The sequence below is a fragment of the Saccopteryx bilineata genome, chromosome 2, assembly GCF_036850765.1.
Source record: "Saccopteryx bilineata isolate mSacBil1 chromosome 2, mSacBil1_pri_phased_curated, whole genome shotgun sequence".
NCBI classification, from domain to species: Eukaryota; Metazoa; Chordata; class Mammalia; order Chiroptera; family Emballonuridae; genus Saccopteryx; species Saccopteryx bilineata.
This window is the reverse complement of record NC_089491.1, coordinates 14,805,612-15,009,664: the sequence shown is the minus strand read 5'-3', so window position 1 is coordinate 15,009,664 and position 204,053 is coordinate 14,805,612. Positions and strand designations below refer to the sequence as shown.

The 204,053-nt window shown below is 42.5% G+C and overlaps 2 protein-coding genes and 1 pseudogene across 6 annotated transcripts in view; 1 reads left to right on the top strand and 2 right to left on the bottom strand.

Annotated features, from left to right (window-relative positions):
• CDK5RAP2 (CDK5 regulatory subunit associated protein 2) overlaps positions 1–64,981 on the bottom strand; it is a 181,706-nt gene extending 116,725 nt beyond the window's left edge. For all 5 annotated transcript variants that reach the window (XM_066256376.1, XM_066256378.1, XM_066256380.1 and 2 more), the window contains exons 1-12: positions 64,749–64,981; positions 52,319–52,386; positions 48,751–48,818; positions 37,482–37,592; positions 33,582–33,658; positions 27,204–27,327; positions 24,197–24,351; positions 18,919–19,081; positions 17,752–17,805; positions 16,782–16,901; positions 13,676–13,768; positions 9,708–10,010 (exon numbers count right to left, since the gene is read on the bottom strand). In XM_066256376.1, coding sequence (XP_066112473.1) covers positions 9,708–10,010; positions 13,676–13,768; positions 16,782–16,901; positions 17,752–17,805; positions 18,919–19,081; positions 24,197–24,351; positions 27,204–27,327; positions 33,582–33,658; positions 37,482–37,592; positions 48,751–48,818; positions 52,319–52,386; positions 64,749–64,804 — 1,392 coding nt within the window. In that variant the 5' untranslated portion in view covers positions 64,805–64,981. The remainder of the gene's footprint in view (positions 1–9,707; positions 10,011–13,675; positions 13,769–16,781; positions 16,902–17,751; positions 17,806–18,918; positions 19,082–24,196; positions 24,352–27,203; positions 27,328–33,581; positions 33,659–37,481; positions 37,593–48,750; positions 48,819–52,318; positions 52,387–64,748) is intronic.
• A 13,564-nt stretch (positions 64,982–78,545) lies between these two features.
• Positions 78,546–184,581, bottom strand: MEGF9 (multiple EGF like domains 9). Its single transcript, XM_066256375.1, has 6 exons — positions 183,826–184,581; positions 131,145–131,346; positions 100,595–100,734; positions 85,892–86,035; positions 85,087–85,356; positions 78,546–83,337 (listed from the first exon to the last, which is right to left on the bottom strand). The coding sequence occupies exons 1-6, from the start codon at positions 184,418–184,420 to the stop codon at positions 82,886–82,888; spliced, it is 1,803 nt and encodes a 600-aa protein (XP_066112472.1). The 5' UTR covers positions 184,421–184,581; the 3' UTR covers positions 78,546–82,885.
• LOC136322762 (small ribosomal subunit protein uS8-like) lies at positions 126,297–126,691 on the top strand (annotated as a pseudogene).
• Positions 184,582–204,053: the final 19,472 nt, after the last annotated feature.

The following is a 204,053-nucleotide window of genomic DNA, read 5'->3' as shown; positions in this document are numbered from 1 at the left end:
GCAGCTGCCATGGCAACACAGAGACAGCCGACGGGCTCCTGTGCGCGGCACCACTGGAGTCATAATAAACGTCTAGGGGAGGCATGGAGACAGCATGTCTCGCCTGAGCAAAACAATCAGAACTGAAAATTGATCATCTTGGGTGGTTTCTCCAAACCTCCTTCAATATTCTCGGGCTGTGAAGACAGGCAGACCTGACCTTGCATCCTGGCTTTACTGCTAAAAAGCTGTGTGGCTAAAGATAGACAATTTAAATCTTTGTTTCCTTCCCCGTAATGGGAATAATAAAACAAACACCTCAAGTCCCTGGATGGTTAAATGAGAGAATGCAAGAGGGGTGCCCAGCACAGGAGCAGGTGACAGGAAAGGACACTGTGTCACCTCCCCATCAGGAAGCACAGCCTTCAGGCTGGCCTCCACTCCCAGGTTCCCTCGTGTGGCCACAGCACCACCGTCAACCTGGCCACGCCGTCCGGCTCCTCCCCTCCCTCTCACACATTTGTCACCCAGCCCGTCAACTGGGCCCGAGGGCACAGCACATCCTCCACACAGAGCACATGACAGAGGAGCCCTGAGGAGCTGGCGCTTTCACGTGGACACGAGTGCCCAGTCCTGCCCTGCCACCCAGGCCTACCACCCGCAGAGTTCTCATAGGAGCTGGACGTAAGAAATGACCGATCGCAGACTAACAATTAGGGCTTCCTGATAAAACTGAGAGCTGTTTCTGGCTGTGGTTTGTCAATGGATAGGGCTTCTGCCGCTTCAGGGAGCCACCCACCCGACAAAGGCCAGGCCAGGCCGAGTCTGCAGCTAAGAAAGCAAAAGAATCTGGCACGTGGGCTCGTATCTTAGGGTCCAGTAACCCACCCATCAGCAAGGGTACCCAGCGAACGCCTGGGACTCTGAATAACCAGATGAGTCCGTTCCCTCCCCCCTGGAGGGGTTGTTAGGAAGGGCAGAGGCCGAAGTCCTGGAGGAGAAAAGAAAAGTGTCCCTTCCTACACTCTTGGCCCTCCTCTCCCTCATCCCACTGCCATCTTCAGAACTTAGTTCCCATCTGGCCAACTGCACAGCTTCCTAACTGGTCTCGTCTGTGGTTCACCCACGGAGTGACACGCACACCCCTGATGGTTTCATCGCTGCCCGAGCCCTCAGGGACTCCTGGCTGACTGCAGAAAGAACGCACCTGAACACTCACTCCAGCCGCCTGTCAACAGGCCCTGCCTGCCTATCAGCCTTCCTCACCCAACCGCGTCAGTGACACTCCCCAGGCCCTGCGCCTCGACTCATCGGCCCAACTAGAAGAATACGACAAAACAGCGCCAATTCCGCCTGCAAACAGCATCCTTATCTTGTAAGGCCCCGTCCAAGCACCGAGTCTTCAACAAAGCCCTCCTGTCCTATTCTGCCCTCAGCAATCATCCTTCAAAAACACCATCACCCGAAAGCACCATCACCTCATTCAACACTCACAACCCCAAGAAGCAGATGCCCTGATTATATCCATTTACCAGTCAGAAAATTGAAGTGTGAAACGCTCAGGCTACTTAACTGAAGTAAAGGATGCTGGAATTAGGATTTAAAGCCAGGTCTATCTGTGCCTGATCAGGCAGTGGCTCAGTGGACAGAGCATCGACCTCGGACGCTGAGGACTAAGGTTCAACACCCTGAGGTTAACGGCTTGAGTGCAGGCTCATCCATCTTGAGTGTGAGGTCACTGGCTTGAGCATGGGATCATAGACATGACCCCATGGTCGCTGGCTTGAGCCCCAAGGTCACTGGCTTGGCTGGAGCTCCCGGTCAAGGCACATATGAGAAAGCAGTCAATGAACTAAAATGTCTCAACTACAGGTTGATGCTTCTCATCTCTCTCCTTTCCTGTCTCTGTCTCTTTTAAAAAAAATAAAAACAGGTCTATTTGTGTATTATTTTCACTAAAGTAGTGGTCTTTCAAACCAAGAACAAGAAGCCGTAGGATTATGCCCAAACTCGGCCAACTATCTGTATCAGTCGACCTGAGGAAAAGCATGAGAATGTGTTACATGATTTTAGTGAAAGAAGCCACCGAGGGGAGCTCAGGAGCCCCGGCTGCACCGCCCAGCCGCAAGCGAGTGCGGCCACAGCAAGTTCTGGGTGCACGACATCAACTGAGTGGCCTCGATCTCTTCCCTAACGGGCACGTCTCCTTGCAGATTCGCAGGGACGCTCTGGACCAGCACTGAGCTGAGTGGAGCCTTTGCATGTCAGGACTCTCTTAGAGCAGACTGATTTTTAAAAAGTGGATTATTTGAAAAATAAAATAGCCCTATAATCTTAGAACCCACATTAGAAATGAAAAGCCAGGCCCTCTTCCTTCCCTCTCCAGTCAGCTAGTTTGTTTTATCTCTGGCCAGATGGAGAATGAGAAGGTTCTCATCCATCAAATTTCTACCTTATCAGGTTTCGCGGTGAGAAAGCTTGTCAAAGTGCTCAGTGGTTACCTTTAAATATACAAAGGAAACTTCTCCAAAATCTTAATGAGGTATAGAAACCCAGTGATGGACGGATTCCAGAACTAGTGTGAGATGGTGGCTTTCAAGCCTCGTTCTGTGGAGCCTCGTGGCTCCCGGGGGCCATGGCAGAAGCAGGACATGGTGGGGAGAGGGGTAGTGCCAGGCCTCCTACCTCACCTCACCCTGAGCAGCTCGACTTTTATCTGTTTTCTCCTCAGGAGAGTTCACTTGAACAAAGAATCCACATGCTTAAAAAAATACACAGAAGCCGCCAGAATGAGCCAGGAACTGACCAACGTGTGGTACTGGCCGTGAGGACTGGAAGTTCGGTGCAAGGAGCCATGCCGGGACCAAGGCCCGGGTGAGTCCTGGAACAGCGGCCAGGCGCCGGGCGCAGCACCGCACCTCTGTGAGCCCCGCCTGGATGACGCAGTGGAGCACTCCCGCCCTCTGCTCCGGCCCCAGCACCGTGTCCCCTCGGGCCAGGCGCACTCAGAACGCCCAGCACAGACAGGCCTTCCCTCTACCAGGAATGCAGGGCACCTCCCCGCCCTCTGCTCCGGCCCCAGCACCATGTCCCCTCCGGCCAGGCGCACTCAGAACGCCCAGCACAGGCCTTCCCTCTACCAGGAATGCAGGGCACCTCCCATCTCCTTCAGGTCTCAGCTCAAGGCCACCTCCTCGGCGAGGCCTGCCCTCCCTCCCCTCCCCCTCTCAGCGCAGTTCCAGTCTCCGTGCTCCCAAAGCACGGGGCCCTCCACTGCACTTACCATGCTATATTCTAAGTAGCTCATTGTCTCGTGTCCATTATACTTCTCTACTAGATTTCTTCAGAGACTACGGCTGACTTAATTCTGGCCTGTACTCCCAGTGCCCGGGACAGAGCCTGGCACAGAAAATGTAAAAGAAGAACCAGAGATCAGGGAAAGCCTTTCTGTCTGTGCCCCAGAAAGACGAGAGCAATTCGACATGCAAACTGATGGAAGCGCCCCCAGCGCCGCAGGTGCGAGGCAGTGAGATACCCAGAGTCTCTCGCTCTAGCGGGGCCCCGACTCCTTCCCAGGGGATCCGTCGGCTAGAAAAGAACAGACAAGCACTTTCTTCAAAGGAGAGATGAGTGTTGGTCAAGGAAGAAATTTACAGCTTTGTTGACTGGACTGGTAAAAGGGCAGACCACATTTATTAGTCAACAGGGCCCATTAGATTCTAGCAGGCGGTGGTTTGTCATTCAAAGTCCTGAGCCGGCACCTGCCACACAACTGAAATCAGGAAAAGAAAGAAGAGGAATGTGATATACTGAGGACCTACTTCTATGCACCAGGAACCACTGTAGGTATTTTCTCACGCACTAAATTTGGTTATTCATTTAAATTCATTTATTTAATCCTAAAGTAAATGCAACCAATCCCATTTTAGGGGAGAAAAACTTTAGTTCAGAGAGGTTAAGTAACTGAGGTAGAGGCAGAGAGTTAAGCACCTGCTGAAGCTGAGATTCCAGCTCAAGCCCAGCCCTGTTTTCCACTATTCCAAGGACACCTACTAAAACCCTGAGATTAACAGCTTGAGTGGAGGCTCATCCATCGTGAGTGTGGGGTTGCTGGCTTGAGCATGGGATCATAGCTCCCAAGGCGGCAGCATCACCACCATCATCAAAAACGGCAATGTTCACTGATCATTTCTGATATGCCAGGTGTGATGCTAAGCTACGTGCCTTATCTCCTATAATCCCTAAACCTAATCTGTTTTTCTGACAAGAAATGGACGCAAATCGACGCACTGTTTGGAGAGGCGCAGTCACTGGCTCATAGTCCAACAGCTCACAAGTGATGGAGCCAGGATTCAAATCCAGTTTGACACCAAAGTCTCCGCGTTCAGCCTCTCTTATGAGAAATTGGAATTTGCAAAGACAGACCTTCTCCCAACATCAGACATTTAAACTGTATATGGTCCTACAAAGATACCAACTCAAAATCTTGGCACCTGATTAAAACTAACAAAAGAAGGCATGGGACACTGTGACCCTGGGTGAAAGTCACACTGCCCGAGCTCTGTGGTCTTAGCCCTAACCAGCCAGCATGCAGACACCGTCTCCAAGTGCCACGTTTTGATTATGGTTCACCAAGGGATGTTCTGAATGCTGTCACAATCTCGTTTGGAGCCATCCATCAACAAACGCATGTGAGAACCAGAGGGTTCAGGCTGAACTACCTTGAAATTAAACCCGCTCCTGTCAAAGCACACGGGATTAGCCAGCTGGGTGACAGGTACAACTTTAATTAGATTTTTGGGCTTTAGCCAGCAAATGCATCCCACAGAGATAAGTGCCCAGGTACTGAAGCACACACTTGTCAGAGTAGTGGATGACAGGCCTCGTAACAGACAAGAGCATTATGAGACAGTCTGGGGAATATAGCTAAACCAATGTCTAATATACGTTGCTTCTAAAGCAGAGGGGAAAAGACTGAGATTTACACGTCTCCCCCACGCACCCCAACAGCACAAAGAATGCCTGAACCAGAGAAGCAAATCTAACATAAAGATGTATCACTCTTTATCAGCTTCATCAAACGCCCACCCGCATGCACACAAACATGCACGCGCACACACAAGTGCATGCACACCCTAGCAGGAGAGTCTTATGTCTCTGCAGCCAGTGTACCAAAGTCGAGGACGTGGGGGCAAGGACGTGAAGAGTGCAGGCAGCACTCCTGTCACAGACCACAGAAGCTAGGGCACTGCCAACATCACAGTGAGGACACCAACTTGGGAAGGCTGGATTTTCATTTGCTTCTGCAAAGCCTTCTGGATTTTCTCAAAGGGATGTGGGTCCCTCTGGTGGCAAGGAGGCATACTACAACGAAAGGGATCCTATCTGTGAGACGCTCACGTTTTGACCTTTCTTAGTGCAAAAAGACTTCCAAAGCAAAAACCAAACTGTGTTCACCAGAGCCTAACCTAACCACAGGGGCTGCACCATTGCAAGCACTCAACAAATGTCCCTTGAATAAACAAGTGAACTGCAAATTACCACACATGCTGAGTCAACGAGCACAGGGTCACCACAATCACAGGCAATGAAAACAAACACGACAAGAGACTCTTACGGCCAAACTTCGCACCGTTCACGCGCAACCAAACGCAGTAAATTCACACGTCTCTATCCAAGCTGCGCTCAGACAGGCGCTGTCTCCCTCCGAAATGCTTAAAAGCAGGCACAGAGAGACTGCAATAAATGTTTCTGGCATGAGCAGAGGATGGTTTGATCACATCCCAAAGAGAACTTGTTGCCTTACGTCAGAAAGAGTTCAGGGAAGGCTGTAAAATCTAGTACTCTTTATAAGGACCATGGCAAAGGCTGTGAGCCAGGCGCATCTACAAACAGGGCTGCAATATTTCCCACTGACTTTGTCGTCCAAGAAACGAGAATGGGAAACAGCTAGACACAGTCCCAGGGACTGAAGACCTTAACTTAATGCGTACAAGCTTACCGACTTGGATGACATTGATCTGGCCCTGTGCAAAATTGCTTTTATTGAATGGGGTATTGTCAGAGACTCTGTATACTACTCAGAGAACTCTTTATAAAAACCCACCAGAGGCAATACTTCCCCTCAGGCCAGAAAGCTGGCAAAAGCTGTCCTTTTATCTTAACATGTTCATCTTATGAACACTGGACCTGGTAACTGGATTTCCCTTTGTACTGACCATGCCAGGAGCTACCAGCTGAACATTAACACACACACACACACACACACACACACACACACACACACACCCAGTACTGGGGCGGTATCACAAGGTGCGTTTCTACTTACTCACTGGCTCCACTTTACCAGTCACCCTTATGTTCTTTTTTTTTTTTTTTTACAAGGACAGAGAGTCAGAGAGAGGGATAGACAGGGACAGACAGACAAAAATGGAGAGAGATGAGAAGTATCAATCATCAGTTTTTTGTTGCGACACCTTAGTTGTTCATTGATTGCTTTCTCATATGTGCCTTGACCGTGGGCCTTCAGCAGACCGAGTAACCCCTCGCACAAGCCAGCGACCTTGAGTCCAAGCTGGTGAGTTTTTTTGTTTTTTGGGGTTTTTTGCTCAAGCCAGATGAGCCCGGGCTCAAGCTGGCGACCTCGGGGTCTGGAACCTAGGTCCTCCACATCCCAGTCCAACACTACCCACTGCACCACTGCCTGGTCAGGCAGTCACCCTTATTTTTTGTGGACCTTTAATCTTTAGTTTTAATTTCATGACTAACCATAAGCCCCTGAAAATGTTTATAAAACATCAAAAAAAATGTTACAGTTTTTGAAGTTTCAAATAAACACAGTAGTTCAAGTTGGGTATTCTTACTCTGTTTCCCCCAAAACATACATTCTCACACCTCTGTATCTCCACCTTCTGTACAAACTCCTCCCCTTCTCTCCTCCCTTCTCCCCTCCCTCCTTCCCTCCTCCTCCCTTCCCTCCTCCCCTCCCTTGTCTAGCTAGTAACCTTAGACTGGACCTTCACCACCAGCACCACCAGCACAGTTCAGGAGTTACTTTCCCCAGAAGCCTGCTCTGGTCCTACGGCCACTTCCTTCCCCTGTGCTCCCTTCACACTTTCTTTGTTTGTATCTGTTATGGAAATGTCCCCAGGCTAAGTTGAGAGCCTGCTGAATATGTAGATAGATCCTTCCCTTTGCCAGGGCAGAAACATTAAAGGCCTGGTTTTCTGTTTGTTTCTATCCAAAAGCAACAACAGTAGCAGCTGGTGAGGAAGGCTTTCTTTAACTGAAGAACCTATTGTAGTTAATAGAACGAACTGATCAGGCATGCAAGGGCAGTAGTTATGCTCTCCTGCATGCACGGCAGCACCATGAAGCAAAAACACCACCCCAGGGCCCTGGCCAGAGGCTCAGTGGATAGAGTGTCAGCCTAGCCTATGAATGTTCTGGGTTCATTTCCCAGTCAGAGCACACAGGAGGAGTGATGATCAGCTTCCCCACTCTTTCTCTTCCTCTTACCCTCCGGCAGCCAGTGGATCAAATTGGTTCGAGCATGGCCCCAGGTGCTGAGGATAGCTCCACTGGAGCGCATCAGCCTCAGGTGCTAAAAATAGCTCAGTACCCAAGCATCAGCCCATGATGGGGTTGCCAGGTGAATCCCAGTTGGGGAGCATGTGGGATTCTGCCTCACTATCTCTCCTCCTCTCACTTAAAAAAAAACAAAAACAAAAAACACCATCCAGCATGTTTCCCCAGACTCTGAACAATCCAGTGACCCCAAGATCTGGCATGAAATATCCATATGCATATGACATGGACACAGCCAAATTCTCAGAATATAACCAGAAGTTAAAGAGATACGTCTGTGATACAATACATATGTAAAAAAAAGGACATCATCTTGTATGCAACATATATATGACCTGATACAGAAAAGTAGCCCCAAGATTCTGGGAAGCTCTGAGTCGCACACATGCTCTCCTGAAGGATATATTTAGAACAAAGCTGTGTTTCAGTCTGCCCACTGTCCTGAAATAAAACAGCACTTTCTCTGAGTAACAGCTCCTCTCCCTCAAAACAACTGGTTCTAGGGGAAGCTGACAATAACGGTATGCACACTTCTGACAGAATAGGCCTGTGACCCAAGTTGGGCCTCTGAGCACCTCACCCTCCGGCCATCCTGCCAGGGAGACAGCAGGGAGAGTGGAGTGTGAGCCCTCCTTCCTCCATGCAGTGAGCCGGGAAGCTGCGATCCCAGCGGGGCTGGCAGGGATGGGTGCAGCCACTTGGAACTGGAGGAAGGGGAGGCAGGAAAAAGGGCCCGGCTCTGAGAGACGGAGATCTGGCTCCGGCAGTGTCCAGTCCCCTGTCCTGCCAGCAGGCTAGTTACAAATGTCCATGTTTGCCTCAGAATACAGCTTTTTATCAATAACAGCCCAAAATCATTTTAGAAACACTGGCGCTTACATCAATAAGTGACTTAAGGAAACAATATCTGACAATAGAGGGACAGGTAAATAAATTACAGTAGAGCCTCTTTTAAACTCTTTCTAAAAGTTTTATTGATTAATCAGAGAGAGGGATTTGCTGTTCCACTTATTTATACATTTTTTAGTTGGTTCTTATACGTGCCCAACCAGGGACAGAACCTTGGCGTATCAGGATGACACTAACCAACTGAGCTACCAGACCAGGGCCCACCACACCCTCTTAATGTTGTTATCTAGCTCTTTATTGCCAAGAGTAAGTTATAATGTAAAAAATTACATGTGAATATAGAGCTATATATATTCTCCCCATCCAAACTTTATTGAATATTTTTATGACAGTGAAGGAGAAAGGAAACTATTTTAAACTTTTAAAAAAAATCCTGTTATCCCACAGGTTTTGTTAACCTAAAAAAACAAAATTGGAGCAATACAAAAAGTGACTATGAAAACCAGCCCTCCATAAAAAGGGCCACCTGCCAGTCTCGTTCCGACCTCATCCACAAAGGCACACTATGCAAACCCCACTCTTCACAACCCACTCCAGCACCATCTCCTTCTGGAAGGTTTTCCTGACTACTCCATCCTACAAGGACCTTCTACACTGACTATACGAGCTACATTCATTAGCTCTGGACTTCAACCTGCCTTGCATTTTGTCATATATAACATTTTCAACTCCCTTAGAAAAATAACCTATAGAGGCCATGTCTCGTATTTCCACCAGCATCTAAACCAGGCATACTTAGTGTTCGATAACCATGAATAAATACAGGGAATGGGTCTTTTCATAACATTCAATTAACTAACACTCTCCAATATTGCTGATGGCAACATAAACTAGACTAGCCCTTTGGACAAATACTTTGGCAGGATGACTAACTCGTATAAAATATTTGCAACATCTGACCCAGTAAGCTCACTTCTCAGAATTTATCTAAGGATTTCCAGAGAAAATGCCTTTATGACCAAGACGTTTACTGTAGCATCATTTAAACAGCCAAAATGTCCAACACAGGAGGAAATTATTAAATAAAGCATGTGAAATCAATGAGGAGTATGCACCACTCAACACAATCAGGCTGCAGTCTACACAACATGGGAAGGTGCCATGACAGAGGATGTGTCCCGGGAGACGCCCGTGACAGGGAAAGTGACCTGGGGAGATGCCCCACATCACCCAAGCACAGCGACCACAGCCCCGGCACTGCCCGCTATTTCCGAAGGGAACAGGGTGCTCACGTGGATGGTGCCGTCCCCTTCGCTCTTGTCCCGGCGGGCTGCCTCCAGGTCCTTCTCGAGTCTCCCCTTCTCCTGCTGCACCTCGCTCAGCTCCTGGGCCGTCTTCTGGAGGTCCCGGTGGGCTGCTTCCAGGTCCTTCTCGAGTCGCCCCTTCTCCTGCTGCACTGCGCTCAGCTCCTGGGCGGTCTTCTGGAGGTTCCGGTGCAGCCTGCGGTTCTCTGCGCTCTCGGTGAGGTTTTCCGAGTGCAGCTCAGCCAACAGGGCTGCCTTTTCTGACAGGGCGGCTTCATAATCCTCAGACCCCTAGTAGAGGGGGAGAGGGGAGACAGCTTGTTTCCATAATTCATGAAACAAACCAAGAGCTGGGCTCCTTTTTACCTTGGACAGGGTGGGCGGGTGAGAGGTAACATAAACAACATTCAAGACCCAAAGCACAGTAATATGAACATTTTGAAATAACTCAGGGTAATGTTTATGTTATGATGTTGATATTTAAGGAAAGGGGGGGAAGCTACAACTGTATAAAAAAATTTATTTTTTATTTTATTCTTTTTTAGCGAGAGAGAGGGGGGACAGAGATGAGAAGCATCAATGCTTTGTTGCATCTTCTTAGGTGTTCATTGATTGCGTTTTCATATGTGCCTTGACTGGGGGATACCAGCCGAGCCAGTGACCCCTTGCTCAAGCCAGAGACCTTGGGCTTCAAGCCAGCAATCTTTGGGCTCAAGCCAGCAACCATGGGGTCAAGTCTATGATTCTACACTCAAGCCAGCGACCCCACACTCAAGCTGGCGAGCCCACACTCAAGCCAGCAACCTCGGGGTTTCGAACCTAGGTCCTCTGTGTCCCAGACTAATGCTCTACCCACTGTGGCACTGCCTGGTCAGGTTAAAAAAAACAACATATTTTTTAAGACAAGAAGGAAAAGTACAGAATGTTAACAGTAACTGTCTTTCATGGGTGGGAATATAGTTGACTTTTTCCTTCACTTCTCTGAATTTTCAAATGCTCTAAGGCTAGTGAGTATTTAACTTTTATAATGATTTCTTTAAAAACAATGTAAGTTATTTTTAGAAGGCAGAATAAACAGCTTCATTTGAAAAGCAGAGATGGAGTCAAGCACTGGCAACGTTTGTCTCCATTCGAGTGGCTCAGACCCCGAGTCACGGGGAGAAGTGGTGTTAGTTCAATGGCTACCTCAAGAGGCCATCAATTCTGCAGAGCACAAGGCCAAGTGTGTCCAGCACATCTTTACTTCATTAACACACAGTCGGTCTACTAGGGAAAATACTTTTGTGACCATCAAGCATATGGAAAAATGTTATAATTCACCAGTTATCAAAAAGAGCAAATGGAAACGTTTTCATTTAGCCAGTGAGACTGTTTCCACGGGGCTGCCCAGTGCCGGCGAGCTCTCCGGGAAAGGACACACTGAGAACGACCAAGCACCTCGAAGACTGTTTCCACGGGGCTGCCCAGTGCCGGCGAGCTCTCCGGGAAAGGACACACTGAGAATGACCAAGCACCTAGAAGACTGTTTCCACGGGGCTGCCTAGTGCCGGCGAGCTCTCCGGGAAAGGACACACTGAGAACGACCAAGCACCTAGAAGCCAGGAAACGTGCCAGCAGGAAGGTAAACTGACAGGACTGACGGACAGAGTGTAGCTGTCAGCTCTGCGTGCATCATACAAACATGTGCACACTCATCCCAAACAATTCCGCTCCTAGAATTCAGTCTCAGGGAAAGAACCCAAAATCTCATCACAGAATTACTTAGAACGGTGAAAAATAAAACAACCTACACGTGCAAGAACATGAGAATGGGTAAAATATGATGAAGTTGCAGAATAAAATCTTAACACTATTTACAGAGTTCATAATACGTGAATATTTCTAAGTCACTACGTTGCATGAAAAAACAGAAGACCAAATTGTAAATGACCTAAAAAATAAAATGCACGCATAGAAGAAAGCCTAGAGGAAAAATACCAAAATGAGCATAAACAACATTTATAATCAGGAGAAAACATGTTTGTTTTTTTAGTCTGTTCTCTGAATCAGACTGAGGCTTACAAATAAAAATTCTAAAGCAAGGACCACCTGAGCTGTCAGGTCACGACTCAGACCTGGCATAAGGGGCTGCTCCAGCTTCCCGGCCCTCCCAGGAGCTCCGTTCTCCCCGCCATCGGCAGGTAAGCCTCGCTGTTCAGGAGAGGCGGGCTGCGACCGGGTTACCCTGGATGTGGAGGGTAACTCCTGGGCCCCTACAGCCCAGCCATCGGGCCCATGTTCGCCCAGCTGCTAGTCAGGATGCAGCAACAGACACTGAGGGGGGAAGCCATTCAAATTTCAAAGCAGGTTTTACAGAAGCGTCTGTTTTGGTGTCCTTTAAAATTAAAACAAATAAAAAGAACTGGGAAACCTAGGTCACAGGCCAAAATAAAAAAGTATCTGGGGCAGTGCTTATTTAATCCAATAAACTGAAAATAATAAAATAAGAAATGACTGGGAAAATGTTCACCTTGAACAATTTTTAGTTACCTTTTATTAAAACACTAATTATATATTTAAAAAAATAAAATATAAAAAAAAACCACTAATTATAAATGCAAAGCTAAACAGGCACCTTTACACACAGTAATCTCCGCTTCTCCTACCCGCTTCGCAAGGTACACATTATTACACCTATTTCAGTAACTGAGGCTCAGAACTGTCATCAGACTGAAAGTGATTAAATCGGGCTTTAAATGGATTCAAATGACTCCAGAGCCTGTGTTCTTCCCGGGGTCCTGCCCACTCCACTGCAGATTCCAATTACCAACAATAAACTACCAGGAATTAGAACGAGAACTGAATTCAAGGGGGGATGGCTAGAGACAGTAACACAGGAACTTGTTATACACAGAATAGCAACAGTTATTATTAAGATAATAGTTTTTATAAAGTGATGAAAGTTCGCAGGACTATCACACAAACTGTGACAAAGCCTCTTTAAAAATCCAGGCTCAAAGAATTCAATTTCACACATTCTCTTCACTTTATAAAAACTCTTTCTATACTAAATTTTCCTTAAATGGCCATTTGAAAACTTCTTTGGAAAGTTTTCTACCTTTTCTGCATGCCACCCTGCTTTTTGAACCCCATTTCAGCAGTTAGATGCTTCTGAACTGTGGAAACATTTGGCCCAATTAGACACGGTCAGAAATGAAAGCCAAACATAATACTACACAAATCATTCTTCCTCAACATGCAGAAAGTTCTCTGAAGTTCAGTTTTCTTATCTGTGAAAGTAAGGGCCTCTAGTTCACAGGGTTGTTGTGAAGATTAAATGATACCCAAAGTTCCGTTCCAGGGGGTGCAGGATAGATAAAGCTAGTTCCCATTCCATCACTCACTCCACTATCTCTCATTCCCAACAGAAAGGTCACATGGAGCGTCTCCACAAACCAAAAGCCATGGGTATAATATCATTATTAGTAGAGAATTTGAAAAACAGACCAAAGTAACTACTACATTTTTATGCCAGAAGATATTCCCCACCCACCTTGAGGATGAGTTACATTTACTGAGTTACAACCACTTGCTAGCTGAGGGACAGCGAATAAAAAGGCTGCACATCTTCATTGAGCTTCAAAAACCCACAGATACAAGGGGGATAAATACCTTCCCCACAGGGCTGTGACAATTAAGATAACCCCTACATTCTGCAGTCTTCTACCTGCACAGAGTGAACTCAGCACTCCTAACTAAGGGGTAGCTGTCATCATTATCATTACTGTTGTCACTGTCATGTTGAAGAGGGGCTGGAGAAGAACCCACACTGATAGAGAACTCCCTCTGCCTAGAATGAGACGGTTCTATTATTAACGACCACTGAGATTTCTCTCAGTTCCTGATTTCAGCTGCGAAGTCCTGACCTCACCAGGACTAAGGCTTAAACACCCACTTCAGCCCACGTGGACACTCACCTGGGGCTCCCGGGTCTGTACTTTCCTGTGGGCCTCTTCGGCTTTAGCAAAGGCAGCACTGAGCTCTTTGATTTCAGAGTTCAGTTCTTCAACCTGGGTAAAGACAAGGACTAGCAGTCACGTACACAACTGGGCTCCTCGACCATCTCTGCACGCCCTTATAATCAAGGATTCTGTAGTCAGAAAAAGCCTGAAGTCAGAAATGTGGGATTTCTAGTCCAGCTGTTTACTAGCTGGATGACTTCAGGCATGAAACTTAATCTCTGGGACTCAATTCCCTCAACTATAAAATGAGAACATCGCCACTCACCCGACCACAGCATTGTTGTGTTAAAAGAGGTAACAGGCAGTGGTGGAAAATCATGTCTGGCTCATTCTGTTACCATCATCATTACTACTATGGTCCATATAGATGACCCATCCAACAACCTAGCCTGGCTACTCCCATACACCCCAGACTCAGCCACCCACACCCATGGTCACACCCTGAACTCTGCCAGCACTCAGAACCAACCTACCACTGGTGCCACCACCTATGGAGGGTCTCCAACTGCCGCTGGGCCCTGCACTCCCCACACCTGATACAAGTTACAGCTCCCACCGTTATGAGCCAGCTCTGCCACATCTGGCAATGGTGATCGCTCACTCTTCCCCTCCTTGATCTCCAACACCAGTCTCCTGGTGAGCATCACACTTCTACAGCCAGCCCTTCCGTCCTCTTTGTACATTCCTCTTCCTGTACCTGGGCCTCTGATGTCCCCTGCAGTGCAATCCGCAGCCTTCTTCTTTCTCACACTACACACTCCAGATAAGGAGATCAACTCTCAGAATTTTAACTCACTTCTGTGTAAGAGTGACTCCCAGATATACACCTGCAGGCCTGATGAGCTCTCCCCAAGCCTTAGACCAGCAGGCCTTCCTGCCACCTGGATACCCCACCTGGAAGGTCCACAGAGGCTCATTACCGCCCCCACCCTTCCCACCTCACCATCGCCCTCCATTCTCTATGCTGAGTTGGTGGCATGACCATGTCCCCAGTCCCGCGGCCAGAAGTCATCGTGGACTGCACCTTCTCTCCATGCCTACCTCTAACCACCACGTTTCCCCAAATTTACTTCTAATTTTTAATTAGTTATTTCTTTTTTAGATTGTATTCTTAATTTTATTTATTTTTAAGTTTATTTTTCAATTACAGTTGACATTCAGTACTATTTTATATTAGTTTTAGGTGGATAGTATAGTGGTTTGACAATCATGTAATTTTAATTATTTAATTATTTCTAATTTTATTTCTTGGCTCAGCCCCACCCCTCCCCTCGTGCTGTGGCCACTGCTCTAGTTCAGCGTTTCTGAATTTGGTGGCTCTCCCCAGGCTACTGGCCTCCCTGCCGCCATTCTCTCCGAATACAGGCTGAGACCTCATGAGAAAGCAAATGTGGGCCCTCCTGAGTGGCTCAGCGGTGGGTAAAGCACCCACACACCATGACAGAGGTGGCAGACTCGACCGCCAGTCAGGGCACGAATGAGAAACAAACAATGAAAGCACAACTAAATGAACACCGGAAACAAGCTGATGCTTCTCCTACTCTCCCCTTCCACCCACCTCGCTCTCTTCCCCTCTCTTTCCCTCAAATCAATGGAAAAATATTTTTAAATTAAAATTTAAGTTTAAAAAAATGCAAATGTGGCCCTGGCCGGTTGGCTTAGTGGTAGAGCGTCAGCCTGGTGTGCAGGAGTCCCGGGTTCGATTCCCGACCAGGGCACACAGGAGAGGCGCCCATCTGCTTCTCCACCCCTCCCCCTCTCCTTCCTCTCTGTCTCTCTCTTCCCCTCCTGCAGCCGAGGCTCCATTGGAGCAAAGATGGCCCAGGCGCTTAGGATGGCTCCATGGCCTCTGCCTCAGGCGCTAGAATGGCTCTGGTTGTAACAGAACGACGCCCCAGATGGGCAGAACATTGCCCCCCGGTGGGCATGCCAGGTGGATCCCGGTCGGGCGCATGCAGGAGTCTGTCTGACTGCCTCCCCGTTTCCAACTTCAGAAAAATACAAAAAAAAAAAAAATGCAAATGTGATCACATCCCTCCTGCTTAAGAGCTTCAATGAAGTGCCACCCGAACGGTGGACCATGAAGAGTCCCACCACCACCTGGCCCCCCGCCACCTCTCCGGCTTCTTCTCTAACCTCACTTAAGTCGGCACTTGATGCTCTGACAACCTCGAATTGCTTCTGGTTCCACAAAAACATATCGGGTCTTTCCCCACTGAATGCCTTGGCCAATGTTCTCCCCTCTGTATGAAATGGCCTCCTCTTCTCTGTCTCCCTTCCCAGCTAACTCCCACGCGTTGTTTAAGATTCAGCTCAGACACCTGCTCCTTGAAGTACCACCCTCGCTTCCCAAATGCATGCACCAGCCTGGATTCGGTCTCCTTCGCTCCACCTCCACAGCTCCCTGCACTCCACTCAATCACACCACCTTCACTGTCTTCCTCCCCCCACTAGGCTAGTGGGCAGAGCTGGGAGTGCCCCTCTGCTCCGTGCCTGGCACAGCTGCTGAGACACAGCAGGTTGCATGCCAACGACAAGAGAACAGCACGGAATCATCAGCCACCACCCTGGATCCCAAAGACAACCCCCAGCTAGCTATCTAACTCCCTGGCCTTGCCCCTCCAAACTCCTTTACTCAGTTTCTGTCGTCTTTCAAAGATTAGAGCTACACTGTCCAGTACGGAAGCCACTACCCTCCTGTGGCTACTGGACATATGAAATGTGGTCAGTCTGGCTTGAGATGTGCTGTAAGCATATCTGGACTTCACATGTTAAAAAGTATTAAATACCTCACTGTTACTTTCACTTGCTGCTTCTTTTTACTTCTTTTAAAGTGACTATTAGAAAAATCAAATTTATATATGTAACTCACACACTTGTACTGGGCAGTGCTGGACTAGACACTCCAAGAGAACTTCTCTCTGACGAAGGACCCTGGCCCACTGCTATAGTCATCTCTGCTCTCTTATAAACTTTTTATCAAAGCTAAAAATTCAGGGTAGGATAGGCCAGTCACAGAAGCTAATAAAGAAAAATCTCACTTGTGGTATACCAGACATACCTCTTTTTCCTTTGACTTTAATGCCATGGTTAGACCTTGAATGGCTTTATCCCGCTTTAAACTATTTTTCTTTTCTGTAGCAATTTCTCTTTCCTTCTCTCTCAGGTCCTCCTGAAGTGCCTAAATTAGATTTAAAAAGATTCACTAAGTTGATGTGTTCCAACCAAAATGCATGGTATATATCTTTAAGAGCACACTCCAATGCAGTTATCCTATCTCGTTCCTGTCAGCCTGTGATTAATGTTTCCAAGTAGAGCCGAACAGAGTGGCAGCGGCTCCCAGTTCCTGTGTTACCGCTCACGGCAAGAGGGCCGGGTGAAAGGGAGGGGATCAGATCAGTTACGACGATGACAGCTATTCCTACGGGAAGGACTCCAATGCCTTCTGGAATCTGAATACAGTCACAGCAGAGTCTTTGAAACTCTATCAGGTTATTTGGGGCAAAATAACAGATCATTAATTTCATTCCTTTAATGCTACAAAAGCTAGCAGAGAATTTGGTTGGATGAACATATACATTTATAGTCTGAATTCACTTCTAAAGATAATCACTGCTGTCTCCCTCCCAGGCTGTCGTGAGGATCAAACGAGGTAATGGACATGAGGGCATGTCGCGGGCTGGCTGGCCTACACAAATGCAGCTGCCGTGACTAAGGGACCACAGAGCGATGGCTCTGCAACCACGCCGGCAAATCTGAATCCCTGCTACACCGCCTCCGAGCTGCGTGACCTTGGGTACGGGACCTCAGCGCCCTGAGCCTCGTGTGCCGTGTCTGCAAGATGGGAATGCCTGCCACACAGTTACTGCCAAGATCGAGGTGCCCTCTCCATGGTGCCTAGAGCTTGACTGGCAGACAGGAGCATTCCATGAGTGACAGCGACTGTCACACAGAATTATCTACTGCACTCAGAATAAAGCAAGAGCCACGGGTAAATCTTCAACACAGTTTTAAAAATTGTATCAACATACCTGGATCCTCTCTTCAAAGCAGTTTCTCTCTGCCTGGCGCTCCATTTGTGCGGCCTGCGAAAAGACAGCAATTGGTACCCAGAAGGGACCCACAATCCAATGGCTTCCCCAGAACAATTAGAACGAGCACCTCATTTGCTCACTGTTCCCCCTGCTGTGACTCATGAAAGCAGATGTCCACTCCTCGGTCTCACCCGGAAGTCCACGTGGGTGAGGAGAAACGTGAAGACGAGCAGCCCACTCTGTGATCACCAGCCCCACAGAGAGTAACCCCAGGACAGTGAAAAAGGCCTTCAGAAGGAGAGCCCAGGAAGTGAGACAGGCTTCAATGGAGCAGGAAACAAAGGCTGATTACAGCCAAAAACTAATTGGAGGCAAAAGAATTCACTGCTCTATTGGGGACAAAGGAGAGCCTGCTCCATAAAGAAACCAGGACTTTTCCTAACGTCTCCTAAGGTGAACACCCCACATGAGCAGCCACTGTGGTCCAACCAGAATGAGAAGGTCTGGACTAACCCTACCGGCTCTCCCAGGTCCTGCAGGGTAGACAGCTTGCCCTGGAGGCCGCCTAGTGTGGACAGGGGCCCAGGGCAGCTATGGGGTCGGTACTAGTAGCCCACCTGTTGGAGCCCTGGAAAATACAACATCCTCTGAGCTGAGCCTGTTTCTAAATCCAACGAGGGACTGCGCTCTCTACCTCGCAGGGTGGCCGGGAGGACAATGCGAGGCGGCACACTGCGTCCCGCCACGTGCTGGCCGGCCCAGTACAGGCTAGTCCGCGTGCCCACTGCCTTTGACGTTTGAGACCAAAGCTGGCCTTAAGCCTGCCTCTAACCACAAAAGGTGAAACGAGTAAGTACCATAACTTTATCCTAAGAAAACTCAAAGGATGAAAAGAAAGTCCCGGGCAAGAACAAATTAACACATAGTAAAACAGAGGCAAGCAGGCATGGACTGGTGTTTTTAACCAAGTCTATGAACACAAAGCTGAAAGGGACAGAATATGCCAGGGCCCCTGACAGAGGCGGTTTCTGCTGAGTCCCCAGCGGACAGGCGATAGCATTCAGGAGCAGACTGTGGGGGAGCCACGGGGACTGAATGTGCGCCCCACTTCCCACAGAGCTGGCCTGCTAATGACAGTCCCCGCTGCACGTCCTGTCCTCTCACCTCAGTGTCCCTGTCCTTCTCTCCCCTCCGAGCAGCAGCCAGTCCTCGGAGCTCTCCTGATGACACGCTCTCATCAGGGGCCGCCATCTGAGATTTCTCCTCTGTAAGGCACTGAATTAAAGCTTCCTTGCTCTTCAAAGACAGCTTCAACTCCTCAATGAGCCTAAAAGGGAACAAAATTTAAATATTAATTCTAAGCTGTTCTCTTAGCTCAGGGAGCAGGAGGAGGCGGGAAATGGGGTCAGACGTCCTCAAAGTAAACATGTCTAATGACTGAACATGTGCGAAATCGCGTTTTGCGGGTCGGAGATTAGGGTCCTTTGACAAAATTAGGGTCCGTGTGACACTGTCCTCTCACCTACAGCCTGGTCCCGGTTGATCCAACCTCCAAGCCGCCAGATGATGGACCGTATCACACCCCGGCTCACACATTCAACAGCTCCCAGCACTGACAGCACTGGATTACTGATTTTTTGGGCCAAGAAATCTCTCCAAAAATATGGGGCACTGAAGGCTAAATAAACATGACCAATAAAGCAGAACTGTGCCAGTAAATAAAAAGAATTAAAAAAAGAACATCTCTGCAAGACTTCTCAGGGCAAAGTTTAAAATATAGTGACTTTCAGGACCCTGGCCAGTTGGCTCAGCGGTAGAGCGTTGGCCTGGCGTGCGGGGGACCTGGGTTTGATTCCCGGCCAGGGCACATAGGAGAAGCACCCATTTGCTTCTCCACCCCCCCTCCCCTCCCCTCCTTCCTCTCTGTCTCTCTCTTCCCCTCCCGCAGCCAAGGCTCCATTGGAGCAAAGATGGCCCGGGCGCTGGGGATGGCTCCTTGGCCTCCGCCCCAGGCGCTGGAGTGGCTCTGGTCACGGCAGAGCGACGCCCTGGAGGGGCAGAGCATCGCCCCCTGGTGGGCTGAGCTTCGCCCCTGGTGGGCGTGCCGGGTGGATCCCGGTCGGGCGCATGCGGGAGTCTGCTGACTGTCTCTCCCCGTTTCCAGCTTCAGAAAAATACAAAAAATACAAAAAAAAAAAAAAAAAATATATATATATATATATATATAATATAGTGACTTTCAGGATCAGGGCCAAGCTCCCGGCAAGGCAGCGGAGGCCCGGGTTTGAGGGCCGAGACCAGAGGCCTTGCTGCCCACTTCGGTGCCAGCTGGCACCAGAGGCCATCGCCCACCCCTCTGCCACGCAGGAGCCAAACTTTCCTCCAGAGGCCAGTGTGCTGTGCCCTTCACAACTGTGCGCCCACCGCCACCTGCTGAGCAGCCATCACCCTCCAGACTTAGGCCTTGTTCCCTTCAGCGAGGCTTTGCCAACTGGCACCCCAAAGCCCCCTCAGGGAGAGCTGAACACACCCTCCTTGAGGCCACCAAGTTACCTCCATCAGCCGTTCCCTGACAACAGCCGAATTATTTAAGCTCTCTAAGCCGGCATCGCCTCGGCTATAAAATGGGGTAACTCGCTTATGTGGAATGGAGAGAAGCTATTTAAAACGCCCCCACACAACTCCAAGCATATGGCAGAACTCACCAAATGACAGTTGCTATAATTATTTTTTTAAAGCATTCAATGATTAGCATTTTGTCAAAGGACCCTAAGAAAAGTGTTTCTAGCTAAGCCTAATAAACAACTCACCATGGAAGAAAGAGGAGAGGCTACCAGGGTGCAGGTGAGGCGAGAGCTAAAAGCCGTTAATGCACCTGCAATGCCCTGATGCATCGTTTGAGCATCTGCGTCCCCCCAAAAGTGACGGCAGGAGGAGGCATCATGAGGGTGGAACTCCCATGAACTGGAGCTGTGCCTTATAACTGTGGTCCCGGAGAGAGTCCTTCCCTTTTCTGCCAGGTGGGGCTACAACAGGGGACCTGAAAGGAGGCCTGAAGGGGGACCCTCACCAGACAGCGCGGGCCCCCTGATCTTGGACCTCCAACGTCCAGAACTGTAAGAAATAAACTTCTAGTCTACGGCCATACCACCCTGAACGCGCCCGATCTCGTCTGATCTCGGAAGCTAAGCAGGGTCGGGCCTGGTTAGTACTTGGATGGGAGAAATAAACTTCTACTATTTATAAGCAGCCTAGTGTGTGGTGTTTTGTTATGACGCCAAATAGACTAACACAACTGGATACAGGGGAACCAACAGCACCAGGACAACGCCCCAGAGAACTGGGAAAGAGGAGTCAGAGTGCCCTCTAGGGGCTCAACTCTGGAATCGTCACATAATCAACTTGGGGAGGTCAAGTCACCAAACTGTCCACTAAAATGAATGTGTCATGTTGGACGTAACTCACACCTCGAGGAAACTGACTTTTTAGCTGCCTTAACGCAAGTCCTAGCTCAGGACAGAGATGAGTGGAGTGGGCTGTGGGGACGCCTGACAGAGCAGCTGTACTCCAGAAAGGCCCTGGCCCCGTCCTCCTACACTTTCCAGGTATCTAAAAGAATCTGGAAATCCAGACTCTTAAAATTAGATTTTCTTAAATATTAGCAATTATAGTAGTTAAACTTATAAAAAAAAAAAAAACAGACAAAACATATCTGTTGGCCAAACTTGACCTGCAGGACTTCTGTCAAATGTCTTAAAGATACAGACTAGCTCTAAGGTCAGATTGAAGGAAATCTGGTAGCTAAAGCACGCACCTTTAAGAAGGATGGGGGCACCCAGAGAGACATCCTAGTGAGGGCCTGCCCAAAGGCGGGTCCATCTGTGCGGCCGACCTGGATCCATCTCACCAGGGCACGACCAAAAACCTTTATTCCAATGATGTGGCTTCCTAGGCAGGCCCGCCTTCAGCGAGGAAACACATTGGTCCTAGTTCAGGAGTATCCCGTGGCCCAGCCCTGAGCGAGCAGAAATCCAGGGTAGCCATCTGGCTGCTGCTTGGTCTCTGGGAGTATGGCCGGGGAACACCTACCCCTGGGACAGATGCATTCACAGGTGCCCATGCCTGCCCAGCTAGACCAACGGGAAACCTCAGGAAGGCGAAGCCTTTAGCAAGGCCTTGACTTGACCACCCACATCCTGACCACCCCATCACCTGGACCAGTAAGTACACAATTGGCATTAACCCTTCCCAGAGTCCCTTTTCCAAAAAGATGAGAATCCAGGTTTCTGCAGCCTATACTAACGGCGCACTTTCCTCTACAATGACCGTGCAATGAGCCCCACGCCCCCGCGTGTGCAGCTCCCTCGGTGGTCATGGCTTCCTCACCGACTCCCAGCACCTCTCCTCTGATAAGCCTTTCCCGCCCCACGTCCAAGCAGAGCTGGTCACTCCCTTACTCTTGTCACAGCACAGAATCCTGAACTCACCTCCGAAACCAATCTTTTCTTTCACATCTGTCCTCTCCCACACTTGGAGCTCCAGAGAAGGAAGACAGGGCTCACCTGAGCATTCCCAGAACCCAACCCAGGCCATGCTCAGTAGCTGCTTAATGAATACATCTTTCTGTCCTGTAATTCTGGCCTTAATCCGTACACTCAAGCACCTCCTGGACTCTCCTCTTGGATGTCCACAACTCCTCCCCCCAACATGTCCCAACTAACAGTTCATCTTCCCAGCGCCTCTCTGCAAACACATGGTTCTCCCTTTCTCCCGTGTACTCAGCTAACCGCGCCACCATCCCACCACTGCCCATCGGGGGAGAGTATCTCTGGAGCCTTTTCCCTCAGCCCCAAATCCAATCAGCCACCAAGACCTTCAAGCCAACATGTGAGTCTACCTCTGAATAGCTCTCTTATCCTTCCCATCCCTAGTTCTGCATCAGCCAGGGACCCAGGCTTCCCACCCAGCCCCGCCGTCAATCCAGCCTCCAGTGGACAGCCAGAGGGATCTCTCCAAGATTCCATCTGAGCCTGCCATTCCCCCAATCCTTCCCACCCCCACCCCCCAACTCTTCAGTGGCTTCACACATGCCGAGGACAACACCCAAACTCTTCAACAAGGCCCACAGGATCGTCCGAGTGTGCCTCTCTTCCCTTCCCCCTCCCTTCCAGAGCACGGCACGCCAGGCTGGGCCGCCCTCCTTCAGTTCCTTCCTTGATCATGCGTGTGCCCTTCTTTTTTTTTTTTTTTTAAATATTTTATTTATTGATTTTTTTTAGAGAGAGAGGAGTGAGAGAGAGAGACAGAGAGAGAGAGAGAAGGGGGAGGAGCAGGAAGCATCAACTCCCATATGTGCCTTGACCAGGCAAGCCCAAGTTTTCGAACCGGCGACCTCAGTGTTCCAGGTCGACGCTTTATCCCACTGCGCCACCACAGGTCAGGCCATGCGTGTGCCCTTCTGTCTCTGGGCTTTCTTCGCATATAAGGTTCCCAACGCCTGGAACACCCTTTCTTCTTCCAACTAATTCCTCCTTATCCTAGTACTTCCTCTAGGTAGCTTTTCCTAATCCTGAATCAGGTTAAGTACCTTAGCTAACACAGCATTTACCCGTTCTAATCTCTACCACGCTGTTCCTGCCCTCCACACCTCCCACCAAGTTAGAACACGAGCTTAAAGACCATTTCTCTGGACCAAATGGCGCACATTTGACACCTGACCCACGGAAGAGCACTTGGTGCGCAGTTTCGGCCCCTTGCACGGTGCTCATCTGGGCCCTCAGCCTGCAGTGCAAGCTACAAGGAAAGCAGGTCACACACCACATTCACTAGATTTACTGTGGGGATGCAGTCACTAACCTTCCCTTCAGGAAGACCCACAAGAGAAATTTCCGACAATGTCAGGTAAAACTACAGTTACTAGCTTGCTTTATCTTGTGAGCAATGTGAATCTTATGTCCGTCCCGAGTGGTTTCCCCTTTCCCCTTTGGAAAGCTACCAGAAAGCTCACAGCCAAAACCGAAGGCTAAATTCAGTGTGAGAGGGACATTCCAGCACAGATCTCTGTCCACCCCTCTACCTGTCCTCCCGGGCCGTTCTCTCAGTGTGGGGAGCAAGTGAGACAGCCAGGGAGAGGGAAGGAAGGGACCAGTTCTGTCCCCGAGCCGCCAGACTCAGGACCATCAGGGCCTCCCGGGGACGAGAGCAGACCTGTCCTTCTCCTCCAGGACCAGTTCTGTCCCCGAGCCACCAGACTCAGGACCATCAGGGCCTCCCAGGGACGAGAGCAGACCTGTCCCTCCAGTTCTGTCCCCGAGCCGCCAGACTCAGGACCATCAGGGCCTCCCGGGGACGAGAGCAGACCTGTCCTTCTCCTCCAGGACCAGTTCTGTCCCCGAGCCGCCAGACTCAGGACCATCAGGGCCTCCCGGGGACGAGAGCAGACCTGTCCTTCTCCTCCAGGACCAGCGGCACGTCCAAGTCACCCTCGTGCAACTTCTTAGTCGTTGCGAGCTTGTTTTCCAAGCTCAGGCGACGCGCCTTCTCCATTTCCGTCCCTGCAACGGCCTTTTCCAGTTCTGCTTGGGCGGCTCTCACATCCTAGAGTTAAATTAAATGCATTTGATGCAATTTTTCAATACAATTGGGAACACTTTGAAAGGAAATTGGATTAAAATATAAATATTTATGACTTTTTCTCTGGCACATTTCCCCTCCCTGAATTGTACTATACATAGGGAGAATCGGTAATAAATACATTCGCCAGCCATCTTTCCTTCTTGTATCCTGAAGAGTAATAGGCATTTCCAATGGAAAAGACTCAACTCTGTAAGAACTGTTCGGGTTTTGAGAAATCAGATCAATATTTACAGCTCAATGAGAACGAGGAGAAATGTGCCTCTCAATACCTAAACATACATAAATTCCAGAGTCCCCACAATCTCCGCACAAATTCATCCCACACTCCACCGCCCCCTCACTGTTTTGTTTTGGGTTTTTGAGGAAGATAATGACTACATAATTCTAAAGTACATTTGCTGTATCTTCAGATTGATTTAGGTGGTGAAAAACTCTGTCCTTCCTGAGCGCTCCCAGAAGCCAACTAGGAAATTGTCTACATCGCGCGGGCAATGTCTGTGTTAGGGAAGAAGACTCGGGCGCTCATGAGAGTGAGCTGGGCGTAGACAGGCGTCTCGGACTTCTCATGCCAACCGCCTCTGATTACATCACAAAGAAAAAAGTCAAATCGAACTGGGTTCAAAACCCAACTCCCACTTATTGCTGTGTGACCCTGGGTAGCCCCTTAACCTCTCTGAGCCCCAGCTTCCCAATCTATAAAACGGGATAACCACCATCTCGTCAGGGGACTATTGTGAGACTCTCAAATGTCTGCTGCCTCATGAGAAACTTAAAAAAATGTGGCTTCCCCCTCGCCACCCTTTTCCTCCAGCGCCTCCCCAACACTGTCTCCCCAAGAGGCTTGTCTGTCAATCTCAGTGATGGCTGGGAAAAAATCACTTTCCTATTTTCAGAGACAACAGACAACAAAAGCTACTATTTAGTGAGAACCTAGTCAACGCCAGGCTTCACAAGACGCTCTGTGTCTGTGATCTGTGATCTCACTCACCCCTCGGGAGGGACGCGGAGAGCGGACTCTGCAGTCAGAACACAGGCTCCGCAGCCAGACTCCCAGTCCTTTGCAGCCTGTGTCCTTAGGCAAGTGACTCAGCTACTCTGTGCCACTGTCATCATGGTTTTCCTTTTGTTGGTAAAGGATGATAGAAGCATTTACCTCCTAGTTTTGCTGAGGGGACTGCCTACGTCAGTGCACGGGAAACCTGAGAGGGGTACCCCACACATTCGTACCACTCCTGTTATTGCCATGACTACTGCACAGCAGGGACTGCCAGCCTCATCCTACAGAGGAAGAGGCAGAGGCTCAGGAGAGGCGACAGAGTTCGTGAGGGACAGAGCAGAGATTCAACCCAGTACTGTCAGTTACGCAGGCACCCCCAAACACTGCGGAGCACCTACTGGGAAAAAGAAGGTGAATGAACAAGACCAGGTTAAGTCTCTTAAAAGCCTCACAACCACCTTAACTACAATTCAGCAACTAGCTCACAGGTCCTTCTTCTGGTTCCAGAAACTGGTCTACACTTCCGACCAAGACCAGTTTCTCACCCTCTGAGCCCACTTCCTCGCCTCCCTGATCGCCCTGCTACCTACACGCCCCGTGAAGCTGATACAGGGCTGAAGTGATCACAGTGGCTGGAAAAGACCACTGTAAGTGCACTGTAAGAGTACAAATGGAGCCACCCTGGAGCCACAATGCTTCTTGGTGCTATTTCTCCTCATATCTGCTTAAAAGAATCAGGGCTGCAGGCAGAGAGTGAGATGAAACAACAGATGTCAAAGACTAAGATATAGCAATTAGTTTGCTTAATACTAGCGTTAAGTAGAGGAACCCTGTTTAACACCTAGGAGGCAGGACTTTCTAACCAAGGAACAGCCTGATGCCCATCAGTCACAGAGAATCGGGAGGAGGAGATGCACACAGCGCCTCCCAGCAAGGCACGCATTCAACACCGGTGGGCATGGCATGCAGGCTGGACACTGGGGGTGGGGCTGCTCGGACACAGCTGGCTTACAAGGCAGAAAATCTGGTTTTAGGCTTAGCTCGTGTCATGTCGGGTGAGTCACTTCCCCTTTCTGGGCCAGTGAGACAAAGGCACTACGCTAGCCGACAAGCAGAGTGGGATCAGCAGTCACACATTTAAATGCAGGATTGAACTTAGATCGGTTAGTATTCCTCTCCATACGTCAGTGCCCTCAGCTACCGGAATGAGACAGTAATGGTGGCCGCAGGGCGTGAGGGTACAGACCCTCCATGGCACGCGCCTAGAAGGGGCTGGCGCCGGAGGTGCTCAGCAAGGACGGCTCCCGTGTCTGCGGAAACCCTGCCCGCTGGGCGACAGGCACACAGCCCGCTCCGTCATGAACCCACTGTAAGAAGCACTTCTCAGCCCTGGCCGGTTGGCTCAGCGGTAGAGCGTCAGCCTAGCGTGCGGAGGACCTGGGTTCGATTCCCGGCCAGGGCACACAGGAGAAGCGCCCATTTGCTTCTCCACCCCTCCGCCGCACTTTCCTCTCTGTCTCTCCCTTCCCCTCCCGCAGCCAAGGCTCCATTGGAGCAAAGATGGCCCGGGCGCTGGGGATGGCTCTGTGGCCTCTGCCTCAGGCGCTAGAGTGGCTCTGGCCGCAACATGGCGACGCCCAGGATGGGCAGAGCATCGCCCCCTGGTGGGCAGAGCATCGCCCCTGGTGGGCGTGCCGGGTGGATCCCAGTCGGGCGCATGCGGGAGTCTGTCTGACTGTCTCTCCCTGTTTCCAGCTTCAAAAAAAGGAAAAAAAAAAAAAAAAAGAAGCACTTCTCCCCGGGCTTTCAGACTTACCTCTTCCAGAAGGAAAATCCTTTTGGTTAGGAGGTCTTCCACCTGCTGCACCTTCTTCTGAGCGTCCTCCTTCACTCGCCGAACTTCAGAGCTGCGCCCTTCAGCGAGGCTCTCAACCGCTTTGCTGCAAAAGGGGGCGAGTAAGGGCGACGTCAGGTGGTGAGTTCAGCCACCCCCAGAAGCAAGCAGTACACCCAGCACTGGTGCTGAGCCTCTTTCTTGTTCTAATTAATATCTGTGACTCAAAAACATTGATCACATAATATGTAAACATATCATATCAACACGTTGTACACTTTAATCTTGCACAATGTTATATGTCAACTGTGTGGATAAAAGTACATATTATTTAAAAACAAAGTCAGAATCCTCTATAATCTCATCACACAGGACAGCTAACAATTTAGCATACAGCCTTTCAGGCATTTTCTACAGAAACAATCATACAGCATATATCTGTGATGTGATTTTACTGCTTAACACACTATACACATTCTTTTGTGTCAATAAATACAAATTTATCTTATCATTTTAAAAGCTAAATATTAATTTGCTGTATGAAATGTACTACAATACGTTAAGTCAACCCCCTATTTTTAAACATTCAGATTGCTTCTGACTTTACACATTTGCCCAGTGATTGTTACAAAGCTCTGAGAACAGGGGCCAGTGTTCAACAAATGTCCGTGTTACCGTTTATTGTTACAAGCAATGCTAGGATGAAAGCATCCTTGTATATACACTATCTAGTGATTTCCTTAGGGTCAGATCCTAGAAAGGGAATCACTGGGTCAGAGTGTAAGTACTCTTTTAAGCCTTTTTTGACAGCTGTTGCTAAGTTTCCCACCAGCAAACTTCCAACAAGGTGGATCTCCACTAGTGGTAGGAAAGGTGGCAAGCTCGTTTGAAAAACCAAGGCACAAAGGAACAGTATGCAACAAAGTAAGTCTGAGGGATTAAGGGTGTGCAGGCTTCCGCTTCTGCCAGCTGGAGGGGAGCATTGTAAACCCAGCACAAGAACCTGTGTGAGCACACGCTGCCCCTCTGGGTGCGAGGGGAGGGGGCCACGTGAGCTGCCCACACTCGGTGCAGAGTTCGGTCACTGGGGCCGCCTGGCGAGCAGCAGTGGGGACAGGGACGGCACACCAAGATCAGCACGAGGACCGCCACCACTGGTGCCTTTCATTCTGGTTCTCCCCAAAAGAAAAACAGTGCCAGATATGAATTGGTGAGATGTACTCAGAGCAGTTCTCATCGGATTTCTAAAATGATTGCAGTTTTCCAGAAGGCAGGATAATACCGAGGAAATGGCTCCACCTAAAGCTGGTTTCTCAGAAAAACTGCAACAGCACTAATCTATTCACCGCCAGCCGCCCAAGCCCTACTTTAGGGGCATCTAGATTTTTCCAACCCAGAGCCATGTGATCAGACACCACATGTATAGGCCATGTGAGTGTCTAAGAACAATGGTAAGTCGGGAGGGCCATACTTGCTGTCCAAGTCTCAAACACGACTTCCTTTCACTACTGAGCCTTCAGAAGGCCCCAGTGTCATGATATCATTTTAATGGAATTCAATGTGAACAACTGGAAAGAAAGAACACAGGCTCTGAAGTGGAATAGATCTGCTTCAAATCTTTATTCTATTATGTCCTCAGTGCGACTCTGGGTAAATTACCTCTTACACCTCAGTTTCCTCATTTGAAAAATGAGGTGGTGACCTCTCAGAATGAGTGCGCTAACACATGTGGTGACCACAGCGCAGCGTGCCTTCCTCTCTGATCTAAGTGCTACATGACAGCCCACTGTCACTGAGGTTACGCAGGCTGGCCCCTGCTGTGCTGGCCTGAGCGGCCTCCTGCTACTCTCTGCTGGTGTCTGAGCCAAGAACAGACCCTCCGCCGGCCAGAACTGAGGCCACCACGACACTTCCTGATTAATGCCGTGAACCGCCCTGAGCCCACTCCCTCGGCTCATGCCATGACCAGTCCTGTCTGGAGCCACAGTGATTCATGATCGTTTCTGTGACTTCTCAACAGGGCATTCTACACAGCTGCAAGAATTCTGACTAAAGCTTTTCCTTCCTGAGCCTAGCAGGCAGAATTTTTCTAGTACTGAATTTCCTCGAACCCCCCAAAATGTTTTAGCCCTTGGGCTTTCTTTGTAGAGCCTCCTCTAGAAAACGGCCCCCATGCCCTGGCCGTGTAGCTCAATCGGTAGGAACGTCGTCTCTATGAGCCAAGGTTGTGGGTTTGATCCCTAGTCAGAGCACATACAAGAAGCAACCAATAAATGAATGAATAAGTAGGACAACAAATCAACGTTTCTCTCTCTCTCTAAAATCAATAAACATTAAAAAAAAGAGAAAATGGCTCGCTCTACTACCCCATCCCCTTCCTCCACCCCACCAAGCGAGTGCCGACACACAGCTGCCTCCTATCCCTCGCCCAGATCAATCCTTTGTGCTTTACAGCTGACATCACATGCATTGTCAAGAGGCCGACTACAATTTTTAAGAAGTATTGGCATTATTCAGTTTGTTTGCATTTTAGTTATACCAATAAAATATACTCCCAATAATAAATGTCCCAACTTTTCATTTATCATCTTTGTATTTTACAGTTACTGTAGCAATAAAATTTACACTCAGCAGTATGGTGCAATTTTCCTCTACTAATGGAATTATGATTTTTGTTTGTGTTTTAAAGCTACAGAGATAAAATTTACCCCTGACAACATGTCTACTTTTGTGTTTAATGTCCCCTTATGGTAAGTGATAAATAGAACAATGGAAAGTCGGCAAACACATATGTTTACTTCACAGCAAGGCAGAGTGAGCTCCAGGGCCAGACCAGCCCAGCCCTGTGACCCACTTGGGCACGTCCCCCACTCCCCCAAGCCTCAGTTTCCTCCTCGCTCAAACAGGAACAGCGGTTGCCTCGCCTAACTGCTGCAGAATCAAATGCAATAAAGCAGGTCAAGTACCAGGCACACGCAGCTCAGGAGGATGTCAGTAAGCTTTAGTCCCCTCCCTTCCCCTTTCTTTCCTGATAGATTTTGGGCCAACAGACGAGACAGCAAGAATGAAGGAGAGGGAAGGCTGAGAGAAATCTGTCTACTGCAGCTTTCCACCCAATACAAAAAGAACCTTCTATAAACACCACCCTCGCTACTCTATTAACCATCACCATTTCCTCTTGATTCTTTCCATTCTAATTATAGGTCTTTAGGGAAAAGCAGAAGCTTTTCCCATATCTCCTGCCCACCCAAAAGAAAAACAACCATAAAACTCAAAAAGGGAGTTGAGGGCATTAATTTTTCCATCAACAAGTATGTACCACACACACATGCTGCCAGGTGGCAGGCACACTCAGCAGTCTGCGGCAGACAGTGTGGGTGTCCTATGGCAGGTGACCTGCAGAAAGGCCCCATGAAGCAGGAACAGCTGGGAAGCCAAGGCTCAGAGGCCACAGTCCTACCTGTTGGCAGAACCAACCCCGAACCCTTGCCCTTTCCACCAGCCCCACACTCCACTAAGTTTCTGGCTTAGATGTAGAGTCAGGTTGAAGAATGAGAAACGCACAGGAAAATAAAACAAAGAACATGAAACCTCATGCTGGAACAGCGGTCACAAACTTTAGCTCTGACTCCAGCTCTGACCTTTCTGGATGAGTGGTTTTAGTCACAGTCCTTCCTGTCCCCAAACCTAAATTCCCTCCTTTCTCAGAGGAGGTTTTCCTCGAGATCTGATGAACTCTCAGGACAATGATAAAATGCAAATAAATGTGAGTGTTTTATAAACTGAAAAGTGCTACCCACACAGGGGACTGTCGGAACTTGCCAGAGAAGTGTGTGAAGAGACAGACGTGGGCTAGGTCAGCCACGTGGGACTCAACAGGCACCTTTACGCAGGTGGACAACAGGAAGGGCACTTGGGCCTAGGGGGCTGGGAGGAGAGGGTCTGCCAGGGCAGAGTCCGGGCAGCAGGGACAGACACGGGGTAGTATCTGCGAGCGGCGTTTGGAGGAAGAAGTTGGTAGAGAGAAAGCGGGAGCAGCTAGGTCACCATGAAACGTTCTTAAACAGAGCTCACGGTCTTGACCCCTAACCTATCCTTGACAGCTCCCTTCCCATCCATCACCAAGTCCTGTTGATTCTGCTTCCTAAGTGTCTTTCCACTCTGCCATCCATCTCTGTCACTAACCTGTCACCTACACTACCGGATGGTCACCTCATGGTCCCCGTTTCCACTCCAGCCCCTAGGCCAAGCCCCCGAGGCTTCTCCTATCACCTCAGACCGGCATGTTCCCTTTCCCGAACACTGTTCACCACCTTTCACCTGGTCAAGTCCTGCTTGCCTCCCCGAGGCCCCTTCCAGCTAGAGACCTATATTTATACACCTCTTCCCACTGCCATGAACTCTCACAGCGCCCTTCACTTTTCTCACAGCCCTTCCCCCAGTGTGTACTGCTGTATCCGTTACTGAAGTATGCTACCCATCGCGCCACCAGGCAGCAAGCCCCATGCATACAGTCTGCTTGGATCACCACTGCCTCAGGAGCTGAGTCCAGAGCAGCACAGAACAGCCGCTTAAATACTTTCTAAACAAGCTGAAATAAGATCAGACCAAAGGCTTGAACACTAGTCTGAGCAGTGTGGACAGTCCACACACACGAGCACGTGCAGAAGCCCAGAGCACGCGGCTGGGTCTGGCCCTGAGGAGTGCGTGCAGCCTTGGTGAGGCCGGGTTGCCACGTGTGCGTGCTCGACGAAAATACATACTGAGCCCTGCAGCAGGCAGGGTGCTGAATATGAAACAAACCAAATTCTGCTACTGACTTCCAGGCTGCGCAAAGTAGATTTGACTCCCGGCCTAGAGAATGATAAATTATGTACTTCTAAAAAAAGAAAGAAACTACAACTACAATGAAAACAGAAACTTGTTAATCTGGCTTATTCATTCATTCACTCTCTCACTCACTCGCTCACTCAGAAGATGCCATGCATGCAAAGCCAAGCCAGGGCCTGGGAACCTCTAGTCCACTCAAAGCTAACAGCAGTCTAACTTCCAGCTGCTGGCCCTGTGGCAATAAAAGGATTAGATGGCCCGGCCCAGGGCAGTGCAGCTGCGCCCTAAACTTCAGAGTCCACGCTCCCGGCCCCACATCCAGCAGGAACCAGCTGCTTGTCATTTGCCATGACAAATGAAACATTTTCACACACACTTCCGGCCAGACCCCTGGTGGGCCAGCCCTGGGGAACTCCTCTTCCCCTCTCTCCAATGAGACTCGGCACACCTCGGGATCCTCACTGCACCCAAACTATCACTGCGCCTCCATTACACTCTCCTTATAGGACGAGTTGTCACCAGCCTCTGATGAGCTCCTTAAGTCCGGAAATATCTCTTTTCAAAAATCCTCTGTGTGCGGCATAAGTAATTATGTAATAAATGTTTATGAATGAATGAATAAAAGAATGAATAACTAACCAACTGAGCCACAGGTTAGTCTCTGAACTGTTTGTTGCTCAATAAATAATTAATTAAAATAATACCTTTCAAATGTTCTGTAAGCAAAACATAGAAAAACGAGGTTCTCTGGCTGAGGCCCCACCCTCGCCTACCACTGGAGTCCCTCAGGACCCCTCTAAGCCCCTAGGCCAGTGGTCGGCAAACTCATTAGTCAGCAGAGCCAAATATCAACAGTACAACGATTGAAATTTCTTTTGAGAGCCAAATTTTTTAAACATAAACTATATAGGTAGGTACATTCCTTATCGAGGTAGCGCCTGCACGTGGTATTTTGTGGAAGAGCCACACTCAAGGGGTCAAAGAGCTGCATGTGGTTCTCGAGCCGCGGTTTGCCGACCAAGGCCCTAGGGCTTTTACAGCAATAAATGAGCTAAGGACATACTTAAAATCTGGTGCATCTCACATACATATAGCTGAAGAAAGGGAGCAGACACAAAGGGTGCATGCACAGCACGTGACTCCATCTCTATAGAGTTCCAAAACAGGCAGAACTAAACGGCGGTGACGCTACAGGCGTCTTCGCGGGAGAAGACAAAGTTCCGGGAATACAAAGGAAACTTCCTCGGGGCAGTGACGTCCTGGCTCCTGATCAGGATAGTCGCCCACCAGATGTGTCCGATTAGTGAAAATCCATCCTGCTGCACACATAAGATCTGCTCATTTTCCTATAAACTTTAAAAGTTTGTTTAAAAATAAATAACAACGAAACCTCCTTGGGGTCCTTCCCCGCAGAGCTGGGGGAAGAAGTGGCTTAGAAAGCACAAGGTTCTAGTTTCCTGACCTACTCAGCCGCCACCATCAGAGCCCACAGGCGACCCACACGCTTGTGACAGGAAGACAGGTACTCACGAGGCTTTGATGAGCAGCTGTTCTCGCTCTTGGAGCTCACGCTTCAGACTTTCTACTTCCACCTTGAGCTCAATGTTCTTTCAGACGAGATAAGGAAAGAAAAGAAACAGTGTAAAAATACAGGCTGTGCAAATGTCTACTGTGGGGAAACCACATTCAGCGTGGACTGACTGCCATCCTGGTAATAGCGTCAGATTCAAACCCTCATTAGCCTCGAGGCACAAGGAAAAGGGAATTACTAAACTCTGGTGGTCTCAAAAGAAAGCCCCAGATTTCTCAAGACTTGGAACAATTATGTAAATTTTCCTAGCTTCTAACAGCCAGAGCATTCAAACATCGAGGCATAAATGTCATACAAGAGAGGCCGATTTAAAAATTGTTTACCTTCCACAAGCAAATTTACAAGCAATTCTGCAGTTTGCGTTTACCGTTCCAAGGCAATTACTTCTGGTTGTTTACCATCATGCATGCGCTGGCTGTAGCAGTGAAAACCTTTTACAGCTTAAAGAAAATTAAACATGTGGATGGATAGATGGGAGGTCTCGTCATTGTCTCTCATTTCAGCGTAAGACTTCAGGGTACTCACTTACAAAAGAGCTGCAACCGCACAGGGCAAGTGGTCTATAAAGGACATCACAAAGTTCTCCAACCAACTTTCCTCCTCTTAATTGGCTAGATTCTAGCCGCTAGAAGAAAGCGAGTCACATGGCCTTGGGCTCATAATTCTCATGAGAACCTAAAGGCAGTCACTGGCAAGCGGGTGGGAATGTGAGACAGTGGCGCAGTGGCTGGCTTCTCAAACCAGTCCACAAATGTATCCCAGACAGAAGAGCAGATGAATTCATACAGGAGAAAAAGGGGTCTGGGTACACCATCTGTAGAGAACTACAGTAAATCCAGGTTTTCTTGAAAACTTGCTCCCGGTTAATTTTAATAATTCATGCCAATTCTACATTTCACTCCATAATACATGTGTATCATTTTAAATACAAATAACATTTCCAGTAAAATTTAAAATCTCGGAGGATATGCCTGCCTCCTTTTAGCCAAGCAAACAGCCCAGGGGGGTCACCCTGTTGAGAAGTCAGCCAGAAAGAAAATGTCATGGGCTTGGAGCAGAAGGACATGGGTTCAAGTCCTGCCTCCACTCTTCAGCAAGAGGAAACTGTAGAAAGTCAGTAGCTGCTCATTTATTCATTTCTTCACGTCACAGACACTCAGCAATCCTGTGAGGGGCCGAGCACTGGGCTAGCACCGAGGCCACAGGCAAACAAGGCTGACTCAGGCCCTGCCTTCATGCTGACCTCAACGGAAAACTGGAAGTGTGAGCCCACCACTGCCCTCAGAAGCACAAGCCCAGGCGGCGAGAAAGCCAGGTTTCTCTTTTTGGATCTCCCAACTGGAAAATGGAAAACAGAGGCCGCCTGACACAGGGTCTCAAGACTAAATGAGCTAACGAACAAGAAGCGCCTGAAGACAAGGCTCAGAATATGTTAGTCTCGTCAGTGTCAAACAACAGGAAGTAAAGACGTCATCTATGAGGCAGAACATTTTCTAGAAGAAAGTGATCTTTGCATAAAGGACACTGAGTGACAAAGCACAATGTCCGCAACTGCGGAAACAGCCTTTAAATTGAGGTTCCCTGCCAGCTCTCAGCAGGGCCGAGAGCTGGCTCAGAGCTGACAGCATGGACTCTGAACGCTCTGCCTTCTGACAGACCAGCCAACACACCAGCCAAGCAGGTGTAAAACAACAGAGAGCTAACGTGCCTACCAGACTATTTTCAAAGCCCAATACCTCAAGTTTTCAACTCATACACATAGTGATCATAATCTCTAAACCAAACATCAAAACACCTTATACCTGACCAGGCGGTGGCACAGTGGATGGAGTGTCGGACTGGGATGCAGAGGACCCAGATTCGAAACCCTGAGGTCGCCAGCTTGAGAGCAGGCTCACCAGCTTGAGCGCGGGGTCATAGACATGACCCTATGGTAGCTGCCTTGAGCCCAAAGGTCGCTGGCTTGGAGCCCAAGGTTGCTGGCTTGAGCAAGGGGTCACTCGGTCTGCTGTAACCCCCCAGTCAAGGCACATATGAGAAAGCAATCAATGAACAGCTAAGGAAACTCAGCAAAGAACTGATGCTTCTCATCACTCTCCCTCCTCGCTTGTCTGTCCCTATCTGTCCCTCTCTCTGTCTCTGTCACAAAAAAAAGGAAAGAAAAAAGACACCTTATTAGAATAAAATGGAATATCATTATAAAAAGAATAAAGAAACTCTTAAGCCACTATGAAGAAAAGATAGCCACAATATTAAGGAAAAATGCAAGGTACAAAACAGAACATGCTTGCTTGTGTGTGTATATATACACATATAACATACACACACATGCTTGCTTATATATAAATAAAATTTCTCTGCCTGGGGAGCTAATATTGGTCAGACCGAGGGGATGACAGGACAGGGTGAAAGAGTCTTTTCTGTATATCTCTTTTTTGCTTTTTGAATTTTGAATCATGTATACCTATATAAAAACTTAAATTGAAATGGGAGTGCAATAAAATCAGGTCATCAGATACTGGAAAAGCGTCGCTGAAAGTGTGGTCCAATGAGGTAGGCAGACCTGGTGCCAAACCCACCCCACACAGCAGCTAGGACTTCACGCGCGCTACTGGTCTTCCCTGAACTTCCTCTCCTCTCCTGTGAGTGAGGACACTTTCCACTGCAACGGCTGTCTTGAGAAGTAAAATGAAGTGACAATGTACAAAGGGCCAGGACAGCGCCGGACAGAGACAAAGTAATTAACACAATTTGGCTTCCTATCACCCTAAAAGTTCTGAGACAGCTGATAGCCACACTTACATATAAAATGTTTTAGGCTCTTGGTTTTTCCTTAAAAATTTGATTGCATCACCACTTCCTTCCAGAAAAGGGGACATCCTCATTGTCTTTCCACCCCCAAAATGAAGGGGAAAATTGTGTCCTGAGGGACAAAGGAGCTTTTCAAGTCTTGAAAAGCATCAGCAGTACAGTACACGCCCTGTTCGAGTAAGTCCACTTCAGTTCATCCTCTGAAACTCAAGCGGAGTTCTTTCTCCTCCTGCAAAAGTTTCCACTGGTGCAAACTTCAGAAGAAAACAAATGGAATAATCCCCAGGCCAAAGGCTAATCTACCGGAGAAAGCCAAGAAATCTGCGCTGAAATAGTTTGTACTCATGTCTTCAAGAAAGCCAATTTCTTATTTTCAACTTTCAGAACCAAGGTTTGTTTTCAGGCAGAGGGCCTCCAGGCCAAGACTTGCGACGGGCACAGACATTTTTTCCTGACAGTTACAGCACGTGTACGAAGCACACGAAAGAATCACGTCCCAGAAAGACTGGCAGTCCTTCCCCGGCTGCCCTGGAAGCCTCAGTGAGGGTGGGAACCATCCAGCAATGACAGCACACATGGGCTTTCCATCTGTCAACTCATTCTAATCCACACTAATCACCCTGCGACAGAGGGATTATCACTTACCTCTGGGGCAAGCCCGGAGAGCTGAAGTGACTTGCCCACAGTTACACAAATTAGTTGGTAACAATAAGATTCAATTCCAAAGACATTCTACCACTTCACTGTCTTTGTCTAAATTGTAAATAATTTTAAAAAGGCAATTGAGATATAGTCAATTAGAAGTTTGGTTTTAAGAAGAGAAAAAGATTCCCTTAAAATTAATCTTGTATCTCTTTGCTAAATATTAAGGTCATCCTATTATCTGTATGCTCCCAATAATCAATTCTAATTAATTGAACGCAGCTCTATCTATTCATGCTAACTCTGAGGCAAATGTTAATCAAATTTCTGCTTGGAGGACTACAAGAAAAGACAGCAGGGATGGCAGTGAGAAGTGGGACACTCACAGTTTTATAGATGTGTTCGGTGGGGCCATCAAATTCCTGTTGCATTCTTTCCTCAAGGAAATAGATTCGAAGCTTTAGGTTAAAGTTTTCTCTCTTCAATTCAGTGATTTGCTGGAAAATAAGCACAGATGGGTTATCAAAGTAAGGTCTAGCAGGGGTCTCAAACTCAACTCAGCATGTGGGCCGCAGAGCAAGATCACAGCTGTTCGGCGGCCCGCAGGCCACGAGTTTGAGACCCCTGGTCTAAGGGATGTTACCTACAATAATTCTCATTATTATTATTGTAGCTTCTAAGGCTATACAAATGGATTCAAATGGCAAATACTAAAGAAAGCTTACCTATGCTACAATTACAACCCAAAATTGAGTGGTTCCTACTAACCAAATTTTAGACCATCTGACCATGAGAATAAATAATAACCAAGTGAAGAAAGAATTCAAGACTCTACACTGACAATAAGTTAATAAGTAAAGAGCCTGACCAAGCAGTAGCGCAGTGGATAGAGCATTGGACTAGGACACAGAGGACTCAGGTTCAAAACCCCAAGGTCGCTGGCTTGAGCATGGGCACATCAACTTGAGCGCGGGGTTGCTGGCTTGAGCTTGGGATCATTGACATGACCCCATGGTAGCGGGCCAAGGTCGCTGGCTTGAGCAAGGGATCACTTGCCCTGCCGTAGCTCCCCCACCCCCCGGATTAAGGCACATATGAGAAAGCAATCAATGAACAACCAAGGAGCTGCAACGAAGAACTGATGCTTCTCATCTCTCTCCCTTCCTGTCTGTCTATCCCCATCTCTCCCTCTCTCTGTCTCTCTCTGTCTCTGTCAAAAAAAAGTTGACAACTAATGAAAGAAAGGAAAATTAGAGAGGAATCTCCTCTTTACAAAAGAAATCCAGTTAATTTATATACAAGAATAACAGGAACAGAAAATCCCCACTACACAACCACTGTGATAATAACTGACTCAGGTAAGACTTCAATGCTAAAAGCATTAGACGAAAGATCAACGGACAACATAATATGCACACATCAGGATATCACCCCACAGATGGCTTATCAATTACAAAAGGAAAACGTACATTTAAAATTCAGAAACCTAGCAGACACCACATTCACATCAAAAGCATATACAGGCCCTGGCCGGTTGGCTCAGTGGTAAAGCGTCGGCCTGGCATGCGGGAGTCTTGGGTTCAATCCCCAGCCGGGGCACACAGGAGAAGCGCCCATCTGTTTCTCCACCCCTCCCTCTCTCCTTCCTCTCTGTCTCTCTCTTCCCCTCCCCCAGCCAACGCTCCATTGGAGCAAAGATGGCCCGGGCGCTGAGGATGGCTCTGTGGCCTCTGCCTCAGGCACCAGAATGGCTCTGATTGTGGCAGAGCGACGCCCCAGATGGGCAGAGCATTGCCCCCTGGTGGGTGTGCCGGGTGGATCCCGGTCGGGCGCATGCGGGAGTCTGTCTGACTGCCTCCCCGTTTCCAACTTCAGAAAAATACACACACAAAAAAAAAGCATATACAGTTGTCCCTCACTGTCCACAGGAGGTGGGTTCCAGGAATGCCCACGTATACCAAAACTAGTGGATGTAATATTTGAATATAATCTATATTTTTTAAAATATTTTCAATCAAAATATACTCATAGTTGCTTGAATGCAGATACAAAACCACAAATACGAAGAGCTGACTGTATGTAATATCACCCCAGTGAGACAAACTTGACATCTCATGCCTCCTGAAATAAATCACTGATAGTAAACAATTTCACTTAAAATACTTCTGCCCACAACCTTCAACCTGAATCTAATCAAAAGTCGTCAGACACATCTACATTGAAGGACATTCTGCAAACCATAGGCCCAGACTTTTCAAAAATTTTAATGACAATCTTAAGTCAAAAATGGTTGGGGAACTCGTCTAAATAAACGAAAGTACTAGACACATGACAACTAACTACAATGACATCATACAGTGAATTTTGAATTTAAAAAACCAAAGCTATGAGGAGATCGCTGGGGAAGTCTGATTAACAACTTTATATGAGTAGTATTATGATTTTGTAGGAGGATGCCCTGAGTAAGAGCTACATGCTTAAGTACTTAGAGTGACATCAAGATGTCTGTATCTAACTTTCTAAAGTGGGAAGGAAGGATTCCACAAAAAAACTATTAGAACTAATAAATTCAGTAAAGTTGCAAGATACAAAATTATTATTCAGAAATCTGTTTGTTTCTTTTTTTTTTTTTTTTTTGTATTTTTCTGAAGCTGGAAACGGGGAGAGACAGTCAGACAGACTCCCACATGCGCCCGACCGGGATCCACCCGGCACGCCCACCAGGGGCGAGGCTCTGCCCACCAGGGGGCGATGCTCTGCCCCTTCAGGGGGTCGCTCTGCCGCTATCAGAGACACTCCAGCGCCTGGGGCAGAGGCCAAGGAGCCATCCCCAGCACCTGGGCCATCTTTGCTCCAATGGAGCCTTGGCTGCAGGAGGGGAAGAGAGAGACAGAGAGGAAGGAGGGGCGGGTGGAGAAGCAAATGGGCGCTTCTCCTATGTGCCCCGGCCGGGAATCGAACCCGGGTCCCCTGCACGCCAGGCCGACACTCTACCGCTGAGCCAACCAGCCAGGGCCAAATCTGTTTGTTTCTATACACAAATAATGAACTATCAGAAAGAGAAATTAAGGAAACAACCCATTTACAATTGCATCGAAAAGAATAAAATACCTAGGGATTAATTTAACCAAGAAGGTAAAAGACTTGTACTCTGAAAACTGCTAAGACACTGATGAAAGAAACGGAATAAGACACAAATACATGGAAGGTTATACCATGCTCATGGATTGGAAGGATTAATATCACTAAAATGTCCACACTACCCAAAGTAATCAAGAGATTCAATGCTATTCCTATCAAAATACCAATGGCATTTTTCACAAAACTGGAACAAAGAATTCTAAAATTTGTATCCACCACAAAAGATCCTGAATAGTTAATAGCAATCTTGATAAGTAAAACGAAGTTAGAAGTATCACGCACCCTAATTTCAAACTATACTATAAAGCTATAGTAATCAAAACAGTATGGTACCAGCACAAAAACAGATACATAGATTAATGCAACAAAATAGAGAGCCCAGGAAAAACAAAACAAAACATGCTTATATGGTCTTTTAATCTAGGACAAAGGAGCCAAGGTAAAGTTATACAACTTTTAGAAGACTACATAGGGGAAAATCTGTGGAACTAGGGCTCAGCAGAGTTCTTCTCTCTATATAACACTAAAAGCATCACACATAAAAAAAAGTTTAATTATTAAATTGGGCTTCATCAAAATTTAAAACTTTTGCTCTCAAAAACAGTGTTAAGAGAATAACTACACGCTAGGAGGAGTATTTGCAAATTGCATTCCAGCACAGAAATAACTCTTATTCACCCTAAAGAAATGAAAGCCTCTATTCACACAAAAAGCTTACGTGAATATTTACTGCAGCTTCATTAACAATCACCAACGTACAGAAAGAACCCAAATATCCTGCAAAAGGTGAAAGAATAAGCAGTGTCCACCTGTGTGATGGAATAATCCTCATGACTGTGATACACACAACAGGGATATACCTCAGCGACATCACACCGAGGAGAAAAGCCTGCCTCAAAAGATTACAAACTGTGTGATTCTATTTATGTGAGATCTGAAAAAAGCAAAATTATAGGGACAAAGGACAGAGTGTAGCTGCCAGAGGTTTACAGTAAAGAGAGCGTGTGACCACAAAGAGACAACACATGGGAATAGTCCAGCATCATGGACTGGTCTGTATTCTGGTTGTGATGATGGTCACATGAACCCATAACAGTACGCATATATTAAAAAAATCATAACCACATACATATAAATATAACTCTTGATTATGACAGAGGTTACAAGTCAGTATCCATTTGCCAAAATTCACCCAACACTGAAAATTAGCGATTTTATTTTATCTAAATTGTATCTCAACAAAGTTGAATTTAAAATAACTAAAATGAACTATAGCAAAATATTAATAGCTGTACTTGAATATTAATACATCCCTACATATATACACTTACTGGGGTTTTTTTCAGCATTTAAAAAAATCATTGGTAATAGCATATGATACTCTTTTTAATAAACATATCTTTATGGCTGGATAGAAGAAAATGATAAGCATTCTCTACGTTTCCACACTGTCTGCCCTTGGCCCTCTTGTTAACAATTCTGTGGCTAGCAAGAACAGCACAAGGAACAAGTGGTAGGTTCATTAAAGCCTCCTTTTGAATGGTTTAAGGAAACAGCACATAAAACATTCATTCAAACAAAAAGTCTACCCTGCCAGCTGCATCCTATAAAGAGAAACCCTATTCTGTTATTCAGCTACCAATAAAATATTTATAGAGCTCGTTTAGAATGCCCACATTGTACACACTGCTAAAAATCCTAAAAACACTTGAAAGAATATTTGTCCTGTTTATAGGTAAAGACATTTTCTTATAAAAGAAAGATAGATAAACCTTCAGAGGGCCACTGCCAATGACAGACAGGGCCAAATGAAATACATGCACTATCTTTTCCACAAAGATGCCAGTCGGGTTCTCTGCTTAATACCACTTCCCTCGTAAGGTTTTCTCCGACAACCCCCACCAGGCTGGGGCGGGAGCCCTTCTAAACGTTTCCATACACCCTCCGCTTTCTCCACCCTAGCGGTTACCACACACACTGCACCAGCTGGCCATCTGCCTTTCTACCCAAACCATCTCTAACACATCAGGAACCTATCTTCCTGTGCTTTCTAGTCTAAAACATGAGAGACTAAATACCCAAGGCCGGATGGGTGGACAAACACATGTAAGAACTTCTTGATGGCAGTGCTGTGATGGAGGAGGCGTCAGAGGCAGACAGATCCGGTCCCCGGCGCTCGGCTGGGTTTCCCTCCACCACTCCTAGACTGCAGCCCCTGCCACGGCCACCAGGCACTGTGTGGCCTGGCTCCCGCTGCCTCTCCAGTCCATTCATGTGCATCCTCTCCGCTGCTCACAATGTTCTCGCCTCGCCAGCCTCCTTTCTGGTCCTCAGACAAGCCCACCCCCGTCCGTCTACACAGCTCCTCCTGCAGCACTTGCCAGGTGGCTCAGTCTCCTCCTTTCCATCGCAGCTCAATGGTCCCCATCTCTACCAGCCCCTCCAGTCACTCTAGCACATTACTCTTATTTTCTCACTAGAACTTTCCACCATCTGTGTTCACTTTATTTATTGACACATTTATTATTTACTCTGTTTATTATATGAATACAATCCACTTCTGGAGGGCCCAGACCTTCTCTGTTCATGGCCCTGGAGTTTTAGCACAGTGCCCAGAACACAGTAGACAATCAGTGTTTGTTAAGTGAATGAATTAATAAATAAATACAATCCAGACTACCTTACTAACTGTATGACTTTAGTCAAGTTCATTTTCCCGTATCCCTCAGTTCCTTTATCTAGAAAAATAGGATTATAATAATGCCTATTTCAGAGAGTTATTATAAGGGTTAAAAGAAATTAATTTGAATGTTCAGTATTGTGCCTAGCACAGCAGAAGAACTTAAAACGTATTAACATTCTTCTCATTTGTACTTCTTCCTCTAAGAGAACAAGTTCAAAAAATTTTTTAAACTTAAGCTGAAGAAAACTGAAAAGAGCTTACCATACAGTAGGAATAAATACCTCAAAATAGAAAACCAGCCAAATATGACTCAGAAACCTAATACTCAAGAGTAAGCTAATGCAGGGACCACACTTGCCACATTCCCGCCTTCAGAACCTAAGTGTCACTGTGGAACTGCAGCCATCCGCAAAGGGACGCATCCCACCATGATTACGGGGTGGTGCTTTCTCAAGCTGGACGGGAGCCCCACTCGGAGGGAGCTGCTCCTCCGTCATTCTGGCTTCCTCCCACTCACACTCCGTCAGAAGGCTTGCCTTGTCCAGAGCCCCACCAAAAAGGCTAGAAAAGCAAACACCACAACATGAAGAATCGGAGCAATGCCAACCAGGCCCGATTCACCTGAAATCCAAGCAAGGTGCTTCACTGGTGATCACTTTCCATGGCTCGCAAGAGCCTGGGCCTCCAGAGCTGAAGCTCACCCACCAGGTCACCTTTTGAGTCAAGGCAGCAAGGGCTAGGAGCAAGGCTCTGGGGTCAGCACAACAGACTGAACTCCCCGTGCTGCCACCTGTGAGCCACGTGACCTTGGGAAGATTATTTAACATCTTAGCTGGCCCAGCCATAAAATGAGGATAAAACTCGATGACCCCACAGGGCTGTCGTGACAAGCAAGCAAACTAAAGCACTGACAGAGCCTGGCATTAGCCAGCAGGAAACAAAGGATGGCTTCCAAAGGACCCTAGACTACTCACCTGAACATCACAAAACCCATAAACTCGTGCTGTGCAGAGTTCACCTCTGGGAAACAATACTGCATGGAGGATTCAGCCAGCAACAGCTAAGTGAGGTCAGTAAAATGAGGTGGACACTCTGGAATTAGTTTCTAATTCCAACACTCTCCCTGGTGTCCTCAAAGTCATCAAGAAAACTGTTCCTAGGCAAACAACTATTTATTAACAATCAGTACTGTAGCAATGACAGAATTCTAAAAGTGAACCCAAACAATACTTGGAATACAATGAAATCAACTCCTGTTATAATCTTTCCAGCTTTCACTCATGAATGAATATACATTTTTAAATAAAATTATAACATAAAATGAATTGGGATATTCCACTGCTTTCCCCTAGTATCTTAAATTGTTGTTGCAGAATTACACATAATTATCACTTAGAACGACTGCACTCCATTCTACCTGGCTGATTCACTGTTGATTATTGCACATTTCTCTACTGAGCATCCAGTCAACGTGATCTAGTGGGAAGCCTTCCGGCTTCAGCACTGAATAGACTAGGCTTGAGTTTCGCCCGCTTTGAGTTTCTCAATCACAGCAGCTCCGGGCACGTCATCTAACCTCTCCAGTCTCCACTTCCTCCTCCGTGAAATACCCTCATCACAAACTTACTGCAAGAAGCCCAAGAAATAACAAGTGTACAATGCGATTCTTTTGTTCCCAATTTTTCACAATTATACACAATGTGGCAACAAATGCCTTCAAGCACAGAGCTTCTTCCTTCCACTGGGTTGTTTCCTGAGGATAAATTTTCCCCAAATGGACTAGTGAGCTCAAGAGTAATATTTTTCAGAGGGAAGGGGGATGAGAGGATGGGATCAGAGAAGGTAAAGGGATTAGTGAAACTATATATACATAACACAGAGATATAGATAACAGGATGGCAAATTCTAGAGGGAAGGGGGAGGGAGTTGGGGGAGGGGACAAAGGGGGTATAAAAAGGGACACAGGGGTGGGGAGTGAGGCAGTTACATTCAATGGGACACTGAATTCATATAAACACAATAAATTAAAAATTAATAAAAAAATTTTTAAAAAGAGTAATAATTTTTTATGACAAACAGGGAGGGGACAGGGAGTGAAGGGAGCCATTCCCTCGTAATAAATAGCTCACAATGTAGAGGTCATGGAGCAAATTTAAAGACGTGGCCCTCTTAGCTATTCCCAGATAAAACACTAAATTTGACCAACTGTCTCTGCTGAGACCAAGAATTTTCAACAGAAAGGAGCAAGGGCCCAGATACAAGAACACCAGCCCCTCAGGGCGGCGCGTATGACACCCAGCAGCAGAACCTGCCCTAGGAAAACGATGACACAGTTGTGAAAAGACAGGTGCACAAGGGGATTCATCACAGCTTTGTCTGTAACAGTGAAAAATCAGAAACAATTGGAAGGTCCCACAATAAAAGATTATGTAAATTATGGTTCAATCCATCCCTTTTACTGTCTTTAAAAAAACTTCAGTCAGTCATTAAATAATATGATCCATCAGTAGTATATCAATGACAAGTGTCATTCCGTCAGGAAAGTCACAGAAAAAGCCAGAATTCAACTCTTCTGTGTACGAATAAAGATTGTTACCGCACTGGCTGGATCCACTGAACCAGATTCCGGGTCCAACAGGACAGGCCCTCGCTGAAGACCACAGTGATTTCACCCACTTTCTCCCACAAGGCCTGCCACAGAGCTAATTCCACTTTCCGCTAACGGAGGTCCTAGGCAATGGATCACCAGTTCAAAGACCCAGAAGAAGGCACGTGGCTTTCATGTGAGAGTGAGGCCTTGCCCAGAACTGCTGAGGGGACAGGAAGACTTCTTGCACCGGGAGACCCAAGTTCAAAGCCTAAAAAAGTCCCTCCCACTCGCTGGGCTCCAGAGTCCCCATGTGTCAAATGAAGGGACATTCCTCTGACTCTGAGATTCTGACTTTCTTCTAAACATCTTGTGACCCCACCCCCTTGCCCCAGCATCACCCCTCCACCAGGAGGCCACATGCAGTAGCCTGTTAACTGATCACTGCCACCAGCCTTGCTCCCTGCAGTTGCCAGTCTGGGGTATCTGAAAGTGTAATTTGGTCATTTCCCTCCCAGACTGAAATCCGTCACTGGCTCCCCTTCATCTTCAAGACAAAATCCAACAGTGTAACATACAGGAAATGACTCTGCCAGCCTCAATGGACTCGTTTCTTTCAGGCCCCTCACACAGCCCCCTTCTGACCAAAGGGCACGTACATTCCCTAAACTCACCACACCTTCACGCCTCCCTCTCGGCCTGCACATGTGGGTCCTTGTGTCTGGGATGCTCTCCCAGTCCTCCTGCCTTGGCTAATCCCTACTTGTCCGTGATCACCCAACTCAAGGGACTTCTTCTCCAGGGAGGCTTCTTTGAATCCCCCAAGCCAGGGTCAGGGCCCCTCGTCTGTGTCCCACAGAACCCTGTACTGACTTCTATCACTGCACTATTTTCCTCTCCATCTCTCCAACCACACTATGAGCCTCGTGACAGGGAGACGTGGTCTGAATTCCCATCCCCTGGCACAGCCTGGCCCAGGGTATACATCTGAAAATATTGGTGAACGGATAAGCTCTGAACAAACCCAGAAGGAGCCCTGTCTTGCCAGATGCTAGCTAATAGAAACCCATCACCTGAGACTAGAAGAGGAATCATAAGTTTCCCCTTTAAATCAAAAGTATTCCAGCCTCCTCTTTACTATGCATACTGACTTTAAAGTTAGCATGAGATGCCACGAGCACTTCCTATAAGCATCCCACAGAAAGTTCACAGGCTACCTCAACAAAAAGGCCATGCATTTGGTTGCTCAGGCCAAATAAAAATTTTCAGTGACTTAGAGACCTAAAAAGCAGACACTGAGAACAATGTGGTCATTTCGACTTCAACTGAAGAATCTGCTCTTGAAAATGCTACAGCAGAAAATTTTAACGCCATAAAAATCTAACAGCAGACAAAGGGCCACAATCGTTATAAAAAAAAATGCATAAATCCTAAAACAATGACATAGAAGGCTCTCCCTCACCTTTGAGAAAAATAGTATTTAGTTCATGAAGAGCACGTCTGAGCAAGAGAAACTTAAATCACATTCAGAGTAGGAAAAAAATCACAATAATAAATATACCAACAGCAATGAGGAATGGTTGCCACACAGGATAAACTCGGCTAGGCATCATGCTTGTCACTCCTCGACCCTCACAACAGCACCAGGAAATGGACAAGGAAAGTAGAGAAGGTTAAGTGACTGGCCCGAGGTCACCCAGCAGAAGCAGAGGAGCAGGCAGTCTGGCTCCAGAGGCTGTGGTTCTTGGGCAGCACAGACCTCCACTAAAAACAGCTTTGCCCTGTCATAGCCCTGGGCCTCAATTTCTTCAACGTAAAATAAAAAGGGTTGGATTCAACTCTAAGACTCCTCCCAGGTCAAAAGGCAGACAATAAAAAGTGAAATAAAAATTCTAAGATTCTATTAAATTTCTCCATCTAGAAATAAATTTTAAAACAGGGCCCTTTGTAAATTAAATAACTCTGTATTGTGCAGAGCTGTTTCAATATTAACGGAATGTATCTGAAGAAGAGCCTAACGCGTCCGTAAGTGTCCAGATCAGAGCAAGCACTCAATGAGCAGCAGCTAATGTTACTTTTATAATAAGACAGGAACAACCATTTAATAGTAGAGCACATTTTAATGATACACAATGTGAAATAATCAAATCTCATTCGTTTGAGGCCCCAGACCCCACAGCATAGATCAAGTTGTACAGTTGAAATTATAACAACTCAAGGCTCAGAAATTACTTGTTTCCATTAGAGATCTGACAAGTCATTTCTCCAATTGGTCACTGGTGGTTTGCAGATAACTATTAGCGGTAATGAGTATTCTAAATTAAATCCAGAGACAGGAGCGCTGTGCTCTGCAGAGACAGCTGGGGAGAGAGAAACGTAATTGTGGAATGTCCTTCTCTCCGTGCCCTCCATCTTCTCTCTGACAGATGTGGCCCACATCTCCGAGTATGGATTTCATCTGGTTACAAATGAAGAAGGGCCTAATTCTTCCCGTGATAAATGACAGCACCAAGCAGGTAACTTAGTAAGGAGATTTGAAATTTGAGAAAATAACCTAATTTTCCTGTTACTTAACAACAAACCCCTCCATTAGCAAAGGAAAGACGCAGTGTCAAAACAGATAGGCACAAAAGCCAAACCTATCACCAAGTAACCCTTCCTCAATCACCGCACAGCGCTGGGCCCAGGCTGCCCACATCCCATTCAACAGCGACACAGGCGAGGCCCTACAAAATGCAAGGTGAGGCCCAATGCGGTGGGAAGAATAGTAGCTTTGGTGTCATTAAAAACCTAGATTCAAATCCCAGCTCTGCTGCTGAAGTATTATGTGATTCTTTATCTGTAAAATGGGGATAATACAAAATACCTCACAGAGTTGTAGCAAAGATGAAATAGAGACCATAAATAAGGCACCTGACATTATAAGAAAGCTCATGACAAATTGGAGTTCCTCTCAACTGTGCAATATGGTAATATCCTCACACCCGGGACAGCATAAATACACCACCCTCTCCCAAGTTGAAAATCGCTTATCCGATTAGAACCAGTAACTGGGCCATGTATTGAAGGGCCGACTGTGTAGGTACGTAACAGCTGCACAGTGAATGCCCACAAGACACGGCAGTCCTCCAAACCCTGGCTTTATCCAGCTTAGACTTTTGTCAAGAAATGCAGCTCCCTCCTGGGTCTGCTCGGACAGTGGCAGCAGGTTTGTCAGGGCCAGCATCTTGGTCTGTCCACTTACATTTTCAAAGTCCTTCATGTTCCGTGCTCTGGTGGGAGACACTGTTTCTTCTGACACCTTTGGGAGCACTATAAAAAGGCAAATAGACAAAACATCATGGTGTGCAAATCACCCCATGGCCCTATCACAGAACAGGGCCCAGAGAAGAACACAACATGGGTATATTCCACAGCACATTCCACTTTCTGTCCACTGTGGCTTCCTGATGTGAGTTCAGCGAAAGCTCTAAACCAGGGGTCCCCAAACTTTTTACATAGGGGGCCAGTTCACTGTCCCTCAGACCATTGGAGGGCCGGACTATAAAAAAAAAACTATGAAGAAATCACTATGCACACTGCACATATCTTATTTTAAAGAAAAAAAAACGGGAACAAATACAATATTTAAAATAAAGAACAAGTAAATTTAAATCAACAAACTGACCAGTATTTCAATGGAAACTATGGGCCTGCTTTTGGCTAATGAGATGGTCAATGTCTGGTTCCATATTTGTCTCTGCTAGCCGTAACAAGTGATATGGCACACCTCCGGAGCTGTGACACGTGCATCCCGTGTCACCGGAAGTAGTACTGTACGTGAGCAACGCCATGCTTTGCTCACTGACCACCAACGAAAGAGGTGCCCCTTCCAGAAGTGCGGCGGCGGGGCCGGATAAATGGCCTCAGGGGGCCGCATGCGGCCCCACGGGCCATAGTTTGGGGACCCCTGCTCTAAACCATTAGATTTCAAGTATTTGCTAATCACTTAAACTCTGTGTCAGAGGATGAACCCAGAAAGCGCCCTGGGCGTTTGGCAAAGCAGAGTTGTCCCAATACGTTCTTCCTTCCTTACCATCTGTCATAAAGTTGTCCTGCTGACCAGGATACCATCTCACAGGCAGCAATCGGAACAAAGCATGTCTAGCTGACTTGACAGCAGGGGTTGGCAAAATGTTTAAGACACCAGACAAAAAATATTTTAGGCACTGTAGGCCATCCATAGAGCCTAAAATCTGTCACAATACAGTAATATATACAGTTACAGTACTAATTCTGCTGTTGCAGCACAGAAACAGCCACAGACTATACCCAAACAGACACAGAAACTGGGCACCAATAAAAGTTCATTTTCAAAAGCAGGCCATGGGTCGGAAACTGCCGATCCCTGCTCTGGAATGATTAAAGACTTTGCCAAAACCCAAATCTTTCCACAGCTTCTTTAATTCAGAAAACATCTATTACACCCCCGCTCTGTGCCAAGCACCATGCAAGCTGCTGGGGAAACAACAGGGAGGGAGACACCGACCCTGGGCCCCAAGAGGTTCCCTAACTAGTGGGCAAGACAGAGGTGGACACCAACCATTATGCTGCACAAAGGGTGTGGCACTTTTTAGCTGCTGAGCAAATGCATGTTGAGTGAATGAAAGCATTCTCCCAACAAATACGCATGAGGGCCTCTTCTCTGCTAGGCATTGTCATAGATGTGGCTCATCAGGAAACAAAACAAACAAATGGCGCTGATATTCTAGAAAGAGGAGATGGAGAATAAACAAAAGAATCGGGCAATTGCATAGTATGTTAAAATGTAATAAATGCTATGGAGAAAAATAAAGTGGATAAAGATAAGAAATACCAAGCGTGGAGTAAGGATTAAAATTTTAAATAAGGTGGATCAATTAAGGAAGGTCTCACTGAGAAGGTGACATCTGGGCTGACTTCAAGAGCAAAGGGCAAAGCCTGAGGTGAGAGCATTTCTAGTGGACCTGAGGACCAGCCATGATGCCAACAGGCTGAGAAGGACAGAGGAGGGTAGGCGAGGCCCTGGGGGACAGGCTGTGGATGGCCTGTGGGCTCTCCTCAGGACTCTCAGGAGCCATCAGAGAAGTCTGAGCTTATCCAAGTTCCCTCTGGCTGCCTCGCTGAGAACCAGAAGTACTCTGATTCTGGGTATTTTTAAAGTAGCCAACAGGAATCAATGAAATAAAGTGAAATGAAACATGTAAGTTTCAGAGAGGAAAGCGCACCTAAGTCAGCCTGAGGAGTGCCAGGGAAGGCAGCGAGCTTCAAGCTAAGCCTCAAAGAGGCAGCAGGCAGATGAGGGGGCGAAAGGAAAAGAAACTTCCTGTGCAAAGGCCCAGAGGTGGGAATGGGCAGAAAAGAGGCTCAGGAGCTAGGCAGGGGCAGACCATGAACGACCCTGTACACCAGACCCAGGACTTACAGATCTGTATTCCTGTTCCTCAAACAGGCCACATTCTGTCACCTGTGTCTGTGTCCCTATCTAGGTCCTGTTTATTCTTTAAGTCTTGGCTCCAGTATCAGTTTCTTGGGAAACTCTTGCCTGACCCACCTCCTCCATTCACCAGGGCAAATCTCCCTCTTACCCCCTCTCACAGCACCTTCCTCCTCTTCGCTCAGAACATTCGACACATGGTTTATCATAATGATTCTTCGTTTAACTGCCTGTCTTCTTGGCCTGGCCGTAACCTGTTCAAGGTTGAGCCCCAGTGCTCAGCCCAGAGCCTGGCATGGAGCAGACACGCACATGGGCTAAATTAAGGAGCAGGCCTACCAATTTTCTGCTTCTAACTGCCTGTGGGCAGGAAGAGCAGAAACCACAATTGTTGGATTTTGTGTTAAGTAAAAGTTAACATATTCTGAAGGAAAACCTAATGGTAGCCTGTAAGCTAAATAAACCTTGTGACATGTATGTGATCTGCTCTGAAAACTTCTTCCTTTTGCACATATCACTCTGGAGAAGAGACTAAAACATAAATCAAAGTATCTCCAAGATATGTCAATAAAATCAAATTATTAGCACATCCCACCAATACTTACAATGGCTTGCACTTTTTTCAGAAACAAAAATTAAGAAGAATACTTAGCAAAATCCACACTGCAAAGCAGAAAGTCTCCTCCTAATGCAGCTAACCCACAATAGGCTGCTTATTTACTCAGTCTCCTGTGGTCTAACTAGCTTTCTGTCTCCAAAGGGCAGGCCCGTGTAGGAATGCCAGGGCTCTGCCGGCCAGCGGAACCCAGCAACCTGGCAGGAAGGCCTTGGCACACGAGGGTACAGACAGCAGCTCTCCTCTGTCTCCAGCCACTCAGCAGTGGAGACCAGCAGGTCTTCTGTGCCTGACCCAGTGACCAATTCAACATAAAGCCTCCAGGCAGTCATTCAATTTAGCAAACAGGCTGAATCCCTACAAGCTTGGTAGCAAGAAAGAAAACTCATGAAGTATGGCCTAGAGCAGTGGTTTTGTAGACAACACCAGGTGGTTAACTCTTTCCTGGACCGTCATGGAAGTTCTGGTGGACTGGCACCAATGTGCAGATCAGAAGCTGAAAAACACTGGCTTAAAGGACATCAATTCCTCTAGTCCAGTGTTTATGAAAGGAGGTAGCTAACAAATCAATATATATATAAAACACTGAGTACCTACTATGAGCACCTACCCAGGCCAGGGTAGGCTCTGGGTCCCAGAAACATCAGAACCCAGCCCAGGCACAAGGCCTCAAGGCCCTCATGGTCTGGTGTCTACGTCCCTTGTTCTTACCCAAGAGAATGCCCAGCTTTGTGTACTTACCACCATTTCCCAAACCAGCAATGGGGCTGATGCCTTCCAGGCCATCTGGCAACTTGGGAACAAGGCCACTAAGAGAGAACACATGCATAAGAGATGAGTTAGTGTTTGAACAACAGAGACCATCAGTACTGCCTAGACTACATATGACAACGTCAGGACACAGCCAGCAAGACACACACAGCTGAGCCAGTGGGAGGCATGCCGGGCGGAGGTTAAGAACTCAGGCTTTGGGGCTGAGTTCCGACTCTAAAACTTAATAGTTCAGTGACCTTCAGTGAGGCTGGACATTCATTCATTCATTCAAATATCAAGTGTTCCATGTGCCACGTATGTGGTCGGTGCAAAGGCGCCGTGCCCAATATAAGCTACTTATTTTCTGAGTCTCACTTTCTTAATCTGTTACATGGGAATACCACCCTCTAGCTGTAAAGGTTAAATGAGTTAAGGTATATAAACAAATTGCACATAGTAAACACTCAGAAAGTGGCATCCATTGTTCTTGTCATTACTATTATTAATTTTTTTTTTTTTTTGTATTTTTCTGAAGCTGGAAACGGGGAGAGACAGTCAGACAGACTCCCGCATGCGCCCGACCGGGATCCACCCGGCACGCCCACCAGGGGCGACACTCTGCCCACCAGGGGGCGATGCTCTGCCCCTCCGGGGCGTTGCTCTGCCGCAACCAGAGCCACTCTAGCGCCTGGGGCAGAGGCCAAGGAGCCATCCCTAGCGCCTGGGCCATCTTTGCTCCAATGGAGCCTTGGCTGCGGGAGGGGAAGAGAGAGACAGAGAGGAAGGAGGGGGGGTGGAGAAGCATATGGGCGCTTCTCCTATGTGCCCTGGCCGGGAATCAAACCCGGGTCCCCCGCACGCCAGGCCGACGCTCTACCGCTGAGCCAACCGGCCAGGGCTATTATTAATATATTTATCATAACCCAAAATTATGCTTCCAAGAATCAATTCAGATGCTTTAAGGAAATCAAACAAAAATGCAAAATTCACTGATCGAGAAGTTTTACTAGGTGAATTATAAAAATAGGTTCAGTGAAGATCTGCAGACACTGTCAGAAAACTAAATCCTAACAGGAGGAGTGAGTTAACACAAAGGACACCACGCTAGCCTGACCAGGCAGTGAGTGGCACAGTGGATAGAGCGTCAGACTGGGATGCAGAAGGATCCAGGTTCAAGACCCCAAGGTCGCCAGCTTGAGCGCGGGCTCATCTGGTTTGAGCAACAGGCTCACTGGCTTGGCCCCAAGGTCACTGGCTCCAGCGGGGGATTGCTCGGTCTGCTGAAGGCCCATGGTCAAGGCGTATGAGAAAGCAATCAATGAACAACTAAGAAGTAGCAACGAGAACTAATGATTGATGCTTCTCATCTCTCTGTTCCTGTCTGTCTGTCCCTGTCTATCTCTGCCTCTGTTAAAAAAAAAAAAGACACCACGCTGGAGTCTATTTTAAGCTCTGCCCCTCCACCCTCCCATCTCTGCTTCTTCATCTGTGACAGGGAGACAGCAGTCATTTAACAGAGTAAGTGACAACTCAACAGGACACAAGTGCCCAGCTTCTTGCATACTGTGTACCCCATAAATGGACAGCAAAATATCACAATCACCTAGAAACATACAGTGCTTTATAATTCATCAAGGATTTACCATCATGAGAGCGACCCAATGCCCTGAGAGTCCAGGCGTTTGTGCAAGGGAGGCGCCAAGACCCAGGTCATTTCAGTGGCCTAGCAAAAGCTGCATGGAAGCTAAGTAGACACCAGTCCAGATCCCAGCCTGCTGTGTCTAACCCCCAGTGGTGCATCCCTGTACCAGGCTATAATTGGGAGCTAACGGAATGGTAAGCTCAGCTTGACCTCTCAACAGTCCGCTCTGTCCCTGCCTCTACATATGAATCCGCTCTGGTCCACTCTGATCACCAAACTTAACGTTGCCATGCAACTCCAAGATGAGTGCCAAGCAAAAAAGCAGTTATCGTAGAATTCCAACACCAAGAGGCTGATTACATAAAATGTGTCTGCTACAAAGAGAATTGAAAAAACTTAAGTAGAATATGCTTAAGAATTACAAGAAAAAATAAATACACATTAAAGTCACCTCTAATCCTTCTTGGAAATTATTAGGTGTGCTATAAATACACACAAGACAAAGGAAATATTTAGAATCATCATCTGTGGAAATAGAGATTTTTCCTCTTTTTTAACTTTCTATAATTTTCCATTTCCTCTAATAAGCATCATTAGAAGGGCAAACTCCATTTCCTAAAGTGACTTTCCTTTTTTTTTCTTATGGATTAATTTTAGAGATAAATGGAGAGAGAAGAAAGAGGAACATAGATCTGTTCCTGTATGTGCCCTAAGTGGGGATCAAACCGGAAAACTATGCTTTGAGACCACGCTCTAACCACTGGAGCTATCCAGCCAGAGTTAAACTGACTTTTCTTAAAAATCAAAATCAGGCCCTGGCCGGTTGGCTCAGCGGTAGAGTGTCGGCCTAGCGTGCGGAGGACCCGGGTTCGATTCCTGGCCAGGGCACACAGGAGAAGCGCACATTTGCTTCTCCACCCCTCCGCCGCGCTTTCCTCTCTGTCTCTCTCTTCCCCTCCCGCAGCCAAGGCTCCATTGGAGCAAAGATGGCCCGGGCGCTGGGGATGGCTCTGTGGCCTCTGCCCCAGGCGCTAGAGTGGCTCTGGTCGCAATATGGCGACGCCCAGGATGGGCAGAGCATCGCCCCCTGGTGGGCAGAGCGTCGCCCCTGGTGGGCGTGCCGGGTGGATCCCGGTCGGGCGCATGCGGGAGTCTGTCTGACTGTCTCTCCCTGTTTCCAGCTTCAGAAAAATGAAAAAAAAAAAAAAAAAAATCAAAATCAAGTTCAATCATCAGCATTTGCAAATGGTGGCCCAAAGGCCCAAGGGCACACACCAAGTTACTGTTTAAACTCAGCCAACAGTCTCATCTCTACATTCCCAATCTGGGGTTCTCCCCACCACCGCCATTGAATGACTCCCACTGGCTGAAATGGCCCATCAATTAACTACTCAAGCCAAGATCAATCCTGGTTGAAAACTACCTGGTAGGCAAAGCCAAAGAATCCAGACTTCAACAAGTTTCCAATAGCAAACACTAAAGTTTGAAAAATGACATTTGACATCCCAACTCTTAGAAAAAGTCACTATATAATGCAGACATTCCTGTCTGGTTCCTGCCAAGTTTCCACTTGGGCTTTACCCACTTTTAAAATGCTACAAATCTATCTTCTGCACACTCCAGTCAGTTCCACCACCCCTCCGGCTCTAAGTAGCTCCTTCTCCCCGTTCTGATCACTCATTTTAGCCTGGGAACTTTGGTTGAGGTGTTATGGAGTCTACGGCCATACTACCCTGAATACGCCCGATCTCGTCTGATCTCGGAAGCTAAGCAGGGTCGGGCCTGGTTAGTACTAGGATGGGAGGTGTTATGGAGCCCCACGAGAAATCAAAACTAGGCAAGAAAAAAAAAAGAGGGCTTACATATGCTTTATCACTGTATAGAGGGGAGGCCAAAGCCCAGAAAGGGGGAGGAATTTATTTGCTCAAAATCACAAAGCATTAGTGACAAAGCTGAGACCCAATCCAGCAAAATACATCGTAATTATAACAAGCCTCCCCCACAGGGCATCCACTCTGAGCTGGTACCACGCTCAGGACAGGACAGGACAGGATAGGCAGCCTCCCATTGAAGCCTCGCCACAGCCTTTCTGTGGTAGATGGTAGCTTTTAAATGTTGCCATTTTTTTAAATGAGGAAATGGAGGCCCAGAAAAAGTTAACAAGCTGCAAAAGTCAAGCTAGCTAGGTTTCAAATCCCAGGCTCTGAACCTCTCCACCCCAGCACGCCTAACACCTGCCCCAAGGGGACGGTGGCGAGGTCCGCTTGCTCGCCACCATGGAGCCACCACAACTGCTGCTTGTCAACTATTTGCTGAGTGGCTGAATGGCCACTCACCTAAACTTCACCATCTCATCCTCCTCGCATGCTCTCCGGCCCCCCAACAGGAACAATCTCTCTGTCTTATATTGCAACAACAACTGTCCATTGACAACACACACCCAACAAGGCCTAAGTGTTTCACTGGCAAAGTACCTACTACGAGAGCCAGGATGGGACTGAACATCACTTTCAGAACACAATTACACCAACAAGTGCACTTTTGTCTGCCTTTCAACTATTCGTCAGTTATTTATCCTTAGAGAAGATACATACAAATATAAAAATAAAGATAAGTCTAAAGTTCTCTTCACTCCTCACTCCCATCTCAGTCCTCTCCTGAGAGGTAACCTGCTATCAGCAAGACCTGGGTCCTTCCAGATCTTTTTCTATGTCCTTAAATACGCAGCGACATAGTTTTATTCTGTGGCTTAAAAATAAATAAATGCAATAAAACCTGATATATTATTCTGCAGCCTCTTTTCTTCACTTCATGTGTCCTGAAGATATTTTCATGACAGTACAAACAGGTCTCCTTCAATGTTCTTAACACCTGCAAAGCATTCTACAGTACTCTTCCAAAACTACTGCCCACGACCCATAGAAGGAAACATAATACCCTTCATTCTTGAAATGTTTTCTATTCTGTTCTATTCCATTTTATAAAATTCTGATCACAACCTACTCAATTGAATTTCATGAGTTGCCACGGGTCACAGTCTGAAAGACACGTTTGAAAGGACCTGTATTTGCACAAGCCTGTGAGGGTAATTTGGTCAATCTCCCAGTTTTTCCTTTGACAAACCATGCTGTACAGATCCCCTCACACAGGTCTCCTTGTGCCCATGCACGAGGTTTTCTCGTGGAGAGAGATACCAAGAAGTAGAACTGCTGGACCAAAACACAGTCACATTATTTTAAATGGGCCAAAGATTTGAAAATATATAAATGGCTAATAAGCACATGAAAAAAATGTTCAACATCATTAGTCATTAGGGAAATACACAGCAATAATACCAAATGAGATGCCATATCATACCTCCATGGGTGGCTACAATTAAAAAGACAGACAATGGCCCTGGCCGGTTGGCTCAGCGGTAGAGCGTTGGCCTAACGTGCGGAGGACCCGGGTTCAATTCCGGCCAGGGCACACAGGAGAAGCGCCCATTTGCTTCTCCACCCCTCCGCCGCGCTTTCCCTCTCTGTCTCTCTCTTCCCCTCCTGCAGCCAAGGCTCCGTTGGAGCAAAGATGGCCCGGGTGCTGGGGATGGCTCTGTGGCCTCTGCCCCAGGCGCTAGAGTGGCTCTGGTCGCAACATGGCGACGCCCAGGATGGGCAGAGCATCGCCCCCTGGTGGGCAGAGCGTCGCCCCTGGTGGGCGTGCCGGGTGGATCCCGGTCGGGCGCATGCGGGAGTCTGTCTGGCTGTCTCTCCCTGTTTCCAGCTTCAGAAAAATAAAAAAATAAAAAATAAAAAATAAAAAAATAAAAAAAGACAGACAATAACAAGTGTTGGTGAGACTATAAAGAAATAAGAGCCCTCACATCCTACTGATCAGTGTAAAATGATGCAGCCACTTTGGAAAAGAGTTGGACAGGTCCTCAAAATGTTAAATAGAGTGTTACCATGTGACCCAGTAATTCCACTCCCAGGTATATCCTAGAGAAATAAAAGCACATGTCCATATAAAAACATCTATGCAAATGAATATTTATAGCAACATTATATATAACAGCCAAAAAAGTAGAAACAACCCAAATGTCACAAATTAATGAGTAAATAAACAAAAAATGTTACATGTATACAATGGAATATTACTCAGCCATAAAAAGGAATGAAGTACTGATACATGCTACAACATGGGTGGACCTCACAAAGACAACATACTGTGGGGCTTTTTGTTTCATTTTGGTTTTTTGTGACAGACAGAAGAGGGACAGATAGGGACAGACAGACAGGAAGGGAGAGAGATGAGAAGCATCAATTCTTCACTGCAGCTCCTTAGTCTTAGTTGCTCATTGATTGCTTTCTCATATGTGCCTTGACTGGGGGGCTGCAGCAGAGCGACTGACCCTCTTGCTCAAGCCAGCGACCTTGGGCTTCAAACCAACAACCTTTGGGCTCAAGCCAGCGACCATGGGGTCATGTCTATGATCCCATGCCCAAGCCAGGGACCCAGCGCTCAAGCCAGCAACCTAGGGGTTCAAACCTGGGTCCTCAGCATCCCAGTCCAACACTCTGTCCACTGTGCCACCACCTAGTCAGGCCAAAGACAACATATTTTAAGATCCCATTTATATGAAACATCCAGAATAGGCAATTCTATATACAAAAAAGATAAATTGTAGTCACCTAGGACTGAGGTGGGGGGAAGAAAGGGTGGGGAGTGTTATGAACTGGTTGTATACATTCCCCCAGAATTCATGTTGAAAAACCCTCCCCTCGCCATGTGATGTTATTAGGAGTGGGGTTTTAGGGAAGTAACTGGAATTGGATGAGGTCATGAGAATAGAACCCTTGTGAATGGGATTAATGCCTTCATAAGAGATGAGAAAAAGCTTGCTCCCTCTCTCTACTCTCTTCCATCTGAGAATACAATGAGAAGTCAGAAGTCCCCAACCAGTTAAGGGGCTCACCAGTACCTGACCATGCTGTCACCCTGATCTTGGACTTCCGGTCTCCAGTACAATGAGAAATAAATTTCTGTTGTCTGCAAGTTACCCAGTCTATGGTATTTTTGTTACAGCAGGCCAAGCTGACTAAGACAGGGAGAACTGTTAATGGGCATATTTTTTTTGGATGATAAAAATATTCTAAAATTAAACTATGGTGATAGTTGCACAACTCTGTAAAAACAGTGAAAGAAAATCATTAAATAGTATATTTTAAATGTGTGAGCATTATGGCATATAAATTATATTTCAATAAAGCTGTTAAAAAACACAGGCACATTTGTAACATTAACAGATGCCACACTGTGTTCCAGAAAGATTATACCAGTTGACACTTTGCAAGTGCACTTTTCCAGGGATCACAAAGCAGCATTTCACTACTAAATATGGGAGCTACATTTACAGAGACTGAACAAAACTGATTCACTCAACAAATATTTGTTGAGCCTCTACTATGTGCCTGCCAGACATGGTCCTGGGTCTAAAGACACAGTGGGCAACATGCCAGAGGTGCTTGCTCCCTGCCCCAGGTTACACGGTGACGGGGAGTGCTCTCACACCTCACGGCCTAGCGGTACCCCAACCCAAGGTCAGCCTCGGCTCAAGCTTTTAGGCCGTCACTGAAAATTTCATTCCACCATCTCCTTTCTCAACCTCCTTCTACAGAATTCCATGAGGGCATTCTTTGCCTAAAAAAAAATACAAACTTATAAGAAAAAATTCCTGCCTGACTGGGCGGTGGCGCAGCGGATGGAGTGTAGGAATGGGAATGTGGAGGGCCCAGGTTTGAGACCCCGAGGTCACCAGCTTGAGTGCAGGCTCATCTAGTTTGGGAAGGGCTCACCAGCTTGAGCCCAGGGTCGCTGCCTCAAGAAAGGGGTCACTTGGTCTGCTGTGGCCCACCGGTCAGGGCACATATGACAGATCAATCAATGAACAGCTGAGGAGCCTCAACAAAGAATTGGTGTTTCTCATCTCTCTCCCTTCCTGCCTGTCCCTACCCGTCCCTCTCTCTGACTCTGTCTCTGCCACAGAGATAAATAAATAAATATATACATAAGGAAAAAATCCTTTTTTGGTCTGACCCTAAGCAGACAGCAAGCACTTAGTGGCCATGTACTGGAGGGACCTATTGATGAACACACTGGGCCCCAGTCATAGGAAACTCAGTCAGGGAGAGGCAGAACTGGGAATGGAAACAACAGGATGAAGTAAGGGTCGTGGGCACAGAGGACTCTGTCCAGGAAACAGTGCAACATGGTAACAATATAACAATAGCTAACATTTAATGCATTCCCATAGGTCCCAGGCTATACACGATCTCTGGATTACTCTACACAGACACCCAGATAAAATAGACATTATCAGATAATACCTACACAGATACAATAGATACTATCACCGAAGAGAAAGCGAAGTTCAGAAGGGGTGAGTGAATTACTCAAGCAACACAGCTCGTACCTGGCTGAAGCAGGATTCAGACCCAGTCATCCTGAGTACAAAGCCCAGGTTCTTTCGAACCACCAGGCAGGGTTTCAGAGAGGGCCTTAGCCTGGGTGAGGTTCCTGAGGCCGGGCCTGGGCCTGAATCTCACAGGGGGGAGCGCTGTGGGGCACCCACAGGCGGTCAGGTTTAGAGAGAAAAACGCACCCTAACCCAATTCAACAAAAGTCTAAAGGCAAACTGCAGTCGGGTTTAGTCTCTAAAACTGGGGCCTGGGGATTGCCAAGCCAAGAGTGCTCATACTAGCAGAAGACAAGGTGATTTTATTCCAGGGATTTTTCTCTTCCACTGCATCCACCCAACAGAGAACCTGGCTCAGGGCGTTTCTGCCAGTCCTTGAGGGCCAGTTCAAGTAGCAGTCGTTTCATAAGGTCCTCCCAGAATCCCCTCGGAGTAGGTACAGAGAACGAGGCAGAGGCAGAAAGGCTGCTGCGAGCCAGGCTTTGGAGTCAGTAGGCCTGGGTTTAAATCATGGCTCAACCATGTAGTACTTTTTAAGGATCCCAAACCAGCTACTTTGCCTCTCTGAGCCTCAATGTCCTCACCTATTAAAAAGGGGTATTCCCGGGTTTCGGCACCAAAAAAAAATAAAATAAAATAAATATAAAAAAATAAAAAGGGGTCTTGTCAAAAGATCGTTTATTCAGTGATTTAACAAATACTTACTGAGCCCCACTTATAAGCCAGATACCAGGTTAGGAACTAGGGTTACAAAGATGATCAAAATGCAGCCCCTGCTCTCAAATAGGTCACAGTCTAACCTGGGAGATGGACGCATGAACAGCATACCTGTACTGTCCAAGGCAGGAGTCTCAGCCTCATGTACCCACTGAGCACCGATGTGGTCAGTCCACGTGGGCAAGGGCTGCGCGTGAAAATACATTCTGGACTTCAAGGACTCAGGAAGATAATAAAGAATGCAAAATAAGGCCTGACCTGTGGTGGCGCAGTGGATAAAGCGTTGACCTGGAAATGCTGAGGTAGCCAGTTCGAAACCCTGGGCTTGCCTGGTAAAGGCACATATGGGAGTTGATGCTTCCTGCTCCTCCCCCCTTCTCTCTCTCTGTGTCTCTCTCTCCTCTCTCTCCCTTTCTGTCTCTCTCTCTCCCTCTCTCCTCTCTAAAAATGAATAAATAAAATAAAATAAAATTTTTTTAAAAAGAACACAAAATAATTTAATAATTATTAACAATTTTTTGTTGTTTACAAGTTAGAATAATATTTGGAAATACTGAATTAAATACAATATATTCAATTTCACCTGAGTTTTTTGTTTTTGTTTTTTTGTATTTTTCTGAAGTTAGAAGTGAGGAGGCAGTCAGACAGACTCCTGCATGCATCCAACCAGGATCCACCTGGCATGCCCACCAGGGGTCAATGCTCTGCCCATCTGGGGCGTTGCTCCGCTATGGCCTGAACCATTCTAGCACCTGAGGCGGAGGCCATGGACCCATCCTCAGCACCCAGGCCAACTTTGCTCCAATGGAGCCTTAGCTGCTGGAAAGGAAGAGAGAGACAGAGAAGAAGAAAAGGGGGAAGAGTGGAGAAGCAGATGGGCGCTTCTCCTGTGTGCCCTGGCCGGAAATCGAACCCGGGACTTCTACACACCTGCAGGCCATCGCTCTACCACTGAGCCAACTGGTCAGGGCAATTTCACCTGTTTCTTGTCACTTTTTTTTTTTCTGAAGTTAGAAATGGGAGGCAGTCAGACAGACTCCCGCATGCACCCGACCAGGATCCACCCGGCATGCCCACCAGGGGGCGATGCTCTGCCCATCTGAGGCGTTGCTCTGTTGCAACCAGGGCCATTCTAGTGCCTGAGGCAGAGGCCATGGAGCCATCCTCAGCGCCCCGGGCCAACTTTGCTCCAATGGAGCCTTGGCTGCGGGAGGGGAAGAGAGAGACAGAGAGGAAGGAGAAGGGGAGGGGTGGAGAAGCAGATGGGCGCTTCTCCTGTGTTCCCTAGCCGGGAATCAAACCCGGGACTTCTACACACCAGGCCGACGCTCTACCACTGAGCCAACTGGCCAGGGCTCTTGTCACTTTTTAATTTGGCTACTAGAAAATTTTAAATTTTAAATTACATATATGGCTCAAGTTATACTTCTGTTGGAAAGCACTAGTCAATAAAATTCGGCAAGGTAAGTAAGGGCTGAGATAGGATCAGTGATGGAGAGGGTGGCTGGAGGAGTGAGGGCCCAGGAGGGGATAGGGGGATGTCAGAGAAGGCTTCCTAGAAGTGACATCTAAATGAGACCTGATAAATAATGGGCATTATAAGGCAAAGGTACGTAGGGAGGGCAATCCAGGCAGCAAGACCAGCCAGTACACAGGCGGGCAGTAAGAAAGAATAAGGCAAGATCATTCACAACAAAGAGTTTGGCAGCCGGGCTGAGTGAAGAGCCTGAGAGGAGACAGGGCAGGGAAGGGGAGGACAAAGGAGGCTGTGAGGTACTAGATGTACATGGGCCGGATTAGGAAAGGCCTTGGAAGCCGTGTAAAGAACTTCATCCCTAGTGTGGAAAGGAGCCAGGAAGAGTCTGAAGCAGATGAGTGAGAGATTCACTGCCAGGAATGTAGGCAGCCCCTGGATCCTGCGAAGTCAAGGAGAGAGGGGAGGAAGAATATTTGATGACCCGCCGAGCTGCTCTGCTCTGCTGGGTCAGACACTAGGCTAAACCTTTTTAGACTCATCCACTTTACAGATGATGAACACTGAGGTTCAGAGGATAAAGTGACTTATCCAAGGTCACAGGATTGTTAAGTGGCAGAATCGAGAGTGAAACCCAGCTAGGTCTGGCCAGCTGACACACCGAGATGAGAAGAACTATGAGAATAATAATGGAATTCATCCTAATGGCAATGAGAAGCATTAAACATATAAAGTGGCAGACTGTGATGATCAGATTCCATTCTAAAAAGAACTTTCAAGATTGTATGAGATAGAATAACATATGGAAATACTAAATTTATATTAAAAACATGAAGGAAAATAGGACAATCCAGGTAGGAGGTCACACCACCCCATACTGGGCAGCGGTTGTAAGAGGAAGAGAAAGAGACATGGTGACTGTCACAGGATCTAATTAGGCAGGAGCTGCAAAGGGCCTTGCTCTGTCTTGTACACTGTAGACTGTCAGTAAACAAAGGAACCATTTGTCCAGGTTGGCCCAAGACAGGACTTGTTTATGCATGCTGTCCAGGCATAAATGTTCATTGTGTCCATTTCACTCTTCAAAGCATTCAGGTTTGCACAACAAATAATATGATCACCCTCACAATTAGGGTCTGTTGACCAAAAGCTACAACCTATCCCTAGCAGACCCCAATAAACACGGCATTTCTCCATCAGGGTTTCCTCCACATCCTTCCAACCAGGAGCCCCAGACAACCAAAGGGCCCAGCCCAGAGCAGCGCAAGGCTTTGTCAGGCCCTCCCATCAGAAGGCGAGACCTTGGCCCCACCAGCAAAGTGGACTCCAGCTGCCTCCAGAGAGGTGCATTGGGAGACCACTCTTGGCCATCATTCCCCAACTTAAATTACTGTTGATGATGATGATGATGATGAAGATGATGATGATGATGATAATGTAGGCAACACAATCATTTTCTAGGCACTGATTACATACCAGGCACTACACTGGCCAAGCAAATGCCTGACCGGGCATCTTCTCCTTGATTCCTCACCCTAACACTGTTGGGTGGATATTACCACTAGCCCCATTTTACAGACGGGAAAGTAGGTTAAGCCACTCTACCAAGGTCACACAGCTAGTTAAAGGGCTGGATTTGTCTCCAATTCTGTTCAACTCCAGCCAAAGTTTTTAACCACTGCCGACCATCACCTCAGTCCTGGTGGCCACTGTGTGACCCCATAAGCAAAGTCTGGACAGACCAAGCACACTCCCCAGAATGAAAACAAACCCCCAAACCAGGGCGAACCAGCAAGTGCACGCACGGTCCCGCCCCTCAACCAGCTCCCAGTAATGGCACACCCAAGGGTCCCCTCCTCCCGCTCCTGCAGAGAAGCCCTTCCTTACCTGTCCCTCACACTCTTCAAAGAATGTCCTGGAATACGAAAGGCCAGTGCGGTGCCGGTCGGGACCCCCTCCGCCCCCCACACTCAGCATCAGTTGGGGTTCCCCAAAGAGACTCCCCCCAAGAAACTCCCCGACACACCTGCCCGTGTCCGGAAACCCTCCAACACTCTCAAGGGTAAATCCCAACTCTCCTCCGGAGCGAACCCCGACCCGATTACCGCGAACCCCAGAACCCGGGCCGCACCTGCAGCCGCTGAGAGTCCCGGGGAGGGTGACGTCCTCTTCCAACACTGAGTCCATCACGGACACGGAGGAGGTGGTGGCATTGGTGTATGCGGTGGCGGCAGAACTGCTTCCACCAGCGGTCGCGACCCGCCCGGCTCTCTAGGTCCCCGCCCCCTCCAATCCGGCTCTTGTTCGGACTGTGGCGGCGCCGCTGGAATTCAAACCGCAGCCGCCGCCATCTTTCCCGGCGCTTCTTCCTACGGAAACGAGGCGGGATCAACGAGATGCTGCTGTGAAGCCGAGTGGCCGGGACCCAAAGCCGGGCAGGGAAACGCGGGCAAGCGCCATCTTAACTGAGGGCAGAACACCCACACTTGGGCCAACAAGACTTAGGGAAAGAGAGTCTGGTCGCCATGTTTTATAAGGGCATTCAGTCCGAGGCCAGGGCAGATGCCATCTTTGTTGAGGGCGAAAGTCGGCCTTGGTCCGTTAATTTAAGCGGGATTTGGGGATCCAGCCCCTCACGGATCCTCAGAATTCATAATCTGCTCTGTGCTTTTCTAGAATAATGACCACGAATTTTACAGTCTGTTCTTCCAAAAGACTTCCTTCCACCTTTAATTGAAACTCTTCAGATGATGCGGTGCAGCCTCCCTTTAGAAAAATCCTACCTGTAGAACCCCAACTCAAGTAGGACTTTGCACACTTACTTTGAAACAAGCTCATTCCTGTGAACCAAGTGGTGAGCAACACTTACTCTCCAATATCGCCTAGTGATCCTTTATTTCCTTTAGGGCTCAAACTCTTCTTGAAATCAGTAAACTGGGGCCCAGAGAGACAAGATGACTTGCCCAAAGTCATGCACAGTAAGCCTGTAAACTGGAATCCAGGGCTCCAGCCGGCTGCATCAAGACTCTGCATAACCTCGCTGCCATTTCCTAAAGCACAGAGCCATCACCAAACACCTGGATAATTGGGGTAGAAGTTGGCCAGCCTTCATTTCCCCATCTCAAGTTTGTTCTCTCTTCCTCTGCAGGCTGTCGGGAGAGTCCTGGATGAAAATAACTTGAAAAGATACAGGTAAGTGGTTGATGGTGGCTTTCCCTGTAATCATGTATAAGTTCATCATCAACCTCACTTTTCTCATTCTTCAGTTTGCTACTTTCCAAAAGAAGCCTTTTCTAATCCTCTAACTTAAATCAAACCCTTTTTTGAGTTCTTAGCAACTGTGTTTTTCCTCTGTAACAATACATTTTGCAAGTATAGACGTCTGTGTTTTTTGGTTTTTTAACGTCTTACACTAGACTGGAAGTTCCATGAGGATAGAGACTATATTCTGAATTGCTTACTCTTATATCCCCAACATCTATCACAGTGTCTGCCATCAGCAAGTGGTCAAAAATATATGTTGAATGATTCAATCAATCTGGAAAGTAAGACTAAAACCTACTAGGCAAGGTTTACATGTGAAGATGACCTGAGATACTTATAATTAAGGAGCCACTGAGCCACTTCACCCGCAGGTGTTGTAAGGTACCAAAAACTACAGAATTAATATTAATATTTTAAGAGGCTTGGAGAACATTTTATTAATTTGGGTTAAGGTGTGCAGAGAAATTGTGAGAATAGTCTCTACTGTGTGATTGGCATAACCAGGATGGCCCTTGGCATTGTATTGTAAATGCAAAGGGGAAGAAAACATGGATCCCCAGACATTCCACCATGCCTGTGGGGAAAGGGGTGAATGGCTAGCCAGGTGCAGGGAGAGAAAAGCCAAAATAAACCTTTTCTTATAGCAATGAACCATTTGTGGGTATTTGTCCCCACGGAAACTACCTCTCCTATGTAAATGCGTGTAGTTAACACGTGTGACTCTGGACAGAGAGATAGCAGATGAACACTAGATAATATGGGAATGCCTTTTAATATGTAAAAAGATACCTTTCTGCCATTGTGTTGACTTGTAAATTTTGCTTTCTCCAAAATAATATATGGCTTGCAAATTGAACGTGGTCCTATCATGTTAAAGGACATATGACTATAACCAATAGTGGTAAGAGGCTCCTAATTACAATTTTTGCTTCTGTACTTCCCACTTACAAAACTATAAAAACTAAGTAGAACAAAGGGCCAGCGCGCTCCCTCGGACCGCTGTTGGAGTTGCCCCCGCTTGGCCAAGCTAGACAATAAAGCTTTGATGTGTAATCGACGTCTTTATTCGTGTCTTCAATGTTTCGGGTCCCTCTGGACTAGGCTTAACAATAATAGCTCAGTCAATGGTAATCCCATATACCCCACATCCCTCTTGTTCTCTTTTTCTTTCTCTCTTTCTCTGTCTTTGTGAAGCCTATAGAGCACATAGTCCGGTGCCTGTCCCTCTTCAATTCCAGATCTTAAACCACCACCACAGTCAGCAATAAAATAACACCCTGCAAGACAGGGTGGGCAGGAACCAGTTGGCTCCAGGGAAGGGGCAGTGATTGCAGCCCTAGACTCAACAGTTCTTGACAGTGCTAAATTCAACCAATGAGATGAGTGTGTCCAAAAGCAAGGAAGCTGGTTCTGCCGCTGCGTCTCTGTGATCCTTGGCTGACCACTCCTCTTCTCTTGGCCTCAGTTTCTACATCTGTAAAATAAGAGGGTAGGACTGGAGGAATGTCTCGGGAATATTACAGTTCTGGAGGCAATTTCTTTGGGTTTTTTTCCAAAGCTACTAATGCACAACCCACTCTAGAGTTACAAATCATCCCTTCTCAAATGACGAAACTAACTTTCCAACCAGCAGATGAAAGCTCTTGCGAAAGGACACAAGGAAAAGGACTTGTATATTCTAGGCATCTCTTACGTGCTACTTGTGACAGGCCTATCACATGCACCACCTCATTTAACCCTCACGACAACCCTCTGGAGTATGTCTACTATTATCCCCACTTCACTTACAGATGACAAAAATGAGGCTGAAAGAGGTGAAAAAAAAAACTTTCTCAAGGCCTCACAGCTGGTAAGTGGCAGAGCTAAGATTTGAACTCAGGTTTCTCTAAATGTCAATGCACTAATTGTTTCAGACAGCCTGTCTTCCCTATTTTTTTTTCTTCATTTTACAATTTAGGATTAAAGAGTAGCTCTACATCCAGACAACAGTATTTCAGGGTGTGTTCAGCAAACACCTTCAGCAACTACTTCAAGGTGACCACAAGGTAAAGCTTTGTGTGGACAGTCTGTTTGCAGGACTGAAAATCTGGGCACCCAAAGTCTGACTCTGGACAGTCCTCTGACATCCTGTGACCTGTGATCCCTTCCCCTTGCTTCTTCTTGGTTATTGCATGTGTGAAACAGGGAGACAATGCTGAGCTCACATAGTTGCATTATCTAATTAGATACTTCAGAAACTATAAAGAAATAAGAGTCTCAGTTCTCCTTATGATTAATCCATTGCCCCATTCAAAAAGTGACCATGTTTCTGGATTGTGTGCTAAAGCCTTTTAGTGAACCTGGAAACTGAAAATAGAAACAACTGTACAAAGGCTAGGCTATTTGGGAAGTTGTTTTTCCGGTTTTCATGGTCAGGGACGAAGCCCTTTGCCCTGTCCCTGTCTCACCATGGCCTTTCTTTCTGCCAAATCGAGAGGTTACGTCACTACCACCAGCTGTCTGGGCTCTCTGGCGCCATCTCCTTGACAACAGCCACCCAGCCACAAAGCTGGCATTATTATTTCCTTGGGCAAGGTCATATCGAATGGCTGCGAGGAAGTAGTTTGCAGCCAGATGTTTCTCATTAGGGTACAACCCTCCTGAAGTTTTAGCAGCTCAAGCATCTCATCGAAAGACACATAAGCTGTCATTACTAACAACAAGAATACATTCTTATAGGATAAATACATACACATTGCTACTTTGCATTATTTCATTCTTTCCTCATGATAAAGTAGATTAGAATTACTGCACTGCTCTACAGATGAGGAAACTAAGGCTCAGAGAGAGGAGAGATTTGCCAAAGGCCACCTTTTCCCTTTCTTTCTTTTTTAGTTTTTCATTTAGAAATGACATCAGACTTAGAAAAAGGTTGCAAAAAATTCCCTGTATTGCTTTCACACAGCTTCCTAAAATAGTGACCCCTTATATAACCATAGGACAATTGTCAAAAATGAGAAATTGCCCTGGCCGGTTGGCTCAGCGGTAGAGCGTCGGCCTAGCGTGCGGAGGACCCGGGTTCGATTCCCGGCCAGGGCACACAGGAGAAGCGCCCATTTGCTTCTCCACCCCTCCGCCGCGCTTTCCTCTCTGTCTCTCTCTTCCCCTCCTGCAGCCAAGGCTCTATTGGAGCAAAGATGGCCCGGGCGCTGGGGATGGCTCTGTGGCCTCTGCCTCAGGCGCTAGAGTGGCTCTGGTCGCAACATGGCGACGCCCTGGAGGGGCAGAGCATCGCCCCCTGGTGGGCAGAGCGTCGCCCCATGGTGGGCGTGCCGGGTGGATCCCGGTCAAGCGCATGCGGGAGTCTGTCTGACTGTCTCTCCCTGTTTCCAGCTTCAGAAAAATGCAAAAAAAAAAAAAAAAAAAAAAGAGAAATTAAATGGATACCATATGACTTACTACAGACCTTATTTAAATTTAATCAATTTTCCAGTTGGTGCCCATTTTTGGCCCAGAATCCAATCCAAGGTTTTACACTACATTTAGCTGTCATGTCTCCTTACTGTACTCTAATTTGTGACAGTTCTTCTGTTTATTTCTTTCATGACATTGACATTTTATAAAAGTTCTTGCCAATTATTTGATAGAATGTTTCCTGACTCGGGTTCATGTGGTGTTTCCTCGTGATTGAACTGAGACGAGGCATTTTGGGCCAGAATACCACAGAAGTGAGGCTGCGCCTTCCTCAGGGTTGCAGGAGGCAGGTGATGTTCATATGTCTCATAATTGGTGAAGTTAGCTCCAATCTCTTGGCTAAGATGGTATCTGACAAAATTCTTCCTGGTAAGATTACTGTTTTCTTATCATTAATAAGAATCTTGGGAGTGATATGTGAGACTATGTAGATATCCTGTTTTTAATCAAACTTTCACCCACTAATTTTATCATCTGTTGATAATTCTTAACCAAAACAATGATTATAGCGCCATTTACCTTCATGCTTTCTATATTTATTAGTCAGAATTCTAATGAAAGGAAGAGTTTTCTCCATAAGGACTTGTGGATATTTGCTTTATTTTATGGGTTATAACCTAATTCTATCAGTATTTCTTGTGTTAATTTGTCCTAGATTTGGCCAAGTCACCCTTTGAATACAAGTTTCAAAGCCAGGCCTGTGTGGTCCCAAGGTCAGCCGTTATTCTAGCATACCACCTTGCCTCCTTGCTCTGAAGAACGCTTCCCAGCCAGCCCTCACCACCAGCAGTCCCAGTTAGTACCCACTGTCTTCTCCATAGCATGCTGGGTTAACAAGCCAGGAATGCCTTCTAGGCCCAGCCTCTAACCCCAGGCTGTGCTCATAATAGGTGCTCAAGGCCAGTTTGTCAGATTACCTCAAAATCCTGACTTTTCTCAAGATGGGAAGAAGAATGAGAAATGGCCCCTATTAAGAGAACAACATGGGCCCTGGCTGGTTGCTCAGTGGATAGAGCATCAGCCTAGTGTGTGGATATCCCAGGTTTATTTCCCAGTCAGGGCACAAAAGAGAAGTGACCATTTGCTTTTCCCTTCCTTCCTCTCCCCCTTCTCGCCCTCTTCCCCTCCTGCAGATAGTGGCTCAATTGGTTTGAGTGTGGCTCCTGATGCTGAGGATAGCTCTGTTGGTGCACATTAGCCTTGGGTGCTAAAAATAGCTTGGTACTGAAGCATCGGCCCAAGGTAGGATTGCTGGGTAGATTTCCATTGGGGGTGCATGCAGAAGTCTGCTTCACTATCTCCCCTGCTCTCACAGGAAAGAAGGGAGGGAGGGAGGGAGGGAGGAAAGAAGGAAGGGGAGGGGAGGAGAAGGGAGGGGAAGGGACGAGAGGGAAGAGGAGGGGAGAGGAAGGGAGGGGAGGGCTAGACAGGGTAACACATTACCATGATATCACCAGTTCAACTTTCTTTCCTGTAAACTCAGGTCATTAGACTATAACACTGACACCCCCTTGACCCTGACGTTCCGTGAATAGCTGGTATTAGTTACCGTGTACTGTATTGAGCTCTTTCTGTGTCAGGCACTGTGTTAGAGCTCTACCTTCAATTCTCACAAAAACCATATAAAGCAGGGACCAATTTTGCTCCAGTTTTATGGTTGCCAAAAACTGAGGCTCAGAGAGGGGAGGGATTTGCCTGGCCACGTGGCAGCTAAGTGGTGGAGCTGAGAGGTGAACCCAGATTTCAATCTAATGCCCGTGTTCTTAATCACTATGCCATAGTGCCTTTCATTAAGTTACTGCTAGCCTGCCTTCAGTAAGCTGCTTAAAATGTACATAAGTAATTATAAATCAAAGTAAAACATCTTAAAATACTGTCTTGGTGTAACAAAAATGACAGTAAGATTCTAAAGGCACAAAGAGAAGGGATTGAATCCTCTCATTGAGGGGTTGGGGAAAGGTATTTCACAGGGAAAATCAAGGCCCTGCAAAAGCAGGCCAGTACCCTGTGCACACCGTATGGGCACTAGCGCCTCACTTTTTAAGGCAAGCAGAATGAAAATAAAGTCACCGTTTAATGCAACACCATTTACAAAGCCCATGCACAGTCTTCATCCCTCGATGCTCTCTCTCAATTCACGGACAAGTTGTTAGCCTACACGGATAAGGAAATTGAAGTTCAAGAGGAATGAACTGCTTTTCCCCAAATCATACAGCAATCTCATGACAGAGAAAATAATTTGAACCTCAATTTCCTAATCCCCCCAAATCTGGCATTTCTGAACATTGTTTTTTTGTATTTTTCTAAAGTGAGAAGCTGGAAGACAAAGAGACAGACTCCTCCTGCATACGCTCAACCAGGGTCCACCCAGCAAGCCCACAAGGGGGCGATGCTCTGCCCATCTGGGGCATTGCTCTGTTGCAGCCGGAGCCATTCTAACACCTGAGGCAGAGGCCATGGAGCCATCCTCAGCGCCCGGGCCAACTTTGCTCCAATGGAGCCTTAGAGGGGAAGAGAGAAACAGAGAGAAAGAAGAGGGGGAAGGGTGGAGAAGCAGATGAGTGCTTCTCCTGTGTGCCCTGGCCGGGAATCGAACCTGGGACTTCACATGCCAGCCCGACGCTCTACCACTGAGCTAGCCGGCCAGGGCTTCTGAACTTTTTGAAACTTGCAGAGGGCCTAGATACATCTCAAATCAAGATCTCACTGCCTAAACTGATCATCCTCAGTCCCGCAGCCAGACCCCCCTGCATCTAAACCCTGAGGCTGAATATGAGAGACTCAAAGACTACTGGGAAAACTCTAAAGGTGCCAGGAAGAGCTTTTCAGCACCTTTCCCAACTGCATATTTGCATATGTAAACCAGAAGTAGCTGTAGGCAAAGAAGGGTAATTGAATTAATCAACTGTCTGGATTTTTTTGTAGATTAAAAGAAGCACTGATGTCTGGATTGTGATTTGGCAGGGGAGGCTGATAAACTGCCTTTTCCTTAAACGCAGTGGGTTTCTGTTGAGAGAGCAGGTCAGTTCCTAGGAAAGGACCACAGGTAAGTGGCCACAGCACCTACTTCCCTTTGAGTCAAAGGGATGGATGACAGGCTCCTCTGCCTTTGCCTACGCCTTCCCCTCTGTCTGGCAGGCCACCAGGGCACTGCACAAGGTGTGCCCTGCATGAGGACACCAGCCAAAGGATGGGTGGAGGCTGAAATCCCGTTCATGCTTGTTTCCCAAACTGAATTCCAAAGTTGCATTCCAAAGAAGGGGTATGTTTTTCTAACTCACCCAAAGGAACTCTGTGCTACTGGTTCTTATAGACTATAAGAGTACCTTTCCTAACCCCCTTTCTGCCTAATTCCCAGAGTTCCCCCAACCGTAGTTTAAGAGAAAGTTCTGGGATCCTGTCTGGGTAGCTGCCCCACCTCTGGACTCCCAGAACATCCTGGGCATATCTCTTACGGCACTTACACAGCTCTATAATTCTTTGTTAACTTGACTGTATTGAACCGTGAGCCTCTTGAGAGCAGGACTTTATTTTAAATCAGCTTTGCTGAGATATAATTTACATGCAATTCTACACATCCATTTTAATTATACCTTCCAATGAGTTTGGGTAAGCTTATACACGCATGCAGCCACCACCGCAGTCAAGACATAGAACAGTGCTGTCCAAAGGGCCTTCCCAGGATGATAGAAATATCCTAAATCTGCACTGTCCAGTGGAGTAGCCACTAGCCACAGGTGGCTATCAAACCCTGCAGATGTGAACGTGAAACTGAATTTCTTAAAATTGTATCTTCCTTAAACTGAAGTAGCCACATGAGGCTAGTGTTACCCGCATTAGCGTAGATATAAAACAGGTACATCACCCCAAAAGTTCCCTATGATCCATCCGGTCCCAGTCTCCCTTCTACCTCAGGAAACCACTGATCTACTTTCTGTCATTCAAGACTGATCTTTCCTCGAGTTTCATGTACCTGGAATCGTACAGTTGTTACTCTTTTTGTGTCTGGCTTCTTTAGAGAGCAGGGATTTTTAATTCTGTATTCTGCAATCTATTATAGTACCTGACAGATAATAGGTGTTTAATAAATGTTGGTGAAAGAATGTACTAATAAATGTTAATCAGAATTATGACCTTATCCCAAACACTCTTACCCCCCACCAATAGAATACAAGAAAGAAAAAGGCCCTCACAGAGAACATTTAACTCCATGTCTTAGATGTGTCCATGGAGAAACAGACCCAATGGGTTCAGTGGCCAGCCCCGGTTCACTCTGTAAATTTGTAAGAGCATGGATTAAAACCGAAATGTGCAGACTCCCAAGCCTGTACTCACCTCATAAGACAGTGGTGCTCCCTTGTCCTCGGGCAGTTCGTTCCAAGACCCCCAGTGAATGCCTTGAAACCACAGATAGTACCAAACCCTATATGTACTATGTTCTTTCCTATACATACCTACCTACGAAATTAGGTACAGTCAGAGATAAATAACAATAACCAGCCTCCTGTGGATGCTATACTGGCCCCAGACCACCCTCTTAAAACACAAAAACAGCAGCAATTCAACTTAGAAAAGTATCTCATTTCATTCCAAATATACCTAAAACCTAGGAGCAGCCTTACTCCAACCCTTGTCAGAAAAGAAGTCACCCGATACCTGATCTGATTCTCCACTCACTGCATTCTTTTTTTTTTTTTTTTTTTTCTTTTGGGAGAGATGAGAGATGAGAAGCATCAGTTCTTTGTTGTGGCACCTTTTTTTTTTTTTTTTAAAGATTTTATTTATTCATTATAGAGAGGGGAGAGAGAGAGAGAGAGAGAGAGAGAGAGAGAGAGAGAAGGGGGGAGGAGCAGAAAGCATCAACTCCCATATGTGCCTTGACCAGGCAAGCCCAGGGTTTTGAACCGGCAACCTCAGCGTTTCCAGGTTGACACTTTATCCACTGCACCACCACATGTCAGGCTCACTGCATTCTTTTTACTGTCATTCATTGTAGGCATGGCATATACTGGGGTACTTCACATTATAAGTATTTATTTAACCTCAGTGCAACCCCAAGAGGTTAGTACCAGTATTCCTTTTACAAGTAAGGACAGTTGGGTTAAGAACCATCTGTTGGCCCTGGCCGGTTGGCTCAGTGGTAGAGTGTTGGCCAGGTGTGCAGAAGTCCCAGGTTCGATTCCCAGCCAGGGCACACAGGAGAAGCGCCCATCTGCTTCTCCACCCCTCCCCCTCTCCTTCCTCTCTGTCTCTCTTCCCCTCCCGCAGCCGAGGCTCCATTGGAGCAAAGATGGCCCGGGCGCTGGGGATGGCTCCTTGGCCTCTGCCCCAGGCGCTGGAGTGGCTCTGGTCGCAACGAAGCGATGGCCCGCAGGGGCAGAGCATCGCCCCCTGGTGGGAAGAGTGTCGCCCCCTGGTGGGCGTGCCGGGTGGATCCCGGTTGGGCGCATGCGGGAGTCTGTCTGACTGTCTCTCCCCGTTTCCAGCTTCAGAAAAATACAAAAAAAAAAAAAAAAAAGAACCATCTGTTAACTTGAGCAAGGTCCTGTGTTTTTGAAGCAAGCTACTGTGTCTGTACGGCAAGCTACTGCTTTTTAGAACTCAGTTCAAGAGGTTTTCGGATGTTCCAGGATGCACCCTTTAATTAGACAGCAGCAGCTAAGTACAGTAATCCATGTTGTTGGTTGCTGGGAAACTCTGCAAAACTGAGTGTCAACTGCCAGTGTAACCTTTAGCCGAGGGTCGCTGGTGTATTTCTACCTCCAGTTTGGTATACTTAACTAATGCTTTAATCCTTAATTTATGGTTTAATGATCTCTTTTAATACAACAAGGTGAGAAACAGATTATAAGCAAATGAAGTTAATTTCTTACATGGGACCAGTACCTGGTTAACATTGCTACCTTTTCATTTTACTGAAGGAAAATCAAAATGTCACTGTTGCCAAACTCTGATCCTTGCTACAGAAAATGTAAAGCCTCTCCATTTCAAAAGATTCCTTTGGGGATTAATGGCTCATTGAAGTCTAAACAATTTGCTTAATTACCCCAAAATTATTATCTCAACTAAACAGAATCTTAATAGACAACCACTAATGTCTTTATCCCTGTCTGGGAGCATTTCATCTCTTGGTAAAAATAACTTCTTAAAATGAAGCTGGATAATCCCCTGGCTATGATGATAAACGATAACAATGGCTCATTTAGAAGATGTTTGGGGGAAATTAAAAAGCTGAGCTATAGCCTGTTGGTTCTGAAGCTACTGAAAATAAAGGCAGCGAGGGGAGGGCATGGACAGCATCCATATAGCCAACTAAGTCTGCTTCCTACCCAGTCAGCACATGCCACAGCGTTTGAGAACATGCACTCCAGTCTGTGGGAGAGCTCCCTGCACTGAAGGAATGAGCTTCATCAGCACCATTCCACTGAAGGAGATTTTGTGCTCTTTGTTCCTACGATCACTCATAAATATCTATCCCTCCTTACAGGTGACTTTGGTGCTGTCCAGAATAACGGTATATTTGTTCTATGGTTTAAGTTTGCTCTAATTCAAAGCCTACAAACTTGCAGTACATGTCGATGGATAGACCATAAGTTATTCTTCCACTGGCAGACCATTGGGGTGTTTCCAATTATTATTTTGCTGTAACAAATGATGCCTCAATGAAGAATTTGAAGCATGGGTCCTGGTGCATGTACATAACAGTTTCTCTAAACCATATACCAGAGGTAGGATTGTATGCACATATTCAAAATATCCTGTTTTTCTTCACTTAACTTTGTTTTTCATCATCCTTCCTTATTCTTTTTAATGACTGCAGGTTATCTCAATTAGTGTATGCACTAAACTATATCTTTTGTTAAACACTTAAAGAACTTTTTTTGCCCCACTTTTGTGAACTTTATATACAACTTTGGTGAGAAAAAGACATTTTGTGTGTGTGTGCATAAGTCTCTGCTTTTTAGGTCATTTCATTATGAGAGATTCCCAGAAGTGGATTTCTTGAATCAAGGCTTAATCAATTTTTGTTCAGTGGGTTTTTATTGCTGAAATATACAAAGTAATCCCCATCGAGGTAGCTGTTAATCTTTTGGGATTATAGACCCTTTGGAGACTATAATTAAGGCTATGGACCTTTCCTCTAGAAACACACACACACAGATTGTTTGTATTCACAAACCAAACAGCATGCAATTTCAACAGTTTCTCAGATCCACTGAAGCCCATATATATGCTGACATCTTCATTAAATTAAATATATTGACTTACCACTAAATATGATTTTTTATAATACTTCACCAAATATGTTCACATATTTGTATCTGTCATGTACTTTTTGTTTTAAACCACCATTTACTGAGCACCTCCATGTGCCAGCATTATGCCAGATAACAGAGATAGAAGAATAAATGCCCCTGGCTTCAAGGAATACAGTCTACTGGGGAAGACATAAAAGAACAAGTATTTACAATAGAATATGTACAACAAGAGAGGTATTCATTAAACAAAGTGGAGGTACAAATTATGCATTAATCAACTTTCTTTTATCAAGGGGTTGCAAAGAATGAAGAAACATTCTCCAGGATGTTATACTTGGAAGAAACAGCACCAGCAAAGGGAGAGAGACATCACATAACCTGGCGTATATAGGAAAATATGCGTGAGTTTAACATGGTTGTGTTAGAATGGGAGTGAATATAAGGAGGGGCTAAGGCTCTTATCTGGGCCAGAGACTGAGAAAAACAACATTGATATGTAGGACTTTAGCAGTTGGTCTGACAACACAAAGGAAACCACAAAAGAAGATTTCCTCCCAAGTACTTCCTTTATTACCCAAACCTACTCTTACTACATACAGAGAAAACATTTTGCCCATTTTTTCTGCAGCTATCTGGAGTTGTGTTCAACATACAAAGTTTAAAACCTACCTATTAATACAAACTGGCAATACATTTTAAATTCAGTATTGTCTAATGGCTTTCATTTTGTAAGCAGAATATTAGGAAGCCTATACAATAATTATGACAATTTCTTCATAAATTTGCCTTCAAAAACTAACATAAGTAAAATTATGATTTTTTCCAACACTCACTGAGAAAGTTGCTTTTCAATCTGTTAACACTCCTAATACTATCATCTCATGAAAAACATTTTGCTGTTTTGGAATTAGTATAACTTTTTAAGTGTAACTAAGCATAATTGTTACTTTGAAGTCACTGACTTAATTATAGTGAATGTAATTTTTTAAAGCACACTCATACTCCTATGGAAAATGAATACAACCAATTCTGATAATACAATCATTATGTCTTTACTTGGACTTTCATCAAAAGTATGACTGCAATACTATAAAAGCAGTGTTTTTTCCTCTTGCTGTGGTATATTTTTAGAATTATTTACTTTCTCTTGAAATTTTAATTTGCTTCGATATCGGCCAAGCTCATTGTTTCCTTGAAATAATACCCAATTTATGTACATCATAGATCTACATGTATAGAACCCTATGTATAAATTATAAGGTGGGATTGTAAATTAAGAAAACTTGTTTTCTTGTGTAACTAGAAAAGAAAAACAGGGTTTTAAACTTTTAAGTAAACAGTTGGCACTGAATAAACCAGATGAAGTTTATAAAGATGTCAGCACAAAGAAAGGCCTTAATTTTTCTTCTTTTTCAAAATGCCCCTTGGATTTTCAAATGGCATCCCATTAAACACCACTGAATTTTGTCAAAATAGAGGATCTTCAAAGGTACCTCAAAATAATAAAAAGATGACCTCTCATTACCAGTTATCTAATAAATACATAGAACATGGTTGTGGCCCTTCAAGTTTATACTAAAAAAAATGTAACATTTTTTACATGTATGAAGAAGGAATCCAAAAGGAGCTAGTTTTTTTCTATAACATTTGCATGGACATCCCAATGGATCTGAGAGGACAAGCAAACACACAAACAAAATATATGTTAATATGTGGTTTTTTTCCTTTAGGGTGTGCTGTTTTGTGTGCTCTAAGAAGGGGAATCTTCTTCATGTGGCATTTTTTTCCCCAAGTGGGAAACGTTCTTTAAAGGAAATTCTTAAAACAAAAAGCACAGTCAACAAATGAAGGTTTCAAGATTTTCACGACGTGGTTTGAAAATAAATAATCAGTGACATATATCAAAAGACTTCCACTCTGACTATGTAAAAAAGTAAAACAACAAATCTACAATAGATACAAATTATATACATTTATTTTTAATAATTTTAAATAACACTCTTGTATAAATTCTTTTATATATTCAAATCATACACAAATTTAGAAATGCATCATGAAGCCTAGTACAGCATATGTATGAGAACATGTTTTTAAAATTTGTGTTAGAATTTTAGTGACATAAATACAAGTTTAATGTTTCAGAAACATTCCCTAATTGCTTGGGCTGAAATGTAATGTATTACAGAGTGCTTATGCCTAGCATTAAAATTTAACTTTAAATCATTTAGCTTTTGCATTAACTTAAATCTGAAGCCCTGGGCTCACATTCTAGGGCTGCTGTCGCAGTTACTGTGTGTATGACAGATTCCCAACTGCCCTTGAAAAAGCATCATTCAGCCGCTGACATTTTAATGATCCATAATCTTTAGTCCATTTGATATTATTTGACTTCCTCTGATGAATCAGCATGTTCTTCCTGCTTTTCCAACCTTGGTACAGTCACTCACTCAGGGTTAAAAAGAAAACTTGTATTAACCTTCCATTATTACTCCCTTGTTCATACCAAACTCATTATAGCTCCCAAACTCCTTACTATCAAGATCATAACAAACCAAATGTTCTTCGTAGATGAAGCCAGCAATGCTTTCCCTTACTCCAACAGGTTATATTGGGTTGCTTTCTACTCTGAACTTTTGTCAGAGAGCTTTCATTGAGATGTATAAATTCAGCTCCTATCCATATACTTCAAAATGTATGAACCAGGGAATGTTCACTACAAGTGGCATGTTCACCATGTATCCTACAAAAAATATATACGATTAAGGTAAATAATCTAATAACCTAATCCCAATTGAGGCTGTCAGGAGGAAGTAGTGTTGTTTAGCTTTCTGCTTCCAAAACAGTACAAGGGCTAAATATCCTGAAGGCACTCAGCTAACCAAAATGAACTTGGGGGTGGGGGTTGTCAATGAGTGTTGCTTTAACGGTCAATTTTCCTGGGAATATTGGGCTAGAAAGTAGCCATATAATTTGACACTTCTAAAAATTCTCTCCCCCCCAAAGTTTCTCCCCTCCCACCCCATGTCTGCTCTACTCCTCTCTTACAATTCAGGTATCCCTAAGAGTAACACTTTAAGTCCATAGGACCTTAGATATAAATAAGATTTAGTTTTTATTATCATTTTTCTCTATAAGTGGAGAAATTCTATTAATAAAAGAACTCTGGGATCTACAGGGTAGAGGGAGGGAGCAAAAAATAAGGAAGGACAGACATACTTAACAAGACTACCTAGCCTAGGGTATCTAACTGTCAGAAATGCTTAAAAGCTCGCTAAGATGAATTAATGAAGATAAAAGTATCACTTGCTAGTAGTATCTGTCATTTATCAATAAGATTCACACTAGTTTTATTTGAAAATAAACACATTCTAATCTTAGGCAAAATTCTTCCCATATTAGTCTTCCCAAAGGACTGATGGGACCCTTGTGCTGAATGCCCTAGTACATGGGAATCATGCCTTTAGAGAAGTGAATATTGTATAATGCATTCCACACTAGTCTTCTAGTCTGGTTTTGGTGCTAGATCACTTCATGATTGACTTAAATTTTAGAGCAGAATTATTTCCACCAATAAAAAGCAAGGGACATGAAATATTATTTAAAAAAATTTTAAGTCCTTAATTTTTTTTCATTAGGAAAAATTTAAATACATGATCTAGGACTGTTCATAAATATTTAAATGTAAACATTCTTTGTGATTCAATTTTTGCAATACCTTCTGAGGTCTGTTTTAAGGAATCTCTAAATGGCCAGAATTTGGACTATTTGGCTGTAACTCTTAGACCCCAATAAACAGTCTTTTCTCTATTGGGTTAACTTCTGTTTATCAAATGTTTACTTCTCACTATCTTTAATCCCTGGCTTTAAGGGGGTGGTAATCTGGAGAAAGGCAAGTATACCACTTTGCACAATTTCTTAAAATTATGCAGTGCACAGCCTATACACACATATATGGCAGGTGCTAGAGAAAGCAGGTTTTGTCTCTCTGCTTGGAAGGCTTTGTCCACTTTAATGAAGCACAAACTGGTATTTTTATTGTCTCATCAGCAATACTGGCCTCAGATAGTAATCTTCCTATGTTCTTTCCAGAAAGTCCTTCATCACCTTATGACCCTGGATGGTACCTCGTACTTAAAAAATTAGAAATGTTCAAAGACAGGACCCTTCTTCCCAGCCTTCTAGTGTCTGTGGTTAGGCAATCTCTGTATTAGCATATAGTTGAAAGAATATGTGCTTCAAAGTTAGGAGTCCTAATCCAAGCCTAATAATGACATATTGTATAGCCTCAAACAAGACATTTAACTTTACCTATGAAATGGGGACAGCAGTTACTTCCTCAGGGGCTACGATGAGGAACAAAAGAAACTCATATGTAAAGATGCTTTGCAACCTGCAAAAAGGCTGCAGCAATATTAACTTATTTTAATATAATGTAACATAATGTGATCTCTACTCGCATGAGCAATGATAAAAATACCTGAAGCATCTCAGGGTTACCAGAAGTAGATTACCTGCCTGTACACCATCCAGAGCATCATCTCCAAACCCTGAGAACAACTTAGTGGTGGTCTTCTACAGAGGGATGGCCAGATCCCAGGTTTTTCTCTGGGGAACTTGGCAAGGTTGTCAACTGAGATTTCCTAGGTCTAATAAGTTTTTACTCTTTTTTTTAACTGCTTAACAGTTTGCTATTCTTCATAATAGATATCTATAGTTGTCTTCTGGCTGCAGTTCCTGACTTGTTTAATCCAGTCTGTCAATATCATAATGGAAAAGAACAACAGTGGATGACCTCTAGTAGAAAACTGCATCTATGAATGAGAACTAACCATAAGCACTCAGCTCCAGTGCTGCCCTTAACTGGACAAAAAGACAGGAGAGCTGTAGCACTGCAGAGAGAGGTACATACCTCATGGCATATGAGTGACAGGCTATGTTCAAATGCAGGGTTTTTTTGTATTGTTTTGTTTTGTTTTGTTTTGTTTTTGAGGGGGCAGAAGAAAGATAAGCATTTCACAGGCATGAAAATGGGAAGCCAAGTAATATGATGGCTTTTCTTTTGGAACTAAAATATTTCTAATTCCTTTGGAAGACTATCTTTTACATTAAAAAAAAAACATTTTTCATGAGAATATGTTCTACATTAATTTATATAAAATATAGACAGTGGCTAATGTCTAATTAGGCGAGTAGCTTGGAGAGTACAACCTGTGTCCCAGCTTAACGATCACTGGCTTAAAAATCTATTGCTTGAATCTATAATGAGTCAAAGAACACATAACTCTATGTTTGGAGTGAGAAAGGAAAAGAAAGATGAAAAACATTCAATCTCTTATAAATTTCAACAATGTCCAAAGAGGAACTAGAAAGGACTGATGTTCACCAGAGTCCCAGCTCTAGCAATATTGCCATCTATTTTACATTATTTTAACCATCCTCATATTTTCTTTTTACAGTGCCATTAACTGCTGTACAAATACATTCTAGATGATAAAATATGACATGGTTTTTTTACAAATAGATACAAATACAATGTTGACCAGATATGCTACATTAACTATATACACCTTATTTCTCTAGAGGCAGGAATATTCCTTATTTTTAGACAATTTATCATTTACACTGAGACCCTATGGAGGACTATCAGCTTCCTGCTCCCAGGTGTTGCCTTCTTCTCTGTACCATTAGAAGCTTATCCTGTGCTTTAACCCTATCATTAAGCAGGAATTCTGGAAGGAAAAATCAAGCCCTTCTAAAGACCTTGGGACTTTTCTGCTCCTATTCTAGATATAGTCAAGACTGTTTACTGTGATACAGCCCAGACATCAGCTTTTCCTCGATGTCTTTTAGCACAGTAAAATGAATATCGTCCCTCACCCTCCTTTTTAAAAAAAGCAATTCAGGAATGGAGATGAAGTCTTCCGGCAGTCCTCTCCTCCTCCACATCCAGCATCCCGTTTCCGCTGGTTGAGTGAACACTCCCCAGGAGTCTATTTGGAGGTCAAAGTGGGTTAGGACTGCGTTATGGGGTTCAGCCTTTCTATACTCCCATGTCATTTGGTACAAAAATATACTTTACTTCAAGTCCTTATTGACAGAGACTGCTTCAGATCTTCATGGGAAAACTAAAAGTAATAGGCTAAGTGCTTTATGAATTTGTAGCTGAAAACTTCGATGTACTATATGCCTTTGCTTTCTCAGCAAACTCCACCCAGACTCTGTGTGGTCCAGGGGCTGATGCTGCCTTAGTAAGCACTGTGGTCTAAGAATCCGGGAGAACAGCTCTAGCTCCTTAGGCTTTGTAGTTATGTATGGGTGTCGTTAGGGTCAGTTGCCCATTGGGAGCCACTTCATTGCCATCATCTTCCAACAATCCTGACACGTCTGCATTGGGAATGCTGTCATGGTAGCTGCTGAAACTGATATTATCTTCTTTCAGCTCAATGGTCCAAAAGGGGGCATTGAGTTTCCGGTTTTGGTACTCCCGGTACATGTACACAGCCCCCACAAATCCCAGCAGCAGCACCACCACAGTGATGATAACAGTCAAAATGATGATATTAAACTGGGTCCATGATACATCAGCTAGAGCTGATGTGCTGTTTTCAGCAGAGCTTACAGAAAAGATAGTTTGCAGGGTTGTGGGGGTAAATGTACTATTTATAACAGGGGTGGGCACTGATGTGGTCAAAGAGGCATTGGAAACCAAAATGGTAGAACCTTCAGGTGTTGGAACAATAACTTCTGAAAATAAAAACAGAGAATGAAATGTAAAAGACAAAATTATCTAGTTTTAAGAAACAAAAAAATATATGGGAGTGGAAGTTGATATGGCATGTTGACATGGTATTCTGTTTTAAGGTCATGCAAGTTAAAAATAATTTTTAGAGAAATATAGTGAAAAGAATCGGGGCCTAGAAAGCTTATTATATCCATGGCTATTATTAAAAATGTATAATATCTATATTAAAGTCTTTGGAAAAACTGAATGTTAGAATTTTCCATCCTTCTGTATTCTTGGATAGATTATACAGATTCCTACAAAGGCAGTAAATATGTCATTACCGAGTTCTAAATCACTTGGTTAAAAGTGACAGGGATAGATGACAATCACTTGAACTAAAATAAGTTCAGCATGTCTGATGCCATTTCCTAAGGGCAAACTTCTCTTCAAAGGAGGCAAAAACAAAATAGAAAAAATTTTATTTCTAGTTATATATGAATAACACAATTTAAATGTCCAAAGTTGATGTCAGTCAAGAGAAATGAGACTTCCTTTAATGTCACGTGTAGTAATTTTTCCTTTGTGTATATTATAGCTATTTTACAATTAATGTACTATACTTTCTGCTTCTAATGCAGTGAAAATACCAAAGGCTCTGGAATTAAGTAGAATGTGTGGTTATAGATAAGTCAGTTAATCTTTTTAAAACTGAGGTTCCTCCTCTATAAATAGGAATAATAATATCTGCAAAATTCTTGGGAAGGATTAAATGAGATAAGTTACTTATAACATTGTTATATTTAATGTTTTAAGTGCTTGGCACATAGTCATTCAACAGAATGATTACTTTTATCATTATAATTCATCACCACAATCAGTCACATCAATTTATCCTAAAAAGAGGCATGTTTTACATTATTTAATAACTAGTAAGAAAAATCATCAAGTCCTGATAGCTAAGTATAGACAAGGTATGCCTCCGAATGGGAAAGAGAACTGAGGGACAGGATCTCCAGTCTAACGATAAGATTCAACCTGAGTCTTTTAGCCTTATTTACAACAGAATAAGGATATTGAGAAAATGAAGGACAACCTCTGTCACAGGCCAAGTATACATCAGCCCAGTATTTAGCATCTGTCAGAATATCAAAGGGTGGTGTGTAGAAGAACATGGTCCTAATAAAGCCTGAATATTGTTAACTCATCCTGAATTTCTAATCATTAATTTGTATCTAAACCCTTACTAAACCTCCCTGTAACAAACATTTTGCTATATGAATAACCTTTTGTTTTAAAAATCAAAAGAAATATTCTCTTTCCTCCATCACACCTGGGAAAACTTAGCTCAAAGTTAGGGCAGATGACAGAATGAAGTCTTGTTTCTCAGCTGTAACTTCTAACCAGATTATAGGTCCCTATTTAAAAAGACTTTAGGTGATCACTGGAGGTGATGAGAATACAGGAAGCAAAGGATTAAAAAAAAATGATAGGACTTATAAATTATTAACATAAAAGATAAAAGTAGATGAAGAGAAAATGTAAAACCACTGCAATGACTTGATCTGGTCCTCAAATTTCTGGAGCTGACTTTGGAGTGTCAGGAGAGCAGCAGGAATGGAAGGAAATCTCTTAAGGCAAATATCTATCAAAATCTATTTCCAGAAAACTCCTCTTCTGGGATTGGAAGGTTTTACAAAGTTAAAGGTAGCTGCCTGAAATTTTCAATGCTAGGCTTAGATATTAAATTTACAACCTTAGGTGAAGTTTACCTTTCTTGATGCAATTTTCTTCTAAGTCTCGAACATAACCTTCTAGGCAGTTCTCACACCAAAACCCAGTGGTGTTATGGAGGCAGTTGATGCATTCACCACTCTCGGGCTTGCAAATCTTTGGAGTTTTAATTGGGTCCACGTGGCCATGACATTGGCACTTCACACAGATGCTGTCATAATTGTAATAGCCATTTTCACATTTATTGCAGTTCTGGCCTGTGTAACCATCTTTACACTGGACACATTTAGGTTCCAATTCACCCAATTCTAAAACAGAGAAACACCAAAATAATTTAGTTCAGTCTCAAGCGAAAATTGGAAATGCAAAGCAATTACTAGTTCTCAAAAGGGTTATAAGCCCTTCCTACTATCTCCTCTCAAACTTGAGATACTTGGAATCAAACTAAAAATCAACACCTTATTTATTAATTGTCCAATTTATTGTGATAATGGTGGGGCCATCAGAGAACCTATTCAGGTAGAAAACAAAAGAAATATGTTTACCTAAAAAATCCTGAATAATTACAATGGATATGCACTCAATTTTTTTCATACCTTCCTCTTTAGTCATGACAGATGAAACAAAATATGGTTTTAACAAAAGTTTCCTCATCCCTCTCTCAAGTCTCATTTTACGTATTTATTTGGATTTGACAGCAAATTCCAAAGGAAAGCCTTTGCTATTTGTATAATTCCCTTTCACCCACAGCACCCATAACTTTATTTATCAACACAGTTTATACCTATTGATAACTTTCACTCATTTTTCCTCTAAAAATAAAGATTTAGAGAAAGGTCTTACTTATGATACAACTGCCTGTAGATGTCACTGCTGAACAAGGGCAGCGAAGACATTCTTTAGTGGCATCAGGACTCTGATAAAACCCTTCTTCACATTCTTCACAGTGATCCCCTTTGCTATTTCCCTGGCAGTTTAAACAAGCACCTAAAAGAAGCACATTATTTTAAGAAGTTAAAGATTTATTCTGAAAACACAGTAACTTTATTTATATAAATCATACCTGCAACCAAAAGACTTTAATTAAGAGTCAACCAGAAAAGTTATCCAATAGAGACTGAACAGAGTTCAGTTTCCACCACATCTTCTTTCTCCACTGGTCAGGTCTGTAAGTTTGGTGTCTCCTACTAGACTAGAAACCCTTTACAGAAAGGTGACTAGAGCTGCAATAAGCCCTTGTTGATTAACTAACTACAGACTGAAAGCAGGCCAAGTACTTGCAAAGAAAACATAAAAACAATCAAAATCCTTAAAAGAAAATAGATAAACTGTACTATTTTAATCATTGGCATAGTGATAAGTGAGCTAGCCCTGTATGTTACAAACATGCACAAATATTAAGAACAATGTTGGTTGAAAAAAGAAAATTGCAGAATGATACAGAAGAAGAGTACTTTATAAAATTTTAAGACCCACATTAAACAATACTAAGCAAATAGAAACAGAATACACTAAGCAGATGGATACATACATATGTAGTCAAAATTAAATGTAGACTTAAAGGGTACAGGAGAATTTTATGCTCTGCTTGTCTCTGTGGAGGGAGGAGAAAAATGAGACCAGGGAAAAAAACAGAACTCCAACTTTATCTGAAATTCTCTATTTCAATATCTAACTATATACACTACAGTGTGTTGTAAAGTCATGGTGCACTTTTGACCGGTCACAGGAAAGCAACAAAAGATGAAGAGCCATTTTTTTTTTTTTAACAGTGACAGAGAGTCAGAGAGAGGAATAGACAGGGACAGACAGACAGGAATGGAGAGAGATGAGAAGCATCAATCATTAGTTTTTTCATTGCACGTTGCAACACCTTAGTTGTTCATTGATTGCTTTCTCATATGTGCCTTGACTTTGGGCCTGCAGCAGACCGAGGAACCCATTGCCGGAGCCAGCAACTTTGGGTTCAAGCTGGTGAGTTTTTGCTCAAACCAGATGAGCCCGCGCTCAAGCTGGCGACCTCGGGGTCTCGAACCTGGGTCCTTCCGCATCCCAGTCCAACACTCTATCCACTGCGCCACCGCCTGGTCAGGCAACAAAAGATGATAGAAATGTGAAATCTGCACCAAATAAAAGGAAAACCCTCCCAGTTTCTGTAGGATGATGTGGCAGCATGTACGCATGCGCAGATGATGACGTAACACTGTATACGGCGGAGCAGCCCACAGCTGTGCCAGTTGAGATGTGGACGGCACAGAGGAAAGTTCAGTGTGTCCTGTGGCTCGCTAAATTGGAATCCGTGACCAAAGTGCAATGTGAATATCGGCACGTTTATAACAAAGCACCACCACATAGGAATAACACTACTCGGTGGGATAAGCAGTTGAAAAAACCTGCAGTTTGGTGGAGAAACCCCATTCTGGTAGGCCATCAGTCAGTGACAAGTCTGTAGAGGCTATACCGGATAGCTATCTAAGGAGCCCTAGAAAACCTGTGCGTGAGCCCACATCGAACTGCACTGAATAGGTATGAAACTGGGAGAGTTTTCCTTTTATTTGGTGCAGGTTTCACATTTCTATCGTCTTGTGTTGCTTTCCTGTGACCGGTCAAGAAGTACACCATGACTTTATGGACACACTGTATATATGATATATGTGTATAACTATTATGCAAAATATGAAAATGTTAATATTTGTTAATTATAGGAGTGGATTCATAAGTATTTGTTATATTATTCCTCATTTTTATATTTAAAAATTCAAAATAAAAATGAATACAATTAAAAAATAAAAAGAAAGGAAGCAAGCAGTTATGTATTTTGGAATAACACTCTTTTGGTTATTAATAAGGCTATTCTATAGGCACCGAAGCAGCATAATGTCTGAAATAGGAAATGAAAAAGTGCAATGTAATTTACATCCCTTCTTTAGGGGGCCACAGAGATACAAAGAAACACTCAGAACTATTATTACAGAAATAAGTGAGCAAATTCTACATAGAAATCTAGGAATATAATGACATTTTACATGATAAGCTAAATACAGTTCAACATAAAACTATTCCTAAACAATTTCATTTGATTTATGTTCCATACTAGTAAAATATTTACAAAAAAGAGGAGAGAGAATCAGGTTGTGAAATATAATGGTCTAACAACTAGAGCAAGATTATAAAAACCAAAAGAAAAATATTATTAACATACATATCAAATCACAAATCTTTTTTTATTGACATATAATTCACATACAATATCCTATTAATTTCAGGTATACATCATAGTTATTTGATATTTATGATCCCCATACAGCTAGTGACCATCTATCACTATACAAAGTTATTACAGTATTATTAACTATATTCCTTATACTGTACATTATATCACCAAGACTTACTTATTTTATAACTGGAAGTCTGTACCTAGTAATCTTCACCTATTTCACCTGCTCCCTAAGCCCCACCTTTCTAGTAACCACCAGTTTCTTTCCTGTTATTAAGCTGTTGGTTTTGTTTGTTCATGTGTTTTGTTTTTTAGATTCCACAGATAAGTGAAATCATATGGATTCCACAGATAAATGAAATCATATGGTATTTGTCCTTCTCTATCTGACTTATTTTATTTTAGCATAATGCCCTGTAGGTCCATCCATGTTGTGCAAATGACAAGATTTCATTCCTTTTATGGCTAAGTAATATTCCATTGTACATATACACCACATCTTCTTTCTACCATTTATCTATCAATGGACACTTAGGTTCCTTCCATTGTCAATATCTAATAAAATATTGAGGTCCCTTCCATATTTGACTATTGTAAATAATGCTAAAGTGAACATAGCATATCTTTTTAAATTAGTGTTTTTGTATTCTTCAGGATACAGAAGTGAAACTGCTGGATCATATGACAGGTCTATTTTTAAGTGTTTGAAGAACCTCCATTTTACAACCTCACCAACAGTGTACAAGTGTTTCCTTTATTCCACACCCTTGACAGCATTTGTTATTTTTTGTCTTTTTGATAATAGTCATTCTGACAGGTATGAAATAATATCTCATTGTGGTTTTGACTTTAATTTTTCTGATATTGAGCATCTTTTTCATGTGCCTGTTGAACATCTGTAAGTCTTCTTTGGAAAAATGTCTATTGAAATCCTCTGCCGGCCCTGGCCGGTTGGCTCAGTGGTAGAGCGTCGGCCTGGCGTGCAGGAGTCCCGGGTTCGATTCCCGGCCAGGGCACACAGGAGAAGCACCCATCTGCTTCTCCACCCCTTCCCCTCTCCTTCCTCTCTGTCTCTCTCTTCCCCTCCCGCAGCCGAGGCTCCATTGGAGCAAAGATGGCCCAGGCGCTGGGGATGGCTCCTTGGCCTCCGCCCCAGGCACTAGAGTGGCTTTGGTCGCAACAGAGCGACCCCCCCTCCCCCGGAGGGGCAGAGCATCACCCCCTGGTGGGCAGAGCATCGCCCCTGGTGGGCGTGCCGGGTGGATCCCGGTCGGGCGCATGCGGGAGTCTGTCTGACTGTCTCTCCCTGTTTCCAGCTTCAGAAAAATACAAAAAAAAAAAAAAGACTATTATCTGAACATTTAAATTTGAATTAAATCAAATTTGCATGTACATATCATCACTTTTAATCATATAATTTTTAAGGCTTTATAATGTTAATATTTTTCACATATGTAACAAAGTAGAATGTCCTCATACAATGATAAATACTTAAGGTATAGATTTCTTTCCAGATCTTCCTGTATTCTGATCCCTCTTTAGATATGTAGCTTTGTGACAATAAAAATTGCTGAAAAAGACATACTAGAACACTACACATTTTGGCTCTAAAAAAGAAAATAATCTTAAATGTCAAAGTGTTCTGCAGGTTGGAAAAGTCAAAACCTGCAATATATATAAAATTTGTCTGCTTGCTCTGCTCCTATTAAAAATGTCAACTGGGCCTGACCAGGTGGTGGCGCAGTGGATAGAGCGTCAGACTGGGATGCTGAAGACCCAGGTTCGAGACCCCGAGGTCGCCAGCTTGAGTGCGGCTCATCTGGTTTGACCCAAAGACTCGCTAGCTTGGACCCAAGGTTGCTGGCTCAAACAGGGGGTTGCTCGGTCTGCTGAAGGCCCGTGGTCAAGGCACATATGGAAAAACAATCAATGAACAACTAAGGTGTCGCAACATGCAACGAAAAACTAACGACTGATGCTTCTCATCCCTCCGTTCATGTCTGGACACTGTCTGTCCCAGTCTATCCCTCTCTCTGACTCTCTGTCTCTGTGTAAAAAAAAAAAAAAAAAGTCAAATGGAAATAATTTTTAAGGAAAACAGTTCTGATTAAGTATTAAACTTCAGTATTAAAAAAACTCAAAGAAGTTAACAGTTCTGTTACAGAATATGGACATTTGGGGCAAGATGCATTCACATAACATGCAATTTGCCATGTAGCAAGAAAAGGTCATGTTGGTACTCTTATTAAAAAAATGGTAAAAACATATACTTTTAAAAGTTTGCTCCTACAATGCTACTGGGCCTACATGCTTATTATCTGGGGACTTTTTATTATTCTAGATACGACCCCCCAAGCCTTTGTCTTTGTTCCTGTCACAATATTATTTCACTCTTTTAAACTATTTGTTAGAATATTTAATTTTTTTCCAGAAGGATTTTTTATTTCTTTTTGTTTTAAGACATACCCTAAAATAAGAATTCAATTTAAAAAATAATAACCCTACATGGTAAATATGTTATCACAAAAGCCAAGATGAAAACAAATATAACAATAAAACTCATCGGTTCTTAAAAATTCATCACTCTCCACTGCTTTAAAAATAGCATGCACCTGGAACACAGCTATAGAGAAAGAAAACTAATAAATCAAAGACAGACGGGACATAAATATACCATAATGCTAACAATAGTTATGAGGGTCAACAGTCCCTTCAGTGTTCTTTTCCCATCTAATTTTCAAATTGTCTCTGGTAAACAAGTATCAGTTTTACTTTTATTATCTCGATTTTTTTGATTAAAAAAACTAATACAGTGTAAAATATATGAAATGCATATTGTAAAATACTTCAAGAATTCCAGTAATTCTCAAACATTTCATGTAGAAATTTTTTTTTAAATTTTTTTTTTATTCATTTTAGAGAGGAGAGAGAAAGGGAGAGAGAGAGAGAGGAGAGAGAGAGAGAGAGAGAGAAGGGGGGAGGAGCTGGAAGCATCAACTCCCATATGTGCCTTGACCAGGCAAGCCCAGGGTTTCAAACCAGCGACCTCAGCATTTCCAGGTCGACGCTTTATCCACTGCGCCACCACAGGTCAGGCTCATGTAGAAATTTGAAGATTGATTTTTATAATAAAAATAAAGAAAGATCACAACCTTTAAAATCCATATACAGCAGGAATTAATCATGTAAATTTGCTTTTGTAACAGCTTACAGTTCCTCTCTGGGAGGCAACACAGCAAAAGAAAAATAGTATAGTATTTATTGTCAGATCTGAGTTCCATTTCCAGTTGAACCTTTTTTTTAATTTTTATTTATTTATTTTTACAAAGACAGAGAGTCACAGTGAGAGATAGACAGGGACAGATAGGAATGGAGAGATGAGAAGCATCAACCATTAGTTTTTCGTTGCGCATTGCAACACCTTAGTTGTTCATTGATTGCTTTCTCATATGTGCCTTGACCATGGGCCTTCAGCAGACTGAGCAACCCCTTGCTTGAGCCAGCGACCTTGGGTCCAAGCTGGTGAATTTTTGCTCAAACCAGATGAGCCCACGCTCAAGCTGGCGACCTCGGGGTCTCGAACCTGGGTCTTCCGCATCCCAGTCCGATGCTCTATCCACTGCGCCACCACCTGGTCAGGCGCAGCTGAACCTTTTACCAGATATGTGACCTTCAGCAAATATCTTCTCTGTATTTTACTTTTCTGAGCTGTTAAATCGGATAATAATTCTTTGGCTAATAATTTAATGTAATGTAAATATTTCAAAGAGTAAAAGACTATTCCACAGGATATAGTATTTTCTCTTTATGATTCAATTTCCTCATCTGTAAACAGAGACAGCTAAACTAGATCAGATCTAACTTTCCTTTGAAATAAAATATTTTAGGATATTTCTTTTATGCCTGACCTGTGGTGGCTCAGTGGATAAAGCATCGACCTGGAACGCTAAGGTTGCCAGTTCGAAACCTTGGGCTTGCCTGGTCAATTGCACATATGGGAGTTGATGCTTCCTGCTCCTTCTTTCTCTCTCTCTCTCTCTCTCCCCCCCCCTAAAATGAATAAATTTTAAAAAAGGATATTTCTTTTATGATAAATGATATATAAAAATTAGTTAAAGAACTTTGTTCATTATGTTTTGCCTGGAACCTCCCATAAATAACAAGACTGTCCTAAAATTCACCTTCTCTTTGTTGAAATATAGCTGAGGGAATAGATCAAAAGGAAGCAATGATTGTTTCCTGAAGCTGATCTCATGTTCACTGGCCTAGTATCAAAAAATCTAGTAGTGGGGCCATGGCTGGGTTGCTCAGTAGCTAGAGCCTCATCCCAGCATGCTGAGGTCACAGGTTCAATCCTGGTCAAGGCAGTAGGAGAAGCAACCAATGAGTGTACAACTAAATACAACAACTAAGTGGAACAATGAGTTGATACTTCTCTCTCTCTCTCTCTCTCTCTCTCTCTCCCCCTCCCTCCCTCCTTTTTTCCCTTCCTCCCTCCCTTTCTTTTTTTTTTTTTTTTTTTTTTTTTTTTTTTGTATTTTTCTGAAGCTGGAAACAGGGAGAGACAGTCAGACAGACTCCCGCATGCGCCCGACCGGGATCCACCCGGCATGCCCACCAGGGGCGACGCTCTGCCCCTCCGGGGCGTTGCTCTGCTGCGACCAGAGCCACTCTAGCACCTGGGGCAGAGGCCAAGGAGCCATCCCCAGCGCCCGGGCCATCTTTGCTCCAATGGAGCCTTGGCTGCAGGAGGGGAAGAGAGAGACAGAGAGGAAGGGGGGGGTGGAGAAGCAAATGGCGCTCCTCCTATGTGCCCTGGCTGGGAATCGAACCCAGGTCCCCTGCACGCCAGGCCGACGCTCTACCGCTGAGCCAACCGGCCAGGGCCCTCCCTCCCTTTCTTCCTTCTTTCCTTCCTTCTCTCTCTCTCTTCCCCACCTCCCCATCTCCCTTCCACCCTCTCTCTCTCTCTCTCTCTCTCTCTCAAATCAATGGGAAAATGTTTTTAAAAATCTGATAGTGGTAACCAAGAAAATAACGGGTCAAAAGAATGTGGGGTTTCCTTCTAACTAAATCCAGTAACAAAGCTTTGAAAACATAAATCACCAACTGTAAAAAGACTTTTCCTTACTTTTTTTTGCCATTTCATAGTTTATATATAAACCTGTCAGAAATACAGCACTGTGTTGTAGTGAAAATGCATGATCCTGCCAACAGGACAGAAAGCAAACTTTAACCCATCAAACAGAAAGAAGGCCAAGCCTATGTGAATGAGGGAAAACATAACAGATGATAATGTCAAGGAGAAAAGCAGGAGCCAAAAAGTGTCAAGTCAAATGGCTATAGATAGAAGTTTAAGTTTTATTCTAAGAGGGATGGGAAGTCACTGAAGCATTTAAACATGGTGTTGGGCAATTAATTTGTAAAATTTGTATTTTCTGAGTTTGCTCACCTTTAGTGTTAAAAAATGGCACTGGGCAGCACCAGGTATATGATCTGTGAAACTGCAAATTACCTTCTTGCTTGGGAAGGGCTATTGTCTTACTAATGTTTGCTGGAGGAGAGGTTTCGTGCCAGAAAGTTTTTAAAAAAGAGGAGGAGAAAGAGAGAGAAACCATGTTTGCAGAATGAGAACAGAGAATGAAGGTGTGCAGATGGTGAACCAAAGGTAAGGGGCTTTTGCAAGCTCTGCTGAGACTGGTAGGGTCTTTGATTCTAGGAGAAACCAGAGAAGATTCTGCTGGTTGTGGAACCAGAAATGTATCAGTAGCTTTGGGAGCCCTGAGTGAAAGGGAAATGTTTTTCCCTGTGTGTTTGCTTACTGGCTGGTGCGAGACTTGAATAAAGAAATGGCCCACCATTTTTGGGCTCCACTCTTTCTTTACCGTCTGCCCGAATCTAATGAGAACCTGCATGTACATGGCCACAACGGCAGCGACTACTGGCCATACACATGGGAATTACATGATCTGATTTTACATTTTAAAAGGATCACTTTGGTTGTTACATGGAGACTGGACTGTGGTAGACGGAGTCAGGGGATCAGAGGACAAATGAGGAAGCAGATCAGATGAGAGTGTGTCAAAGTAGATCAGAGAGAGAAAGTGGCTTAGGTAGGATGATAGCAATGAAAATCACGAACAGTGGTCAGATTCAAGGTGTTTATTGAATGTCCAGCAGATAGAAGTTGCTGATGGACTGGGTATTTGCAGTAGGAAAAGAAAGGAATCAAATAGTAAGAACACTAGGAGTAAAGCAAGCTTGGCTTATAGGGTGAAAAGTTGTTCTGGCTGTGTTAGGATTATGATGCCAAAGAAAGCAGTCAAATGAAGATGTCTAATGCACTGTTAGGTTTTTGTGAAGACAAAGGAAGAAATTTAAATCTGGCAATCAGCACATGTATAGATGGCATTTAAATTAAACCCAGGAGACTGAATATGATCATTTAGAGAGCATATAAATGCAGAAGATAAGCAGGTCAAGGACCGAGCTTTGAGGCACTTCAGTGCCTATAATAGAATGGAGAAAGATGTAGCCGAGCTGACGCTGACGGACTGAGGAGGGGAAAAAACCCAGGAAAGTGTGATAACCTAAAGTTTAGAAGTCATTGAGGAGTAAAGGTGTGGTCAACTCAGTCAAGCCATGACAGTCAACTTACTCTCCATGGAACACCACTATGATGAATACATAAAGGAACTGAATTCTTAAAAGGAAGTACACTATACGAACATAAAGTTCTAGTTTAAAAAAAAAGCTGTCCACCCACCTCCATTCTAAGTGAAATATGTGTTCAATAAAGAAAATCATGAAAAATACAGGTAAGTGGAAAGAAAAAATAATTATCCTAAGAAATTTGTCATTAAGATTTTGAATACTTTTCCTTGAAATCTTCCATATATTGAGGTTTGGGTTTTGCTTTTTAAATAGTCTAAATGTAACCCACATGGCATTTTATACCTTGCTTCTTTCACTCTCTCATGTAGCATTCTCTAAAACACTTTAATGACAGCATAATAATACACTGTTCACAAAAATTAGGGGATCAGGGAACATGCAGATATGGCAGTACTTTCAGCCTTTTGTGTAGTGCATTTTCACCAATGAAATAAAAGTTGGTTTTGTATCACATTAGCATAACCAAACAACTTTCTTTGACTTGTTTGCTTTTCTGATGTCTTGTTTAATAAAAAAATCAAATGCTTCTTTTTTGTATCACTTCATATTCATTTTGAAATATCCCCTTATTTTTGTAAGCAGTATAGTTGCGCTGTATTAAGGACTTTATAAACACATTGCACTGAATCTTCACGACAACCCAATAGGCAGTTACTGTTATTATACTAAATTTATTAATTAAAAAACAGCATAAGTAACTTCTATAGGTAAAGATTTTCACTTTCTGTGCTCTAAACCATGTATTGCCTAGATAGCATAATTTGCTTCCTTCCCGTTATAAACAGGGTGGTCTAATTTTTTAGAATTATAATGCTCATCATTTTGATGAGCATCTTTGAACATAAAGCTTTTATTTTATTTTATTTTTTATTTTTCTGAAGTTGGAAATGGGGAGGCAGTCAGACAGACTCTCGCATGCGCCCCGCAGGGATCCACCCGGCACGCCCACCAGGCAGCGACGCTCTGCCCGTCTGGGGCATTGCTCTGTTGTAACCATTCCAGCGCCTGAGGCAGAGGCCATAGAGCCATCCTCAACGCCCCTGGCCAACTTTGCTCCAATGGAGCCTTGGCTGCGGGAGGGGAAGAGAGAGACAGAGAGGAAGGAGAGGGGGAGGGGTGGAGAAGCAGATGGGCGCTTCTCCTGTGTGCCCTGGCCGGGAATAGAACCCGGGACCCTGCACGCCAGGTCGATGCTCTACCACTGAGCCAACCAGCCAGGGCCTGAACATAAAGCTTTTTATGAATTAAGAATTATTTCCTCAGAATAGATTCCTAGAACAGAATTACTGAATCAGGGAAGTACTTTTAAGACTTCCTATACACATTATCAAATTGCTTTCTGGAATGTTCTCCCATTATATCTAATCACAAAAAGGTTACCTTAAAATTCTACCTCAGTCTGACTCTGGCCAGGTAGCTCAGAGAGCATCATCCCAAGACATGGAAAACAGATCAATGTTTCTCTCTTGCTCCCTCCCTCCCTCCTATTTTCTCTCTCCAAAATTCAGTTATTAAATAAAAACTTAAAAAACTACTTCAATCTAAAATACAAAGTATAGGAAAAGACTAGAGGGGGAAAGGAAGGACTATGAGGCACTGCCTAAGAAGCTCAGTTGGTTAGAGCATCATCCCAATACTAGGCAGGGTTGCAGATTCAATCACCAAGCAGGGCACATACAAGTCATTTATGCAATGACTGCATAAATAAGTGAAACAACAAATCAGTGTTTCTGTCTGGTTCTCTCTCTCTCTCTCTCTCTTCCTCTCTCTCAAAAAATCAATAAAAAATAAAAACAAATAAATAGGGACTAAGAAAACATTGTAGGTGGCCACCAGCAGAGGGCAACAATATCACAGTACTGTTGAAAAAAAATCTCATTTGAGACAAGACTAATTTTATGTATTTTTTTAATTTAAAAAATTTTTTTTTACCTAAAATAAGACTGATTTTATATTAAGATTACAGTTTTAAATCAAGTATTGGCAGTCCTTAATGTTGTATTCCACTTTTATTATATTTCAGAACAGAGAAACTATTTATTTCTTTTATTACTAGCTGCTTTTAGAAATCATAACCATAAAAAGGATTTCTTTTGCCTTAAGTTATCTTCAAAGCAAGGACAGGTTGGAATTTACTTAACATTAAAGAGAGCTAGCTCATTGCTGCACAGAAAATGAAAAGTGACAACCAGCAATGTAAACTGCTTCCTGGTACCAAAAAAGATTTAGGGAGCAATTTATTTATTTATTTTATTTTTTTTTTTTTTTACAGAGACAGAGAGAGAGTCAGAGAGAAGGATAGATAGGGACAGACAGGAACAGAGAGAGATGAGAAGCATCAATCATCAGTTTTTCATTGCGACACCTTAGTTGTTCATTGATTGCTTTCTCATATGTGCCTTGACTGTGGGCTTTCAGCAGATTGAGTGACCCCTTGCTCATCAAGCCAGATGAGCCCGTGCTCAAGCTGGCGACCTTGGGGTCTCGAACCTGGGTCCTTCTGCATCTGGTCCAACGCTCTATCCACTGCGCCACCACCTGGTCAGGCTAGGGAGCAATTTAAATCAACTCAGTATGATGAAGCATTTCTGAAGTTACCCAGTATGTTATTTCCTCTGTATGTACTGCCATTCACTTCTTCATTTAATCAACAAAAATTTAGTGAATACTTACTATATGCCAAGTTCCATGCTAAAGAGTGTGTACAATGGTGAACCAAACTGATGAACTTATATTGTAGTAAATAAGCCACATGTGACTCATAATCACAAATAAATATATAATTACAAACTGTGACTAGTGCTATGAAAAAATTACAAGTGTATAATTGGAAATTGTCATTTATCCTGAAGCATCAGGAACTACTTTTTAATGAAGGCCTGAGGGAAGCATAAGATTTATTAAAGGTAAAGGATCCAGAGTTAGGGATAGAGGTGTACTAGAAAGGCCATTCTAGGCAAAGGAAAGATCATGAATAAGAACCTTGGGATGCAGAACATAGTTTGTTTTAGGAATAGAAGCCAGTATGATTGGATCATAGACAGTAAAGAAAAAGAATAGCACAAGATAGAACTGGCAAGTAGGCAGGGACCAGACCACATAATAGGAAAAAAAAAAATACAATTTCTTCTAAACGAATTTGTGTTTCCCCCATAGAATAAAGGATTAGAATGAAGAAGAAGCTTTCAAAATAGATTTTTTTTGGGGGGGGGGGGTATTTCCATGGAAGTATCTCTAATTTATACATTTAGGACAACTAAAGATCAGAAAAGTTAATTGTCTTTTAGTTTTTTTAATAGTTTGACTAAGTTTGCCTAACTGTGGTTTTCTTGGTTTTATACTGCCTAGGGTTTATGAAGATTTTTGAATCTGTGGGTTGATGTATTTCATTAATTTGGAAAATTCTTGGCCATTATGTCTTCAGATATTTCTTCCGCTCCAATCTCTCTCTCTTTCCTTTCTGAGCCTCTAATTACATTAATGTTAGCCTTTTGGCTGTGCCACCCCACATGTTTTTCCCGCTCTGTTCTTTCCATTGAATTTCCCCCTCTATTTTTTAGTTTGGATATCTTTAATTGAGCTGTATTTCAGTCCACTAACTTTGTCTCCACCATGCACAATCTGCTGCTAAACCCATGCAATTAGTTATTAATTTTATATGTTGTGTCTTTTTACTCTAGATTGTCCTTTTCATGTTTTATAGATTCCAATTCTCTTGAAATTTTGCCTCATTTCATCTATTTTGTTTGGTTTTTCCTCCATTTTCTTAAAATATTAATTTTATTTTCTTTTTTAGAATTTATTCAATAAAACAACATTCAAAAAATACAACATATGCCATTTGTAATTCATTTCATGGGTTTAACAGCAGATTGTACACAGTAGAGATAAGGTTAGTGGGTACAAATATAGCTTAAAATATTAATTTTAGTTATTTTAAAGTCATGGTATGCTAATTCCAGTATCTCAATCACCTGTGGGTCTGCTTTCATTGTTTTCCTCTATCATTGGTCATATTTTCCTACCTCAGCATTGGCTAGTATTTTTTATTGTATTCCGGATACGGTTTATGAAAGAACTACAGCTGACTTCCCTTTCCTGTGTTAGGCAAATACAATAGGAGGATCACCTCAATTCAATCAGAAATTGAGATGTGTTGAGGATGAACTGCAATTTCAATGAGTCAGTTCACCAAGGGTTCATCACAATTCTTAGTCATGGCCTGCAAAGCTTTTTTTTTTTTTTTTTGTATTTTTTTGAAGCTGGAAACGGGGAGAGACAGTCAGACGACTCCCGCATGCGCCCGACCGGGATCCACCCGGCATGCCCACCAGGGGCGACACTCTGCCCACCAGGGGGCGATGCTCTGCCCCTTCGGGGCGTTGCTCTGTAGGGACCAGAGCCACTCTAGCACCTGGGGCAGTGGCCAAGGAGCCATCCCCAGCGCCCGGGCCATCTTTGCTTTAATGGAGCCTCGGCTGTGGGAGGGGAAGAGAGACAGAGAGGAAGGAGAGGGGGAGGGGTGGAGAAGCAGATGGGCGCTTCTCCTGTGTGCCCTGGCCGGGAATCGAACCCGGGACTTCTGCACGCCAGGCCGACGCTCTACCACTGAGCCAACCGGCCAGGGCGCCTGCAAAGCTTTTGACTGAGAACTAACAGGCCTGAGTCTCTTCAGTATCGAAAGATTGCAAAAGAATCAGTACTTCCCTTTGGGGATTTCAGCCTATGTACCACTCCATTCACCTTCAAAATCTGAGTGAAAGATGGCTGTATGTTGTAGCAGGCCCTCGCTAAAGAAATTTTTGTCTCCTAAGTAGTAAAAAACTGAGGGAGTTTTATCTTTTCTTTCTTTCTTTTTTTTTTTTTTTTTGAAGAGAGAGAAAGAGAGTGAAGCATCAGCTCATAGTTGCTTTACTTTAGTTGTGCATTGATTGCTTCTTGTACTTGCCTTGACTGATGATCAGACCTCAGGATCAAGCTGAGCCAGTGACCTCTGGGCTCAAGCCAGCAACCTTGGGATCAGGTGGACAATCCCACACTCAGGCCACTGAGCCCGTACTCAAGCTGGCAACGTCAGGTGTTTTGGACTGGCAACCTCAGCACCCTGTGTCAACACTCTATCCACTGTGCCACCACAGGTCAGGCTGAGAGATTTCTTCCTTCCTCTTGAGCCAGCTTTCCATTTCCTATACAGTCAGCTACGGTTCCAAGAGAAAACTGGCCTGTGCTTGGGGCTCCTCCACTCTCCAGTCCATCATACAAGCCCCAAATGACTGCCAAAGCTCTTCTTTTATCTTTCCTCAAGAATTCCTTTGTTTGGGCCAGCCCTGCTCCTTAGCCTGTGCCCAGAATCAGCAAATGTCCCCTGAAAGTGGCTGTGATCATCGTCTCATTTAGGAAGGTTCTACCCTTTCTAGAATTTTAGTTCATAACATCTTTCTTGATTTCACAGCTCTCCAACCAATGTGATTTTTGAAATGTATGTATTTTTTTCAAATTGTTGCTGCAGCACTTTGGCTTGCTATCACCTATTACATCCCACTTGGAGCAGAAAGACCCTTGTAAACTACTTAGAATCAACCTATATATGAAAGATCTTAAAGTAAAAAAGAACAATGGACTAATTACATAAAAAAAGTAAGGAAGGCGTGTACCTGTGAGGGCATCACAACTGGCAGACCGATTATTGCATTGGCAGAGCAAGCAGCCACTCTCACTAAAGTCATAATATCCATCTTGGCATCGATCACATGTAGAGCCGATGACACCCACTTTACACTGACATTTCCCAGAACTGCAATAAAAGCAAAGACAATAAACAAAAGTAAATTAGTTTGAAAATTTTGTTGCCTAATGTGCCATCATACGATGATCTTAATGTAGAAATTATTTCAACTATATAGATTCTAGAAGTATTGAGTGATTTTTATTTTGAATAAAATAAAACTGGAACAGCTTCATGACCATATAAATTCAATTAACATAATATTAACACTAATAATTTATGAAAATTTAATCCTTTGCACTCATGAAATTTTTTTTTTATTATTTTTTTTAAATTTTATTTTATTCATTTTTTAGAGAGGACAGAGAGGGAGAGAGAGAGACAGAGAGGGAGAGAGAGGAGAGAGAGAGAAGGGGGGAGGAGCTGGAAGCATCAACTTCCATATGTGCCTTGACCAGGCAAGCCCAGGGTTTCAAACCGGGGACCTCAGCATTTCCAGGTCGATGCTTTATCCACTGCGCTACCACAGATCAGGCTTAAAATAAATGATAAAAGGAACCATGGAGAATATAAGTCCTAGTGCATAGAAATGTTTGTTAAGCACAGGAAATGGAACTAATACTGCTGCATCTCATTCTGAATCATTCCACAGTTCCATCAGCATCCACACTGCCTAACGCAAAGGGGAAAAGAAAAGCTACCTAGCCTACACCCAACCTAGCTTCTGGATGAATATGAAGACCAGGACCTTAATGGATGTGTCAACTAATATCCATTTAGATGCTGGAATCTATGTTAGGTACAGGCTATATTAAAATATATCTAGTACTGGCCCTGGCCAGCTGGCTCAGTGGTAGAGCATCGGCCCAGCCTGTGGAAGTCCTGGGTTCGATTCCTGACCAGGGCACACAGGAGAAGCACCCATCTGCTTCTCCACCCTTTCCCCTCTCCTTTCTTTCTCTCTCTCTCTGCTCCTCCCACAGTCGAGGCTCCATTGGAGCAAAGTTCACCTGGGTGTTGAGGATGGCTCCATGGCCTCCGCCTCAGGCACTAGAATGGCTCTGAATGCAGCAAAGTAACACCCCAGAGGGGCTGAGCATTGCCCCCTGGTGGGCATGCCGGGTGGATCCCAGTCGGGCATGTGCAGAAGTCTGTCTCTACCTCCCTGCTTCTCACTTCAGAAAAATACCTCCTGAAATTACAAATATACACACACACACACACACACACACACTATATATATATATATTTATATATATATAAATATTATATATATATATTATATATATATTTATACACACATACACACACACACATATATATATATATATATCTGGTACTTACATAACTGGAATTCACAGGTATGTAAAATGACTATAATGGGGACCTATATCGCTTTTTGGATTAAATCCATATGAAAAATTCTAGATTGTCAACCTGAAAGGACTAAAAATCTGAAGAAAAATAGTTTATTTACTATCTCATCTCTTTTTATTAATTTATTTTCTTTTCTTAGATGTCCATTACATTAATGTCACCTCTTTCCAATCAGTGAAACTTAAACCTCTGTTGTCATTTTCAAGTCCTCTCTACTCATGCTCTTACCATCACTCTCAAATCCGATATATCGCCGACTTCTGTCAAAGTTTCTTAAAAAATATCTTTTGGTATTGTTATTTCCTCCACAAACATCTCTTTAGAATGTCTTTCCTCCTACACCTTTCAAAAATTTTCCTGCTTTCAGGCTCATCTTTTCCCCTGAAACTTATCTCCCATTGGTCTAAAGAGATTCTTTGGTTTCCTGACTTCACATTCTCTGCCCCACAAATTATGGTCTGTTCTATATTCTTTAACATACGTAACTTTTGTTTCTCTAGTCAAATTGTTAAAGACTTGTGGCAAAGACTGTATCAAGCAGTTTTTATTATTATTCTCAAGACACAGCACAAGCCTACAGATAATGTACTATACCTATTTTCTTTTTCTTTTTCTTTTTTAACAGTGACAGAGAGAGAGTCAGAGATAGGGACAGACAGAAACGGAGAGAGATGAGAAGCATCAATCATTAGTTTTTTGGTGTGACACCTTAGTTGTTCATTGATTGCTTTCTCATATGTGCCTTGACCGTGGGCCTTCAGCAGACCAAGTAACCCTTTGCTCGAGCCAGCGACCTTGGGTCCAAGCTGGTGAGCTTTTGCTCAAACCAGATGAGCCTGCGCTCAAGCTGGCGACCTCAGGGTCTCGAACCTGGGTCCTCCGCATCCCAGTCTGATGCTCTATCCACTGCGCCACCACCCGGTTAGGCCCTATTTTCATTTAATACATCTTAGTAAGTTTGATGAGTCCAGAATGATATCGTAGCCATCTTTATATCCTCAGAGTCTAATATATTACCTGATTCGTTGTAGGCACTTAATACATACTTGACAAATAAAATCAATAAATACACAAACTGAGTTTTAGAGTTAAGTACTAAAAAGAAGGAAGAAAGAAAGGTGAAGGGCTACACTAAGTTGCAGGGTTCTCAGAACAGCTAAAGTTCTTCCCTTTTTTCCAACAGTGTAACTCTTCTTTATATGCTTATTCTGTACCTTAAATTTTTAGGCTACATCTGAGTAGATTCTGGCACCAGTTATATTGGATAAGAGACATTCCAAGGGAGAACTGCTTTTCAATGTAATTTTTTTTAGAGATTTAGCTCCTAATAATGAGCTGTTATGGTATTATTAATTTTAGTTCAGGAGCCCAAGCACAGATTATTAATACACAGCTCTATACATATAATCAGTTAAAGTAATATCTTACTATTTCATATGTTTCTATGTCTGTAGTAAAAATAGAAATTCTAACTTTGAAAGTTATTGGAACTTTGGGTTGACCTTTGCAGAATGAAAATAAAGTGAACTTCAATACTGTGTTCTATTTGTAGTGTACAAACCTAAGGATTATTATTATTATTTTGATTATGTGAAATATGCCTCTCTCTTCATCAGCATTCCGTGGGCAAAATAATACGGCTTTTGTCTTCTACCCCTATAAAAGTATTTTGAGCAGCTAGAGTTGAAGTTTATTCTCTCTCCCACTTATCATGGTTCTCTGCAATGTTTCAGGACATGCCAAAAAGGAGTAGAAAAGTAGAAAAACAGTTCTACATGGAGTATTTTTTAGGGTTTCCCTCAATAAAACCAGTCCAGAAAGGAAAGAAAGCCAGGCTTATGTAAATAGTAAATACAAAAATCTTGGATCCTGAGAAATAATCTATCAAAATCTGTAGGTCTAGCTTAAAGTTGCCTAGTGTATTGGGTTGTTCAATTTCTTGACTAACATATAATTTTACAGAAAATGTAAAATGGAAGCATTTGAAAGCAAGTGTAATGATGAAAAAAATGGGCCATCATTTATTGAAGGAGTATGTCGGTAAGTATACTCTCTAATCTTCAAAATAACTCTACTAGGTGAAGGTCATAATCCTCATCTTATTATTCAGGAAATTCAGAAAGGTTAAATTGATTGTCCACACCTAGTAATTATTTATACAGACTTTCCCACTATAGCATGCTACCTACTCCTCCCTAATTCTGACTCTAAATTTGTACAAGAAATTTGCCAAACAACTTGATACTCACTTAGGTATTAAGCTTCATTATTTAGATTCCAAGCACCACAGTTCACAATTTATTTAGGTTCTAACCCCAGAGAGCTTTCTCTACCTTGCCCAGAATAAATCCTCATCTCTTTTCTCACTGCCAGTAAATTTCTGATCTTCCTTGACAAAAGCAAAGAGGTCTTACTACTTGCATAAACACTGAAGTCTAGCAAAGTCCAAGATTCTCAGAAGATACAAGCCTAAATATTTTGATGCTTAAAGCTTAATTAAAATTTGTACTGATCATAGTATAGAAAATGAGCAATGGTGGAATTCAGTTTGCATCGGTTCGGTAGAACCAATATCTAATTTTTTGTTGAGTTCAGTGAACCGGTTGTTAAAATAGCACTTGTAATCAGGGTTCTCTCTAAGGCGGGTACCTGGGCACCCCCCCCAATGTGAAAATCACAAATTTACATCCCTTACTTTGTTTTTTAGATTTTATTTATTCATTTTAAGGGGGGAGCAGGAAGCATCAACTCCCATATATGCCTTGACCAGGCAAGCCTGGGGTTTTGTTTTTTTGTTGGGTTTTTTTCTGTATTTTTCTGAAGCTGGAAACAGGGAGAGACAGTCAGACAGACTCCCACATGCGACCGACGGGGATCTACCCGGCACGCTCACCAGGGGGCAACGCTCTGCCCACCAGGGGGCGATGCTCTGCCCCTCCGGGGCATCGCTCTGTTGCGACCAGAGCCACTCTAGCGCTTGGGGCAGAGGCCGAGGAGCCATCCCCAGCGCCCGGGCCATCTTTGCTCCAGTGGAGCCTCGGCTGCGGGAGGGGAAGAGAGAGACAGAGAGGAAGGAGAGGGGGAGGAGTGGAGAAGCAGATGGGTGCCTCTCCTGTGTGCCCTGGCCAGGAATCGAACCTGGGACTTCTGCACGCTAGGCCGACGCTCTACCACCGAGCCAACCGGCCAGGGCCAAGCCTGGGGTTTTGAACCAGTGACCTCAGTGTTCTAGGTCAACACTTTACCACCGCAGGTCAGGTTCCTTACTCTTTTTTAATGTTCATCTGCACAACAGCCTATCCTAAGTGCCAATAGAAATGTTCATTCCATCCATAGGTGAAAAAAATTTGACAGAACTATGCTTGTAATATTTATTTATTAATTTCATCAAACATTATATCTTTGATAAAATACATTTTAATTCCCTCGCATTTGTTACTTCAGTAAACAAAGATATAATGTAAAGAGAAAAAGTGCCAAACTACCAGTGGGTGACAAGCTATCATTTGTTTCAGCTTTGTGTTATACTCAAAATTTCCCCGAGATAGTATGAGTATTAATTAATATATAAATATTTTCATTAACATTTTAAAACTTTCTTACAATATAATCTAGTTTTGTGCACCTCTTTTATTATTAAGTTTAAATGCATGAAATAATAAACTACCTTTCAGTATATCGTTTTTAATACTTAAAACAGTCATTAGAGCAAAGAATCAGTTGTTAAATTATTTGAATTCCAGCACTGATAATGAGCACTGTTTTTTAGAATGCAACAGAAATTTACATTAGCAACAATGTCTCTTAAGCAACTTTGCAAAAAATTAGAAAAGAAAAAAAAATCTACCCACATACATACATACAGTCTCACACAAGAATATACCAAGGTACTTAAAGATTGAGTAAACTAAATCTGTGTTCATCAAATATACCTCATCTTTTTTTTTTTTTTTTTTTTTTAGAGAGGATAGAGAGACAGAGAGAAGGGGGAGGAGCTGAAAGCATCAACTCCCATATGTGCCTTGACCAGGCAAGCCCAGGGCTTTGAACCAGCAACCTCAGCGTTTCCAGGTTGACGCTTTACCCACTGCGCCACCACAGGTCAGTGTGTTCATCAAATATAAAGTTCAGGAATGTTTTATGACTCAACAAGAAGTAACCAATCAATTTAAGTCTTGCTATACCATCAGAAAATTATTAAAAATATACAATGTACCTTTCAGAGAATGACTAAGAACACTTCATTAGCCAATTTCCAAAGCTTTTAAAATACTAACCAAAATATGCTTGCTTCTCATTTTTCTACAGACATTAGCTTATACAGTATAAAAAAGAATAAACTGATTTTAATGACAGTTCTTGTCCAACTCACTACCTATAAAAAAGGTATTATCTTGGAATATCTAAAAATATAATAATTATATTAATTAATATTATTAATAATATTTATTACTAACAATATATATCCAGTGTTCTCAAAGTAGCTGCTATTTTTTTTTTCAGAAGTAAGAAGCAGGGCGAGGCAGACAGACAGACTCCTGCATGCACCCGACTGGGATCCACCTGGCATGCCTACCAGGGGGTGATGCAAAGCCCATCTGGGCATTGCTCTGCTGCAACCCTGGAGCCATTCTAGTTCCAGAGGCAGAGGCCATGGAGACATCCTCAGTGCCCGGGGCCAACTTTTTGCTCCAATGGAGCCTTGGCTGTGGGAGGAGAAGAGAGAGATAAAGAGAAAGGAGAGGGGGAAGGGTGGAGAAGCAGATGGGCACTTCTCCTGTGTGCCCTAGCCGGAAATCGAACCCAGAACTTCCACACGCCAGTCCAACGCTCTACCACTGAGCCAAACAGCCAGGGCCTAGCTGGTATTCTTTTTTTTTTTTTCCATTTTTCCGAAGCTGGAAAGGGAGGCAGTCAGACAGACTCCTGCATGCACCCGACTGGGATCCACCCGGCACACCCACCAGGGGGCGATGCTCTGCCCCTCTGGGGTGTCACTCTGTTGCATCCAGAAACATTCTAGCGCCTGAGGCAGAGGCCACAGAGCCATCCTCAGCACCCGGGCCATCTTTGCTCCAATGGAGCCTTGGCTGCGGGAGGGGAAGAGAGAGACAGAGAGGAAGGAGAGAGGGAGGGGTGGAGAAGCAGATGGGTGCCTCTCCTGTGTGCCCTGGCCGGAAATAGAACCCAGGACTCCTACACGCCAGGCCGACGCTCTACCGCTGAGCCAACCAGCCAGGGCACTACTATTCTTGTTAGTGGACTTTCCCTTCATAATTCTGCTCAGGGCACTCAGAAGACTAAGCTAAACAGGCAACTTTCTTCCTGGAGTATGTGCCAATGAATGGCTTTATGAATCTTGACAAAGACTTGATAAAAACTAGTCTAGACACCATGCTTCACTTTTCTTGGGTACATTTTTAGAACAACAGGAAAGTAGATGCTTTCTTCGCTCTTTTTACAAAATATACAGAGTGAACTGGGAAAGTTTAATTGTGAGGCTGCACTAGTAGTCTTTTTCCCTATGCTACTCATGGCCCATGGCCATTCTCTGCATGTATAAGAATTAAATCACTCAACAAGTATAAAGCTTTCCCTGTGTGACTTCTTTTGTCGAATAAAGCCTTTACAACACCCCCTTTCATAATCTCCCTCTGTTAAAAGACTGTCGGATGCTTTCTGAAGCAAAGGTCAATGATATAAATGCAGGGAAGAAAAAAATAGGCCTATTAACAAACCACTTCTGCTTATCCACAGGTTTAAAATGAAAGATCCAAAGACATACATCTTCCTATCTAGAGAATAAGGGCAAAGAACTAGATTTTGAATAGAAGTCAGAAATCTATACTACTGAGATAAACTAACAAAGAATTTAAGATAGAATTGCTCATCTGGTGTCACTCTTTATAGATATGAGTTAGCTGCCAGAAAAGTACTAATGTAGTTGGAGGAGTATATCAGAAAAAAATAATATAGAATTAACTATAAAGGAAGCACAAGCATTGTGCAACTAAGCTGCACTAAGTATAACTGGATATACTACACATAAACTATCTCAAATGGAATTCTCAGATTTTCTTATGGTGTCAGTGCTTAAAGAATTTATCACTCGTGTGAGCAACTATTACAAGGTTTGAAAACTTAAAAATTATTCCTTAAAATGTAAACAAGTAAGGCCTGGCCAGTTGGCTCAGTGGTGGAGCATCGGCCTGGTGTGTGGAAGTCCCAGGTCTGATTCCCAGCCTGGGGACACAGGAGAAGCACCCATCTGCTTCTCCACCCTTTTCCTCTCCTTTCTGTCTCTCTCTTTCCCTCCCACAGCCAAGGCTCCACTGGAGCAGAGTTGGCCCAGCCGCTAAAGATGACTCCATGGCCTCCATCCACCTCAGGCACTAGAATGGCTCCTGTTGCAGCAGAGCCCCACCCCCTGGTGGGCATGCCCGGTCGATCCTAGTTGGGCACGGGAGTCTGTCTCTCTGCCTACCTGCTTCTTACTTCAGAAAAATATAAAAATAAAAAGTAAACAAAAGAAAGAAAAAGTAAACAAGTAATATAGTTTCTGAAATGAAGCTATTAATATTTCAAAAGGAAATTGAATGGTGTATCATCTCAAGACAGGATACATATTTATGTCATGTAAGTACTAACCAAAATGTCCTTTTAAAGGTTCTGTTTTAAGATGATTGGGTAGAGAATCTTAAATTTTTCCATTATTTTATAATCACACTGACTAGGGTGGGGAGGGTGGAACACAGGAAGGGAGGTATAAGGTCTATGGAAAATTCATAACCTGAGGAGACAGAAAGAACCTGGTTCAAATTCCAGCTCTGCTAGTAACTAGCTGGGTCCAAGTCTTTATTCTATCTTGGACTCAGCACTCTCATTTGTTAAATGAAGACAATTATACCAAACTCTATAGGGTTATTGTGAGAATTAAAGATTGCCAACACAGGGTACTTAGCAGTGTCTGACACAATCGGTACTCAGGAATGAAAGAAATGTAAAGATAATGACAATGATCCTAGAGCTTGAATTTTTTTCTGAGAATTTTAAGGAAAATGAATTTGAATCTCTAGTAGGCAAAAACAGTCAAGACTGTTATTTACTTTTTCAAATTCTGTTAAGAAACCTAAAAACATGGCAAGAATTTATGGAGTAATAACTAGTTTGAAGCAAAAATGTGGCTAGAAAAAGAAAGCACATAATGAACACATGGTAGAAAAGGTTTTTGGAAACAATTTAAAATTGAGACGGGAAAGGATCAGCAAAATCCTACATTAGGTGGGACCAAAACCAGCAAGACCTGATGTGCTTTTGTACCAACTAGCTAATTTATTTAACTTTTTTTCTAAATTGTCAAATGTCTTGGCATGTTTTTTTTTTTGTTTGTTTGTTTTGTTTTTTTGTTTTTTTTTTTACAGAGGCAGAGATAGACAGGGACAGACAGACAGGAACAGAGAGAGATGAGAAGCATCAATCATCAGTTTCTCGTTGCGCATTGCGACTTCTTAGTTGTTCATTGATTGCTTTCTCACATGTGCCCTGACCGTGGGCCTTCAGCAGACCAAGTAACCCCTTGCTGGAGCCAGCGACCTTGGGTCCAAGCTGGCGAGCTCTTTGCTCAAGCCAGCTGAGCCCGCGCGCGACCTCAGAGTCTCGAACCTGGGTCCTTCCGCATCCCAGTCTGACGCTCTATCCACTGCGCCACCGCCTGGTCAGGCTTGGCATGTTTTATGTTATCAAAAACATTGTCTATTTTCTTCCTAAGATTTACAAACTATGAATTGTGTGTAGGTATACTTTAGATATCACATTAACAATTTTAACTCAAGAGGTCACAGAATAACCAAAGATACAGTTCTAATCAGGAGAAATTAATTTTTTGAGAAGCCTTGCTTTTTCTCCTTCTCCCTTCCTCAGACACTATAGATGTTGGCAGTCTGACATGGAATGAACAAGAAACAGAAAAAAAGGAGATAAATATATTGATTTTTTTCCCTTCTCCCTGTTTTTTAAAAACAAAAATAATTTATCATTTAGGAAGAGACTGAAAGTACTAGGTAAAACAAAGTCTGAAATTACCAGTAAACTGCAGATTATAAACTTTCTCAGTAATTTAAAAATAATATCAAAAGACAGCTAGAAAAAGTTTTTCTAACCAGAATAAGCTTTTACATGGAAAAACAAACAAAATGAAAAGTTATTAACAATCTTAATTTCATGTTCATGCCATGGTATTATAAAGATAATGAAATTATCTCTCCTTTTGTTATGAAATAATTCAGTAATTAAACATTTTGGCAAAAGACCATCTACATTTAGTGTTCCTCTGTCTTTCTACAGTCATGGAAAAGACCATTATGCAATGAGCAAAGTCCCTTTTCTGGATGGAAAAAAAAGATAGCTTTCTTGTTGAAAACATTGGGCTATTATGCTAAACATTCCTTGTATTTTTGAGGGCAAATAGTCTAAAATATGTTTAGAGGAAATCCATATTCAGACAGAAGTTGTTAATATTCAACAAGGGTACTGCCTAAGTACAGAAATACTTTTTGATAGCTGATCTTACCAAAATTAAATTTAAACATTTACTTAAAAAGTCAGAAATATAACTTACTGGCAGAAAAATAAAAAGTGTCATATTTCCCAAGCCACAACTTAGGAAGACTAAGTTAATTCAACCTGGAAATTTATTTCTTCCTTCCTTAACTTATTTTAAATGGAAGAAATACAGCCATAAGAATTCTAAAATCCACACAATTACTCCATTATTTGATTAGATTAGATGCAGATTAGTTCTGCATTTAAAAAGTCCGTTTTGAAAAGAAAAGAAGCATCAGATCCCAGTACCATCTTCTTGAAAAGAAGATGCTTCTAAAATATATTAACATTTTTCTTCTTTTGCAACCATTGTAAAAGGTTTACTATGTAAAAGGGTAATTATTAATAATTGATTTGTGTACACGCTGTGTTACAAAAATTAACTTGCAGTGCCTAGAATTTAGAACTCATTTTCTCACAGAAATGGCAGCATCTGTGATGACTTAGTTTCCAAAATACAAACAAAAATCTATTAATTCAAAATGTTGATATTGACAGTGCTAAGGATCAAGTCCTTTAACCACAGTCCTAAGCCTTTGAATTCGGAACTTTTCGGGAGTAGAATGGTGAGAAGGCAATATTAACATTTATTAAATCCCTACTATAAAGTTATAAATAAAATACATAGCACAATATTTATACATGCACTACTTAATTTAGTCCTTACAATCAGTCTATGACATTCATTATTCTCAGCCTTTCTACTTTCTAGCTGTATATTGTGCAAGTTAAGTTTTCACATTTGAGCCCTGGCTAGTTGGCTCAGTGGTAGAGCGTCAGCCCAGTATGTGGAAGTCCTGGTTTCTATCCCTGGTCAGGGCACACAGGAGAAGCGACCACCTGCTTCTCTATCCTTCCGCCTTCACCCCATCTCTCTCTCTTTCTCTCTCTCTCTCTCTCTCTCTTCTTCCTCTCCCACAACCATGGCTCCAATGATTCAAGCAAAGTTGGCCCCGGACGCTGAGGAAAGCTCCATGGCCTTGCCTCAGGCACTAAAATAGTTTTGGTTGCTGAGCAACAGAGCAGCAGCCCAAAGGGGCAGAGCATGGCCTAGTAGAGTCTTGTCAGCTGGATCCCGATTGGGGCACATGTGGAAGTCTGTCTCTGCCTCCCACCTATCACTTAATTAAAAAACAAAAAACAGTTTTCACCTCTGAAAAATAAGAATAATAATCCCTGTTTCAAAAGACCATGAAAATTATCTAAAATTACATATGTAAGTGTCTTGCAAATATAAGTAGTTCCATACGTGGTAAAATATTGATGCTCTCAATATCCATAATTGGAGAGCTTCAGCAGAGTAAACAGACTCAATTTTTAAGGTCACACAGCCAGTGGGTATTCAGAACTAGAAGCTAGATCTTCTATCTACCAATACAATGTTTTTTCCTCTCTCATATATTATAGATCACCTCTATGTCCTTAATGAAAGCAAGTCAGAAGGATTTAATGTGCTCATCATAATAGACTTACAACACTTGTAGAAGAATCTTTTTATGTTAATCTTCTGGCTCAACAGTGAATCATTTAAATATCTCCTCTGATGAACGGGATTTTAAAATAATTGCCACTGCTTCTGATCTGTCTGAATACAAATCTAAGATCTAAGAGCTCTAGTTTCCTACATGAATCTAGCACTGCTTGCAAATACCCCATAATCCAATCAGTTTCCTTGCAAAGCTTCCCCATCAACAGTTTTACTGATATAACCTTGCAAAGCTTTTTTCATCTTCATTTTTAAATTATGAACTATATCATTTATTCAGAAGTAGCTAAATTGAAAGACAATACAATTTAAAGAAAAATAAACTCAGTACTTTGATAGCCACTAGCAAGACATTTAAAGCCCTGTGAGCCTGACCAGGCGGTGGCTCAGTGGATAGAGCATCGGACTGGGATGCGGAAGACCCAGGTTCGAGACTCCAAGGTCACCAGCTTGAGTGCGGGCTCATCTGGCTTGAGCAAAAAGCTCACCAGCTTGACCCAAGGTCACTGGCTGGAGCAAGGGGTTACTCAGTCTGCTGAAAGCCCGCGGTCAAGGCACATATGAGAAAGCAATCAATGAACAACTAAGATGTCCTAACGAAAAACTGATGATTGATGCTTCTCATCTCTCTCCGTTCCTATCTGTCCCTATCTATCACTCTCTCTGTCTCTGTAAAAAAAAAAAAAAAAAGCCCTGTGAGTGGTGGTCCTCAACTGCATCCCCTTCTCTTGCCCCAGAAGCAACTAAATTTTAATTATGAGTTTTACCATTTCTGTATGTATTATTAAATAACATTGATATAGTTTTGCCTGTTCTTAAACTTTATATTAATAAAAATCGTTTTCTTTGATCTTATTAATTTTTCACTGCTATATTTCACTGCATGAAAATCACTCTATTTACTTACTCATTCTTCTAGACATTTGGGCTGTTTTCATTGGGTATTATGGCTAATAATGCTGCTGTGAACCTTCTTGTGCATATCTTCTGGTACACATGACCATGCTTTTCTCTAGTGTATATACCAAGGAATGGAACTGCTAGAAAACAGAGTTTGTGCATGATCAACTTTACTACGCAATAGATTACAACGTGGTAGTAACAATTTACGCTCCCATTACCAATGGAATAATGGTCTCATTGCTCTATATCCTCATCAACATTTGATATTGTAAGCTTTTAAAATTTTTGCAAATCTGGCAGCTTGAAGTGGTATCAAATTGTGGTTTTAAATTCCATTTTCCCGATAGTTAATGAAATGGAAAATGTTTTCATGTTTATTGGCTATTCGAACTTCCTCTTTTTTTTTTTTTTTTACAGAGACAGATAAATAGGGACAGACAGGAACAGAGAGAGATGAGAAGCATCAATCATTAGTCTTTTTTTTAAAAAAAAATTTTTTTAAGATTTTATTTATTCATTATAGAGAGGGGAGAGAGAGAGAGAAAGGGGAGGAGCAGGAAGCATCAACTCCCATATGTGCCTTGACCAGGCAAGCCCGGGTTTTGAACCGGCAACCTCAGTGTTTCCAGGTTGATGCTTTATCCACTGCGCCACCACAGGTCAGGCAGGAACTTCCTCTTTTATGAAGGGTCTACCCAAATATTTTTGACATTGATTTGTATACATTCATTATATATTCCTAAAAAAGTGATCCTTTGTCAGTTTGATGTGCTATAATTATCCCAGTTTTGGCTTTTCTGTCTACTCTTTTTATAAGTTTTACAGAGTAACAAAGTGTTAAGATATGAATTCTGGATCTCTGTTATCTAGATTCAAATCCTGGATTTATGACTTACAAGTCATATGACTGTAAGTCAATTATTTAAACCCTTTATGCTTCAGTTTCCTCACTTGTAAAATGGAGAATATAATAGTATTGCTCTCAGAGGTTTGTTGGGAAGATTAACTTAGTTAGTATGTGTTAATGCTAAGCAGGTAGAACAATGCCTGACACATATTAAAAACCATATAAGTTGGTGCAGCCACTGTAAAAAGCAGTATGGAATTACCTTAAAGAATTAAAAATGGAACTGCCTTATGACAGTGATTCTACTTCTGGGAAAATGTCCAAAGAAATCTGAAACACTAATTAAAAAGAATATATTCAGCCCTGGCCGGTTGGCTCAGCGGTAGAGCGTCGGCCTAGCGTGCGGAGGACCTGGGTTCAATTCCCGGGCAGGGCACATAGGAGAAGCGCCCATTTGCTTCTCCACCCCTCCGCCGCGCTTTCCTCTCTGTCTCTCTCTTCCCCTCCTGCAGCCAAGGCTCCGTTGGAGCAAAGATGGCCCGGGCGCTGGGGATGGCTCTGTGGCCTCTGCCTCAGGCGCTAGAGTGGCTCTGGTCGCAACATGGCGACGCCCAGGATGGGCAGAGCATCGCCCCCTGGTGGGCAGAGCGTCGCCCCTGGTGGGCGTGCCGGGTGGATCCCGGTCGGGCGCATGCGGGAGTCTGTCTGACTGTCTCTCCCCGTTTCCAGCTTCAGAAAAATGCGAAAAAAAAAAAAAAAAAAAAAAAGAAGAAGAAGAATATATTCACTCCTATATTTATTGCAGCATTATTTACAATAGCCAAGATATGGATGCAGCCTAGGTGTCTATCAGTAGATGAGTGGTAAAAAAGCTATGGTACATTTACACAATGAAATACTACTCAGCCGTAAAAAAAAAAAGAGAAGGAAATCTTACCCTTTACAAAAGCATGCAAGAACCTGGAAAACATTATACTAATTGAAATAAGCCAGTAATAGAAAGACAAGTATCATATGATTTCACTCATATGTGGAGTCTTAGTCCCCTATATTCTCAATAGCTGAACTGCAGCTATTGTCACTAGTTTCTTGATGTTTTTCTCCTGGACCCAGCTGGTCTGCCTCCCCACTTCCTACCCAATGACTAGGTCCATGACACTTGCTTTCAAATCTCTCACATGTCAAATGCCTGCCACTTAAGCCCCAGCAAGTCAGGTAGACTCAGTCATGATATTCACAATGTCCTAATTCCTGCTTTTCAAATGATTCTCTATGGATACACTCATTATTTTGTATTGCCATCTTCTATGCAATATTCATTTTCTTTGTAACTTATATCTGACTTCTAGATTTATATCTCCATGGGCCAGTTCCCAGGAGGATGAATCATGATCACACACGCCCAGACCTGCACTTATTTGAGACTCACACTACCATATCTAAGCTTGGCCATTCTATTTCAGAGTACAGTAGAGAAAGCCTTGGAGTCAGAAAGCTCTGTCATTTATTAGTTATGCCATATTGCTAAGTAACGCAACCTTTAAGAACAAGACAGCTAAGTTGTTCTGAAAAGTCAGAAAGGTTATATGTATAAAACATCAAGCAAAGAGTTTTGGGGGGCTTGTTTGTTTTAGCAAGAGAGAGACAAACAGATAGGAAGAGAGAAAGATGAGAAGAATCAATTCATCACTGCGGCACTTTAGTTGCTCATTGATTGCTTTCTCATATGTGCCTTGACCGGGGGGCTCCAGTGGAGCCAGTGACCCCTTGCTCAAGCCAGCGATTTTGGGCTCAAGCCAATGATCTTTGCGCTCAAGCCAGTGACCATTGGGTCATGTCTATGATCCCATGCTCAAGCTGGCAACCCCAAGTTCAAGATGGTGAGCCTGCACTCAAGCCGGTAAGCCTGGGCGCTCAAGCTAGAAGCCTTGAGGTTTCAAACCTGAGACCGCAGTGTTCCAGGCCAGTGCTCTATCCACTGCGCCACCACCTGGTTAGGCCAAGCAAAGAGTTTTGACAGTGTTCATCAAATGTTAATTTCCTTCTCTTCTTCCTGCTGCATCTCCTGGATAGTATACCTTCCTTAGGTAAATAGTTTGATCAAGAAAGCTAATGTAGGCCCTGGCCAGTTGGCTCAGTGGATAGAGCGTCAGCCCAGCATGCAGACGTCCAGAGTTCGATTCCTGGTCAGGGCACACATGAGAAGCAACCATCTGCTTTTCTCCTCCTCCCTCTCCCCCTTTTCACTCTCTCTCTTCCCCTCTCGCAGCCAGTGTCTCAACTGGTTTGAGCATCACCCAGGGTACCTGGAATAGCTGGGCTGATTCAAGTATCAGTCCCAGACAGGGGTTGCTGGATGGATCCTGGTCAGGGTGCACGCAGGAGTCAGTCTCTCTTCTCCCTTCCTCTCACTTAAAAAAAAAGTTAATTTCCTGCTCTTCCTCCTGCTGCATCTCCTGGATGTTGTAGGTAAACAGTTTGATCAAGAAAGCTAATGTATTGATCTGCAGAAACTTTTCTTTCAAGTACCTATAAGACATACTTGTTTAACTGGACATTCTATTCAATTGTAGAACTCTTTTAAAAAATCAATTAAAAACCAACAAGAATAAAACTCAAAGAAATAGTCACAGTGTATGTGTTAGAAACTGGCAGAAGAGATAGAAGAGATTCTATTATTGATAATATTAGCCAAGATTACTGCTTTTGGCAGTGTGAGAAGACTGTCTATATCTTTCCTGTATAGTATTTAAAATAAAACTTCTAAAATTGATGGTATCTCAGACCCTATGAGAATCTACTGAATGTTATTATATGTTACAGACCTCCTCCACAGAAATATGTACATATTCACCATTATATTTCACATGCTTCCTTCCTCTTAAGTTAAGAAATCCTGACCTCAGCATAGGAGCATATATTAACCCAGAACTGAAAACCACGGGAGTTTAATGTAACAGAAAGAACATAGGATATGGTTTCAGAAGACTCTGAATTGACTCTTCTCACTCTGGTATTTAATAGATAGATATTCAACCTTGGGCTCATCATGTAACCTTTCGATTATTACATCTCATCTATAATTTGATGGGTAATTACCCTTATCTATCTCTCGGGGTTGTTGTTAGAATCAAATGAGAAAATGTACAGGATAAAAGAATATTGTTAATTGTGAATGACTATGTAATTAGTTATTAACATTCACTGGAAACCAACTGAATTTATAAACACAGGAACAAGCTTGAAAAATTCAAATTATTGAAACACATGGGATAAATCATACCAGAGAATTCCCTTAATATATAAAGGACAAAAATAATAAAATTCATAGTTTTTAATCTAGTCCTATATACTTTGAATGTCAAAACAATCATGGCTGAAGCACTTACGTACCTTTTCATAGGAAATCTAGAGAAGCTTCAACTCCAAATCTCTCTATGGGATTGAAAAATTTAGATATTTTGAGTAGAAATCAAATTCGAGGAGAAAAAAGAGGAATAGTCCCATGTTTCTCTCTCTACCCTCTAGGAAACATTTCTTGTTATGAAAAGAACTATCTCAGATGGGAAAAGTCATGCTGATTTCATTTACTTTCAAGGGACACAGGAGAAGACAAAGCCTTCTTTGTGGCAACAGCATCCTTCTGTTTCAGCCTAAGTCTAATATAAGTCTCAGAAGCTATTTTAAAACTTTAGAGAAAAAAGATATTTAAAACATTAAAATAGGCTATGAATCTGAGTGAATATTCTAACCACAATGCCGTCCACCTAAAATTGCAGATATTTATGCCAGCAGAGTAAGTTCATTTCCTTATCCTGATTATTGTTCTGGGCCTACGGCTAAGAATTATCACCAGAAACAACTTCGTCCTCATAATAAGACAGTAATATTATCCATATTCCCTTCACTAACTGCTGCAAATAACAATTCTATTAACTTTTTATTTTGAAATAATACTAGATTTAAAGAAAAGTTATAAAGATAGTATACAGATAGCTGTTGCATATCATTCACCCAACATTCCCTAATGTTAATTTCTCATATAACCATGGTATATTCATCAAAACTAAAATTAACAGTGCCATAATACTATTAACTATCAGATTTTTCTAATTTTTATACTAATGTCTCTTTTCTGCTCCAGGACCCAATCCAGGACATCACCTTATATTTGCTTGCCTTGTCTCCTTAGCCTCCTCCAATCTGAGTTTCTCAGGTTTTCCTTGTCTTTTATGATCATGAAGCTTTTGAAGAGTATTGGCCAGGTATTTTGAAAAATGTACCTCAGTTTTAGTTTCTCTGATGTCTTGTCACAATTAGACTGAGGTAATAAATTTTAGGGAAGAATATCACTGAAGTAACATGCCCTTCTCATTGCATATTACTAGGGACTACATGATAGCCATATATAACTTATTACTGAGATATTATCTTGATCATGCAAATGATAATTTTTCATGCTAGGAATCTGTCTGTAAGATAGCTAAACTTAGTATGGTTATCATACTTATTTGGAAAATTAGTAGAGGTATAGCCATTCAATCAATAGACCCTGGGATCGACTGAAGGCAGTATAGTCAGACAGGTGTTGGTTTAAGCCTGTTTCTGCCTCTTATAGTTGTCTGTTTGGGGGCAAATTACTCAAATCTCAGTTTCTTCATTTGTAAAATAATACCACTTTAATCAGTTATTATTTTATCCTTACAAGATAGCACATATAAAGCACTTGGCTTGGCACGTAACAAACATTCAGTAAATGTTAATGCTCTTCATTCTGGGGGTAGATAGTGGTAGTAATAATCTAGTAATACTGACCACATTGTGTGGCACTTTCATTTAAGAAGGAAGTCAAACTACAGATCAAAAGAATACTATATGTTTTTAAGGTCTTTAAACTTAAGTGTAGCAAAATGTTTTATCAGAGAGATACTTAATTAGAGATTAAATTGTAGTTTCTTTTTTAGCAAGAGAAGTTTGTAATTGCTTTGCCATTTCAGATAGAAAATAACCTTGAAGTAGATCCTCCTGATTGGGTAAAAAAATCATTTAAGTTAGGTTTCCCTTTATCATGTCAGTATATGGTGAACAGGCCCCCCTGTCCTTAGAGAGGGTTTACCAAGACCTTTTGAATGGGGAGGAAGGGGGAGGGGGGGTTTATTAGGTAGAAGATACTATAAAATGTCCTCAACCAGTACTCTTGGAGCTGGCTTGCACACTGGGATGTGTCTGTATGTATAAACTGAAGGAAATGATGGTTAACACCTATAACTTTGGAGCTCCAATTTAGAGCATTTTTTGTTTGTTTGTTTTTTGTATTTTTCTGAAGCTGGAAACGGGGAGAGACAGTCAGACTCCCGCATGCTCCCCACCGGGATCCACCTGGCACGCCCACCAGGGGGCGATGCTCTGCCCACCAGGGGGCGATGCTCTGCCCACCAGGGGGCGATGCTCTGCCCCTCCGGGGCGTCGCTCTGTTGTGACCAGAGCCACTCTAGCGCCTGGGGCAGAGGCCAAGGAGCCATCCCCAGCGCCCGGGCCATCTTTGCTCCAATGGAGCCTCGCTGCGGGAGGGGAAGAGAGAGACAGAGAGGAAGGAGAGGGGGAGGGGTGGAGAAGCAGATGAGCGCTTCTCCTGTGTGCCCTGGCCGGGAATCGAACCCAGGGACTTCTGCACTCCAGGCCAATGCTCTACCACTGAGCCAACCGGCCAGGGCCTAGAGCATTTTTGAAAGAACTGGCAGTAAGGGAGTAGTAGTTCATCTTCCCTCAAAGAATTGTTGCTGCCAACATTTCTGGACCAATAAAAGTTTCATAGTGAGTGAGTATCATCTGTCAGGTTATTAAGGGCCAGGCCTCAATTCAGCAATTCTATGCAGAAGTGACAAATGACAATTTTCACTATAAGAGGAGGACTGAGTCCTAGAGTCACTGAAACATTAGTAATTAATTGTTAGAGAATGAGTTGTCTCAAAAGGCAGGCACTGGATTCATGCTACTGAGGTATATGAATGTCAGAGTAATTGGGAAAAAATAGGTATGCCGATATTTGAACCATGTTTGTAGAAAAGTTTGTCAGTTATATAAACTTTTTTTTTTTTTTTACAGAGAGTCAGAGAGAGGGACAGACAGGAACACAGAGAGATGAGAAGCATCAATTATCAGCTTTTCATTGCGACACCTCAGTTCATTGATTGCTTTCTCATATGTGCCTTAACTGCGGGCCTTCAGCAGACTGAGTAACCCCTTGCTGGAGCCTTGGGCTCAAGCTGGTGAGTTTTTTTCTCAAACCAGATGAGCCCGTGCTCAAGCTGGCTACCTCAGGGTTTCGAACCTGGGTCTTCCGCATCCCAGTCTGACGCTCTATGCACTGTGCCACTGGCTGGTCAGGCAGCTTTTTCTAATTTACTTACTTCATTTAGTATAATGTTCTTAAGGTCCATCCATGCTGTCATAAATGGCAATATGTCATCATTTCTCATAGCTGAGTAGTATTCCATTGTGTAGTAGTGTGTGTGTGTGTGTGTCTGTGTGTGTGAGTGTATCACATCTTCTTTATCCAACAGAAGAATAATTTCTGAACCTCTTAAAAAATGAAGGGCCTTTGGATTTATTTTTTTAGCAACACAAAACATGGGTATGGGGACACTCCTTGACATTCAGCAGCAAGGCTGGGGGAGTGGGGGGAAATAAAAACCCCATGGGATACAGTGGTTGGGAGCAACTCCTGAAGCACAGGAGAGGGGATCCAATTCCTGCAACCTGGAACAAAGGGAGGACAGGAAGCCCAGGGAGAGGGTATGAGCCTGAGAAGGAGCCCTGGGACTGAGCAGATCCCCAAATTCAACTTAGAAATACAAACTACCTTTAGATTTGTGTGTACGTATTAATGGAAAAATCACAAACTTTCTAGAGAATTATGCACAGAAACACTGCTAACATGGGGCATATCACCATTGTTCCTATTCTCCATTGTCTCAATATTCCACCCATTCTCACTATTATCACTCTAATTTTGGTCCTCACTGGTTTTCATTGTCTCTGATCTCCCCATATTTACAACTATCCATTCTATTACTGCTACAATACAGTGCTAACCTTTCTTCTGATTAAAAATTGCTTTGTGAGTAAAATCCAAATCATTTGTTTAGTCCTTAAGACTCTTTGTGACCTGACCCCAGTAGGATTTGCCAAATTTATCTCCTCTGCCCTCCGTCCTCTTCTATATTACATCCTGTGTGTAAGCACATCTCTGAGACATTAATCTTGCTGCTTCCTGTTCTGTAACGACCTTTCCCACTTCTGTCGAAATCCTTTCCTTTCTTCTTCTTTTTTTTTTTTTTTTTTGTATTTTTCTGAAGCTGGAAACAGGGAGAGACAGTGAGACAGACTCCCGCATGCGCCCGACCGGGATCCACCCGGCACGCCCACCAGGGGCGACGCTCTACCCACCAGGGGGCGATGCTCTGCCCCTCCGGGGGGTCGCTCTGCCACGACCAGAACCACTCTAGCGCCTGGGGCAGAGGCCAAGGAGCCATCCCCAGTGCCCGGGCCATCTTTGCTCCAATGGAGCCTTGGCTGCGGGAGGGGAAGAGAGAGACAGAGAGGAAGGAGGGAGGGGGGGTGGAGAAGCAAATGGGCACTTCTCCTATGTGCCCTGGCCGGGAATCGAACCCCGGTCCCCCGCACGCCAGGCCGATGCTCTACCGCTGAGCCAACCGGCCAGGGCTAATCCTTTCCTTTCTTCAAAACTGAAGTAAAAAGTTATCTCTTAAAAAAAAAAAAAAAGTTATCTCTTCAATTAAATCATCCCTGATATTTCCAGCTATAACTGATATCTCCCAGTTTCTAACATTTACATTTATGTTTTATGATGTAAGGTCAATTTTTACTTTTTATTGTAAATATATATATATATATATATGTATATGTATAATATATATATATACACATATATATATGTTTCTTAGGGACATTACTAGACCAGAAGTGCCTTTGGTCTTCCCACTGTTTTATTTATCTTTTATTTCCCCTACAAGGTCTATTAAAGAATCCTACACAGACTTTGTTTAACAAATAAATACTTTGGTACCAAATACTGCATTTGTATGAATTTGGTTATCTGTGCTACTAGCATATGTATAACAACAGATTTGGGGAGCTTCTCAAAAAAGCTTGATGTTTTAATATATCAATAACAAAACTTTAAATTATTTCTTTTAGGCCCTGGCTGTTGGCTCAGCGGTAGAGTGTCAGCCCGGCATGTGGAAGTCCCGGGTTCGATTTCCAGTCAGGGCACACAGAAGAAGCACCCATCTGCTTCTCCCTCTCCACCCTTCCCCCTCACCTTCCTCTCTGTCTCTCTCTTCCCTTCCTGCAGCCAGGACTCCACTGGAGCAATGTTGGCCCCAGGCACTGAGGACTTCTCCATGGCCTCCACCTCAGGCGCTAGAATGGCTCCAGCCGAAATAGAGCTTCGCCCCAGATGGGCAAAGCATTGCCCCTTGGTGGGCTTGCCAGGTGGATCCTGGTGGGGTGCATGCAAGAGTCTGACTGTCTCCCTGCTTCTAACTTCGGAAAAAATACAAAATATAAATTTATTTCTTTTAAAAATTTCTAACTGACCTAGGAGTAGCTTAATAAAAATGAAACAATACAAAAATAGAAAAATCTGCAACATGGTTTAGGGGAAGTAAGGTGTTTAATCTACAGCACTATGTCAATTCATTGAGACATGTTAATGTTCACAAAGGTCACCAAGAGCTAGAGGGGGAAAAACTATGTTTTTTTTTCTCCATTCATTTGACTAAAGCTGATTATCTAGTTAATAATTAGAAGACTAGGAAGGCAGATCATGTCCTATATTGCATGGAGGGTTTATTTTTCTTCTTCTTTTCCAAGTGAGAGGAGGGGAGATAAAGAGACAGACTTCCTGCATGTGCCCCAACCAGAATCCATCCAGCAACCCCCACCTAAGGTGATGCTCTGCCCGTCTGAGGCCATGCTCATAACCAAGCTATTTTTATCACATGAGGCAGAGGCTCCATGGAGCCATCCTCAGTGCCCAGGGGCGATGTGCTCAAACCAATCAAGCCACGAGCCACGCCTGTAGGAGTAGAAAAGAGAGAGAGTGGTGAGAAGGGGTAGGGGGAGGGTAGAGAAGCAGATGGTAACTCCTCCTGTGTGCCATACTGGGAATCAAACCCAGGACATCCACATGCTGGGCCAATGCTCTACCGTTGAGCCAACCGGCCAGGGTGAATGGAGGATTTAAGATAGAAATGTGGCCCTGGCTGGGCAACTCAGCTGGTTGGAGTACTGTCTCAATGCACCAAGGTGTGGGTTTGGTCCCTGGTCAAGGCACATACAAGAGTCAACCAACTGTCTACGGCCATACCACCCAGAGCAAGCCCATCTCATCTGATCTCGGAAAAGTCAACCAATGAATGCATAAATAAGTGGAACAGCAAGTCAGTGTTTCTCTCTCTCTCACAAATCAAGAAATAAAAACAATTTGGCACTGTTCAAATATTGATTGAAACAAATGGATCATGATAAGACAGAGGTCAGTTATCTGCTTTTGACCAAGATGGCTACCTTTTAAAAATCTACCTTCAAGCCTGACCAGGCGGTGACGCAGTGGATAGAGCATTGGACTAGGATGCAGAGGACCCAGGTTCGAGACCCCGAGGTCGCCAGCTTGAGTGCAGGCTCATCTGGTTTGAGCAAAAAGCCCACCAGCTTGAACCCAAGGTCGCTGGCTCCAGCAAGGGGTTACTTGGTCTGCTGAAGGCCCACAGTCAAGGCACATATGAGAAAGCAATCAATGAACAACTAAGGTGTTGCAATGTGGAACGAAAAACTAATGACTGATGCTTCTCATCTCTCTCCATTCCTGTCTGTCTGTCCCGGTCTATCACTCTCTCTGTCTGTCTCTGTAAAAAAATAAACAAATAAATAAAATTTAAAAAACAAATAAAATAAAAATCTACCTTCAAGGAAAAAAATAATAAAGTGTACAAAAAAAAGGTAATTTAAATTAGAGATTGATATAATTGCAAGAATAATAGGGGTATAGTATAAAGTTATTTTTAATAAAATTAAAACAATGAGACTTTGTTCTGTTTTCCTCTAAAATAGCATAAAAAAATGCTAGTTAAGATTTCTTGACTTTGGTACACCATGTATATGCAACTGTCTGCTGGACATCTCTATATGAATGTCCCTTAGTCACTTCAAAATGAGCATGTTTGAAGTCTAACATGATCATCATGTCCCTCCAACTTGCTTATCTATCTGTATTCTTTATCCAGTTAATGGAGTCAGAAAGAAACATTGGAGTTATTTTTCTGCCTCTCCCTTATTCTACACATACATCAACTATCTAATCTCATAGATTTTATTTTCCAAATATTTCTTACATTGGTTCTCCCCTCTCCAGCACCATTGCCAATGCCAACGTCAATGCCTTAGATCAATCCTTTAACCTCTCTTACTCAGATTGTTATAATAGCCTTCTCACTGGTCTCCTTGCATGAGCTCACTCTATTCACCCAACTTCAGATACATAATTTTTCTAAAAAGCAAATCTGATGTCACTCCTTCCTCAATATTCTTCACTGGATAAAATAATTTACATGGCAAAGTTGGTCCTTCAGGGCTAGACCCTATTTATTCTTCATTCGTTACTTCTGTTCATTCATCAAGTCTTTACTGAGTCTACTTTGTACCAGGCACTGTTCTAGGTGTTAGAGATAAAACAGTAAAAAAATAGACAAAAGTCTCATCTCTTAGCATTCCTCACTCTCCTTCAACCCCTTCTTTCCACATTACCAGTGTTCCTTGCCTTCAAGAAATAGTGAGCCACCTGCAATCTACTAAAGATATTTTATTCTTTCATACAAACTTCTACTAATCCTTCAAGTTTCTATTTAGATGCAACTTCCTCTTTCAGGACCTCCCTGAATTGCCTGTGTACTTTATAAATATTCATATTTTGTTTGCATTTCTATCTTTCCTCTGACAGTAAGTTTCTTGAGCACAGGGTAATTAATGTCTTTGGACACATAATTAGCAAATGCAATGTCTTTATTAAATGAAACAAGTGAGGGTCTGGCAGGTTGGCTCAGTGGTAGAGCGTTGGCCTGGCGAGTGGAAGTCCCGGGTTTGATTCCCAGCCAGGGCACACAGAAGCACTCATCTGCTTCTCCACCCTTCCCCCTCTCCTTTCTCCCTATCTCTCTCTTCCCCTCCCGCAGCCAAGGCTCCACTGGAGCAAAGTTGGCCCAGATGCTGATGATGGCTCCATGGCCTCTGCCTCAGGCACTAGAATGGCTCCAGTTGCAGTGGAGCAATGCCCCAGATGGGCAGAGCATCACCCCATAGTGGGCATGCCAGGTGGATCTGGTCAGGCGCATGCGGGAATCTGTCTCTCTGCCTCCTTGCTTCTCATTTCAGAAAAATTTTTTTTTAATTATTTTAAAAAGAAACAAGTGAATAAAATGACAAAAGCTTTCCTTAATTATTAATTGTACCTAGGATCAAATGACTTTTTCTTTTCTTTTTAATTTTTTATTTATTTATTCATTTTTAGAGAGGACAGAGAGAGGGAGAGAGAGAGACAGAGAGAGAAGGGGGGAGGAGCTGGAAGCATCAACTCCCATATGTGCCTTGACCAGGCAAGCCCAGGGTTTCGAACTGGTGACCTCAGCATTTCCAGGTCGACGTTTTATCCACTGTGCCACCACAGGTCAGGCCAAATGACTTTTTCTTGATCTCTCAGAATTACAGGCAAAGTCATAAATGAGAGTTTACACAAACAGCTGTTCCTTCCAATTATTACACAAAACAATTTTCCAAGCCCATATGAATATGAACCTTAGAGGTTTTGCCACCTTTCTATTTGACCCTTATTTCAGCATAAGTTTATTTCATGAGTAAAATTTTACTCTATATCCTGGGGCACAGGCCCATAATTAAAAGTGTAAAAAATAAGTATTTCAAAATACGTTGTATTGCAGCAACCATAGATTTTATGAAAAGGGTATTACACCACTATAGAACTTCTTTGCTATCTTGTAGAGATGTTCTAAAACGATGCATCTTGCATACTAACCTAAAATAAATACATTTTTAAAAATAAACAAAAATATAGGGGTCCCCAAACTTTTTACACAGGGGGCCAGTTTACTGTCCCTCAGACCATTGGAGGGCCGCCACATACAGTGCTTCTCTCACTGACCACCAATGAAAGAGGTGCCCCTTCCGGAAGTGCGGCAGGGGGCTAGATAAATGGCCTCAGGGGGCTGCATGTGGCCCGCGGGCCGTAGTTTGGGGATGCCTGGCCTAGATATAAAGTCAGCCCTGAAATATTTTAATAACTATATTAAGAAATCCCAGGCTTGATCTTTCTGTGCCGCCATAATGGTGTGCATGAATGTCCTGGACGATGCTCTCAAGGGTATCAATAATGCTGAGAAGAGAGGCAAACGCCAGGTTCTCATTAGGCCATGCTCCAAAGTCATCGTCCGGTTTCTAACTGTGATGATGAAGCATGGTTATATTGGTGAATTTGAAATTATTGATGACCACAGAGCTGGGAAAATTGTTGTGAACCTCACAAGTAGGTTAAACAAATGTGGAGTAATCAGCCCCGGATTTGATGTGCAAGTCAAAGATCTAGAAAAATGGCAGAACAACCTGCTCCCGTCTCGTCAGTTTGGTTTCTTGTACTGACAACCTCAGCGGGTATCATGGACCATGAAGAAGCAAGATGAAAGCACACAGGAGGGAAAATCCTGGGATTCTTTTTCTAGGGATGTAATACATATATGCAAATAAAATGCTTGAAAGGACCCAAATAAATAAATAAATAAATTTTTTTTTCAAAATGCCAGGCTTTCACTAGATAAAATACTGTGATTTATTCATTCATTTATTAAACCTATGTCCAAATGTAAATCAGGAAAACATTAGAAATGAATTCCAAAAGCAAAAATGAAAAGTTAAGATACTGTAAACCAACTCCTTCCCAGTTAAACAGGTTGGAATATCAATGGTAATGTGAGGGGGTGACCATCTGTCAATACATAAAGGACTTTGTGTTTCAACACAAAGACATTGCTCAACCCACATCTGGATCCTGTAGCCAAACTCTACCCTCACTGAGACAACTCCTACTGAAATATATAGGCATAAAGAACATGAAAATAAATTTTTAAAAAGCCAGCTGTTCATTCCATGGGCATTAAATGTATGAGAGAATTAGGATAGAACTGAGTTTTACTTGTATTTATTTTTTAAAAGAGAACAGGGAGTTCAAAACAAAAGAATTTGAGTAGGTGTTAGGAGATCATATTTCTCACCTCATCGTAATAATATTATAAAATTCACTTGAATTCACATGGTTTTCTCCTCCTGATAAGGTCTTCTCCTCTCTCTAACTTTCTAAATCATAACTTGGAAGGTACATCTTAGTTTCCACCTTCTCTTAAAAGCCTCTCCTTGTTACTTCAGCTTGCTCCTGTTCTTATCCCACACTAAACTACTGTACTTAGAAATTTAGCACTATTTGTACAGTCTTCTAGTAGTTGTGTACCCTTTAGTCTTGCATAAATTATACGTTTCTTCACAAGAGCAAAAGTAATATTGTTTTCACTCCAAATTTTTTAGACTTCTTTTGTGAGTCATCAATTCTATTCATCACCTTTTAAAATTAAAACAGACTCAGCGCAAAGAGATGGCAATATAATAAATACTGTAACTGATAATTATTCATTGAAGGACTCATCCTCTGATGTTCTCAATTTCTACTAAGCTGGAATGGGTTGGTCCTTACCAAGAAGTTATTTATATAACATGAGCTACATCACACTGGAGTCAGGGTCTAATTACCAGAGCACAATCATGAGAAATTCCTATAGCCTGACTAGGCAGTGGTGCAGTGGATAGAGAGCCAGACTGAAACACAGAGGACCCAGGTTCGAAACCCTGAGGTTGTCGGCTTGAGCACAGGCTCATCCAGCTTGAACATGGACTCACCAGCTTGAGTGCAGGGTCGCTGGCTTGAGCCCAAAGGTCGCTGGCTTGAAGCCCAAGGTTGTTGGCTTGAGCCTAAGGTTGCTGGCTTGAGCAAGGGGCCACTCGCTCCACTGTAGCCCCCCAGTCAAGGCACATATGAGAAAGCAGTCAATGAACAACTAAGGTGCCGCAAGGAAGAATTGATGCTTCTCATCTCTCTCCCTTCCTGTCTGTCTGTCCCTATCTGTCCCTCTTTCTGTCTGTCTCTGTTCAAAAAGAAGAAGAAAAGAAAAAGAAATTCCTATAAAATATCAAATGGTCTGCATCACAGCATCAAAGTTTCGCATAGTATTCAATTTGCTCAGTATCTGAAATTTTGAAAAAGGCTATATACTAGTATAATAAATAGAAATACATATTCTAAATCTAGATTGCACATGTTTCCATCCCAATTCTTACTTACTGGCTATTACCTTGTAAATGAGGCAAATTACCTAATTTGTAATTTTTTTCCCTGTGCAAATGAGAATAATAATAGTGTCTACCTGACATGGGTGCTGTGAGAATTAAGTGAAATATTACATGCAAAGGCCTTGGGATTGTGCCTAGCATGTGTTCAATTTAGCTATGATTATTATTATTTTAAAATACAGTCTGTCCAATTTTAAAACATTTAATAGGTTTATTTATGAAAATAAAAAAAAAACCTAATTTTTTTACTGTTAGAATGAACAATTTCTTCTGTAACCTACCAACAAAAACAAATACCTCAATCCCTACTCACAGCCAAGTCCGGTTGACTTAATTATCCTCATTTGTAAATCACCAATTCTGTTCCTCAGTTTTGTTTTGCTTTTTTTAAAACAGATTGAACTCCTAGGAAATTATAGAGCTAAATCTATGTGCCAGTTACAATGTAAGCAACTAAATGAGTATACATATATACACACACACTTCACATAAAAATCCTTTATGTTATATACATTAATCCAATTTTACAGATGAAAGCACTAAGGCTCCAGAGAAGTCAAACATCTTAATCAAGGTTGTACAATTCATAAGTGGCTAAACCAAGAATGGGATCAAAGTCTACAAATTTCAGATTCCACTTCCTTTCTGCTACACTTCACATTGCTTGCCTACAATTTTCTTTCCCCCTTAACTCACCTACATCTAATTTATAGCAGAGCACAACATACAAAGGTATTTCCTCATAGTTCACCATATGTTCTTGCCAAAGCACATAGTCTTGCAACTTCCCCTTTCTGTTCCTTGAGTCTCAGGTCAATTTAACTTCCTTTCTGGTAGTAAGAAATGTAGTGCTTAGGGCTAGATTTAGAGTTCCCATGTCTTCCTTCTAAAGACTTCTTTTAAGTAAAGGCTTAGAAGTAAACACTTTTCTATCTCTCCAAAAGTACTCAAGGTAAATGGATATGCAGAATCTTATTCTAATAGTAGTACTGAACATGCTATTAAATACCAGAATGAACAAATTTCATCTTTTACAATGGTAAGAAATGTGAACCTTCTGAATATAAACTTGTGCAGCCATGTTTTGGGGAAATAAAGGAAGCAATGGCAAGCCACTACTATGTTCTCAACCTCAAACAACAGAGTGATTAACAGTTTTCTCATTATAAAAGCCATATGGCATGGTGATAAGGACACTGGAGTTGGAATTAAGAGACCTAATTTGGAATTTTTTATCTGCCACTTATTATCTTTGTGACATAATATCCTATATAAAAGGAGTTGTGCCTGACCAGGCGGTGGCACAGAGGATAGAGCGTCAGACTGGGATGCCGAGGACCTAGGTTCAAGGCCTGAGGTCGCCAGCTTGAGTGCGGGCTCATCTGGCTTAAGCAAAAAGCTCACCAGCTTGGATCCAACGTCGCTGGCTCGAACAAGGGGTTACTTGGTCTGCTGAAGGCCCGCAGTCAAGGCACATATGAGAAAGCAATTAATGAACAACTAAGGTGTCGCAACGAAAAACTGATGATTGATGCTTCTCATCTCTCTCCATTCCTGCCTGTCTGTCCCTATCTATCCCTCTCTCTCTCTGCCCCTGTTATAAAAACAACAAAAAACAAACAAACCAAAAAAGGGAGTTATGAGTATTGAGGCAAATGACTATGAAACATAACAAGCATCACAAATTTATTATTGTTGTACTTAAAATTATAAACTTTTTAATTAAGTTCACTTCTATATTTTGAAGTACATACAATAAGATACAATACTGTACAGTAATACACTATGATTTATAAAGCATACAAAATATCTACTGCTTAGTATAGAACCTTTTCTGCCATGGTGCTAAAACTTCTTTAAAAATATTCCCTCATTAAGCCAACAATATTCCTTTGAAATTGAAACAAACCAGAATTTATCAAGTGATGTGTGTTAGGATTTTATATACATTCTACTCGTTTAACCTTCACAACCTAAGAACAAACTGAGGCTCAGAGACATGAAATAACTTGCCAAAAATACACAGCCCCTAAATAGCAACAGGTCTTGGATCCATACCCAGGTTAGGCTGATTCGAAAGCTTGTATTCTTTTCTTTACGTAACACTGTCTCTTCAGCTTTCTGAGTGGGGTCCACAAAAAACTACAGGGTCTCATACAAGGTTTCAGTGAGAAGAAGGCAAATCCTCAGGCTTGGGGCTTTGTTCTACTAGAGTAAGCCACCTCCAAACAACATACTACTTTAAAGGTAATTTTCAGACCATTCCCACTTAATCTAGTTTTGATCCCCAAAAATGTGCTGGTACATAGAGTGAAATCAGTCTTTTTTCCACTAAAGAAATTAATGTATTATCAAGTTTAAACCTTGTGCAAAGAACGGTTCTAGAATTTAGATAAGAGAAAAAAATAAGTCAAAGAACACATTTCCTGAAACTCCACTGGTAACAAACAGGATTATTTCCACTGGAATGCCTGGAACTTATTGCTTCCACAAAGCAGTTTGCTTTTCCAATAATATTTTTCCATGAAATTTAGAAAAACTATCACAAAGCAAAACTGGTGACCCATGTACTTCTAAGGAACTAAATCTATAAATTAGAAGTTTTGTAATCTTGACATTAAATATAATATATAAAAAGAGGAAATAAAAGTATATGAAATATTTTGTAAGTCTATGGCCCATCTCCCTCTTCATTTAAATCAGTCTGGTCCTTGAAAACAGGAGCCTTAGTTTTCTTAATCAAATAAAATTACCTTTCTTCTCTCATCTGCTGCTTACCTGTTGCAGAGTATGCTGAGGGCTCCACGTAGACTGCATTGACATGACAGACAGAGCCCAGAAGTGTGATTCAGGTAAAAGCCCTCCTTGCAGGTTGCACAGTGAAGCCCCTGATAACCTGGCCGACACTCACACTGCCCTGTGGTCTGGTTACAGCGATTCACATCCAGGCTTCCGACCACAGAGCAGTTACACGCGTATTCTACAAAGGAAAGAAAGAAAGAAAGAAAGAGACATTATTAACTAAGATTTAATGCTTTCTTAATAAAATGAACTCTATTTTTCTTAATAAATGTTTGTGACAACTTTGTAAGGATAAAATTAATCCTAGTTCAAATTTACTTTCTACCCTACTTCATTTAAATTGAGAAATATATAAAGTACATGAAGCCATGTATCATTCGAATTATAAAATTTACATTCTCAATTACCTTTTCCGATGTGAGGGCAATCTGGCTGTGACATTTGTCACCCCACTGATCGCCAGGGTTGATTTGGCTGATCTGGCTGGCTAGGTGGGTGTCCCCTTCCTCCCTCACCACTCCATGTGCGTCCCTCCCGAAGCTGCACGTTTGGTTGAAGAGGACGACCTTCCCCGCTAGAGGAGAGGACCGTTCTTCAGTCAAGGGTATACAAGTAGCTGCACTCTCCTGCTAGAACCTACAAACAAGTCTCAATTACCTTCTCAGTACTCTTCATCTTCTAGCTCTTTGACTCTATAATCCAACGTGTGTGGGTCTGTATATCAGTAACTTTTCTGGATTGTAAATCTCCAAAGGTAAGGCCTATGCTTATCTACATAACACCAAGAGCACATGGTAGAAATGACATCTTAAATAATAAATAATCCCTTAGGCAAAAGCCTAAGGCTCAGATGGTTAACTGTGGCAACTTACATAGGTCAAACAAAATTGTACTATACCTGGAATCATAAATTAATATGTTCTTCCCAGGAAGAAATTAATGGAGAATTGAAACTTATGTGAGAAAATAAGGTAAATCCCAGATGAGCAGTTTATAGGGTCATCGTATCAGTGAGTTAAAACCAATCATAATTTTAATGTCTTTCTCAATTTCAAGGATTTAGAAAAACATTTTCTTTAGATACATTTCAAACAGTTCTTTAGATGAAAATATTTAGAAATCCTTGGCTTTAGCCTTTTAATGCAGATACATTTGAAGGTCAGTTAGGATTTAGTTTATGCTATTATTTATATTCATTTTATCAGAAAAAAAGCATTTTCAGCATAGTTTGACACAGTACTAACATAGGACTTTGCAAACGTGTACAAAACCTTGTAGTTAAAATTAACTGCAGATAATACAAAACCTTGTACATATTTTAGGAATAGCCCCCATTCCAAAATAGCTATAACCTGGGTTTTAAAAGCCCAGAGAAATCTATGATACAATTTATACCTCCGAATAGATAAAGCACTATATAAAATGGCATCATTCTGATAAAAGTATAGCTTGGAAAAAATAATCTTTGATGTAATTTTCAATGATTTCTTAAAAGTTACTAGATAACTGCAAATCCACAGTCCTAAATAGAAAGTTATAAGGGAATTTGTTTCCCTATTCTAGAAAAGGAAATTAGCCTTTAAAATTTTTTATGTCATCACAAGTCAAAACAAAGGATTCCACAAAGATATTCTTAGCCAACTCTATACCTCTAACATTTCTTCAGTTCCTAACCTTTAGTGTTAGCTTCTCTCTGTTCTTCCCACCTCTTCTAATTTGTAAATTTACCAAATGAATAAATTTATATAGGTGAGTGATTATTTTATGCATATGTCAAGGTTGAGTGGTAAGTTAGTTACAAAACCTAGGGAGAGTTCAGATTTCTTCAGCACCAAACTTCAGAAAGGAATCAGCCTCCCATCTCAATCAATATTCTTGTTTTTATTAGGCTATATAAGCATGACATTTCTTTGACAGAGTTACATGTTTTCACATTATTTCTACTGCATGTGTGTGTATATGGGTGTGTGTGTGTATGTGTGTGTGTGTGTGTGTGTGTGTGTGTGTGGTTTTTGTAAATAAGGAAGCTATTTTTAGTGGTCTGTAAATGTGCCAATGACAACTTCACAGCAACACCTTGACTACACTAAAAATGACCAGAAAAAAATAACATTTTTCTTCCAAAATCTGGCAGAATTTCAACATACATCCAAATTTCTCCTGCTGGACCAATTTCATCACAAGTTACCTAACCAAATTACACTGGTGGGGGCAGAACTATTGAAAAGGGGAGGGCAGGGGAGGAAAGGGGAGGGCAGGGAGAACAAATTTAAAATCTCTATCATAAAGGCTGAGAATCTTACCCTATTATTTTCTTATTAATGTACTTTCACCTGAAACCTGAATCAGTATTCCCAATGAATGAAGTAAGAGTAATATTTTTTAAAAGAACACAATATATGGACTCTTAGACAAAACTTTTTTATTCAATGAAGTTATAATGGATAACCTTCCATACTAACCAAGTTCAGCAGTTATTTCTATAGAGCTAATTCAAAGTCTTCTTTGTCCCTGAGCATATTCCTTCTCGTCCCATCTCTGAACCTTCGCTCACTCTGTTCCTCTGGAGATGCTCTCTCCTCTCCACATATTCAAACCTATCCCTTATTTCAAGAATCACTTAAAATTAACTCTTTCATAAACTCTACTGCCTTTTGCTTGATACCTACTAATTATAACTCCCATATGACAATAATTTGAAAAGGCAGTAAAGTGAAGCAGTTATGAGCACAGACTGTAGAGGAAGACAACTTCAGGTTTAAATCCAACTCTCTCACTAACTTTATGACCTTAGGCAAGTTAGCTAACCTTGTGCCTTTCTTTTCTCATATGTAAAAATGGCATAATAATACTTAGCCGCAACATATAAACTGGAAGTGGTTTGGAGTGCTGCAATAATTAATACAATCGCTGGTAGAAAGGGATACCTAATAAAATACCTAACACAATTCAGATGTCAGATTCATAGGCCACAGCTTTGTTATACCCTGTGGGCAAGATCTGGAAGCCTGGGATTAGATTTACTACCATGGCAGTTTTGAAACTGTTTGAAAATGGAAATATAAAGGCCCAAAAAAAGGACAATAAATTCATTTTTTTCTCTGAGAACTGTAACTTGTGAGATAATTTTGATGTAAAAGTATTCAAAGTAATCATTGCATTTAAATTTAAAGTTGTGAGCCATCTAAGTAGATTAATAAAATGGCGTTTCAGGCCCCGGCTGTTTGGCTCAGTGGTAGAGTGTCGGCCCAGTGTGTGAAAGTCTCGAGTTCGATTCCCGGCCAGGGCATACAGGAGAAGCGCCCATCTGCTTCTCCACCCCTCCCCATCTCCTTCCTCTCTGTCTCTCTCTTCCCCTCCCGCAGCCAGGGCTCCATTGGAGCAAAGTTGGCCCGGGTGCTGAGGATGGCTCCATGGCCTCCGCCTCAGGTGCTAGAATGGCTCTGGTTGCAATGCAGCATCGCCCCCTGTGGGCTTGCCAGGTGGATCCTGGTCAGGTGCATGCAGGAATCTGTCTCTCTGCCTCCCTGCTTCTTTTTTCAGCAAAAAATGCAAAATAATAATAATAATAATAAAATGGTATTCCACATACGCCTTGCTCTATACATTACCAATATGGGATTCTACAAATACAATGACAAAAACAGAAAGGTTTAGGATGTGGTTTCAGGAAGGATGAAAAAGAGCATTTATTGGTACTAACCATCCTAACAGTAGCGGGGTGAATGGCAAATATTTCAAGACAGACTACCCTAGTAACAGGAAGGGGGCTGAGGTATCAAGACAAAAATACACTATCATGTTAACATTCCTCTCCAAATTAACCAAAGGAAAGGAAGTTGAAGCAAAGCCTGGGAACATGTGCATCTTTCCTGTTTGGAGCTCAGAATACAAGGCCCTATCCCCATAATCGATCTCAAATGAAATGACTCAAGTTAAATAATAGTATGAGCAACAGTAATAACTGTAAAGCACCATGAACATCCATTTAGTTGTGTCAGGAAAACTTGCTAGCATGTAAGTAGAGTAAAACTAAGATAAGAGCCTTTACAGCTCTTGACATTCATACGGAACCAGATTAGGAGTTAATGCAGAAATAAGGCAATTTAGTAGGAGGCTGCAAACTGAAAAGAATGAAAATTTCAAATGATAGAAGCAGTGGGAAGGACCTATAGCCAAAGAAAAGAGATAAAGCACTGATTTTTTAATCGGATGGAATCACAGACACCAGAGCAGCAGAAAGGAATCTGCAACATGACTAATAGATGGGAATGAGAATGAAACAATACAAAGACAACATAGAAAGGTAATCATAGACAAGTCTGAATAAAATGCCAAAAGCTCATTTGGTTGCCCAGGAGTAAATATGAAACAAACTCTCTGTCATTTCAGTAGCAGGTTTCCTTTCAATGCCCTATAATTCTTAGGAAAACTCTATAGAGAAACAGAGAAGAATGTTAGTGTTAGAAAGTAAATGTTAGCAGAGAGGCTGAAACCTTTAGCAATGTTTATTCTTTTCGGCAATGTTTGGCTTCTGAAGAGCAATGAAACAGTAATTTGAACCCTGAAGAAGAATAAAAAACTAAAATCTGGTGCCAAACTGTTTGAAAATAGACACATAAAAGCCCAAAGAAAAGACAATAAGTTTGTATTTTTCTCTGAGAACTTGAACTAATGGGATGATTTTGATGTAAAAGTATCCAAAGTTATCCTTGCATTTAAATCAAACACTGCACTTTTTCAAACATTCCCTTATCAAGGACTAAGAGATGAAAATTTTCAGCACTTAAAAAAAATAGAGTAATTTTGTTTAGAAGTCCCATAAGTTCCTACCCCACCCTGTGTACAAGTATCTGTCCTGATAAAATATTACCTCTTTGAACATACTAAGGACTTTTTCTGTAACTTTTATACACCTGGTAGGCTTCTCTCTGTATCCAACTTTTAAACTACCTCATGTTCCTGCTCAGTAACACGTCCATTGTATCTTCTAGCCAAATTTGTGCTTTAGTATATGCAGCTACCTTGATGAGAGTAAGCTGATTGTAAAAAAACTAGTAACTGTGATAGTGTGTCCTAACTAATGTGTCCTTGGTCTTTCTGTACTTCTCTCTGGAGTCCTTTCTGGATGCTGTAATTAACTATGATGTCTAGAGACTCAAGCACTTTGGTACAATGGTATGTTAGTCTTTTGCAGATAAGAAAGAATTATAAAAGCAGTAAATGAAAGATTTGAATAAGAAAATGAAAAAAATTGTATCCTTAGTCAATTTATGATACAAATCTTATAAAGTAATGCAAATTCCTAACAGCATTGTTGCCAAACTAAAATGATTACAAAACAAGTATTGCATAGATACTGTAAAAATACTTGGAAATATAACTAACACAGACCACTCACAAAAATTTAGTTTAGGAATATGGTCTGAAATCCTATCTATAGCCTCTTGCAAAATTGTGGAAATATCTTCGCAAAATCCAATTTCTGACTCTTTTTAATTCCTTCAACAATGGTTTCACTCTTTTCAGTATCTTCAGATATTGAAAGAATAAAATAAGTGCTCCAATGCTATTCCAAAATTTCATTCTTGGCCCTGGCCGGTTGGCTCAGCGGTAGAGCGTCGGCCTAGCGTGCGGAGGACCCGGGTTCGATTCCGGCCAGGGCACACAGGAGAAGCGCCCATTTGCTTATCCACCCCTCCGCCACGCTTTCCTCTCTGTCTCTCTCTTCCCCTCCCGCAGCCAAGGCTCCATTAGAGCAAAGATGGCCCGGGCGCTGGGGATGGCTCTGTGGCCTCTGCCCCAGGCGCTAGAGTGGCTCTGGTCGCAACATGGCGACGCCCAGGATGGGCAGAGCATCGCCCCCTGGTGGGCAGAGCATTGCCCCTGGTGGGCGTGCCGGGTGGATCCCGGTCGGGCGCATGCGAGAGTCTGTCTGACTGTCTCTCCCTGTTTCCAGCTTCAGAAAAATGAAAAAAAAAACCAAAAAAAACCAAACAAACAAAATTTCATTCTTCCCCATATTCAAAGACATACAAAATGTACTGTAATATTGATGGCATCTTCTATTCAATCCAGAGTAGCAAAAACTATAAGATATGTATTTGAAATGTATTAAGGCTCAGTACTTAATCTTACAACCAAATTCAAAATGTTAAGAGTTATTAGTAAGTTTAAGTTTATCCAAAAATATTTTTAAATTATTATCAAAATACTATAAGCAAAATATTCTAAAGTATATTTTTATTAAGTTACTTAATATCCGTAAAAGGTATTTTTCTAAAGTACCATCGGTTTTCAAATTGCTCCAAATAGTCCTTAAAATAGGGGAAGTATTTATGCCCAGGACTTCAAAATGTCTACAAACTTTACATTCCTATTTGCACACTACACTACAGAAAATACAATTTGTTAGTCAATACCAGAAAGTAATCTATAATTATGGAGAAATTGAATGTCTTGGGCCTACTATTATTCAGGAAAAAACTGATTTCAGAATATAAAATATTTTGGGAGCTTTATGAATTGAAGTCATATGACGAAGGTTCGTGTCATCACCCATCATACTGGAACAATTGTTACCATTTTCTGTATTGTACCCTAAAGCTGAGGAAAAACATCTTCCCAACATCCTAGGGAATAACCTCCTATTTCTATACCATCTTCCTTTCCCTTTTCCTTTTTCTCTATTAATTTTTGTTTGAAAATTAAATGAGACAAAGAATAAAATGAAAAGTAGATATGTAATATAATAAATATAATTTTTAATATTTGGACACACATTATACTTTAGTATCCTTATCAAAAGAGCATGACCACTTAATGAGCATTAATCTAGGGCTCTGATAAATATTATTTTTAATTTATTCAAATTCTAAGTGCAAAATGGATATCAGTTATTAAGAATGTTAGAACTACAGTCTGGCTTGCAAAAGGAGACAGAAGTAGTTCTATTCTCTATACACACAATTGAAACATTATAACAACATCCACTGAATCTAAATCAAAGAATAAATTGCATGGTATGAGACAATGAACATATTAGAATGGCTAAAATTAAATAAACAAAAAACCTGAAAATATCAAGTGCTGATAAGAATACAGAGCAACTGAAACTTTCAAAATTTACTGGTGTGAATGCAAAATAGTATAGACACTTTGGAAAATAGTTTGACAATTTCTTATAAAGTTAAATATACTTTACCATATGACCCAGAAATTCTACTCCTAGATATTTATAAAAAAAATAAAAAGAAAAGAAAAGAAAGCCTATGTTTACACAGAAACTTATATACAAATGTTTATAGTAGCTATGTTCACAATCACTCAATCTGGAAACACCTAAATGTCCTTTAACTGGTGAATTGGATAGATCATGGCATATCCTTACAATGTAATACTACTGAGCAACAAAAAGTAATGAAATACTGATATGCAAGAACATAGATGGATCTCAAATACATTACGTTAAATGAAAGAAGCCAAACTCAAAAAGCTACATATTATGATCCCACTTACATGGTATTCTGGAAATGACAAAACTACAAGATCAGAGACTAGATCAGGGGTCTTCCAGGAATTGGGGGAAGGACTAACTACAAAGGAGCAGCACAGGGACTTTAAGGGGTAATAAAGCTGTTTTTACTCATGAATGTACATTTGTCAAAACTAATAGAACTGAACACCAAATGAGTAAATTTTACTAAGTGTAAATTTAATAACAAACAAAAACCTTTTTAAAAAAGCAATGATGTTTGCCTGATCAGGTGGTGTCCAACTGAGATGCAGAGGACCCAGGTTCAAAACCTCAAGGTCACAGGCTTGAGAGCAGGCTCATCGGGCTTGAGCATGGGGTCTCTGACTTGAGCATGGGAGCATAGACATGACTCCATGGTCTCTGGAGTGAGCCCAAAGGTCGCTGGCTTGAAGCCCAAGGTCACTGGCTTGAGCAATGGGTTACTCCCTCTGCTGTAGCCCCCAGTCAAGGCACATATGAGAAAGCAATCAGTGAACAACTAAGGTACCGCAACAAAGAGTTGATGCTACTCATCTCTCTCCCTTTCTGTGTGTCCCTATCTGTCCCTCTCTCTGACTCTCTCTGTTTCTGTAAAAAAAAAAAAAAAAAAAAAAAAAGCAATAACATTTTACTAAATTCTTAATTTTTGCTAGAAGGAAGTCGTGATATGCCACAATCAAGTACTTTAGCTGGACTAGAGCACTAAACTCAACATGGGACCCAACTAACAACTCAGTCTTTTTCAAAGCTAATGTTACAATTAAGATAGCAAAAACTGATTAATGCTTTAGTTGATTATTGCATGAGGAGTTATGCAACTTTTAAGAATTTAAAATGCTATTGAACTGAAAGAAATAGACTCTTTTCTTTTCCCTTTAGCTCTAACTTGAGTTGTAACTGCTCCAATGTAGAATGAGGGAGAATAGGTAAAAATGAAAGTTAAAGATATATAGGATTTCTGTCCATATATATATATTTACACACACATACATATATATATATATATGTGTGTGTGTGTGTGTGTATATGTATATATGTAATTGTTTATTTCCTTTTGAGATTCATCATTAAAAATCCTACTCTATTTAAACAAAGGCCAGGAAAATACATATAATTATAAAAACAATAAATTTTTATAAAAATTTTATAATAAAAATTATAAATCTATCCAGTCTATCCAATAGAGCAGTGGTCCCCCAGGCCGTGGACTGGTCCATGGGCCATTTGGTACTGGTCCGCAGAGAAAGAATAACTAACTTTCATTATTTCCATTTTATTTATATTTAAGTCTGAACGATGTTTTGTTTTTAAAAAATGACCAGATTCCCTCTGTTACATCCATTTAAGACTCACTCTTGACACTGTCTTGGTCACGTGATACATTTATCCATCCCACCCTAAAGGCTGGCCAGTGAAAATATTTTCTGACATTAAACCGGTCCGTGGCCCAAAAAAGGTTGGGGACCACTGCAATAGAAAACTTCACCCTTTTTTTTTATTTTAGCAAGAAAGAGAGGAAGGGAGAGAGATGAGTAGCATTAAGTCATTGTTGCAGCATCTTAGTTGTTCATTGATTGCTTTCTCATATGTGCCCTGACTGGGGCACTTCAGCTAAGCCAGTCACCCCTTGCTCAAGCCAGCGACCTTTGGGCTAAGCCAGCGACCATGGTCATATCTATGATCCCACGCTCAAGCTGGCTATCCTGCCCTCAAGCTAGTGAGCCCACACTCAAGTCAACCTTGAGGTTTAGGACCTGAGTCCTCAGCATCCCAGGTCAACACCCTATCCACTGCACTACCACCTGATCAGGCAGAACCTCAAACTTTTTAACAAACCTAGGATAGCATCTACAAAAATAGCATCTCTCTTGATTTTCAAATTAAAAAGAAAAGGAAAAATAATTGTCAGAATCAAGAGTAGCAATACTTAATTCAAACCTCTGCCTGTACATCAGAACAGAAAACAACAAATTATATTGTGTTGACTATAGGCCTGTTTCCCTAAGTGTATGGTATCTTTATTTCAAAACTGTACTTTTTATTAGGTCCATATTTCTCTTTGTAGGTTAAGAGTAAAGGAATCTTGGAAAGGCCTCATTCTAGGGAAAAGGAATTATCAATACAAGAGTTTTTATTTTTGTAAAAGGTCTTACTCTAGCATAACGCTGATACTCAAATTACATTTCACATTTATTTTTTGCCAGGGCAGGGTCACAAATCTTTACAAAGCTGGGAAACTTAATATTAAAGCTGATGAGTTTCTTGAGTTAAACCAGACTTTGTAGAAATCTGGAATGTTTTAAAGTCATTACTTTTAAAGAAAAGCTTTAAGTTTTACCTTTTAAAATAAAAATACAGCCACTAAAATTTGCAATCACAATTCACTACTGCAAAACATTTCTTTTACTATATGGCAGACATGAAAACGATGGGGATAACATGACACAGATTTTGAAGAAATTTTTCTGTCTCAAACTTCAGGACTATGTTGTTAGTGCTTGCCCCTGGCTCACTGCCAGTATTTCACAATTCAAAGACAATTCATCTAATTAATGAGACAAGATGACAAGTTCTGGGAAAGGTTATAACAACGAATTTTTAGCACTAATATTGTAGTAACAAAGTTATTGAGAATGTACTACATGTGTATCAAACATCACACTACAAACTTTAAACATATGGTCTACTTTTGTCTTCACCACAATCCTGTGCGGTAGATACCTTGAATGAAGAAAATGAGTCTTAGAGAAATCAAACTAATCACACAACTAACCAGTACTAGAAAACAGACTGGAACCCAAACTGAATAACTCCAAACTTCACATCTTTTCACCATGAGAAGTTTCTGCCTATGAAAACAAATAGAAAAAGTACTAGACAGACCCAGGACACCTTAAAACCAGAATTTGCTGCTAATTAACCATCTCTGTGGCCTCTAATAAGTTTAACTACTCTGAGTTTCAGTGTCATTCTATAAAATGTGGGTGATCCTTGCCAACTGTCTATATGAAATACTTAGGTATAAAGCAACATAACGTGCATGACTTTATGCTGAAAATTCCAAAATGCTGGTGAAAGAAACCAAAAAGACAATAAATTAATGGAGAGGCATACTGTAACAATTAGGTCTATAGATTCAGTGACACCCAATCAAAATCCCAGCAAGACTTTTTGGTAGATATTGATAAGTTGACTTCAAAAGTTGAATAGCTGAAGACTAACAAAGTTGGAGAACTCTACATAACTGATTTCAAGACTTACGATAAAGCCACAGTAATCAAGACAGTGTGTTATTAGTAAAAGAATAGACACAGTGGTTAATGGAACAGAACAAAGAGCTCAAGAGGAAACCCTCACAAATATCATCAACTAAATTTTGACAAAGTGCAAAGGTAATTCAATGGGAAAATAATACTGTTTTTCAATAAATGTTGTTGAAACAGTTAAACATCCATACACCAAAAAATCGAACCTCAGCCTAACCTCACACCTTGTATAAAAATTAACTCAAAATAGATAATAGCCTCAACTGTAAAATACAATACTAAAACACTTCTAGAAGAACACACAGGAGAAAATCTGATTGACCTCGGGCTGGGCCAATGGTAGGCAAACCGTGGCTCTTTGGCCCCCTGAGTGTGGCTCTTCAACAAAATACCACATGCAGGCGCGCAGATTATAATAACAATGTACCTACTTATATAGTTTAAGTTTAAAAATTTTCTCTCTCAAAATAAATTTCAATCGTTGTACTGTTGATATTTGGCTCTCTTGACTAATGAGTTTGCCGACCACTAGGCTAGGGAAATAACTTTTAGATATATTTCATTTAAAAAATGTTATAAATTGAACTTTATTAAAATAAAAATTTTTGCCCCTGGGTGGTTGGCTCAGTGGTAGAGCATTCGCCTGGCATGTGGATGTTTCAGGTTCAATTCCCATTCACGGCACACAGGAAAAGTAACCATCTGCTTCTCCACTCTTCCCCCTTCTCTCTCTCTCTCTCTCTTTCTCCCTCTCTTTCTCTCTATTCCCCTCCCACAGCCATGGCTCGATTGGCTTGAGTGAGTTGGTCTTGGGCGCTGAGGATGGCTCCATGGCCTCTGCCTCAGGTGCTAGAATGGCTCTGGTTGCAACAGAGCAAGGGCTCCATATGGGCAGAGCATCACCCCCTAGTGCCGTGATGGCGAACCTTTTTATAAAAACTGCCCACTTTTGCAGGGCTGGTCAACCTGGTCCCTCCCACCCACTAGTAGGTGTTCCAGCTTTCATGGTGGGCCAACTGCAGAGACATTTGATTGCTCTGCTACCCCCAGATGGGGGTTGCCAGGTGGATCCCGGTGGGGTGCATGTGGGAGTCTGTCTAGCTACCCTCCTCTTACTTAAAAAACAAACAAACAAAAAAAAAAACTCAGGCGTTAAAAATTGCTCAGTTGTAGCCCTGGCTGGTTGGCTCAGTGGTAGAGCGTCAGTCTGGCGTGCAGGAGTCCCAGGTTCGATTTCTGGCCAGGGCACACAGAAGAAGCACCCATCTGCTTCTCCACCCCTCCCCCTCTCCTTCCTCTCTGTCTCTTTCTTCCCCTTCCGCAGCCAAGGCTCCACTGGAGCAAAGATGGCCCAGGCGCTGAGGATGGCTCTATGGCCTCTGCCTCAGGCGCTAGAATGGCTCTGGATGCAACAGAGCAACGGACCAGATGGGCGGAGCATTGCCCACTGGTGGGCATGCTGGGTGGATCCCGGTTGGGCACATTCGGGAGTCTGTCTTTCTGCCTCCCCATTTCCAACTTCAGAAAAATACAAAAAAAAAAAAGCTCAGTTGTGAGCATGACCCCAGATGGGCAGAGCATTGGCTCTAGATGGGGGTTGCTGGGTGGATCCCGGTCAGGGTGCATGTGAGAGTCTATCTCCTCTCCTCTCACTTGGAAAAGAAGGAAAATAAAAAAGACTACTAAGAGAACACAAACATAGCCATTGACTGGGAGACTATTTGCAAATCACATTTTTGCCAAATATTTGTATAAAGAATATACAAAAAAAGTCTCTCAAAACTCAAGAATAAGAAAACAATATAATTTTTTTTATTTGACTTTGGGTGAAGGGCACAATGCAATCAAAAGTTTAAATCCTATAAGATATTTGCCTGAAACCTATATATTCTTATTGACCAATGTTACCTCATTAAATTTAATTTCTAAATAAAGAAAAAAGAAAGAAGAACACAATGCAGTTCAAAACTTGGGGAAGGTCTGAACACACATTTTGCCAAATAAAATGCATGTATGAAAACTTAACACTTGAAAAGATGTTCAAATCTTTTATTAGGAAAATGAAAATTAAATCATAATTACATACTATATACTACACACCTAATAGAATGTCTAAATTTTTAAAAAACTGGCTACACCAAGTGCTAAAAGGGATGCTGAGCAACTAGAACTCTTACATGTTGCTTATAGTAATGCCTGGAAAACAATCTCACAGTTTCTTTTTTTTTTTTAAGACTTTATTCATTTTAGAGAGGCCAGAGAGAAAGAGAGAGAAGAGAGAAGGGGGGAGGAGCTGGAAGCCCCAACTCCCATATGTGCCTTGACCAAGCAAGCCCAGGGTTTTGAACCGGCAACCTCAGGGTTCCAGGTCGACACTTTATCCACTGCGCCACCACAGGTCAGGCAGCAGTTTCTAATAACATTAAATTCACACCTACCATATGACCTAGTGATTCCACTCCTGGGTATCTACCCAAGAGAAATGAAAACTTATGTTCATAACACATAAGTGTTAGTAACTGTTTACAGCAGTGTTATTCATAATCTCTAAAACTCGGAAATAACCTCTTTCAATTGATGAATTGTTAAATAAACTGCAGTTTATTCTTTTGATACCATATATTAATATATTTTTCACATCAGAAATCTGTTTCTGATTTATTAAATTGATCTGTCTTTTTTATTATTAAATTTAATGCAGTGACATTGATAAATCAGGGTATATATGTTGAGAGAAAACATCTCCAGATTATTTTGACATTTGATTATGCTGCATACCCCTCACCCAAAGTCAAATTGTCTTCTGCCACCTTCTATCTGGTTTTCTTTGTGCCCCTACCCTATTCCCACCCCCTCTCTTCTTCCTCACCCCATCCCCCCCACCCCCGTTACTATCACATTCTTGTCCGTGTCTCTGAGTCTCATCTTTATGTCCCATCTATGTATGGATTCATATAGTTCTTAGTTTTTTCTGATTTACTTATTTCACTCCTTATAATGTGATCTGTCTATACTTGTACCTATACAAAGAATGTTTTAATAACTGTAGCTTTATCATGTTTCACCAATGTATTATTCTTTACATTTTTTCTTAGGTGTTTATAGTTATTTATGTTTCCATCAGAATTCCGTTGCCATATTTCCTCCAGAAGAGATCCTATAGTAATTTCCCCAATAATTCCACTTACTCTAAAAGTTAATGTATTAAGAACTGGTGCCTGACCAGGCGGTGGCACAGTGGATAGAGCATCGGACTGGGATGCGGAAGGACCCAGGTTCGAGACCCCAAGGTCGCCAGCTTGAGCACAGGCTCATCTGGCTTGAGCAAAAAGCTCACCAGCTTGGACCCAAGGTCGCTGGCTCCAGCAAGGAGTTACTCGGTCTGCTGAAGGCCCCCGGTCAAGGCACATATGAGAAAGCAATCAATGAACAACTAAGGTGTCGCAATGAAAAACTGATGATTGATGCTTCTCAACTCTCTCCATTCCTGTCTGTCTGTCCCTATCTATCCCTCTCTCTGACTCTCTCTCTGTCCCTGAAAAAAAAGAAAGAAAGAACTGGTAGCAGCCCTGGCTGGTTGGCTCAGCAGTAGAGCATTGGCCCAGTGTGTGGAAGTCCTGGGTTCGATTCCTGACCAGTGCACGCAGGAGAAGCACCCATCTGCTTCTCCACCCTTCCCCCTCTCCTTTCTCTCTGTCTCTCTCTTCCCCTCCTGCAGCCAAGGCTCCATTGGAACAAAGTTGGCCCTGGTGCTGAGGATGGCTCCATGGCCTCCACCTCAGGTGCTATAATGGCTCCGGTTGCAACAGAGCGATGCCCCAGATGGGCAGAGCATCGTGCCCTAGTCAGCATGTCCGGTGGATCCCGGTCAGGCACATGTAGGACTCTGTCTCTCTGCCTCCCTGCTTCTCACTTCAGAAAAATACAAAATATATATATATATATATATATATATATATATATATATATATATATATTCAATTATTCAATTTTCCCATCTATGAGCACTGGGCTGCTTCTCCATCTAGTCACTCTTCTTTTCTATCTCTCATTGAAGTTTCATACCTAAAAAAATGCAGGTATATGAGTTTAATATGTATCTTGGTGAGATTATCTCTAAACTTTTTATCATTAGTGGTAATGGTTAAAACTGTGATCTTTTTCCATTATCTCTCTAGTTAACATTAGTAATACATATTAACTTAGATCTCTTGGTATAGGTAGTCATTTTTGATTAACTCTCTTATTATGTCTAATGGTTTTTCCCTTGATTCTTCTGAGTAAGTCTTCTTTTTAAGTTAATTGAATGAGGTCTTCCACTGAAGGTCATATTTTACCTAGCTAACAATGGATATAATTCTGATTTTCCTCAACCACAACAGTTTGTTGGCAAAACAGAGTAAACCATTTCACATACTTGCTAATCTTAATCTCTGGGGTCAGCCTTATTATTAGTTATAATAAAAGTAATTACCACCTACTGTTACCTACGATGTCTCAGCCCTTGTCAGACATTTTAGTTGTATAAGCACTTAGCTTCACAACAACCTTGCAATGGTTGTTTATAAATAGGAAAACTAAAACTTAAAGAAGCTAGGTACTGGCCCAATACCACAGAGTTAGAGTAAGTGGTTGAGACATCATTCAAACCCCAGCTTTATTTAACTCCAATGCTCTTCCTCATTCCACTTCACCACAGAACTTTCTTCCTTTAAAAGAAGGAGAGAAGGGGTAAAACAAACAAAAAACATTCCACCTAGTAATGTTAAATAGAATTTTTTTTTGTTTTGGGGGTTTTTGGGTTTCTTTCCTACTTTCTTTGTAAGCAAGTAATAGCGAGTCAAATGATTAACAAATAGTAGAGTAGGAGGGAAAGAGTTGCTTAAGATACAAAAAATTTCTCAACTGTAGGCTTCGAACACCTGGCATTTGCTTTTGGCTGGTGAGTCTTAATATACACATGCTCCTGATTTAATATTTAGGATGTTTATTTTATTTAAATGCATTCTCATAAGAGCAGACTGAGAAGGACAAGCCTACAAAATTTAACCTATATAGAGAGTATTTATCAAAAGGCAAGCTAGGCCTTTGCTGGGCAGAGCAGTTGGTTGGAGCATCATCCTGATATGTGCAGGTTGCAGGTTCAATCCCCAGTCATGGAACATACAAGTATCAACCAGTGAATGCATAAATAAGTAGAACAACAAGTCAATCTTCTCTCTCTCTAAAAATCACATGTGTTCAATTAATTTTAGCCATTATAATATCCTAAAATATAGAATGTCTAGCTTCATATAACTGGGATAATGAAACCTAACTTAAGAGGGTGCTCTAAGAATTAGAGGAGACAAAGCAGAAAATACCTAGGACAGGACCTTTACTTCACCCTAACTTTTTCTTATAAGCAATCATTTTAGAAAGTAGCATCCTTAAATGTTACTACAGATTACAAAATTTGATTATCAGAGATTTCTGAATGCACTAAAAAAATTTACCTTAAATAAATTGATCAATGCCTTAATTTTGTAGTAATTGAAGAGAAAATGTAAGAAAAAGAGAAGACCAGTTGCTTTTGAGATTGGCACTAGATTTGTTTTAGTGTCTGCTTACAGAGCACAGGGGAGCAACTTAAAGGCTAGAACTATGTATTTGTTCATTGTAATACCTAGAAAATTAATTCAGAGAAAAGGAGTGCATAGAGAACAAGAGGAAAGGTCAATTTAAAAATATTATACTCAGGTGCCCAGTGTTATAACCTAGAAATTGTTTCCAAATTTTTAAAAAAGGTAAAGTTGGTCCCACATATTATCATTTTACATTCATCCTAGCCAATTCTTAAACAAGTTATTAAGTGGGTGGTTTGTGGATTATTATGAATAAATATGTATTTGATCACAAAATTATGCTATAACATCCTGGAAAAATACATGGGGTATATAGGAAAGAATGAGTAGAGAAAAAAATCTACTGGCCCTAGCCGGTTGGCTCAGCGGTAGAGCATTGGCCCTGCGTGTGTAAGTCCCAGGTTCGATTCCCAGCCAGGGCACACAGGAGAAGCGCCCATCTGCTTCTCTACCCTTCCCCCTCTCCTTTCTCTCTATCTCTCTCTTCCCCTCCCACAGCCAAGGCTCCACTGGAGCAAAGTTGCCCCGGGTGCTGAGTACAGCTCCATGGCCTCCACCACAGGCACTAGAATGGCTCCGGCCACAACAAAGCAACGCCCAAGATGGGCAGAGCATCACCCCCTGGTGGGCATGCCAGCTGGATCCTGGTTGGGCACATGTGGGAGTCTAACTGTCTCCCCGCTTCTCACTTCAGAAGAATACAAAAAAAGAAATCTACTTACTACAGTTGCAACAAAGACTGGCAGAGAGTAAGATAAGAAAATACATATTAGAAAGGTATACTGGGGCTCTGAATTCATGTAAGGTGTTCACATTTCATCCTACATGGAATAATTTTCCAAATAAGTACCATCTGCTTCAAAATAACCTAGGGAGGCCCTGGCTTGTGGCTCAGTGGATAGTGCATCAGTCCAGCATATGGACATCCCAGATCTGATTCCCAGTCAGGGTACACAGGAGAAGTGACCATCTGCTTCTCCCCTCAATCACCCTTCTCTCTCCCTCTTCCCCACCCGCAGCCAGTGGCTCAATTGGTTCAAGCATGGCCCTAGGCATTGAGAATAGCTCTACTGGAGCTCGACAGCCTCAGGTGCTAAGAATAGCTCAGTACTCAAGCACTGGCCCAAGATAGGGTTGCCAGGTGGATCCCAGTCAGGGTACAAGCAGGAGTTTGCCTCACTGTCTCTGCTTCCTCTCACCTTAAAAACAATCACCTAGGGATTATAGCAAAACACTGATTCCTGGGTCATACCCTACACCTATAGAATAGAAATTTCTGGTGGGGTTACTCAGGAATGTACATTTTTTTACAAGCTTCAAATGTGATACTGATGTACCCAAATAGTTTGCTGTATCAAAAGGTCAATATGAAAGATTCTTCTTTAATTTTTATTTTAAATCAATTTTTAATTTTTTTTAAATTTTTATTTATTCATTTTAGAGAGGAGAGACAGAGAGACAGAGAGAGACAGAGAGGAGAGAGAGACAGGGGGGAGGAGCTGGAAGCATCAACTCCCATATGTGCCTTGACCAGGCAAGCCCAGGGTTTCAAACAGGCGACCTCAGCATTTCCAGGTCGATGTTTTATCCACTGCACCACCACAGGTCAGGCATGAAAGATTCTTGAGCAGAGTAATGATGTGGCTAGAGCTGGGCTTCAGAAGTAAAAACAAAAATAGCAACAATAGTAATGCCAACAGTATTTATCTCTACTACTATTTATTATTTGTTTACTTATTTATTTACTTATTTCATGCAGGCACTATTTGACAAACTTACATGCATCAACATTAAAAACTTTCAAGGAACCAATAAGGTAGGTACAAGTGATAAAGGAGAAAAAATAAGAAAATGAAGTCAAAGAGAAATAAGTAATTTCCCTGAAGTCATATGGCCACAAAGCATCCATTTGGGATTAGATTTCCCTTTAGCAGCATCATGAAGGAGGACTCAAGGGGAAACTGGAGGTGATAGATCTGTTGTTAAACTATTGTAGCAGTCTAACAGGAAAATCTGTATGTGGGCAGTGTCATTAGTAAAAATTGCTTCTGCAAACATACAGATACTTGTCTGTATGTTATACAGTGAATTTAAGTCTGTTTGCTTTTTGAATAAATAAACATGGTACGGTGGAAAATATACCTGTCTGCAATTGTCTGCAGTGCTAAAAGTTTAACAGATTTAGAGTTAGAGCCAAGTAAAATAGTTGAGCCTTCCTTTATTCTAAAGGACACTTACAAGTACTTTCTTCTTATGGAACTAGAAGTGGGCTATCTTACTTTGTGTTCCCTATCTAATCCTCTTATTCCTCAAAACATGTTGACAAATTCTTCCCACTCTCCTGCCACTTTTCACTATTATCAAAACACTTATACAATATAAACATTGTTCTACACAGCAAGCTGTGAAGTTCTTTGCTTTATCATCATGACTAAGCATTTGGGTAATACCTCAAATTCAAAAATAAGGGCATAAGAAGAAGAAACCCCTCTTCCAACTCCACTGTTCACTCCTGCTCTTGTACACACTATTGAAGGAACTTAATTACCCCTCCTTATGCTCACACAATCCTTAAAAGAAAACTGAAATGGTTATAAGTGGTCTAAACATAATTGGGAGGCTGCATTTTTTAAATAATAATTTGGAAGCACCAAGATGTTAAAGACCTTGTTCAAGTTTGCAAACAACACAAGATACAATCTTTAAACTTCCCCTAATAATTACTAGGGCACTACTAGAAGTTAACAATCTCAGAAATTCTCAAGGACCAGTGGTCAATAACAAAAGAAATAATTTGTCTCCCTCCTCTACTCCTGAAGTAATAGTCTTGAAGAAGCAAGCAATGTCAGCTAAAATACCTATGAGAAACACACTCTGGCTAAGTGAAATTTATCTCCACACTAGTGGAATTTACTTGTTCTTCCTACTTCACTTCTGATTTCACATATCCCACTCATCACTTTCTGTATCATTAAAAGCTATCACCACAGTGTCAGTGGGATTGTGAAATGGTGCAACCATTATGCAAAACAGTATAGAAGTTTCTGAACAAATTTAGAACCAAAATATGATCCAGCTATTCTACTGGGTATTTATCTGAAGAATACAAAAACACTAATTCAAAAAGACATATGCATCCCTATGTTCATTGCAGCATTATTCACAATAGCCAAGATATGGAAACAATCTAAGTGTCTGTCTGCAGATAGATGGATAAAGAAGATGTGGTATATATGCAATGGAATATTACTCAGCCATAAAAAAGATAAAATACTGCCATCTGCGACAACATGGATGGACCTGGAGTGTATTATTATTAAGTGAGGTAAATCAGAGAAGGATAAAAATTATATGATTTCACTCAACTGTGGAATATAAAACAAAGCAAAATAGACAAAAAGAAACAGAAGAGCAAACAAAACAAAAACAAAGTTATAGATACAGATAACAGATCAGTAGTTACCAGAGGGAAAGATGGGTGAGGGGAGGGCCAAACAGGTAAAAGGGGTCAAAGGTATGGTGATAGACAGACACTAGAACTTTGGTGATGAGCACACTATAGTGGCTAGAGATATTAAATTATAATGTTGTATACTTGAAGCTTACATAATATAACAAATCAATATTACCTCAATTTAATACATATATTACATTAAGTACCCACAAAATTTTTTTTTACATTTTAATAAATCAAAAAATAAATAATTTGGCCTGACCGAGTGGTGGCACAGTGGATAGAGCGTCAGACTGGGACCCAGAGGACCCAGGTTAAAAACCCCAAGGTTGGCCCTGGCCAGTTGGCTCAGTGGTAGAGCGTCGGCCTGGCGTGTGGGGGACCTGGGTTCGATTCCCGGCCAGGGCACACAGGAGAAGCGCCCATCTGCTTCTCCACCCCCACCCCCTCCTTCCTCTCTGTCTCTCTCTTCCCCTCCCGCAGCCAAGGCTCCATTGGAGCAAAGATGGCCCGGGCGCTGGGGATGGCTCCTTGGCTTCTGCCCCAGGCGCTAGAGTGGCTCTGGTCGCAGCATAGCGACGCCCCAGAGGGGCAGAGCATCGCCCCCTGGTGGGCAGAGCATCGCCCCTGGTGGGCGTGCCGGGTGGATCCCGGTTGGGGGCATGTGGGAGTCTGTCTGACTGTCTCTCCCCGTTTCCAGCTTCAGAAAAAAAAAAAAAAACCCGAGGTTGCCACTTTGAGCATGGGCTCATCTGGTTTGAGCACAGCTCACCAACTTGAACCCAAGGTTGCTGGCTTGAGCAAGGGATCACTTGGTCTGCTGTAGCCCCCCGGTCAAGGCACATATGGGAAAGCAATCAATGAACAACTAAGTTGCCATAATGAAGAATTGATGCCTCTTACCTCTTTCCCTTCCTGTCTGTCCCTGTGTTCCTCTGTCATAAATAAATAAGCAAACAAACAAATAAATAATTTGACTCCTTCCTACACTCTTGAAGTAATAGTCTGTTAAAATAATTTCATGACCAAAAGCTTTTCCGAAAGAAAGGATTTACTGAGCTCAATGATAGCCAGAAAAGGACCAGGCACTGGAGCATGCAGACTGAACCATACGCAACAGGGGTAGGTGGAAAAGACAAACATGGCCACTGTCATGGAGTTGACGAGGCTCTTTCATCCAAACAGCGTGAGGAAGAAAGATGTAAGTTGTTATGAAGGATTTACACTGGCTGTAGTTAAAGGGGGTGGGAGAAGGTGAAGTGCGATAGGTACAAAGTCTGTAAGGAAGAAGTGTTTGTTCTTCAGGATGGGTTGTGGGCAGCAGTCCAGAAAGTTCATGTATAAGCAAGAGGCAGAGTTGCCTGGCTATTCTCTTTATTTAGATAATGATGGAAAATAGCCACCTGGAAGTTAATTCGAAATTTCAACATATATTCAGGAATGTAAGCAGTCTTTTGTTGGTTTTGCCCTGCAGTTGTTAACTGATTAACCTTCTGGTCTCTTCCTTTCACCCCCCTTCCTGCTGTAATTTAATATAGGGCATCACAGAATTTTTTTTCTTGTCAGTATTAGAGAAGCAAGCAATGTTAGCTAAAAATATCTAACAGAAAAAAAATAAAATAAAATACCTACCAGAAACACACTCTGGCTAACTGCCATTTATCTCCACACTAGTGGAATTTACCTGTTCTTCTTACTTCACTTCATTTTTTAAAAATTTTATTTACTCATTTTTAGAGAAGGAGGGTAGGAGCAGGAAGCATCAACTCCCATATGTGCCTTGACCCAGCAAGCTTACAGTTTCAAACCAGCAACCTCAGCGTTCCAGGTCGATGCTTTATCCACTCACCACAGTTCAGGCCCTGTTTCACTTCTGATTTCATGTATCCCAGTCACCACTTTCTGTTCCATTAAAAGCTATCACTATACTGTTGGTGGGACTGTAAAATGGCGCAACTGGTGTGGAAAACAGTTTAGAGGTTCCTCAAAAAGTTAACAATACAACTACCATATGATGCAACTTCTGGATTGAAAGCAGATTCCTGAAATTTGTACACCCCTGTTCAGGGTAGCATTATTCATAACAGTCAAGATGTAGAAGCAACCCAAATACCCGTCAACAGATAAATGAATACACAAAATGTGGGATATACATACAATGGAACATTATTCAGCCTTAAAAAGCAAGGAAATTCTGCCATATATACAACATGGATGAACCTTGAAGTCATTATGTTAAACCAAATAAGCCAATGACCAAAAGACAAATACTACATGATTCTACTTCTATGAAGTATAAAAATTAGTCAAATTCAGAAAAACAGAGAGTAGAACAGTAATTACCCGGGACTGAAGTGGGGAGGTAAAAAGGAGTTTTGTTAAATTGGAACATTTTAAAGGCATAGGACCAAAGATCAACTTCAGAATAGTGTTTACAACTGAATAGGGAAGGAAGGAAATTGGATAAAGGAGGAGCATTTGAGGCTTTAATCATATCTAGCATTTTATTTCAAAATGAAAAAATAATCCAAAACGAATGTGGGAGAAATTCAGATATTACAAAGCTGAGAGGTAGTTATACAATGAATGTCCACTGTATTACTTTCAATGCTCTTTTGGAAGCTTGATATATTTCATAATTTTTTTACAACACATAAAAGTTTCTCCCAATTAACATTTCTCATTAGTAAATTTTATCTTACTCAACCTTGTACTAGAGTTATTTATCTACCTGTATTACCTGGGTTCTAGAAGAACAGGTTTTACATCTATCTGACTTATTTCTGAATGCATCCTTAACCCTGCCCAAAATACACATACATGGCTCTTTGGGAGGGTAGACAATATAGAGGTCAGACTTGAGTGATAGTACCTTAAACAATAAAATGGATAAATAGAATCTTTGTCTGGAGTATCCAAGATTATGGCCTCAAAACAGGACTACAAGTAAAGTCTGAAAAATGAAAGAAAGACAGAAAAGAGAAGCAGCACAGTATTGGAAGTGGAACTGAATCAGGAGTACTGAAAGGTTTAAAAACAAAAAGATGTCCTGGCTGGTTGGCTCAGTGGTAGAGTGTTGGCCCTGCATATGTATGTCCCGGGTTCAATGTCCATCCAGGACACATAGGAGAAGTAACCATCTGCTTCTCCACCCATCCCCTTCCCCTCTTTCTCTCTCTTCCCCCTCTCACAGCCATGGCTTGATTAGCTTGGCTGGAGTGAGTTAGTCCCCGGTGTTGAGGATGGTTCTGTGGCCTCTGACTCGGGTGCTAAAAAAATAGCTTGGTTGCCAACAACAGAGCAATGCCCAAAATGGGCTGAGCATTGCCCCATAAGGGGCTTGCCAAATGGATCCTGGTTGGGGCACATTCAGGAGTCTGTCTCTATACTACCGCACCTCTCACTTAATTTTTTAAAAAATGCACATCTAAGGGCATGCATGAATTTATTCATCCACTCAGCAAATACATATTGGCTTACTACATGCTAACGATACAGCAGTAAATATCATACACCAAAATTCATGCTCTCATACCCCTTTAAACCTCAGCATGGGGGAGACATAGAATAAGTGACTTAAGTTAAAGTTAAATGGTAGACAAAAAGCAATGCAGGGAAGAAAAACATGGAGTGGGGAGAAGGAGAAAATGTGTGTGTGTTGGGAGTATAATTTTAGATAGGATGGACAACAGAAGCCTATGGTAAGTATATATAAGAATTTTCCTTTTACATGTTCCGAACACGAGCTTCTGGACAAGGTATAGAGGTTTAAAAGACTTAAAGCAACATTCTGTTTAATAACTGAATAAAATAAATAAGTGAATGAATACGACTAGAAGATGAAGAGGAAAATATCAGGAACATGAAAACAGAGAATCCTACTTTTTCTTAAGTTATTGGAGAAAAAAATTCTTGGTGTAACACATGATTATTAATTGAGCCGTTCAACAAATTAGTATGATAGCAGAGAGAAAAACAAAGAAGCAATATACAGGGTGGGACAAAAGTAGGTTTACAGTTGTGAGTACACAAAACAGTTTATTTTTGTATTACTATTTATTAATTATTGTGTTATTTTCCATACAAACAACTGTAAACCTACTTTTGCCCCACCCTGTAAAGTGATAAGTACTAAAACGGAAATATGCACACAATGTTTTGGGGAAACATGGTGCATGTGTTTGCACAGGGAGAAACAAGTAAGACTTTCCAGAGGAAGAAATTTAAACTGGGACACAAAGAATGATGAAGTTTAGCCAAGCTAAGAGTAGAGGAAAAGAATATCTCAAATGCAGGGGATAGTATGTGGAATGACATGGAGATAAGACAGAGCATAGTACCACAGAAAACGGAGTCAAGTTCATTTTTGCTCCAGCCTAGAATAGAAGGCAGGGGTGGTGACAGGTGAAGGACTTTCTTTTTTTTTTTTTTTTTTTTTTTTTTGTATTTTTCCGAAGCTGGAAACCGGGAGGCAGTCAGACAGACTCCCGCATGCGCCAGACCGGGATCCACTCGGCACACCCACCAGGGGGCGATGCTCTGCCCATCCGGGGTGTCGCTCTGTTGCAACCAGAGCCATTCTAGCGCCTGAGGCAGAGGCCATAGAGCCATCCTCAGTGCCCGGGCCAACTTTGCTCCAATGGAGCCTTGGCTGCGGGAGGGGAAGAGAGAGACAGAGAGGAAGGAGAGGGGGAGGGTGGAGAAACAGATGGGTGCTTTTCCTGCGTGCCCTGCCGGGAATCAAACCCAGGACTCCTGCATGCCAGGCCGACGCTCTACCACTGAGCCAACCAGCCAGGGCCGTGAAGGACTTTCTTAAAGGCAACTGGGTAGCTATGGAGGAATTTCACACAAGAGAAAATGACATGATCACACCTACATTTTAGAAAGATAACTGACTGCAGTGTAAAGAATGGACTGGGAAATAAAGGCAAGGAGACCTTTGAGGACCCTGCCAAGAGCATGTTTATGTTACTAAGATAACAGGAGATTTATTGTTACCTAAGCAAGGTGGTATGCTGATGTCCTTAAAACTTGTTTTTCTATTGTAGCAAAAACAAATCATATATGCCAATGAAATATTAATGCCTCTTATCTGGAAGGTAGGAAAATTGTGTAAAATCAAAGACCCTAATAAAACCAGCCCATAAAAAATGTTATTAGAGCTTTATAACCATCTAAAGTCATTATGTTGTTCCCTAAGAGAACGCCTTCATTATACATTATGTCAATATCTGATAACAATTTTCATTCTTTCCCTTCCCCAATTTTTCTACTCATTTTAACAGCTTCTGAGACCTTGAGCTCCATGGGTGAGAGACAAGTACAGCTTTTCAGCTGAATAAACACAGACAGACAATGAGGGCAATGTAGTAAAATGAGTCTGCCCACTCAGATATTTTCCAAAGTAGGAGTTCATGCCCGGCTCCCTCAGTTGGAAAGCCCAAGGGAATAAACACTCCAGCTATATAACTAAACTAATATCAAAGACATATTTTATCAGCACTATCATTTCTGCTATTGTTCAGTAGAGTATACAAAACTTTGGCGAAATTATGAAGTGCAAGGGCTTAAAATTTTTTTAATGATAATGAAAATGGTAGGTATACTACTGGGGCATTTTGTTGACAACACCAGACCTAACACATTAAAACAATTTCACCCACTGAAAGAGACCAGAAAAGCAATGAACTTTCATCAATGCCCTCTATAACTAATATTGTATATATCAAGTATATATTAATAAATATGTGATTGTAGGCCCTGGCTGGTTGGCTCAGTGGTAGAGCGTCGGCCTGGCGTGCAGGAGTCCCGGGTTTGATTCCCGGCCAGGGCACACAGGAGAAGCGCCCATCTGCTTCTCCACCCCTCCCCCTCTCCTTCCTCTCAGTCTCTCTCTTCCCCTCCCGCAGCGAGGCTCCATTGGAGCAAAGATGGCCCGGGCGCTGGGGATGGCTCCTTGGCCTCTGCCCCAGGCGCTAGAGTGGCTCTGGTCGCAGCAGAGCATCGCCCCCTGATGGGCAGAGCATCGCCCCTGGTGTGCAGAGCATCGCCCCCTGGTGGGCGTGCCGGGTGGATCCCAGTCGGGCACATGCGGGAGTCTGTCTGTCTCTCCCCGTTTCCAGCTTCAGAAAAATACAATCAATCAATCAATCAATAAATAAATAAATAAATATGTGATTGTAGTCAAAGACAGAACCACTCAAAATGAAAATTATTTGTTTTTAGGGTATATTCTAAAAGACTAATGTTTTGTATTAACTCTATAACAGATGTACAATGTTTGACTTGTGTGATGCAATGATGGAAGCAGCTTCTATATCCTTTTTTCTCATTCAGTATGAACAGTACATTCCTAACCAGGTCTGCTCAGACAGCCAGGGTGCTAAGGAATGGCAGCACAGACTCTTCAGTGACCAAGCAACCAATATCCTGGAATTTGAAAAGAACATTTTATAATGAAAAGTTCCACTATCAATAGACCATTTGCCTGACTTGTTTTCATAGTTGAAAATGACCTTCTGCCGGAGACCAAAATTTCCTCTGTATCAGCCTTACAGTCAGTACACCAGCTTAAAATTATGGTAGGACAGAGAAAGGGAAAGTACTTTAAAATTCTAAGACAACAAAAGATGGAAGAAATTAGGTGATCAGCCTGACCTGTGGTGGCGCAGTGGATAACGCATCGACCTGGAAATGCTGAGGTCGCCGGTTCAAAACCCTGGGCTTGCCTGGTCAAGGCACATATGGGAGTTGATGCTTCCAGCTCCTCCCGCCTTCTCTCTCTCTCTCTCCCTCTCTCTCTCCTCTTTAAAAATGAATAAAGAAAAAAAGAAAAAAAAAAAGATTTTTCTAAAGCAAGGTTCTAATCTAAAAAAAAAAAAAAAAAAAAAAAAAAGAAATTAGGTGATCAAAGAGAAGAATGTCCTTGTTATAAAAATAATGTGGGCCACAGACATTTAAAAAGAAATATAAATAGTAAGTTTCTTGAACTCAATAAATATTTATGAATGAGCATGTTTCAAATGAAAATTTTCAGCACAAGTTACTTGCAGTGTATATGATCATTGCTAGATTATTTCTCTGAGTCAGTTTACTCACATGTAAAAATTGGATAATAATCTATAACAAATCCTACCCAAACAATTCAAGGACTCCTTATATTGCTCATTTTCATCCTCATTTAGGCTATACAAAGTATTTAGCAAAGTCAGAAACAAGATAGCTACCAATTTTCATTAACTCTCCCAAAATATACTCAATCAACTCCTAGATTTAGTTTTAAAAAATATTTTTTCCAATAATAATGAGAGCATTTTGCTAACTCTGTTTGATGATAATAAGAAATTGTTCGATTTTTTGGTTGTTGTTTAGGTATGATAACAGCATTGTGGTTATTTAAGAAAAAGAGTAGCCTGACCTGCGGTGGCTCAGTGGGTAAAGCGTTGACCTAGAACACTGAGGTTGCCAGTTCGAAACCCTGGGCTTGCTTGGTCAAGGCACATATGGGAGTTGAGGCTTTCTGCTCCTCCCCCCCTTCTCTCTCTCTCTGCCCCTCCCTCTCTCTCTCTCCCCTCTCTCTAAAATGAATAAATAAAAATCTAAAAACAAAAAAATAAATAAATAAGAATGAAAAAGAGAAGCCTTGTATTTTAGAAATATATTCTGAAATATTCATAGACAAAACAATAAGATCTCTGGAATTTATTTCAAAATAATATAGGATCAGGTAAATGGATAAGGTTATGGATGAGACAGGATTGGTTGTCGAGACTGATGATATGAAAGAGGTCATTACACTATTCTGTTAACGTTTGTATATTTTCAATTTTTTCCATAATAAAAAAGTTTTCAACATGCCTTTATGCTACTTTCACAGGTATATTTTCTCATGTTTTTCTTCATGATAGCAAGGTCATTCATTAATCCCCTGAATAAGAGGTAAGATTTTAAATATGTATGCTGGCAAAAGCTCTTCACCAACATTATTTTGAATACAGTAGGTTGGTTTAAATCCATTTAAAAGCACCTAAAACCTGTATGATTAAGTTAGCCAGTGTCACTCCAATAAGATTCAATTTAAAAACATGCATTTTAACAAAATTTCCTGAATGTTTGGAAAACAGTTGAATTGCTATTTCAAAGACAATTTTAACAACTAATATTTATTAAATTCTTTCCCTATGTTTTCACTATTTTCAGTGGTTTAGCAATATTATCTCCTAACAGTACTCATGACACTATGAAATGGACTTACAGAAAGGTAAGAGATGGAGCTGGGATTTGAATCCAGACAATATGACTGTCCAGCCTACACTTTTTTTAGAGAGAGAGAAAGGAAGGGAGAGAGACAGAGACAAACAGAGAAATATTGATTTTGTTGCTCCACTTATTCATGCTGTCATTGGTTGATGTGTATGTGCCCTGACTGGGGGATTAAACTGGCAAACTTGGCATGTCGAAATAATGCTCTAACCAGCTAAGCTACCTGATCAGGGCCTAGAGCCTACACTTTTACTCACCAATGGCTGGATGCTTCAAGGCTCAACAATACTGGTTTGGGTAGTGTTGGAAAGAATTAAGAGAAGAAAGGAACAAAATTACTTTAGGCTTGAAAATGTATATGCATTGCCTTGTCACGGGAAGACATATATATATACACACACATACATATATACATATACATATACATATACATATACATATACATATACATATACATATATATGGTGGGGAGGGAATAGAAAATATTTGAAATTAAGCAGATCAAATATTGAATTATAGCTAGTTACCATTCATTACTACACGACCTTGACTAAATTAAACACCTTTCTTAGTACAGCTTTAATATTCTCACCACAGCAACAAGGATAACAAAATGGTTATTATGTGAGGTGAAGAATATGTTAACTAACCTAAATTCAGGTAAATATTTCACAATATACATGGGTATCATATCATCACACTGTACATCTTAAACTTACACAATGTTACAGGTCAATTATATGACAATAAAGCTGGATGAAAAAATGTCTTAGCCCTGGCTGGTTGGCTGAGTGGTAGAGCGTCGGCCTGGCATGCAGAAGTCCCGGGTTCGATTCCTGGCCAGGGCACACAGGAGAAGTGCCCATCTGCTTCTCCACCCCTCCCCCTCTCCTTCCTCTCTGTCTCTTTTCCCCTCCTGCAGCCGAGGCTCCATTGGAGCAAAGATGGCCCTGGCGCTGGGGATGGCTCCTTGACCTCTGCCCCAGGCACTAGAGTGGCTCTGGTCTCAACAGATCGATGCCTGGGAGGGGTAGAGGATCGCCCCCTGGTGGGCAGAGCGTCGCCCCCTGGTGGGCGTGCCAGGTGGATCCCGGTCAGGCACATGCGGGAGTCTGTCTGACTGTCTCTCCCCGTTTCTAGCTTCAGAAAAATACAAAAAAAAAAAAAGAAAGAAAGAAAGAAAAAATGTCTTATTCTTGGTTTCCTCACCCACACTTTGAAGGTTTGAGGTAAGGGTGGAAAGTGAAAATGTAATCTAATACATAAGTATCCTAAAGCATTTACATACAAGTCTATTCTTCCATCAGACTATAAATGCCTAAGTCATTCATCATTCTATCCTCAGCTCCTAGTACAGTACCTGGCACACAGTAGGCACTTAGGTTTGTTCAGTCTAATGGCAGATCCATTAACAGGTCCAGCATTGGCCCTGGCCAGTTAGCTCAGTGGTAGAGCGTCGGCCTGGCGTGCAGAAGTCCCGGGTTCGATTCCTGACCAGGGCACACAGGAGAGGCGCCCATCTGCTTCTCCACTCCTCCCCCTCTCCTTTCTCTCTGTCTCTCTCTTCCCCTCCCGCAGCCGAGGCTCCATTGGAGCAAAGATGGCCCGGGCGCTGGGGATGGCTCCTTGGCCTCTGCCCCAGGCGCTAGAGTGGCTCTGGTGGCGACAGAGCGACCCCCCGGAGGGGCAGAGCATCGCCCCCTGGTGGGCAGAGCTTCGCCCCTGGTGGGCGTGCCGGGTGGATCCCGGTCGGGCGCATGCGGAAGTCTGTCTGACTGTCTCTCCCCGTTTCCAGCTTCAGAAAAAAAAAAAAAAAAAAGAGGTCCAGCATTAACTGCTAGCTTTATTTGTCAACTCTTTGTATTATACTAACAAAACAGGTTTCAAATGTTTGCTTAATAAGAGAGGACAGAAAATTAATTCATGTTCCCCTCCTATTATTATATTATCTTAGCATGTAAACCCTTTAATTCAAAATTAATGCAGGAAAAAATTTAGACAGAGAGTCAGTGGCCTCTAATTATCTTTGCCAGGGATCATTTAATCTTTCAGGAGTACAATGTAGTTTCCAGACTGATCTAAAACACAAACCTTGCTCTGCCACTTTGGGGCTTATGCTTGTTCATTGCTTTTAGAATAAATTTCTGAGCATAACATATACTACCTCATTATTTCACAACTGCTGAAAATTCCAGCTTCAAATTTCACCCTTCTCTGTTCTACCCTCACATATCCTCTCCTCCCCCTACTGAGCCACTCGGGTCTTCAGTTTCCTGAACAAGCTTGTGCATGTTCTTTCTTACCTCCATACTGTTTCACATGCTGCTGCTCCCTTTCCTAGAGTACCTCCCCCTCGTCCATCTCAAGACTCAGCTAGGAGAAAACTTCCTTCAAAAAGACTTCTCTGACATTATCTTGTACATTCTCCTCCCCCCTAAAAAGTCTTGGTGAGGAGTCCGTTTGTTCTTGTAATATGTGCATACCACTATGATAGAACTTATGCTGTAGTCTGATTTTCTGTGTCTTCCACAATGTTCTCAAGGACAGAAACCATCTTATTTGTCTCTGCAACATCTCCCTACCCCAACACTAAGTACACAGTAAAAGATTAACAAAGATTTGATAAGCAAGTAAAGGAACCTTACTTTGTTAACATGGAAAGCCCACTGTAAACTTCCTGACATACCCTTTTCTTTATTACTTAAGTAAAAATGAATGGAAAATCTTAAGCTGAACCATCTTACTGAAACACAGCTGAAGGCCAGTTTGAACATGGCAAGATAAAAAAAAAAATCAAGTGAAAAGAGGATCTGAAATCTTGTCTGGTTGAAAAAAAGAAGAAGAAAAAGATTGGTTAAACAATAAGGAAATAGAAAGTAATAACTTCCTTATACTTGTGGCTTTAGTCCTTGAAGACTACTTAATCACTGATTTTTAGTGTGTGTACTTCCAATTGAGTGATCCATTATATGAGATTGTCAATTAAAAGAAATATAGCAAAGTTAAATCCCCACTTTCTAATAAACTGTTAATAGTCCTGTTGTCAACAAGATTATTTATGCTAAAATAAATAATTATCAACACAGTGCTTAAGTAAACATATATTTGCAACAAATATCTAATCCATCTGAAATTTCTCAACAGAAATTTTATGTATGAAGTCCAGGCCCTGACGGCTATACCAGCGAATTTTATCAAACATTCAAAGAAGACTTGGTTCCTATTCTACTGAAAGTCTTCCAAAAAATTGAAGAAGAAGCAATACTTCCAAACACATTTTATGAGGCCAACATAACCCTCATACCAAAACCTGGCAAGGATAGCACATAAAAAGAAAACTACAGACCAATATCTCTAATGAATACAGATGCTAAAATACTAAACAAAATACTAGCAAATCGAATACAACAACATATTGAAAAAATAATACATCATGATCAAGTGGGATTCATCCCATAATCTCAAGGGTGGTTCAACATACATAAAATGGTTAACGTGATACACCATATCAACAAAACAAAGAACAAAAACCACATGATCTTATCAATAGACGCAGAAAAGGCTTTCGATAAAATACAACACAATTTTATGTTTAAGACTCTCAACAAAATGACTATAGAAGGAAAATATCTCAACATGATAAAGGCCATATATGATAAACCATCAAACAACATCATATTAAATGGCACAAAACTGAAGGCTTTCCCCCTTAAATCAGGAACAAGACAGGGTTGTCCACTCTCTCCACTCTTATTTAATGTGGTACTAGAGGTTCTCGCCACAGCAATCAGACAAGACAAAGAAATAAAAGGCATCCATATCGGAAAAGAAGAAGTAAAGGTATCACTTTTTGCAGATGATATGATCCTATACATCGAAAACCCCAAAGAATCCACAAAAAGTCTACTAGAAACAATAAGCCAATACAGTAAGGTCGCAGGATACAAAATTAACATACAGAAGTCAATAGCCTTTCTATATGCCAACAATGAAACATTTGAGAACAAACTCAAAAGAATAATCCCCTTCACGATTGCAACAACAACAAAAAAATACTTAGGAATAAACATAACAAAGAATGTAAAGGATTTATATAATGAAAACTATAAACCATTGTTAAGGGAAATCGAAAAAGATATAATGAGATGAAAGAATATTCCTTGTTCTTGGTTAGGAAGAATAAATATAATCAAGATGGCCATATTACCCAAAGCAATATACAAATTTAATGCAATTCCCATCAAAATTCCAATGACATTTTTTAAAGAAATGGAGCAAAAATCATCAGATTTATATGGAACTATAAAAAACCCCAATTAGCCAAAGCAATCCTAAAGAAAAAGAATGAAGCTGGGGGCATTACAATACCTGACTTCAAACTCTATTATAGGGCCACGACAATCAAAACAGCATGGTATTGGCAGAAAAATAGACACTCAGACCAAGGGAACAGAATAGAAAACCCAGAAATAAAACCACATATATACAGTCAAATAATTTTTGATAAAGGGGCCAACAACACACAATGGAGAAAAGAAAGCCTCTTCAATAAATGGTGCTGGGAAAACTGGAAAGCCACATGCAAAAGAATGAAACTGGACTACAGTTTGTCTTCCTGTACTAAAATTAACTCAAAATGGATCAAAGATCTAAACATAAGACCTGAAACAATAAAGTACATAGAAGAAGACATAGGTACTAAACTCATGAACCTGGGTTTTAAAGAGCACTTTATGAATTTGACTCCAAAGGCAAGAGAAATGAAGGCAAAATTAATGAATGGGACTACATCAGACTAAGAAGTTTTTGCTCAGCAAGAGAAACTGACAACAAAATAAACAGACAGCCAACTAAAGGGGAAATGATATTTTCAAACAACAGCTCAGATAAGGGCCTAATATGCAAAATATACAAAGAACTCATAAAACTCAACAACAAACAAACAAACAATCCAATAAAAAAATGGGAAGAGGACATGAACAGACACTTCTCCCAGGAAGAAATACAAATGGCCAACAGATATATGAAAAGATGCTCATCTTCATTAGTTATTAGAGAAATGCAAATCAAAACTGCAATGAGATACCACCTCACACCTGTTAGATTAGCTATTATTAACAAGACAGGTAATAGCAAATGTTGGAGAGGCTGTGGAGAAAAAGGAACCCTCATACACTGTTGGTGGGAATGTAAAGTAGTACAACCATTATGGAAGAAAGTATGGTGGTTCCTCAAAAAACTGAAAATTGCACTACCTTATGACCCAGCAATCCCTCTACTGGGTATATACCCCAAAAACTTAGAAACATTGATAGGTAAAGACACATGCAGCCCCATGTTCATTGCAGCATTGTTCACAGTGGCCAGGACATGGAAACAACCAAAAAGCCCGTCAATAGATGACTGGATAAAGAAGATGTGGCACATATACACTATGGAATACTACTCAGCCATAAGAAATGATGACATCGGATCATTTACAGCAAAATGGTGGGATCTTGATAACATTATACGAAGTGAAATAAGTAAATCAGAAAAAAACAGGAACTGCATTATTCCATCCATAGATGGGACATAAAGTGAAACTAAGAGACATTGATAAGAGTGTGGTGGTTACGGGGGGAGGGGGGAGAGGGAGAGGAAAAGGGGGAGGGGGAGGAGCACAAAGAAAACTAGATAGAAGGTGACAGAGGGCAATCTGACTTTGGGTGATGGGTATGCAACATAATTGAACGACAAGATAACCTGGACTTGTTATCTTTCAATATATGTATCCTGATTTATTGATGTCGCCCCATTAAAAAAATAAAATTAGGCCCTGGCCGGTTGGCTCAGTGGTAGAGCGTCAGCCTGGCGTGCAGAAGTCCCGGGTTCGATTCCCGGCCAGGGCACACAGGAAAAGCGTCCATCTACTTCTCCACCCCTCCCCCTCTCCTTCCTCTCTGTCTCTCTCTTCCCCTCCCACAGCGAGGCTCCATTGGAGCAAAGATGGCCCGGGCGCTGGGGATGGCTCCTTGGCCTCTGCCCCAGGCGCTAGAGTGGCTCTGGTCGCAACAGAGTGACACCCCGGAGGGGCAGAGCATCGCCCCCTGGTGGGCGTGCCGGGTGGATCCCGGTTGGGCGCATGCGGGAGTCTGTCTGACTGTCTCTCCCGGTTTCCAGCTTCAGAAAAATACAGAAAAAATAAATAAATTAATTAAATAAAATTATTTAAAAAAAAATTTATGTGTGAGTTAAACAATAATTAATACATACAAAAGTACTTTACTAAATTGCTAAATTTTTGTAGTAACTAAATATCATTATTTGATATTGTCTCTACAGTATTTTTGACAAACTTGTGTATCATCCTTTACACTGACTGAAATGGTTCTAAGTTTTTTGAATTATACAATTTACCCTTAAATGAAATCCTATCTAAGTATAAAATTACTTACCTGACTCATAACCAATCCACTATATAGATCAATTAGGCATACCAAAAAATGAAAGTAAAATTAAAATGGACAGTCATAGTACTATGTGAAGATATGCTTTGATCTTTCAGGTAAATTGCATACTTTCTACTTCAAATCCAAAGAATTAAAGGAAAACCAACAAGGGTGGTAAACAAATCTATGATACTGACAGAAAAAAAATGACTACAAATCAGAAAAGAGAGAGAAGGTGGCAGAAGGAAGAAGATGCATTAAAATTAACAACAGTGGTTAGAAGGATATAATACAACACATTAAACTCAATCTATTTTTAGCATATTAATTTACCATGATAGAAAGAGCTTCAAAAATAAGACAGATTTGGGTTTGAATCCAACTAACTAGAACTTTCCAACTATGTGACTATTAGCAAACAACTTACTTCATCTCAGACGCAGGTTCTCTGTAAAATAGGGTAACACTACTAATTCAGAATTGAAAAAAGATTAGAAGTAACGAAGAGGTAGTCAAAGTAAACAGATATTCAAAATATAATACTACAAAGAACAGCTAACATTTAGAAGGCCTACTTATCCCAGGCATTCTAAGTACTTTGTATGTTTTCATTTTATTCTTTACCCTGTAGCATAGATGTTATTATTAATGCCATTTTACAGGTGAAAAAATTGAAGCACAGCCCAAGGTCACTCAGCTAGTAAATGGTAGAGGAAATGATTCAAATCTAGGCAATATGGCTTCCAGAGATGGTAATTATCATTGATAATTATAATTCTTGACCCTGGCCAGCTGGCTTAGTGGATAGATCGTTGGCCTGGCATATGGATGTCCTGGGTTTAATTCCAGTCAGGGCACACAAGAGAAGCAACCCTCTGCTTCTCTTCTCCTCCCTCTCACCCTTCTCTCTTTCTCTCTCTCTCTCTCCCCATCTCACAGCCAGTGGCTCCACTGGTCTGAGCATCAGCCTCAGGCAATAAAAATAGCTTGGTTGATTTGAGCATCAGACCCAGATGGGGTTGCTGGGTGGATCTGGGTCAGGGCATGTGCAAGAGTCTGTCTCACTATTTCCCTCCTTTCACTTAAAATAATAATAATAATTCTTTAATTAGCTTGAACAAAAAATAGTACTCTTTCAGATTGACATAATTTGCTTGTATTCCCTCCAAAAAACTAACCTCTAAAAGCTACAGAACTCATATCTACAGTACATCTCTGCTACTCTACTGCCTTTGTACAAATAATTTCACAATATGGGCCTTCATTTCCTCATTTCTTCAAAGTAAAATGCTACTGCCCTAGGTTTTTATACTTTTTAAAACAAGATACAAGACAGTTTTGCCCAACAGCCTTTTCTTCCAGGAATAGATGCAATCTCAAATAGCTGGCTATACAAAAGGAGACCAAAAAAAAAAAAAAAAAAAGCAAAACAGGTTTTATGTCAAGCAGGTATGGTATTTTAGGCCATTTTTGTGGTTAGAGATTACCGTGAAAGGTCTTGGAAAGGATTCCAAATTTTCAAATTGCCCTTTTCTGGTTATGCTTCTGGATAGGAGGGAGAGGTAACCAGAGATATAAACAAGGCAGTTTCTGGCCTAATATTGTAGTATGCGGTCTAGTTGGAAATCATCATATGGTTTGTTAAATCTGCCATTCACAGTCACAAATATTCCTGACCATGTCATTCTTGGAGATAAATAATTTACTCTCTAGTAGTATTCATTTATTCAATAAATATTTACTGACGTCCTACCACTTATGTGATTAAATAAGATAATTATATTGAAGTATAATTATCATATTAAAGTATTACAAAGGGGAATGATATGACCAGGTTTTACACTGTATATATTTTTTCCACAGCTACAGTTGTATAGTTTTACCTGACCACTGCCCTTATACACTTGCAGGAGGTTATTACTGAGTCCTGATGCCATACAAACCGAAGCTATTTAATTCTAATAAACACAAATCCTCCAAAATTGTGTATATCATCTGTCAGTATATTTTGCAACTGGATCAAAAGTAGCAGGGTCTATAATTAATAGTTTCTCCTTTGTCTGATCTTTGAGTAATGAGAGAAGTTCATAAAATGGGGAGGGGAATGTATCCTAAGGTAACTAACAGAACTATAAATTACACTTGCAAGTCTGAGTTGCTTCTATGACTTGAGTGTGTGTTTTAGAAAGAGAGAAGGAAGGGCCCTGGCCAGTTGGCTCGGTGGTAGAGCATCCGCCTGGTGTGCAGAGGTCCCGGGTTCGATTCCCAGCCAGGGCACACAGGAGAAGCGCCCATCTGCTTCTCCACCCCTCCCCCTCTCCTTCCTCTCTGTCTCTCTCTTCCCCTCCTGCAGCCGAGGCTCCATTGGAGCAAAGATGGCCCGGGCGCTGGGGATGGCTCCTTGGCCTCTGCCTCAGGTGCTAGAGTGGCTCTGGTGGCGACAGAGCGATCCCCCAGAGGGGCAGAGCATCGCCCCCTGGTGGGCAGAGCTTCGCCCCTGGTGGGCGTGCCGGGTGGATCCTGGTTGGGCGCATGCGGGAGTCTGTCTGACTGTCTCTCCCCGTTTCCAGCTTCAGGGTAAAAAAAAAAAAAAGAAAGAGAGAAGGAAGGGAGGGAGGGAGGGAAAGAAAGAAAAACCTTGACTTGTTCCATTTATTCATGCCATCATTGGTTGTTTCACACATGTGCCCTGACCAGGGATCGATCCACAACTTCGGCATGTCAGGACAATGCTCTAACCAGCTGAGCTACCCAACCAGTGCCTCTTCTGACTTTTATAAAAATCAAATATCACCTGCTTTTTGTCTTTTACATATTGTCTTACATCAGCATCTTGATATACAGTCCCTATTAAGTTAAATATAAAAGGTTTTACTGTCAAGTCAAGAACAATCAATACTACTATTTCGCAGTGAGTGGTATTTCTTGCCAAATGCTAATAAGCATTACAGTCTCTATTAGCACCAATCCTTTTGGCGCTAAGTAGACATCATAGTTACTGTTCAGTTCTGCTTTACATTTATCATGGTTATTTACCTATTTACACTCAACTAATTTCCACTATTATCTCTTCTCCCCATCTCTACTCCACACCCACATCTACGTCTGAGAAACACTCTTTGATCTAATTTTGATTTTCACAGTAGCTACTGAAATCAAACCTGAGCCACTGTGTAATTCAGAATGAGAGCTGAGAAGGACAATGTATGGGCTTGCTGGGGGCGGCTAGGGAAGGCAATAAAAACAAAACTCTAAATGTGCTCTGTACCCCTGACTGCTTTATTTCATTTTCAGCTACTCCCATCTGCTTTGGCAATGCAGCACAGTTCAGTCAAAAGAAAAAAAGAGCACAGACTTTTAAGTCAGACAGAGCTGGGTTTCAATTCTAGGTCAACACTCAAGAACCCTATTAGGTTGGTACTGTTATACTCAAGTTACAGATAATGGTATAGAAGCCCAGGGAGATTATGTGACTTGCACTCTGTATGTGCATGTTGTATTTGGCAGGTTTTCAAAAATATCAATGTGAAACCAATATAAAATTGAGTGGTCATGTCTTTCTATAGGCCAGTCTTATTTTCACTTTACTGGGTCATTTGTGGCTAGGGTCTTGATACCTATAAAAGATCCCAGAGGAATATACATCTGCCAGAACTGAACAATGGCTGTTTCAGGGACTCGTAGCTTTGCATTTGCTTTTTAAAAACAGCTTTCATTTAGTCCTTTTCAGAGCAGTACCATTACTGTTGTATCTGTAACATGTCACAGGATAATTCTGGCTTGACCTGGGCCACTCTGACAGGATAGGATGTGGTCAAGTGTATTGGTCCTACTCTACATCTTAGAACTAACTGCCTGTTAGAATGGTTGACCTGTGACAATGTGCAAGTATTCCTGATTACCAATGTGTTGTATATAAACTGTGTCAAGAAAGCTGGTAAATATATTAACCTTGAATTGACAAAGTCTTCAATGCTGTTTTTTAAACACTGTGAAAAGGTAATAAAAACTATTAATAGCTAACTCTATGAGTGTTTACTATGTACTGGTTACTAATCAATGTGCTGATTATTAAGGACTTCTGAGTTATTTCACATGCATTAATACTTTAAGCCTCTCTCAATAACACTATAGTTCATTATTGCTTTGACTTGAAAGTAATAGTCTTTTCTTCAAAAATTTCAGAGAATAGACATCATTGTGTAAAACAGCTATCAGTTTCCTAAAGGCCAGAGCCATACTTTGGCATATTCTTTATCCTAGCACCTAGGCCATTTTTGGCAATGTATGAGCTAGGCAGATGGGCACCTTGACTTCTCTCATCACAGAATTGAAAATGCTAAATGCCTGGCTTGGTTCCAGACTGCTTTGGGCTTTCAGGCCCCACATGAACCCAAGAAAAATCATACTTGTGCTGGAACAGACACAAGAAAAATAGTTTGGTTCTGTCAAGGAGTACCAAGTCTCAAGTAAAGCATCATATGGAGTCTGAGATCTCTATTCAAAATTGATTTATGTTCTTTTTGGTGATATGACAATTTACATGTGGTGAATTTTTCCCATTTTGATCTACCATGTACTTGATCTTAAAAGAGTGCTAAATCCAACCTATACCTCTGTTTTCATAACAAATAAGTGATCTCATTTATTGCTGTGAGAAATGAAGCAATGTATGCAGTAATAAAAAATATTAAACTCAATGATTAAAAAGTTTTATGGTATAGTTTTTTTTCTGTAACTATTAGGAGGCACCTAATATAGTAACTTGAACACAGTAAGCACTCAAGTTTGATCATTTAAATTATAGTAATAGCACCAATATTACTACTTTCAATTTTATTTGAAAAGTGTCCCATTTTACAGTGTTAAAATATTTGAAATATATTACATTACACAGCAATTTCAAAGCAGTATACCCATACAAAATTACCTCAATGGTAGGGAGAGGAATAAAATAAGTATTGAGTTAAAAAATTCTGTAGTTAGCACTAAAATGTTAACTTTAGTTATATCTGGGTTCATTTTTGTCTTTATATTTCCTTGTATTTTTTTAAAATGAATATATATATATTTGAATCATTAGAAAAGATTAAGTAGAACCTATTCTAAAGAGATCAACTAAAAATAATATTAAAGACCTATAAAAATAGGCCCTGGCCAATGGCTCAGTGGACACAGTGTTGGCCCAGTGTATGGACATCCCAGGTTTAATTTCTAGTCAGGGCACACAGGAGAAGCGACCATCTGCTTTTCCCGCCCTTTCTCTCCCTCTTCCCCTTCTACAGCCACTTGGCTTGGTTTGAGCATAGCCCTAGGTGCTGAGAATAGCTCCACTGGAGTGCATCAGCCTCAGGTGCTAAACATAGCTCAACACTGGAACACTGGCCCCTGATGGAGTTGCCAGGTGGATCCCGGTCAGGACACATGCAGGAGTCTATCTCCCCTCTTCTCTCTTAAAATAAATAAATAAATAAATAAATATAAAATTAAATTTAATAAAAGACCTATAAAAGCACAACTTATTTGTAAATTTAATATGAGATAAGAATTATTTATTTTCCCAAGGTAGACACAGGAAGAAAAATAATACTGAAGGATCCCAAATCTTTGGAAAATGCCATAATATAATTGTCTATAAACTATAAAAATATATTAACTACCAAATAGCATTAAAATATTTTTGCATAAAGAATCCACTTATAAATGCATATGTTTACTTCTTTGTTGTGTTTAATCCAAACCTATCTTGTTCACATGACATTGTAAGCTATATAAACCATGCCAGAAACAGTTTGTAGTCTATAAAGCCTTTATGTTTGAGAAAAGCCCACCATAATTTACATGTGTAACTTTTCTAAAACCTTGGGAGACTGGAAGTAATAGGTTTCATTTTATAGTCAGAGAAACTAAGTCACACAGCCATTAAAAAATGTGCTCAAGAACTCACAAACTGAATGGAAATAAAAACTGGAATTTAGTTCTTCTGACTGCTATTCCACTGATTAGCTGGACTATTCAACCCTGCCTTCACAGACAAGTTGAAGCAACAAACTAACTTAAAAACTAAAACCAGTTGAACAAGATAGGTTTGCAGGCAATATACCAACAATTCAATATAATAATACCCAACAGCTAGATTGCTTTGTGTTTTTGGTACACTTTATAATTATTCATTAACCCACACAACATCAATGGATGTTGGGGCCATATTGTTAAGGCTGTTCATATAAAACGGATAAATCAAAACACACTGCAGAATTATAATGAATATGAAGTCAAATGAGAAATCTATAGCAGAAAAAGCCCAATGCCTTCCTCTAATCAAGCCTCAATAAACAATAAAACACAGTAAATATATTGGAATACCAAGCATCCCCTTTCATTCCCATTATTTCCATTAGCCCTTCCCAAACTACCATTACATCCTATAAGTGATAAATAGGGCTACAGAGAATCTAAAAGCTATTCAGTTTATACAATTTCCTTCAGAGAGGCCAAAATATAAACTTTCCCTAGAATATTTTTAAGGAATTTCACCTTTAAAGATCATTTCCAAAATTAAAAATGGTCATAGAGAATATGATGCTCTCTTTACAGTTAATAATGCTACTCCTACCTTCTCCTTTTTGCTCACATACATCAAGAAAAAGCACTAGATTTCAAAAAATAAATAACAAAAATTGCATAAGATCCCTGGTAATATGCAAGTTTCTAGGAAGCATGCAAGACTGAAACAAAAGTTTCCAAAATCAGTCTAAAACTTACTAAAGGTTACTTAACATTCTCTAGCCAGGTTGAAAACATTCCTACTCCTTATCATTTTCCTTGTGACTAAGCAGAATACATTCCTTTTCCAACTGAATAAATTTCCTTTCCCCTTCAGAGCTTAGCTGTCTCCCTGGCAAGAATATCATATAGAACAGCTGGTATATTACCAGAATAAAAGCAATCCCATCTGATCTAATTGCAAAACATATGGACAAACTGAAACCAAACTTCTGAGAGTTCTATATCTTTAAAGGAAGATCTAATCAAAGATCTATTAGTAAAGGCTGTGAACAATGCCATAAATACAAATTTTGCACAATTTAATCAAAAACTATTTCTATAAGCTATTTTAATTCATATTTAAGTGCATGCTTTAAATTCCCTAGACATGTCCTGGCCAGATGGCTAGGTTGGTTAGAACATCGCCTGAAGCACAGAAGTTATCAGTTCAATCCCCAGTCAAGGTACAAACAGGAACAGATCGATGTTCCTGTCTTTCTCTCTCTCTCTCTTCCTTCCTCTCTCACTAAAATCAGTAAAAAATAAAAATTTTAAAAAAGAATAAATAAATTCCCCAGACAGAATGAAGTAGATAAAGAACCAGCTCTGTTTTCACTTTCTTCTAAAATCTTTGTTAATCCTCCCCAACCCTGGCCAGGTAGCTCAGTTGGTTAGAGCATTGTCCCAATACACCAAGGTTGCAGGTTCAATCTCGGGCAAGGCACACACAAGAATCAACCAAGGAATACACAAATAAGTGAAACAACAGATCAATGTTTTTTTCTCTCTCTCTAAAAAATAAAAAGTCAATTAAAAATTTAAACTTCCACTAATGTATCAAATCTTAGATGTGTCATAACTACCATATAGTTAAGATTTGTCAGGCCTCGGGAAAGATTACTTTCTTGGGTATTGTCTTCAGCAATCTCCTTTTTTCAGAACCACAACTCACTGAGACTAAGCAAATATCTCTGATACAAATAAAAACTGCTAAGTCACTGACAAAAATTATATAATAGTTAAGTGGCTCTGAGTAATATCGTCCAACTTGATCTCATGTAAGAAAAGGTTTATCAAGCTAACCACAACTTTACATTTTATTTACTTTTATGATTATAAAATTAAAATTGAATATATTCATTGGAACTTTCAGAAAAACACAAAGAAGGTAATTAAAATGACCCATAATCTCATTATTTAGTTTTAATCATTTAACATTTTGGTATATTTCTTTCTTCCTATGTATATTGCTACTAAACATAATGTAAGTATTTTAATGCCTACATAATAGTTCATAGATTACTATTATTTCTCAATCATAGAAATGTAGAGTAGAAAAATTCCTATTTCAAAAATCTTTACTGAAAGAAACCCAGCATATAAACCAGATGAGAAGAGAGCTGATTAAAGTATAGCTGGTGATGAGGGCGTGGGGGTGGAGGGCCCAGAAGTAAACCCACTTGGTTCCATAACCCTAGATTGCTTCCGAAACACATCTAAGAAACCCTATGTCCCAAAATAATACAGTTTAAAAACTGCAAATCTAGTCTAACTCTCTCATTCTACAGATGAAATTATCTGCCCAAGATCACAGAACTGGTGAAAGAACTGAAAAATAACTTAGGGTCCTATGTCTTCAAGACAAGAGCTCAGCTTTTCCAACCTCGTGACGTTTCCTACAAAAGTCATCAGGTGTTTGTCTATTCTGTTCTTCCTTTAACTAAAAAAAAAAAATAGAAGGACAAAATTATGTAACAAAAAAATAAATAAATAATATAATTTGCTAGATTTCCAGGAACTCCATTTGCTGTAAGTAGTAAAGGGGAAAAGGAGAAACATTCATTTCTAAACTAAGAGGAAAAGCCATGAGATTACATTATCTTCCTTAAAAATACACTGCAACTGTAGTGTATCTATAAACCATTCCTTCTTTTTCACTTATTCAATTATAAATATTTATTGAGAATCTATTGTAGACTGAACACTGGAGATATAATTATGAACAAAACAAACAGAAGTCCCTGCTCTGGTAGACTTTATAAACCTGATAGGTTGAAGTAAGATACTCTACATTTCTAAATCTGAGCATTTGTCATCCAGAAAGTAAAGATAATAATATTTATTTATTATTTATTTACTTATTTATTTTTAAATTTTTTTTTCTTTTTTTTTAAAGATTTATTTATTCATTTTAGAGAGGAGAGAGAGAGAGAAGGGGGGAGGAGCCGGAAGCATCAACTCTCATATGTGCCTTGACCAGGCAAGCCTGGGGTTTTGAACCAGCAACCTCAGTGTTCTACATTGACACTTTGTCCACTGCGCCATCACAGGTCAGGCCAGGATAATAATATTTAACTATACATTGTTTAAGAATTAAATAACATAATGTATGTAAAATTAATCCTGGTAAGTAACTAGGCGTATACTATGTGCTCAACTAATATTAATTACCTTTCCTGCCAAAGTGTTAATTAGATTAGAAATGAAAGGCGAGCCTGACCTGTGGTGACGTAATGGATCAAGCGACGACCTGGAACGCTGAGGTCGCCGGTTCAAAACTCTGGGCTTGCCTGACCAGGCGGTGGTGCAGTGGATAGAGCATCGGACTGGGATGCAGAGGACCCAGGTTCAAGACCCCGAGGTCACCAGCTTGAGCGTGGGCTCATCTGGTTTGAGCAAAAAGCTCACTAGCTTGGAACCAAGCTCACTGGCTCGAGCAAGGGGTTACTAAGTCTGCTGAAGGCCCGCGGTCAAGGCACATATGAGGAAGCAATCAATGAACAACTGAGGTCTCGCAAAGAAAAACTGATGATTGATGCTTCTCATCTCTCTCCGTTCCTGTCTGTCTGTCCCTGACTATCCCTCTCTCTGACTCTCTCTCTGTCCCTGAAAAAAAGAACCAAAAAAACCAATAACAAAAAAACCAAAACCCTGGGCTTGCCTGATCAAGGCACATATGGGAGTTGATGCTTCCTGCTCCTCCCCCCTTCTCTCTCTCTCTCTCTTCTCTAAAATGAATAAATAAAAATAAGCATAAAAAATAAAAAAAGAAATGGGAGGTGAGAGAGTACCACATCTCTTTGTTACTGACAGACTGATTTGAGGAAATACAACTAAAATAATGTTGAGAGTTTCCTACAATAAGAAAGGAGTAAATCATATTTCAGTCTGAAGACGAAGATTTACATGAGCCCTCCCAATCAAGTTCTGTAGTTCACCTCTGTTATCACCCTCACTATTTACTTTCAATGAATACTGGGCTCTTTCTATAACATTCAGCCCCATATAGTGCCTAGGCAAGAAAATATAAAGTAAGGAATCCTTTTTTTCCAAATACCATTTTCCATCCTGTAAATACGGGTAGCTAAACCAGTCAAAAATTTACATTCAGGCCCTGGCCGGTTGGCTCAGCGATAGAGCGTCGGCCTGGCGTGTGGGGAACCCGGGTTCGATTCCTGGCCAGGGCACATAGGAGAAGTGCCCATTTGCTTCTCCAACCCCCCCCCTCCTTCCTCTCTGTCTCTCTCTTCCCCTCCCGCAGCCAAGGCTCCATTGGAGCAAAAGATGGCCCGGGCGCTGGGGATGGCTCCTTGGCCTCTGCCCCAGGCGCTAGAGTGGCTCTGGTCGGCAGAGCGATGCCCCAGAGGGGCAGAGCATCGCCCCCTGGTGTGCAAAGCATCGCCCCCTGGTGAGCATGCCTGGTGGATCCCGGTCGGGCGCATGCGGGAGTCTGTCTGACTGTCTCTCCTCATTTCCAGCTTCAGAAAAGAAAAAAAAAAAAAAATTACATTCAATTAAATAAACTTAAAATATAACTGTTTGAAATATAAAGTATCAAATGTGAAAGCCACCAAAAACCTGTAAAGATTTTGTCAGTATTCACCAATAAAAGTACCAACAGAGGAAAGAAGTTAAGCCTTGATTCATTCATATAATACCCAGAAATTAACAAAATATTAATGTCAAAGTGTTAGAGATTCTAAGAGCACCTTGTAAACTGTAAAACACTCCACACTTGTTCATTATTAGAAGCACTCTGTTCACTATTAACTTTAGTAAGATTTCTACAGGGGAAATTCTGTCATTCAAAAGAACCAACATTTGTTTCTCAATCAAATTAAACCCTTTATACTGTTTTGCAGCCTCAACCTACCTAGCCCCCCAAAAAAATCCAGCTCATATTATTCATAGAGAAAGAAATTCGCTCCTTATTAAAAGGACTTTTTTTTTTGACACAAATAACTATTTGTTATTGAGACAAATAACTTCGATTATGACAGTTCTTTTTTGTATTTGTTCCTCAGGAGAATGGGGATAGAGGGGTGAGCTGGGCAAAAAAAGAAGACCCCAGAGCAAAAATAAAATATTTTCTATTGTTTTTCTCTCAATTTTTCAAAAAGAATTAATACCATGTCCAGCATATTGTATAAATGATGACATTTTCTTATCAATTGGGCTTAATAATCTAAGTTAAATAGACTAAAAGCAAATTCAAAGGAAAAAAGTCAAAGTCACAGAGAAAGAAAGACAAGGTTTTGTTCTGAGAGCAAAGTGTTCAACCCTGTGCACCCTGTTACCAGGACATCTTCAAGGACCTTTTGTTCCTCTAGAAAGACTTCTTGGAAGAATTGGGCTTTGAGGCACTGAAGGAGGACAAAGTGGTAAATTGTTAAATAGAGAGGATAGTTTGGTTCCTTAAAGACATGAAAGAATGGATGAGGCTAAGAATAAGAGACAAGAGTGAGAAAAACATATAGGAGTTTAAAGTGAAAAAAATGAGCAAGGGGAACAAAAGAAAGATATTTTTAATGAAGAAAAAGTAATAGGGAAAGATTTCTCCTGACAATAATAATGATCTATGGAATAGCGGCATTACTAGAAGAATTATTTTGACACAAATTTATCATGTGTACCTTTACTGTGACCCAAACACATGTGTATCCAAATATAATCTTTATCTTTTTCATCACAATTTTGTAAAATGTCCCTTCAAATTTACCAATACAATTAGGGTAGTTGTTTCTATTGAAAAATAGATAAACCAAAAAAAATGTGTTCTTAAAAAAAGACTAAGTGACCACAGAAGAGGTGTCTGTAACATAATCTCAACATTAGTAATAAAACTTTTTATATCATATCTAAAGAAAACAAAACAAAACAAAGATCAAGGCAAAAATCACATAAATTAAAGCTATTTATAATTAAAAATATCATCTAACACTGTCTTTCAGCCAAACACATCTTACATTTCTATTCTCTTCTGATCTATTAAGTGCCCTGGAGCAGTTATCTCTCTACCCATAATTTACCCATCAGTAAAAACAGTACCATGATACTTTTTTTCCAATCTTTTTATAAGGGTGCCAGGACGTCTGGAAGTTAATATATACATGTTTAGAAATGCTGAGATGAAAGTAACGCACACTTTAATTTTATGGGTCTTTAAAAAATCAAGATAAAAGACCTAGTCAGATTATATCAATGTGTATATTTTCAACTAGCCAGAAGGCTTAGGCTTCCTGAGGACATAATTCAGAAGAATTGAAACTAATATTCTGGAGCTTAACTATTCTGCTCCAGAAACTAATCAGACTAAGGAATTTCTATAGAAAGCTAAGCACTAAGCCCAGGAATAAGATATAGTGAGTTTGAGAAGTCCATGGGCCTGGCCCTAAAAAGAATACAGTGCAACTTTTCTCTGTCACAGACCGTATTAGAACCAAATCAAAAGAAGAATTAGACCTGTAACTTAAAATTACAGTTGTTGCCTGACCTATGGTGGCGCAGTGAATAAAGCATCAACCTGGAAACACTGAGATTGCCGGTTCAAAACCCTGGGCTTGCCTGGTCAAGGCACATATGGGAGTTGATGCTTCCTGCTCCTCCCCCCTTCTCTCTCTCTCTCTCTCCCCCCTCTCTATAATGAATAAATAAAATCTTAAAAAATTTTTTTTTTAAATAAAAAAAATAAAATTACAGTTGTAAAATACTGAAGGACAAAATTTGAGAAAGTGAATGAATAATGCACAAAGGAATGAAGGGAATAAATGCCAAAGACAGTAGAAATTTTTTCAAATTACCATCCAAGAACCATATTTTTTAGCAAAACAGTTTCCTTCTCTTCGCTACTATGTAGCTACTTCTCTGAATGTCAATAATACAAATTCTGGAACCAGAATAACTGGGTTTGAATCCAGGCTCTTCCACAACTGGGTTTCTCTGAGTTTTAATTCCCTTATCTACAAAATAAGGATAATAATAACTTGATTATATCTAATTTTTGTAAAGATTAAAAACCCATGTATGTAAAGCACTTAGAATGTTGCCTGGAACATAGTAAGTACTATATGTATTTGTTATTACTATTACAGTGGTCCACAATCCCTCAGACCTGATGCTTAATACCAGAAGCTACAAAAACCAGAATTTTTTCTGTAACTCATTTGGCAGCAAAACCTGAGCTGAACAAATGCAAGGCTATTTATAGTCTTTATTTATTTCACTCAGTGTGAATATACATGCATTCTGCTGCAAATATTTTCATATGTTTGATTATAAGATGCTGCCCCAGACTTCACTGGGGCATATTTTATTACCTTCCTAAAGCCTAAAAAATTCTAAATTGTGAAACACATACAGCCCACGGGTTTTGGATAAGATTATGAACCTACATTACCTTTGGAGCCTGAATAATTTCTATTTCCTTAAAATGAATGGCATCTTTTAAAATAACTATAAGCAAGTAAGACCCCAAACCTAGCAGAAGAGAATTTTAGAATGAAGAAGACATTTCTCAGTATCTTTAGGTGGGTCCTGCATTCCCAGGATGTTCCTTTCAAAAAAAAACATTCATAATATTTTATGGACATGTCACAGTAATCGGATTTTTCAAACTCTAAATTCTAGGGCTTGCTTAAACAAAGCCTGTTCTCTTAACTTAGATCAGAAATAAATGATTAAGGCTTGTTTTTGGGGAGGGGGCATTAATGTGTCCTGAATTATGCACACCAAATCATTACAGAACCTTAGAGCTGGAAAAGACCCTTGAGAACTAATCTAAACTATTACTCCTTTCCTTCCAAACTGTTTAACATCCATAAATTTATTCTCCCCTATGAGGTAAGAATAGCCTGCTCTAACTTGTCCTTAGACTCTGTCTATAGGAACACCCTGTAGGTGAATATGAATAAACTGGGTGGGGTACACCGACAGACCTCGGATCTAAAAGGATGACTTTAACCTAGCATAATAAATCTTACATGTTTGGCAAATGTCTCAGCTTATACTTTAAAAAATAACAAGAATTTCCAAGACCAGAATGAAGGAAGACTCATCTAGCACATGTTCAAAAATAAAATAAAATAAAAAGACTTAACTATCTTAATGGACTCAATGAGTCAACACATAGTGTGGCTGCCAAAAAACAACTCTGATTAGAAATAACTCCATCAACAGTAACATAGAATCCAGAAAGAGCGAGGTAACTCCCCCTCTGCGACAGCTAGTTAGAGCAGTGGTCCCAACCCCTGGGCTGTTTTACTTATATTTAAGTCTGAATGATGTTTTATTTTTTTTTTTAATAAATTTTTATTAATGGTAATGGGATGACATTAATAAATCAGGGTACATATATTCAAAGAAAACATGTCTAGGTTATTTTGTGATGTTTTATTTTTAAAAAATGACCAGATTCCCTCTGTTACATCCATCTAAGACTCACTCTTGATGCTTGTCTCAGTCACATGATACATTTATCCGTCCCACCCTAAAGGCCGGTCCATGAAAATATTTTCTGACATTAAACCAGTCCATGGTCCAAAAAAGGTTGGGGACCACTGAGTTAGAGCACATTTGGAGTATCACATTCAGTTCTGTGTTCCACACTTTGGGAGAGACACAGAAAGATTTAAAAAGTACAGAAGAGGGGTGCCCAAGATAGTGAGGGAATCTGAAACCATATCACATAAAGTACAGTTGAGGAGTTGGAAGATATTAAGCCCAGACTCAGAGGGAACATGATCACTGTCCCCAAATCCCTCAAGAACTGTCATGGCAAAGAGAGAGCAGACTTATTCTGTGTGGTCCCAAAGGGCAGAACCAGAACCAGTCCGCATTAACAACAGGGAGAAGTATTTCAAGTAAGTCTTCAGAAGTAGTTCCTAAAATGTAGAGCCACGACAGGAGATAGTGGTAATGCTCTATCTGGCCCTAAAGGTCCATATTTTTTTCTTCTGTAGTCTCCCATTCAATCTTGGCTGCCACAATCAGAGAGAAAACACATGGACCCTTTTTTCTTGCATCTGCACTAGAACCTCAGCAGGAGCAAGTAACCGCTCCAGGTCTCCTAAATAGATGTATTAAAGGCCCATTACTTTACAAATCAAACATTTGTCATCACTTCAGTCTCTTACTGCTGATATAACTATTATTATTTAGTATCATAGCCTCTCCCTTCATCCTTCTTAAAATGTCCTACCCAGCCAACCAATCAGCCAAATGTTTTCCCAGGTCTGTGGGAGCAAAGTGCCTGCTTGCTGGGCAATTAGTTTCAGTTTGCAATCAGTGTCCCTGTAAATAAAAGAGGGCCCTAATTGACGGGCTGGGAAGAGTTCTCAGACCTCCATGAAAGAAATTTTTATTAATTCAAAGAGCAGCTAGAAGACCCATCCTATCACATAATACATTATCAAAGGCACTTGGTCCTTAGAGAAACATTAAAATAAAACACCCTGTACAACCATATTCCCAAATGCCAGAGAATCCAATTTTGCAAGCCAAACTAGGTATCTCAAATTCAGGTAGAAGCTTTTCTTGTGTCAGAGAGATGTGTTTACTGTTTGAAGTCAAATAGACTCCACGCTCAGGAAGAAAGGCTGCACCTGATTATATCACTGTAAAGCTAAAACTGTTTATTAATATGCCCAGTAAGTTCAGGCACAAGCAATCCATAGGGAATTCACAGAGAAGTACAAACTATGGAAAATTTAAAACACAGAGTTACCAAAATTGGGCATCCTCCTTAAAACTTTTGTGACCCCCAAAACCACCACAGACATTGGTATAGGTTAGTCCATGAAAAAAACCTTGAACAGTTCAGATGGCAAATATAATCAGTCCAGCTTTACTGCATCTAAGATGACTTGGAGTCTATGAAACTCTAGCCAAAGTATTAGAGAATATAATATATACATAAGGGACTCAACAAGAACACATTCTTCTCTGTATTTTTTAAAGTGAAACCCAGAAGCAATCTAAGCATTCATAATAAAAGATTGATTTTTTTAAAATGTGATGTATTGCTACAACAAAAAACACAGCTGTTTAAAAAAAAAAAAAAGTAAACCTTAGGTAAACATAAAAAAAAACAACCATGACACATAGTTTAAAATGAATATAGCAAGTGGCAAAACAGTATATGTATATATGCATGTATATATATAGAGTTATTTTATTTAGAGTTCTTAAAAACTATTTTTAAAAACCCTGTATGTTCTTACATGCCCAGAAAAATGTCTAAAAAGAGATTGCACTGTTAACAGCATTAACCTCTACAGACTGACTGGAACCTGGAGTCAGTAAAGGAGAGACTTTCACTTGTTCCTTTAAAGACTTCTGTTTGTAATTTTTTTTGCAAGTAATAGTTACTTTGTAATTTTAAAATAACACAAAAATAATAAAAGCAAAATAGTATCAAATACAAACATTTATCATATACTAACCATTCGAAATAAGTGATCTTACTTATTTAAATGCTACTATACGCTTCAAATTCCAGATAACCTAATTCATCCTTTTTCTATTATACTTTACTAAAACAAATAAAAATCACAAGTCCCTACTAGGTTCCTTAAATGCTGTCTATTAGTCTGTTATACACACACACACACAGCCTAGTCATAAGAGTAAGTAATACACATGGTACTTAGCTCTGCACCAGGAACTGTTCTAAGCACTATAAAGGTACTAACTTATTTACTCTTCACAGCAGTCCTAAGAGGTAAGTACTATTATTATTTTCATTTACCAGATGAAGAAAGGTTAAGTGACCTGCCTAAGATTATACAGTTAATAAGGGGCAGAGCTAGGATTCAAACCTAAGAACAGGCTCCAGAGGTCATACTCTCAAACACTATGCTTCTTGTCTCTCAATAATATGTCAGTCTCTCCATAAAAAGGCCAAAAATGGTTACAGTCAAAATCTAGCTAGTTAACACACTCTCTGAAGCTGGAAGAGATGCAAACTTAGCTTTTTATAAGTGAATAATCTGCATTCCTACTAATGTCAATGCCAAGCCTGAACCCAAGAGTCAAGGCTGTATTAAGACTAACAATCATGTGGGGAAACCCTCTACAAATTCAATTACAGTTCAAAGTCCATATCTTACTCCACAGTAAATCATTGAGCCTAAGAATTAGGTCAGAGACCCATTAATGCTTAAGTACATCTAGACAAATGGTTTGGACAAGGTAGGTTTTATTTGTTTGGTTCCAAGCCCTTTTTTGATCAAAAAAGGGAGAAAGCAGTTGCTTGAAGACCAACCAGTGGGAAGAAGAGCCTCATTTTCTATGTGGACTCAAACGGAAATTGGCATTTATCAGCATCAGCAAAATTTAACATTCTAGTTTAAGGCGGGGGGGGGGGGGGCAATCCCTGCTTAAATTATATATTTGTCCAAACATATTGACCTTCTAATTGAGAGGGGGGGGGGGGAAATGGCGTAAGGACGGGAATTTAACCTAATTTATAAATGTACTTAACCTAGATACACACCTGTCCCAAATGACCCCCGGAATCCACTCACGGCCGGAGGGTAAACATGGATTACAATGTCTCTTTTTGTTCTCCCGGGGCCTCCCCCGGTCTGTACTTCTGTTTGTAAACAAAATCCTCCCCATCTCCCTTCCACCTGTCACACGCACATCTGATATTTCTCTACACCAGGAGAGACGGACAGGAAACTGGAGCTCGGGGAGGAATCCCTCCCGCTCAGCTCCGGACCCACTGGCTGAAGGAGGGACTGTGCCGGCTTCCCGACTGCCCCAAACGACCCGGGCGGACCGGCAGGTTGCGCGAACCAAACCCAAAAGTTTGCGCCCATCCCGGTGTCTGGCAAAGGCCAGGACGCCGCCGCCGGCCGCCCCCTCCCGAGGCAGCGCAGCCCAGGGGGGCACAAAAGACCCTCCAGGTTGGGGGTGGGAAGCAGGCCAGCTGCAGCCGGGACCTCCCCTGGGGAGTCGAAATCTGGGGGACCTCCGGCCCAGGAGGTGAGCCTCTCCAGCCGGGAGCCTGACCCCAGAGGCCGGGGCTGGGGCGAGGGAGCGCGGGGACTCACCTGGCGGAGGCGGCGAGGGGGCCTGGGTGGCAGGTGGGGTGGGCGGGACGCTGCCGCGGCTGCGGGGGACGAGCGAGGTCAGGGTCGGCGGAGTGGCGGGCGCCGGGCCGGTGGTGGCCGCGGGGGTGGTCGGCGCCCGGCCGGCGGTCGTGGCGAGGGCGGTGGGCGCGGGGCTGGTGGGCGCCCGGGGGGCGGTCGGAGTGCGGTCCGCCGCCGAAGGGGTGGTCGGCGAGGGGCCGAGCGGCGCCCGCGAGGTGGTCGGAGGGGGTCCGGCCGTCGCCCGAGGAGCGGTGGTCTCCGGGGACCGGGATGAAGAGGACGCAGTCAGGGGTCGGTGGACGGGCGCGCGCGATGGTCCGGTCCTCGATGTCTGGGCCGTGGGAGCCGTCGCCTCAGAGAAAGGGTGAGTGAGCTCGCCCTCCAGCCCCGGGCTCGGCGACGCGTCCACCTGCCCCGCGGCCCCGCTGCCACCGGTGACATTCCCCGCCGAGGTTGCTGAGGCGGCGGCGGCGGCGGCGGCGGCGGCGCAGCACAACAGGGCGAGGCCGCCCAGGCTCGGCAGGCTCCTCATGGCGCGCTCGGCTCCGCCATTCATTCATTCAGTCGGTCGGCCGGTCAGTCATCTTCTCCTCCCTGCACTCGGACCAGGGAAGCCGCCGCAGCCGCCACCGCCACAGCCACCGGGCGCACCATCGCCACCTCCCTCTGACAGGCGGCCGGCCCCGCGGGCGGGCCCCAGCGCGGAGGGAGCGACCCGGCCGAGCGCGGACAACCCGCCCTCCCCGATTGGCAGCCACGTCTGACCAATTGGGTTCCACGCTAGCTCACGTGACCCAGCATCTCCCGGCCTCTTTGTAGCCTCGCGGGCCAATCAAAGGGCACCAAGAGGAGGGGGCGGTGCTAATGCGGGAGGAGGGTGGTGCGAGCCCCGCTCCAGCGGATCCGGCTCGCGGCAGCCCCGGCTTTGTCTGCTCAAGGAGCGGGGCGCGGGCCTCCGGCCCCGGGCGCCGCGGAGCAGACAAAGGACGCGCCCCGCGTGGCAGACGCCGGGCCAAGTCATCTGCTTCATTGGGCGTCGGGCTCGACCTGTGCGGTGGGGAGTCGGCTCTCGGGAGCTTCCCCGCCCTCTTGAACAATGGGACGCCGGCGCCGCACCCGGGTGGGGACTGGGCTGGAACCCCCGCGATGGGCGAGGGCAACAGCAGCAAGGATGTAGAGTTAAGCATTGCCTCTGCTGCCCTCCGAGGTCTGCGCTGCCATTCCCATTTCAAAGATGGGCAAACTGAGACCCTTGCTGAGGGCTTTGTTGAACTGAGACCCACGCCCTCCCCAGGCACCTGCTGTGGGCCAGGCTCTGGGCCAGGCAGGACGAGGAGTCTAGGGACCCGTCGGAAGCGCAAGGTGCGAGCTTTCTGCGTTGGGGAGACAGGCTCCATGCACCTTGCACGAAACCCCGGGGAAAATAGGAACGAACGGGTGAACCTCTGCTTCTTTTTTGCTGCCGAGTAGTTTCTGTGGCCTGAGCGCAGTTTTTACACCTCTAAAGTGAGGATGTTACACAGCCCACCCCCCCCCCACCTCACCCCACCCTCCGCACACGGAGCTGTTGTGAGAATTAGGTTCTGAAGGGCTTACCCTAGCGCCTGGCCTCCTGTAAACCCTTATTAACGCTGACTACTCTCAGTGTTCTATGCTAAGACGAGCCCCACGCCACAGCCCGCTTGTCCCGAGAGCCGCCGGCCTATTGCAGCTATTGGGGTGGGTCTGATAGCAGAGCTTGACCCTAGGTGACACGGAACCCTGTACGAGGTCGGAATCCTGGCACGCAGCCTCACGCCATCCGCCCGGGATCCCGAGCTTGCTCGGGCGCTCCAGCCTCCGCGGGAGCCAGGCCACCAGGCCGGGCGGGTTTGTCATCTGACAGGGCTTAATCCCAGCCCCAACGCCCACCCATTCCTGGCCCCCGCGACGCGATGCTTGCCTTTGTGCATGCCTTCCCATTAGTCACTGGCCTCCAGCCAGCAGGGCAGGATACTTGCGTGTGAACCTGTGTATATGTATTGAAAAAAATGCATTTATTTGCCTGCATGAGTAGTGGGTGGGGAGAGGATGTGTACGTGCTTGTGTATGAAACATAAACATCTTTGTGGGTCTGTATGTATGAGTATTATGAATATTTGTGAGAGCTTGTGCTATGGGAGCTAGACTCTGTTTATGTGTATTATGAGTTTAATGTGTATTTTCTGTTTGTTTTTTGCATTTGTGAATATTTGTGGGTGTATCTTGGTAGGTCTATGTATGGATGGAGGAGGGAAAAATAGAGGTGTGAAGGGGTGTCATGGGTTTCCAACCAATAATTAGGAAATACAAATCAAGATTCTTTTTACTTTTCTTGGCTGGTAAACAGGTCATGCTCCATCCCAGTATTCTCTTGCTGATTCTTCTGGCCTTCAAACCCCAACCAAAATACCATATCCTCTAAGGATTTCCCAGGTCTCTGAGTTGAAATTAATCTCTCTATCCCCATTTTCCCACTGCCCTTTGTTTATTCATTGATTACAACCCTGATCTTTCAATCTACCTCTCCCCCTGCCTCTTCCTAAAAGGATTAAGAATGGCTTTCAGAAATACACACAACAGGATAAACTGAACTGCCCATGTGGCTTTATTACTTCTCATAGGCATGCATTTACCTCAACTACCAGAGCCTGCACTTACGTCTGTCTCATTAGGCTGTTCTCTCTATTCTCAGCCTGCTGGGGTAATACATGTGAGTGCTAATCTATGCTGGTTAAGTTGAATTAAACTGAAAAGAAATCCAGTGTGACATGAGAATAGCTTCTACCTTTAGAGCCAGACAGATCTGGGTCATGACTCTGCCAGCTGTGTAACCTTGAAGAAACTCTGCACCTCTCTACCTCTCGGTTTTCTCATCTATAAAAGGGGGCCAATAAATTCTTAGTTGAGCTAAGGGTGGTAGAGAGTGTTTTTACAGAGCCTGGCACGTGGAAGGTGCTAGATCCATGTAGGTTCACCTTTCATTGATACCAGTGCTAACTTTGAGCTTTGTCAGCTGAAGGACCACAGCAGAAACCTCTGTCCCATAACTTCCCCATCACAGGACATGGCTTGACAGCTGCCCTACCAGCTATCCCCATGTGATCGCTGAAAATGTTGGGCTGACCTTCAGCTATGCTATATCAGAGATTCCCTGGCAGTAGGAGAGAAGAGCTGATGCAGCTTCTTTGCCTAGAGAAAGACTAGAAGCCCTTGCCGTAGTGATCCAGGCCAGCTCTGTGCCTCAGGGGTCACCCACGCTTCTTAGGTGGGTTAACTACCCTGTAATAGGTATGGAAATGTTGAATTTTTTTGAAAGGCATCTTAAATGTATTAATGTTATTTATTCAACATTTAATTCTTAGATTTCTTTTCTGCCTTTATCTCTGAACCACAAGATGACTTTTTAAAAATATCTTAGGGATAATATTTTACTTTGTGTTTAAAAATCAGAAACATCTTAAATACCCAACATCAGAGGAAAGTATTATACTTATTCCAATTAACCATATAAAGTCATTGTAAGGGTGGCTAAGAAGAGAGTATAACAAGTAGTAATACCAGATCATTGACCTCTTACTACGTGCTAGACATTATACTAAGAGCTACACATGAAATATTTTGTTTAAGCCTCGGGACCCCAGGAAGCAGGTATTATTAGTATCACTATTGCACAAATAAGGAAACTAGGGCACAGAGAGGTTAAGCCACTCATCCAAGGTCACTTACTAAGGATGGCTGGCTCTAGTGTTTCCCGTAACAATTGCACTATACAGGGAAAATGCTTATGATATAACGTTAAGAAGAACAGAGAAAAAAAAATTATAGCCATGATTCTCTGTGTAACAGAATGTTGACTGGCACTTTTCCTGTTGCTCCAGAATTGCAGCTAAGGCCCAGGGCTCTAGAAAGAGCTGTCAACCCACCCAAGACTTCTGGGGCCCAGGATCTAATGAGGGGTCGCAGAACAGCAGGGGTCAGAGAGGGCCTTGTTGGAGTCCATCAGCAACCTGACCTTTCCCCTGTAGGCAATGCAGCCACTATAAAGGGCCCCCTCTGATTCCTCTTTGTATACTTACCACCTAGCACAGTGTCAAATACACAAAAGTGGCATAAAAATTGTTTATTGAGCTAAATGGAATCTTATGGGGCAGACAATGTTCTAGTTTTGCATTCATAACACATTTATTCCCCAATAGTAGGGCTATCACCCAAAGTTGAAAGAAGAGGAAATTGAGACTCTGAGAGGTTGAGGGACTTGCCCAAGATCTGCCCAACTTCAAAACCCAGGCTCTTCTCTAGACCCCACAGTCCTTTAGTGTGGCCACTGCAGCACACAGAAGGAGGTTGATGAACACATACTGAAAGTACACACACACACACACCAAATTTGACCCTCCTCCTAGAGCAGAATGGAAGGAAAGAGAAGCTTTGGGAGTAAGAAAAGAAGTATAATAATAATATAATAGATGTTGCTCAGCAAAATAACTTCATTTCCCAGGTTCCAATGAAACATGAAAACTTTCCCCTTTCTGGTTTCATTGAAACAGCAGTGCTGGCATGGACTATTTCTAATCCTGCCAGAGACCAGCATCATATCAGATGTGGCTAAATGCAAGATGTGGCATCCTCTGCAGACAACGTTAGGATTATTAGGGCCACTGTTAACAAAGTCTGCCAGGCAAAGGGCACTAACAGACAACTCACTGGAAAATTCAAGTGGCTAAGAAGCATGAAATACCTGTACTGTACATTAAACTTAAGTAATCAAAGATCTGCAGATTGAGACAAAGAGTTATAATTATTTAACCTATTGATTCGGCAAAGATTTACGTAAAAACAACTGGTAATACTTGTTGCTGGCCAGGGAGTGCCTCACCCTGTTGATAGCAATGTAAAGTGATAGAACCTTTCCAGGAAGCCCGAAAAAGTGTTTGTACTCTTTTTGACTCATTTTCACTTTTAAGAATATATCCAAGGGAAATAAATAACCAGGTACAAGTAAAGATTTATGTACAAAACCGTTCATCAAAGTGCTATTGATAATAGAAACATTAGAAAAAATCTGAACATAGTAATAAGGGATAGGTGAAATACTTTGTGCACTATGACTTCTCTGTGTTGGAATACTATATATCTATTAAAACTGATACTCATGAAGGGAATTCTTCGTGAAAAAATGGGTTACCACGATACATATAACTTTTTAGAATAGCCAAAATACGGACACATAACATCAAATGCAAACCAGGATGTAGAGCAACACGAACTTTCACTTATAACAAGTGGAAAGGCAAAATGTCACAGATACTTTGGAAGACTGTGGTTTCTTATCAAATTAAACATACTTAACATATGATCCATTAATTGTGCCCCTTGGCACTTGTCCAAAGGAGTTGAAAACCTATGTGCACAACAGAACCTGCAGAGGTTTATAGCAACTTTTTTCATAATTGCCAAAACGTGGAAGTAGCCAAGATGTCCATTAGTAGGTGAAGGGATAAATAAACTGTGGTACATCCAAATAACAGAATATTATTCAACACTAAAAATAATTAGCTACCAAGCCATGAAAAGACATGAAGGAATCTTAAATGTATTTTACTGAGTGAAAGAAGTCAATTTGAAAAGGCTACATACTGTACAATTCCAATTATATGACATTCCAAGAAAGGCAAAGCTATGGAAACAGTAAAAAAAGTCAGCGGTTGCCAGGTTTTGCGGGAAGGGGAAGGGAGGTATGAACAGGTGGAACACAGAAAAATTCTAGGGCAGTGAAAAATACTCTGAATGATATTATACCGATGGACACATGTCATTATGCATTTTTCCAAACCCACATAGTGTACAACATCAAGAGTGAACCATAATGTACACTATCGACTTTGGGTGAATACAATGTTTCAATGTAGGTTCATCAATTGTAACAAATGTACTGCTCTAGTGGGGATGTTGATGATGAGTGAGGCCGTGCATGTGTGGGGCTGCAGGGTATACAGGAAATTTCTGTACCTTCCTCTAAATTATTTTTATGAACCTAAAACTGCTCTAAATATAAATTTTCACTTAAAAATATGTTACATGGCCTGACCAGGCAGTGGCGCAGTGGATGGAGCATCGGACTGGGATGTGGAAGACACAGGTTCGAGACCCCGAGGTTGCCAGCTTGAGCACAGGCTCGTGTGGTTTGAGCAAAAGCTCACCAGCTTGGACCCAAGGTCGCTGGCTCAAGCAAGGGGTTACTCGGTCTTCTGAAGGTCCATGGTCAAGGCACATATGAGAAAGCAATCAATGAGCAACTAAGGTGTCGCAACGAAAAACTGATAATTGATGCTTCTCATCTGTCTCTGTTCCTGTCTGTCCCTATCTATCCCTCTCTCTCTGGCTCTCTCTCTATCTCTGTAAAAAAATAAAATTAAAAATTAAAAAAAATATGTTACATGACTACTTATACTATCACCCCAATTATGTAAAACAATGTATGAATATATGTAAGATAAAAGACCGAAAGAAAATACACCAAAATATCAATAATTTTTCTCTCTGAATGGTTGCATTTATGGGTATTTAAGTTTGTTTCTCATTCATACTTTTTTGCATTTTTCTTTTTTTTTTACAATGCATATATATTGTTTCAATAATGAGGAATAACCAATAAAACTTATTTGGGTCTGGAGATCTGTCTGCCAACCTCATCCTTGATCTGCCTCCATGGTATCTTTTCAAGATGATGAAGAGGAGAAAGTATTTAAGTCATAAGTTTACATTAACTGCAAAGCACCTTCCCCAAACAATGAAGCTAAATGCTGAAATCCCGTTTCAGAGAACTTCTGGTGCTAAAAATAAGTTCAAAAAAGCATTTGCTGCAGTTGCTAGAGATCTGCTCCAGGACGTCATTCAGAGTGGGCACCAAGTCAAACCCTTGCTCGTCATCAGTGTTGGCTGCAAAGTAAAGAATTTGAACCATTTGGGGGAGGAATGGAGCCAGAGTTCACAAATAACTCTTTCCCTTAGCTTGCTAAAATTGTAATAAAGGGATTTACTGACAGGTGCAGGAGACACGGCGCTTTCCCAATTATTATCCCAGCTAAGCTTTGCAACCACTGGGCGGGAAGGTTGTACTAGTAATAACAATAACTGTGAGTGACATTTACTGAGCACTTATTATACGCCAGGCATCAATGCTAAACAATTTATGTTCCTTTTCCCCTTTTAAATTCATACCATGACGTAGAAGGAGTGAATTGCCTCCACTTTATATGTTAATACACTGTCACTCAAATTAGTCCAATGATTTGCCCAAGGTCACCAAGCTCATGAATGAGAGAACTAGAATTCAGAGCCGTTTATTTAGACCTCAAGTCCAGAGCAGTTTCCACAACTGCTTCCTGAACTTCTAACTTTGATTATTTTTATTGCTATTGTTATTAGGAGAGACAGTAGTTTAGCAGTACAGAGCACTGGCTTCAATCCTGGTCTTTCTAACTGTACAGCCTTGGACAAGTCACTTCAGCTCTGTGTTTTGACTTTCTCCTCTGCAGAATGAAGATCATAGTATCTATCTCATAGGACTCAAGGTCAAACAAAACAATGTATGTAAAGTGTTAGGCCAAAGCTCCCCCCTAGTAAATACTCAAAAGACATTGAGACATATCTGATTTTCCTAAACCTCGTCTTCTCACATAGTGGGTCAAGGCCAGAAAAGTATTATGTCCTTGGGGTTTTCAATACCCAGAACTTCCAGGCTCTCAGATAAGTCATACTCCCCAACTTACTTCCATGGCTTTGCCCTCTTGAAGAGCCTCCTTCACTGGAGTGGGTACCTGTCATTGGAATGTGTACCTAGCATCTAGGGCTGGGAGAGTGACAGGAGTGGACACTTGACCCCTACAGTGCCCCTAAGAAACCCAGGTCCTTAGGACTAAGATGCTCTTTATTATACTATTTTTCAGGGGGCCATGTTGAGTTCATGCTGGCCTCTGAGGGCTGAAGGATATGGAAACCCAGTCCTAGAGGAGAAAATGTTTCCCTGGAAAGGCCACAGAAAGAGGAAATGTCAGACCTGGAGTCAAACCTGTTCGTGTGCAGATGATAAACCAAGACCCAAAAGAGAAAGGGGCCTAGACAAGGTCCATCACCACATATTAGAGTCAGAGCCAAACCCTCTGACTCCTGGGCCACCGTCAGACCCAGATCCTTACGGAGGAGGCAGCTGAGGGTCCACAAGGTGCTACAGTCAGCTGGCTGGAAACCCAAGGGCCTTCCTTCCCCCCCACAGCACTGCCCTCTGACTTTAGTCCAGGCTTCTCTTTATGTCACCCAGTTCCGTCTCCAAGAACTTTCCTTCCTCCTGAAATCACAGAAATGGTGCTGCCAGCTTATCATCAATGGCTCAGGCAGTATTTTATTTTATTTTTTTTAATTTATTTCTTTATTCATTTTTTTAGAGAGGGGAGAGACAGGGAGAAGGGGGAGGAGCTGGAAGCATCAACTCCCATATGTGCCTTGACCAGGCAAGCCCAGGGTTTTGAACCGGTGACCGCAGCATTTCCAGGTCGACGCTTTAGCCACTGCGCCACCACAGGTCAGGCAGTATTTTAAATGATGACAATTACCAGGGTCTGCTCTTGGGCATCAGTCAGGAACTTGGGAATAGTGGAATCTTCCAAAATAGGCCATATGAGTGTAAGGGGACTAGAAACATCTTGCCCGTTCCATCAGGCCTAAATTAGAACAGCTCCGACGGGGGCTCTGGGAGATCAGCCCTGCACTCACGCCTGTTGGTCTGATTTCCTTTCTTACACAATCACCGTACTTTTCTTACAACCGTTGGGTGTTTACTGAGTGTGTGCAATGCCTCAAGTGCAGCCCAGAATTTGGAATTGGATGTAATCCTTAGCCACATACTGGCAGCACTACTTCCTTAGAAACAGGAACCTTGGGATGTCTGCCATCCGGTTACGTGCTGGAGAATTGGTCTACGAATCAGCCAAGCGGGGCTCCCAACCCAAAGTCTCCCTTCAAGGTGAAATGGTCTCATGGGAGAAGTCTATGATCTAGTGGGTCTGATGCCCTACTTCCAGCCTATGTGACCTTGGGGCAGCAATCAACCTCTATACACTTCAGTTTTGTCATCTGTAAAGTGGACATACGTATCTGGTCTACTCATTTTGTGCTAGGAGGAGTCAGTCATTCATTCATCAGAAATGTATATATTAAGCACTGACCTAGAGATACCTTGGTGAACAAGACAAAAAATAAAGTGCACCCTGAACTTGTGCTTACAATGTGATGAATGGGATAATCAATTTAGAAATAAGTGGGTAAACAAGCAAGGTATTGACAGATTATGATACATGTGACAAACAAGATAAAAAGGGTGTTGTGGTGCAGAATAACTGGGGGACATTCCTTTCAGGTGACCCGGGGAAGCCTCCTTGGGGATGTAACATTAAACTTGAGATCAGAAGAAGAAGCTGGCTCTGCAAAGACCAGAAGGCACAGCTAGTGCAGGACTATGAGGCGGGAAAGGAACCGGAAGGGAGACCAGAGCAGAGGAAGCTCATCGGCGAAGGAGAGAGTGGAGCGAAGTGCCCTAGGAGCTAGTTATGCAGAGCTCCACAGCTGCAACCGTGTAAGTAGGCTGGGTTTTCTTCTAGGAGCAATGAGAAGTCAAGGGAGGGTTTTAGGGAGAAGATGAAGGTGGATCATAGGGCGGCAAGGGCAGGAGCATGGGAACCAGTGAGAAGGCGAAGTTGTTCAGGTGTGAGAAGATGGTGGCCTAGGCTGGCCTAGAGGCAGCCTGAGGATTTATTTTCATGTAGAATTGTCGAGACTTGCTGTTGGATTGAACATGGAGTGAGGATGCAGGGATTGGATGTGAGGGAAGGAAAATAATCGAGAATGATTCCTAGATTGGAGAATCAATGTGCACTCATTCAACAAACATCAACTAAGCACATATATCTTGCAGACAGACACGAGGATAAAGTTCCTGTATTTATCTGCGACATATCTCCTGTTCCTCCTTCAAGACTCAGCTCAGCCTGACCAGGGAGTGGCACGGTGGATAGAGCGCTGGGCTGGGACATGGAGGACCCAGGTTCAGGACTCCGAGGTCGCCAGCTTGAACGCGGGCTCATTGGGTTTGAGCAAGGCTCACCAGCTTGAGCCCAAGGTTGCTGGCTCAAGCAAGGGGTCACTCACTCTGCTGTAGCCACCCAGTCAAGGCACATATGAGCAATCAATCAATGAACAACTAAGGAACCACAACGAATAATTGATATTTCTCATCTCTCTCCTTTCCTGTCTATCTGTCCCTCTGACTCTCTCTGTCTCTGACACACACACACACACACACACAAACACACACACACACACAAGACTCAGCTCAAATTCCCCTCCCCTCAAAAGACTTCTTTGATCCTTTTCCCTCAACAGAGTTAGATGTCTTCAACATTGACTGCACTTATTTAAATGTATAAATTTACCTATTTTCTGGGATAAGTACATCCCAAATATTTCATAGGATGTACTTATACTCAAAATATTACACACTGTGTATCTGAGATTCAAATTTAAGTATTCTGTACTTTTATTTGCTACATCTGGCAACACTAGACAGGAAACACTAATTCCATTTTACAGAACTAGGGCTCAGAAAGTGAAAGATTTATCCAAACTGTCTTGAGAGCAGGGACTATGTCTGATTCACTTTTTATTTTATTTTAGTATTTACTTATTTTTAAACAAAAAGTAAATTCCCTGAAAGGCAGTGTACCAGTCCTTTCGGTGGTGAGCTAAAGGATTTATGTTCCATGAAAAGCCTATTCTCCTGAGAATCCATACCCTGTGTTTGTGTAGGTCTATATATATATGCACAGAGCATTAAAAAGTTAATGACTCATTTTTAATTCCTGATTCCCAATGATATTTGGGAAACGTTTACTCAGTGATCAGGTTTTCTGAGCCTCTCATTCCTACAGAAACCCTACAGCTGAGAGAGGAGCTAGCTCAGGACAGAGAATGACTCCAGAAACTCAGTGTTAGGCTTCTCTGTTTTTCCTATGCGTCCTGCCTCAGATTGGTTCAGGTGAGTTTCAGAAAGAAGCGTGAAACCATAGAACAATGTGAAGTTATCACAGGGCATCATGGAAAGGCTCCTTTTCATTGTACTTCCTTCCTGCTCCAGGCTCAGGACCACAAGAAGGCCTGCCAAGGGCTGCCATATCCAGGAAGGTCTTGGCAAAGATGCTGCCCATGGTGTGCCTTCAATAGTCAAAGGCAGGGGTGCAAAGTTCCTTCTGTCCCCTCTGGACAAGCAGACCAGTCAGAGCACGGGTAAGACAGCCTCCATGTGCCTCTGGACCAGATTCTGCTCGTATCTCTCATGATGGACGTCTCAGGCTCCGTCCATTGACAGATCCCACGCTGATGCAAACTGCCCGCCAGAGCTGCGAGTAACCACCGACGCTCTAGAAGACTTGGGCTGCTGCTGCTGGAGGTCAAGGGTCTTGGTTCCTAGCCAGGCTGTCAACTAAGAGTGATGATCTGCTGAAGAATTGGGGCTTGGGTATGAGCACTAGGATTGTCACATCTGAGGCTCACTGGTATGAGAATGAATCCTAGAATGTTAAGTTTAGAAGAGAGGGCCTTACAAAGCATCTAGGTCTAATCCAAACATTCCTGCTCTTCCAGAAACACACACACACACACACACACACACACACACACACACACGTGGCTCAGAGAAGGAAAGGACTAGTCAAGCTCACACAGTAACTGGGCAGCAGAGGTAGGCGTGGAGCTCGTACTTCCTCTAGGCGCTGCATTCCTGATTCAGACCATCAGCTCTCAGTTCAAAGCAAACAGCGAAGGGGCCAGGCGTGGTCACTAACCAGTGTGCTGGTGCTGTGGGTCACCGAGTTTAAACTCTGGCCTGCCGTTAGCATCTTAACCCAATCTGTCACCCTTGACTCCCGAGAGGCCCTGCAGTCCACAGGCTGCGGATTAGAAATAACCTGCTCTCGGCCAAGCGTCTGAAATTGGAGAGGAAATGGCCCACAAAAATCAGCTGATCTAGTTCCCCGGCATCTGTGCTGGAAAATAGTCCCAGGGGCCAGCGAGCTCTTGAACTGGCAAGTGGGCAGGCCCCCTGGAGGCAGAGGGTGGTGGTGAGCAGGCCATGGAGGGGTGGACAGGTGTGGACCTGGCGCAGGTAAGCAACAGTATTACCCTTCTGTCTCCTGTCAGCTCTGTTCAAAAGTTCTTCTCAAATCAAAGTAAAGTCTGTGTCTATGACCTTCTGCCCACTGGGTCCAGTCGCTCCATCTGCAGACTTGGACAGGAGGTGGTCCAGGTCACAACACACGTGAAACTAACAAGTTGGGCAGGAAGCCCAACCTGCATGCAGCCCAGCTAGGGCTCCCTCTGCTGCCAAGCTGATATGCACATCCCTCCGAGGAGCAAAATGGGAAACCCTATGAGACAAGCAAGGGCAGGGCCGCTCTGCCCGGAATTCCTGGATGATCCCCTGCAGGTGCTGGGTTGTTCTGGGCTCTAAGCAGAGAACAGAACAGCCTTTGTGGCTGCCCTCCTGGAACTTACATTCTAGATAAGGAGTCAGGCAATATCTGGGTAAATAAGTAGACAAGATCACTTTTGGAAATGACAGTGCTAAGAAGAAAACACAGGCTAATAATGGGATAGAAAATGACTGAGGGGCAGAATGACCCCTTGGGAAAAGGTGCCCATCGAGCAGAGGCTTGAATGAGGACCAGGAGGCAGCGTGCACGGTCCAAGGAGAGGGACCCACACATGGCAAGTCTCTTAGGCAGGAACCAGCTTAGGGTGTCTGAGGAAGAGAAAAGCCAGAATGGGTAGAAAATAGTGAAGAAGGGGAAGAGGGGAAGGAGGTTAAATCTGCGAGGAGGTTGTGGTCTGAGCCGCAGCCCACCACACCGGGCTTGGAGAAAGATTAAATCATGGCGATGATTCCACTTGTCACAGCCTCATGGTGTGATGTGAGTTATGCAGGCCAGTGGCTCACACAGTGTGGCTGGGGTGTGGTCACTGGGCTGCTCCCCTGGAATCTGTGGCCCAGTTCTCAAATCTAACAGAAAACATCCATCCCAGGTTTCTGTCCAGGCCAAACAACCTCAGGAAGGCTTATCAGCCCCCTAACCGCAGGCAATCTGCACTCCTGAGAGAGCCCAAAGGGTCAGAGGTGACTGGAGAAGGAAGCCTAGGGGTTTGTTAAGTCTGAGCCACACCCTTTTCTTGGGGCTCCTTTCCCCGCATTCAGGCATTCAGTATTCACGGGGGAGAGGGCTCTTCACTTCCTTCCCCAAGCGGGCCTGTCCCCAGAGTCAGCAATAACAAAATATTCACCCTGAGTGAATGGCACTGTGTCGTCTCCCAGGCGTCCTACATTGTAGCAAGTCAAAGTCCCAAGTCAAAGACATGCATCTGGAATTGTGAAATTCAGTAATGGCCACCCAGGTGAGGGTGGCAGGTTGCGCCTGGCGAGTCGTCAGGTTGATGGCAGGGCTCTGCCTAGGGGCCAGGTTTTCTAAATCCAGGGTTGGTGCAGGGCTCCCTCCACCAGGCTGTCTGACCTGGTTCAGGTAAAATGGTTACTCCCACCCACCAGAGGCACTTAACTCTTGAGACTTTGTGGGAGATTCTAGAGATCACCCATCCTATACCGACTGCCAAGGTACAGTTCCTGCAAGTGGCCGCTGAGGCGGGGCTGGGTGGCCTTGAATAAGCTGACAGTCAGAACACTGGGATATCAGTTGAGGATATTCTCACGGAAATGCCCCGCCCCTTCCAGAAAATTCTGCCTGGCTCAGCAAATTGTCTTGTCACCTCATTGGCACTGCTTCCATATTTCTTTTCCATTTCAGACCAGGAGAGAACACATGGGTGCTCTCTGCGAGTTGGTTTAATCTTTCTTCAGGATAATCTAACCTTAAATAACAAGGTCAAGAAATGCTATGGCTACCCCTTGGCCCCTCAGTCTGCTTCTAGGAAACACTTCTAAAGATGGTTGTTAAAGCTTGTTTTCATAAAGCAAGATAGTATTATATAGAAAGAGCAGAAAATTGGAACTACCCGGTTGCCAAATGACAAGCGAAAGGACAAACCCTGTTCCATTCACTTGAAGGAATACTACGACAAGCTTAAAAATGACAAATAATAAATTTTGTCAGGACATGGAAAAGTCTATATGCAAGAATGTCCAGTGACAAATCAGAAACCCAAGCCGCACACGTGTGTCTGTTTCTTTCCCGGAGGCCCTCTACGTGGACACTGGAAGGGCTCAGGAAAGACTCAGTTGTGATTTCAACAAAGCCCATCTCCCTTCGTGTGGGTATTGGTGTGCTCAGAGCCTATCCTTAAAATAATCCTTGTGCAAATGCTTTCCGACTTTTAAATATTGTTCAATATCAAATGATTCACTTTCTTCAGAAAAACAGCACATAATTCTAGTAACTGCTCACTGCTCAATCCTGTGTTAGGTGGTTGGGGCAGAGAAATGACTGGGTGCTACCTGGGACTCAGAAGAGTGGAGGCTGTGTCTTTGAGCAGGTCTCTCCTATCTCAAGGTTACTCCAGGAGTCGGGATCCAGAGAACAGCACATGCGCACACCCAAAGGATGGGTGCCCCAAGGTCGAGGGAAGAAGCAGTGCAAAGAGTCACTTACTCGGACAGCACTGGCCTGGACCAGGGGACACACCCATCTGGCCCGAATGGCGTCCATCTAGAACACTTCTCTGCTCCCCCAACTAATAACATCAGCTGTATATCAGGATTCTTGCTGCAAACTACAAAAATCTACTAGGGATAGGTTAATAATTATTGTTATCGTCATTGTATGCAGGTGCTGCGCTAGGCTTGGTGGTTGGGTTTTATAAAACACATTATATCTGTTTATCCATAACTCTGAAAAGGAGGCAATTATTCCCTGGTTAAAAAAAAAAAAAAGAATTCATTCAGGTTTAGAAAGATGGAGAAACTTGCCCCAAGGTCACAGACTTAGTAGGGGGCAGAGATGGTTTTCAAAGCTAACACTGACTGCAAAGCTGGACATCTCAACCATCAGGTCTCGCTGCCTCTGTAGCGAAGCCCCTGCTGGGCCTCAGCAAGACTCCAACAAGCTGGTTATGGGGTCTCCTCCTCCTTGGGCCTCTGCTGCCCTTCATACTTCAGGGTAATTTCCAGAGAACTGGCTAGAGTTGGTTGTTGACATCCACAGGGGCAAAGCCAAGAAGCTTTCCCAGCAGCTCACAGGAACTGGCAAGAAGCAGAAATGCTCTCATGGCCTCAGGAAACGCCTGCAAATTCTCAAGGAGGCATGACCTGCCCCTTTATCACCTCTCTAGGGGAGATAGTGGGCCTGTCCCATCAGCAGGGAGGGGACAAACCTATTGCTTCCACTTTCCAGGCTGGGTCTCTGCAAATGGAAAACTCACTCCTGTCAAACTTTAGGGGCCAGGCCCTTGGTCGCAGAGCCTACCCTGGGCACGGGGTCATAGTCCTGAAATCGGAGCCACCGCCTGCCTTCTAGGGCTCAGGGGCAATGGTGAGGACAGTGACAGGCAGCATTTGCAATTCTTGGCGGTTGGTGCAGGGGAGGGGATGTGGTGCAAGGGGAAAAGTATGGACTTTGGAGTCAGAAGGAGCTGTTTCTTCACATCCTGGTTGTGTGACTTCGGGCAAATTTCCTAACCTCGCTAGGTTGTTTCTTCATCTGTAAGAAATGTAAATAATTATACTTTTATTGCGCAATTCTCACGAGAATTAAAAGAAACAAGTACATCAATACTTAAAACTGCCTAGCACATAGTTGGCGCTCCCTAAATGACAACTAACTACTAGTATTCATATTACTAGTACTATATTATAAAGGTGCTAGTAGGGCCATCTATAAATTACATTGTTAAGGAGAAAACAACAGAGGGGACATATGAGTTGGGTTTTGACATGTAAGTAGGAGTTTTTGGGTACCTGGTAGGCAAGAGGAGTTTTCTAGTTAGAAACAACAACAAAGGCAGCTTTGTGAGAGAGCATGGAATGTTCAAGCAGCATGAGTGGACCAGGAATGACTGAAGTATGTCCATCCAACCATAAGGGACTAACTAGCCCTTAGATGATTCTCTGAAATCCCCTTTCTAGTGTCCTCAGGTAAAGGCCCATAAAGGACCTCTCCATGTCAATCATAACCCAGCATTCTTGTAAGCTGTGTTCACTGAGGTGAAGCAGCCTCCACACCTCCCGCCGGCCAGTCCATGGGGAACAAATGAAGCTGAGGACGACCCTCCCTGTGCCCAGGCCTCTGATTCGTCTGCTCTGCAGTTCGGCAGACTTGGTTTTGACTCCTGGTGGAGCCGCTTTCCTGGCTGTGTAAACTTGGCCAGCCACTTGTCTCCCTCACCTCTCAGCTCTGCATCTGAAACAACCGGAACAATGATACATCACCTAGATGTCACTGTACAGGATGATCTCAGTGCCCACACACAGCAGGTGCTCTCCGCCGTCCAGAGAAAGGGACCCACATATTCCTGGGGAAGCCTCACCATCTCAACCCCCGAAGATGGAAAAAAAGACTTTTACCAAAATGGTATATCTTAGACACTGCTCTGCACTCTGCTTTTTTCAGTGAATGACAGAACATATAGATTCCCCATTCTTTGAACTCACACATGATAAAGTGTACCATTCAGCGGTTTTTCATATTCTCACTACTATATATTTCCAGAGCACTTTTATCACTCCCAAAAGAAACCTCATATCCACCATCAATCATTTCCTATCCCTCCCTCACACCAACCCCCAGTAGCACTTATCTTATTTTCTGTCCCTGTGGATTTGCCCCTTCTAGACATTTCATATAAATGGAATCATATTACAGTATACGAGGCTTTCTGTGCCTGACTTCTTTCACTTAGCACAAGGTTTTCAAGTTTTACCCCTGTTGTAGCCTGGATCAGAACTTCACTCCTTTTTCTTTTTTTTTTCTTTTGTATTTTTCTGAAGCTGGAAACGGGGAGAGACAGTCAGACAGACTCCCGCATGCGCCCGACCGGGATCCACCCGGCACGCCCACCAGGGGCGCCCGCTCTGCCCACCAGGGGGCGATGCTCTGCCCCTCCGGGGCGTTGCTCTGCCGTGACCAGAGCCACTCGAGCACCTGGGGCAGCGGCCAAGGAGCCATCCCCAGCGCCCGGGCCATCTTTGCTCCAATGGAGCCTTGCTGCGGGAGGGGAAGAGAGAGACAGAGAGGAAGGAGAGAGGGAGGGGTGGAGAAGCAGATGGGTGCCTCTCCTGTGTGCCCTGGCCGGAAATAGAACCCAGGACTCCTACACGCCAGGCCGACGCTCTACCGCTGAGCCAACCGGCCAGGGTTTCACTCCTTTTTTATGGTGGAATGATATTCCATTGTGTGGCTATTATACCACTTTTTGCTTATCTATTCATTAGTCGATGGACATTTGGGTTGTTTCTACTTTTGGGCTATTATGAATAATCCTCATTCTTTTGAATGGTTGCATTGTATTCCATTGATTGGATGGAGCATAGTTTATTTAAGCACTTCCTACTAAAGGATATTTCAGCTCTTTCTTTTTTGCTAATGCAAAAAAAAAATATTGCCACAGTATCCTCTAGTCTTCCATAAGAGGAAGTCAAAATTTACCCTATTTCCTGAGGAAATTATCCAACCAAAGCAAAATGTTATATTGACAAAGATATTTATTGCGGCAATTTTTACAGTAACAGAATTGGGACTACTTAAAGAGTCCACAGTAGAGAGCTATTTAGAAGAGTTCTATTATTTGATGAAATAATGTACAGTCAGTAAAAATGATAATTATGAAGGTGATGTAGCATCAAGTGAATTGCTAATGATGGTCTTAAATGAAAAACAACAACAAACTGTAAAATGGCCTCACTTGCCCAAGTGAGCTCTCACAGAGAGAACATGGGGCTGGGAAGCACACCCATGTCCTCTGTCCTCAAGTGGCCCCTCTCTCTACATGACCATGACCAACAGAGTCCGGGTTCCCCCTCTAAGGAGCAGGCTGAGGATCACTGCCATCCTGCACTTCTGAGGGTGACATGACAGGACCCACTAAGAGGCAGAGGGAAGGTTCTCCTCCCAAGTGACAAGGAGGAGCAGCTGTCCCATTGCAACTCCTTAGATTGTCAGAATGTATGGCTGGGCTATGTAACCATGATGAGAATCATGGGCCAAGGTCATCATGGGTCATTCATGAAGGTAATGGGTGACCTGTTGGGATGGGTACCCTCTGAGCTTCCTGTGAGCCTTGCTTAGAATCTTAGACAAAGACTAACTTCTTTGAGTGCTGCCTGACACTGTACCTCCCAGAGTAGGGAATGCAAAAACATTCAACTAAAGCAGTTGTGAATGCATTCAATTGAACCAATCATGTGAAACTCTTTTTTAAAATGTATGCTTTCTATTGTAGCACTATAACCATTGCCGTTAAGAATGCACACAGGTAGCAAAACCAATGAGGAACATGCAGCCTTTAAATAATATTAATGGGACACTTTAGCACCAGTGGAAGATGTCGGTTGTCCACTTGTAATTGTGATCCTTGTGTTGGGTTCTATCAGTACCCTTAGATTAAATTGAATATTTATTATAACAAACTATAATATGTAATATTTATTATATTGTATATATTATATGTATTACATATAATAGAAATACATACAACAAACTATGTCATAATAAATAAATAGATTATTATGTATTATTTTTGTTAAATCAAAGTTTATATGAAGGAATATAAAAGCCTAGTATTCTATGCTGTTCTGTAAATGCAAATGCATAGTGACTCCCAAGTGCTATGCTACCAGAGCCTAATCAGCACCATGAACTGTGAAACGATGTCCAAAACATTCCCAATCTTGGGGAGAAGTTTAAGGTTGTAGTAGTTGGGTCACAGTTAAGCTGCTGTCACAAAACGACTCTAGAAATATAGTGGCCCAAATATCATCATCATCGTCAATTCATTTCTCTCTTAAAAAAATGGAACAGCCAGGCTATGTTGGGGAAGTGGCTGCCATAAACAGGAACCAGGTTCTCTCTTGCTCTGCCATCATGTCCTAGGGGTGTCCTCATTTGCTTAAAGCTGAGTTGCTACTCCTGGGAAAGAGGAAAGAGCCAACATTTAACCTAGAGTGCTTAAGTTAGAGATGCCCACATGGCCACATCCAGCTGCAAGGGAGGCTGGGAAATGTAGTCTCCACTCCGCTAATGAAGAGGGAGAGGAGGAAATTGGAGGAATAAGCTGCCATCTGCTACAAAGATTGTTTTTTAATTTAAGAAAATGTATAACGACAGAATTATATCACATTCCCATTATACAACTACTGACATTTCTGTATGGTACCTCTTCCCACACTTGGTATTTACATGGATTTTTACAAAGTTGTAAAAATAACGTATATGCAATTTTACATTCCACCAGAATAAAACAATATGATGAAAATTACATTAGATCAGAACAATGATATACTATTTTTGTTGTTGACAGAGACAAAGAGAGAGGCAGAGAGAGACAGATAGGAACAAACAGACAGAAAGGGAGAGAGATGAGAAGCATCAATTATTCATTGCAGCACCTTAGTTGTTCATTGATTGCTTTCTCATATGTGCCTTGACTGGGGGCTACAGCAGAGCAAGTGACCCCTTGCTCAAGCCAGCAACTTTGGGCTCAAACCAGTGACTATAGCCTTCAAGCCAGTGACCTTGGGCTTCAAGCCAGCAACCTTTGGGCTCAAGCCAGCGACCATGGGGTCATGTCTATAATCCCATGCTCAAGCCAGTGACCCTTCGCTCAAGCTAGTGAGCCTGCACTCAAGTTGGATGAGCCCCCACTCAAACCAGCAACCTCAGAATTTCAAACCCCTCCCCCTTTTCTCTCTTTTTCTCCCACAGCCATAGTTCAATTGATTTGAGCACATCAGCCTTGGGCACTATGGGTGGCTCCATGGAGCCTCCACTTCAGATGCTAAAAATAGCTTGGTTGTGAGCATGACCCCAGATGGACAGAGCATCGGCCCCAGATGGGTGTTGCCAGGTGGATCCTGGTCAGGGTGCATGCAGGAGTCTGTCTCTCTATCTCCCCTACTCTCA

What these genes read in the sequence shown, in the direction of transcription:
- MEGF9 (XM_066256375.1), bottom strand. Translation starts at nt 184,420, where the DNA reads ATGAATGGCGGAGCCGAGCGCGCCATGAGGAGCCTGCCGAGCCTGGGC. An exon ending in CTCAGCATACTCTGCAACAG is followed by an intron (nt 100,735 to 131,144) that starts GTAAGCAGCAGA and finishes CTTTTATTGCAG; the next exon opens with TTCTGGGAAATGTCAGTGTA. An exon ending in CAGTTGTGATGCCCTCACAG is followed by an intron (nt 86,036 to 100,594) that starts GTACACGCCTTC and finishes TGCTTCTTTTAG; the next exon opens with GTGCTTGTTTAAACTGCCAG.